Here is a 256,264-nt window from a genome sequence, read left to right on the forward strand (position 1 = left end):
GGTTCTAGTACCGGTTGGGGCACCGGATTCTATCCCGGTAGCCCCTCTTCCAGGCCAGCTCTCTGCAGTGGAGGATGGCCCAAGTCCTTGGGCCCTGCACCCACATGGGAGACCAGGAGAAGCACCTGGTTCCTGGCTTCGGATCAGTACGATGCACCGACCACAGCGGCCATTGGAGGGTGAACCAACGGCAAAAAGGAAGACCTTTCTCTCTGTCTCTCTCTCTCTCTCACTATCCACTCTGCCTGTCAAAAAAAAAAAAAAAAAAGAAAAAAAAAGAAAAAGAAAAAGAAAACATAAGGCATAATGCAATATAGGAATATAACAATGTGTATAACGATCATGTAATAAATACCAGGTGATAGGGTGCTGGGTCCACATTACATTGGAAGCCAAGAACAGAAAGACCCAGCAGAGGAGGAAGCAGGCAGGCAGCGCCCGGCTCAGGCAAACACCGTTCTGCACAACCTTAGTAGGAGATGACAAAGCATGAGAAAACCTAGGACGAGGGCTGGCGCGAGGCTGCTTCGTGACCGTGTGATCAACCACGTCTACCTTTGTCGGCTGCTGCAAGTCCAAGGAGCCTGAACGGGCCAAAGTCCACCTCAGCAGTCATCAGCCAGGTTTCCAGATGGCAACTCTGGGGACCAGTGCAGTGCGGCCAGCACACAATGTGTTCACCGGGAAGCCGGGGCGTGTGCTCAGGATGCGGATCCTGGAGTTCTCACCCACATTCTTAGTCTCCACCGCCTCCTCAAGCCCCCATATAAGTCACCCCCAGTGCTCACACTCCCCCTGGCCCCCAGATCAGTGACTGCCAGACACCCGTAAGGCCCACCACCCACCAGCCCTGGTTCTCAACACATGGACTGGAGAGAAGGAGAGGCAAAGCCATGATCATAGCACTCTGTTCCCCACCACACCTGCTACGCAGACATTTGAAAGTGTCTCAAAGGCTGGCCACCCCGGAGCGGGGAACAAGACCAAATCCGAGGACTTGCAGAGCTGTCCTGGCGGTTCTCGCTGGTCCAGTGCCTCCCTGCCTGGCCCTGGGCAGCAAGAACCCACTCTGGATCTAAGAGCTGATAAAAAGCCTCAGCTAATCCTCACTCACATGGATGTGCTTTTTATGCTCTTGACCTTGGATAAAATACATTCCAAGAAAGTAGGCTTGATGCCATCGTGACGCATCATAACTTGAATGTCCAGTTACACGAATTTCATTCATATGAATTGATCACCCTTTATTAGTTTATACTAATACATAGATTTATCGATGTAATAGTGATATTATGCATACAAATTCCTGGAAAGATGTGAGTCCACTTAAAATGTTTAGGAAAAGCTATCGGTATTCTTTCGAGTCATCGTGGACACCATAAGATGGTGTTTACCCCAGGGTGGGCCCTCGGTCTAGTGGCTAAGACACTGGTTGAGATGTTCGCATCCCATCCTAGAATGCCTGGGGTGGAATGCCAGCCCCAGCGCCTCAATCCAGCTTCTCACTAATGTGAGCCCTGGGAGGCAGCTGGTGATGGCTCGGGTGGCTGGGCCCCTGCCACCCACGTGGGAAGACTGCACTGAGTTACCAGCTCCACCTTGGCCTGGCCCAGCCCTCACCATTGTAGGCATTAGGGGGCATAAAGCAGCAGATGGGAGCTCTCTGTCGATCTGTCCCCCTACCTCTCACACGAAGAATAAATAAATTAACGTGGTTAATCTGTGCTCTCTAAGTACTGAATACTACAGCACTCACGGCAGTCGTGAGAAGCACTGCTAACAGTCGGACCTCGCTGCGGGAGGGATGCTCCTAGTCTGGGCTTTAGCATTGCCCGTCAGCAATGACCAGAAACGCTAACACAGATGGGACAACGTGGATCCTGGAAACTGGGGAATTAGACTAACGGCGATGCTGGCAGAACGTCTGTGCCTGACCTTGACCCCGGGAGGTGGCCAGGTTCTTCTCAGACAGACCCTCTGCTTGCAGCACTGATGATCTGGGGGCCCACCCTCCAAGCCCCACCCCCCTCCGCTGTCCGCACCCCCACTCCCCCCAGCTCCTGTTTTGAGTTTTCCCAGTTACTACACGAATCAGATTACGGGCATCTCTGCTGGGTCCCCTGTGAAATAACAGATCTCACTGTAACCAAATAGTACCATCTCGGAACACAGCGCGGACACTTCATTCCCAGGCACCAGAGAAAAGCGTCTTTGTTTTGAGGCCGAACACCTGGAAGACGTTATGCAGGACGGCCTCCCAGGGCCCACGGTGGAGAGGGGCTCCAAGGACCTGATCGTAGCCTGCCCACACCGCCTGCCCGCTCCACGCGGCCCCGCAGCCGGCCCCAGCACCGACGCCTACAGAAGTAGCACAGAGCGCCACGCAGCAGGCCAGCAGAGAAGACAACAAGCCTAAGGGTGCAGACCTGAAACCCACCCCCGCCCCGGCCCGCGCCCCCTCCCCGCCCTCCCCGGCAGCCATTACCAGCTAAGAACGCGGTCAAGGCTGTGTGAGAGCAGCCGGGCGTTGGCCTGGGATCAGTCGGCCTGAACATCTGCACACGGCGTCCCTTGGAAACTCTCTGTTTCCACCTTTGCTTCAAAACCCCGAGTCTCTGGAAGAAAACCCTGCATTGCTTCTTTCATCTTTACACCGTGGCTAATGCCATGTCGAAGAAAGCCAAGGCTCCAAGAAGTCACCGTGGCGGGGGGGGGGGGGGGGGGGGGGCTCGGGATGCCGAATCAACCGTGACCTTGGCCTGGAGACCACAGGGGAAAAGGACCGGCACGGAGACCCAGGGGGCTTTGAAGACAGTACCGTGTTGGTTCACATCCATCAGTCCCATAGGGTCCCTGCGGGGGGGAGGGGGGGGGGCGGGAGCAGCTGTTACCTCTGGGCACCTCATTGTGTGACACCTGAATGAGGGGTGTAGCACCCGGTGTTCGCCAGAACCACTCTGCTCACACCCTCACCGACTCGGCAGTGCCCTGTGGTGTGGGCGGTGTAGATTCTGAGTCGCTTCCCAGGTGAGGCCAGAGATGGAGCTGTTCCAGCTAGCTCCAGTGAGACCCAGGGCAGGGGGCCCGGCCAGGTCACGCTCAGGGTTAAGAGGGGACGTCCTCTTCACACCTGTTTGTCTACGGAGGAGGCAATTTCCCTCGCCCATGTTGACTCTGAGTATCTAGGAGAGCTGTAAGGTCACAGCTCCCCACCGCCACCACCACCCACACGGTAGCAGTGTGTCCGTGCGACCCTTCTGTGTCACGTGTTCAATTACCCACTTGCAGACAATGAGCGCTCACTCTCAGCAGCTGATGGTGGCATCCACGACAGCTACTGGGGCAAATAAGAGCGGGCAAGTGCATTCTCATGGCTCATGTTAATTTTTTTTAAAGATTGATTTATTTATTCAAAAGGCAGAGTTACAGAGAGGCAGAGAGTGAGAGAGGTCTTCTATCTACTGACTCACTCCCCAGACGGCCCCAGTGGCCGGAGCTGAGTTGATCCAAAGCTGGGAGCCAGGAGCTTCCTCCAGGTGGCCCACACAGGTGCAGGGGCCCAAGCACTTGGGCCATCTTCCGCTGCTTTCTCAGGCCATAGCAGAGAGCTGGATCGGAAGTGGAGCAGCCGGGACTCGAACCAGTGCCCACATGGGATGCCGGCACTGCAGGCAGCAGCTTTCCCAGCTATGCCACAGTGCTGGCTCCTATTTTTAATCATTTTAAATACATTTTGATAAAACCCATGAGCTTTTGCTAAATACACAAGTATACTTGGAAAGTGACCGGGGACAATGAAAGGGCTGTCCTTGGCACAAGTGTGACGGATCGTGGAGGCCTCGGTGGCCTGGCTTCTGACCTGGGCACGTAGGGAGCTGTTGACAGATCAGTTCCTTAAAATGAGAGGCGCCGCCGATCACGTCCGCCCCGGGTTCTGGGTCGGGGAGCCCGGAGTGGTTTTGCTCATCCAGCTTGATCCAGCTCCACGAGGGAATCCGGCCGCTTGGTCCCGCTGTCGAGCAAGTGCAATCTACTGGATTAAAGCGTGCCCGTGTTCAGGTGCCTCACCAGAGCCAGGGAGCGACAGTGAGGAAGCGTGGCCCTTTGAAATAAAAGAGACCAATTTTGTTTCCCAGAGCTCGGCGTCTATCTCCCCGGCCTTCTCGGTTTTCATGTGGTATCTGATATCACAGGGGCTGGCGGGGGAGACGGGGAGGCCAGAGCCACTGCCTGGGTGTGGAGGCGGGACAGGGTCTCCGCAGAACAACGGGAAGTCAGGGAGCGCGCTGCTTCTCACCAGTTCCCTGGGCTGGAGGCGGGGCGGCAGGCAAGGCTCTCCGCAGAAAGACAGCACCCCGCTTCTCAGGTTCTCTGTCCCTACCACCGCCTCCACAGAGCTGTTTTTATTTGCCTAGGATGTTCACGCAAAACACAAATATTAGTTGAGTAAAAGGAATCCTATTGACCAGGACTCATTACGCAATTAGAGAATGTGAGTGTTTTATATTTATTTGTATATTTATATCTTTCAGAGGAAAATAGTCTATGTATATTATTTTTACCATTATGTGTAGAAAGTCCTTAAGCAAATAGGTAATTAGGTTTAATTCCTTAGGCAAATAGGTAATTCTCAAATATAAAATGTATTTATTTATAGCTTATATCTGCACTTTTTTTAAAAAAAAATGTTCTTATCCAAAAGATTGAAAGTACATTTCCTTCGATTAGTTCCTTCTTTGATTTCTTGTTAAGAAGGTATAATTAGGCAAAATTGGAATGTGCCTAATAGCCCCGAGGAGACCAGCACTGATGTTTTGAAAGTTTGGGAATATTGGTAGGAAGCTGCTCTTTTCTCACCAAGTTCAATAGCTTTGCCATTCATTTCCTGTTCCCAATAGCCAAGGTAATTAGACCATAATGAGAGCCCTTTGCTCGGAAGACGACATCTGAAAGTTGAAACTGTTTGCTGTTGTGCAGACTTGAACCGCGAGGGGAGGGGGTCGCACTGCCTCCCCAGAGGGAGGCAGCTCTGCGCACTGCAAAGTCCGTTCCCTCTGAAATGGTTTCTTCCTCAAAGGCCTCCAGAGCTCGGGAGACAGAGCGACAAAGTGACGTTTGTGCTGCTTTCTAGGGAGACAACGCCAAAAGATCCAGAGAGACCCAGAGCACACACGACACCTGTGTGCCACCTGCTGTGAGCGCTTTCTTTCCAGATACAGTGCACACGGCACGTGGTCAGGTGCAGGCATCTTCCATGTGGATCTTGACGAATGCTTCACCTAGAAGGCGCCTGTGGAACCCCCATCAGTCAAGACAAACCCAGCCCTTGAGGGCAGTCAGATCCCTTCTTGTGAATGCCCCCCCAGGAAGCCACCATCCTGGTTCACATCCCTGGAGTGGCTTTGCCCAGGCGTGGGTCTTCCCGGCTGCCTTTGCCCAGGCGTGGGACTCACCGGCTGCCTAGCGGGCCCCGTGCATGTCCGATGCACTGTGGTATTCCCCTGAGCCAAGGCACCCCCACCCACTGATCCATTCCACTCGGAGAGACAAGTGGGTGCTTCCCAGGTGGGATGTTGTGTTCATCAGCTTTCCATCACGCTAACAAAATACCTGAGGGTCTAACTGCACAGAGAGAAAAGGGTTAACTACAGTGTCAGAGGGTTAAGTCCAAGATCGGCCCCAGTCGTTCCATCCCTGTTGAGGGTGGCAATCCTGGTGCACAGGTGGAGGAGGAATCAGAGTGGCTCGGTGCTGCTCAGCCCTGTCACCAGCCCTCTCCCCAGACCACCTGCTGAGGGTGCTGAGGGCACCCCCCCATGACCAAAGGCCCCCCAGCCTGGTCCACCTCCTAAACACCCAGCTGGGTTCATTTTCACCTCCTTCCTAGTACCATTAACTGATGTTTTGAGGGGTTAAGCCTTTAAGCCAGCTGTGGGGAACGGCAGGCCACATAAAGCCCTGGAAATCATTTGGTCCAGCCTTGCCAAGGCGAGCACAGGCGGGGCTCAGTTTAATAGATCTCCAGCAGGCTAACCTTTAAGTTGATAATTCTTGAATGGCCTGCGAATGATGTTGTAAATACCCAAATGCCCTTTGGCAGCAAAGAGGTTCCCCGGCCCTGCGGCTTCAGGGGGCTGTGCTACATCCAAACCAATCTCCAGATCACAGCAGGTGCTCGGCCCCAGCCGCTCTGCGCATCCCTGTCCACGGCGCTGGGTGAGCGCAAGCACCTGGGTAGAAACCTAGGCGTGGAATGCCGGGGTGACGTGCAGCAGCAGCGGCAAATTCTATCTAATCATCACTCCCACGCCCCCACACCAAGGGGGCGGACACCAGGCTGTAGCCGGCAGGAAGGCTTCAGTCTCATCTCAAGTCTCAGCACAGAGGGCCTGAGACTGAGCAGCAGGAGAGGAAGAAAGGAGGGAGGGAGGGAGGGAGGATAAAGGAATGCAAGGAGAGCGGGCGAACCCCTGGGGAGGGACTGGCCAGGCTGAACAGGCTGTGTCCTGGGTGCTGGGCAGCAGGCGGCGGCGGGGGCTGGCATCCCTCCCCCCGGGTCTCCCTGCCCTTGCACAAGGTTGAGCGGCTCCCTGGACAAGTGAGGCTCTCTTGGGTTCAGGCCACCTCCAGCGCCCGGCAGCCTGGGACTCAGTCGCCGTGAGCCACTGAACCCTTCTGCTTCTGACCTAAGGTCCCTGCGTTCTCTTTGCCCAGGGATTGTTCTCATGGATGATGAAAAAGCGAACGGTAAAGCCACTTAAGAACACGGGTCACCTTCATGGCCACAGCCCCGCCCCACCCCACCATGGCCCCACAGCCCCTGTGGGCTCCCCCCACTCCTACACTTGCTCACAGAGCCTCCAAGGGCACTAGGGCTGGCTTGGCTCTGGCTGGGTCAGGGCCCGAGCCCCCGGGTGCACTGGAGGCCCCGGAGAGCACAACTTTCCCGAACAGCCCAAGCGGCAGCGTTTCTGGTCTTCAGTGTCCTTGTGGCTTGCTGTCCACATAGAGGATCCCCCGCCCCACCCCCGTGGACTGCAGGCCGGCAGGGCTGAGTTTGGGAGTGCTCCCGGTAGGACCGGAGCTGGCTGCACCCCCACTTCCCCTGGGTTGGCCTCTGGTGGGAGCTCCCCACGTGTCAGTGTGGTCAGGAGAGCCTGGGCCCTGGAGGTGCTCAGTCGCACTTCTGTGTACGGGGGGTGGGGGGGCACTTAGCCAGCGAGGAACCAGCTGTTTGCTCCCTTTCGCACTGTCTGGACAGATGACCCTGATTCCCACACCACGCCCAGCAGAGGCAGGGCAGGCCGAGGTCCGCCAGGGCAGAGACTGGACAACTTTGGAGGCAGAAGTACACCAGCTCCAACTCTCTTTAGGGTGACACTGCCTTGACGGGCTGTTGGGGTGGCGCCGCCTCTCTGCTGTTGGTGGTGGCCTTGGGCGCCTCGCTACCTGTCACCCCTCTGGGCTGCTTGAGCATGCCCATGGGGCAGCAGATGTTTTCCCCCAGATGTGATGAGGGAGAGAAGAGAGAGCCAGCAGGGAGCCACAGTGCTGTCCATCACCCAGCCTCAGGGCCAGGCACCGCCCCTCCCACCTTGCTCCACTCACAGGAAGCCAGGCGCCCAGTCCAGGCCACACTTGGGCATGGGTGAGTTAGGCTCCACCTCTCGAAGAAAGGGGTGTCAACGAATCTGGGGCACACTGAAAACCCACTGCACCTGCACAGCTCCCCAGGCCGCTGAGGCAGGGGGGACCCACCTGCGGGGCTGCAGCCCAGGCCTGGCCTTATAACTGGGGCCACTCCACCTGTTCCTGTCCCTGTCCCTGTCCCTGTCCACGTGCCTTTCCACACAGTCTCGTGTCGGGGATGCCTGGGGTGGAACGGCGGCAGAAGACATTTCCCGGCACTCCCATTCTGGGAGCTGGTGGCTGCAGCCAGAGCCAGAGCGACGCGGGCGGGGACAGCAGGGAGCCCCGTCCTCCTCCCCCAGCTCTGCCCTCACCGATGGTGGGGTCCGTGTTGGGTGACGAGTGCGGAACCTTTTCCCAGGAAGCTCAGGGGCGCTGTGGGGTCACTGGGCCTCCCCGGGCTGGGCGTGGGGCCCAGAGGCTGGGAGAAGCCTTCCCGGAAGTGAGCCGAGGTGAAGGTGTTAGGGACCCACCCTCGTGAGCCGGGGCTGACGCCACAAAGTCAACAACCGCGGACACTTTGCTTTCTGTTCCAGAACGGAGAATCTGGGAAAATTACCGTCTGGCCACCCAGAAAACAAAGGCCACTTTGGATTTTGTTTTCTTTCCTTTTCTTCCCAGATCACTGCACCGCTCCCCAGGGTCTGCTGTGGTTTCGAGCTTCCTCCGTGCCGCTCTGCTCTTCGGCAGGCACCCCCGCCCTCCCCGCCTGGCCCCGCAGCCCCCTCCCCCCGCCCAGGCCCTCCCTCGGGGCCCCAGCTCCTCGTTAGGAAGTGTTGGGAAGTTGCTGGAGTGAGAAATGAGCCTCTGAAAGCTCCTTGTCCTAATTAAACTTCCACAAAGAGAGTGACAAGAGGCGATGGGGAGGAAACACTTCCACCGCAGAGGTCCTCGCCCCGGCCCAGGGCGGGTGCGGCCTTTGTCCTGCAGAACAAAAGCCCGCTGTCTTCGAGAGTTAAACCCCATCAAACTTCATCAGGCCCAGGTGCAAAAACCCACCTCCCAAAGGCCGGCCCGGCTTATGCCACCTTCCCGAGGCCGCGATGGGCGCCAGCCGTCAGCCCACATCAGGGCCTGGCCCACATCAAAGCGGCGCCCCCTCCACCGACGGCCTCTGGCCTGCCTGCGCCCAGAGCCTGCCTGGCGAATTAGGGCACAGAGCCCCGCAGCCAGCCAGGCCAGCCGGCGGTGTTAATGAGGAAGGAAGGCCCGGCCCAGCCTGGGCCTGACCCGATCGCATCACACTGCGGCTGCCCCAGACTCGACTTCCCTGGCAGCGACACCGAGCAGAGCTTCCTGGGAAGAAGACACAACGCCTCCCATTGTCTTGTGGCGCCTGCACCGGCCCAGAGCTGAGGCCGCCCCGCCCCGGGCAGAGGTGCCCAGCAGCGGTTTCTCAACACAGCCGTTGTTTCTGAACCGGAGACCGGGAAGGGGCGTCACCCCAGGAGCCGCGAGGCAGGGCCAGGTCCCTGGAGGAGACGCGGTGGGGAGTTACCCAGGAGTCCCTCAAGTCATCCTGGGGACCCGGGCGGGGGATGGGCTTGCTGCCCCCTCCCGGGGGCTCTGCCAGCTGTGAGGTGTCGCCTTTGCAGCCATGGTCTCTTCTGCTCTGTGCCCAGGCCCCAGAGCTGGCGCCGCTTCCTGGAGGGCGCCCCGTGAAAGTCCCCGGCCGTCCCCCATGTATCTCTGCCTCCCATGCAGGAGTAGAGGGAGCTGGGGGCAGCCTGAAGTAGGTGGCCCGAGGCCTGGGGCAGGAGAGGGGTCAGCAGAGGTGAGAAGCGGAGACAGGGGTGGGGCTGGCTACCGCTCAGTGCTGGGCAGGAGGCAAGAGGTTGCCCCGGAAATGCCATCTCCCACCCCTTGAGGCTCCTGCACTCTGGAATGTTCCAGGCCACTGAGCTTCTAGGTGATCAAGATGAACCCCCTCTTCCACGGCTGGTGAGACCCACACCTGATCAGCTGAGCGTGATCCAAGGCACAGTGGACAGAGCGCCCCCGCGGCTCCAAGGGAGGCTGAGGCCGGAGCAGGAGGAAACAGTTTGTGCAGAGCGGGCCGGAGCTGTAGCACCGTGGGTTAAGCCATGGCCTGGACACCGCCTTGCGGCATCAGAGCGCTGGCTCAAATCCCGGCTGCTCTGCTTCTGATCCAGCTCCCTGCCAATGCACCTGGGAAGGCAGCGGAGGATGGCCCAAGCGCAGTTGCAGGCTCTTGGCTCCGGCTATTAGGGATGGAAGATCTCTCTGTCACACTGCCTTCCAGATTAAAGAAGGAAAAAGCAGAGCAGTGGGTCGCAAAGTCTTTGCTGCAGCATTGAGGCAGAGGGGCAAAAGCACCTGCTCCCCTTCCAGCCCGGGCTCACCGGCTTCCCGGAGTCTTTGGCATCCCTGGTAAAAGGAGCGTGGACCCAACGTGGACCCAGTCCAGCTGCCCCGCCCCCTCCCCTGTTGCAGGCTGCTGGCTGGGGTGGGGGCAGAGCATGAACACAGATGAAGCCATTCTTGGGGCCCCTCACAACCAAAGGCACTCACGGGGATCCGTCTTGGACAGCAGCGAGAGTGAGGTCACTCGAGAGGTATTTTGTCGTGTGTTCCTCTTTAAATATGAACATGTATAACGGGGAAGATGCCTTGGCTCGCGCTCAGCAAGATGAAACTTTAAGAAATGATTTAACCTTGCCTTAGACCACTGCACTTAAGGCAATGCCTTCCAAGAAACCCAAGTCGGATCCGGCCAGCTGTGCCCAGGGCGGCCCGGAAGCCTGAGGATCACTCGTGGACATTCTGCCCCCCCGAGCACGCGTGGGTACGCAGGGTGCTGGCCCCGGCGACGGGCTTCTGCCTTCCCCTCCCCCTCCCAAACCACACATTCCCAAACAGCGACTGTGTGAGGCGTGGGAGGGCCGTGTCAGCTGTGGATCCGAGGTGTGCGGCCACCGCGGGACGGAGAGCACACACACTTCCGGTGTTGGCTCTCTGGCCGGGGCCGGCAGTGACAGCCTGGAGTCCCCAGCTGGGCGGCTGCTGCGGCCTCTCCGTGCAAAGGCGTCAGTGGGAAATGGGTGGGCACTCGGCCCACAGCAGATGCGCCGGGGGCGGGGGGCGGGAGAGGGGGTGCAGCGGGAGACACGGGGCGGGGAGCTGAGAAGCCTTGCCAGGTAACCACGGGTGGGAACCCCAAGGATGATGACGTCCTCGGCCGGCAGTTCCGGAGCGCGGGGTTTGCTCCCATGCGGCTCCTTTCCTTGAAGTGGGCTTGGCAGGCCCAGCTGCAGAAGGACAAAAAAAAAAAAAAAAAGGAAAAAGCTAAACAAAATCAAGGTGTTGCACATTGCTTGGCCTGTGGATCTGGCCCAGTTTCTCTGCACACACACCTCTCCTGCAGAACTGATGGGCGCCATCGGAGCGAGGCGGCCCGCGGAGTCCTTGCTTGGGGCCCAGAGCTACAGATGGACAGACAGACAGACGCATGGACATGCTGCCTTGCATGTATCGCTGCGTGCATTTGCTACACTCACCAGGCACAGGTAGCAGCACGCTGGGCCCCTCGGGGAAGCTCCATGAAGCCTCCCAGCTCCGCCTCTCCGCACCTGCCGCCCTCAGAGGCCACCTGAGCCCACAGGAGGAAGGCCGACACCACCTCCCCTGTCCAGAGAGCCCTGCTCGCCCCGTTCAGTTCCTCTGCCCCCTTGTCCTCCCACTCTGCTCACAGGAAGGGGCGGGAACTCAGACACAAATGTGCACGGTGGCCCTGGCTGCTTCGCTACCCTCAGCTCCTGCTAACAGAAGAAGAGATTTCACTTAGGGGCAGGGGTCCGCCCTGGACTCCTCTGAACTCCCTCAAGGCCCAGGAGATGTAAGGGGTGAGGGAAGAGGGAGCAGTTCCAGAGAGATCCTCATAAGGGGGATAATTAAACCAACAGACAGGCTTTCTTCTTTGTCTTTCCTCGTTGGAATTGTGGCCATGATGGTTGGTGCTCCAGCATCCATTCTGAGGATGGACATTACAAGCTAGGATGGCCAAGCAGAAGGAAAGACAGAAGACGAAAGTCTCAGGTGAATGACTGTGGGGCCTCTGGCCAGCCAGCCCCAATGCTCCGCTCCACACTTGTGTTACAGGATGAACTTCCACCATCCTTAAGTCACCTTGGGTTCCAGTATCCGTCAGCAGCAGCTGAACCAAACCTCGCCAAACCGTCCCCGATCTGTGCTTCTCCAGAGTGCCACGCTCAGAAGCCACCGCCTGGCCAGGCCACTCAGAGCCTACATGAGGACGGGAAGGCCTGGAGCTGCGGTTCATGGGGGCCATGGCTGGGACCAGCGCTGCATGGTGGTCAGGTGGGGAGGCGGAGGCCTGGGGCCCTGCGAGGCTGAGGATGAGATGGGAGCCCGGACACCCCCGGCAGCCCCGCCCACAGCCGCTCAGACACCGGGCTGCTGCCTTAGCTCTCCTGCAGCTACGGCGGAGCGCCCGAGGCCAGATAATGTATGCAGAAAAGAGGTTGATTCAGCTCGAGGGCTGGGAGCCAGGAAGTCCCAGCAGCACAGCACTGGCTGTCCAGGGCCCCGTGGTGGACGGCGCTGCCGCCACGTGCAAAGGAGGCAGTGTGGCGCGCTGCAGGGGCCCACGGGAGCTACTGTAGTCCCTTCTGAGGGTGGTGCACCTGTCCATCCGCCTCTTACACGCTCAGCCCTCCCTCCCTACACCTCCCCGCTGGGGACCCAGCCTCCCGCACACCCCACGCCTCGGGGACTGGACGTTCGCCGTCACGGTCGGGTGTGCTGCCTCCACTGAACACCACAGACGGCAGTGCACGGGCTCAGAGCTCTCCTCCGCAGCTTGTGGGGTCCCGGGGCCCTGGCTGCTGCACCCACCTGCCTGCCCACACTCCCTTCCAAAGTCCCACCTCCAGACGCCAGCAGCAACCGTCTTGGGGGACTGGGTGGAGATGCTCAAACCGCGGCCAGTTCAACCTTGAAGGCCAGAAATTGGCACAAAGCGCCAAGGGCCACCCCTGTTTTTCATCCGCAGTGAGGGGCCCCTCGGGGAAGTGCTGTGGAGAGGAAGGGTCCCTGGGTAGGCAGGGACATGCGCACTGCGTCACTTCCCGCCCAGGTGACACATCTTGCCTCACACACCTGCCCATCCACAATCTGGATTTTTCTAGTGCGATCTACAGGTGCAGCAGGCCCGGGGAGGTCTCAAGGGAGAGGTGGTCAGGGTCGGGGAGCAGGGCTCCGGGGCCCAGGAGGAGCCCCTCCCCCAGGTCCGGGCCCCTTGGAGCTTGGGAGCGCCCCTTTGTCTGCCCCTCATCTGGTTTGGCCAAAGCTGTGTTGGGACGCAGGCTTCCCAGGGCAGAGCCGGCCCAGCCCGCTGCGGGGTAGGGCGGGAGAAAGAATGTAATCAGAGTTATGGCTTAATGAAGTGAACCGTGATAACCATAAACAGAGAGTCTGGGATCCGGTTTGTTATTGTGTGCGGGGCGGTACCTTTCCGCAGCAACTGGTGTGAGGGTCAAGCTGGAAACTTCGTGCGTCGACAACACAAACACAGCGGCGCCATTGTTACAGCCCTGCGCGCTCCCACCTGCGGAGGGGTGGGTGGTGCGGATGGGAGAGTCCAAAAATAAGCTCCTTCCGGTCACCCAGGGTAGCAGAAAGGAAGGCCGAGAGGGTCTGGAAGAGGAGTGAGGAAGGCAGCTCAGGGACCAAGGGGGCCCGGGCTCCTGCGTGTGTAACGCAGTCAGAGGCCGTACATCCCGCCCAGCTCAGGGAGGAAGTGGACATTTGTCTGTTGGTCCCCTCGTGCGGGCTACAGCAAAGTGGCCGCGTAATAGCTCGTGGCTGTATGCTGTCTCTGAAGAAAAGCGATCGCTAAAAACGCTGCGGAGCTGTCCGTGTTCCCGGCACCCACCATGAGCACTCCCAGAATTCCCCGGACCACGGCCCCCGACCCTGGGCTCCAGGGTCCACACGGGAGGCTGGGACCCCCCTGGACCTTTCTACAGTGGAGTCCCTGCTGCAGGCTAAGTGGGTGGCCGCCCAGGGGCCGCGCCTGCAGCTCAGGCTACTCTCCCTTTGAGAAGCCCTCCGTTCCCAGGAGCCCCTTCTCTGGCCTGGACGCCTTCCTTCCAGGATGGACTTCCTGTCTTGGATGGATCACTTATTATCTTACCCGCACGGGGCTGTTTTCCCAATGAACTCACCGAGCCCTTGGGAGCAGACGGCACATCCCGCCCCTGGAACTCCGTGCCCGGCTTCCGTAGCGAGGCTACACAGCCTGCTCCGCTCAGTCCTGATCCTTCCCCTCCCCGCCACAGCTTACAAACCAAGAGGGTGCTTGGCGCTCACCTGGAGGTCATGCATCAAGCATCCTGGCCAGGAAGCCCTGCAGCTTGGGCTCCCTCCTAGCTGAGCCGCGGCCAGCTCCATGGCCGTGGACAAACGCTGGTCCTGCAGCTGCCGGGGTCAGCAGCCTGTCAAAGGAAGCAGCAGCTGTTGGTGAGCACCTGCTGTCTTTGCCAGGCCTGCAACATCAGGCTCACCGCGTTAATGTGGCTTCCATCAGAAGCAGCCCAAGGAGGCGCAGCGAAACCAGAGGAGCTTGTCCCGCATCCCCCCAACCCAAGGCTCTGCCCGAGTGTGTTCTAGAAAGACTGTTTATCCTGACGCAGTCACTGCAGCCCCCCAAATAAACAACACACCTCTTAGTTGGGGAGCACCGGACCACCTGCCATCTGCATTTTGCTTTGTGGGGTCCCTTGCATCGGCCCCTACCAAGCTGTCCTTGGCCAATGACGCCACCTGGTGGCTGCTGCGGGAAGGGGGTCCCTGCACACGAATAGAAAATGGTAGGGTAGGTGCTGAGAGAGGGTGGAGCTGGGTCCCCTGAGGGAGGACACATCCCCACTGTCCTCTCTGAGGGCGCCCTGTTTGAGCCGAGACTCACAGCAAGATGGGATCGGTTATGCCAAGAGCTGGGGCCACAGCGTTGCAGGCGGGGCAACAGGACAGAAAGGGCCTGCAGTGGGGACACAAGGATGCCCTGCGCAGCTGCACCCAGCATGCACCTCGCGGGCACAGGTCCAGCCCGGAGGCTTTGCCAGGTGGGAGGAGTCGCGCAGCATGGGCAGGGGTCAGGTGCTGGGCAGCAGTGTGGTGCACCATGGGAGGGGATCAGGCGCGGTGCAGCGTGGGCAGGGGTCAGGCGCAGGACAGCAGTGCGGCGCACCATGGGAGGGGATCAGGCGTGGTGCACCGTGGGCAGGGGTCAGGTGCTGGGCAGCAGCGCGGTGCACCATGGGAGGGGATCAGGTGCGGTGCAGCATGGGCAGGGGTCAGGTGCTGGGCAGCAGTGCGGTGCACCATGGGAGGGGATCAGGCGCGGTGCACCGTGGGCAGGGGTCAGGTGCTGGGCAGCAGTGTGGTGCACCATGGGAGGGGATCAGGCGCGGTGCACCGTGGGCAGGGGTCAGGTGCTGGGCAGCACTGCGGTGCACCATGGGAGGGGATCAGGCGCGGTGCAGCGTGGGCAGGGGTCAGGTGCTGGGCAGCACTGCGGTGCACCATGGGAGGGGATCAGGCGCGGTGCACCGTGGGCAGGGGTCAGGTGCTGGGCAGCAGTGCGGTGCACCATGGGAGGGGATCAGGCGTGGTGCACCGTGGGCAGGGGTCAGGTGCTGGGCAGCAGTGCGGTGCACCATGGGAGGGGATCAGGCGCGGTGCACCGTGGGCAGGGGTCAGGTGCTGGGCAGCAGTGCGGTGCACCATGGGAGGGGATCAGGCGCGGTGCAGCGTGGGCAGGGGTCAGGTGCTGGGCAGCACTGCGGTGCACCATGGGAGGGGATCAGGCGCGGTGCAGCGTGGGCAGGGGTCAGGCGCTGGGCAGCAGTGCGGTGCACCATGGGAGGGGATCAGGCGCGGTGCACCGTGGGCAGGGGTCAGGTGCTGGGCAGCAGTGTGGTGCACCATGGGAGGGGATCAGGCGTGGTGCAGCGTGGGCAGGGGTCAGGCGCAGGACAGCAGTGCGGTGCACCATGGGAGGGGATCAGGTGCGGTGCAGCGTGGGCAGGGGTCAGGCGCTGGGCAGCAGTGCGGTGCACCATGGGAGGGGATCAGGCGTGGTGCAGCGTGGGCAGGGGTCAGGCGCTGGGCAGCAGTGCGGTGCACCATGGGAGGGGATCAGGCGCGGTGCACCGTGGGCAGGGGTCAGGTGCTGGGCAGCAGTGCGGTGCACCATGGGAGGGGATCAGGCGCGGTGCACCGTGGGCAGGGGTCAGGTGCTGGACAGCAGTGTGGTGCACCATGGGAGGGGATCAGGCGCGGTGCAGCATGGGCAGGGGTCAGGTGCAGGACAGCAGTGCGGTGCACCATGGGAGGGGATCAGGCGCGGTGCAGCGTGGGCAGGGATCAGGTGCTGGGCAGCAGTGCGGTGCACCATGGGAGGGGATCAGGCGCGGTGCAGCGTGGGCAGGGGTCAGGCGCAGGACAGCAGTGCGGTGCACCATGGGAGGGGATCAGGCGCGGTGCAGCGTGGGCAGGGGTCAGGCGCTGGGCAGCAGTGCGGTGTGGGGCTGCAGGCTGCCTCCTTAATTCTCACGCTCAGAACAGCTCCACTTCCACACTGTTCGTGTCTATTCCAGCCTTGCTTCCACTACCCCAGATATCCCTCTTCCTTCGAACCACCTGCCAGTGCACTCCACTCCGTTCGCTTCCGTTCCACTCCGTTCTGTTCCATTCCATTCCATTCCATTCCATTCCATTCCATTCCATTCCATTCCATTCCATTCCAGTCTGCTCCATTCCAGTCGGAGCCCAAACTGCCTTTGACCTTGCCAGTGATGAACCATGGCGTTGGAGGACACCCCATGAGCAGATGGGAGCCTAATTCAGTGCCCTCCCTCAGGGGGGCCCATTTCCCAAACAGCCCAGCCCTGAAGCAGCCGGCATCCCAGATCCACCTCTATGCACCGCTCGGCCAGCATCACACACATCAGAGAGAGCAGCCCAGGGGCAGGGACGTCTGGAGGGAGTTACCTAATCTCTCTGTCACATAATACAGGGCTGAGTCCCGCAAAGATGATGGAGGGCAAATGAGCATCTATGAGAAAAATGCAGTTGCAATTCAGCAGGTGCCAAGGACGTGGAGACAAAGAAGCAGCTGCCCCGGGAGTTGGAATACACACAATGCCTAGAGCCCATGCTCTCCCAGAGGAGCCTGGGACAGCCCAGCCACTCCCCACCTGCCTGCAGTGTTCACCTCCAACCCCACAGCCCGCGCGGACGGCCCCGGCCTGCCCGCACCTCGTCCCTGCGGCCTGAGGCTTGGGGCCTTCCTCTTGCTCTGCCTCCGTGGCCTGCTTCTGCCGTCCACCATCCACACTTGTCGCCGGGCCCCCCACTTCAGCCATCCTGGGAGCACCTTGTGGAGTCCCATGGCCCACAGGGACCCCCATTCCAAAGTGGGGCTCTTGGCCGGGTGAGACCCACCCCCACCTCTCCAAGGGACACAGGGCGCGACCCCACAGCCTCAGAAGGTCCTCCTCCCTCTTTGGGGTCTTTTCCTAAGGCAGGAAGCCCACCTACCTCAAGCCCCAGCATTCAAAATCAGTGCAAAGAGCAATTTCTGTTCGATGTAATGAAGACAGCAGCTCTTCTTAGTGGCATTACCCTGGTCTTCCCAGATCTTGATTTTGTGCAACTGTGTTGATAAAGTTCCGTAGGGGTGGGCGTTGTGGCATGGGGGCGGGTGTTAAGCTGTGGCTCGGCCGCCCACATCCCATCCTGGAGCATCATCAGTTTGAGTTCTGCTGCTTTGTTTCTGAACCTGCTTCCCGCTGATGTGCCTGGGAAGGCAGCAGGTGATGGCCCAAGAGCTGGGGCCCTGCCAGCCTTGTGGGAGACCTGGATGGAGCTCTGGGCTCCTGGCTTTGGACTGGCCCAGCCTCAGCTCTTTGCAGGCATTGGGGGGATGAACTGGAAGATCTCCCCTCTCCTCTCTCTCTCTCTCTCTGTGTCTCTCTACCTTTCAATTAAGTAAATAAATAAAAACTTTAAAAAAATAAAGCTGTGCAAAGCCATTTCCATGGAGACGGCTGGAGGGGCTCCCGAGGACTGGCGACCTTGGCTGGGACGGTGTTGGCTGTAGCTGGGGTCCAGGTCATCTCCTGTCTGGAAACAAACCGACCCAGAAAGAGGACTCGAGTGAGTATTTGCACCAGGCCAGGTGTGGGGAGCCCAGAGCCCAGCGGCGCCGGGCGAGCCTTGGATGCTCCAGAGGCTGAGTCCATAGAACCAGGGCAGTGCCATGGAGTTGGCGTTGCTTAGTTCTCCAGAGACACAGGTGACCCTGCCGCGGACCTGGGGAGCACTGGGCAGGCCCTGTTACACTGACCTGGGGAGCACCGGGCAGGGCCTGTTACACTGACCTGGGGAGCACTGGGCAGGCCCTGTTACACTGACCCGGGGAGCACTGGGCAGGGCCCTGTTACACTGACCCGGGGAGCACCGGGCAGGCCCTGTTACACTGACCTGGGGAGCACCGGGCAGGCCCTGTTACACTGACCTAGGGAGCACTGGGCAGGGCCCTGTTACACTGACCTGGGGAGCACCGGGCAGGCCCTGTTACACTGACCTGGGGAGCACCGGGCAGGCCCTGTTACACTGACCTGGGGAGCACCGGGCAGGCCCTGTTACACTGACCTGGGGAGCACCGGGCAGGCCCTGTTACACTGACCTGGGGAGCACCGGGCAGGCCCTGTTACACTGACCTGGGGAGCACCGGGCAGGCCCTGTTACCTGTGACCTGGGGAGCACTGGGCAGGCCCTGTTACACTGACCTGGGGAGCACTGGGCAGGCCCTGTTACACTGACCTGGGGAGCACTGGGCAGGGCCTGTTACACTGACCTGGGGAGCACTGGGCAGGCCCTGTTACCTGTGACCTGGGGAGCACTGGGCAGGCTCTGTTACACTGACCCGGGGAGCACTGGGCAGGCCCTGTTACACTGACCCGGGGAGCACCGGGCAGGCCCTGTTACACTGACCCGGGGAGCACCGGGCAGGCCCTGTTACACTGACCCGGGGAGCACTGGGCAGGGCCCTGTTACACTGACCCGGGGAGCACCGGGCAGGCCCTGTTACACTGACCTGGGGAGCACCGGGCAGGCCCTGTTACACTGACCTGGGGAGCACTGGGCAGGGCCCTGTTACACTGACCTGGGGAGCACTGGGCAGGGCCCTGTTACACTGACCTGGGGAGCACCGGGCAGGCCCTGTTACACTGACCTGGGGAGCACCGGGCAGGCCCTGTTACACTGACCTGGGGAGCACCGGGCAGGCCCTGTTACACTGACCTGGGGAGCACCGGGCAGGCTCTGTTACACTGACCTGGGGAGCACCGGGCAGGCCCTGTTACACTGACCTGGGGAGCACCGGGCAGGCCCTGTTACACTGACCTGGGGAGCACCGGGCAGGCCCTGTTACACTGACCTGGGGAGCACCGGGCAGGGCCTGTTACACTGACCTGGGGAGCACCGGGCAGGCCCTGTTACACTGACCTGGGGAGCACCGGGCAGGCCCTGTTACACTGACCCGGGGAGCACTGGGAGGCCCTGTTACACTGACCTGGGGAGCACCGGGCAGGCCCTGTTACACTGACCTGGGGAGCACCGGGCAGGCCCTGTTACACTGACCTGGGGAGCACTGGGCAGGCCCTGTTACACTGACCTGGGGAGCACTGGGCAGGGCCTGTTACACTGACCTGGGGAGCACTGGGCAGGGCCTGTTACACTGACCTGGGGAGCACTGGGCAGGCCCTGTTACACTGACCTGGGGAGCACTGGGCAGGCCCTGTTACACTGACCTGGGGAGCACCGGGCAGGCCCTGTTACCTGTGACCTGGGGAGCACCGGGCAGGCCCTGTTACACTGACCTGGGGAGCACCGGGCAGGCCCTGTTACACTGACCTGGGGAGCACCGGGCAGGCCCTGTTACACTGACCTGGGGAGCACCGGGCAGGCCCTGTTACACTGACCTGGGGAGCACCGGGCAGGCCCTGTTACACTGACCTGGGGAGCACCGGGCAGGGCCTGTTACACTGACCTGGGGAGCACCAGGCAGGCCCTGTTACACTGACCCGGGGAGCACCGGGCAGGCCCTGTTACACTGACCTGGGGAGCACCGGGCAGGCCCTGTTACACTGACCTGGGGAGCACCGGGCAGGGCCTGTTACACTGACCTGGGGAGCACCGGGCAGGCCCTGTTACACTGACCTGGGGAGCACCGGGCAGGCCCTGTTACACTGACCTGGGGAGCACCGGGCAGGCCCTGTTACACTGACCTGGGGAGCACCGGGCAGGCCCTGTTACACTGACCTGGGGAGCACCGGGCAGGCTCTGTTACACTGACCTGGGGAGCACCGGGCAGGCCCTGTTACACTGACCTGGGGAGCACCGGGCAGGCCCTGTTACACTGACCTGGGGAGCACCGGGCAGGCCCTGTTACACTGACCTGGGGAGCACTGGGCAGGCCCTGTTACCTGTGACCTGGGGAGCACTGGGCAGGCCCTGTTACACTGACCTGGGGAGCACCGGGCAGGCCCTGTTACACTGACCCGGGGAGCACTGGGCAGGCCCTGTTACACTGACCCGGGGAGCACTGGGCAGGCCCTGTTACACTGACCTGGGGAGCACCGGGCAGGCCTGTTACCTGTGACCTGGGGAGCACCGGGCAGGCCTGTTACCTGTGACCTGGGGAGCACCGGGCAGGCCCTGTTACCTGTGACCTGGGGAGCACTGGGCAGGCCCTGTTACACTGACCAGGGGAGCACTGGGCAGGCCCTGTTACACTGACCCGGGGAGCACCGGGCAGGCCCTGTTACACTGACCCGGGGAGCACCGGGCAGGCCCTGTTACACTGACCCGGGGAGCACCGGGCAGGCCCTGTTACACTGACCTGGGGAGCACTGGGCAGGCCCTGTTACACTGACCTGGGGAGCACTGGGCAGGGCCCTGTTACATGTGCAGCCTTTAGCAGAGCTGTGCGCTGTCCTCCAGTTAACGAGATCTGCTGACTGCTGAGCAAGGAGGCCCCTGCCTCCTTCTGTGCTCACGGCAGACATAGCTAATCGATGAGGTCTGATCCTCCTTTCCACAGTGCTGCAGAGCCCGAGCAATGCCTGAGAGGTGGCTGGGAAAAGAGACCTGGAGGACAAGATTCCAGTTGGAAGAGTCAGCCCTCCTGCCTGACGAAGTGGGCACTGTCCGTCTTAGAAGCCCAGGGCCAGGTATCCAGAGGGGCCTGGGCAGAGATTAGCAGGAATATGTGTGAGGGGATGTGTGTTGGGGTGGGGACTGGTGTCAGGGGGAGGAGGCTCCCTGTCCTGGAGGGTCACCTCTGGCTTTGATCAGAGAGAAGGTCGGGAAGAAGTTTCTAGAAGGTTCTAGAAATTCCACCTGGGGGTTTCTTGGCTGGAGATAAAGGAAGAAATTAGAATCTGTCTCCCTAGCAAGACTCTCCAGTGATGCTAATGGGCACCCCTGCACGCCCGGCAGAGACTGGCCCTGTCCCACCAGCACCCTCAGTCCTCATCCCACAAGGGTGTGCCACTACACCTCCCAGGCGGAATCTGAAGCCAACCGAGGTTAATCGACAAGTCCTGCCCTGCCTGCCCGCCTGCCCGCCTGTAAGGCTGACCTCCCCGGCCCATGCCTGCTCATCAGCTACCCTTGGGCAATTTTTGGCAAATTGCTCTCAGAGGGTCCGTGGTGGTTTTGCCTTTGGGAGGGGCAGGAAAGGCTGAGGATCAGGTGGGAACTGAGAACTGCAGGCCAGGCAGGTTCCAGACAGCATCCTCTGTCCCCTGCATCAGGACCCAGGCAGTGACGGGGACCTCGTCTGTCTTATTGTTCCTGCTCTCTCCCCCCACCCCTCCTACTCCCCATGGTCCCCTGCTGGGCAGGAGTCATCACCCCCATTGTCCGCAGAGGAAGTCGAGGCACACAAAGATCAGGTGCCAGCCCAGTGCTCCCTGGGCAGAGAGCAGCAACCACATCAGTTGATCTCAAAGCTGGGAACCTGTTTTAGGCTTCAAGAGTGAGTGGGCTTTTGTAGGCGGTCCTGGGTGCCAATCTCCGGTCCCAGAACTGTGTCTAAGGACCACTGAAGCTTGGGGCACTCTACTGCCAAGACCTGTTTTGCACCATCATCTGTGTGTGGGTGGGGGACCGCCTGAGTGTCACAGTAAAATGAATTTCAGCAGCAACTTCCTACTCAACTTGGTCCCATGACATCTAGTGGCCACGAGGGGAAGTGCAGTGGTATCCCTGTGTGTGGTCAGCAGGTGCAAATGCCGCTTTTTCGTGGAATAAAAGATGAACCAAAATTCACAGTGAAATCTCCGTGGGTCTTATTAGATGCACATGCCACCCATGTGAAGCCTGTAATCCCCAGTCTTTTACTAATATCGATGCCATGTACTACTGCTGGTGGAAAACACACCATGTCCAATCCGTTGTCTCCTACTGGATAAACTCTCTCTGCCATAATCTACTCTGATATCATAATACGATATAATGCAAAATAACACATTCAGACATGCTCAATAAAGACAGGCACCATGCATCTGGTGTTTCAGGATTCCCGTAGCACCCAGGAGAGAGCTAGATGAAAGTACGCATGAATCGACTTCCTCCCTGCGTGTGTGCTCCCGCGATGAGACGCGGTCAGCTTTGTAGTCCTTCTGGCTACAGGGTGCACTCTCACACCACAAAGACACAACAGCCAGAGGGTCCCGGGCACTCTCGTGAGAGTGCAGGATTTAGGGACCGTCCCTCTCTGTGGTCTCCGCCCCAGGATGCAAATAATGGCAGGATTCCCAGGGATGACTCTGACAATCCAGGGTCCTTAACCGGGGGGTGGGGGGTCCAGCGAAAGGGAGGGGGGTCCAGCGAAGGGAGGGGGGGTCCAGCGAAGGGTGGGGTGAACTCCTGTCGCCATGGGGCTGAGACGGATGAACCCAAGAGTGATTTGCCAAACCTTAACACACTCAAATTATTTTTCAAACATTTGGGGTTTGGCAAAACACATCTCTCTAAGCCCCCTTTCCCGACATTCTTATACCCATGTGGATTTCAAAGGAAATTTAATATGTATGTTTCTGATTCACTCCCCTTAACTCAGCACGATTGTTTAGTGAGAGCCACTTCGTGTCCAAGAGTCTTCCTGAGCCCTCTCTTTTATAAGCCTCCTTGAGGGATTTTCCTTCTAACCAGGAAGTGTGTTTTGTTTTGTTTTGTTTTGTTTTGTTTTGTTTTGTTTTGTTTTTTTCCAGAACAAGTTGAACTCCAATCTCGAAAAGATTCAAGTCCGGTTCAAAACTGGACATCTGAATTCTGAAAAGGCTGGAAGCCTTGCAGAGAGGATGCCTCCCGAGGCCGGACACAGCGATTTTCTGGGGGGGCATACGGCTGCCAGGCCACGCGAATTCCAGACCTGCTGCACCAGTCACGTCCGCTCTCTGGGGGCCGGCCCCTTCCCCAGTGGGCTCGAGGGCCCAGCAGACACCCAGGGGCACCCCAGGGCGGGGGGATTCCCCACCCAGTTGAGGCACTTCAAGCTGGGAATGAATCATTCGCTTTATATCTATTCTGTCTCACAGTCGGTTGTGTCTTTGTTTTTAAAATTTATTATAGGGTACGAACCCAGCGTGTCTGGAGCATTTGATTAAAGTCCAAACAGCAGCGCTGCTGATAATGTGTGGCTCTTTTTTTTTTTTTTTTTTTAATGAAGAAGACATAATTATCCCATGCAGGTTTGGGAGCGCGCTGTTCTCGCAGCGACGGGCGACATTTACACAGCCAGCTCTGTCTTCTGAAGCATTAGAATCAGCCACAGGTAACAGAGTAGTGAAATCCAGAGAAGGAGAGCCAGGGCTGGCACGCTGGCTCCAGGGCATCAGGCTTCTAGACTTTTCTGTGGGCTCCAACGTCCTCGCCATCAAACTGGCTTTTCTGAACTGCTTTATAGTCACAGGACAGCTGCCAGAGCTCCAGCCCTCATGTCTGTGTTCCAGGGAGCAGGAAGGATTAACAGACCCTCAGCGGACCTAGAGCCATGGATAGACTTTGGTTTATTTCTCTGTAGGCACCCCTGTGTGCAAGAGAGGCTGGGGGAGGCTGTGTTATCGAAGCCTGCCGTTGCCTTGGTAAGGGCAGGAAGGAGGAAGAGAGTCCGCGGTTACCCAGCATTGCCACCTCCCCACGCACCCTCTCCCAGCCTCGGCACGGTGCAGCCACCAGAGGGAAGGCCCAGGCGGAGCTTCGGCAGCCGTGACCCGTGGGGCTGTGTGTGAGGGCCCGGAACACGTCCCCTCTGTCCTCGTGCAGCTGCTCCTCTGTTTGCTTCTGCCTGGTCTGCCTGATTTGCCTCACTGATGCTGTGTGTGGAAGATCCTCCCTTGGGGCCCGAAGGAACCAGCGGACCTAAGAGAAAGCAGCTGGCAGGGGCGTTGTGGTCGCTCTTTCCTCTCTGTCTCTCCCGGGCGTTCTCACAGGGGAACGCAGCAGTGTGCAGGTTCCCTCACCCCCCATCCCCAAAGAGCCCACCCTAGAGCCACGTGGAGAGGTGGGCCATGCCGGCTTGTCCAGTGCCAAAGTCCCACCCCCAGCCCAGGAGCCTGGCTTCCCAGGGAAGGGCTATGGGGGAGGCATACGGGGGCCCCAGAGCCTGGCCAGGACTCCCCGTCACCCAGGGAGGCCCAAGCCAGGAGAGGATGGTGGGAGCCCCAGCCCCAGGATGGTGGGAGCCCCGGCCCAGGATGGTGGGAGCCAGGCCCCAGGATGGTGGGAGCCCCGGCCCAGGATGGTGGGAGCCCGGCAGGTCTGTTGTCCCTCCTCCCTCTGAGGGCGGAGTTAGGTTACGCTCCAGGGAGGGGGTGTGGGCCTCCTATTTTAGCTCAGCCTCCCTTTCATGCTTTTTACTACGCGTTCATCAAGCACACAGGCACGTGAAGTGGCGGGGACCCGGATCAGCTGACACGCTCAGGAGCCAGGGAGCAGGCGGTGGGAACGCCACAGAGCTGAAGCCGAAATAGAGCTTTTCCACCATGGAATTAGCGCAGGAACTGGTTCCAGGGGCGCGCCCGGGAACCAGAGAGAAGCCAGAGGCTGGCCGAGTGGGACACGCCCCCCTGGACCTGCGGGACAGTTAAGAGGTGACACGCGCCCTGAGCCTCCGCTAACACTCTGAGTGGGAAGGAGATTACAGAAAAGGAACCTGACGTCCCGGAGAGCGCCAGGCCCCGGGCCACCAGCACACCCCCAGAATCCAGCTCAAGGGGGTGATGAGAAGGGGCTGAGTCTCTGCCACCCCCAGTGCTCAGGCAGCCCCAACCCCGCCCAGCCACCCAGGAACCCTCGGGGGGCGCCAGTGAGTCCTTCCTCCTCCCCGGCTCCGGGGCCATGCCAGGACTGGATTCCTGGCAGGGACACGGCGAGGCAGCCATCCTGTTTGGACCTGGGAAGCACGTGGCCCAGGGCAGGCTCCAGGGGCACGGGGCCACTGCAGGACACAGGTGCTCACCTCGCTAGATGAATGGGATGGAGGAATGTCAGAGGAACCCCTCCCCCACGCCCTGCACGGCCCACCCCCACACAGTCTGGCCCTGGCTCCTCCACTGACGAGGATGTCTGGGGCAAGTACCTGCACGCCTCTGTTTACCCACCTATAAAATGGGGAGAAGAGCATTTGCCTTGGTTCCTCTCGCCAGTGCTATGCCATTGGAGCCCAGGTAGCGCCTGCCTGCCTGGACAAGCCCAGAGCTGGGCCCCTCCTCCTGCTTGGACAAGGTCTACGGCTGTGGCTTCTGCTCTGATCTCAGGCTCCCCCGGGAATCACGGGGTACCCACAGGAGGAGCTGCAGGTGAGCGGGTGGCGTCTCTGGGTGTGAGGGGAGGCGGCCTGCATTCCTGACATCCTGGCCGGCAGAGTGGGCAGCTGTCCACTCCCAGCCAACAGGCTCTCCTCTCTTCCCCTAAAGGAGCAGAGTTCTAAGCCCGGCTCCTCTGCCTGCCCCCGTCAATCCAGCAATTACTTAATTAACACAACTTCCGCTATAAATGCCCAGGGTTTTGTTTGTGTGTTGAAGTCCTGGCTGAGGTGACGTGAGTTCACACATCCTGGATCCCAGATCAGCTCCTGGACTGGGAGCCTAACTTAGAAACCTCTCCAATGACAGCACTCGATGCTGGGTGCTCCCACTGGCTTCGGGGACCTGAGCCCAGCGCAGAGAGGCCTGGACCATAAACCCACAGGAGGGACCCAGGCACCTGACGCTGGGGCTCAGCAGCCAGCCTTGGGCCACGGTGTGTGACCCATGGGCCCAGGTTCTCAGGAGCGGGAGCCAGGGGCCAGCTAGGCAGGACAGAGGACACAGAGATCGACAGGAGCAGCCGAGGAAAGGGGTGGCTTCCCTTTTGGGGCTCCCCAGCATCAGTGCGCCTTGGACCAAGGCCGGGCTCCCTGGTGCTGGGTGGCCCTGAACCATCCTGGAGCCCCAGCCTTACCTGGGCCGTCTCATCCACCCCAGCACGAGAGCTTTCCACCATCCATGGGGAAAGGAGCTGCTGGCTTGCCCTACTGTCCAGGAGAGGGGACAGGGATGGACCCCCAGACCCTCAAAACACACAGCGCAGCCTGGACGAAATAAGGAGACCCGCCCAGCACGGCCTACGGCTTGGCAGTACTCAGTACTCGGGAAAGGACGTGCTGCAGGGAGGCGCTGGGCCTCCCCTGCTTTCCCCGGGAGCGCACCACCCCCGGCTCTGGGGCCCCAGGAATGGCGCGCCTGCGCACCAGGCTCCCCGTCTCTGTTGGGGCCTGAAGCTCCCGTGGTCAATGGAAAAAAGGCAAAATGAGAACTGGGGCTCCCTGGGAGCTGCGAGCAGCCTCGGGACAGGAGGGTCAGTTCTCTGAACCACCAGCTGCAAAGATGGGTGTGCTTTTTAAAGACATCATTTTAACCGAGGTATATAACGTGTGCATTCAACAATTCACAGTGCACCGCGCCGCCGGGGCTGAGGCTGTGCGTTGGTGGGGGTGGGAGGCCCTGCGGCGCCAGGGCTGCACAGCCAGGCGCAGGCAGGGCCTCCCGCCCCTCCGCCCAGGAAGTCCCAGGGCCGCGGGGGATTTCCAGGCCGCGCAGGGCCCGGGTGGGCTCGCCGGTGGTCCTCGATCGGGCCGGGAGGGACGCGGCGGTCCTCCGTCTCGCGAGCCCAGGCCAGGCTGCCGCACTCCAGGCCGAGGCCGGCAGGCCAGCCGCCCCGAGCCCTGGAGAGGCACCGGGCCCCAGGGCGGGCGCATTCCCGGAGCGCAGCAGGGCGCACCGGCCCAAGTTGGGCGAGAAGGGCGAGCGGCGGCGGGCAGGGGGCAGCAGGTGCCGCGGGCAAACCCGCCGGGCTGCGGGGGCAGAGCGGGCGCTGAGGCCCCCGGGCCCAGGGTCCGAGCCCGCGCGGACTTCCGGGGCTCAGCGGCGGCGGCGCCCCAGGAGCTCCTCCGAGGGCCGAGTCCGAGGCTGCGGAGCGCACGGCGCGGCGGGCGGGGTGGCGGGAGGCGGGCCGGCCCCCTCCCCTGCCTCCGCGCCCGCCCTCCCTTCCTGCCGTCCTGCAGCCAATTAGACGGCCCCCTCGGGCGGGAGGCGTGGGGCGCTGCATAAAGCGGCACGGAGCTGTCACCCCGGAGCAGGCTGCGCACCGCCCAGGCCGAGCCGGCGCGCCGGGGAGTGCGGAGGAGCCATGGCCACCACCAACGGGGCCGTGGAAAACGGGCAGCCCGACAAGAAGGCTCCTGTTCTGCCGCGCCCCGTCCGCAACCTGGAGGTCAAGTTCACCAAGGTGAGGCGGGCGCTCCTCCGGCCCGACGGCTGCCCGGCTCCGCGCGGGGCAGCGGGGCAGCGGGGCAGCGGGGCCGAGGAGCCAGCAAGCGCGGGAGTCCACCCGGAGCTCCGAGCCCGCACTGGTGGCGGGGCGTCCTGGGCGGGACCCCGTGCGCCAAGCGGGCTCGCGGGCGGCGGGGCTCGGTGCCCTAAGCCTGGAAGCGGGGCGAGGCAGGCCGCCTGCTCGGCTGGCGCGCCGTGCCGGGGTTCAGCGCGGCGCAGCCCCGACGGGCCCCTGGCGGCTCGGTGGGCGGACGCAGGCGCGCGCCGCCGTGGCCCCCGGGCGCGAGGGTCCCCCGTGGACCTCCGGGGAGCGTTTCCGGGGCTGAAGGAGGCAGGCTTTGGGAGGCTCCGGGGGTGCCAGGGGACGCCAAGAGTGAGATTGAGGGCCCCGGGCTGCCAGTGGGAAACCCGGCGAGCAGGTGGTCCCGGGACACCCGCGCTTAGCCGGCTGGCCGGCAGGGCTGGAGGAGAAGAGAGGCGCTCCCCGACCAAACGCCCGCGTTGTTACCGACCAGGAGCTTGGATCCCGGCCTGGGGAAGCCGCGGGTGGCAAGCCCAGGGCTCCCAGCTCCCTGCGCTGCGGCTGGAGGCGGCCGCGCGGCTTGCGCTCGAGGCTGTGAAGGTGTGGAGCGGTGAGATCACCTGCCCCGGGGAAGCAGGAAGGCGGCGAGACCGGCGGCCCGAGCGCCGCTCCCGGGAGGACTCCCCGGGCTGCCGGGGCGCGGGGCGCTGCGGGGGCAGGGGACCCGGCGCCTCGGAGCCCCAGGCCTGGAGGCGTCCGCCCTCAGCTTTGCCCCGGCTGGTTTTTGCGTCTTATCCGTAGTCCCCAGCTCCACCAGTCCTTGGAAAATCCACGGGTCAGTTTTGCTTTCAAAAGCCCCCATGATCGCTCTCAAAGAGTTTTTAATGCTGCGGAGGAAGTGGCCGGCCACGCTGTGTGGCCTTCGGATTTTGGTCCCTTGCACTTGATCCGCGAAGTCGGTGGGTCCCACGTTTAAATCGCATGCTGTTTGGATTAGCTGCTTGCAGAAGGCTGGCCATCACGGCGAGGCAGCGCTGGGAATTCCTTTTCATGTCGTTTGGTTCCCAGTGTCGGCCCGTGCAGCTTCTGGGAACAGAACCTTCAGTTTGTCAGGATTTAGCTCCGTTCGTGCTTGGCTGCTGCTGGCCGTGGTGTTGTTTTGTTTTGTTTTTACAGAGTTCCGTGAAACTATTAGAAACCAGAAAGTAAATATGTTGTCCTTTTATGCTTGCATCCCACAAGAGCCATGCGGCCACTTAGAAGTTTGTTTCTTTCTCAATGATTCTTTGGGGTCTGTTCCAAGGGAGGATGGTGGAAGGTTCTGGGAGCTCGAGCCGCCATTGTCTCTGCCAGTGGCACATTTGGGGTTGTGTGATGGAGGCAGAGGAAAGGTAGTGGCGTGGACTGAGCTGGAGACCTGAGACCCTCAGGGGGCTCCAGCTGCCCGCACCAGGCTGCACCTTCTCACCCGTGCGGGTGATGCCGCCGCCTGCTGTGTCCCTGCCCTGGCCCACCTCTGCAGCCTGTGCAGCCGAGGCTGTCGCCGGGGGGGGGCTGGGAGCCCGGGGCAGGAGAGGCCGTGCCAGTGTTGGCCAGAGAGAGATGCAAAGTGGGGAGCGGAGGCCCAGGGCGGGCGGGCAGGCGGTGGGACAGACGGGGCACGGGGGAGCCGGGGATCTGCTTTTTCTCCAGACCGGCTCCTGGTGCTTGTCGGTCACCGACTCACCAGAGGTGGTTCCCCCAGGCCTGGCTTTGGCCTCGGCGTTGGCGATGTTCGTGAGGGGAGGGTTCCACTCGGTCCCCGTACACCTCTCAGAGGACAGCAGCCCCTCCCACGGCGCCCCTTTCTCTGCTTGCTCAAGTCCTTCGAGACATTCTCTTTAAACCTTTCTCCTGCCTTTAAACATCCGTTTTTATTATGAAAACTAAAAATCCTCCGACTATTGTTTTCTGCAGACACTCCTCCTGGGTTTAGCTCAGGAGTCCCGTGGAAGTTGCTGGAAATGGCGCCGGCAGGATTCCCTCTTGCGATCGCCATCTTCACGTCCACCCTGGGCGCGGTCCTAATTCCATGTCATTCCGTGCCTTTGGTGACGAACGAATTCCGTCCGCAGCCCAGGGCAGCCTAGCGCTGTGTGAGTTCACTTCATCCCGAGTCCCACGGCCAGGGGCACAGCCCCCTTCCAGACCTTTATCCTGCTTTGGGGTTCAAAATAATAGCCGCTCGGGCAGGCCACCTTCACAGGGGCTTCCTCACTTGCATTTCTGTTTTGTTTTGGTGGAGGGAGGCGATCAACAGGAGAAATTTGCTGAACTGGAAACATTGTGACGGGGCAATGTGGTTGGAGTCGGGCAGTCTGAATTTTGTTTTTTGGTTTTGGGTTTTTTTTTGTTTTTTGGTTTTTTTTTTTTTTTTTTTTTTTTTTTTTTTGCAGTTGCTGGTTAGAAAGGACTCGGTCAGTGTCGCACGCAGCTCAGTAGTGTTTTTCCTCTTGAGCCTGCTTGGAGATGCAGCATCCCAGGCATCCATCCCGTCGCTGCGATCTGTTCCCATCCCCCTAACTTCCAGTCCCCACTGCCACCTTGGAACTGACACCAGGCAGGACCCAGAATCAGCAGTTTTCCCTGACAGTCTCTATTAGCCAACCCACGAAATTTCATCTGCCTGCAAATGGGCCTCTCTGGCTGGCTGCAGTGTCCGCCCCGCACTAACTAAACTCCTCGCTCCACTCCCCTTGGCCGAGTGATTGCTTGCTGGATGGCAAAAGTGAACTCTTGGATTGGGTTTCAGCTGGAAGAATAAACCTGTAATCGTAGCCTGGCCTTTTCCTCCTCGTGTCCCCGGGGGCCTGGGCTCACATGGCGGGCTCTGGGCTTCCACAGAAATCAGACCGGCGCTTCCCACTGGTGCCGGCCACGCTCAGCTTCAGATGCCAAATGGGGCACAGGCATTCTCTGCCCACCTGCCCAGCCGGAGCCTGCCTCTGCCAGGGTGCCCATCAGCACACCGGGTTTCCTCTGCCGCGGGCTGCAGCGTTTACACGAGAGAGCCCAGTGCACAGAACGAAACCAAGCCGCGCGCTCTCAAAGAAGACCCGACTCCTCTCTTCTCTGTTGTCCCTGGGGAGCCGAGTGTGCGGTCTCACAACCACTGAAATTCGCCCTTTCCTGACCCAACCCTCTTCAACAATTCCAAGAGAAGCAAAATAAAGCCAGGAGTGTGTGCAGGGGTCTGGTGAGCGTGTCCTTGACCTGGCCACGTGGAGCCGCGTGTTCGTGGGTGGAACGGAATCCTCCCGGTGCGCACGAGCAGTCTGCAGCCGGGGTCTTTCTGCAGTTGTGGGGTGGGTGTTGTGAGGCCAAGGCGCTCCCAGGGGTGCAGCAGGGACGCACTTGTGCTGGGCCGGGCGGCCAGCCGGCCTCTGGGCCGTGGGGCGTGCTGAGGGTCTCGGCTCTGCCCTGTGCTCCTGCTCCGGAAGCTGTCTCCTACCAGGCAGGTGGCCCTGAGAGTAAACCAGGAGTAGACGCCGCAGGCAGCCCGCTGCGTGGTCTTTGTAACTCGAGTTTGTCCGTGGCGGCTTTTCTTTTTCTTTTTCCAACATCCTTGTTCTCTGGAGAACGGAGGCTCCCTGGGAAGAGGGTTCCTGGGGCATTCCTTGGGTCCCGGCTGTAAGTGGTGTTTGCTCCATCCTGAACGCGTTCCAGCCTCCTCGCACTGGCTTTCTCAAGCCCGGGAGGAACACACACATTATGAAGGGAGGCAGTGGCAGGGTGCAGGCCGGTCGGTCGGGACTTGCGGCTGTGGCGGGGGTCTCCCGCGGAGGGGCTCCTTGGCAGTGTTGCTGGGGATGCAACAGATGCGGAACTGTGCTCACTGCTTACCTGCCCGGCGACACAGGCGTGCACAGGTAGTCTGTTCCATCCTTCCCGAGAGTCTACGAGGGTGTCAGTGTCCATTGCCAGCCTGGATTTAACGACTTGGCTCAACGATCCCTCTGTGAATCCATGTTCTCGCGAGAGATAAAAGTCCTAACCATAAAATGAAACAACCCGAGTTTTACTGTGACAAGCCCCCGAGTTCTAATTCTGAGGCTGCTCTCTCGGTGAGAGCCCTGTGCCCCCTGCCTCTCCCCTTCTCCGGCATCACCCCAGGGTGCGGAAGGGGAGGGGGCGGTGGGGAAGGCAGACAAGACGTTACCTAAGGACCTGAGCATGTTGAAATTATATGATTTTGATTTAAACCTAATTCGTTACACTTCCCTTCCTGGTTAGATATTTATCAACAATGAATGGCACCAATCCAAGAGCGGGAAGAAGTTTGCCACGTACAACCCCTCGACTCTGGAGAAAATATGTGACGTGGAAGAAGGAGATAAGGTGCGTGCTTTTGCTGTTCCTCTGAGCAAGCCGATGGTAGATAACCACGGGGTACGGACGTGCGTGGCTGAGCCGCGAGACAGAGCCGGCGCACACCCGGGGAGGGCCTGGGCCAGCTGCAGGCGTGCGTCCGCCTCGCCCCAGAATGGGATCAATTATCCAGGGCCCTCTGCAAAGAGACGCTCTCCTGCTCTCCTTTGATGGATGTCTCGGCATCTCCCGGGATGACCTCAGCCTCCCCCGCGCACGGCCGAAGGGAAGGTTTTTATCAATCACTTGAACCCAGAGGCACGGCGGAGCCTTTCCAGAGAGCCTTTCCCAAGGCAGCATTTTGAAACACTTAAAAAGTAGACTTCGAGGAGGAAGCAGCCTGGCCGCCCAGGGACGGAGCAGCGATGATGTCTCGGGTTCCCAGATTCCCTTTCTCCTGGCCTTAGCATGATCTCGTAAAGCCGCCGTGGCGTGTGTAGCACCAGTTGCCGCAGCTAGGGGGTCCGTGTGGTGACACAGACGCTAAGGGACCTCGGGGTGCGTCCCTTACGCATTCCCAGGCCGTGGCTTGTATTCCAGATGCAGGGGAGAGGTGAAACTCTTCTGCAGAGGAAGGCAGACGGGACCGTGGCCGCCGCCTCCTGAGCTCGGGGCAGGGCGTGGTGCTCGCCGGAGACCGGGTTGGTGGTGTTGGATGGGGGCGCGGGTCTGCATAGGCAGCAGGCCTGGCTTTTACTCCACCAGGGCCATCTCGTGGGCAACGTGTGGTGGCCGCACCTGTGCACACACCCCTCTGTGTGCAGCGCCTCCTGCTAAGCTCTGTCCCAGGGGAAGTCGCACAGGGACTCGCACACAGGAGGGAGGGTGGGGGGCACTGTGGGAGCCCTGAGCTCTGGTTGCTCCCTTGGTCTCAGTGACTGCTCTGAGTCCCTGGAGACAGGGGCTGCCCTGTCCCCTGTGGCCCTGTCCCCTCCACCCCAGAGCCTGGGACAAGGAATTCAGTGGCCCGACGTTCCCCTTCCCACGCACAGCCTCGGTGGTGTCTCCGTCCTGGCTGGTGTCCGGCGCCGGCTGCCGGCTGCACCTCCCTGGGGAGAGAGTCCCCGAGCGGCCTGTGGAGCCTCCAGAACCTCAAAGCCTATTTTTCTGCTCATGGCAGGGAGGTGGCAGCACTCAGAATGGCTGCCGAGTCCGTCCCGTTAGGAGTGAAGTTCCATTGGAATTCTTCTGTCGGGGCACCAGAGGTCCAGTTCCTGGTCCACAGAACGATGTGACAGTCCGGTCCCCACAGGCTGGGTGAGGCTGGAGGCAGAGAAGCCTCTGTGTGCCACCCTGTGCGCCCACTGTTCCAGTGTGGTCCATTCTGCCATCAGCCAAGCTCAGATTCCCCGCCCTTGTCTCAGTCTGATTTGTGAGCGGCAGGTGTGGCCTGGCCGAAGTGAGGCAGGACACACCAAGTTTTCATCTTGGGTCCCCAAGAAGCATCCTCAGGGCCGGTGACTTTGGGAGAGGTTTTAGGGCATTCCTGGAATCAGAGAGAAGGTTAGCGCTCAGCCCGTGTAGAGATCCTGTGAAAGGGATGAGGGGGAGGCTAAGGAAAAGTCACTCCCGGCCCCGAGCGGTTTCTAAGCCGGCTCTTCGCTCTGCGCCGCCGCAGGCCGGAGCCCCCGCTGCTCTGGGCTGCAGGTGTGCTCCCGGGTGACACGTGTCTCTGTTCTGGCCTCTCAGCCCGACGTGGACAAGGCCGTGGAGGCCGCACAAGCTGCCTTCCAGAGGGGCTCCCCATGGCGCCGGCTGGATGCGCTGAGCCGCGGCCGCCTGCTGCAGCAGCTGGCCGACCTCGTGGAGCGGGACCGCGCCGTCCTGGCCGTGAGTACACGCACCAGGGCCGGTGTGGGATGACAGCCTGTTCCCCGGGGGCGAGGGAGAAAGATGGATGGTGGCGCTCGCGTGCAGGCCTCTGAGGCCTGGCTCCCTGGCACCGCCTGGCCGGGCGGCTGCACTTGGTCCTTTCATTCTGAAGCCAGAGCCTTGTCCCCTGCAGCTCGGCTTCCAGCTGCCTGGAAGTTCGGTGGCATCGGTGGTTCCCAGAGGCGGGATGCGCCCGCCGTCCCTGGGGGCTGGGCCGACGCCTGGCCCATCCTGCACATTTGTGCACTGCATGTTTTTCTTTTCTGCCAGGAACCCCTTCAGTGTACCCTCACCCTAAGTGCAGTGGCTCCCCCCTCACCCATGCCGTCGCCTTCTGAGGCTTTAGTTACCCACGGGTAATGGTGGTCTGAAAATACTGGAAGGAAAATTCCAGAAATAACAACCTATATGTTTTAAGTGACTTTGATGGCAGTGCGTTGTCATAGTGACTTTATTATTGATTATTATCATTAACGTTTTAGCTGCCTCACTTATACACCAAGCTTCATCGAGGGCGAGGATTTAGCCTAGTGGTTTAGATGCTGGGGAAGACACCTGCTTCCTGTATGGGAAACCTGGGTTCAAGGCCAGCTCTGGCTCCCGGCTCCAGCTTCCTTCTAAGGCCGACCCTGGCAGGCAGCGGTGATGGCTCAAGTCCTTGGGTGTCTGCCATCTCCTGACTTTGGCTTGGCCCAGACCCAGCCAATGCAGGCATTTGGGGAAGTGAACCAGTAGGTGGGAGCTCTTCCTGTCTGTCTGTCTGTCTCTGTGCCTCCCAAGTAAATAAGTTTTTAAAGTTTAGAATAAGACTACATCAGCTCTCACAGCTGTGCTTCTATGTTATACACATTTTCCTCAAACTATTTGAATACGCTGAATTTTGGGGCCAAAATAAACTTATCTTTTCGTTCCACCTTCTGTGACCTTCTGGAAGTCCCTGTACATGTGCAGGGAAAGCACATGTGTGTCTGTGGGACTTGGAGCCTCCCGGGTTCAGGCTCCGTGGATAAGAGGGCCCTGCAGTGACATGTTCAGGAAGCACAGGTGGAACGTGCTGGTTCCATTTTTCTTACACGTATGAAAATAAAATAAATGCCACCATTTAACATAGGAAAAAAAAAAAGCCTTGTATAGCCCAACGTCATTCTCATATCAGCCCTGAACTGGGCAGTGTCAAGTGGTCAGAAACAGCTCAGCACGTGAAAGACCTGAGTTTAGATCCCAGCTCTGCAGCTTGCCAGCTGTGTGGCTTTGGACAAATTGCTTAACCTCTCTGCGACTTATTTCTCTGTGAAACATGTCATCACTAATGATACATAGCTGCCGTGAGACTGAGCCATTTAAACCCATGTCGTGGAGAAGCACTAAATAGATGACTGCTATGTGCTAATAGTAACAGTTATCAAAATAAACTGGGTGAACACCCAGCTCGGCCAGTGCCTCCCAGACCCCTTAACTCCTCGGCACAGAAGGTGAACAGCAGTGCAGCCCCGCTGCCCGGGACGACGGGGCCTCGGAGGGGTTAATAAGGAGTGAATCGCACTTGGATTTTTTTTTAATTTATATATTTATTTGAGAGGCAGAGTTATGGGGGCGGGGGGACAGAGAAAGCCATCTTCCATCCACTGGTTCACTCCCCTGATGGCTGCAACAGTTAGATCTGTACTGATCCAAAGCCGGGAGCTGGGAGCTTCTTCCAGGTCTCCCACGTGGGTGCAGGGGCCCAAGGACTTGGGCCATCTTCTACTGCTCTCCCAGGCCACAGCCGAGAGCTGGATCGGAAGTGAACCGGCTTGAACCGGCTCCCGTATGGGATGCCAGGGCCTCAAGCAGAGGCTTAGCCTATCATGCCACAGTGCTGGCCTCCACAGGTGGAGGCCACCTCAGTCCTCCCCGGGCTGTGAGCTCCTTCATGACCTTGGACGGCACAGATGCCAGTTTTTTTGTTTTTTTTTTTTTTTAAAGGCAGAGTGGACAGTGAGAGACAGAGAGAAAGCTCTTCCTTTGCCGTTGGTTTACCCTCCAAAGGCCGCCGCAGCCGGTGCACTGCGCTGATCCGAAGCCAGGAGCCAGGTGCTTCTCCTGGTCTCCCATGCGGGTGCAGGGCCCAAGGACTTGGGCCATCCTCCACTGCCTTCCCTGGCCACAGAAGAGAGCTGGCCTGGAAGAGGGGCAACCGGGACAGAATCCGGCGCCCCAACCGGGACTAGAACCTGGTGTGCCGGCGCCGCAGGCGGAGGATTAGCCTGTTGAGCCGTGGCGCCGACCAGATGCCAGTTTTTAAAACTCGTTGCCAACCTTGAGGCCCAGTTTGTAGGGGATGAAATCTGCTTTTTGGTGTTTGATTTGGAAAAAAGGGTTTTTTTTTTAAATTTTTTATTTTAGAAACAAGTAGCAGAAGGGCTGCCCTTCTGAAGCATCGGTCCGGCGGTGACTTCACCGCCTTGTCCGTGAAAGGATTTAGGGGTGGGGGAGGGTGCTCCTTGGGTGCGTTTTCCCAAGGGTGCACCTGTACAGAAGCCCCAGCTCCCCTCCCTCCCGCCCTTCCGAGGTCAGCGCCCTCCCAGGAACAGCGCTCCGCTCCCAGAGCCTCTCCTTTCTTCCTGCCAGGGAAGCGGCCCCGAGTCTCAAGCCGCCAAACTGGCTTTTTCAAAAACATTTCTGTTTTCCCCTGCATGAGCTCATCCGTCTGCTATGTCCGTGTGCACTCTGAGCAGGCTGCAGAGGCTGTGCCCTGGGCACCCTCCCGCCCTGTCCCCGAGGGCAGCCGTGCAGCCGGGCCACCTTCCCCTGCAGCCCACGCAGCGTCCCGGCGCCGCTGGCTTTTGTAGCAGGGGAGCCGAGCGGGAGGCACTCCCGGCTCTGCCCGGCACGTAGCTTTCTGCCTTCCGGGCCTCGCTGCCTGCAGGAAGGAAGGCCCGGCTCTGCCACAGGGTTCCTCCATGGCCCTGTCCTTTTTCAGCCGGAGGTGAGAGGGGGCTTCTGGCCCTCATTCAGACATCCGGGCAGTTGGGTGGGGCAGTTCCTGAGCATGTCACTGTGGTTCTTCAGTGTCGAAGGGTTATCCTGTGCCCATTTCTCAGAAGGTACGATCTCGTAAAATGTCAAGGGCAACACTGGCCAGCGAGGCATGGCCGTGGGTCACTCGTGGCTAAGCTATAACAAGAAGTCGTGTCAAGGCCGGTTGCTCCCATCAACAGCTAACACTTGTCAGGTTCAGTCCTGCGCACTTACTCACCTGCCAGTCTCCTCTTTCTCTTAAAGACGTTCCTGGCTGAGTCTGTAGTGACCTTAGTCTGAGTTTTGCTTGGACAGATTCCATACAACCAAGCTGAAAAATCCGCGCTCTCACTCCAGGAAGCCAGCTTGCCCAGGTTAATAACAAAACATGGCCCGTGTCTGAAATTGCCCGCCGTGTCCTCAGCCTGTTGCAGGCGCTTGGCCTGTGGTATTTATTATCCCATTTCAGAGATGAGAAAATTGAGCCTCGGGGAGGCTGAGTAACCTGACTGAGGTGGCCCAGGCCGAGGGGGCTCCCTGTCCCCACCCTCAACCACAATGCCCCCACCAAGTGCTCCCCCAGTCCCACCCCGGAAAGGGCCAAGGCAGGCTCCAGGCTCCGTGGGCAGCTGTGCAGATGCTGTGTGGGGTGGCCCGGCCCCAGAGACCCGGGCACTGTTTGCACCTGTTAGGTAAGGCAGGCACCTGTCTGGTGTGCAAAGGGAAGAGGGCAAGAATCAAGGTCACTCTCCCTGTTGTCATCGGTGCTTTTGTACATCAGCGCACTTGGCCGTCACGTTAGCCCTGTGAGGGCCGTGCCGTGATCATTCTCATCTACAGATCAGGTATCTGAGGCCGGGAGAGACCCAGGGCCACCCAGGACCCCTCTGCTGGGGTTTGTCAGAAGCGGTTACTGCTCTAAAGCCAAGGCCATCGGACGGCCCGGGCTGCTCACCTGACAGTTGCACATAAAGCCGAGAGGTGGCCGGGCTGGGCCGTGCACACACAATCCACCCGCTGTCCCTGGAACCTGGATTTCGTTCTCAGCTTTTCTGTGCTGTAGGAGCAGGGAGAGGACGTGCCCCGGGAGCAGGCGCTCAGACACCCCGAGTTTAGTGCTTGTCCTGCCGCTGCCCCACTGCGGGGCCCTGCCCGAGTCCCTGGGCTCTGCTAGCCTCGGCATTGCACCGTGGAGTGGCAATGTCGGCGTCACGTTCAGATACGAGACCCATGCGAGTGCACCGGGATGAGAGCCGGGGACTCCCAGAGGAGGCAGGGCCCGCGTCTCACTCCATTGCCACGTCCACAGGAATCCCGCCCCGGGCTGTGTGTCCGGGTGGCCACTTCCTGCGGAGAGGGCTGACTGGCGGTCGCAGGCTGGGCTCCACTGGGGCCGCTTGTCTCAGGGACAAAGGGGTTCTCTTCAGCCCGGCTGGAAATAGAAAAGAATCCCACCATTGAGAGGCTGCACGGCCCTCCCTGGTCACCTCCCTGGGCAGTGGGGCGCGGCCCCGCATCCGGCCGCAGCCTGCACGTGGAGGGATTGTGTCTTTGTGTGGGCGCCGTGACCCTTGTGGGCACAGTCACTCTGTCCACTGTCACGCTGGCCCAGCCCGCCAAGAGGTCTTCCCTTTCTCTGTGTCCCAGAAGCCAGCAGCCCCTGACCCACCAACCCCCCAAGAGCTTCCCGGGAGTGTCCCAGCCCAGCGGTCAGGGTCATGTCACTGAGGCCACTGGGCTGGGACAAGCGAGCGGATGCCAATGTGGAAGCCTGGCCTAGCATCGGGGGGTCCTTCTGGGGAGATCCCAGCCTGGGCTCTAGCCGAACCCCAGTCTTAGGGTCAGCAAAATTGCCCTGGCCCATCTGGCCCAGGTCGCAGTCACGCGGTCTGGGGTAGCATGTGTGACCACGCGGCCTGGGGACCCGTGAGCCACCTGTGTTCCCTCCCCGCGGCCATGAACGAGAACCTGAACTGGGTGTCCTGGTGTTGCTGCAGACCCTGGAGACGATGGACACGGGGAAGCCGTTCCTGCATGCCTTTTTCATCGACCTGGAAGGCTGTATTAAGACCCTCAGATACTTTGCAGGCTGGGCAGACAAAATCCAGGGCAGGACCATCCCTACAGGTGAGCTGGTGCAGGACAGCCCCCGCCCCCTCGGCTGGGCCCCTAGGGGCTCTGTCCTCTCTGCTAGGTGACCTCGGGGGAGTCCTGCTGCCTTCCCCTCCCCCCCAGGGAGTCCTTCCAGGTCCCCCACCCACTGTGGCCCTGTCCCAGCTCTCCCCGAGCTCAGAACATCCCTTTGGAAGTTGACTCGGATCACAGCTCCATGTCATGGACAAGGCTCGGCTCCCCTCTGCGCCTCTGGACGGCCGTGGGCCACTGGGAAGCCTTGGCCTTGGGTGAGTGAGCTCCCCCTTCCTGCCACTTCTCTTGTAGATGACAACGTCCTGTGCTTCACCAGGCACGAGCCTGTGGGGGTGTGCGGAGCCATCACCCCGGTAAGTACGGCCGCTGCCCTGGACGGGTATCTGGCACTCTCACCCCAGGGCCCTGTGACCTGCCGAGCCCCCGTCTGGTGCGATTTTACCCAGTGGCCTTTGTGTTCACTGAGCATTCGTGGGGGGCAGGACGCGGGCTCTGCAGATGGACAAGGCCCCCTTCTTGCTCTCCAGGGGCTGCTCCAGGCACGCAGTAAAGGCTCTGGGGGTCCCAGCTGGAGAGGTCAGGACCCCCACCCCGGGAGGTGATCTCTCTCCGGGGCCTTGAAGCATAAGAAAGACTTGTTCAGCAAGAGAGGGTTTCTCACGCAGTGGGATCGGCTCAGCCAGAGGCGTGGAAGTGGCAGAAAAGTGGGTGTCGTCAGAGCTGGGGGAGGGCGGGGTACACATGTCGGGGGCATGGGCTCCAGAGGCCTTGAGCTGTGTGGGACTGATTCCTGTGCGACATGGGGGTACCTGCAGGTGCTCGGGGAGAGCAGTGATGTGCCCAGCAGTGATGTGCCTGGGGAGCCCCAGGCCTCTAGTGACAGCCGGGCAGGATGCCGGGGAGATGGCAGGAAGTGAGGGCTAGAAAAATGCTTTGTGGAGGCCAGCATGATGTCAGCCGCACAGCAAACACCCCTGCAGGGAGACAGCACCCACAGCAGAGTCCTCTTCGCCAGGGCGACCCGGCAGCATCTCCCAGGACATAGCTCTGACTCGTGCACACTCCTACACTACCCCTTAAGCCCCTCAAGGCTGGTGTCCTCCACCGGGACCTCGCCGGGCACCTGGGACAGGGTCATGGGGTGGCCCCGGTGCCAACATCCTTGTGCTCTGTCTCAGTGGAATTTCCCGCTGCTGATGCTGGTGTGGAAGCTGGCGCCCGCCCTGTGCTGTGGCAACACCGTGGTTCTGAAGCCGGCCGAGCAGACACCCCTCACCGCCCTGCACCTCGGCTCTCTGATCAAAGAGGTGAGACCCCTGCAGAGGAGACGCGGGAGCCAGGCAGTGGCCGCTGCTCCCGGAGGCGGAAGGGAGTGAGTCCCTGTGCTGTGCTTGGCCGCCGAGGCTTCTTCGCCTGCTGTGAGCTCTGATCTGGAAGGAGCCCCGTTCCTCCCCGCGGTCCTATGAGAAGACGGCTCTTCTTCTGGGCTAAAGCTGCGGTCTGGGAGCACCTGGGCGGGACCAGCACTCTGGTCTTGGCAGGGTGGTCTCACCAGCGCCTGCTGGGCTCCCCCAGAAGCCCCCTCTCACCCCAATAGCCACAGCTCAGGGGAACAGCAGCCCAAAGAGGACCACCACCACCACCACCCCGCCACCCTTCCGGATGCACCTGGTGACCTGTTAAGCCATCCGTCACCAGCTTGTGTGTGGCAAAGACTTGGAAAGAGAGGAGGAGAGGAGGCTGGGGGAGAGCCGCTCTTGTTCTGCCCCCCGCGGGGCTTGGGGCGCCCATCCTGTGCTGTTTCCGTGCTGGCGCGGGTGCAAGGCGGCTGAGCCCAAACCAGTGCCCGTTTTCCCTGGGCCACTGATGACGACACAACCTTGTCACGTGGATGAGACCCGTGGGTCTCGCCTGGAAAAACTCCAGCGCCAGGTCCCAAAGCCTTGATGCGTAAAGCGGTGCGTGTGCTGGCCTGGCGCGTGAGGGCGCTCACCCGCCCCATCCACATGGTGGTGCGCGCCACGCAGGTGGGATGGAGAAGGCAACGGACCATTGCCCGTCCCACCTGCAGGAGGGGCGGGCTCCTGGGGCAAGAGCGCCCCCTGGAGGCGCCCAGTGGCCGTGCAGAGTGTGCATGGGTGGATGGAGAAGGGGGTTTGCAGGGTCTCTGGGCATGGGGCTTCTAACCAGGCGTCCCTGCCCCGCAGCACACACACTCACACTCACACACCCTCGTGCGCACTCACACGTTGTCTCGCACACATGCTCTCATGCTCACACACAGTCGCTGCCTCACACACTCACGTTCTCTCACACACGTGCTTACAGACACATGTTCATGTTTCTTACACATTCACACACTCATTCCTACACACACACGTACATTCACATTCCCTCACACACACACACTCACATTCTCTCTCACACTCACACACACACGTTCTCTCCTCTGTCACACACACTCACGTTCTCACACACATTCAAACTCATTCTCACACTCACGTTCTCACACACACGTGCATTCACTCACATTCTCTCTCCCTCTCCCACACACTCACACACACACACATTCTCACCTCTTTCACACACATTCACGTTCTCACACACACAGGATGGTCCTGTGCTCCGGGAAGGTGGCTACCACCCTGTGCCCTCCTTGCACACTTGCTCACAGGCCTGTGGGGGGCAGGGAATGAGGAAGCCAGGGCAGCTTGCAGGGTGCCCACTGCCAGCCGGGGCGGGGCCTGCAGGCCAGACTCCCCTGGGGCCGCTGTCAGGCTCAGAGCACCTGCCGCTGTGGCTGCCTGGCCCAGCGCACGGTCGCTCTCGCCCTCTGACGGCAGCTCTGTCGCTCCCCAGGTTGGGTTCCCTCCCGGCGTGGTGAACATCGTGCCAGGCTTCGGGCCCACCGTGGGCGCGGCAATCTCTTCTCACCCTCAGATCAACAAGATCGCCTTCACCGGCTCCACAGAGGTAATGGCGCCCTGCCCCCACTCCCACCCCCGGGCTGCTGGCAGGGGACAGCTGTGACGTCACCGAGACTGAGCACTGCCCTGGGAGGGGCGTTGTTGTCTTCTACACTGGACTACATTTTAGTTAGGATAACAAAAGTCCTGCCTCCACTTCTAGAATAAATAAGTGTGGGGCAGAACTCTGCGAGAGGAGAGGAAACAGAGCCAGTGGGAAACAGCTCACGAGCAAGGCGGGGGCGTGACCACAGGCGGGGCGAAGCCAGGTGTGCAGCTGCCGCTCTCAGGGCTTTCCTTCAGATGGGAAACACACCGGCACGTCCACGCACAGAGAGCCCGAGCGGTGGGGCAGCGCGCAGCGCGCAGAGGGGATGTGTGAACACCTGGCGGGCTTCCTCTCAGCCAGCGTCACCAAGGAAGGGCCGGTTCACATGGACACCAGACCCTCGTCGGTCTCTCCGAGTGGCCAAAGCAGCCGTCGTGCTGCAGAGAAGTGGGGGAGACGGGCGTTCACCTACGCGGACCCCCGGGTGGAGAGCGGTTTGGACAGCACACTCCCAAATGCAAAGCTCCATCCCAAAGCTCCCTTGCAGAGAAACTGCCACACTTAGAGAATTCTCCTGCCGAGCATCCAAAGACACATTTCCAAATATGAGCGTGCTTCCAGGTTCCTGGAAAGTGCAATTAAAGGGCCAAGCTTATTGGGGTGCAAAAAGTTTTTGGGAATCAATGCATAGCGTTTTTTTCATAATGGGTTTTCCATGGAAAATTGCACTAAATTAAATGTATACTTTTAAAAAAAAAAAAACTGCTTGTATTTATGTGAGAGGCAGCAACAGAGAGAGAAAGGAGAGCGAGCGAGAGAGGGCACTCCCTTCTGCAGGCTCAGTGCCCATGCTAGGTGCCCGGGGCCGGGTGGATGCCGAGGTCAGGAGATGCCGGCCGAGGCCGGGCAGGCTCTCGCAGGCAGAGAGGCGGGGGGCCCTGGTGCGGAATGCTTGCTGGTAGGAGCCCCGGGGACTCTGGCCCGTCTTCCACCCCACAGGTGGGAAAGCTGGTTAAAGAGGCTGCCTCCCGGAGCAACCTGAAGAGGGTGACGCTGGAGCTGGGAGGGAAGAACCCGTGCATCGTGTGTGCTGACGCTGACCGTGAGTGCTCCCCCTCCCCTTCGGGCACCCGCCAGTCTGCCCCGCCCCCTGCCTTGAATTCAGAGCCTACCTGGTAGACATGCATACACACACATGCAGTCACACACGCACACGCGCACATGCACACAGACACGTGCACTCCATGGGCGGCCACAGGCAGACAGGTGGGGAACAAGCAGCTGGCCTCAACCCGGACGCAGAGCTGCGCTGGGAAAGGAGCTGGCTCAGCTGGCCGCAGAGGCCTGCCTGCTTCTGCCCCTCGGGATGAAGTCCCTCTCCTGGCCGGAGTCCCCTGGCCGGCCGGGGGGTGGGGAATGGGGAGCCATGGAGCAAGGGAGGGGCGTGCCCACTCTCAAGCCTTCCTTACCCCCCTCCCAGCCCAGGAGGCAGGCTCTGAGGTTCCTTCCCTGGTGGTGCCAGGCCTAGCTAACCACAGCAGAAGGGTGCCGCCAACCCGAAAAGCACCCAGGGGTCTGGGTCCTGTCTGCCTGTCCCGCCTCTCTCCTGGGAAAGCAACCTGCCCAGCAGCTAGGGAGCCACCTGGCACGACACTACAGTAATGCTGATCTTGGCTCCTGTGAACAGAAGAGGGAAGAAAGGGCCACAGCAGGCATTCGATTCCATGCGGACAGGGTCAGCCAAAAAAACGTGTGATTTGCCAAGTGCGGTGAAACACCTTTGCCTCCCCCGCCTGTCCACCAGCGCCAGAAATAAATTCCTTTCCTGGAGAACAAAGCTTTCTACCCCACACACAGATAAGACGGCGATGGCAAATATCCCTGAGAAAAATGACCCGGACACAAGTTCTTACTAAAGTGTAAATGATGAATGCCGGTCGCCTCCCCGGCAGCCAGCTGTCAGGGGCAGGGGTGAGAGGCGTGCAGGCTTGGGGAAGCAGCGCTGGTGTGCAGGAGAGAGCCGTCCTGGGTGTGGCCCACCGTGACCCGCACGGGGAGTCCCACACTTCACTCCCAAAGAGGCAGGCCTCCTGTTTGGCCTTCACCCTGGCCACGCCACGTGCCCCTCCTGCCGCTCGGCTCACGCTCATGTCCTCCCGGGAGGCCGCCTGCAGCAGGGGCCCAGGACGCCCTCTGCTTGGGCCTTGGTTTTGCAGTGGTCGGGCAAACCCACCAGGGAGCCAGCCGTCTCTGCCTCCTCATCTTGGCAGTGCCAGGCCAGGTGAAAACCTGACCCAGCTGGCATCCCAGGCACGGGATCAAGAGCCACCTGCCGCTCTGCCCCTGCCACTTGGGCAGCCACCCCCGCTCCTGGCAGGGTACAGGGAAGGAATGAGTTGTGTGGGAGGAGGGGCAGTGTCCGGTTGGCACCCGGCCCGGCCCCTGGGTGGGGGGTGCAGGGAGGGCCCCTCTGCCACTGCAGTTTCCAGACTGTCTTGCCAGACAGCAGCGGCCTGGCTCTCCCAGCCACAGACAGAGGCCCTGGGAGCCACGCCTGTGGACCTGGAACAGGTCGCCTCCCAGGGCCCAGAGCCACCGCCGGCCACGGGGGCCTTGCCTTTACCCTGTGCTCAGGAAAACGGAACCAAATGGGTGCTGGCGTCGCAAGTGGCAGCTTAAATCACCATGCCACAGTGCTTGCCCTAAAACTGCATTTCTTAAACCAGCAGTCGTGTGGGGGCCGGACAGCCGGGCCAGGGTTGAACGTGAGGAGCCCGTAGTTGAAGTGGCGTCCCCCTACCGTTGTCCACTAAGCATGTCCCGAGCCCTTACCCACTAAGCACCCTGCAGCCCCGTTTTAGTGCCCGCTGAGCCGTTCAGGTGCAGCCCTCCCTGGACAGAACCAGGGCTTGTGTGTCATTTTTCCAGCCCTTTTCCATCGTACGCGGTGTTACGTTTCTTCATAAACCCCTTCTCCCAGCTCTTGCCTCCTGTAAAAGTTATCACCAACTGGCCTGCATCAAAACCGAGTGGTTTATGGGATGGACCATCAGCTAATCCTCCAGCCAAGGAGGAGAAGGGGGCCGGAGGGGAGGAGGGGAAGGGTCTGTAGCCAGGTGAGATGACGCTGCGTGACTCCCCGTGCTCACTGGCGTGCTGAGAAGCCCCCTAGGGATGACTCATCCAACCCTGAACTTGGTGGACCCCAGAACCCTTTCCCCCACCCTCTCTGTGTGGGAAATGCTGGGAACAAAATTGATTTCCGAAACGCAGCCACCCTGGGGCCTGTTTGCTGGCGTGGGCAATTAGGCGTGCAGCTGTGGCCAGCCCTGCCTTAACGACTTAATCGCTTCCTCCCGCCCCACCCGCTGCCCTCCGTCCGCTGCAGTGGACTTGGCAGTGGAGTGTGCCCACCAGGGAGTGTTCTTCAACCAGGGCCAGTGCTGCACGGCCGCCTCCAGGGTGTTCGTGGAGGAGCAGGTCTACCCCGAGTTCGTCAAGCGCAGCGTGGAATACGCCAAGAAGCGGCCCGTGGGAGACCCCTTCGACGTCAAGACCGAACAGGGACCCCAGGTAACCGCCCGCGTGTCTGAACCGCACAGGAGGTGCTGTGGCCTGGGGCCTGGGGCCTGGGGCCTGGGGCAGGGCCTCTCTGGGCTGCCCTGCGTCGACGCTCTTTCTCAGAGCCGATTGAAGAGCCGATCTCATCAGGTCCCAGTGAGGCTGGGACTCTTGGGGCTGAGCTCAGCAGCCTGGGCCTCGGAGGAAGGGCCGCTCCCAGGGCAGCAGGCCATCCGTCGGCATCTGCATCCTCTTGGGAGGTCGCCGCTCTGCTGAGCCACCCTGGCCCCCGTACACACAGGGCTGTCACCCTGGCTAAGGCGGGGGCAGCGCCTGGGGCCGGAGTCTTGGGCCCACGTTCGAGTGAGAGGACAGAGGGACTGTCAGGAAGCAGAGAGCTCCGAGGCAGGCGGCTGGGGCAGCAGGGACATGTCTCTGGAGCCCTGGTCGGGAACGCCAGGGACAGGATGTACGTGATCGTAACCACAAGGCCTGCTCGCCTCTTTAAAGGGCACATCCTGTATCGCTTTCTTACTGATCGTGAGCCGAAACAGATGGATAAATATTTAAAAGAGGGCAGCCTGACCATCCCATGCATTATTAAACCCAGCTCGGCAGCTGCCCACTTCGCCATCAGCCAAAGTCCCGTCCTAGGCCTGGAGTTCCAAATCACGGGTCTGTGGCTTGCCCACGTGTGTCTGTTTCACGCTGCACGGGTGGCGACACGTGTTTACACGGGGAGCCACGGCCCTGAGCTCAAACTGGGCTCTGGGACCTTCTGAAAGTCTCGATTTCCTACCCTGCCTCCGTTTCTCACCTGGGAAATGGGAGTAGCACAGGAACAGTATGAGGATTTGGTGATACCTAGGAAGTACTTCTTTTACTCTCTAAGATTTATTTATTTGAAAGTCAGAGTTACAGAGAGAGAGAGAGAATTTCCATCCACTGGTTCACTCCCCAAGTGGCCACAACGGCCAAGACAGAGCCAGACCGAAGCCAGGAGCCAGAGCTTCATCTGGGTCTCCCACGTGGGTGCAGGGGCCCAAGCACTTGGACCATCTTCTGCTGCTTTTCCCAGGCCATTAGCAGGGAGCTGGGTTGGAAGTGGAGCAGCCGGGACAAGAACCAGCATCCAATACAGGATAGCAGCGTCACGGCCGGTGGCTTTACCCGCTGTGCCACAAGGCCGGCCCCACCACTTTTAAAGTGGCCAAGCACTCAGGGACAGGCTTTCCCACCCAGAGGGCAGGAACGTCTGTCCTTGACATCAGGCCGTGGCCGTGTGCGTCAGTGTTGGTTCACGGCCCCGTAGGGAGAGGAGAGATCCCACGTGGAGGAGGGGCGGCCTCTGGCCACAGTGCTCTCCCTCCGTAGCCCTGCAGCCCAGATGTCACGTGACCCTGGAAGGAAAAGCAGCTCCACCTGTGGCCCACACCCCTCATCCCCAGTCACGGCCTGCTCAGCCGCAGCCCCCAACCCAGCACCAGGGCCCGAGGTTGTCAGTGATGCACAAACATGACGAGTCATTATCAAATCCACAACGCTTTTTATTTTTTAAAGATGTATTTATTTGAAAGGCAGGACAGAGAGAGAGAGTCTTCCATCTGCTGGTTCACTCCCTCAAAGGCTGCCACACCCTGGGCTGGGCCAGGCTGAAGCCAGGAACCCAGAACTCCATCCAGATCTCCCACGTGGGTGCAGAGGCCCAAGGACTTGGGCCATCCTCTGCTGCTTTCCCAGGAGCATTAGCGGGGGGCTGGATCAGAAGTGGGGTGGCTGGGACGCAACTGGTGGCCCGTATTCCCCAAGCTCCAGGCTCGACTTGTGAAGCCAGATTCACAAAGCTCTTCCGGGAGCGGGAGCCCAGCCCAAGGGCTGTGGTTGCTTCCAACCCATTTTGCGGCTGCCCCAGGCGCTCCGAAGCTGCCTAACCTCAGGGTATTGTCTCTGGAAGCTGCTGGATTCTTCCCTCCCGAAGGGCTTTTTTTCTCTGTTAATAAGATTTTCTCTGAGGCCTTACAGCTGTCTAAATAGTCCCGTCTTTCCCGTGGCCGTGAGATAGCTTGCTGACCTAGATCCAAGTCCATGGCCAGCGAGCTGCTCACTGGAATCCTCCAGAATCATCCAGGTTTACTTGGCAACTGAGTCACCTGGCTGGGGCAGCACACAGCAGCGTCCTGGCGGGGCGCTCCGAGCTGGAGCCTGTCCCCTGGGCTGGAGTTGCGGCCTGGCGGGTTCTTCCTGCTCATACCTCAAGGAGCATGGTTAGATGTAAACTGTGTGCCCTTAGAGGCGCACCAGGGAGAGCTGGGTTTGGGGGCAAAGTGGGCTTGAAGGTTGAGGAAGAGCAGAGAGGCTAGAACCTTTTTTTCTTAAAGATTTATTTGTTTGAAAGGCAGAGTTAGGGAGAAGACAAGACAGAGAAAGAGAGATTCCACCTGCTGGTTCATTCCCCAAATAGCCGTGACAGCTGGGAACCAGGAGCCAGGAGCTTCAGCTGGGTCCCCGCTGTGGGTGGCAGGAGCCCAGGCATTTAGGTCGTCTTCAGCTGCTTTTCTCACACACGTTAGCAGGGAGCCGGATCGGAAGTAGAGCAGCCGAGACTTGAACCAGCGCCCATATGTGATGCCAGCACTGTGGGCTGGGGCTTTAACCTGCTGTGCCACAGCGCTGGCCCCTCTGTGAGCTTCTTAAAGCTCCCTTGTAGAATTTTGCTGTACGAAGCCTCTAGAATTTAAATTAACATCCTCTGATAAGCACGTGGGAGTGTGCAGTCCCACACAAAGCTACGGAAAATCCACAGCTAAGAGTCCCCAAAGTGGGTTTGCTGTCTGGAAACACATTTGTCATTTCTAGAAGCATTGCCAAGTTATCTTCCATAGAAAATGAATCAGCTTACGTTCCTGCCAGCAGCACAGGAACTTGTCTCTCTCTCTAGCCTTCCCACCGGAATTCAGATCTGTGCCCATCTGAGAGTTAAACATGGTAACTCTTGTGGTTTTAATGTTCATGATTTCATAGTGCATTAGGTGCAACTTCGTATCCGATTTTGAAAGCCACTGTATTTTCTTATCAAATGTGCCTTTGCCTTGCATATTTTTCTATGCTCAATTTTTTAAAAAGATCTATTTGAAAATCAGAGTTATGGAGAGAGAGTGTGTGAGAGACAGAGAGAGAGACAGAGTTCTTCCACTTGCTGGTTCACTCTCCAGATGGCCGCAACAGTAGGGATTGGGCCAGGCTGAAACCAGGAGCGAGCCAGGAGCTTCATCTGGGTCTCCCACGTGGGTGTAGGGGCCCAAGCACTTGGGCCATGGCTGCTTTTTCCAGGCCATAGCAGGCAGCTGGATTGGAAGTGGAGCATCCAGGACACAAACCGGTGCCCCTATGGGATGCTGGCATTTCAGTCAGTGGCTTTACCTGCTATGCCACTAACACCAGCCCCTCCACACAGTGAGAAATGAGTAATGACAGACTGCAGTACGATTTCCGGCATCACCACGCTTGTGCTTTGGGACCATGATTAAGTAAACTAAGGGCTATTTGAACCCAAGCCCTGCATACTGGCACAGTGATGTGATAACTGGGAAGTGGACAGGCAGCGATACAGTGTGGGAGCGCTGGATGGAGGAACAGGTTGTGTCCCAGGCAGGGAGAAGCGGAGTGGCAGGACAGTCCATCCCCCGCTTCAAAGAGGTGCCCAATGCAAACCTTATAATGTATTTATTTCTGGAATTTTCCACTTCATATTTTCAGACAGGGTTGACCTCAGGTAACTGAAACTTTGGAAGGTGAAAGCTCAGATAAGGGGGGAACCTCTGGATTTTTATTCAATAAATCTGAGCAGGGTGTGAAGAACTGAGCCGCAGAGAATGAGACCCCATCATGTCTGCTTTTCCAGGGACTGGCTTCCAGGGAGGGGAGGGGAATCCAATAGGTTTGTTTACCCCAGGCTGCGTGAGGTTGAGAGAAGGCTGTGCCCACTGCTCCTCTGCTCTCTGCAGAGCCAGATCGGGCACCAGAGGAAGAGCAGCCTACCTGGCACCTTGCTACACGAGTTAGGGCTTGGCAAGGACGCGGGGATAGCGGCGTGGCTGGTGGTGTCGCAGGCGCTGCACAGCCCAGGACGGCAGCCGCCGGCCGGAGCGAAGCCGCTGTACTTGGTGTGTGTCTTGCAGATTGACCAGAAGCAGTTCGACAAAATCCTCGAGCTGATTGAGAGTGGGAAGCAGGAAGGGGCTAAGCTGGAGTGCGGGGGCTCGGCTGTGGAAGACAGGGGGCTCTTCATCACGCCCACCGTCTTCTCGGAGGTTACCGACAGCATGCGCATTGCCAAAGAGGAGGTACGTGGTGGCTACAGCTAAAGCTCCGGCCCAGGCTGGGGCTTCGGCTCCGCTTGCAGGGCTGGGCCTCCTCTGGGGCCAGAGGACCTAGAGACCTGTGCTGGGGCCGCCTCCCTTCCCGTGTGACCTGCCCCCTCCCCTCGAGGCCCTCTCGTCTCCAGCAACCCCAGGGATTATGTAGCGGCAGGGAGTTCGTTGCAGCCCTCGGTTCCCACTCTGCGCCTGGTCTCCCGGTTCCCACGTGGGTCACACGACTGGATTCTGCCAGGTGTTGAGCCGTGGACTCAGCTTGACCCACAGCCATGGATTCACTGCCTGGCGTGCCCCAGAGTGAACCTAAACAGCACGTGTCCATCATTTAGGGGCGGGTCCAGCTAGCATTCTCCTCTGTGTGCCCAGCAAGGCCGTCCTTGGAGGTGGAAATGAAGGAGACCCCATAGGAGTGCAGGTCTACACACACCTTCCAGTCCCGCAGTCCGGCCCAGGAGGAGGCTGCTTCCCACACGGGACTTGGAAGCCGGGTGCCTGATGCCAGGTGCAGGGGGGAATGAGCCCCTGCTGAGGGCCTCCTGGTGGGGGTGTTTTACCACTGTCTTCTCGGGGCGGGATGGGTTACGACTGTAATCTCTAGGGGACGACCAGAGCTTCCACCATCCTGGGAAGGGATGCCGGTGGTCCTGCTGGGTGCTGGCGGTGCCCAGCCCAAGGGAATCAGCTACGGGCTCCCTGCAGGCTGTCTGCAGAGGTTCCACGGTTGTGCTGTGCCTTTGCGTCACTGTAGACGGCGTGAACGCTGTCTCCTTCTCCCAGCCGGGAGTTCTTACAGGAACACTGCAGGGTGTGTTCGTTGGTTGGTGGAGACCAAAGCACAGTCCTACAGCCCTGCCTGCAAACACCCTCGAGGTTTCTCTCCCAAAAGTTCCCCAAGGTTTTGTCCTCTGGGTAGCCCGGAGTGCACGGGTTGCCCCGAAGCTCCCGAGCTGGGGCTCCCTGGTGACAGTGAGACCCCCTAAGTGTAGCAGTGCCCGTGGTCGGGGTGGGTTTTTGTTGTCTCATTTCAATGCTTCAGACCGCAGAAGGGCGCTGCCGGCTGGGTCTACAGCCATCGTGTGCGCTCTGGCCGTGTGAAAATGGCTGAGACGGAAGGCGACGCCTGCTCAGGGCGTCCAAGTCCATGCCACCTTGCCTCTCACTGCCACTCCTGCAATTAATCCTAGATTTTTGGACCGGTGCAGCCGATACTGAAGTTCAAAAATATTGAAGAAGTGATCAAAAGGGCCAACAGTACTGACTATGGGCTCACAGCAGCCGTGTTCACAAAAAACCTGGACAAAGCCCTGAAGCTGGCCTCGGCGCTGGAGTCTGGCACCGTCTGGTGAGTGGTGTGTGTGGATGTGTGCAGGTGTATGTGCGCATGCATGTTTGTGGGGGTCTGCGTTTGGGTGTATGTGTGCATTTTTGTGTGTGTGCGTGTGTTCATGTGTTTGGCTCTCCCCAGTCGCTTGCCTTCCACCAACCGGAAGCTTGCCATCACGTGTCTCGTGCCAGCACACTCTGTTCTGATGGGTCCTCGTGACCCCTCCTAGAGTCCATGAGGCTCCGGTATCAGGTGCCCCAATTCTCAGAGCAGGAAATGGACACTGTGGGACTTGCTGGGGTCACACAGCTAGGACAGCTGTCCTTCAGTATCCACACAGGGTTGGGTCTGCATGGTTGTCGAAGTCCTCTAAATGAAATAAAAGTAGCATTTGTACAGAGCCTGCACACATCCTCCCAAATACTTTTAAAATAATATTTGTTTATTTGAAAGGCAGAGGTACAGAGAGAGGGGGAGAGAGAGATAAAGATCTTCTATCAGCTGGTTCAGTCCCCAAATGGTCCCAATGGCTGGGGCTGGGCCAGGCCAAAGCCAGGAGCCAGGAGCTTCTTCCAGGTCTCCCACTTGGCTCATCTTCTGCTGCTTTCCCAGGCCATTAGCAGAGAGCTGGATTGGAAGTACAGCAACTTTAACTCAAACCAGCCACATGGGGTGTCGGCGTCCCAGGCGGCAGCTTTCCCCACTGTGCCACAACACCAGCTCCCTCCCAAACACCTTGAATCGCTTCTGACAGCTGCAATACCTGACACAGCGTAATGGCACGTGAATAGTTGTCAGACTGTATTGTTAGGGAGTGAGGACAAGAAGAAGTCTGTCCCTGTTTGGTACCGATGCAGTTTGAGCCATGATTGATAGAATCTGAGGATGTGGAGCCCAGAGGCCCGGGGTCCAAGTGCACACAGCCGAGGGGGCCCTGGTGCCGAGCCTGGGCTCGGTGCAGCCCTGTCTCCCCAATTTCCTCTGTGGCTGTCACTGTGGATGCCCACCTGCAGCTGTGCGAATCCCAGCCTCTTCTGTAATACTGCAGGTTGTGTATTGTTATCCCCATTTTAAAGATGAGTGAGTTGAGGTTCACATAGGCTGAGTATCAAATCCAGAATCACACAGCCGGGAACAGGAGGACTTGAAGGTCATTTTCCTCTTTTTTTTTTTTTTTCCTGTCTTCTCATCCCATTCCTGTCCCAATGAAACTCTGAACTTAAATATTCATATCTTATTTTATTAAAGATTTATTTATTTACTTAATTGAGAGGCAGAGTTACAGAGAGAGAGACGGAGAAAGGTTCACTCCCCAATGGCAGCAATGGCCGGAGCTGGGCTGATCTGAAGCCAGGAGCCACGAACTTCTTCTGGGTCTCCCATGTGGGTGCAGGGGCCCGAGCACTGAGGCCATCTTCCACTGCCTCCCCAGGCCACAGCAGAGAGCTGGATATGAAGAGGAGCAGCCGGGACTAGAACCAGCGCCCATATGGGATGTCGGCACCACAGGCAGAGGCCTAGCCCACTGTGCCACAGCGCCAGCCCAATATTCACATTTTAGTTTCTGATGGGAAGACAGCACACTGTGTTTGGCTCACTGAATCTTTGATCAACAGCCTTGCTATTTAAAAAAAAAAAGATTTATTTATTTGAAAGAGCTACAGAGAGAGAGAGAGAAACACACACACACACACACACAGATCTTCCATTCTCTGGTTTCCTCCCCAAGTGGCTGCAATGGCCAGGGTTGGGCCAGGCCAAAGCCAGGAGCCAGGAGCTTCATCCAGGTCTCCCACATAGGTGCAGGGGCCCAAGGACCTGGGCCATCTTCTGCTGCTTTCCCTGGCGCACTAGCAGGGAGCTGGATCAGAAGTCGAGCATCAGGGCCACAAACCGGCACCCACATGGGATGCCAGTGACGCAGGCGCAGCTTTACCTGCTATGCCACAGCACCGGCCCACAAGGACCTGCTTTAGGCCACACTCCACATTACATGCTGATGCTGGGAGGCCAGAGATGTGGTGGTTCTTCCCCAGGTAACTTGGAGCATCTTTGTGTTCTCTTCTCTAGGATCAACTGCTACAACGCCCTCTACGCGCAGGCTCCGTTTGGCGGCTTTAAGATGTCGGGAAATGGCCGAGAACTGTGAGTGTCCCCTCCGTCCAAGCCTGCTGGATTTGCAGCAGGGGGGTGGGCACAGCATGAAGACCGTGGGCCCTTCTTTTTGGGGGACCCAGCTGCCACTAAGCACGGTGGCTTTTGCCAGCTGTGGGTTGGCATTGTTCTCACCAATCCCCACCCTTGGCAGGGAGGAATGGCTCTGACCCATGGCAGACTCCACGCCTGCCGGGCCCTGTTCTTAGCCCTGAGGACCCGCCCTGGGTCCCCCCGGTTCCTTCTTGGTGCCCGCTCTGGCCAACCTCTTGCTGGACCTCCCTGGCCCCATCAGCATGGTCATCAGCCCTCCGTGTTTCTTGTCTGTCTTGCTTGCTGGGAGAATGAGCTCCACGGGTTTGAATTAAGGGTCAGGCCTGCCCGTGCCTGGCCCAGCCCCGGGTGGTATTTCAGTGTGGGAGGTGCTGTGGTTTGCAGCTGCAGGCTGTCTTCTTTCCCTGGGTCTTTCTTGGTGGGGTGCAGGGTTTTATTAGCCTTTGTGGACAAACATCTTGTAGGACCAATGTTCCTGAGAAACCATCCCTGACAGCACGTGGGCCTGTCCCGGGACATCTCTATGGCTGGAGCGTTTGCTGCTGCTTCAATAGCCCGTGTGATTTATGTACAAATGCTTTACCCCATACGTGGTGTCTGTAGGTCTTGCAGTGGGAAGGGACTCATGCCTCCCCCCAGCTCGGACCCTGGTGGTGCCTTTGTATGGCTCCCCTGTGAGGTTTTAAGATGTCACGGAGGACAGGGCTGGCTTCCATCCCGGAACGAAGCACGGGATTCAGTCCACGGCTGACTCCAGTACCCCAGGAGGCCTACATGCTCTCTTCCTTGTCTTTCCGGGCGGTTCCCCATCAGGGAATGTCTGTAAATTCTTGGCCACAAAGACCCTCTGCAGAAAACACAGGGCCTCCCCTGGTGGCTTGGTTGGGTTTGTGCTCCCTGAGCCCCTGCCTCATTGCCCTTTCCACCTGAGTGCCCACGGCGACAGGAGGCCCCGGCTGAGCCCCTGGGTGCCTGCCCTGCAGCAGCCTGTGCTGGGCAGGAGCCTGGGGCGCGCTCTGCCTCACTGCCCACACATGTCCCTTCACGCCTCCCACCACACTCTGCGAAAGCGAAATGAGTACAACTGATTTCAGATGCGGCAGTGGCCCAGGGAGCCAGTGAGTGACAGAGTCTGGAATGAAGGCTGGCAGCTGGGCTCTGGGCCCACTGCAGCACGGTGCCTTTGTGGACAGGGGTCACCTTTTGGACCACCTGGAATAAAGCCACCAGGGCATACATGGTCATTTGTCTGCTCTGATCTGCTGCTGGCAGCCAGCAGGCCACAGGGCCTGGGGACCCCAGCCCCCGCTCCGACCTCCTGCCAGAGGCCACACACAGCCCTGCTTTGTAGCACAGACTCCAGGTCCCTAAACAATTGTCCTTGAGTAGTGCAGAAGGTTCTGGAAAGTGTGTGCGGCCTGCCTTTGTCAGGCTTGTGCGGGCTCCCGCGCTGTCTCACCATGTCCTTTCTTGGCCTCCACCGCCCGTGCCCACTGCCCTGGGAGCCCCAGCTCCTTAGCACGCCCTGGCCCGCCACAGAGCGGGGCCCAAGAGCACCTGTGGCATTCAGTGAGCACAGTGTGGGGTGCTTCCTGCCTGTTCTTTGGACCCTCATCATACACTTGAAAACTTGTGCTAAGATAATTCACAAGGAGCCTGCAGACGCAGCTTCCCTCCTCACTTGGGTCTAGTTAATGTCTTCATGTGGCAAGAATTCCCCCTTCCCACACCGGAGCACCGGGCGGTGAACTCCATGGGTTTTCTCCATTGTCGCCCTCCTGGGCTGAGCTGTGCTGGGCTGGGCTGGCTGCTGGCGCCCACCCAGGGGCCACTGCAGGATCTGTTTCTGTGTGGGGCTGGGGCTTGCAATTTAGCTTCCTCCTGGGTGCTTTTCTTCTTCCGTCTTTGTTTTGCTTTGCAATAGAAGTAGTACAGCAACCCGAAAAGCCCACCTGGCAGACGTGTGGGAAGGCACGGCCTCTCTCCCTGACCCGCAGTCCCACCTGTAAACACCATCAGTCGTTTGTTTCGCTGATCTGTTCACGCATTCCCTTGGCAAGTATTTTCTGAGCATCTTTGAGGGTTTAGGCGTGATGCCAGGCTCTTCTCGCCAGCACAGCCACCAGCCCCTGGCCCGTCCTGGCGTTCCCAGGAGCCCCGAGGTGGATGAGATTGGCTGAGAAACCAGTTAGGAGATATCACATTGGGCTGAAAAATCGCTGCAAGAACTTGAACCAGGGCAGCGCCTGGGGGATTAGGAAGAATGAGGGGCCCTGTGTGGTTCCCACAGGGGCAATCTCGCTGCCAGTTCAGCAGGATTTCGCCACTGGCTTGCTTTCCTGTACAAAGTTGCTAAACCATCAGCGGCTGTGAACTTTTGCAATGCAGCATTACATGCACGGGCACTTTGCATTTCTTTATTCTGCACACAGACTATTTTCCATTTGGTCATTTGTGTTCTCCTTATTTGTTTGTAAGCGCTGTTTATATATTAAGGAAAACAGCACTTGGGTTCTCACACATGGCTGGATTTTTTTTTTTTTTTTGACAGGCAGAGTTAGACAGTGAGAGAGAGAGACAGAGAGAAAGGTCTTCCTTTTTCCGTTGGTTCACCTCCACAATGGCCGCAATGGCCGGTGCGCTGTGCCAATCCGTAGTCAGGAGCCAGGTGCTTCTCCTGGTCTCCCATGGGGTGCAGGGCCCAAGCACATGGGCCATCCTCCACTGCCTTCTCGGGCCACAGCAGAGAGCTGGACTGGAAGAGGGGCAACCGGGACAGAATCCAGCGCCCCGACTGGGACTAGAACCCCAGGGTGCCAGCGCCGTAGGCGGAGGATTAGCCTAGTGAGCCGTGGCGCCGGCCAGAAAATATTATTTGTTTTTAGTTTGTCGTTTATCCCCTGAATGTCTTAAACAGAGTACCTGCCCTGCTTATGGCTTTTATGTTATGTGTTACATTTAGGAAATGTTACAAAATAAGGCACTCGTTCTCACAGGTTGTTTTAGAAAACTAGAACTACTTGTTTTAGAACACTGCCTACAAACCTCCGTGGCACTTCATTATTAAATCACAGTGTTACCTTCTTCATTCACTGTTACCTGCCACAGCCACCAGAGGGTGACCGTGTTCCCATTTCACAAGTGCTGAAACAAGGCTCAGGGTAGGCAGGACCTTGTCTGAGCATCGGAGCGCCCAGTGGGTGGCGCTGCAGGGCAAGCAGGCACAGAACCCCAGGCCCGCACGGCGGGGTCAGAGCATGTTTGTTTTCTATTATTGCTGCAAGGGCACCTCAGAATCAGTGGCTTACACAACAGATTATCTCACGGGGTGCAGCTCTGACAGAGGTCTCGCAGAGCCAGAGTCAAGGCCCCGTTCTTGGGGAGCCTCCCTGCCTTTCCTGGCCCCGAGAGGCCCCAGGGTTCCTGCCTGCCGTCGTACCTGCTCCGAGCCCCGCCGCAGCCTCCTCCAGCTCTCATTCCTCTGCTGCGGCCCCTCCCACTTTTTTTCTTTTTAAGGTTGATTGCTTGTGTTTTTCAAAATTTACTTATTTGTGTAATTTGAAAGGGAGAAGGGGGTGAAGAGAGAGGAAGAGAGAGAGAGGAGAATCCTCCATCCACCGGTTCACTCCACAAATGGCCGCAGGAGCCAGAGCTGAGCCAGACTAAAGCTGGGAACTGGGACCTCAGTCCCTGTCTCCCACGCGGGTGGCAGGGACACAGCTACCTGACTGACCGTCTGCTGCCTCCCAGGGTGCACGTCAGCCGGAAGCTGGAATTGGGAGTGGAGCTGGGACTGGAACCCGGGACTCCGATGTGGGATGCAGGGGCTCCACCCCCTTCCACTTCTGAGGACCCCGACAATGACCCTGGGCCCACCCAGAAGACCCAGGATCATCACCCCATGTTTGAGATTGATCAGGAACTTGAATTCCACCTGCAGCATTGATTCTCCTTTGCCATTAACCTAACCTACTCACAGGTTCAGGGCAGGAGGACACGGACCCCTTGGGGGAGGGACTGCTTATTCTGTCCACCACAGGGGTCCGGGCGAGGCCTGAGAACCTGCATTGCCAGCAAGTTGGAAGAGGAGGCTGAGGCTGCTGGTCTGAGGCCCGACTCTGAGAACCGGGGGACCAAGGGCCCTGGGGCCCAGTCCACAGCCTTGGCCTCAACCTCCCTCTGTCCTCTGAAGCAGCTCCAAACTGCCATCCTGAAGCTGTCAGAGCCATGTAACTTCCTCTGCCTGCGCCGCCCCTGCACCCACGCAGGCTCTTGCCCCCGCACCCCAGGGGGACTCACCTCTTTTTTAACCTGTCATTCTGCAGTGACAGCCCCTCAACCCCTCAGCCCCTGGAATATGTCAAAAGCGGCACCTGCACACATACCAGCATTTCCACTTGCAGCTGGCGCCGTGAGCGTCTGGCTGTGCACGCTTCTCTCGGGTGGTCACAGTCTGACCTTTGGGTAGACGCCAGCCACGGACAGAGTTAGCGAGCATTAGAAAGTTCCCTTGGGCACCGATTCGAGTCTGGGCTGCTCCACTTCCGGTCCAGCTCCCTGCTGATGGCCTGGGAAGCAGTGGAGGATGGCTGGAGTGCTTGGGCCCCTGCACCCACATGGGAGACCCAGAAGAAGCTCCTGGCTCCTGGCGTGGGCCTGGCCCAGCCCTGACTGTCGGGGCCATCTGATAAATCTTTTTTAAATGAAGGCACCTGAGAGGCTCCGCGAGCTGCACTCGCTTGAATTCTGTTCTTTTCTGTGCTCACAGAGGCGAATACGCTCTGGCCGAATACACGGAAGTGAAAACCGTGACCATCAAGCTGGACGACAAGAGCCCCTGAGGGCAGGCGGGCTCCTTCCTCACCCCGGGGACAGACAGACCTCGGCGCCACCGCCCTGCCCGGGACGTTTGCTTCTGGACGCGTCCATCCTGCTGGAGTTGAATGACTTTCACTTTCCCCTTGCGCGCGTGTCTTGTTGACCCAGCTGTGGCCAGGCCCACGTACTGGGTGGGACGCCGTAGCCCTGCCTGGGGACGGGGCCGAGGAGCCATTTCCCTTGAGACCCGGGCTGGGAGACACTGAAGACACTCAGGGCTCTGATCACAGGAAGTGGCCTTTGAAATGTCCAGGAGCTGCTCCAGACCAGGAGGGATTTGTTCTGCACGCAGAGCCCTGCACCTGTGGCCTCTGGGTGCCCTGCTCACAGAACAAGCCCCTCTCTGGGGAAAGGGTGGGACCGTTCCACGCATGGGAGAGGATTAGCACTAAGTTAATTTAAATAAAAGGGGGTGGAGTTTTGCCCCCATATCCAATGCTGGGCGTCTCTGGAGAGGGTGGACCGTGGGAGGGTAGCCAGGGCCTTGGGCATGCACAGTGCAGAGTCTGCACACATGGACCTTGGGATTCAGCCAAAAGCCAGCGCCGCCTTTGGGATGGGACCAAGGCGGCAGCACACAGGGCTTGTAACACCCTTGTCATGGCAGCCCTGAAACCAGCACTTCCGTAGGCAGGAAGCATGGTTAGAGTCACCTCTGTCACCAAGGACGCCGCAGCCCGTGGCAAGTCCTGGGACAACGAAGCCCCGCTTCCGGCGAATCCGAGCTGGAACTTGCTTTTACAAATGGCACACGGACACCGCGCTCCGTATTCGCCGGTGGTTCCTGCCGAGCCTGTCCAGCTTGGCTCTGCCGATGTCCAGTTCCGCCCATCTGAGGTCAGTAAAGCGCGGGCAGCCACTGTGTGCCTGCAGCTCTGCCTGTTCCCACCCCTGTTCTGATGGGAGTGTCTGATGAGTTAACAGGCAGCCGCTGGGTGCCATGGAGGCCCCGGGACTTCATCCGGGAGACTTGGTCGTGGAGTTTTCTTTCCCTGGTGCAGCCCAGTGATCTGCAATTCCATGCCTGCACTGGGGAAGCTGAGAGCATCCCCGTGTAGCTGCAGAACCACAAGCAGCTTCAATTGAGCTGTCCCCATACACGAGTGGTCCTCTGGGAAAACGGTGCTTACGGTTGAGAGTGGCGCTGGAGGGGTCACAGCAGGATGAAGCTCGTGTCGGACCAGCCACGTGGGCCGTCACCTGTGTACCCTCGTCCAAGGTCCGCGCTCGGAAACCCACCTCCTCTCCTTCAGTTAGCACGCACCACGTAGACGGCCAGCGACTTGCTAAACCAGGATTTGACTTCATACACTGAATTCGCAGTATTTTACCACGTGACTAGAGACGCTAACCACGACAGTGCGACGTTGGAAGGTTCTCATTCTTTCCTTGTACAATAATGCCTTTACGATGAAACACTACATTATTTATAATTGCTATAGTTAATGTATCTTTTTATAGTTGTAAGTACACAGAGGTGGTATATTTAACCTTCTGTAAAATACTGTATTTAGCAATGGAAATCTATATAGTGTTAGATTTCACTTCTTTAAGGTTTACTCCTGTGGTATGGTCTGAAAATCTACCGGACTGGGAATTCTGATGCTAACTACAGATTGTTCTAGATTGTGCCAGGCAGCAGCAGTAACATAAAATCAGATATCCGAGAAATGGTTTTTCATGTGACCAAACCCATTGTAATTCTGTGGTGGGCCTCTTTCTTTCTGGGACCTTCTATACTAAATGGCTTATTAAAAAGAAAAAGAAGAAAAGAAAAGCAGTGTGGATGATTTTTTTGAAGAAAATTATATTTGCTCCGTGGGTCGGGCCCAGTGCTTTGTGTGGCTGTGCGGGTTCACCGATGGCTCTGCCGTCGCTGGCTAAGAGACTCACGGCGGCTGCCTGTCTTCCTCAGGAAGGGATGTTGATGTGGGCGTGGGATACTGAGAGGGTGCCGTTGCCCGGGCACAGGGACAATCCTGCATCCCCAGGCCTGTGCACAGGCAGTTGTCATTTTAACTTGAGGCTGTGGGCAGGGGGTCCAGCTTCTTTCTAAGGCCTGTAACCTCGGTGAGCTGGCAGGTTGGGTCAGGAGCGTTCCTCGGGCTTGACTGGGCCGGCCCACCTCCACCTGTGCACTTAGGTCGAGAGCCCAGACTGCTGTGGCCACGGGGGCCAAGCAGGACCCCTGTAAGGAACTCCCCAGAGCGGCTTGCATCAGAGCACCCTTAGGCCGTGTTGGTGTGTACACGTTTTAATGTATTTAGGAACAGTCCCGTCTCGATCCGGAAATGGGCAGGAAATCATAGGAAAAGGGGATTTTCAGTTGGTTTTCCTGAGCGGGACTCCCTGAAAGGACACCTTCCAGGAACACCACACGGGTGGTGATATGTGTGTGTGTGTGTGTGTGTGGTATTGTGAGTGTAGGTGTGGTATGTGTGTATGTGTTGTACATGGGAGATGTGTGTGTGCATGTTGTGTGTGGTGTGGTATTTGTGTGTGATATACGGTGTGTATGTTGTGGGGGGGCATAGAGGGTGTGTGGTATTATGTGATACATAATGTGTGGTATGTGTATATGTTATGCATGGAAGATGTGGGGGGTGGGGGGGTTGTGAGGTGTGATATTTGTGTGATATATGGTGTGTGTGGGAGGTTGGGGTGTGGTATTGTGTGTGTGTGTGTGATATATGGTGTGGGGGGTGTGTGGTATTTGTGTGTGTGATATATATAGTGTGTGTGTTGTGGGGGTGTAGTATTTGTGATGTGTGTAGTGCATGTGTGGGAGGGTGTGGTATGTGTGGGTAGTGTGGCATGTGGTGAGCATGGTGCGTGTGGTATTGGGAGGTGTGGTATTCCTGTATATGTTCTACATGGGAGATGTATGTGTGTGTTGGGGATGTGGGGGTTTGTAGGGTGTGATATTGTACGTGAGTGATACATGGTTGTGCGTGGGGGGTATGGTATATGTGGGCAGTGTGGTATGTGACGTGCATGGTGTGTTGGTGGTATTATGTATGTGGTGTACATGTGTTTATGGTGTGAAGGGGTGTATATTATGTGTTGGTATCGTGTGTATATGTGGTGTACATGGTGTGTGTGGGTTGTGGGTGGTGTGGGGGTGTGTGTGGTATATGTATGGTATGTGTGGTATATGTGGGAGTGGTGTGTGGTGTGGTATGTGGTGGGGGAGGTATGCAGTATGTTGGGGGTGTGTGTGGTGTGTGTGTATGTGGTGTGCACGGTGTATGTGGGGAGTGGTGTGTGGTATGTGTGTGGGTGGTGTGCGTGGGGAGGTATATGGTATATTAGGGTGAATGTGGTGTGGGGGGTATGTGGTATGTTGAGGTGACTGTGGGTGGTGTGTGTGTGCTGTATGTGGGGAGTGGTTTGTGGTGTGTATATGGGTGGTGTGTGTGTGGTGTGTGGTACCTGTGGCATGTGTGCTGTATGTGTGTATGTGGTGTACATGATGTGTGTGTGTGTATGGAATGTGCGTGGGTGTTGTGTGGGGGGAAGAGTGGAGGGAGTCATGTCATATGTTGGGGTGGCTGTGGGGGTTGTGGTATGTGTGTGTGGTGTACATGGTGTGTTGTGGTATGTGTGGTATGTGGGGGAAGGTATGTGGTATGTTGGGGTGCCTGGGTGGTGTGTGTGTTATGTGTGTGCTATATGTGAGGAGTGGTGTGCGGTACCTGTGCAGTGTGTGGTGTGTGTGGTATGTGGTGTGCATGGTGTGTGGGGGGAGGTACGTGTTATGTTGGGGTGACTGTGGGTGGTGTGTGTGGTGTGTGTGTGGTACCTGTGCGATGTGTGGTGTGTGTGGGGAGTGGTGTGTGGTATGTGTGTGTGTGGTGTGTGTGGTATGTGTGTGGTGTATGTGGGGAGTGGTGTGTGGTGTGTGTGTGGTACCTGTGCAGTGTGTGTGGTATGTAGTGTGCATGGTGTGTGGGGGGAGGTATGTGTTATGTTGGGGTGACTGTGGGTGGTGTGTGTGTGGTACCTGTGCAATGTGTGGTGTATATGGAGAGTGGTGTGTGGTATGTGTATGGGTGGGGTGTGTGTGGTAACTGCAGTGTGTGGTGTATGTGGTATGTGGTGTGCATGGTGTGTGTGGGGAGGTATGTGTTATGTTGAGGTGACTGTGGGTTGTGTGTGTGGTGTGTGTGTGGTATATGTGGGGTGTGGTGTGTGTGTGGCACCTGTGCGGTGTGTGGTGTATATGGGGAGTGGTGTGTGGTATGTGTATGGGTGGGGTGTGTGTGGTGTGTGTGTGGTAACTGCAGTGTGTGGTGTGCGTGGTGTGTGTATGTGGTGTGCATGGTGTGTGGGGGAGGTATGTGTTATGTTGGGGTGACTGTGGGTGGTGTGTGTGTGGTACCTGTGCGGTGTGTGGTGTGTGGGGGGGTATGTGGAAGTATGTCTCTCTAAACAGACCCTTTGGCAGGAGCACTGTGGCCCGGGCTAACCCACCACCTGGGATGGCACATCCCCACATCAAGCGCAGGCCAACTTTAACAGGCACCCCGTAGGCAGCAGGCACTGGCTCCAGTGCTTGGGTCCCTGCCACCCCAGCAGGAGGTCTGCGTGGAGTTCTGGGCTCCTGGCTTCATCCTGGACCCCCACCGGGTGCTGAGGGCGTTCAGGGAGCGAACCAGTGGACGGAAGATCTCTCAACCTTTCTCTCTCTACTGCTCCGCATCTCAAATAAAAATAAATACAACTTTAAAAATGAATAATAAAGTGGGCCCTTTGGAAGGTCGTGTGCCGCCTCCCCAGTGTCGCCTGTTCCTCGCTCGCTCCAAGCCGGGACCTGAGCCTGCAGGTGGACAAGGAGAGGAGGCGCTCTGCGGCAGGTGCCCAGAGGGAGAGGGTGCAGGTGCAGGCGGGCGGGAGGCCCAGCCTCGGTCTCCAGCGGGCGGAGACGCGAGCTCAGGAGCCGGCTTCAGGCTGCAGGAGTTCTCGCCAGCCTGGGGGGGAAGGTGTGGGGTCCTCGGGGGTCCTGGGTCAGCCGACCTCAGGACCTCAGGAAGCAGCCGAAGCGTGACCGCCCCGTCTGCGCGTCCAGGCCACGCTGCGGCTGAGCGCGCCTAACGGACAGAGCTCACGGCTGGGTAGAACCGGGCCATCCGTGGGTCCACCCCGGGGGACATTTCCCCAAGCGGGTTTAAAGACAAAGTGAGGCACCGCCGGGCCACGTCCCCTCCCGGGTCCGGCGATCCCGCGCGGCGGCGCTAGGTGGCGGGGCCGCGCGTGCGTCCCGCTGTGCACCCGTCTCCGCCTCCAGGCCTCTCGGGCTCTGCCAGAGCCGCCGTGTGGCTGCCCCCTTGCCAGCCGGCGTGAGACTCGGGCCGAGCGCTGCGCCCGCTCTGCGGGGAGGGCGGCCTCGGGGGACAGGCCGGAGCCGCGGGTGTCCCCGAGCCCTCCACCCTGGGCCCCCAGCAGCCGCTCCGGGGCGCGTGCGGGACCCTGCAGCCGCGGCCAGGGGGGCGGCGCGTTGTCCCCGCGCTGCGTGCGAAGCCCCGGGAAGCTGGCGTCGCCACGTCGCGGGCGAGGAGCCCGGGGCGGCTGGCTCCGGAGCCGTCGGCCTTGCCTCTCTCCCGGGCGGGCGCAGGGAGCAGGGGCGCGTGGACCCCAGCCTCGGGCCGAGGCGCCATGAGTGGCCGGTTTCCACCGCGTTTTCCTTGCCCGCCCCAGAGCGGACGGTTAGAAACGGTCCCCCACTTGGCATCCGTGCGCCACCCGACGGCACCCGCCGTCGGCGCCAGAGCTCTCGGGAACTGGGGTCCAAATGCAGGCTTGGGCAGGGGCAGAAGTCGTCCAGATCCTGGGGTGTTTTGGTTTCTTTCGCAATCCGCGTTCTCCATCCTCTCCCTACACCGCCCGGGAAGGAGCCACGCGCGAGGAGCAGGGCGGGACGCGGGGCGACACGCACGCGGGAGGCCCACCCGCCGAGGGGCTGCGGGTGCCTGGCGGAGCTCCGCGCGCCCCCGCCTCGCCCCGCGCCCGCCCCGCGCGGGATCGAGCAGGGCACCCGGCCCCACGAGGGCGCGGGGATCCGGGCGTCTCCAGTGTCAGCACCCGAGCTCTGCACCGCCTCGGCTTTGCAGGCGGGGAAACTGAGGCGGGGACTCCCGGCGCCCGCGGGGGGAGGGCCGGCCGCCCTGCGCGCCGCCCGCCGCCCGCCCTCGCGGCCCGCCCGCCCGCCGCAGGATTGAGGAAGTGCGTCTGGGCCCGGCCCGGCCCCGGCGCGCGCGGCCCGAGGCGCGGGGGGCTCAGGGCGCGGGCACTGCCAGGCCCCGGCCGGCTGCGGTCCTGCGGGCCCGCCCCGCGCCACCCCGCGCGCCCGGACCCCGACCCGCCGCCGCCGCCGCAGGTAAGTGCCGCTCCGGCCCGCGCCCCCCGAGCGTCCGCGCCGCCTCTGCCTGCCCGGGGGTCGGCGCGCCCCGCAGCCCAGGCCCCGCGCTGCAGCGGCTGCAGGGTCGGGCCCGGGTGGTCTTTCCCGCAGGGGCCGCAGCCCGAGGGGCGCGGGGCGATCCTCACCTCGCCGCCCCTCTGCTTCCTGCCGAGCCCGGACCCCGCCAGCCTGCGGGCGCGCGGTCGTGCGGGAGCCCCGGAACCCGGTGCTGGACAAGGCCGGGGCGGCCGGCGAGAAGAGGCAAAAGCGAGAAACACCGGGGTGGTTTCCTTTGCCTCTACTTGGAGCGCGCGCGGGTGTCGGGAAGGGACTCGGGGCGCCTTCCTCCTCCCCGGGGTCTGCGGCACGCGTCCTGCCCCGGGGCCTAGCTCTCTGCCTGCGACCCTGGAGCCTGCGGGCGACCTTGCCAGCGCAGACCCCAGAAAGGGGCGTGGGCAGGCTGGGGGTCCACCATGGAAGGCGGTGGGCCGCCTTTGCCAGCGCCCACCTGCCCTCCCGGAGTTGGAGGCCATGAAGGTTCCCCCCACCTCCAGTCACCTCCCCTGCCACGGTGTAAAAACAGGGGCCTTCGGTTCTGTTTTTAGCAAACCTCTAGCCAGAGGCACCCTATTTATATAAAACTCCCGCTCGCTCATGGGTAACAAGGTGAATTAGAGGGACCGCTAGAGTGTGCCCAATTTGGGAAAACATTGGCATTAGACACCTTTTATGATTTGATTCTCATTAGGCTCGCTTGTGGCCCAGAAGGGAAGGGAGAGAGAGTTAACTGCATTTTAACCTGCACCTAGCTTATTCCCAAAGTGCACTCTTAGGCCCAGGTGGAAGCCCCACAGTCGCCCACATTGTCCAGGTGCTGTCTTTAGCGGGTGTCCCACACTGTGCCCTGTCTGCCCCTCCTCGTCCAGGCCCCAGCCCCTCCCAGGTGACAGCCCCCTTCTGCTCCTGCTCTCTTTAGCGGCCAGAGTGATTTTATTTTAAAATAACATGCACAGGACGGTGCTGGCCCTCTGTTCAGCAGTGTCTCCTGCCTCGCCACTGGCATGAAATCCAGGGAGCCCCTTCCTCCAACACCCCCAGGCGATCTGGCCTCTGCTGTCCAGAGCCCCAGGCCACCGTCCCCCGGCTGCCCTGGCCGGGTCAGTGTCCAGCTCTGGGCCTCTGCACTGCTGGCGCTGGCTGCACGCATGGCCTTAGATGGCCTGCCTTCGCTACCCTCTCTCTTCCACACCCCTCTCTCTGCATGCATTTTGCAAGTCCACTGGCTGTGCGTTCCTTCTTTGTCTTCTTTGTCACCTCAGGGTCTTCACTGGAGCTCCTGGGATGGGACCAGGTCTGTGTTGCTCTCTCCAGGGTCCCCAGGAGACGCCCAGCGCCCAGTGGTGGTTATAGTGACTGAGTATGAGTGACCACCATGGCTAGCTATGCTATGGTGACTGATGATTGGACAGACATAACTTATACAAGAGTACTGCAAACGTGGGCCACGTGGAATTAAAACATACGTTTATTTTGGTGCAAAAATATTGGAAACCGTGCATAATGTTTTTTAGATATATTTATTTACTTGAAAGGCACAGTTACAGAGAGGGAGAGACAGAGATTCTTCATTTGCAGGTTCAATACCCCAAAGGGCTGGCCGGGCCAGAGCCAGGAGCCAGCAGCTTCCTCCGGGTCGCCCACGTGGGTGCAGGGGCCTAAGCGCTTGGGCCATCCTCCAGTGCTTTCGCAGGCAGATTCAGAGCTGGGTGAAGTGGAGCAGCCGGAACTCGAACATCCATGTGGGATGTGGCATCTCAGGCAGTGGCTTTGCCCGCTATGCCACAGTGCTTGCCCATGCATAGTGTTCTTTATAAGCCACATTTTCCATGAACTTTTTGAAGACGCCCTCGCTTGTGGTTCCAGACTCACGTAGGACTTTCTTTCCCAGCCGTTGCGTGCCGAGCTGTGACAGAACGGTATATGCTTCTCTGGCCTGCAGCTCCGTTATATGTTGGTGTTCACAAACCCATTAAACTTGGGTTTGTAGGCAAACCAGTAGTGATCGAGGGTCACGAACAGTGCGGAGGGAACGGCTGGCGTCTGGAACTGTGGACCAGCCACCTTGACCTGGCCTTTGACTCACGTGGGAGCTGGACAATATGAGCACTTAGGACCTGCCTCACTTGAAGGGTCTTCTAACACTTTGGTGTTGTCGGCCCCCTCCCCCCAGAACCTTCTGGAAAAAGACCTGGGTTTCTCCCGTCGGAAACCTTAGAGCAGCTAGCTTACTGAGCTGTCCGCCCACCCTCCCAGCTTCACAGATCACTAGTCCATTCCTCCCGGAAAGGCTCGGTGAAAACACTTGTAGGGTGAATGGAAGCTTCCTATTTTGTTTTCCATTAAGTATTTAATTTTACTCACAAATTCAGGTAGTTAAGAGTTGGCCAAAGGAAATTGGTGAGGTTTTAAAAAAATTGATAAAGACAAACATGGCTGCAGGAGACCTCCTGGCGCTCTGTGGAGGCTTCAAAAAGAAAAGAAAGTGCGTCATCTACGGCCGCCGCTGCTGCGTGGTCCATCCCCAGATGCAGCCAGAGGAAGCAAAGATCTGTTTGCAGACAAAGATGGAGCAAACTTGAGCTACCTCATCTTCATGCTTCTACCTTGGAGCTGAAGCCAAAGTACGAATCATTTAAAAACTGCTCCAGCAGCAGAATCCGCCGTTGGTAGAGCGATTTGCAAAAGGAAACTGAAAAGGGGAACAGCGTGTCCTGGGCGAGGCTTAGCCTGAAACACTCTGCAGAGTCTTTTTTAAACTTGAACGCAGTGCGTGCTGGGGCACTTCTGTTTTCAGAAGGAATGTCTGCCTCTCGGGCTTTTCAAATGGCACCCGGTGCTTGTGGGCCGCCCTTCTCAGAGGGGTGTCCAGAGGCCAGCGGCCACGGTGCTGCTCAGCTTCTACACGCTCCTGCGTGACTCCCTGGCTGCCGGCTCCCCCAGCCCTCATCTCAGCTAATTTTCCAAATCGGGTTCTTTGCCAACCCTGCTTCCCCTTGGTCCTGCTCGGGGCATTACCCATACACCGGTTCTCTAGACTTTTCCCTCTTTGGTTCATGGCGAGACCAAGGCTCCGTGTGGCCTGATCCTGCACCTTCCTCTGCCTTGAAGAGGCCGCCCACTTGGCCACGTTCCTGATTGCCAGGCTCTGGGATAAGAAATTTCCAGTGCCCTTGTGGCCTTTGCTCTGTAGCTTGCCCAGGACCCACACCGCTTCGGGCACCGTCTGGACTGCACTGGCTGGGGGGAGAGCCAGCACCTTGTTGAGCGTGTTGATCGGGGAAGTGGGAGACCCCCAGGCCAGCCGAGTCCTCTCGCTGCCACTGCAGCCAGCGACCAGCCAGCCCTGCGTGGAAAGTGACTGGCACTCTTTGTCATGGTTGAATTCCCAAGTGACCCTGTGCGGGTGCCAGAGCCCAGAGCCAGGGACTCAATCCAAGTCCCCCACAGGGGTGGCAGGAACCCCGTTGCTGGAGCCGTCACTCTGCCTTGCAGAGGGCACTCGAGCAGGAAGCTGGCATTGGAACAGAACTGAGACTGGGGCGTGGATGTCCCGCGGGGCATCATCCCTACTCTGTGGATGCCCACTTCTCGATTTAGATTCCTCTTCCTCTGACTCAGAGCTTCTCCACCTTGGAGCTGTTTGGGCCCAGATCGCTCGTGTTGCACACAGCTGTCCTGTGCACTGTGGCGTGTTTAGCACCATCCCTGACCCCTCCTAACTATATGTGTAGCAACCCCGCCACCACCAAATTGTGACAGCCAAAAATATGGCCAGACGTTGCCAAATGTCCCCTGGGAGCAAGGGGCAAAACCTATGGGGCGCCTTTCTGTGAACCCCCAAACTCCCGCTAACTTGACTTCACCAGTCACGATTCCTTCGAGACCTTTCTCTTGGGGCCTCTCACCTGCCTCCCCTTGTGGGATTTCCTGTCCACCTCTGGGCTTCCAGTAGAGGCTGTCCTGGGCAGAGGGAGGACCCTGTGCCAGCTGAGTGTGTCCCTGGCACTGCGGCTGTGTGTTGACCGAGAGGGACCCTGTACAAGTGCATGTTTTGTGATTACTTCTCAGGTAGACAAGATGGAAGCCCAGTGTGAAGACGGGAGGTGGGGTGCTCCCTGTTTTTTTCACTCCTCCCTCCTGGTGAAGTGGGCCAGGTAGATGACCTGGGAAGAGACCTGTTGCAAAGAGAAGGAAACCTTGTCACAGGATTGGTAGGGTGCATGACCTTGTCACAGTCAGTATTGGCAGGGTGCGGGAAAGCACTTGCTGCAGCTTTCTGATTTGATGTTGTCCTTCGCCAGCAGGATGACCCAGCTCCCTGCTCAGCCATGAACGTGTTCCCATGCCTTCACCCACCCCACGGGCAGTGGCAGCAGCAGTGACCGCGGTGGCACCTGTCTTCAGAGACCCGCTGTCTCCAGGGTCGATGGCTGGCATGTCGCAGAGCCTTCCCAGCATGTACTGGTGTGTGGGGTCGGAGGGGTCAGCCGTGTGTCCGGAGCGCGCCATGGAGACCCACGGTGGTAAGTACAGGGCTGGCTGCACCTGCGTGGGTGCCGGCTTTTCCTGGCGGTAGTCTCGGCCACAGAGGAGCGAGTACGTTTCAAGCAAAGGAGAGAACGCCCGAATCATTGGGGCCTTTGCATCAGGAACCTTAAGGGTCTCAGTTAAATTCTCAAGATTGAGGGGCCATGTACAAAAAGTATCGTGGCCTCGAAGACGTAAAGAACGGAGCCATCACTGCGTGTGGGTTACGGGAGCTTTGTTATTTTTTTAAATGGGGATTTGGGTCTGGTTTTGCATTATAAAAATAATGCGTGTTTATTAAAGAAACAATGGGAAAAGGGAAGTAAGAGAAACATCACCCACAGCGCCCTACACCAGGCACAAGCTCCGGGCACCGCTGTCCCGGCGCTGAAGGCGCTGTGTTTGAACTTCGCTCCACCTGTGAGGTCTGTGTCGTTCTGTATCCTGCTGTTTTTCTCCGAGCATCTCTTCGGTGGTGTTCGCCTCGGGGCCACTCAGTCACGTGACCAGTGACTAACACGTACCGTGTAGACTGGTGTTAACCAAACCCTTGTTTTCCTTTTGCTCCCTGCTGTTCACTCTGGCTTTGAGGTTGTTCCCCCGCGTCACATTTTCCGAAGTCGGCTCATCGGCTTTGAACCTTTTTAAGCCTCTTTACAGCGATTGCCCAACTTTGCAGGAGAGCTGCACCGCTTTGAACCCCAGTAGAACATGCTGGATGTTGTAACAGTGAAATGCGCTAATCTCCTCATACCTACCAGGAACTAACTTCAGTGCTTAAAAAAAAACAACAACAAAAAACAAAAAAACCACCTCCTTTAGTCCCCACAACCACTGTGAAAATGCCACCTGTATCTTTGTTTTATGGCTGGGGAACTGGAGGTAAGAGCGGTCCTCACACTTGCCCAAGGTCAGCAGCTCGCAGAACTGCCATCCAACCCTGCCTTGGCCAGGCCTGGGCTGACTGTCTTGAGGCTGGGCCCTCCTGTGGGGTCCGAGAAGGCCCACGTGTTGGGTCTGAGGGGGCCCAGTGTTTGTGCCCTCCGCGTGTTAACGACTGGGCATCGGACCTCGCTCAGGAGCCCTCTGTTCGGTTGCTGGGGTGTTTTTTCTCCATCTGAAATGTGCAGAGGCCAGGCAGGGTGATGTTCCTGGAAGGTCTCTCTGCGCATAAATCAGATGATGAAATGGGAGAAGAATTCGCTTCGTGACATCGCCCAGCACTAAATGTTCCCGGGCGTTCTGCTTGAATCTTTTTGAATTTTCTTTCTTTCTTTCTTTCTTTTTTTTAACCAGATGAATGTCCTTCTACTGTTGCTTGGGAGGAAGGCCTTGCTTTATGAGCGCAAGAGCAAGCTGACACGAGCAGAGAATGCCGGGTCCGAGTTGTGGGTCGCGCCTCCCCCTCTCCTCGCCGTCGTATCTCTGTTATCCCACTTGCAGCTCCTCCCGGCGGTCCTAAGAGGCAGGGACTGGGGTCCGTCTGAGGTGTGTTCGATCGGTCACTATGTCATGTGAAAGGACCCCACAGGGGACCGTGCCGGTTGCCCTCCTTGGTCCAGAGGTGGTGACCTAAGCAGGTGCGTCTCTCCGAGGCCCACAGAATCTCAGGTGCCAGTGGCCAGGCACCATCTAGACCACGGGAGCAGCATCGCAGGGGCAGGAGGCAGGCGTGGGCATTTTCCAAGTTCTCCCGTGGTCCCATTGTACAGTTGGGGCTGAGAACCAGCCTCAGTGGAGCCCCCAGAGCAGACTTTCCAGATCGCGCCGTGCACACGAGTCCTCCCTGGGTGTCTGGGTGAGTTGCCTTTCCCGCAGCCTCCTGGCTCATGCTGAGGGTGAGCCGATGCCTTCCCAGAGGCCCCCGGGACACACCTGGAACCTGCCCTGCCTCTGGGCCTGGGCTCGGGCGGATGAACCAGATCAAGCTCGTGTGTGCTGAGGGGTCAGAACCCTGATGCCCCCAGCCCCCATTTTTCCCCTTAGAAGTCTGCATCGGAGCCCTGCACACGTCCTTTGTGAGGTCCCCTCACCAGGAGGGAAAGACCCTGGGCCTTTTCTCCCCAGTGAATCCCAGGACCCCCGGCCACTCTTGTTCTGAACACACCTGGGGACGTCCAAGGGCGGAGGCGTGATGGGGCTGGTGCAGCCCCCGCTGGGTGCTTGGGATGGGGGCCAAGGCAGGGAGAGGACCTCCTGTGACCCCTGAGGCTGACGGAGGTGTTGCTGCAGAGTCGAATGGGAGAAGAAAGGGGCTGGCGTTCCAGAAAATTCCTGTATCTCAGCATTGGGAGCCCAGCCCAGGCCAGAGCTGACCGCCTAACAGAATCACCCATTCCGGGGACCAAAGCCTCTCACACGCCCACTGCAGGGCCACATTTCGGGATATAAATAGAAACGTCCTCTCTTACCACGAGGTTAGGTCCTAGAGGCCATGGTTACGCTGAGAATGCATTCAGTGCACCTGACTGTGGACGGCGAAGCTCCGCCGAGGCCAGCTTCACTGCTCAGAGCACTTGCAGGAGCCCACAGCTGGGCAAGCCCACCTGACACAAAGTCTGTTGCATGATCAGGTCTTGAGTGTCTCCTGGCGTTTACTGAGCCCCGAACTGGAAGTGAAAAGCAGACTGGTTGTGTGGGTGCGCTTGCTTACCTGGGGAGGTAGGAACGTCGTGTAGTTGAAGTGCTGTAAGTCGGGTCCGTGTGTCTAACGCCGGACCGCAGTGGGGACATGCCAGGCCCGGGGCAGGAGGGGGGGGGGAGTGTAGTGTCCTCACTTCCGTGTGCTTTGTGTGTCTGTGGGGTGCGTGCTGTCTGCGATGATCGCACGTGACTTGTTCGGGTTCTGCATGATCGCTGTGATCAGAAGGAGAAATACTTCGAGTTGTTTTCCAGTTGCTACTTCTGTAAGTTCTGAGGCTTGTGATTAGGGTCTTCCCAGCCCACCTTGAGCGCTCACATCCACAGCCAAAGTTGCTTTTCTTTTTTTTTTTTTTTTTTTAAGATTTATTTATTTGAAAGAGTTACACAGAGAGAGAAGGAGATGCAGAGAGAGAGAGAGAGAGCTCTTCCATCCACTGGTTCACTCCCCAGTTGGCTGCACAGCTGGGACTCGAACCAGCGCCCATATGGGATGCTGGCACTGCAGGCTTCACTCGCTACGCCATGGTGCTAGCCCCAAAGTTGCTTTTCTGTCCTCTTTCCCCCTCAAGTCTTCCTGCGACACCTGGGGAATATGTGACCCAATACTCAGCCCCTGAGCCCCTGCAGAGCCCACCCTCCAGCTTTGTGCCACCCCCTTTCCTCCCCAGACTTCCTGGGATTGGAGGAAGCCTGCCCTCCCCTACATCCCCGGGGAGCCTCTCCCAGACCTAACTGACAGCTCAGGCTGAGAAGTCGGCTGCCGGGAAGAAAACCAAGGGTACTCCCATTACTGGGGCAGCCTTTGCTCCCTTCCAAAGTTCCTGGAAGATAACGTGTTTGGAAATGATGACGTTTTTACTGTACTTCCAAGAATAGCTTAGACAAAGAGTCACACCCCTCTAATAAACCTGAGTTACTTCTGGGTTTCCAGGGGCGGCGTTTTGTGTTTTTATTTGGGGAGACACACTTGTGCCTGTTCAGACCCCCTCCGGTGGGTCTGAAAGGGTCATGCCCCCAAACCCTTGGGTGTAGGAGCGCCACGCACGGCGGCGGCTGGGTGGTAGGAGCTTGGCGCACGGCGGCAGGAAGGTGTGTTCCACCCTCGTCCCTGGAGCACTGTCAGCAGTCCGCTCGCCTGTGGCACCGGAAGGCCTGATTGTGCAAGTCCACAGCCCAGTGACCCTGGGAGAACCACGTAGACAAACACGCCGCTGGACACTCTTCCCTGGGCGCCTGCCCCCAGCCAGAGTGGAAAAACCCGTCCTGCTGGGTGCCGTGAGGCACCTGGGAGAGCGGAGCAGTAAGGAAACTTCCAGATAATGCACGTTGGGAATGCTCGGTGAGGCTTCTGCATTGTGGAGGTGAGCGTGCCTGTGCGGACATCGCCCGGAAGGCGCTCACACCCCTGTGTCTGCGGGGTCCAACTCTGGCCCCGGAAGCTGCGACACAGCCGCCCACCTCTCAGCCCAGGGTCTGCGGCTGGACCCAACATGGCCCAAAGGAGGAGTCTTCTGGAAGCTCTTCAGATCCCAGGTTGTTATCTGACTTCTCCCAGTGTCCTTTTTCCCTACGTGATCGCCTTTTTTTTTTTTTTTTTAATCTGTTTTATTAAAAGCATAGCTTCTCGATATGCCGGCCCAATTTGCTCAACCAAGGGGTTTTTCCTGGCTTCCAGAAACAGAAGTAGGAGATGGACTGAATTAGGAAGTGCCTGGGGACGTTGCGTGTCTTCTGGCCAGGTCCCATGTTGGGGAGCCAGCCCACATCCTTAACCTGTTCCTCGTGACCAGGTCTGGCTGGTCCCTGCTGAGTTGTGTTCACACAGAGGGAGCCAGGAGAGGAGGGGTGGGCGGGGCTGGACTGGACAGGAGACCCCGGCCAGTGGGGCACCCTGCACTGGCCTGGCTACAGCAGCTCGCACGGCCGCCCTGGGGAGCGTGGCCAGCATCCAGTGGGGCATCCCTTACTGAATGAAGGGCAGAGAGGAAGGCTTCCCTTTGTGGGCGGGGCTGGGGTGGTGGGCGGGGCCGGGGTGGTGGGTGCGGCAGCCGTGGGTGGAGTTAAGGTGTCTGTGCCTTGTGCCCAGGAAGAGTCCAGGCTCTGGGCTAGCTGCAGCGTCTGGACCTTAAGTGGAGGCTTAGGTCTGCTCCTAGTGGTTTGTCCAAAATATGCTTGGCCGCTTCCGGGAGCAGGGAGCTGGACACCGTCGGACCATGCTAGCCTCTCCAGGGCTGACTGTTGGGGTGTTCACATGCAGCTCCACTGGTTTAGGCTGCAGGAACCCCCAACCCCTCTCTTGGGTTGCTGGAAGTCCTCTTTCCTGGGGACTCCCGCTCACGCTAACCACCCAGTAGCTTTAAGGGCAGGCAGTCAGCAAGTTCACACGTCCCACGTGGGTATCTCTCGAGCGCCTTTGCACCTTAGTCTGTCTGTGGACCAAACATTAGGCCATGGCCGTCTGGTCTGGGGAACGAGCAGCCACCTCCTTCCGGGCCCCTTCCCGGCACCCAGAGCCTGAAGGTGGTCGCTCAGCCGGGCCTCACCCTCACCCTTCCCCACCTTCTCCCACCTCTTCGTCCTCTGTGGGACGAGCAGGGCAGCCCCGGCCTGCATTCAGCAGCCGTCTGCCTTGGTTTGCAGCGGGTCGGTGGCCTGTGGGCAGGGAGGTCTCTGTGTGGTCATCCCCGGGTCCCTGTGCAGAGAGGGACAGGGCTCTTTGCCCCTGTGATCCAGACTTTGAAGGAACCATAACGGGAGATTTTTTATGAAATTCTTCCTCTCCTTGGGAATGGACCCTCCCTGCCAACAGCGTGTGCATAACATCGAATCTCTCGCGTCTGAAGTCCACTAACATTCCTGGGCACCATGGAGACCGAGAGCCGGGGACTTTGGGTACAGAAGTCCCTGACTTACGATTCTTGGACTTTATTATGGCACAAGAACCATACACCTTGCCTAACACCCATGCCTGGAATTTTGGGTTCAGATCTTCCCCAGGCTAGCACTGTGCTTCTGATCTGCTCCCTGAGGCGGGGGGCGGGGCAGCCCCATGGTCACCATGGGAACAGCCGACTCTGCCGTGCACTGTGAGGTGTGGTCGGTTAGGGGGTTCAGTGCATTTCCATCTTAGGATATTTTCGACTTACAGTGAGTTTATAGGGGTGTAACCACAGTGTAACTCAAGGAGCATCTGCGATGCTTCGCAGTCCCAGGTCTGCGTCCTTGCCATCCCCGCCATGTGTGTTAGGCCTGATTCCACTTCACTACCTTGCTGTTGACTGGAAGGCATTCATCATAAAGAAGGAAAGAGGAAAAATCCAGAAACAAGCATTTATCTCAAGCATGGGTTCTTCCTAGGCCCGTAATCTGTTGTTCTGGGAGGAATCGACCGTTAGCCAGAACTGTGTTTTCAGGTGGAAAGGACTTTTTGGGATTGTGGCTCATTGTGCTGATCTCTGCTGGGTTGTGCTTGGTTTTTTTTTTTTTTCTTCCTTCTTCCTCATCCACCCCCCAGCACCCTACACCCAGAGCATTGCCTAGAGCGTTGGTTTCTAATTGAGTTGTTTCCATTTCAGGAGAATCAGAAAGACAAACAGCGTCTGTGACACTTGAACTTTTCAGACAGAGATATTTCAAGGCATGTATATGGTAGTCTCTATTATTTTAGGTACACATCCGCGCGTGGATTCAAATTTGAGGTTAGAATTTGTTTACCAAAGGGCAGGAACGTGGGCCTGAAGTTTCTGTGGGCAGCTCACTTCGGACTTCACCTGGCCATGTGCCCGATTAGAGACACGTGGGCGGGCCCAGCTGCCCACACTCAGGGTGGGGGGGCGGCTGGAGGTGGAGGACTCAGGGCCTGGCTCTGCTGATGGTGCTCAGGGTGGCAGGGTCCCTCCCGCTGCTCTGCCCACACTCCACGCACCAGCGGCTCTCGTGGGCGCTTGCCCCCGTCTCTGCCTATACATCCCCCACACCTCTGGGTTCCAAAACAGACAAAGCGGCCCTACCGGACAGTGGCCAAGGAATATTCCCTTGTGTCCAGCTCTTCCCTGAAGGCCAAGAAAAGCCTTGTTTTCGTGTAATCGCGTACGTGCTTTTGGTAGGCTGGCGCTCTCTGGCTGCGCCCTGAGTGTCTCCCTCCGGGCAGCTCCCTAAGCACACGCACGAGCCTTCATGTCATGTGTGTGTTTCTGGGTTTGCGGGTGGAAGAGTCATTCCTATGGGTGAGCGTGCAGCATCTTCCCTTGAGTGGCGTCTCCCGCCTGATTTGAGGGTGTGACCGTAAGCCGGTGTATTTCATTCGTCCCCTGGCACAGCGCCATTAGGGTCCTTCTTCCTTTTGCTTGTGGGACGAGAGTCAGGTGTTAGTGCATATGCCCCAGCAAAGTTGCAGGGTCAAAGAATAACCACATTAAACATCCTCAAAGGAATGCACACCCCTCGTTCCAGAAGGGACTATCGTGTAGGAAGTATGACAGTCTTGCCCTGGTATCAGGTCCCCAGAGGCTCTCCCTGTCCTGTGTCTGGCTGTGTCCTGCTCTCTCCCAGCAGGGGAGCTGCTTCCTCGCTGCCCTCACTTTCCCACCTCACCCCTGCCTCGGTGCTGCTCATCCCTAGGCTGGGGTCCCGCTGGTGGGTGAGGCCTGGCTGGGGGCGCCTCTTCCCTTCCTCCCTCTCTCCCAGCAGGGGAGCTGCTTCCTCTCTGCCCTCACTTTCCCACCTCACCCCTGCCTCGGTGCTGCTCATCCCTAGGCTGGGGTCCCACTGGTGGGTGAGGCCTGGCTGGGGGGTACCTCTTCCCTTCCTCCCTCTCTCCCAGCAGGGGAGCTGCTTCCTCGCTGCCCTCACTTTCCCACCTCACCCCTGCCTCGGTGCTGCTCATCCCTAGGCTGGGGTCGCCTCTTCCCTTCCTCCCTCCCAGGCCCGTCCATCCTCTGCCTCCCGCCTGGAGCTCGTCCTTGGAGCCCTTGTCTAACTGGACGACCTGAGCCAGGAAGTCCCAGGGGCCTGTGGGCGGCCCCATTGCTGAGGGTCTCTTCCTCCCGCCCTCTCTGAGGTCTCAGCTGGACACTGGTTGAGCCCCTCCCTCTCCTGCCCTCGGGCGGGGCTCGCTTCTCCTTGCTCTGTGGGTGACCTGTCTTCTCTCCGGAAGCTCTGAGGGTCTTCCCCGTGGGCTCCGTCTTCTGAAATGCCACGGCAGATGACCTGCGCAGGTCTCTGTTCATTCAGGCCGCGTGGCACTGGGCGGCCCCAGAGTGCGTCCCTCGGAGGACGGATCCCTCCCCATATGTGCTTTGCTGATGTTTCTGTCGTCTGCTTCTTTCCTGTTGGCTGGTTAAATCCCTATCTCTCCTCCTGTCACCCAGCTCCTCTTTTTTTTTTTTTTTTTTTTTTTTGACAGTCAGAGTGGACAGTGAGAGAGAGAGAGACAGAGAGAAAGGTCTTCCTTTGCCATTGGTTCACCCTCCAATGACCGCCGCGGCCAGCGCACAGCGCTGATCCGAAGCCAGGAGCCAGGTGCTTCTCCTGGTCTCCCATGGGGTGCAGGGCCCAAGCACTTGGGCCATCCTCCACTGCCTTCCCGGACCATAGCAGAGAGCTGGCCTGGAAGAGGGGCAACCGTGACAGAATCCGGCGCCCCGAACAGGACTAGAACCCGGTGTGTCGGCGCCACAGGTGGAGGATTAGCCTATTGAGCCGCGGCGCCGGCCAGCCAGTGTTTTAACATAAAGTTTATGGTAGCTTCAGTTTAAAATACGTTTTTAAACTACTCATCTTCAACAGAGAAGTCATAGACTTCTGTAAAATTCAGCAGCAGTGTGGACGTTCCCTGCCTACCAGTCCTTGGTCTTGCAGTTTCACAGTCCTAGATTCAAAACTCAGTCTTGCTTTTCATGGGCCTATGCAGAATTTTGCAATGTCATTCTTGTATCTTGGAGGGTTTTTTGTTTGTTTGTTTTTGCTTGTTTTTACATTACAAGGAGTCTTTTTAAAAACGATTTAGTTTACTTATTTGAAACACAGGAGTGACAGAGAGAGGAAGAGAGAGAGGTTTTTCATCTGCTGGTTCACTCTCCAAATGGCCACAACAGCCATGATGGTCCAGGCTAGGCCAGGCCAAAGCTAGGAGCTGAGAACTCCATCTGGGTCTGTGGTGTGGATGCAGGGGCCTGAGGTCTTGGACCATCTTCCACTGCCTTCCCCGGCACATTAGCAGGGAGCTGGATTGGAAGCTGAGCAGCTGGGACTCAGAACCTGTATCTGATATGAGATGCCAGTGTCACAAGAGAATTTTGAGCACCTTACAAAGGCAGAGAGAATATTCTAGCAGGCTCCCTGGTACCCACTGCCAGACCTCAGTAGTCACCACCATGGCCAGTCCTGACCCGTGGAGGTCCCTTCTCTCTGTCCTTCGGACCCTGACTCCAGACTTCTGTTCTGAGAAGCTGCACACACACAGTCACAATACATGTAGCATACATTTTTTAAATTAAAAATTCCCTAATGATATCTAGTCAGTGTTCACATGCCCTTGATTGCTTCTTGATTGCTTTTGCAATGGTTTGTTCAACCCTGCCTTGTGGGGTTGACGCAATCCCCGAGTCTCTCGATTTCCGTCTCTCTCCCTCGCTGTCTTCTCCCTTCGATTTCACGGTTGTGAGAACCGCACCGCTTGTGCTTTGTGGCTTCCCACAGTCTGGAGTTGGGCAGGGAGGGCTGTGTGAGGCCCGGGTGTTCCTCTCGGGGGTTTTCTCAGGTCCAGAGGCTTGATTAGATACAGGCGGATGTCTCGGTGAGAATCCTCAGGAGATGGTGTTGTGTATTTCCTGTTGCCCCACTTCGGGAATCAAAGGACGTCCAGTTGTATTTCTGGGTGATTTCCTTCTGTGATTTCAGGTGTTGTCTGTGATCATTCACCATAAAGGCCTTCACCGTTTTTCCACTTGATTTTTTAATCGATCGTCCATTAGATCCATTTCAGTCAGTTCAGAGAGGTGGCTCCTGGAGGCTGCGTTTCCTTTCTCTCCCAGAGGAAACCTGTCTTCGAGGGGTTTTCTCCCACCAGTTTTAAAGGGAACCTTGGGAAAAGTGCTTTGCCCTTTCCTGTAAGTTGCTTAGTCATTCTGCAGGATGACTCAGGTCCACAGCACCTTTCAAAGGTGGCCCGTGAGGGATTTTCCTTGGTATCATTCTGAGCTCGTGAGTTTTGACCTCGCGGGTTCCTGGTGTTGAGCCTGCTCCTCTCTCTCCTGCTGTGACCTCGGGAGTCTGCGTCATGCCCTTGCTTTCTCCTGCAGTGGCGAGAGCTTCCAGGCTCAGGTTCTCATTCCTGTTCCAGACGCATGAGCCACCCTGGGTCCAAAGAGCCCATTTCCTCTAGGGAGCTTGCGATTTTTAATTCCCTGATGTATAGCTTATTTCTTTTCTTACTCCAGGTAAATCTTGTGTACTCTGCTGTGTGTTCTCCCGCCCTCATTTTTCTGTTGATCGGCCTTCCATAAGATTGTCTATCTCATTAGCCTTTGAAAGGACCAGCTCTGAATGTGGGTGTTCTCTGTTATTTCTTGTCTCTATGCTTGTTTTTTTTTTTTTTATTTATATATTTGAAAGTCAGAGTTACACAGAGGGAAGGAGAGGCAGAGAGAGAGAGAGATCTTCCATCTGCTGGTGCGGCTCCCCAAATGGCCACAACAGCCATGATGGTCCAGGCTAGGCCAGAGCTACACAGATCTGAAGCCAGGAGCCTGGAGCTTCTTCTGGGTCTCTCACGCAGATGCAGGGGCCCAAAGACTTGGGCCATCCTCTACTGCTTTCCCAGGCCATAGCAGAGCGCTGGATCAGAAGTGGAGCAGCCGGGGCTCAAACTGGCACCCATATGGGTGCCGGCTTTACCTGCTATGCCACAGCGCCAGCCCTGGCTCTATACTTATTTTCTACTTTTTTTTTTTTTTTCCAAATGTGCTCTTCCCCTTTTCAACTTCTTGACTAATAATACCCTGTCACTTCTGAGAGCTCAGGTTTTTTTTTTTTTTTTTAAGATTTATTTATTTATTTGAGGGGTAGAGTTACAGACAGAGAGAGGGAGAGACAGAAAGGTTTTCCATCTGCTGGTTCACTATCCAAATGGCTGCAACAGCTGGAGCTGGGCTGATCCAAAGCCAGGAGATTCTTCCAGGTCTCCCACACAGGTGCAGGGGCCCAAGCACTTGGGCCATTCTCCACTGCTTTCCTAGGCCATAGCAGAGACCTGAATTGGAAGTGGAGCAGCCAGAACTCAAACGGGTGTCCATATGGGATACCGGCACTGCAGGCAGTGGCTTAACCTTCTCTGCCACCCTGCTGGCCCCCTGTAGAATTCTTTGTAAATGCCTTTCATAGAACTTCGGGAAGCATCTTCCACGTCGCTTGCTGTCTCATCTTCACCTCCTACCTGCATGTCTTTGGGCTCTGCGTCCTCCGCCTGGTCTTCCACATTACTGATCTGCCCTTCAGCAGTGTCCATTCCGCTCTGCAGCCCGTCTGCTGGGTTCACCTCTGCTAGTTTCTGAGATCTCTAGTTGACTCCTGTTTACAGATTCTACATTGTGCCATTTGTCTCCAGGACATCAGTGAAATACCAGTACATCAAAAAGTTTGTGAAAAATGGAATTTAAAAAGAAGCTCATTTTGGTGCAAAGCATTGCTGAACTTTGGGGCCCAAGTTTCTGCTTCGGGCTGTTCAGGCACTGACTGTTTGCTTCCAGGCGAGGGTATCAAGTTGGACCATGAACCAGGGGAGCCCACAGCTCCCTCACCTTGTGGGTGGGGTTGTGTGTGTAGGTTTCCCCTGGAGCCTTAATGAAAAGGTACAACAAGAAATGTGAGCTGTCAATCTGACCAGATTCTGTCTTGCACAGACACTGTCACCATCAGCTGCTCACTTCCCCCAAGGGTACAGCAGTGAGACAGGGCACAGCTCCTGGCCTGCCTGGTCCACCTGCCTCCAGTGAGACGTATCTCTGGCTTCAAACACAGGGAGCTCCGTTCTGCTTTTCTGCGTGTGTGTATCTGAGGAGTGGGTCTCTGCTGATCCGCAGTCTGCCCTGTCCTTCCTGGTGTTGACCTGACCTTCCCTGCGTGCGTGTGGGGCCTGGATGCTTGGGGCTCTTATTTTGGAGTTCCCTGTAGCTGTCTGCGAGCTCACCGGAGCCTGCAGGGAGGAGAGTAAGGGAGCGGCACCCAGCATCTGTCTTTTCTGTGGAGTCGCCCCCCAGGCACCTCATTGTCCCACCTGGGGCAGCTCTGTTACAGGTCCTCTGCTTCCTGGCACAGGCTGGCGAGGGGCAAAACCGCAAGAGTCACCCACGCTGATGTCCTCCTGGCTGGTGGCCGTGGGGGCCTCCTGTTTCCAGCGTGTGCCTTGGGCAGCCCGGAGCCTTCAGCCCCCCATGCCTCCATCACGTGCACCCTGGTTTCGCCTTCCTCTTCTGTTCCTGTGCTCATGGGGCTCACTGGCACTTTTTGGATATTCTTAAGCATTTCCAAGGTCCTGGTGCCTGCAGCCTGGGCTCAGCCTGCGATCTTGCCCCCGTCTGCCAGCACTGCTGGGCATCTCTCGGGCTCAGTTTGCAGGCAGCTCTGAGTGCCAGCGACAGTGCCAGTGCCAGGCATGGGGGCTTTGTAGTCAGAAGGAGCAGGGCTCCCATCCTGCCCCTCCCTCCCCCAGTCCTCAGCACGGCCGTGGTCCAATCCATCTGCACACATGAGCCCTCCAGATGCGTGCGTGCCAGGCAGTCCCTTGCTAAGTTTTTTCTCTTTCCTTGTTGGGAAAACTGTATAGCTTCCCCTGGATTCTGTGTCTCTCAGTAAAAAGTGATAACCATTGTATAATAAAAAACGAGGTGTGCTTAAAAACTGGGTGGGTCTTTGATTTCATTTGGCTCTGATCTGTTGACAGCCTGGAAACTAAAACGTGGCCAGTCCCAATTGTCCAGTGGATGTATGGCTGAAAGGTGGTCAGCCTAAAACCAGATCATCAAAATTCTGTTGTCTTAATTAAAGCTGTGGAATTCCTGTTTTAATTACAGTTTTTGAATACAGTGCCCCCACCCCCCCCAAATAGCAACACCTGCATGTCGAGGAAGAAGCATGGATTTGGCACATTCCTAGGGAGGCAGGGCCAAGAGCATGGCGCAGGGTCCCTACCTGCTCTGTCTCATAGAGTCGTGGGGCTCTGGGCTCACAGTGGGCGGGCAGGGGTGTGCGCCGGCCCAGAGGTGGCCTCCCTGCCCCTTCTCAGCCTCCACTCTGGCTTTTCCACGCAGCAGGCCTAGCTCGGCAGCTTGGGTGTCTGTCCCTTTTGGACAAGTCGGGCCAGTGTTTCTTCCCAGGTTTCCAGAGAGTGACGCAGAGGGGACTTAGAACCATGCACAGACTTTTCTGGTATGGCACAAATGAGACGTTGGAGAGACTTCCAGCCGCCAGGCAGCAGTCTGCACAGAGTGAATTAAGTCCCCTTTGGGAGGACAGGGACGTAGCTGCCTGTCCGTCCCTGTGACTCTGACGGCTTCCACCCTCGCTGAGCAGGGCAGGAGAGCTGCATGGCCCCCTGCAGGAACTCTGCAGCCAGGGCTGGGGTGCAGACGTGGGCTCCGCCTCCGGCAGTCCCCAGTCTGCAGGTGGAAGCAATACCAGTACCAACAGGTTACACGATCGATGTCTCCTTTGAACAAGGGAGTGTTCCTGTTCTCCCTGCCCCTGAAATTTCTACAAAACAATGCATTTCTAGGTTTGTGGTTATCGCTGTAATGAAATCTACAGGAGCTCTAGGAAGTTGCCAAGATAAGCGATCAGAAACTTCTTTTCCTAAATTTGACCATGGGCAATGTCCATTTTCTCTTCCTTTTTTTTTTTCCCTCTTAGATAAAAATAAGCTTAGACTTTCCCCCCAGGCGTCGGCTGTTTTGTGACCGTCTGTTCTCTGGGGAAGGTATCTTTCACGTGTTCGGCCTCAGCCAGCCACCCTGCAGCTGTCTAGGGCGAGTGTGTTGAATGCAAGTCGCAGACAAATCATGAAGAGAGGCCTGTGAGTCAGGTTTCCCAGGCCCCGGGGCCTTGGTGGCAGAGGCAGACATTCCTGGGATGTTTGTGGTTACTGAGAAACCATGGAGATCCTTGCTTTAATAATCAGAATAGCACTCTTAAAAAAAAAAAAAAAAAAACAACAACCATTGTTGTCCAGCCAGGGTTTGTACTCTGCGAGTGAGGTTTTCCAGACAGGAGAAATGGCTGTGACTGGCAGCCACGGAGCGGCGAGGGCCCAGCTCAGCCAGCCACGCACTCGGCTCCCGGGATGGCTGCCGGTCGCTGCGGACCAGAGACATCTGCGAGTGGGGGTCTGCGGTTAAAGGGGCGTGAGAGACAGCTCCCCTTCTGATCACCGTTACCTTTTCCAAGAATGAGTTTGTGCATTGGCTTGAGCCTTTCTGAGCGCACGCGTGCCTCTCAGATGCACGCGTGAGATCTATCCACGTGTGACCGCAGCGGCTGCAGAGGCCCCCCGTCCGGGCCGATGGCGTCTCGGTGCTGTGCTCTGCATTTTGGGTGGAAGGTGTACGGCAGTCCCAGGCACGAGGCAGGTCAGCTGGCGTCAGCCTGCGTCGTTGAATGTGAGGGGTTGTGTGTCTCTGCCGGAGTACGTCTGGAGGAGAAGAGCAGGCGGCCTCACGCTTCGCCCTCGCCCATGCGGTCCCGTGTGGCTTCCAGACAGGGATGCGCTCTGAGGGACTTGGCATGGTGCGTGTGAGCCTCCTGTCACCCTCCTGTGCCCTGCCACCCTGGACACACAGCCTGCTGCTCGCCCAGGCTTTGCACACGTGGCCTGCAGCCGCTTGCTCCCAGGGCCATGACCAGCAGGGAGACGGGAGACTCAAAGCCCAGGGGACAATGCCATCGAGATGCAGTCAGCGGGGGGCTGCTGGTGGTGCCACGTAGCCCTGGCTTCACTGTGTTTTAGATTTTGCCTTCTTATCTTTTCTTGCATTTACTTATTATACAGAGAGACAGGAGAGAGAAATCTCCCATCCAATGGTTCACTGCGCAAACAGAGATGGGGACAGGCTGAGGCCAGGAGCCAGAAACTTCCTCTAGGTCTCCCACGTCCGGGGCAGAGGCCCCATTACTTGAATCGTTGTTGGCTGCCACTCAGGTTCACAAGAAGCTGAAGTTGGAAGCAGAGCAGGGACTCGAACCCAGGCCCTGCAGTGTGGGGTGTGGGTGTCTGAGGCAGTGACCTAACGGCTGCTCCAAGTGCTGTCCAGGCTCAGTGTAGGTTTTACGTGCACTTCTCTTGTGATGAGTGAGGCTGACGACGGTTTGGCCTGTGTGAGAGCTGCTTCGAAAGGAGCTTTTCAAGAAGTTCATGGAAAACGTCATGAAAAAACGATGCATGGATTTCAGATTTTTTTCTTGTAATTAGCAGATACCATTTTTTAAAATATTTTTTTTTATTTTTTGTTTTTTTATTTTTTGACAGGCAGAGTTAGACAGTGAGAGAGAGAGAGACAGACAGAGAGAAAGGTCTTCCTTCTGTTGGTTCACCCCCCCAAATGGCCGCCACGGCTGGCGCGCTGCACCAATCCGAAGCCAGGAGCCAGGTGCTTCTCCTGGTCTCCCATGCGGGTGCAGGGCCCAAGGACCTGGGCCATCCTCCACTGCCTTCCCGGGCCACAGCAGAGAGCTGGACTGGAAGAGGAGCAACTGGGACAGAACCGGTGCCCCAACTGGGACTAAAACCCGGGGTGCCGGCACCGCAGGCGGAGGATTAGCCTAGTGAGCCACGGCGCTGGCCGAAAGGATTTATTTATTTGACAGATAGAGTTACAGACAGTGAGAGGGAGAGACAGACAGAAAGGTCTTCTATCCGCTGGTTCACTCCCCAAATGTCCGTAATGGCTGGAGCTGGGCAGATCTGAAGCCAGGAGCCAGGAGCCAGGAGCTTCTATCCCTGCACATGGGTGCAGGGGCCCAAGGACTTGGGCCATCTTCCACTGCTTTCCCAGGACATAGCAGAGAGCTGGATGGGAAGAGGAGCAGCCGGGACTCGAACCAGTGCCCATATGGGATGCCGGCACTGCAGGTGCAGGATTAACCTACTGCGCTACAGCACCAGCTCCAGCAGATAGCATTTTAAGCATATAATGATACTGCCTTCCCCCTCTTTAGGTATTGAGATAATATATCTTTAATTTGCATGGTCATCAGAGGCTTAATGCTCCACTCAAGAGTTCAACAAGGAAAACACAAGAAGACCGTAGCTCAGCAGGGATGTAGGCCAGGACTGTGCACAGTAGCCAAATGAAAAGATGCCGACGTCACTCACACAGCACTTTTAAATAGTCACAGAACATTCAAACTATACTAGTTTATCATTCTTAGCATTTGTGTGACAGCGACAAAACCACGTGTACATAAGATGGATTCGCACTTTAATCCCATTTTCCCCCAAATGTTTCGAAGCCCACTCTTCCCTGCCCTTGTAAACCCTCTCCACATGCCTCTTGCTATCATTTGAGGGGCTCTGTCACCGTTCCTTACGGATCCTGTGCTGGCCCCGGACCCCGCGACTATTAACACGCAACCAGAGGCCCCGTGGAGCCCCCAGGGAGCAGAGAGCTGCAGGGAGAACTTGGAACGTGCGAGGGGCTGAAGGAAAAATGTCCTGTTTTTCCCTTATTTGTTAGGTGAATATATTAAATATAAAGTATCTAGGGAGATATTAATACATATGTGAAGACTGCCTGAAAAGAACATTTTAAATTCTGGACATTAAAAATGCTTAACGTGGGGCTGGCATTGGGGTACAGTGAGTTAAACCACCGTCCTGTAACTGCCCAGCGTCCCGTATCTGAGCACAGGTTAGAGTCCCGGCTGCTCCACTTGCTATCCAGCTCCCTGCTAGTGTGCCTGGAAAAGCAGCAGCAGACGGCCCTGGTGCTTGGCCCTTGCATCCATTTGGGAGAACAGGATGGAGTTCCTGGCTCCTGGCTTCAGCCTGGCCCAGCTCTGGTCATTCTGGCCATTTGAGGAGTGAGCCAGTGTGTGAAATTTCTCTCTCTCTCTCTCTTTCTTTCCCTTTCTCATTCTCTCTTTCTCATTTTCTCTCTCTCTCATTCTCTGTCTCTATCTCTCAGTGTGTCTCCTTCTCTCTGTCCCTCTGCTTCTCAAATAAATAAATCTTTGAAAAATATTTACGGAAATAAAATGATATATCTTCTTGTATGGGGAGATACAGCATTGTCAGTTTTCTTATTAGCGTCAGTTCTGCACGAGCTGATGCCATAGGTCAATGCAATAGCAGTAAACGCACAAACAGGACTTCTTTTTAGAACACGAAGAAGAATAATAACTTTTATCTACAAAAATAAGCCTGCAATAGCAGCCAGGAAAATTCAAGTGGAGAGGGGTGGGTTGGGGGGGGCACGATGACAGTGCCACCGCCTGGGTGGGGACTGTGCTCCAGGGGGGACAATGCAGCAGAGACAGGCCGGCACGTCCAGGGAGGACCCCGAGCAGAGAGGCCAGCACGTCCGTGGAGGCCCCGAGCAGAGACAGGCCGGCACGTCCAGGGGGGACCCCGAGCAGAGACAGGCCAGCACGTCCAGGGGGGACCCCGAGCAGAGACAGGCCGGCACGTCCAGGGGGGACCCTGAGCAGAGACAGGCCGGCACGTCCAGGGGGGACCCCGAGCAGAGACAAGCCGGCACATCCAGGGAGGACCCCCAGCAGAGAGGCCGGCACATCCAGGGAGGACCCTGAGCAGAGACAGGCCAGCGTGTCCAGGGAGGACCCCACAGCAGAGACAGGCCGGCACGTCCAGGGAGGACCCCGAGCAGAGACAGGCCAGCATGTCCAGGGAGGACCCAAGCAGAGACAGGCCAGCGTGTCCAGGGAGGACCCAAGCAGAGACAGGCCGGCACGTCCAGGGAGGACCCCACAGCAGAGAGGCCAGCACGTCCAGGGAGGACCCCACAGATACAGGCCAGCGTGTCCAGGGAGGACCCCGAGCAGAGACAGGCTTGCACGTCCAGGGAGGACCCCGAGCAGAGACAGGCCAGCACGTCCAGGGAGGACCCAAGCAGAGACAGGCCGGCACGTCCAGGGAGGACCCCGAGCAGAGACAGGCCGGCACGCCCAGGGAGGACCCCACAGAGACAGGCCGGCACGCCCAGGGAGGACCCCACAGAGACAGGCCAGCGTGTCCAGGGAGGACCCAAGCAGAGACAGGCCGGCACGCCCAGGGAGGACCCCACAGAGACAGGCCAGCTTGCACGTTGCTCGTGTTTGCTCCTGAGTGCCGTGCTGGTCCGAGAAGAAGCGTGGTGGACTCAGGAACTGCGTGTTGCATTGTCTCGCCACACCAAGGTCAGTGTCAGGTGGACTAAGTCTTCACACAGGAGCATTCACATCAGCAGGCACTGGGGAAGGTGATGACGTTGGCAGCTGTGGGCTAAGGGCGACCTCTGGTCTCTAAGCAGCAGAAAGGAGACAGCGGAGCGCTCACAGCCCCAAGCAGGCGGAAATTATTTTTTTACGTTTATTTGAAAGGCAGAGTGAGAGAGAGAGAGAGGGAGACACAGGGAGACAGATCTCCCGTCTGCTTGCTAACTGCCCAAACAGCTGCAGCAGCCAGGGCTGGGCCAGGCCCCAGCCAGGAGTCTAGAACTCCGTCCAGGCCTCCCCCATGGGCAGCAGGGACCCAAGCACTTGGGCCAGCATCTACTTCCTCCCAGGCACATTCCAGGAGGCCTAGTCTTTTTTTTTTTTTTTAAGATTTATTTGAAAGAGTTACAGAGAGAGGTAGAGACAAAAAGAGAGGTCTTCCATCCCCTGGTTCACTCCCCAAATGGCTGCAACGGCCAGAGCTGCGCCGATCCGAAGCCAGGAGCCAGGAGCTTCTTCCAGGTCTCCCAGGTGGCTGCAGGGCCCAAGGACTTGGGCTGTCCTACACTGCTTTCCCAGGCCATAGCAGAGAGCTGGATCAGAAGAGGAGCAACTGGGACTAGAACAGACTAGAACTGGGACTAGAACTGGGACGCCGGCGCTTCAGGCCAGGACTTTAACCTGTTTCGCCACCGCGCCGGCCCCCCTCCCAGGCACATTAACAGGGAACTGGATCAGAAGCAGAGGAGCTGGGACTCAGAGCTGGCTCTCTAATATGCAATGCAGGCATGCCAAGGGCAGCCACAGCAGTGCCCCACACCCCAAAATTATTTTCAGTGTGAATTATGTGTGTCTGGCAAAGAGCTCATGTCCTTCATCTGCAGAAAACACTTGCAAATCAATGAAAAATAGAACTGTAGCTGAGTTCATAGAGAAAAACCGACGGACGGGTGTTGTGGCTGCTGCTTGTGGTGCCGGCGTCCCATATCCCAGTGCTGTGCCCTGGCTGCACCTGCGGGGCCTGGCTCAGGGTCCTCGTTTGCCCTCATTGGAGCCTCCATCATCCCACTGAGCAGACCCTGCATGCAGGCCCAGGGGGCAGGGATGGAGTGTGCCAGGGGCCGAGGTGGCGGGAGCTGCCCTGGGCTTCACAGCACATCCTGGAGAATACTGTTTGTAGATGGCTGATGTTATGTTTACAATATCCCAAGGAATCCACAAAAAGAAACTTGAATCGCTTCAGCGAGAAAAATATTGAAATCAGTTGTGGTTATTCATACTATCAGTGGGTGATCTGAAAATGAAATTAAAAAGGAATTACATTTATAGTGGTATCAAAAAGACTGAAACATTTGGGAATAAATGTAGCAAAAGAAGGACAAGGATTATATATTGAAAACTACGAAATATTGTTGAAAGAAGTTAAAGGCAAAGAAAACAGGCGCCGCAGCTCAATAGGCTAATCCTCCACCTGCAGCGCCGGCACACTGGGTTCTAGTCCTGGTCGGGGCGCCGGATTCTGTCCCAGTTGCCCCTCTTCCAGGCCAGCTCTCTGCTGTGGCCTGGGAGTGCAGTGGAGGATGGCCCAGGTCCTTGGGCCCTGCACCCCATGGGAGACCAGGAGAAGCACCTGGCTCCTGGCTTCAGATCAGTGTGGTGCCCCGGCCGCGGCAGCCATTGGAGGGTGAACCACGGTAAAGGAAGACTTTCTTTCTGTCTCTCTCACTGTCTGCCTGTCAAAAAAAAAAAAAAAAGAGTGGCAATGGTGATACAACTCTGCAGATAAACTGAAACGAGCAAATTGTGCCTTGTGAAACAGTGAGTTCTGTAATTTATGACTTAGATTTCAATAATGCTTTTTTTTTTTTTAAATATAGTCAAATTGACCAATCTTCTGTTGCCAGTAGGTTTGAGTAACAGTTAAGAGAATTGTGTTCTCCTAGGTTAAGAGGCTTACACACCTTTAGGCTGAAAAGAAATTCAGCCCAATTTTCCTCAAATGCTTGTGTAGTTTCATTTTTTAAGAAAGATTTGTTTATTTGAAAGGCAGAGTTACAGAGAGAGAGAGAGATTCCCCCGCTGCTTGGCCAGGGCTGGGCAGGGCCAAAGCCAGGAGTCTGGAGCTTCGTCCACGTCTCCTACATGGGTGCAAGGGCCCAAGCACTTGTTGTCTTCTACTACTTGCCCAGGCCATTAGCGGGGAGCTGGATCGGAAGTAGAGCAACCGGGACTCTAACTGGCGCCAGCATGGGATGCCTGTGTCGCAGGTGGCGTCTTTACCTGCTACGCCATAGCTCTGGCTCCTGTAGTTTCATTGTATATGTTCAGAACGAATGCTGATCCATTTGGAATCTTCCTAGTGTATTCTGTAAGGAACGGATCTGACTGTAGCAGCCTCCGTGTGCCTTCTCCAGCCCACAAAAACCATTCATTGGCAGCTCCTGTTTCGGTGACTTTCCCTCCGTGGCCGGGCCACTCTTTCCCATGACGGGAGACGGCGGAGGGTCCCAGCACCTTTGCCCACAGACAGTGTCAAATTGCTTGTCAGGCAACTGGTTACATTCAGTTTTTATCACAGTCATCTCCCGTGGAGGATCTTTATGGCGATTAATCAGACAATTAATTCCAAACAAGGCCTCCAGGATTTAAAACTACATTAGCTGTACAGCTGACCTCTTAGGATTGCTGTTGGGTATTGCCCACGTTCTTAAGCAAGATCCTTTAACAAGACCTATTAACCGAAGTGAGCTCAAAGGCCACTCATTCAAACCGCAACCCATCTCTCAGAGTGGCATTTTTTTCCAGCTTTTGGGGGGTATACTTGACAGAGAGAGTGTGTGTTCTTAAGATGTACAGCACGATGATTCGATATATCTATACACTGAAATGGTCCCACAATCAAGTCTGTTAACACATCCCTTACCTCTAGAGTTGTGTGTGTGTGTGTGTGTGTGAACAGTGAGGATCTGCTTTCAACAGAGTTCAAGTCTAGGATGCAGTAGTATTCGGTATGATCACCTTACTGGGCATCACCTCCCCAGAACCTGTGCATCTTAGAACTTGCTGTTCCTACCCTTGGACCAACATCTCTCCACTACCTCCACGCCCTGCCCTCAGCCACCACACTTACCCTCTGCTTCTTTTTTTATTATTTTTATTATTATTTTTTTTTGATAGGCAGAGTTAGTGAGAGACAAAGACAGAGAGAAAGGTTTTCCTTCCTTTGGTTCATCCCCCAAATGGCCGCTACGGCCTGCGCGCTGTGCAGATCCAAAGCCAGGAGCCAGGCGCCCCCTCTTGGTCTCCCATGCCGGTGCAGGGCCCAAGGACCTGGGCCATCCTCCACTGCACTCCCGGGCCACAGCAGAGAGCTGGACTGGAAGAGGAGCAACCAGGACAGAATCCGGCGCCCCAACTGGGACTAGAACCCAGGATGCCGGAGCCGCAGGGGGAGGATTAGCCTAGTGAGCCGCGGCGCCGGCCCCCTCCCTTCTCTGAGCTGGATGTTGGTGGATCATGCAGCATCTGTCTGCCTGTGCCTGGCTGGTTCCACGTCACACGACACCCTGCAAGGCTCGCCCACGTTGTCACAGACGACGGGATGTCCCTTTTTCAGGCTGAAGTTTCCCATCGCGTGTCTGTGCCATCTGTTTGTTTAACCTACTCCTCCGCCCCAGACACAGCTTTTCCCCGCACGTTGGCTGTCGTGAGGAACGCTGTGTGACCACGTGGGTGCGGGCATCTCTTCCACACGCCGATTTCCTCTCCCTAGAGTGTGTGCAGCAGTGGAGTTGCCAGATCGCACGGCTGTTCAGTTTTTCATTTTTGAGGCCGACCCTGGGGACCTCTTACCTCTGCCAGTGCCACCCTAACAGGTGTGAGGTGCAGGCTCATCCTGCCCATCCATGATGCCGAGCCTCTTTTGGCTCTCCTCGGCCATTTGTGCGTCGTGAGAAGAACCTCTCTTCAGGGAATGGGCGTTTGGCACAGAAGTCAGGGCATCACTTGGGATGCTCGCATGTCCTGGTGGAGTGCCTGGCTTTGCCCTCAGTTCCTGCTCCTGCTCCTGCTCTCCTCACAATGCAGGCCCTGGGGGCAGCTCTGACAGCTCAGGGACGGGAGAGACCTGGATTGAGTTCCTGGCTCCCAACATCGCCCCCGACCCCCGCCATTGCAGATATTTGCCGAGTGAACCATCCGATGGGATCTCTCTCTCTCTCTCTCTCTCTCTCTTTCTCTCTCTCTCTCTCTATCTCTCTCTCTCTCTTCCTCTGTGTGTGTGTGTGTGTCTGCTTCTCAAACATAAACTTTGAATTTTTTAAAAAAGTTTCTTCAGGTGCCTCACCCATTTCTAATTGGGCTACTATTGTTAGCCATTGAGTTGTATGAGTTCTTTTTATTATTATTATTATTTTTTGACAGGCAGAGTGGACAGTGAGAGAGAGAGAGAGAGAGAGAGAGAGACAGAGAGAAAGGTCTTCCTTTGCCATTGGTTCACCCTCCAATGGCCGCCGCGGCTGGCGCGCTGCAGCCGGTGCACCACGCTGATCCGAAGGCAGGAGCCAGGTGCTTCTCCTGGTCTCCCATGGGGTGCAGGGCCCAAGCACTTGGGCCATCCTCCACTGCCCTCCTGGGCCACAGCAGAGAGCTGGCCTGGAAGAGGGGCAACCGGGACAGAATCCGGCGCCCCAACCGGGACTAGAACCCGGTGTGCCGGCGCCACAAGGCGGAGGATTAGCCTATTGAGCCATGGCGCCGGCCGAGTTGTATGAGTTCTTTATACATTTTGAATACTAAGCCTCATCAGATATTGCAAACACCTTCCCCCATTCATAGGCTGCCTTTCTGTATGAGGGTTGTTTCCTTTTCTGCCCAGAGCTTTTTAGTTGGATGTGGTTCTTCTTCATACAGTTCACTGTTGGGTGTAGAAATACAACTGCTTTTTGTGTGTCAATTTTCTATTCTACAACTTTGCTAAGTTCATTATTAGTTCCGACAGGTTCTGGTGGATTCGCTAAGGGTTTCTTTATATAAGATTATGTTATCTGCAGACAGAGACAGTGTAACTTCTCCGTTTCGCACTCGGTGCCTCTCCTGCCCCGGGCTAGGACTTCTACTGTGTTGCATGGAAGTGGTGAGGATGTGTGCCCTGCCTGCTTCCTGCTTCTTCCCGATCTCAGAAGAGAAGCCTTCAGCTTTGCAGCTCGAAGATGATGACAGGTGTGGGTTCTCATATACGGGCTGCAGTATTTTGTGGTACATTCCTTCTAGGCCTGAAGTGTTGAGATGATTTGGATCATGATCGCTTCTCAGCCTTTTGGCTAAGATCAAGTGTGAGATGATTTTGATCATGAAAGGGTTTTGAATTTTGTCGAAAGCTTTTTCCAAATCCGTCAGCTGACCCTGTGGTTTGCATCTTTCGTTGTGTTTTTGTTCATGTTCATGGATGTACATGTTCATGTTCAGTTCATGGATGATTCTGGCTGCGTTGTGGGAAGACGTTCCACCCGGTTGCGGCGTGTCGTCCTTTTAATGTGCGGCTAAATCTGGTTGGCTAGAGTTTTGCTGAGGATCTTCCCACCTGGATTTGCCAAGATGTTGACCTGTAATTTTCCTTCCTTGTAGGTCTGTGTGCAGCTTTGTGGGGAGGACAATGCTGGCCTTGTGAGATGAGTTTGCCAGTGTTCCGTTGTCTTCAGTTGTGTGCGAGTTTGGGCTGGAGTTAGTCCTTGTTTAAATGTTTGGTCACATGCACCGGGAAGCCATGGGTCCCGAGCTTCCTTTGCTAGGAGACGTTTGATGCTTCTTCCGCCTCCCTCGTTGGCACTGATCTGTTCAGATTTTCTGTTTCTTCAGGATTCGGTGTTGGCAGGTGGATGCGTCCAGGAATTTATCTGTTCTTCTAGGCTGTCTAACCTGTTGCTGTGTGATTGTTCACGGCAGTCACTTACGATCCCTCCGTGGCCTCAGCTGTAACGTCTTCTCTTTCATGTCTGATTCTGTTAATTGAATCATCTCTCTTTTTTTTTTTTCCCTTGGTAAGTCTGGCGGCGTCCACTGGCAGGCATGGCCCCGGGTGGAGGGGATGCTCAGGCTTCCTCCTGCCCGCGCACCTCTGCCTCCCGGCCCCATCTCCCACTAGACGCAGGCGTTCCGTCTGTCACTCTTTGGCCTCCCTCACTGCTGACCCAGAGCTAAGTCAGCAAGATCGCAGAGCAGCAGCCTGGCTGTCTGACTCGGCCTGGCTGTTCTCGGATGCCTGCAGAGTAACACGAGAACGCCAGAACTCACAGTTTGTAGAATTGGGCCCAAACCTCTCACTTAATTTCAAAACACAGTCGCAGCGACTGGCGTTGACTTGGGGGTCCGGCGGGGGCCAGGCAAGGTCGATGCACGCCCCGTACTTGCCTTCACTGAGCCTGTCAGCGGTGTCTCCGAGGTCCATGCTGCCACTCTCCGTGTCCTGGCGGAGCGAAGGAGTGGGGGGAGAGCGCGCCGGGGGCCTGGAGCTGGGTGCACACTGTGGGGGTGGGTGTCGTGCAGCCCAAGGCGAGCCCCCTCCCCTGCCTGCCCTGGGGCTCCCCACCACCACCACGTTCCAGCTGTGCACTCCCAGCCCGTGTGTATGACCAAGGCCTCAGAGATGCGAATGAGCTGGAAAGCCCCAGCACATTATGTTGACCCAGTGTACACTTTGCCCTGCCATGAGCCCCGCAGCTGTTGTGTGGACGCAGCTGTTTCTGGGGCCGCATTGTGGGCGACGGGGCCGCAGTGAGGCCATTCTCAGAAGGGGGCTGGCGGTCTGGTTCTCGTCTCTTCCCAGGAAGGCTCTGCACCCCCGGGCCATGCCGGGTGCCAGCACTGAAGCACAGAGTTGTAGATGAGCCCCTGCCTGGCACGCAGAGGTCAGGAAACTTTCGATGAGCACCTGCTGTGTGCAGGACACAGCACCAGGCACCCGCGGCAGTGAGCAAGTGGGCACTGCCCAGCCTGTGCGCAGACCAAGCAGAGATCCAGGGCCTGGGTCAGACCGTGTGCAGGCAGAGGAAGGAGAAGAGAGCCAGAAGGGACAGTGCACAGGTGCCCCGGGAGCACCATCTGCTCTGGGCCTGGTTGGAGAGGGAGCACCGTGAAAGCAGGGCAGGGTGGAGCTTAAGATTTATTTATTTATTTAAAACTCAAGAGTTACAGAGAGGCAGAGGGAGAGAGAGGTCTCCCATCTGCTGGTTCACTCCCCAAATGGCCACAAAGGCCAGAGCTGTGCCGATCCGAAGCCAGGAGCTTCTTCCAGGTCTCCCATGCAGGTGCAGGGAGCTGAGGACTTGGGCCATCTTCCACCACTTTCCCAGGCCACAGTAGAGAGCTGGATTGGAAGTGGAGCAGGCAGGACTTGAACCGGCGCCCATATGGGATGCCGGCACTGCAGGCATCACCCGCTGCGCCACAGCGCTGGCCCCAGTCACGCAGCATCTTTTATGTGAGCCAAGATGCTAAGCCAGACATCTTGAATACCTGCCAAAAACCAGGCACCTGATGGCGAGTAGAGCCGTGACCCCACGTCTAACCATGCGGTGCGGTCGTGTGTCCCTCACCGCATGTCTCCTGTAGCACCATTCTCGGAAGAAGATGCTACTGGAGAAAGCTAGCGACACTGAAACGACGGGAACATGGAGAAAAGGGTTTCCAGAAGAAACCTCCGAGTCCACGTGTGGCCTCCTGGGGCCTCCATTCTAGCCGGCAGTGGCAGTGTCGGCCATCTCCCTGCCATCCGCAGGGGCACGTCCACCGCTCCTTACCAGACTCACAACACGGCCATCAGCCTCCTCACACACACTGCTTTGTCTGCTCAGTGTCCCTCCACGTGCAGACTTCTGCCCCTGGCTGCTGTGTCCGAGCGTCCTAACCCGCTCCCGAGAGCCACCGCCCCCCCGGGGGCCACAGGGGACCGCCCCCCCTGTCTCGGTGTCTGCCAGCTGCACCACTTTCTGTCAGTGGGGGGCAGTTGAAGGAAGCGCCTGTTTTCTGTGATCATGATCGTTTTTCCCCAGAAGGAAGACCAGATCAGCTTTGTGGTTGCCCTGCCCAAGCCCTCGGTGTGACCCCGAGGGGGGAGCAGGGCCGGCGTCTGTTGGAGGAGACTGCCCCGCGCTCGAGCTGTGCCCGCCTGTCTCCACAAGCGACGTCCCCGGGGTTTCGCTCAGCACAGAGTGGGGATTAAATATTTATAGAGCGGTGAGCAGTGCGGAGCCCCGCTTCGAAGAGGGACTGAGCTCAGGGAGGAGCGTCTCTAGCCCTGCGGCGCCGTTTCTTGTTGGCTGCGAAGGAATCGGCTGCCTCTCCGCTTCCCTTCCCCATCCGAGGACACAGGCTCTGCTCCCTGACCAGTCCCTGCGTCCTTGGTGCGCTCCATGTGTGCCAAATGCGAGTCGTGTGCTTGTGTGGGAACGCAGGGCTGCTCCTCGGTGAGGACAGGTGTCGGGGGACCGAGCCTCGTGGGGACAGCTTGTCTGACTTCCGCAGAGCACCGGCCGCCTCCCAGGAGGTGGTGATGGGAAGGCCAGCCTTGCGTGGGTGTCTGGAGGGAGGCAGGTGGCTGCAGGGCTCAACAAGTGACCCCCGAGTAATCACGTGTGAAATATTATGATCATTTTATTTAACTTTTAAATCTGGGACATCTGTGCCAGTTATTTTTCCACCAGATTTTTTTTATTCACTGTCCTTTTTTTTTTTGCGAGAGCAACACGTTGCAATTTGGTGTCCCAAGAGCCGTTGGTGCCTCCGTGGAGCGGATCCGTGGAGGAGCTGGCTTATGAAGCCAGGCTGAAAGTGGCTGACATTTTGCTGAATACCCTTTGTCTTTTTATTTTATTATTATTTTTATTTCAAAAGCAACCCAAGCTTGATGCTGTGTGTGTGTGTATGAAAACACAGAAAAAATAAATAGAAAAAAAATCTCCAGTCATTTCATCTGCTGAAGGCAATTGTTGTTTGTATGCATTCTTCAAGTCTTGCTTCTAAATGGGGTTGGGGAGGGAGAGGGAGAGGAAGAGAGAGGAGTTGGGGTAGAGAGAGAGGAGTTGGGAGGGAGAGAGAGAGGAATGGGGGCGGAGAGAGAGCAGCAGCCAACAGTTTTTACAAACAAAAACAATGGACTCCATATACTGGGGCACTTTGTGAAATTCAAGGAAACAGTGAATTAGAGCATTTATTTTGGCAAAATGTTTTGGAAATCCACACATCATTTTGCTGTACTACGCATTTTTCCTGAGCCTCCCCACACACACTGTCTGTATTCATTGGGAACTTTTTTTTCCCAAAGCATGTTAATCATACATAATCTATGAACCTGATGCAGTGTGTTTTCACATGTAGCACGTTTGCACATGTGATATGTTTGCACGTGTGATATGTTTGCACGTGTGATATGTTTTCACATGTGGCGTGTTTTCACATGTGGCGTGTTTTCGCATGCTGTCGGTCAGTGTTCTGTGTTCTCCCAAGGCCCATCTCTACTCAAGGTTGACGTGATGGGATGAGTATTTCTCGTGCTTCTCTGTCTTCGGATCGTCAGCTTTACCGGCTGCATGACGGCCCCTGATGTTGAGGAACCAAGAGGCAGCGTGTTGGAAAGCAGAGGAGTGGAGACCCCTCGGTCAGCTTCCACTCTCGCCCCCGCCCCCACTCTGGAACTTTCTGCGCCAGTGTCTCCACCTTGGCCTCCCCATCTGTAAAGTGGCCAGGACGCATGAAATTAGATGACATCCGGGAGCCCTAGGCACCACCACCCCGAGTCCCGTCCCACCCCCTCAGCCCTGGCCACTTCCTGGCCGACCGATTCTTCCCTCCTTCCCTCGGCTCCTATGGGAGACCCTGCAGGGGCAGGGGCCGAGCGGGGGCGGGATCGTGGCTGCACACAGATCCCTAGGAGAGCGGGCTGCCCCTCCCCAGGGCTCTTGTTCTGGAGGATGGCGCTCTTGCTTTCTGAAATCACCCGCCCATCTGCCAGGCCTCTCGCCGTGGAGAGCGCACCGGAGACCGGGACAGCTCCACCGCACTTGGCCGTGATGACCGTGTCAGGTGGACACAATGTGGCTGCGTAGGACCAGCTAGTGTTTGTACTCCTGCGTGCCCTTTCCGCTACGGGATCTGTCTGTGAATCCCCGTCTCTGTTTTATCAACTCCTTCCCCGTGCTTTGGTGGGGAGGGCCGCAGGGACGCTCTGGTCTGTGCTGCACGCAGCCTGCCAGCTGCACCTGCCCCTGAGCTTTGCTGATGCTCGGCCGGATGGGGCTGAGCCGCTGCCATCTGGAGCTGCCGCCGAGGGTCATCCTCCCCTGTGCGCCCCCAACCTCTGCATCTTCCCCAAGGAAAGAAAGGGTTGGATTTCACTGTAACGCGACCCACGGATGAAAACTGCTGCCGGGGCTGAAACCCAGCAGAAGCGACCTCCGGCTGAAGGCTGGCGGGCTCGGGCAGCTCACAGCCGCAGCCGAAGAGCTGGGAGGCCACCCCTCCCCGGGGGACACGTGCTGTGGCCTCGCGGGGACTCGCCGGCCGACAGCACAGCAAGGTCCTTGCCCAACGATGAGCAGGTCAGTAGCATCCGAAAGTTCGCTCGTGTTTGCTCCGGGATAGGCCAGGGGTTGAGAGATAATTTTTTTTTTTTTAATTTTTTTGGCTTGCTGCCCTGTTGACAGAGGTGATATGGCAGTGTCCTTTCTGGCATGGGTGGAGAGAGCCACGCATTTTGAATTGGCATTGTGCAGGCTTCCTGAGATGGGGGTGAGGGTAGGATCACACACACACACACACACAGGAACTTACAGGATTGACTCTGCTCTTACGCTGCCTTTCCATTGTCCGGGTCTGCAGGGGGAAACAGCAGGAAGAGGAATTGTTCTCGTTGTTGGGTCGGGTCGAGAGAGGTGGTTTAGCAGTTCCTGTTCTAGAAGACAAGGTGGGAGTATTTCCTGGGGAGCTCGGGGCAAAGGAGCAGACAAAGGCGCTCTCTGGGATACATGGCTGCACGCAGCTTGTCCCAGGATTGTCACGGAATCCTACTTGCAACCTGTCCAAAATACTCCAAGGGAAGAGTGGTTTTTGGGCGCTCTCTCTGCAGCCAGGATCGTTTGTTTTTCTAAATCAGGAGTTACGGAGAAGGTGTTTAGTGACCCCGTGACTGGCCACTGAGAATCTTTCCTGCTAGACCTGGCTGACTGTGTGGATCGCACAGTGTGACCAGAACTGTTTCCTTGTAAATGGAGTGTGAATTGGTGGCGATTGTCAAGGACTGCGGTGTTTGGTTCTAGAGGTTTGTACGTGCTTCGTGCTTCTGTGACCAAATGTCTCTTTACATAATGGACTTTAGTTCCTGGTGCACTGAGATACGGGACAGAGCCCCCAAGAGCCATGGGCGGCACCCAGCGATGCTCACCTGCTAGTGTGGCTGTCACTGGACATGCCTCCTGTATCCTCAGATAACTGCTCGCACCGAGTCCGCCATTCACTGCACTTCATGGCTCCCCTTACTAACCGACGGTCTCCTAAAACCAAGCTGGCAACCAAATCTAAGTAAATAAAAATGAGCTGGTCAGTTGGTTCCCCTGCTCGCCCTCTCCCGGGTCAGGCGTGCCGGGAAGCACGCTAACTGCGTGCCGGAGGCAAGTGAGGAGCCTCTCTTGTCTTCATCCATAGGTTGAAATTCACAACACAAACTAATTTAAAAAACACACAGTCATTTTCTCAGCTTCTAGGCGAAACCATTGTAACACGCTAGTCTTGTTTTCCTACTAATTCTAGGCATCTTTGTGGGTCGTTAGTGTTTTCCTGAAGCAGAATAAGTTTGGGGGATTAGACTTTGCAATACGATTTTCAATCCATATGAAGAAACAGAGCTCTGATGTGCTGCTGTGTAAAAGGTTCTACTATGGACAGTGGTTGGGGACGAAGTACAAGGGAGCAGATAACCTCCAAGGGGATAAAAACGTTCCCCAGTGTTTTCAGTTTTAATCAAAGGTCCTCGATTCCCAGATACAAAGCTGTGGTGTTGCTAGAGAAGAAATTACAGGAATGAATGCTTACCTTTAGGGGAAGCTGTGTGTTGGTGGTGAAGACAGGCTTGTCTGCCTTGGACACGTTATATTGCCATGGGATTTAATTTTTTTTCCATGAGAATTTGCTGTTTTATTACCCACACAATATCTTTGAGATTTTAAAAAAGCAACCATAATTCCCTTATGGAGAATTTGGGAAATAAAAAAGAAAACCTCTTCTGATTCTGTCACCGATCTCCAGGTAGTCCATCTTTAACACTCAGTATTTATGTAATCGTCTCCTTTTCTTTCAGCTTAAATGAATGTCAGCCGTTCTCTCTGTAATTTCAGGAAAGCACTTGGAAGTTTAAATTAAATGCACATTCATTAATCGATGTTTTCCCACCATGTCCTTCCAAAAATTTGACTGGACTAAACCCCCAGCACCTGGGCGTCAGTGCGAGTGAACAGGCACAACTTAAGAAAATGAGATTCAAAATTGAAAAAATAACACAACATTCAGGACGTAAAGCGAACTGAGCAGGTTCTACGTGGCTATTACATTGCTTACTCCACCTGCTTGCTGGTTTTTAAAGGTCAAGTTCAAGTAAATCACCGTTGTATTTTCACATGCGCTGTGTGACCTACGCGTGTCCTTGCGTCTGTCCCAGGCTGCACCTGCACAACGTCCGTGACCTTGAGCTGAAGTTTAGCTGTCGGTGCCGATGTCCGTAACTGGACAGCGGAGGCTGCTGTGCAGGCCCGTTGTGTGCACACATCTCTTACTGAGGGGCACTTCACAAGATGGGCAGTGGCATGATGAAGTGCGCCCTTCTGAGAGACGGCACCGCGGTGAGTGCTGTCTGCGTCCTCACGCCCTGCTAATGGCCTCTCTCCCTCGGCCTGCTCTCCGATATCCCAGGGTCTCTGAAGGGAAATAATTAATTCATGGGCACTGGCCGTGTGTGCTGGGAAGCAAGGCTGCCTTATTCGCATGTGTGACCACTCGCACACCAAGCAGCCAGTCACACGCACGCACGCACGTGTACACGCGCACGGTGACCCCACGCAGGCTCAGCGGTCCTGTGCTGGCGCGGCAGCAGGAGCGGGTGCGTTACGGTCCTGTACACGCGCACGGTGACCCCACGCAGGCTCAGCGGTCCTGTGCTGGCGCGGCAGCAGGAGCGGGTGCGTTACGGTCCTTTGATGGTGAGTTTTCAGCACAGTTCTCTGAAGTCCTCCGGGCCCAGCACAGTGGTAAACGCCTTAGCTCCATCTTTGTGCAGGGCAGGATCAGGCTGCGTGGTTGGTGGGGTCCACGGCCAGCCCTGCCTTGGGGCCTGATAATACGACCCACCTTTTGTGCCACGATCATCATGGACAATTTCAAACATACAGCCAACCAAGAGAGTTGAACGCATGTATGCACGCGTGTACCGACCGCTAGGTTCTGGGTTAGCATCTTGTTCCTATGCGTCCCGTTTTTAATGCATTTCAGAGAAAGTTGTAGACATCCGTGTTCTTTAGCATGCATGTTTCCGATCAAGGGTCAGTGGTGCTTGGAGTGTTCTGGGATAAAACGTCTAGGACGTGAAACGTGCAGGTCTGAGGTGGACTCTGCTAATTTTCGACGAGTCCAGCGCCTGTGTAATGGAACCGCATCAGGCTCCGGACCCGACAGCCCTGGCTGCGTTCTCCTGCCCCTCCCTAGTAAGCCTGGCTGCACACCCCGCCCCCGGGAGCCGCTCCTCTGGTTATATTTTAAAGCACAGCTTAGAACAGCATATAAATATAGATGGAATCTTATCTGGCTTCCTTCACTCACAGTCATCGCACGGATCAATAGTCTTGTCTTTTCGCTGGGGAGTAGCTACTGAACCACAGTTTGTTTATCCAGGCCCCTGGTCATGGGCACGTGGGCCACTGACGTTAGGAAGTAGCACTAGAGAGCCGCTGTGAACATGATTGGATAAAGTCTTATGGACGCGTTTCAGTGTTCTGTCTACCAATGGAATTGCTGGGTGCTGGGGTTGGTGCGTGTTTAGTTTCCTGAGAAACCATCAGACCTGTTTACCCTCTGTCCGTCTTTCCAGATTTTAGCCATTCTGTGATGGAAACAGGGTGGCATCTCTTGTGGTCTTTTTAAAACATCTTCCAGTGTCCAAGTCTCTGCCAATCTTTAATTGTTGTCTCCTTATTGTTGGGTTATAGGAGTTTTCCTGTTATGGGTAGCACTCCTTTTTGGATTTCATTTTAGCCGGCACTGTGCCTGTTCCCCTTGGAGCGGTATCTCTCCATGTGAGTGCGTAAAGCTTAGCACTGCCCGTGCCGCAGCAGTGTCCCCGCCCGTGGGTCTTTTCTCTGTGCCCCGTCTGGGGAACCTTTGCTCCCTCTCACGCCAGGACGATGTTCTCCCGTGTGGTTTTCCTGGAAGCTTCCTGGTTTTTACTCCTAGGTTTGGTCGGGCCCGAGGTCCACGTCAGGTTCATGTTTGTGTGTGGTGAGAAGTGGGGGCACAGAGGGGTGCTTCTGCCTGTTCCGCGAGGACGTACACTTGTCCCACATCTCAACATCACTTGCTGAGACGTTGCTTTTCCCAGTCTACGGCTAGGGCGCCCTTTAAATCTCACCTGGCCGTGCAGGTAGGAGTCCCTTTCTCAGTCTGCTCTGTCCCCTGCAGCTGTTTGTCTGTGTCAGCCCATACTGTTTGGGTTACTGTAGCTTTGTGTTAAATCTGGAAGCCCGGCAGGGCCATCTCCCCAACCCTCCTCCTTTTCAATATTGCTTCGGTTGTTCTAGATTCTGCAGATTTTCATACGAAATTAGCATCAACTTGTCCCTTTCTGTTCCCAGCTGTGGTCGGGAGTAAATTGAATCTGGATTAAAATCAGAGAGAATTGGCATCTCAGCAGTGTTGATTCTTCTAATCCATGAGCCTGGGCTGTCTTTAATTTGTAGGTCTCGTTCTATCTCTCACTTGGCAGTGTACTGATCTTTCTCTTCTTTTGTTAAATTTATTTAGAAGCATGTAATTCTTATGCTTTTGTAAATGAATGGACTTTTATTTTTTTCCAGATGTTAGCTGCTATTATGTGATACTTTGTGATATGAGTGTTTCGAAACCACCTTGCTAGCATTTACATAAAAAAAAAAAACAAAAACTGGCCAGCGCCGCGGCTCAGTAGGCTAATCCACCGCCTGTGGCACCAGCACCCTGGGTTCTAGTCCCAGTTGGGGCACTGGTTCTGTCCCGGTTGCTCCTCTTCCAGGCCAGCTCTCTGCTGTGGCCCAGGAGGGCAGTGGAGGATGGCCCAAGTGCTTGGGCCCTGCACCCGCAAGGGAGACCAGGAGGAAGCACCTGGCTCTTGGCTTCGGATCAGTGTGGTGCGCCGGCCGTAGCGGCCACTGAGGGGTGAACCAACGGAAAAGGAAGACCTTCCTCTCTGTCTCTCTCTCTCTCACTGTCCACTGTGCCTGTCAAAACAAACAAACAAATAAACAAAACCACCCTACAGCTTATTTCCTTGTCTCTTCAGAGAGCTGGCGGGGAGCTGAAAGGGCTCAGCCCCAGCCTCAGGGCTGAGGAGCAGAGCTCGGAGCCGTGTGCCGCTGTTGGCTGAGTGAGCCTGGCCTGTGACTGCTGCTGCCCAGTGGAGCCCGCCTCCTCCCTGACCGCAGTCTTCCCTGTAATGTCCACGGGGACAGAGCTCTCTAGCCCCTTGGGAATCTGGAGGCCCTCAGTGTTCTCCCTAGGAAAGGAGAGGGAGAGGGAGAGGGAGAGAGAGTGTGTGTCTCTGTGTGTGTGCACTTTGTGTGCAGTTCAGGACACTCGGGAAGCCCCTGCCGCCTGTGTGTTAGCTGTTCGGGGCCCACAGGCCCCTAACCGCGCAGCCCTGTTCTGGAACGGGAGTGTGACAGGGCAAGAGACGGCTTCCTTTCCTCTGGTCTGCAGCCCCCAGCACCGTGTGTGGCCTCGCACAGCTCCCCTGTGCACCTGTGGAGCAGCCCGGCCCTGGTGCACCGTGGCCTCCTGTGAGCCCTGCCTCTCCCAGGTAGTGCCAGGTGCCCCACGGGCAGGCCAGCGTCCACTCTTAGAGAACAGGAGTGCGTCCCAAGCAGGGCCGCCATCCAGCTAACTCGATTGGCCGAGCCAGGAGGTATCTTCGGGCCACCTGGCCAGTCACCCCTGTGGTGCAAGGCCTGGAGTCTCCAAGAATCACCCCGGTCATTCCATGGTATATTTGTACAGGGTGGTGGGGACTGGGACTGCCGATTTAAAGCTGGCTCTCTTTGGGGCTGCTTAGAAGGAAAGGGCTGGGGACAAAGGGTAGATGTCCACCCTCCCCCAGAATGGAGCTCTGCACTCTGACCCTCAGCCCTCTGCTCCCCAGATGCTGGCTGTGAGCTCAGCGGCCAGCTCCCCTCCCACCAGGCGGCTGCCCTTGGCCGTGCGGGATCCCCCGAGCCACGCTCGGCTGCGGGAGCCTTCACAGAAAGCCGGCCCCAGGACGTCTCCCCTGGAAGGGCTTCAGGTTCCCGGATGAGAGGAGTTCGGTGACAATGGCATGTCAGGGCCATCTCCTCTCTCCCTGCCGCCCGGAATTAGGTCACAGCGCATCCCTCTGCTGTCGTCTCCCGAGAGCGGGCACCCAATGACGGCGATGCCCTGTGTGTTTCCTCCCGTGCAGGTGCCGGAGTCATGGGCAGCAAGCCGTCCACCCCGGGCGGTGACTGCACAGCGCAGGCCCTCAGGACAGAAGACATCCACGCTGCCTACAGACGGGGAGACTCCGGCAGGGCCCGAGACCTGCTCCGAGAAGCTTGCGACGAGAGCACATCCCAGCTGGAGAGGGTAGGGCCTGGGCCACACGCGCCGTCTGCGGTCCCTGCTCGGGTGATTTCCTTATTGGCATCGTGGTCTGGAAGCGCCTCCTTCCACATCGACATCTGTGGGCCGACTTCAGCTGCCCAGACCCGGCCTCTGCTCCCGGGAGCCTGGGAGGGGCAGGTGTGGGGTCACGGAACACTTGCTCAAAAGAGAAAACTTGAGACCCTACAGTGGCACGCGAGGTCTCTGGTGTGTCCTTTCCAGCTCTTGGGCACTCTGTGGGTCCTGTCGCACTCATTGCTGGCTGTCACCTGGTGCTACGTTCAGACTTTTCCCTGTGACGAAACGTTTCTATGAACGTCACCTTCAGTGGCCGAGCAACGTTCCGTCACATAGAGAGGCTCAGTCCATGTCCCAGGGCCTCTGGACCAGGGAAGCCGAGGCTGTCAACTGAGTGCCAGCAGGGGGGCTGCCGGGCCGAGCGTGGCCCCCTCCCAGAGTGAGAGAGCAGTGCACCTGCGGTCTTTCTAGTCTGCCGCCCGCAGCCCGTGGGTGATGCTGCCCGCACGCAGGCCAGGTCTTCCCACACAGTCCACTCGACTCACGCTAATCTAGTTGGGATGCGGTCCCAGAGACGCCCCGGAGACGCCCCCGACATAACGCTTTTCTGGGTTTCCAGGCGTCCTTTAATGCACCAGCTTCCTGCTGGCTGGGTCCGGTTGTTTCTAGTTCCCTACTAGCCATGCTGAGCTGAGTGCTTTGCCTGATCCCCCCGCCCCAGGCTGTTTTCTAAGGGATACTTGCAGGCACTGAGGCTGGGAAACTGAGCGTTTTTAAAGTCTGGGCACCCATGCCGAGCTGCTCTCCACGGAGCTCTGACCAAGGACTTGGGGCGGCTGTTGCCACCTTCTTGCACTCGTGGCCACTTCTCATTGGTTGTTACCATGCAAACACTGTTCCATTTGCATCAATTTGATTAGCGCAGGTTTCTTATTCTCCATTTAGTTGGCAATCAGGAATAACTCAAGTCCTAACCCTCCAGGAGTGTAAGAGCCTGGGGGGAGGTCGGGGTCCCGTGGGCTCCCTCTGCCCGTGGACTCGTGGCTCGTTCTGCACAGTGCAGGAGAGCACCTGACCCATTCCCCTCGGAAGGAGGCAGCGTCAGAAACCACGCAGCGCTCCAAAGGCACGAGCTGATCCCCAGCAGCTCCTGGGAAGATCGCCGCTGGAGCGTCCCTGAGCGCGGGGAGCACTTCTGCGTCCAGCTAAGTCGCAGGTGGAGGGAAGACAGTGCAGGGACGCCTCTCCCCTTCTGGCTAAGTGCACCTGAAACCCTGGGCCCGGCGTCTGAGACAGAGGCTAGGAACCCTCCAGGGGTAACAGTTCCACTGCCCCCGTCAGCTGCGACCACGTGGGAAGGCTGGGCTCGCGTCCATCTCACTGGCTTACCCGGCAGTACGGAGACGCTTGGCCTCCGACCAGCCCGTGGGCAGCCTAGGGTCCCCTCCCTGCCCGGCACTGGTGAGGAGTCCCTGACACGCACCCATGTCTGGCTGTGCAGCCCCCAGGGGGAAGGCAGCGGCCCCCTCTTCCCTACAGGTGCACAATTAGTAGACTCTAACCACACGATGCAAATGAGATCCAGAGTCATCAAGCACAGTTGCAAGCACAGAATTTCCAAGTTCTGATTAAAAATAAATAAATAAATAAATAAATAAATAAAATAACCTTCCTCATTATACCCAGAGCCAGGAAAATCTCTCTTTTTTTGACAGGCAGAGTTAGACAGTGAGAGAGAGAAAGGTTTTCCTTCCATTGGTTCACCTCCCAAATGGCTGCTACGGCCAGCGCACTGTGCCAATCCGAAGCCAGGAGCCAGGTGCTTCCTCTTGGTCTCCCATGCGGGTGCAGGGCCCAAGCACTTGGGCCATCCTCCACTGCACTCCCGGGCCACAGCAGAGAGCTGGACTGGAAGAGGGGCAACCGGGGCAGAACCAGCACCCTGACCGGGACTAGAACCTGGGGTGCCGGCGCCACAGGCGGAGGCTTAGCCTAGTGAGCCGCGGCGCTGGCCCAGAGCCAGGAAAATCTCCAACGCAGTGAAAACAACGAGCAGTTGCCAGCACCGGCTCTCTCAGTAGAATTATCTGACAGCGTGCAAAGCAGCCGTCCTAAAAACTGTTCCGAGGACAGCTGTGGGCCCACGTAAATGAGAACCCTAAAGTCTCCGGGGAAACAGGACCTGCAGCAAAGAAACAGAGCTGTAAGGAGAACAGGCGAGCAAAACAGGAATTTTAGAATCTGAAAGTGCAAGAATGGAATTTTTAGTGGATCTAATTTCCTGTTATTGGACTTCCAGAAGGAGAGTAGGTAGAAGGTGGGACTGAGCGGCTGCTCCAAGAATCAGTCCTGGAGACGTCGCCCAGCTGGCAAAGGACACAGACACCCAGATTGAAGGGGCTGAGTGAACCCGAGAGGCTACAGCTGGTAAAATCCGTCCCAAGGGCATAGCAGTCAGACTTTAGGAAATAAAATAAAAAAAAAAAAAAAAAACCTACCTGAAGGCAGCCTGAGAGACGTACACCTGGCATTCAGGGGAAGAGTGATTCAGCCGCAGGGAGTTCCGCAGCAAAACCACAGAGCCAGGAGGAGCCGATGTGTGGTTTTCAAGCCCTGCAGCCCCCTCAAAGTCAACCCAGAATCCCACACCCGGAGGACACACCCCTCAGGAGCGAAGTCTGCAGGTAAGGGTGTCCAGGACGATGGGCAGCCCAGAGGAGGCCTCTCCTAAGGGAAAGCCCAGGGAGAGTCCCTAGATCAAAACCAGCGAGGAGGGGCTGGCGCTGTGGCGCAGCAGGTTAACGCCCTGGCCTGAAGCGCTGGCATCCCATATGGGCTCCGCTTCTAGTCCTGGCTGCTCCTCTTCCAATCCAGCTCTCTGTAATGGCCTGGGAAAGCAGTAGAAGATGGCCCAAGTCCATGGGTCCTTGCACCTGCATGGGAGACCCGGAAGAAGTCCTGGCTCCTGGCTTCAGATCGGCGCAATGTGCCGGCAGTGGTGGCCATTTGGGGAGTGAACCATCAGATGGAAGACCTCTCTCTCTCTCTCTCTCTCTCTCTGCCTCTCCTCTCTCTGTGTAACTCTGACTTTCAAGTAAAATAAATAAATCTTAAAAAAAAAAAAAAAAAAAAACAGGGAGGACCCCAGAGTGAAGCAGAAACATGGCAGTAACAAAGCTGGGTGACTTAATAGACCCTTATCCTCATATTTAGTTGTTTAAATTATTATGTTGCCTAATGTGGTTCTTGATGGAGAGGAGCCATTTAAGGGAACACAGTTGCTAGATCAATGAGGAAGAATAAAATGGTGCATAAAGTGTTGAAAACAGTAGATTTTGATAAGATATGTATGTGTAATGTAATACCCAGAGCAACCACTTAAAAACCATACAAAGAGAGATACTGAAAAACTGTAGAACAGTCAAAATGGGACTCACAAAATGCTCAAGTAACTCACAGGAAGAGAGAGAAATTGAAATGGAAAAATGAAAAAGAAAACAAGCAGAAAGCAAAGAAATAGCACCACACACCCAGCATTTAAATAATTCTGTTAAATGTAAGTGGTCTAAATACATGGACTTCAAGACAGAATTTGGCAGAGCAGATAAAAAAAATTGCATAAGCAGTGGCTGACTGTGAGGGCCTCTGGGAGGCGCGGGGCAGTGTCCTCGCCTGGCCCCCCCTTGTTGCCAGGCCTGGAAAATCCAAGCCCATCCAGGAGTCCCTGCTCACCCGCAGGCAAGGGGGCCACGTCTCTCCAGACGGAGAAGAATAAGGATCGTGAGGCTTAGAGTTGGGGCGGCTGCTGCCTTTGTATTTCGGTCATCACAGCCGAGGAGAAGGTGGAGAAACTGAAGCAGTTCCCGCCCCTCGGTTTGGCCGTGAAGGAGGTGACACGAATGAGATTCACTAACTTAAACGGTTAAAATTTTTTAAAATTTACAAAAAAGCATTAGCAGCTGTAAACTGTCTGGTCAGCTCACTTCAAATAAAGTGATGTAAGTGGGTTTGAAGTAAACATAGGAAAATAGATACCATGCAAGCGTTCATCAGCAGAAAACAGGAGTGGCTGTTTGACTGTTCGATGGACTTCAGCAAAGAAAATCGCAAAGTTTATGAAATAAACTCTGATGCAGCAGAAGGGACGACGGACAGACGTGCATCAGTGGTACCCCTTTCTCAACAGCCGACAGAGGAACTGAACAGGATACAGACGAACTCAGCGGGACCCGGCTGGCAGTCAAGTAACTCTCCCAAGTGCACCTTAGAATCCAAGTGTCCACAGAACCTAGATCAGGAGAGACCACATCCTGGGGCATGAGACAAACCTTCATGAAATCCAGATAACTGAGATTATACAGAGCCTCGAAGGAATCAAACTGGAAATCAGTAACAAAAAGATAGTAGGAAAATCTCCAGCCCCTGGAAATGAACCATAGACCTTTTAAGTAATCCATGGCTCAAAGAGAAAATTTCAGAGGAACTTGGAATGGAATGAAAATGAAAACTTGGGATAACAGTGCTGAGAGGTAAACCTACAGCACTAAATACCATATTAGTAAAAGGGAGGGGGAGCGTTCGATATAGCAGTTGAGTTGCTGCTTAAGGTGCCCACGTCCCATATCAGTGCCTGGTTCGAGTACTGGCTCCTCCACTTCCGAGCCAGCGCCTCGCGGAGCTCATCTTGGGAGGCAGCAGGTGAAGGCCCAAGTGTTTGGGTCCCTGCCACCCACATGAGAGGCCCAGATGGACTTCCTGGCTCCTGGCTTCAGCTGGGCCAAGCTCCGGCTGTGGCAGGAATTGGGGGAGACTACCGCCGTGGGCCCCACAGGGACACCACGCCCCTAAATCTGACAGCACGGATGAAACGGATCAGACCTTGGAGAGCCAAAACTGCCACAGCCCATTCAGTATGAAATGAAGGGATTCTGTAGTTACTGGAGGAAATCTGTGGCCGAGACTGCTCACCGGTGAATTCCACCCAAGGTCTGCGGAAGAACCAACGCCGCTTCTACCCAGTCTCGTCCAGAAAATGGAAGAGGGGCAAATCCTTTCCCGACACTCCTGGGAAGCCGGCGTTAGCCCCGATGCCAAAGCCAGACGCAGGTGGTACAAAAAGAAAGAGCCGCCGAGGGCCCGCGGGACCGAGACGCACAGCTCCAGGGGTGTACGGGAGGACTGCTCGTCCTGACCCAGCGGGGCCTCTTCCAGGGGTGCAGAGCTGCTTGGGGGGGAAGAACCGATGGGATCCTCCACACGAGGACCCCAGACAGCGAAATCACGCCGTGGCATCAAGTGACGGAGGGTACGCGTTGGAAACCTCGAGTTCTTGTTCACGACCTAAAACCAAGGGCCTCTCAGGAAATTATGAATCAAGAGGAACTGCTCTACTTGACCAAGACACCTCCAAAGATGTACGCATTCCAACAGCTTGTGTTGTCGTTGCCGGCGGCCCTGCTACGTACGCTCTCTGAGACTGGGTGGTTTATAAAGGGTAAGGGTTCGTTTAGTTCATGGTTCCAGAGGCTGAAGACCCAGAGCAGGCAGCCCCATCTGGCCAGGGCCTCGCCTCCACGGGTACATCATCACCCCACGGGAAAGTGGAGGGACCAGCAGAAGTGTGGGGCACGGGCAAAGCACCGGGAGCAGCCCCGCCTTGCGGCTCTGGAGAGCGTCGCGTTGATCCCTCTTGTGGAGGCTCAGCCACCTCTTTAAAGCCCCACCTGCCTTCCCCTGAGAGCAGGAACAAGGCTGGAGTCTCCACTCACTATGATACCAGAGTGCCACTCAAGAGTAGTTGTGACGTAACTGGATTCAGTAGGATACTGTTCAGTACTTAACTACAAGTTCTAGCCAGTGCAGCAAGGCAAGGAAATGCGATGTGAAAGGCAGAAATAAAACTGTCCATTTGCAGAAAACAGAATGATCCAGGTAGAAAAATCTATGAAAGAAACGATCTGTAGAAGAGAAAAATGGAGGTGTGTGTTTGGCGCGGCAGCCTAAGGTCTCCGCCTGGATGCCCGCATTGCAGTCAGAGTACCTAGTTCAAGTCCTGGCTGCTCCGCTTCTGATCGGCTTCCTGCTCACGCACACTCTGGGGGGAACAGGCGATGGCTTAAGTCCGTAACCCCTGCCACCCATGCGAGAGGCCTGGATTGGGTTCCAGACGCCTGGCTTTGGTCTGGCTCAGCCCTGTCTGTTGTCGGTATTTGGAGAATGAATCAGTGGGTGGAAAATCAATCTCTCTCTCAACATTAAAAAGCCAACAATCCACTTGTAAAATATATGCACTCTGGGAGAGAAGTTGAAGAGGATATATAGGTAGCAAATGGCTCACGAAATGCGCCCAGCATCACTGCACACCCGTTAGAACAGCCAGAACGAAAAACGCGGCCGATACCACAATTCTGGTGACAGTCAGAGCAGCTGTATCTCTAGTACACTGCTGATGAGAATACACAATGATACGGTCTTAGCAATTTCTTAAGAAAACTAGAAACACCCTACCCACGATTGTTCACAGCAGGTTTATTTGTAACTGACCAACACCAGTACAACCGAGCGCTCTCAGCGGGTGAGTGGCTGAATGTACTGCGGAACAGTCCTCAGCCATGGCGAGCCCATCTTGGAGGGCCACAGTCTTAGTGACTCCACGCACCAATGTGCTCAATGTATTGCAGAGATGGAGAGAGAATGGAGGTTGCACGGAGGAGACAGGAGTGTGTGAGACTGTAGAGGGGCAGTCCACGGGAGCTCTTTGTGGTTGATGGCCGCAATGCTGTGTCCCAGTGCCATGGTGGCGACACAGTGGCAGAACCACAGGCGTGCGTCGTACAGCGCCAGGTTTCTGGTCTTGACGTCAGGCTGCCACTGTGTAAGATGCTACTGATGGGGGACCTGGGTGAAGGATCTGAGGCCGTCCAGGTGCTATCTTTGCAACTGACTATGAATCTGATTATTTCAAAGCAAAAAAAAATAAAAAGAAATAAAAACAAGTCAGGAATTATACCTTTTTACATTGAAAGCCTTTACGCATTTTTTATACTGTAATGTTATAATTTTAATTAGGTGTTTTTATATTTTAAAGATTTATAGTGTTTAGAGGCAGGCAAAAATGGATCTAAGCAGTTAGAAGCCAGGGTCGGGGCTCCTCCCTGTGCAGCTGTGACCACAGTGGGCACAGGGGACTTCTGAGTGCAGGGGTGTGCTAGGGCTGGTTCCGTGGCCATGTTCAAGTAGTAATTCAGGGAGCATACACTTCGCAGTTTTTAGCTTTTCTGTGCTGCTGCGAAGTTAGAATGAAAAGAGCACTTGGCTTTCTACGGGTCACCTGTGAATATGTATGGATGGGTGTGTTCTAGGAGGCTGTATGTGAGTGCTTCCTTTGCAGAGGGAAGTTGGGACGTGGAGGCATGGGGGAGTCCTACTTTTGATTTGTTCTTTGTTCTGCTGTTGGGATTCAAAGCACCGCTTACTGCAGAGCCTGCTCAGGCCCTTCCCCCGTCTGGGCCCCTCCTGGACTCGGGCTGGCTCTCTCTTCACTCACCGCAGCCTGAGCACGGGGCTTTTATGCCTGCCGCCAACGGCGTCCAGACAGCTGCGAGCTGCATGGGTCGTTTATCAGTCCTGTGGCTTTTCTCCAATGCAAGCGCTTTCTTGGATCGGCAGGGCTGCCCGGCCGCACCCGGGCAGAGCCATAGGCAGGTGGGCGTTCTTCCTTCCTGGTTCTGTGGGATAAATGATGATATTCCTTCCTCCAAACCATGCCCGTCCCAGAGACCGGCCCTCACCTCACCTGCGGGGCACGCGGGGCACGCGGGGCACGCGGGGCACACCTGCCAAGCCCGCCCCTTCAGTCCACTTCCTCAAAGTCACGCCTTTTCCCGGAACTCTTGGGTGGAGCAGAGAACGTGACCTTTGGAGCCACACAGATTCAAGTTCTGAAGACTATAAACTCCCTAACCTTGATAGAAGCGCAGGCACTTCCTCGCATGCTGCTGTGAGGGTTGAACGTGATGCTAAGGCCTGATCGGCCAGTATCAGCTCCTTTCCCTGGGCTCCAGCGACTCCTTCCTGCCTGTTCATCCTAAAGTGATCTCCAAAAACCACTCCTCTTCCAACTACTCAACAAGTGACAGACCTAGCTTGCTGCTATTTTATACCTGCTCCCATCTCAACTTCATCGTAGGCTCATGGGGGCCAGACATCACCCCGGTGCCCTCCGGGCCCTGCCTGGCCTCTTACACACAGTAGGTCTGCGTAGATGTTGACGGAGGCACCAGCTGTCTCCTTCCACCTTGGGCTCCTCATTTGCCTCCTTGGATGTGCTGATAATCAGGCTGTGGGAAGCAGCCAGTGTCAGGCGTAGCTAAAGTTTCAGAGCGCAGTCCAACCCTACACACGCCAGCCCAGCATCGTTCAGACCTTCCTCTTCTCGGACACCGGGAGACCGTGCAAATTCAGGGCCATTTTACACCTGTGTGTTGCAGCCACTGGCTAGTTTTGTGTCCTTGGGAAAGTTAAGAAAATTCTGAACTCTCGTGTCCTTGTTGTACTTTAACTCCCTTCAGTACCAGGACAGCTGGGATGAAATGGGCTCAGGTGTTCGCCCTGTTTGACCCCTGTCCTTTGCTTGCCCTGGGCCACCAAGTCAGGAATCTGCTGCGAGCTGCCGGAGCGTCTCCGTCCCTGGTTTCAGGGCTGCATGTTGCCCCGTGGGTCACACACGTGCATGGATCCCTTGCGGATGACCCTTCTCGGGGCCTGGCTGCCTTCCCTCTCTCTGTGAGGTTCGCGAGCTTGTGTGAGACGGCAGTGAGCTCTGGCGTGGTGCTGGGAGGGACACTCACATGTCCCTGTCCTCATGCAGTACACGCTCAAGTGTCCTGCTGTAAGAGAAATGGCGTGGGAGCTGCAGGTGTAATTTTGGATCTTCTAGTCACTGCTTTAAAGAGACACGGATGGGTGAAATGTTAATCTACTACTGTTGAACGTCAATTCGGAGGTCTCTGACTTAGGATGGTTTGAAGCCTAATTTTTTGCCTTTGCAATGGAGTGAAAGCAACGCCCATTCAGATGGAGAATTTTGACCCTGGGGCTTGTCCTGGGCCGGCATCCTGTGGTCGGATGGTCTCTGGCAGTGTTGGGCACTGGCAGTGGGCACAGCTCCCAGTCAGTCTGCAGTCCCGGGGGGAACAGTGGTGCCACGCTGCTACCTTTTTCTGGACATAGTTATTCCATAAATTATCTGAAGTGTTCAGCAGTTCATTATACATAGGCTCACGTACATGTTCTGGGTGTGCTGAAAACAAGCTGTGCTAAGCTCTGATTACGATTTTCAGTAGTTGGGCGTATTAAATGCATTTTCATTGTGTACTTTTTTTTTTTAAAGATTTATTTATTTATTTGAAAGGCAGAGTTACAGAGAGGCAGAGAGAGAGAGAGAGTGAGGTCTTCCATCTGCTGGTTCACTCCCCAAATGGCTGCAAAGGCTGTAGCTGGACTGATTTGAAGTCAGGAGCCAGGAGCTTCTTCCAGGTCTCCCACGTGGGTGCAAGGGCCCGAGGACTTGGGCCATCCTCTACTGCTTTCCCAGGCCACAGCAAAGAACTGGATGGCAAGTGGAGCAGCTGGGTCTTGAACCAGTGTCCATATGGGATGCCGGCACTGCATGGGGTGGCTTTACCCGCTACACCACAGCGCCAGCCCCAATTTGTACTATTTTCAAGTAATGATGGGTGTGTTGAAGCAGGACCCCATGGTAAGCCACGGAGCATCTGTATGTATATTTAAAAAAAAAAATCACTGGTTTGAGGGGGGGTGCGGTGCTGTGGCGTAGTGAATAAAGCTGCTGGCTGTGATGCCGGCATCCCATTTGGGCACCGGTTCGAGTCCCGGCTGCTCCTCTTCCGATCCAGTTCTCTGCTATGGCCTGGGAAAGCAGTAGAGGATGGCCCAAATCCTTGGGCCCCTGCACCCGCGTGGGAGACCTAGAAGAAGCTCCTGGCTCCTGGCTTTGGATCAGCACAGCTCTAGCCGTTGTAGCCAATTGGGGAGTGAACCAGCAGATGGAAGATTCTCTCTCTCTCTCTCTCTCTCTGCCTCTCCTCCTCGCTCTGTGTAACTCTGACTTTCAAATAAATAAATGAATCTTTTTTAAAAAAGTCACAGGGGCTGGCACTGTGTTGCAGCATATAGAGCTGCTGTCTGTGATGCTGGTTCCCATGTGGGTGCCGGTTCATGTCCAGGCTGCTCCACTTCCAATCCAGCTCACTGCTGGTGGCCTAGGACAAGCAGTGCAAGAAGGTCCAAGGATTTGGGTCCCTAGCATCCTTATGGGAGACCAAGATGAATCTTCTGGCTGCTGGCTTTGGCCTGGCTCAGCCCTGGCTGTTGTGGTCATTTAGGGAGTGAACTAGCAGATGGAAGACCTCTCTCTTTCTCTCTCTCTCTCCCTCCCCGCCACCCCCGTCTGTAACTCTGCCTTCCAAATAATTAAATGAATCTTTTTTTAAAAAAGTCATTGAGGTGGGGCAGGCATTTACCCTAGTGGTTAGGAAACTGAACCCCACAGCCAGGGCCTGGGTTTGATTCCCCGCTGCGGCTCCTGACTCCAGTTCCTGCTGATCCAGACCCTGGGAGGCGGGGGTGATGGCTGAAGTAGGTGGGTTAATGCTGCTCACACGGAAACCCGAATTGAGTTCCAGGCTCCTGGTTTTGGCTTGGCCCAGCTCAGGCTGCTGCAGGCATTTGGAAAGTGAACCGGTGGGTGGGAGCTCAGTCTCTCAAATACATTTAAAACAGTTTTTAAGAACGCTTGTTTTAAGGTGTGATCAATGCAAAAGTTATTGATGAGAGCACTTCCTGTTTTTTACAAAGTCTTTGAAATCACTTGCAAGTTCCCACCCTGCACCTCGGACCACACGTGAGCCACATTTCACGTGTTCCACGGCCACGGTGCTGCCGCCCTGGGCAACAGGGCTCCAGCCTTGCCCAGGGCTCGGGGGAAGCACTGGAAGTCGATTCTCTTCCAGCTCCAAGCAGAACCCAGCTCACAGCAGCCCTGTGCTCTTTATCCCAGGTCCAGCTTCTGAGCATCTCTGCTGCCCACGGGGACCTGGAGATGGTCCGGTATCTCCTCACCGAGAGGCAGGTGCAGCTGCCGACGGAGCCCACCGACGACAACCCGGCCGTGGTGGCGGCCCACTTCGGCCACACTGAGGTCTTGCAGGAGTTGCTTGAGTCCTTACCAGGTAACTCCCAGGGCGGGAGCTCCCTGCACCTCTCGGGAGCTCCCAGATGCACTTTCACCCATGACACAACCCATGACACAACAAGGACTCTGGGGCGTCCAGCTGACAAGTCCAAGGGCACACAGCAGAGTGGTCTCACACCTCACTGCCATTAACTCACCGGGGAAGTTCTCAGACATTGTGCTGGATAAACCATACATACACGTGCATCTTCTACTTCGTGGCCTGTTTTTATAAAGCAGTTGGAGTTTTACAGAAAAATTGAACGGGACGTACAGCATTCTTGTGTCTCCCCCACCCCTGTTTGCCCTTTGATCTACATTTTGTGTCCGTGTGAGAAACCAGCTTGGATACATCACTACAGACTGAAGCCCGAGGTTTACTTAGGGTTTATTCTTTGTCCGTGGGCTCTGAAATGTTTCTAAGGAGTTAGCCACCATCACGGCATCGTACAGAAGTTTCACTGCCCTGCAGGTGTCCGGTTCCCATCCTACTCGTCCGTTTCCTGACTCCCGACCCTTGGCCACCCCTGGGGTACAGATGGAGTGAGGTGGGGAGGAGCCTGGGCACCCAAGGGGAGCCCACAGCTGACCCCCTGCTCAGGGTCCCCAGGATTAGCTCTGTTCTAGCCCCCAGAGAGTCCGTGCCGGCCGACTCCATCACCTCGTGCCACTGTCATTGGCGGAAGACTCGCCAAGGTCTGAGCGCCCTGCAGGACTTGAGCAGCACAGAGAATGTTCTCGAAGGCGATCGGGCCCTTTAGTAGCCCCCGGCCACGCAGGGGAAATTGTGGCAGAAAGGAGTGGCTCTGGGCAGTGTAACCGCGTCGAGGATGAAGTCTTTACATGGAGGTCCGGGCACACGCGTCAGGGGACCTCTCTGAGTGCTGTCGGCTTTAGGCCTCGGAGAAACCATGCAGGGCCCCTGGGTGGTGAGAGAGCGCCCTTCGGTTTTAGCCAAAGCAGAGAAGGAGGCCTCGCTCGGCCAGTTACCACCGGGAGGACCTGCGGGAGGACCAGCGGGAGGTTTCTAGACCTCTCTGAGCCACGGTTCTGCCGGGGAGCCCCTGCCTCCTGCGACCGGCACACCCGCGTCCCGGCAGAAGCTGGGGTCGTGAGCCCTGTGCTTCCTGCTCCGGGCCTCCTAGCAGTAAAGGAACGGGGATCACCTCCAAGTGACCTCCGAGTGGTTCCAGGTCACCTCCGAGTGGTTCCAGGTCACCTCCGAGTGGTTCCTGTGGGTCACAGCAGTGGGAGAAGGAGGGGCATTTACTCAGCTCAGGCTGTGTGCCAGGTCCTGCTTCCTGGCCAGTGACCCATCATGGCGGGAAGGTGGCTCTGTCCACGCTCAGGAACCCTGGAGTCCCTACGGGCTTTGTGCCTGTGCGGACAGGAAGCGTCCGTGCAGAAGCTGAGGTCATTTGTCCATGGCAACCGGATGCAGACGCTGCAACGCTTCTGCCCACGCCGTCCCCGCCCAGTCAGTGTGCTGCGTGTTAGAGCACCTCGGGGCTAAGTAGGTGGTTCTTTCAGGAAGGGATTCTAAAAGTCTTGGGCTCGGGGCCCACGCTGCGGCCTAGCTGCGGCCTAGCAGGTAAAGCCGCCGCCTGCAGTGCCAGCATCCCATGTGGGCGCCAGTTGAGTCCCGGCTGCTCCACTTCTGATCCAGCTCTCTGCTAGGGCCTGGGAAAGCAGCAGAAGATAGCCCAAGTGCTTGGGCCCCTGCACCCGCATGGGAGACCCAGAAGTGGCTCCTGGCTCCGGATTGGCTCATCTCCAGCCATAGTGGCCATCTAGGGAGTGAATAGGTGTCTCCATTCTCACATTGCCAGTGGGTAAACTGAGGCATACAGAGGTTAAGAGATTTGTCATGAATTACAGGGCTAAAATATTTCAACCCAGATCCTCCTGTCTCCCAAGCCCTGCTCCTGTGTGTGATGCTTGCCCTCAGGGTGGGCGGGGTCAGGGCTGGGGATGAAGACAGCAGCGTGGGAACGTGCAGAATCCGGCTCCCCACGGAGAACCCCGCAGCACTGGTTCTTTCTAGCCCTACTTCACACCTGTATTTCCTGGGCAGTTGGCATCATTTGACAACCAGGGGGGTGGACACCCAGGGGCAAATGTCAGAGGCTTTTCAGAAGGGCTGTTCCAGCCGCACCGTGCGCCCTGCAGAGGCGACGACTTTGAGCTGCAAACGGGACGCTTGGTGCCGGTAGCAGTCAGAGGGTCGTCGTGGGAGCCCCCTGGACGCTCCTGACACTCTCCCTCCCTCCCGCCTCTCCCGCCAGCCCCCTGCAGCCCCCAGCGCCTGCTGAACTGGATGCTGGCCTTGGCTTGCCAGCGGGGGCACCTGGGCGTCGTGAAACTCCTGGTCCTGACGCACGGGGCCGACCCTGAGAGCTACGCGGTGAGGAAGAACGAGTTCCCCGTCATCGTGCGCCTGCCCCTCTACGCGGCCATCAAGTCAGGTGGGTCCCGCCCGCGGCAGCCTCGCCCTGACAGCCGCCGGGGTTTCCAGATGAGGCAGCCCTCACCCCTGGCTCTCCAGTGGCTCCTGTCTTCGGTTTTTCTTTCAAAATCCCTGCAGCCCGCCTTCATCATCGCGCTCACCCCTTGCCAGGGCTCTTTGCGACAGGAAACAGCCGTGGCCCTGGGGAGGGACCCCTGCCTGAGGCTCTGCGGAGGGCGGAGTCCCACAGGTGCATTTGGGGAGGTGACAGAGAGACCCCACCCCCAGCCTGGCCAGCTTCCACCGTGGATCTCAGAGGCTCAGCCCTGATGGCCCTGCCTGCCTGCTCTGTCCTGTTAGGCAATGAAGACATCGCCATCTTCCTGCTCCGCCACGGGGCCCGTTTCTGCTCCTACATCCTCCTGGACAGTCCCGACCCCAGCAGGCACATGCTCCGGAAGTACTTCATCGAGGCCAGCGCGCCCAGCAGCCACCCGGGGAGAATGGTGAGTCGTCAGTGCCCACGGGTGGCTCGGTCTGCTGCCACAGAGGTTCCCTGAGCTTTGTCCCCAGATGGGTTAAATACGCCATAGTCTTTCACAGCTGATGTTTTTAATTTCCTTTGTGACATTGAAATTAGCAAAGTTTCCCGTGAGGGGGCCTCATGTGGCCTCGCAGTGCAGTCACCAGTTAAGATGCCCGTGGCCCAGCTGGAGCACCTGGGTCCCGTTCCCAGCTCCGCTCCTCACTCCAGCTTCCTGCTAGTGCCGGCCCTGGGAGGCTGCACTGATTGGATTCCTGCCACCCGTGTGGGAGACCTGGCGGAGTTCCCAGTGCTGCCTCTGGCGTGGCCACCGCAGGCACTGGGGGAGAGAACCAGCAGAGGAGAATTGCATATCCACCCGTCTCTGTGTGCCTCTCTGCCTCCCAAGTAAATAAATTTCAAAATTTATAAGTTACTCATACTCACTATAACTGGTGAAAACAATGGGGAGATGTAATAGACATTTTGAATCTGCCCCCATGAAGTAAATGGTTTAATAACCTAGTAATGATCTGATATACAAAGCTATAGACACATTTATAAACCTGTGCGAGGTCTAGTTTTCCACTGGTTCTCCCCAAATGGCCACCGCAGCCAGGCCAGGGCCAGGCAGGAGCCGGGCACTCTTCCAGGTCTCCCCCATGGGTGCAGGGGTCCAAGCGCTTGGGCTGCTCTGTTGCTTTCCCAGGCCATAGCAGAGATCTGGATGGGAAGTGGAGCAGCCGGGACTGGAACCCATGCCCGTCTGGGATGCTGGCGTCACAGGTCATGGGTTTACCTGCTGCGCCACAACACCGACCCTAGGTAGTTCTCCTGAATACCAAACATAGTTACTAAAATATACTATTTGTATTACCTTCAGCATGGCTCTTAAAATCCAGTCCCTCTTGTAGACACCCTGAGATCAGTGGATGTGGCACAGGTACATGCCGAGACTCCCTGGTGCCAGTGCTGCTCCAGTGGCTCATTTGGCCAGTCCTGCGGTTGTCCCTGCAGCACAGCCCGACGCCTGGGCTGTGTTTGCTTACGGAGATCACAGCTAACCTGGAGCTGCTGCACCCAGTACCGTGGTGATTGGCAGCTCAGCGGCAGGACCTGGGATCCCGCACCTGGGCCAGCATTAGCACCTTGACCTGGGTCTGATGGCGAGACTGAAGTCTGTGAGTGTTTGCATTTCCATGCTTTTCTGATTAACAGCGCCGAGTGTCTCCATCCGCTTGTCAGCATTTGCATTCCAGCGCGTGAGCTGCCTGTTCCCGTCCCGTTACTTTCTGGGGTGGTCGGTCTCCTCACTTTGGAGACCTTCGGTAGGAGAGGGAGTGAAAGCCTTTGTTTGCTGTATTTGTTGCCTGTGGGGTTCCCAGTCCACTGGTTTTCCTTCGTCTGTTGTCTTTTGTGATGACAACACTGCAGGCATCTACATTCAGATATTTGCATCCCCCAGGACCCCCGTGATACCACACCTGGCCACGCCCAGGTCCCTCCTGCACAGTGGCCCGGTGTGGGCGTGGAACCTGGGGCGTCCCCAGATTCTTCCCAAGGCCTCACGGGATGGAAATGCGTGTGAGCGGTTGTCAGCCGTGTTGCTGGATTGCGGCGGGAAAAGCACTGTAGGTGTTAGTGCAGCCACAGTGTTCTGATGTCAGGCATTGCAGTCCGCCGTGGTCGCCCATGGCCGGCTGCAGGTGCAGAGGCAGACCCCCAGGTGGGGGGGGCTGCTGCAGGTGCAGAGGCAGACCCCCAGGTTGGGGGGGGGGCGGCTGCAGGTGCAGAGGCAGACCCCCAGGTGGGGAGGGCCGGCTGCAGAGGCAGAGGCAGACCCCCAGGTGTAGGGGGGTGGCTACAGGTGCAGAGGAAGACCCCCAGGTGGGGGGGGTGGCTGCAGGTGCAGAGGCAGATCCCCAGCTGGGGGGGGGTGCAGAGGCAGACCCCCAGGTGGGGAGGGCCGGCTGCAACCATAGAGGCAGACTCGCAGACCCCCAGGTGGGGGGGGCGACTGCAGGTGCAGAGGCAGACCCCCAGGTAGGGGGGGCGACTGCAGGTGCAGAGGCAGACCCCCAGGTGGGGGGGGGCGGCTGCAGGTGCAGAGGAAGACCCCCAGGTGGGGAGGGCAGCTGCAGGTGCAGAGGAAGACCCCCAGGTGGGGGGGGCAGCTGCAGGTGCAGAGGCAGACCCCCGGGTGGGGAGGGCCTGCTGCAGGTGCCCCTCAGGCCTTCAAAGTTGATCATTTGCTTGTTTCCACCTTTCGGCTCCACCTTCAGCTCACTGGCTGCAGCATTCAAGCCCTCGACGTGCGGCCTCTTTGTGTTAGCTCTCTTTACCAGGATCTGGAATATAGAGATGGGGATATGTGCCCTACAGACACATATGTGTACATGTGTGCCCTACAGACTTACACATGTACCTGTGTACATGGGTGCCCTCAGACATACATGTACATGTGTGCATGCTTGCATCATATGGATACACAGGTGTACCTATGTACATACATGTATCCTACAGACATACACCTGTACCTGTGTACATACGTGCACCCTGCAGACACACAAGTGGGCCTGTATATATACATGCACCCTACAGACATACACATGTACCTGTGTACATGCATGTGCCCTACAAACATACACGTGTACCTGTGTACAAACATGTACCCTATAGACACACAGATGTACTGTGTACATATGTGTACCCTACGGACACACAAGTATACATACATGTACCCTACACATACGTGTACCTGTGTACATACATGTACCCTGAACACACACACATTTGTACCTGTTTTTGTACATCTATGGGTAGTTCCGACTTCTACTGACTTCTTTTTCTCTGATTCTAATGTTTCTAGAAGCCTTTGGTTCCCATGTGTGGTGTTGGCTGTATGCCCATGAATACGATGTTTGTTTTGTCAGATGGCAGCTTCCGTCCCATGGGTGCCTGTGGTGGGGTCCGCTCCCCCGTGGCCTCCTGTCTGCGTCAGCCTAGCTTCCGTCCCGTGGGTGCCTCTGGTGGGGTCCGCTCCCCCGGGGCCTCCTGTCTGCGTCAGCCTCGCACACGCTCCCTTGACTTCCAGGCTTTCTCTTTGTCCCGGGTGCATTTTTGCCTGTGGGTTCCGTCTTCCCTCCCACCCACCTGTCTTTGGAGACAAGAATCCATCCACTCCACCTTGTTGGTTTATTCCTTTTAAATTATATCTATTGCTTCTGCCTGTCTCGCTGATTTCCTAGTTTTTTAAGTTTGCAGGAGTCCCATATGCAGCCATGTGTGAGAACCACAGGTCCACCTGGGAGGCACAGCTGAGAGATAGTGAGATGGGGAATAATAATAATAACAACAACAACAACAACCAGTGTTCAGACAACACCCATGCAGCTGGACCCGACGTCAGGTGTTCCGTGTCTTCCTTGGGTGATTCCAGCACACATCCAGGTGGAGAGCCGGTGGCTGGGATTTTCTTGGCATAGATTAGGCGCTGGAGCAGCCAGCATCTCTGTCTCAGATCTCTTCCTGTTGTGCGTGCCAGGGTTGGCACAGAGCACGCAAGTGATTGCTGGGTGTTGTGAAGGAGAAGGCAAAGAGCGGGCAAAATTGCTTTCTCTCTCCTTGGCTGTCTCGGGTGGAATTAGAAGAGGAAATGAGATGTCAGTACAGTCCGGTCCTAAGAACTCCTGGCTTCCCCAGAGCGAGCGGCACGTTCAGGGTTCAAGTGTGTTTTGAGGGCAAGTGTCTGGGGCTGAGCGTGGCTGGTGCCTGGCGCGGTTGCACCTGCCGGCCGCAGCGCATCCATTCTGTGCTGCTAGTGCCAGAGAGACGCGGGGGGCATCCCGGGGACAGTGACTCGGGGGCCAGAGTCACTCTAGGCAGCCAGGGCACGGAGCTGACCCTGTCCATTCAGAACAGTCGATCAGGGTGGACGTTTGCCAACATGGTCTGTGGCTGGAAGCATCCCTTTAACTTTGCTGGCGCTCACAGCAGTGGCCCCAGCAGAGCACACATGATGCAGGTTGTGTCCAGTGCCGGCATGGCGGGTTGTCAGGGCCACAGGTGACGTGTTGGGGTGATCATCTTGGCTTTTGTGTGTGCTCTAGCCCCTCCCCCACGAGCTGGTCGGCGTTGTTAGGGTGGTTGCTGTCTCCACGGAGGCCGAGTCTAGGGCGGGCAGAGTGGCCCCCGCTGGGGTTCTGGGTCACGCAGTTCCTGGTTCTCAGGCTCCCAGAACCCACCTGTGCCGTGGAGCAGTAGAGGGGCCCATGCTGGCATCCTGTGGGTGGCAGCTGTCTGTGTGGGTTTTGTTGGTGTTTGGGTAAGGAAGGTTCTAGAAGTCACAACGCCTGGTCTGGACACAGTAAGGCAGCAGGACCTGGCAGAGCCTGCCCGCTGGCTGACCGGTGGCCCCGTGGAAGCGGCCCAGGGTCGCCTGCATTCATGGGGCGCATTCCATCCTGGGTTGCAGGAGGAGCGGCCGGGTGCTTCCACGCTGTCACACCCAGAGAGGAGCAGTGGTGCTCTGAACCGCCGGGAGAGGCCCAGTCGGGTCCTGGAAGAACCATGACGTGTGTCCCTCGTCGGCAGCTGGAGGCCCGGGCCTGGGCTCAGCCAGGCTGTTTTGAATGTTAGAAGTAGATGAGAGCTGAAACGCATCTCAAAAACCACTCACCGGAGAAATGACTGACGTTTTCAAGTCTGGCAGCTGCCCGAACGGGAGAGGGACCAGGACAATCACTTCCTGCATCAGCTCAGGTCTCTGCGGCTTAGCGGCTCCCGGTGACCCCACCGCTCACGTCCCCAACCCACCCAACGCATCCCCAAACACAGCCACCCTGGCCACTGGTTTCCAGGACCTACGCAGGTCCTGACCCATCCGCGTGACCCAGAGCAGTTGGGCGTCTGTACTACAGGACAGCTAGACAGGGGTGGCTGCGGCCAGTGGTGGCCGTGGGAGCGGCCGAGCGGGTTGCCGTGCCGGGACTGTGTGCTCCCGAGTGCTGGCAACCCTCCTGCTGCCCAGGTGGGCAGTGACCCACCCGGAGCCCAGGCACTGAGCCAGCAGGGCCCCCCGGGGTCAGAGGGAGCAGGGGAGTGGGCCTGGTGCTTTGCACACTTGTGGGAAAGGACAGGGCTCTTCACCTGCCCTTGGAAAGCCCCCAAGGCTGCCCCAGCACCTGACCCTCAGCTCGGCTTCCCCTGAGCCCTCTAGCCCACTGCAGCTGCCCCCACAGCTCCGATTTTGCTCTGCTGGTTTCCGTTACCCACGGTGCACTTCGGTTCAAAAATGTTAAATGAAAATTCCAGAAGTGAACAATTGTGTGCCGCTCCGAGGAGCATAAGGGGTTCTCAGCCCCTGGGTCCAACGTGGCCTTGCTCTGTGGGCTGCGCGCCCGCTGGTCTCATCGACTCTTACAGGGTCTGGGTACTTGTGTTCAAGTAATCCTTCCTTAATGATGGCCCCGGGGTACAAGATGGCGGAGCTGGCAACACTTACAGGATATCGTTAGGATTGTGCTGTTTTGGTTATTGTCTATCTCTCACTGTGCCAAAATTATAAATAAACTCTTAACATAGGTGTGTGCATATAGGGAAAAAACAGTATATTCAGGGCTGGCTACCATCCGTGGTTGTGTCCCTTGTAGACAAGGGGTACAATTATATTCTACACGTGCCTGCTTGCTCTAGTTTCCAAGTACCAACATTTTCAAAGATTTATTTATTTATGTGAAAGGCAGAGTAAGACAGAGAGAGATTCAGACAGAGAGATCTTCCACTTGCTGGTTCACTCCCAGATGGCCGCAACGGCCAGGGCTGGGCAAGGCCGAAGCCAGGACTGTCGAACTCCATCTGGGTCTCCCATGTGTGACAGGGGTCTGAGTCCTTGAGCCATGACTTGGTGCTCCCCAGAGTGTGCGGTAGCAGGAAGCCGGATCAGATGCAAAGTTGGAATTTCAAGTAGTGACTCACTGCTGAGCCAGAGCCTGCCCCCACCCCCCGTTTCCCACCGCAGACAAGTCACTTGTCCCCCGCTTGTCTGAAAGGTGTCGGAAACCTAGCAGGACAAGGTGAGCGCTTTCTCGTTCTCGCTCACTTATTGCACATGGCCCCGGCTGTGCGTCTTCAAGTTCAAGGAAGAACTCGCCACATGTGTGGGCACTGTGGGCGTCTGGGGACTGCACCAGTGGGTGGAAGATCGGCCTCTGAATCCTGTTCCTCTGTCTCCCTTTCAACTAAAATGAAAATACGTAAATTTTAAAAAATTAAACAGAGAAAGTGATTAATAAAGTAGACGTGCACAGGTAGTAAAATGACTACTTGAAAGTTTATGACAAACTGGGTAACATTGTAAGACAGAGCATAGGGTATGAGGCTTCATCAAATGGTTTGGAACTGTCATAAACCAGTGTGGAGACGTGGATTCTCTGTGGGGATGCTGGCTTCCAGAGAGGCGAGAGCAGAGCTGAAAACTGGCTGGAATGTTTAAGTCCAAACAAGCGTAATTCCAAAGGTTCATGGAGAATCAGTTAAAGATAAGTTTATTTTGGTGCAAAATATTTTTAAATCCATGCATGGTTTTTTTCACAGTATGGATTGTCCATGAACTTTCTGAAGCCCCCACTATGCATGCATTAAAATTATCTCCAAGGGCGACGCCACGGCTCACTAGGCTAATCCTCCACCTGCGGCGCCGGCACCCCGGGTTCTAGTCCCAGTCAGGGCACCGGATCCTGTCCCGGTTGCTCCTCTTCCAGTCCAGCTCTCTGTTGTGGCCAGGAGTACAGTGGAGGATGGCCCAAGTGCTTGGGCCCTGTACCCACATGGGAGACCAGGAGGAGGCACCTGGCTCCTGGCTTCGGATCGGCGCAACACTCCAGCCATAGTGGCCATTTGCGGGGTGAACCAACGGAAGGAAGACCTTTCTCTCTGTCTCTCTCTCTCTCTCACTGTCTAACTCTGCCTGTCAAAAAAAAAATTATCTCCGAACCAAAACAAACTTACCTTTCAGTTGTCTTTGGTTCCAACTTTTTGAAGAACCCATGTATGTATATATTACCGTATATTTCCAAGCACTTGTATCCCATTTCAATGGAGATGATTGTATTTCAGGTTTTTGAAGAACTATAAAAATATTTAGGCAGAAATAATGTGAATGTATTTAAATATTAAGGCAATGTTTTCTGTACTAAAATATAATTTCAAAAAGAAACACAGAAGCCAGCACCACAGCTCACTAGGCTAATCCTCCACCTGCAGCGCCGGCACCCTGGGTTCTAGTCCTGGTCGGGGCGCCGGATTCTGTCCTGGTTGCTCCTCTTCCAGGCCAGCTCTCTGCTGTGGCCCGGGAGTGCAGTGGAGGATGGCCCAAGTGCTTGGGCCCTGCACCCCATGGGAGACCAGGAGAAGCACCTGGCTCCTGGCTTCAGATCAGCGAGATGCGCCGGCTGCAGCATGCACCGGCCGCAGCGGCCATTGGAGGGTGAACCAACGGCAAAGGAGGACCTTTCTCTCTGTCTCTCTCTCTCACTGTCCACTCTGCCTGTCAAAAAAACAAAAGAAAAAAAAGAAACACAGAAAAGATAAAATATTTAAAAAAAAAAAAAAAGAACTGACAAAACTCAAATCTAAAATAGATCACTGAGCCAGTGACATCTATGCCACTTGGGGACTGGCTTTAATTCAGTCAGGGACACAGGCCACCGCAGCAGTGACCAGGCCAGACCCACGGGACAGCTGTCACGTTGCTCACAGACTGCGTGGGGCGAGATCCAGGGAGAACTGAGTAGTTAATTTACATAAAACACTGAGTAAGGTCACCGTGTGGAAACACGCACAGCCTTCATGCAGCTACAGGAATTCATATTTAAACGACGCGACAGTGCTGTCAGACACCTGTGAAACTCGCACAAGTGAACAGAAACGCTGTGTAAGACACATGGCAGCTCCTAGCGCGGTGGCCGCAGCGGCGCCTGGCCATGGGCGCAGGAACGGATTCCACGTGTGCGGAGAGCAGCCGGCGCCACATGACAGAAGCCGGGATACGCTGGGCTCTCAGAGAACTGATCTGAACTTGGTCTGTCCTTCCTGAAGGACTTGGTTTTAGAGAGAAGAGTGGCCGCCACCAGCAGCTCACAGCACTGCATTTACAGTGAAAGGAACCGGAGGGAAGGGAACCCAAGTGTCCCCGAGCAGGGAGAGACTGTACCGCCCAGGCCCCTCCAGCAGGTGCACGGCTCCTGGTCTGGAAATGGCGAGTCCACCTCCACACTCAACCCAGCGCTGCTCCTGGCCCCAGGACACCCCTGAGACCTCAGCCCACTCCCCAGTCCTCAGGAAGGCCCCCTCCACTCACAGGCCTGGTCACGGCCCCCCCTCCCCAACAACCCCACACACATCTTATCTTGCAAAGCTTCCTGTTTGATTTCACAGCCTTTAAGAGTTGGGGAGGAGTTGGGGTTATCTGAGCAGGTGACATTCTTGCTTCATGTCAGTTCCTTCACTTGACTGGAAACTTCCTGAAACAGGGACCGTGGCTGAGTCTACTCACCCTGTGTCTTCCCCTCAATGTAGGTAGAGCCCGGAACTGGATTAACAGATGGCTGTATGGAAGGACAGTGGCTGGCTGGATGGATGGATGGGTGATGGATGGATGGGTGATGGATGAGTGGGTGATGGGTGGATGGAAGGAGGGAAGGATGTTCGATGGATGGATGGATGGATGTAGATGTATGAGTGAATGGATGAGGTGATAGGTAAATGGACAGCAGGCTAGGAAGTCAGATGGATGGATGGGTAGTTGGATGGATGGGTAGTTGGATGGATGGGTGATGGGTGATGGATGGATGGGTGATGGGTGGATGGATGGGTGATGGGTGGATGGATGGATGGGTGATGGATGGATGGGTGATGGGTGGATGGGTGATGGATGAATGGGTGATGGGTGGATGGGTGATGGGTGGATGGATGGATGGGTGATGGGTGGATAGAAGGAGGGAAGGATGATGGATGGATGGATGGATGGATGGATGGATGTAGATGTATAAGTGAATGGATGAGGTGATAGGTAAATGGACAGCAGGCTAGGAAGTCGGATGGATGGATGGATGGACGGATGGATGGGTAGATGGATGGATGGATGGGTAGGTAGATGATTGTAATCAAATATATGCAATAACCTTTCTTCTATTTACCCAGAACTTCTTAACAAAAAGTAGTTTTCCAAATATTCTTCTTAAATCTCTTACACAGTTTCTGTGAAGCCAAAGTTCTGCTTTTGTGTAAAGTTGAGGACACAGGCTCCTTCAGTGTTGACTGGCAGGGCCAGCTAACGACACAGAGTTCTTCTTTCTTGCTCTCTCTGCCCTAAATAACTATTGGCAAAATTCCTCACCTGGAACTAGTGACAGAAGACTTCTTGTAAGTTTCCTTGTTTTTTGTTTTTTGTTTTTTGTTTTTTTTTTTTAAGGAACAACTGAAGTACTACAGGAGAAAATACACAATGTCAGTTTTTTGGGGAAAAAAAACCCTCTCCTATTTTAAGAATTCTGGTGAAGAAGAAGTCGTTGGGAGGACTGAGAGAGGAGCTGTGGCTCCTCTTTCTTTGGGAGGGGGAGCTGTGGTTTTCCTACATTTCCACAACGCTCACTGCTTGGAGTAGACACTGCCTGGCTGCAGGACTGAGATGATGGAGTTGGGTCGTTGATCCTGTTAGAGGAGACTTTGTTACCACTTCTGTATACATCAGTGGGAGGGGCTGGGATTCTAATGACCCTCGGAAAATAACAAGCTTTGGCTCCTGAGCCCTGTATTAGGGAACCATTGTAGAACATGGGGACTATTTGTTCTTTGAAAGATTTGATTGAAAGATATTACAGTGGATCCACAGCCCTGGGGGATGGTGATTCCCCTTACTTGTTCTTCTCACACACGAACTTGCTCTTTCTCCACACTTGGCCGAGGTACTCAGGCGTTTGTGTGTGTGTGTGTGTGTGTTCTTTTAGCTTCCCTTTCTAAGTGTGTGGGGGGTTAGCTTCTTCCGTTCCACTTGTTCATCTCTGTAGCTGTGGTCAGACTTGTGCATTCTCTGGGCTGTTATTCCTGACACTTTCATTGTTCTAAAAATATCCTCTTGTTGCTGTGTGCTGGGTTTTCTCTCCTTCCCACCCATGCTTGAAGCAATCTGCAAACAAAGGGTCATCCACCTGCCTCTGGGGGCTTCTGCTAGTCCCTTCCCCCTACCCCTGCCTGAGATGGGTGGGGTGCGAGGGGTAGGAAGCTTGCCTTTCTTACTTACCGGTCCCTCGTATCTCAGAGTCGAATCAACTTACGCGTAAGTCTCATACCTGCTTGAAAACAAGCCGTCCTCTTGTGTATAATTCCCCTGCTGGTTCTTTGAGCCATCGTATTCTGCTGACACCTGTCTTGTGTTTCCATCCACTTTTCTTTTACCTGTCTTTTCTCGTATTCACATCGCGCCTTTGGGGCATGTGTGTCATTTTCCACAATTGAGCTGCCTTGATTCTTTTTTCTCCTAACGCCCTGAGTCACCACCGATGCTTCTGTGGCCGTGGGAATGGAGGTTCAGGAGAAAGTGGACCAGACTGGGCATCGGGCAGCCGACTCTCAGCCCTGATTCCGTTGACATGGGAGCAGGTCCCCTCTCTGAGGTCCTCGGAACGCGTGCAGTGGGAGGGGCTGCCGCGGGGACCTGGGCCCAGGGTGTCAGGTAGACTTTGCCTGAGGACATGTCCAGTGGAAGCCTCCACAGACAGCACCAGGCTGGGACAGAGCGGCCATGTCCCGCGCGGCGGTCACTGTCACCCGTGCACCAACCCCCTTCTGTGGCCATCACTTCCTCTCCATTGTCACCGGTTCAGCGGGAGGACGCGGCACCAGCCTTGCCACACTGCTCCCTGGTCCACGGCTCGGCGTTCTAGTCTCTGGGTTTCTGTGGCCGCTTCTCCGGGCTTCGTTTCCATGTCAGCTCCTTTGCTGGCTGCTGGGTGTGCTTACTGTGGCTCTCGTGTCCTGGCTGGTTCAGCGAGGAGGAGGTGCCCCCTGCCACCATCCAGGGACGTTTGCTTACCTGCAGGAGGAAGGGTGTGGGGTTTACGTAGGCCACGGTTGGTAGAAGCGTTTCAGAACGTTCTGTGTGTTTCCCCCCTTGCTGACACACGTGTCTCACTTGAGTAGATGCTTGTTGGCTGCCCTCTTTGTGTCCTGACCTGCTGTCACCAGACAAGAGTCTCCCCCAGTCAAGGCACCTGCCGTCCCCAGGGGGGCGGGTCTTACTTCATGAGTGGTGGGCTGGGATTGCAGGAAGAATAGCTGTGGCTTCTGCCGTGTGCCATGAGCAGAGACCTCATCAGGACCAAAAACACTGGGACCCCGCTCTTGGCCCGGCACAGCCCTACAGGGGTGATGCCCATCTGTCCTGGGAGCCTGGATCTGGCCCTGGGCCTGGCTGCCCGCCTGCCTCCCCAGGGATTGACGCCAGGTGAAAAGCACTCTGGGGTCTGGCCCTTCATTGAATGGTGTTTTTATTTCAATCAGTAGGATTGCACTGTCGTAAAAGCGTAAGGCAGCGTCCCCGTGACGGGCAACGTGGACTTAAGAAGCTTTGTGCCGAGCGAGGCAGGCGATGGCCCTCCTGGGCTGCAGCCTCCATTGCCGAGCAAGGAGCCCGTCCTTGTGCATGACTGCCGTGAGGAGCCCGTGTCACTGAGTTGAGCTCATGCTTCGAGAGAGGATCCCCTGGGGGCAGAGCTTCTTCCTGCCGTTTGGCCTGACATGGAAAGGGCCCAGGCTCACAGGCAAACAGGAGCCCGGTCTCTGTCCATGCCGCCGTGGGTGTGGTGGGTGTGGCTGGACCGCTGCATGGGGGCACTGCGAGGTCCACCACCAGCTGTCTTTAACTTTCAGCTCAGCCTCCGTGGACTGGGGGATGCAGGGCCCTGTGCGTTGCGACCCCACCTGGAGTAGACGCAGACAAGCCATAGGTGCTACAGCTTCCCGGGGTGGGGTTCCAGGCCAAGTGCGCAGGCATCTTTGAAATTGTGAAGTTTATTTACTTGACAGGTAGAGTTACAGTGAGAGGGAGAGACAGAGAGAGAGGTCTTCCATCCACTGGTTCACTCCCCAAATGGCCCCAACAGCCGGAGCTGAGCCAATCCAGAGCTAGGAGCTTCTTTTGGGTCTCCAACTTGGTTGCAGGGGCCCAGGTGCTTGGGACATCTTCTACTGCTTTCCCAGGACACAGCAGAGAGTTGAATATGAAGAGGAGCAGCTGGGACTCGAACTGGCGCCCATATGGGATGCCAGCACCGCAGGTGGAGGATTAACCCACAGCCCCCAAAATGGTGCATTATTTTTCTATTCTCTCTGCCACTTTGCAAGCACTCGGCTACCCCAGCCTGTCCGTGCGCCAGCAAGAAAATAACTTTTGCAAATGGAACCTCTCAAAGTAACCCGAGACCAGGTAGAAGTAGCACACGCCTTGCAGCTCCATCCAGCCCGAGCCCCACACGTGCCTGTGTCCTGGGGGTGGCCGCGCCTCTGCCGGCTTCCACTCCTCGCCACTTCTCTCTGGGCTTGGCTTTATCAGCTGTCAGCCCCGAGGACACCTTGCAGGTGCAAGACCTGGGAAGGGCTCAGGGCCTGGCAGCTTCTGCCTCCTCGTCCTCCCCCTGTCTGGGGAAGCCAGTGGGTGGCAGCCACGCCTTCCTCCTTGGCGAATGTCTCCCGGCCAGGAGCCCGCGGGAGAAGCATGGGTTTCCCTGCACCTGTTCGTTCTTGCCCGGGTGGGCGCACACCCACACTCACTTGTACACACGTGCACACGCGCCTGCACCTGCGTCCCTCTGACCACAAACTCCCGAGTGCGGCATCTACAGCACTTCACACACACCCCAGAGCCTGGGGGTATAATCGACCCCCGTCAGCACTCAGGGACGCACCGCTGAGTGTAGGAACACGACCCAAATGGGAGGGTGTTGCTGCTCCCCAGGGGTAGCACGTGCTCTGGTTGGGGGTGAGGAAGGGGACCCTTGAGCCGGGACTTTGGGATTGAGATGGGAGGGGGTCAGGCCATGCAGGGTCCGGGAGGGGTGTGGCTCCCCTTAGGACATGATGGGAAGACAGGCACCAGTTACTGGTAAGGAGGCTGTGCCCCTCGCTGAGTGCCCAGCTTCTGAGCCCCAGGGCTCCTGGGAGCCAGCAGTGTCTGTGAGTTCATCGGTGGTTTCTCCAGGGTCTCCAACGCCCTACTCTGGAAGTGTGCCCCAGCTCATGAGTTCTTGGACGTAGAACCAAGTGAGCACGCACCGCACCTGCGGCGGGGACGTGGATGGACGGTGTCTGTGGACGGACAGCTGCCGCAGAGGCGGGCCCAGCGCGGGAGGGTGCAGGTGCCCTGCTTCGGGCAGACAGGACACCGTGTGACCGCAGTGAGCTCAGCAGCTGCGCCTGTGGGGGCTGAGTGAGCAGGTCGGGGTACAGAATGGGGATTCTGCAGGCCTCCATGGCCTGGTTCTTGGCAGTGCATGAACACAGACCAGGACATGTCAGCAAGTTTGGGAAGAGCGTAATTGAAAGATAAGTGTAGGGGATTAAGCCACCATCTGGAGCACTGGCATCCCATATGGGTGCTGGTTGGAGTCCTGGCTGCTCCACTTCTGACCCGGCTCCCTGCTAATGCACCTGGGAAAGCCTCAGAGGACGGCCCAAGTGCCTGGGCCCCTGTGCCCACGTGGGAGACCCGGATGAAGCTCCTGGCTCCTGGCTTGAGCCTGGCCTAGCTGTGGTCATTGCAGCCATTTGGGGAGTGAACCAGCAGATGGAAGACCTCTCTCTCTCTCTCCTTCTCTCTCTGTAACTCTTCCAAATGAAATAAATAAATCTTTTTTTTAAAAAAAATAAGTTTATTTTGGTGCAAAAAACATTGAAATCCATGCATAGTTTTCTATGTTCCATGAGCTTTTCGAAAACCCCTTATGCAAGGATTTCAAAAATGTGGGCACCCAGGTAACTTATCTTTTTAGTCCTGTTTTCCTGTGACTTTTGGGAGTCGTCTCGTACTTGTGCTGTAACTGGCTCGCGTCACAGTCACCGCATGAGTCTCTGCTGTCGTGTGTCTTCGACGGCCCCATAGAGTTTTATCTGTGAGGTTTTCAGAGGACAGCTAAGGCTGTTGTCAAAGGCGAAACCAAAAGCAGACGCCTTCGCATCTCGCACTCGGCTGTCGTCTTGAGGTCGGGCCCAAAGCGTTCTCTGCTGAATGGCTGCAGCGGCCAGTGGGCGGCAGGGGGAGGAGCGTCTGGTTGCAGTCGGGACACTCCGGCTTCATTCCCGTTGCTGGCCCTGACCCCGGGCCTGGGTGCGTCTCCATAGGCCCAGGAAGCAGAGGCAGCCCTGCTCTGGGAGGGCCATGCGTGGCAGCCGCCCTCCCAGCCTGCCCCTGGTGGCTCCACCCATGAATCCCTGTGGAGCCCCCTGTCCTGTGCAGGACTCCCAGCCAGAAAAAATCCCGGGTCCAGAAGTGCCCCGGACGTCATGTGGTCCACAGCTCTGGTGTGACCAGATGGCCGCAGTAGCAAGGTGGCCGCTGGTGTCGTTGGGAACCGTGGGGAGCTCAGGATGACCCTGGGTTGGGACCTCAGGTGTCAGACTGCCCCCGTGGTAAGCAGAGCTGCACCCAGCGATGGAGTGAGGGGCGGTGACACCCAGGAGGAGAGGGCAGCACACCCAGCACCCAGATCTCGGGTGCTCCACACCAGTGTCCACAGAAGGGACTTGGCTGCCCCAGCGCTTTGGCTTGGCAGGCACAAGAGGACACGCCCCACCCTGCGTTGCCAGCAAGTCGGGAAATACCCCCAAACCGACGGGAGGGGTCGGACACAGGAGCCCCCAGATGGAGGGACGCCCCCCCACCCCGCGACAAGCTGGGGATGACTTGCGCATAGAAGGAATGAGGAGGAGGAGGAATTGGAATACCTTAACGTGGGGGCTGGCACTGTGGACCAGCAGGCTGAGCGGCCGCCTGTGACGCCAACGTCCCGTAAGCGCACTGGTTTACGCCCAGCTGCCACTTCTGATCCAACTCCCTGCTAATGTGCCTGGGAAAGCAGTGGGAGATGGCCCGGGTACTTGGGCCCGTGCCACCCAGGGAGAGACCCGGATGGAGTTCCTGGCTCCTGGCTTCAGCCTGGCCCAGCCCCAGCCAATTCAGGGAGTGAACCAGCAGATGGAAGATTCTCTCTCTCAGCTTTTCAAATAATTAAAATGGGAATAGCAAAAACAAAAAGCCTTGCATTAAATTGAATCCATGGGTTCAAGCGACCTTAGACGGGGAGTGGAGGAGGCAGGGACACTGGTCACTGGTCTGCACAGCAGAGCGCCGGGTGATACATGTAGGGGACGGAGAGTTTTAGAAAAATCAGCCATTTGCACCCAGCATCGTTCTGTGTGGTTCAGGCCAGGACGGGCAGTGGCTGCCAAACGGGCCAAGTGCAGTGATGTAGACGGCAGCTGTGCCCAGCACCCCGCAGGCGGCCTCAGCCACAGAGGGGGCCAGTGGACGCCACCTCCCCAAAGGCTGCAGCCCCGCACCAGTCTGGCGCCCCCTGGTGGGACTCGGCGGGAAGGACTCAACATTGTCTCGGGTTGAATCTGAAGTGGAGCTTTGAAAACTCAATACTCATCTCAAAGTGCATGAAAAGCCACAGACGGGGACTCTTCTACATTAAAGGAAAGTTCTTAGGAGGGGAATCTGGTGGTCATGGTGTTGGTTAAGATGCCTGTGTCTCATAGTGGATGGAGTCCCTGGCTCTAAGTCCCAGCGCCGACTCCTGTCTCCAGCTTCCTGCTAATTCAGCCCCTGGGAGGCAGCCATGCTGGCCCTGGTGACCAGGTTTCTAGACCCAAGTATGAGACCCTAGTGAGTCCCAGCTCCCAGCTCCAGCCTGGCCCAGCCCGGGCCATTGTGGGCGTTTAGGGAGTGAACCGGAGTTGGGACCTCTCTCTGCGTGTCTGTCTCTCTGTGCGTCTTTGGCTCTCAAATAAATTTTAAAAAGAGACATAAAAGGACACAGAAACTGCCTGCAGTGTGTTGTCCTCAGGATCCTGGGTCAGGACACCACATTTCTGTAAAAGACATTTTTGGGATAGTTAACATGGGAATTCTAGAACAGACCGTGGATGCTTCTCAACGCTAACTATGTTCTCACGGAGAGAACATCTTCATTCCTGAGGGATACGTGCGGAGGTGCGGGGGCTGCAGTGAGATGCCGCGGCATCTACCTGCAAGCGATTGGACTAAAACACACAGCGTGCGTGTTTGCGTGTGGCGGGGAGAAGACGTGGCCGTGTCGGAACACGTGGGGGAGCCAGGTGTGTGGGTGTGCCTAGTTCAGCTCTCCTGCAGCTTTGGACATTTCTCAAGTACACACACGCACACGCACACGCACACACATACACACGGGAAGGCAGGAACAATGAAACAGGCCCAGCGCAATTGACTTGTCTGAAAAAATCAGCTAAGACCCCATGCTCTTAACTCTAAGTGCCTGTACCTCTTCGTCCAGATAAACGGGAAGACAGACCGACAGACGGACAGACAGACGAGTCCCTCATCCCCTTGGTTCAGAGGCTGTGGCTTTGAGAAAGGGTGGACACAGGCCTGTCCGTGGCCAGGCCTCAGGGGAGAAGGGGACAGAGACAAGGTGCACTGCGCCATCTAGTGGCCAGATGAGGCTGCCCTGGCTGCTGGCCGCTGGCCGCTGGCCTCTGCCCACTTGGACAGCCAGCTTGTCCCACGTTGTTGGTGCCTTTCCCACCGTCTCTGCCCAGTGGTTTTTTTCCCATTTGCAAAGCAATAACTTGTGTTTATCTTTCTGCTCCTCTAATTTTCCAATACGGATTTCCAGTTGCTTTGGACCAAGAAGCCAAAATGCAGAGTTCCGCTCCCAGAAACCTGAGCCCCGAATCCTTCCATAGCCAAGGGAGAGGGGAGTCCTGCTCGTGTGTAACCAGATACCTGCCGCCGCCGCGCACCCGCAACCGCTGGCCTTGCTCTCGCTCGGGTGGACATAAGCAAAGGCCACTTGCCCTGGGCTTGCAGCAGCCAGGGTCAGCGCCGTCACGGGCCTGGGCTAGGAAGTGGCAGCAGGCGCCCTAGGGGGACTTGGCTTTCTCTGCTTGGTCCTAGGTTGGAAGTAGGGACAGAAGGGAGGGGAGCTGCCAGTCACTCACCACGTCCTGGCCACTTGGGGCCCATGGTTCTGGAAGTTATGATTTGTCTTGCTGGACTCTGGGCCTCGTGCAAGCCCGGCCTATAGCAGGCTGCCTTCCCGAGCTGCTTATAACAGATAGGGGCTTGGGGTCCTGGGGCGGTTGCTCTGGGTTGTTTTCCCACGTGCCGTGGCCGTGGCCCACCTGTGTGTTCTTTTCTGGCTTCAGCCTGCCCACAAGGTACACCATGGGACCTGGCACGGCACGGGCGGCTTCAGGCTGCAGCCGCTCTAACCCCAGAGAAAGCCCTGACACAGGCCAGAGACCAGGCTCGTGTCGACAGCTGCTTCTGCAGCCTGGGGGAGGCCCCTCCAAGCCTCGGTGGCTTCCTCCATACGGGGCAAGGTTGATTCCTGGGGCACTTCCTCTCTTGCCAGGATGGGCCCTGGGCAGGTGGCTGGCACTGAGCTCACCAACTCCCCCTGCTGGCTGGAGGGTGAGTTGTTGCTGGCTTATGGGCAAGGTGCAGGTGCAGGTCCCCATAGGTACCTCCTCTGTGGCAGGTTCTGGGGTCCTGCACTCCCAGACTCTGGCAGGGGCAGGCACACAGCCTCATGCTGGAATAAACCCTCGCTCTGTTCTCAGCCCCGCTGGCCCCGGCTCACCGTCCTCTTTTGCTTCTCCCCTTCCGTAACGCCAGGCGCTTCGCGTGAAGTGGGCCCGCCTGCGGTTGCCCTGGGTGGATCTGGACTGGCTCATAGACATCTCCTGCCAGATCACGGAGCTCGACCTTTCCGCCAACTGCCTGGCTTCCCTGCCGTCCGTCATCCCCTGGGGCCTCATCCACCTTCGGAAGCTGAACCTCTCGGACAACCACCTAGCCGAGCTGCCCAGCGTGCAGTCGTCGGACGAGATCATCTGTTCCAGGTGGGCCCCGGCCGTCGGTGCTGCGATCGCTGCCGCTGGAGGCCTGGCTGTGCTCTGGGCTTTGGAGAACAGCGTGCTGGCTCAAACGGGGGATTTTACCAGCTCCTGGGCACAAGGTCCCAGTCCTGTGCCCAGGTGAGCAGCGTTCTGGAGAGATGGTCTGGCCCAGCAGTGCATGGTCACCACTGCCATGCTGAGCTCCCGGCTGGACTTGCCCAGCGTGGTCCTCCACAGGGACCAAACGCCGCCCTGGCCAGGGCAGGCAGTGCAGCCCCGGGCCCGTTTCCTCCACCTCCCAGGGCAGGGGCCAGGGGCCTCTGAGAAAGCGTGAATCCACAGGACTGGCAACAGGGCACGAGGCGGGCAGCCCCGCCTGCTTCCTCACGGCACCTTGCCAAGCAGCCTGGGCACGCCCTTCCCTTTCTCCCAGGACGGCAGGGCAGGGGAAGGCCCTTCCTTGATTGGTCTCTTAGGATGCCTCGCTGCGTGCAGCTCTGAGCCGATTTCCAGAAGCAGGGCTGGAAAGTGCCTCGAGCGAGAATGGCCAGGCAGTGGGCATGCAGGAGCAGGGGCCGAGCTGGGGCCGAGCTGGGCAGGCCGTTGGGTCCACAGGGCCCTGAGAGTTTTGGGGCCCTGCCCTGTGGTCTCCCAGCAGCTCTCAGGGCCCTGGCTCAGTTTGCTACCAGGTGTCGGTCGGCCGATGGGGCCAGGGTCTTTTAGTCCCTGTCAATCAGAGTTTTGATTTTCTTTATGTACACAGAGTGTAGTCGGAATAAAAGCCACGCGCACTCCATTTTCAATGCACGCTCCTTGCGCTGGCGCGGGGAGAGAGGAAGAACATGCAGTCCATTCTCGAGCGAGAAAGCTGTCCGAGGGACATTTCCTGATGCCGCTGCTTCCTCTCCCCTCTCCTCCCCCAGACTGCTGGACATCGACGTCTCCAGCAACAAACTCTGCCACCTCCCGCCAGGACTCCTGCACCTCTCCAAGCTGCAGAAGCTCACGGCGTCAAAGAATTACCTAGAAAAGTTGTTCGAAGAAGAAAACGGTATGTAGGCCCCGCTGTGCCCCTGCAGCCCACCGGCTGTCAGCGGCGTCAGCGGCGTCGGCGTCAGCGGCTCCCTCCCAAGTCACCCTTTCCCTTCCCGCAGCCACGAACTGGATCGGGCTCCGGAAGCTGCAGGAACTCGACCTCTCGGACAACAAGCTGACGGAGCTGCCCGCGCCCTTCATGCATTCCTTCAAGTCGCTCAGTTCTCTGAATGTCTCCAGGAACAGCCTCAAGGTCTTCCCCGAGCCCTGGGCCTGCCCTCTGGTGAGCGTCACCCCCACCCCCAGCGTTCCAAACCCACGCTCGCCACCCTGCGGCCACGCCGGGCGACAGGAGCGGTGAGCGGGGTCTCGGGCAGCTCGCTCCCCTGAAAGCCAGCCTCCCTTCCCCACTCCCAGTTCGACGGCCGCAGAGTGACGCCCACGGAGCTTTGCGCGGTGGCAGCACGCACCCCAGCACAGGATTCTGCCCGGAAGCGGGAGGGGTGGTTTCTGTACCACACTTGAATAAGACAGAGGGGCCAGCGCCGTGGCACAGTGGGCAAAGCTGCCACCCGCGACGCCAGCATCCCATATGGGCACCAGTTCATGTCCCAGCTGCTCCACCTCTGATCCAGCTCCCTGCTAATGGCCTGGAAAGGCCACGGAAAATGTCCCAAGTGTTTGGGTCCCTGCCACCCACATGGGAGACCCGGATAAAGCTCCTGGCCCCTGGCTTCACCCTGGCCCAGTTCTGGCCGTTGTGGCCATCTAGGGAGTGAACCAGCAGATGGAAGATTCTCCCTCTCTCTCCCTCTCTCTCCATATGTCCCTCTCTGTGTGGAACTCTTTCCAAATAAATAATTTTTGTTTAAATAAGAAGAACACGACGTGCTTTGCGGGGCAGGCGTTGTGACACAGCGGGTAAAGCTGCTGCTTCGGATGCTGGCAACTGAGCGCCGGCTCGAGCGCGTGCGGCCCCACTTCCGGCTCAGCTCCCGGCTGATGCGCCTGGGAGCAGCAGGTGATGGCCCAAGTGCTAGGGCCCCTGCACCCACGTGGGGGACCTGCAAGGAGTTCCTGGCTCCTGGCTTCAGCCTGGCTCAGCCCAAGGTGTTATGGACGTTTGGGGAGTGAACCAGCAAAAGATGGCTCTCGCCCTCTCCCCCTCCCCTCCCTCTCTCTTTCTCTCTCTCTCTCCATCTCTAGTTCTCTCTCCCTCCCACCCTCTGCCTTTCGAGTAGCTGAAAATAAACAAACATTTTTGGAGAACGTAAGGACCGCGCCACACTCACGCAGTGCTGTTCCCTGGGAGCCATGCCGGATAAAGTGGTGGCGCCGCCGTGGGTTTCTGGCCGGCCAGCTCCCTAGCGCTCCCCTTAGCGCTTCCAGTTTGGCCCTGGGGGCCGGGGGGAAGCAGCTTTCATCCCGAATTGTCCCAGGGCAGGGACCAAAGTTCTAGAATGGAGGAAAGGCCTCAGGGGCACCTTGTCTCCCGGGGGAGCCCCATTCCCATCCCTGCCTGGACAGGAGAACCTGTGGCCTGGACCCTGGCCGTGGGGCCTGGCTGTCGCAGGCTCCCTCCAGCGGCCCGTGGGGAAGGGTCGAGAGCGGCCGGGCGTGGGGAGCTGATGCGTGCACGTCCCCTCCCAGAAAAGCTGCAAGGCGTCCAGAAACGCGCTGGAGGCCCTGCCGGACAAGGTGGCCGTGTTCTGGAAGAGCCACCTCAGGGACGTGGACTTCTCGGAGAACGCGCTCAAGGCCGTGCCCCTGGGGCTCTTCCAGCTGGACGTGAGTGCGCCCCGGCCTCCTGCACGCTGCTCCCACACTCACTCCTGGCCCTGAGCAACGGGGGTGGGCGGGGCTGAGCTGCAGCGACCGGGGCCCCCACTGACCCAGCGGGACGCCCCTGCACACACCTGGTGGTCAGTGCCGCCTCCTCCCTGTCCCAGGCCTCGGGCAGCCCAAGGAGCTGGTGGGAGGCAGCGGGCCCCCAGCACAGGGCTGACCGTGGGGTGGAGCTCCAGTCCACACAGGGCCCACCCGTGCTGCTTGTATAATTGCAGCGTTAATCCCCACGGGCCAGGGCCTCGCCCGGGAGTGGGTGGTCGTTTGGCTGTTCCACTGGCCCAACGCCGCCTCGGCCTCTTTCTCCCCGCTCTCCCACCCAGGCCCTCTTGTTCTTGAGGCTCCAGGGGAACCAGCTCGAGACACTTCCAGCCCAGGACAAGTGGACCTGCAGACAACTCAAAACCCTGGATCTGTCCAGGAACCAGCTTGGCAAGTAAGCAGGGTCCGGGGACCCGGCGAGCCCAAAGCGTGCGGGCGGCTCCTGGGACGCGGCCCCGAGGGATCGGGGTAGGCCTGGGCCTCGGGGACACGGGCCTGGGGCTCCGCCGACACAGCAGGTGCCTGCCCCCTGTTCTGGAGGTGAGGGTCCAAGGCCCAGCTGCTGGTGGCGCTGGTTCCTCCCGACGCCTCTTGTCTTCCTCTGGGTCCTCACGCGGCTCTTCCTGTGTATGTATGTATGTGTGTCCATCCCCGCCCCTGGTAAGGACGCCATCCCACAGAGCAGAGCGAGGGCCGCCCACCTGGTCCCCGCCTCAGACGAGCCTCAGGCTCAGCGTCCCTTACCCACTTGGGCCTAGAAAGGCTTCGGCTTCCAGACTTTTTCAGATTGTGGGATATTTGCATAACTATACCAGGTGTCTTGTTTCTTTTTTTAAAAGATTGGTTTATATATTTGAAAGTTGGAGTTATAAACAGAGAGAGAGATGTCTTCCATCCATTGGTTCACTCCCCAGATGGGCACCATGGCCAGTGCTGGGCCGGGCCAAAGCTAGGAGCCTGGAACTCCATCCAGGTTTCCCACATGGGTGCAGGGACCCAAGCACTTGGGCCATCTCCCAGGCCTCCAGCAGCAAGCTGGATCAGAAGTGGAGCAGGCAGGACTCGAACCAGCGCCCACATGGGACGCCAGGGTCGCAGGAGGCAGCTTTACCTGCTTCGCCACCATGCTGGCTCCTTTTCTTGTTCAATATAACCTGAAGGTAATTTTATACAACATTTTTTTTGTTTTAAAAAAAGATTTATTTATTTGAAAGAGAGGAGGGGAGATTTTCCATCCACTGCTTCTCTCCCCAGACGGCCAAAGCCAGGAGCCAGGAGCTTCACCTGGGTCTCCCCACGTGGATGCCGGGGCCCAAATACTTGGGCCGTCTCCACTGCTTCCCAGGAGCATTAGCAGGGAACTGGATCGGGTCTTGAACCAGTGCCCACGTGGGATGCCAGGGTCCCAGGTGGAGGCTTACCCCACAATGCCACAGCGCCAGCCCCGAGTAATATTTTTAGTGTGACTGGGGTTTGTGACCGTCCCTCGAGGTCGAGTGTGGCATCACCCACTTTGGCATCGTGTCCACGTGCAGAACATGTAGGAAGCAAAAATGCCTTGGACTTGGGACTTTTGCATTTGGAGGCTCAAGCTGTCCCGATCTGAGTTCGAGGGTTCGGGACTTCAGCGGGCGGGCGTGGGACGCGGTGCAGCCCGAGTCTGATCGTCCAGGCTCCGGATGTCCCACCCCCGCTCTCTTCAGCCTAAACCGTAACCGTCACAAAGTCTCAGCCACTCATTCGCTGCGCTGACACAGATACAGCAGAAAGTCCGTGGGAAAGCGAATGGAAAGAGAAACGCACTTCGGTGCACAAAAGTTTTGCAGCCCGAACTTTCCCGAGCCCCCGCCTGCGTGGATCTGCTGAGGGCCGGTTCTGCAGCACTCAGGGGAACTGACCCCCAGAGGGGGCTCTTCTGGGCTCTTGTGCTCAGCTGGGCGTGGAAACGCCCGGGAAGGCACACCCACCACCCCCCCAGCCAGGGTCAGGGCAGCCTGGGGCAGTTTCCTGGGACCCCCGCGCCCTCCTTCCACATAAGCTGCAGGGTCCCAAACACTGCAGGTAGAGTTTCCTCCCCTCCCCCAGTTCAGCGTCCTCTGGCCACCGCCGGGGCTGCAATGTTCTTGTCCTGCTTGATTCACATTGGGACTTTTTACCCCTTACAGAAACGAAGATGGGCTTAAGACGAAGCGCATTTCCTTTTTCACCACCAGGGGGCGCCAGCGCTCAGGGCCCGAGGCAGGTGCGTGGAAGTGGTGGGTGTGGGAAGCCGGAGGGAGGGTGGGAAGAGTGGCAGGCGGTGTATTTGGGGCTTTCCCTTCAGTTCCTGTTGGACCGGCACAGACATCCACGTGGGGTGGAGAAGCCAACAGTTACCGCCTGTTGCTCGGGTCCCCTATGGTCATTGGGTGCCCAGGAGCCCCGGATTCCTGGGGGGAGCCGGGCGTATACCACCCTGATTCTTTGCACCTGGCACGCGAGGACCAGGTGCCCAGGGTGTCTTGGTCTGCTCTGGCAGCCAGAAGGTCGGGCTGAGGGCAGCAGCGTGGTCAGCTCCAGGGAGAGTACCCCCCCAACCCACCGCCACCACCGTCTCTTCTCAGAAAGAGGCCACACCCCCACGACCTCAGCTAAACCTAACGACCCCCCAGAGAGCCCACTCCAGGCATCAGCCTGTGGAGTTAGGCCTTCCGCCTAGCATCTGGGTGACAGGGACACAGTTCAGAGTACAGCACTGGGGTTCACTGTCTTGTGGCTGCCTGGGGTAGATCCTGGGTTCTGCCCAGGCCTAGAGGCTCCAGCCCTGGGGCCAGGAGGCCATCACTATTCAGAGCTTCTGACACACACACTGCAGTGTCTCTTAGAGTCCCCAGGGCCCCGCAGGCTGAGGGGAGGCTCAGAGCTTCCTCTGGAGTTGTCCTGGTCCCACCACACGGCCAGCATGGCAGGGCTGTTTCTAGGGAGAGATGTTCCCCCTCTGCGTTGTCTTCTGTGGGGTCCAGGGAGGGTATGCACCTGCCCTCCCACTAAGCAGCCACCCCTCCTTGGTACCCTCGAAGCCAAGACGTCTGGAGCCAGCCACCCCCACAGATGCTGCTCCAGAAAACAGGAAGCAATATTTACACACGTTGAATGTAATTAATTGGCTTTTTTTAGCTTAATAGATCCATGTTGGCAGGCTCAGATGTGTGAGGTAGGCACGAGCTGGGCATAGACGCCAGCACATGTTGGCAGGAGGTGAGCTGAAGTCTGTGCACTTGCTGCACTTCCTAATGAGCTAGTGTGTGTGTGTATGTGTGTGTGTGTACATGTACGATAGGCATGTAGCTCAGTCAGAGAGCTACGTGTGTTTATGATTGAAAAGGTAGCACATTACAGTAGGACACATAAGAGAATCCGAAAATAGACCTAAGTGAACGTTAGAATTTAATTAATTAACAACAAAGGTGGCGTGCCAGTTTAGGGGGAAGAATGCGATGTTGAATAGTGTCGGGAATCTCACCTTACGTCAGTTACACAGATGCCCATGCGACAGCAGGTTTAGGTGTAAAAGACAAATGGAAAATAACACATAAGAGACTGTGTGTAAAATTGAGGGTGGGAGAGAACTCTAAGAGCGAGATGATCAATCCAGCGATCGTCAAGGAAAAAGATGGAAATCTTTGGCTTTGTGGACACTGAAAAGTTTTGCTGAGTCAAAGGCACCATAAACAAGTCGTAACGCAAACAGACCATGACAGGGTTGCAACACACTTTGGCCTGCATCCCTCGTGTACAAAGGATGCTTGCAAACTCAGTCGGAAAAGACAGCCCAGTCGGCAAAAAATGACTTACAGATAGGGGTAGTTTGTAAGAAGTCCAGACAGCCAGGAGCAGATGCAAGGTCCTTATCCCTGCTAATGGGGAAATGCACTTACGGATTGCACAACCGATCCCTTTTGAAACAAAGCGCCTTGGGAGAAATGGAGTCCAAACCTACAGATTGCATTTGGAAGGAAGGAGAGACCCACGGAGGGTGTGTGGGAGGAGCCGGGGGATCCTGGTTATGCTGGTGGGCTGAGCCTTCCTGGAGCGAGTGTGGGTCAACTAGGGATGCATGCAAGCACATGTGTGTGGATGGCACGTGTTCATGTATGCACAAAACGTACAAGGGTACTTTTGAGACTCGTGCATTTGAAGGGGTCTCCAAAAAAATCCATGGAAATGCGTGTTATGAGACAGCTATGCGTAGATCTCAAAATTCTTATACCAAAATAAGCTTAACTTTTCATCCCATTTTCGCACAAACTTTTTGAAGTATTCTCTTATAAAAGCGTGTGTGCAGGGTGTGTGCACATGTGTGCATGTCTGTGTGTGCCTGTCTGCAGATGTCTGGCACACATAGAAGCTTCCAGATACTTGTCTCTGCGCCTTGCACAGCCCCTGCTGGGACCACGGAGAGGGGCAGGAGGAGGCGGCCCAGGATCCAGGGGAAGCAGCCACTCGGGAGGCCCCAGACAGGAAGGGCGAGGGGCACAGTGGAAAGCACAACGGGGCAGGCATTCGGTGCAGGGGTTAAGATGCCTCTCGGACACCTGCTCCGTGTCCAGGGCCTGGGTTCGAGTCCCGGTTCCTCTTCCAATTCCAGCTTCCTGCTGATATGCCCCACTGGAGGCAGCAGGTGATGGCTCAGGTACTTGGGACCCAGCCACCCCCTTGCGAGACCCAGGTGGGGTCCTTGCTCCTGGCTTCAGCCTGACCCGGGCTCTACTGTTGCAGGCACTCGGGGAGCAAATGAGTGGATACAAGATCTCACTTTGTCTGTCTCTCTGCCTTTCAAGTAAAATGACAAATAAATAATTTTTTTTTAAATAAAGAAGAAAAGCATAATAGGAACAAGTGCTGGTGTTCTAGAAAATGGGTTTTGTGGGGCCCGCGGGAGCGAGCCTAGGGAGCAGGTGCAGAGGCCACAGCCTGGATGGAGCCTTGGCAGGTGACAAAGGCCTCCTTTGCAGTTTCACCTGGAAAGTTAATGCCCACGCTGAGTGAAGGGGCGGGGCCTGTGAGCCCTGTCTCGGGGCAGGGTGGTTCCTTCGGGGCTGTTGACCGCAGGGGAGAGGGGAGGAATTATCCCGAAAGAGAGCTTGTTTGCAGATGAGGAAGTCGAATCCCAGGCAGATGGACATACATCCAACCAGTCATCTTCGCAGGGGCCGCATCCAAAAACAATCGAGGGTTACGGTCACACTGAGGCCGGCGGAGTCATAAATAACTTAGGGATAAATAATCACAGCCTATAAATCCTGAGCACGCGTCCCTCCCGGTCAGCCTGCCTGGTTTTGGACCCTGGGGCCAGGAAGTCTGCCGGGTGCTGCCCCTGTGTGAGGCTCGCTGCTCACTCCTCGTGCCCGGTACTGGACACCAAGGTGGGGCCTTGGGCGTGGACGGCACAGAGCCCAGGGGTCCAGGACACCTTGTCTGGGAAGGAAGTGGTCTTCGCCTTGTTCTTTCATGGAAATGGGACGGGGCGGACAAGCGCCCATCCTCCCTGTGGGCTGAAAAGAAAGGAGGCTTTGTGAAGGTTTCCCACAAGCGGGGTCTACTCCAGAGTTACCTGCAGACGCGCCCTGTGCACACGCAGGCCCCATCTTGGGGTTCCTGCTCCCAGCGGCCAGGTCGCCCCACGACCCCACATGGGGAGCACGGCCAGAGCTCATGGGGTGGGCGTGAGCGAGGGCAGCCGAGCATGGTTCAGTCCGGCTCCTCCGCCATCCGTGTCTGGGGTGGCAGGTGCGGGCAGAGCTTGGGACACCCGTCTCCTCTTCAGCTCTCCCGGCTTCCCAGCTCCAGGGCAGCTGCCGGGGGCAGATCCCCGCCTTTCGGAGGTGCGGCCCCCACTCATGTGCCTGCCGCCTCTCTGCGGTCAGACGCTCTGGTGCCTGTGCACAGGGCAGGGTTGGTGTGGTTTTCATGGTGATCTTGTGAGTAGCCCAGTTAACCAAGGCACCGGCACCCCGAGGAGCCAGCCGGCATCTTAGAGAACGCCGTCCCAGGAGGCGTGGGAAGGGTCGCTGGCGAATTCGCCGTTGGAATGGAAGAAGCGGTACAGGTGCATTTCCCGGGATTCTGAACCACACTCATGGGTGTGGCAGGAGTGCTCAGCCCTACAGTCATGCCGTTTCCTGAGACAGCTGCTGTCACATGTGTATGCGGGCCCTGTGAAACGTTTGTGAGAAATGGAATTAAAAGCTACGTTTATTTTGGTGCAAAATTCTGAAATCCACGCATGGTTTTCTTGTAGTACCCATTTTCCACTCAGTTCTTGAAGACCCCTCACGGAACAGACACATACATGTGCGTGTGTGGTGTGTATGCATGCATGTGTGTAACATGTATTCCCACGTGTGCATGGAGAGTGTGTCTGCACACGTGTGTGTCTGTTGTGTTTTGTGGTACAGTGATAAGCCTGGGGCCAGCGCTGAGGCATAACGGGTAAGGCTGCCACCTGCAATGCCGGCATCCCATATGGGCACCGGTTCAGGTCCTGGCTGCTCCACTTCTAACCCAGTTCTCTGCTATGGCCTGGGAAAGCAGTGGAAGATGGCCCAGGTCCTTGGGCCCCTGCATGTGAGAGACCCGGAAGAAGCTCCTGACACTTGGCTTCAGATCAGCCCAGCTCCAGCCATTGTGGCCATTTGGGGAGTGAACCGGCAGATGGAAGATCGATCTCTCTCTCTCTCTCTGCCTCTGCTTTTCAAATAAATAAATAAATAAATCTTTAAAAAAAAAATAAGCCTTCCAGGTATCTGATCCTGCACCTCGCTTTCCCAGTAGCTCTTCGGTCCAGCTGTGCACCTGTCGTGTGGCCTGCCCCTGCTCTGTAGCAGCCGTGTGTGCCCCGCCCCCGAGGCAGGGTGTCAGCTGTCTTCTGTCTTTGCTGCCAGGAGCTGGGAGCCCCTGAGCATCCTCTTCCTCACTGCCCTGTCCCGGGGGTTCAGGGACAGTTGGAGACTTCGGGCGGCTGGGCGATCGCCGACGGCTGTGCCAGGATGTGCTCTGGAGGTGGCACCCGTGTGCCCAGCCACCTGGCCTGCGCCTTGTGCTGGCCCAGGCCGGCGTGGCGGCCCACGGTCCACTCTGCCCTCTCTCTGCAGCCTGTGTGCTGGAGTTCCCTGCCTTCCTGAGCGACTCTCTGGAAGTCCTTTGTCTGAACGACAACCACCTGGACGCGGTCCCGCCATCCGTTTGCCTGCTCAAGAGTTTATCTGAGCTCTACCTGGGCAAGTAAGTGCCGGGGTGGGGGGGTGGGGGCGCGGGGCGGAGGGCGGCCACCTGGGGACAGGCTGGCCGGGCCGGAAGGAGCCGTCTGCTTACCCAGAAGCAGCTGTGGGGTCTTTAGACCTGCAGCTGGGCCAGGAGGTGGGGGAGCGACAGCCGGGGGCAGGACGGGTGCTGCACACTTTGGCGGCGTGGCTGGGGTGACAGTGAGGAGACGTGCTCAGCCGTCCACCCTGTCGTGCCTGCCAGGCCTGAGGACAACACAAAATGCCACCAGTGTCAAGTGGCAGGCCTCCTACAGAGGAGGCAGGGACCGTCTCTGTAGAAGGAGGGGACCCAGCCCCGAGCGGTGGGCACCTACGTGTAGAAGCCAGAGCTGGACCTGGGGTTCCAATGGGACACTCGAGACTGTCGGGGCGCCTGCAGGCCATGGAGGCTGGCAGGAGCTGCGTGTGCGTGTGCGTGTGTGTGTTCGCTCACGGGTGCGTGTGTCCTTAGCAACCCCGGCCTCCGAGAGCTCCCGCCCGAGCTGGGGCAGCTGGGCAACCTCTGGCAGCTGGACATTGAGGACCTGCACATCAGCAACGTGCCTGCCGAGATCAGAAAGGAAGGTAGGACGGCCACGGCGGCGCCTCTTGGAAAGATGACCCGGGTGCACCTGTTGGGTTCCGGGGCAGAAAGGGCCCGTTGGGGCCTGGGAAGACACTGTCAGGGGGCCCCTTGGCTGACAGCTGCGAGGCTCCCTCTGTTGGCTGGGCACCTGTAACAGGACTGTCAAGTCTGGCCTCACAGCAGCTAGGACATCATTGTCCTTAGGTTCTGGACTGTCACGCGCCACCCTGGCGGGGGGGGACTCACATCCTGCCCTGGGCTCCCTTTGCTGTCCCCGTCAGATCAGCAGCGCCTATCCCTTCCGGACAGGGTTGGTTTCCTAGGAGAGGAGGGCGTGTCCCCACGCGTGGGTGGCCGGGGCACCCACCCTCGCCCTTTCCGATTGGCACAGGCCCCAAAGCCACGCTGTCCTACCTTCGCGCTCAGCTGCGCAAGGCGGAGCGCTGCAAGCTGATGAAGATGATCGTCGTGGGTCCCCCGCGCCAGGGCAAGTCCACCCTCCTGGAGATCTTGCAGACGGGGAGGGCCCCCCAGATGGTGCCCGGCGAGGCCACCATCAGGACCACCAAGTGGGAGCTCCAGAGGCCGGCTGGCTGCAGAGCCAAGGTCAAGGATGGTTGGCGCGCAGAGTGCCCACGGGTGGCGGGGTGGGGGTGGGGAGGGTCTTCCCTGGGGCTTTTCTCCCTCCGCCCCTGACAGCCCAGGGTTTTCTCGGGCAGGCGAGCGGGCAGGCGTCGCGTCCCGGGGCCTGCGATGTTTGCAGGGACCACCGTGTGTCGTTGGAAACCAGCTCCTGCCGAGGGCAGCGAATCGTTGTCTCACACAACCGTACTGTTTTCCTGTTAGCATTAAGTGGAGGCTTGGGGCCAGTGGGGATTAACCCTGCCTGTGCTTGCCATCGACTCACGAAACTTTCAAACACAACTCCCTGGCTGGCCGCAAAGGCCCCGAATTGAGATGTCTGGGAGAGGCCGCGCCTCCAGGGCTGATCCGGCCTCCGACCCTCGAAGAGGAGCCTAAAGGGCACCCAGGAGCAATGCTCCTTCCCGCGCTCTGGGTGCCTGCTTTCACCCCACATTCTGAAAGTCCCATTTGTAAGCCTCACAACGATTTTTCTAATAGTCCATGGAAAAACAGCATGAAAAGATAAGTTTATTTTGCTGCAAAGAAATGTTGAAATCCCTGCACGGGTTTTCTTATAACACACATTTTCCACACATGTTTTGAAGAGCCCTCGTATCTCCAACGAACCCCTCCCCAAACCTGTGAGTCACCCCCTTTCGCGTTCAGTACCAGGAGAAAGGAAGGGAAGAGAGAGCTAAGAGGCCATGGCACGCTGGTGAGATCGGTACGCCTGTGCTATGGCACGGGACAGTTTGCGCCTGCCCCGAGCTGGGGGCACGCAGACAGCGCCACCCTCCTCTGCTGTGCCGGTGTCTGCCGTGGGAATTCCAGGTCACAGGGGCCTGGAGGTGCCAATGTGCCGTGAGCTCCTCTGGGCCCCTGCGCCCACCACCAGCATGCAGGTGCAGCTGGAACCACAAGCTGCCCCACACGGCCTGTCTGTGCTAACCCGGATGCCGGAGCCAGTCCTCCAGAGTCGGAGTCCGTCTGTCGGGACAGCCACCGGCCCGGGCCTGCCCCAGCACACCCCAGGAGACAATGCAGCTGGCTCGCGGCCCCAGCTTTTGTCACACCACCCGGCTCTTCCGCCTCCCCTGCAGCTTTGCCTGGTCAGCATCAGTGACTCAGCCTGGAGTTCTCCCAGCGGGTCTCCCACGGACGGCGGCCCCAGGCCCGAGCCGAGAATCCGTATCTCTGCTCGTCCTGTCCGCTCCCGTCCTGCGTGCTCCCTGGGTGGCTGGCCCCTCGCCAGTTGACAGCAGCTGTCCCTCTTCCTTTTATACAAATCCAGGCCCGCGCTCTGCGCCTCCCAGGCCAAAACGCTGCCTTGCGGAAATGAGTCCTGGCCCCAGATCCGGGTGGGCTCTGCTCCCCCGGCCACAGCGCGACCTCACGCGCCGACAGACAAACTGCCGTTCCTGGCAGCTCACAACTCAGCCTGTGTTTGACTCCACGTCGGTGGGGGCCGGGGGAGGGGGGCGGCAGACGGACTTTCCCGGCAGCCTTGGTGGGCGCCGCCCTCTGACCCGCGGAAGCCAGAGGCCCGGCTGGGCCTGGCCCTTGCACAAGCAGAGGCCAAGCCCGGGTTTGAGCAGTGACGTCAGAGCGAGGCTGCTTGGCGGCACGTCTCTGGCCGTGGGCAGCAGACGGAGACATACAATGCCCTGCAGTGTTCTGCGGGCGCCGTCCTCCCCTCCCCCACCCCGTAGCAGGATGCCGACGCCCCCAGCAGCCCACCTCCCGCCAACAGGGCACCCGTGCCTTGTGCATGGTGGCGAGGGTTCAGGGCTCCAAGCTCAGCGTGCGAAGCTCTCGGTTGCTCTTGCTGTGGGCCCAGCGAGGCCTCGGTGTGTAAAGTGTATCCCTGTCGCCTTCTTGCTCAAGTAGGTGGAGTCCATAGTGTTCAATGTCTGGGACATCGGGGGCCCGGCCAGCATGGCCACTGTCAACCAGTGCTTCTTCACGGACAAGGCCCTGTACGTGGTGGTCTGGAACCTGGCGCTGGGGGAGGAGGCCGTGGCCAACCTGCAGTTCTGGCTGCTCAACATCGAGGTGAGTGGACGCCGGGGTGATGCTGGGGCCGAGGCCACATGTCAGACTGGTGGGCTCTTGGGGGAGACCCCGGAATCGCGGGCCCGCTGCTCTGCCGTGGTAAGATGTTTCCAGTCCTCCTGGTTCTCAGGTTAAGACCCAACCCCTGCATGCCTGCGGGGGCGGGGCTTCCCTCCCCCTGTGGAGCAGGTGCCGCCGTGGGAGGCTGCCCGAATGTCCCAGGGGTCAGAGATCCCTCCCCAGGGGCCAGTCTGAGCACTGGCCACAGGGCGGTTTCCGTCCCTTGTTCGACGCATGGGGATGGGCTCAGCAGGATGGTTCTCTGTCACAGGCCAAGGCTCCCAACGCGGTAGTGCTTGTGGTGGGCACGCACCTGGACCTGATAGAAGCCAAGTTCCGCGTGGAGAGGATTGCGACCCTGCGCGCCTACGTGCTGGCGCTCTGCCGCTCGCCGGCCGGCTCCAGAGCCACCGGCTTCCCGGACATCACGTTCAAGCACTTGCAGTAAGAGCCCCTGCCCGCCATGCGTCCCGTACCCTCTGTCCATCTTCCTAGGGGAAGCCTGGGACCTGGGCAGGGCTCCTCGGGGTCCACTGACTCCCAGAACCCGGCCTGGGGATGCCTTCTCTGTGCCTCCCCAGCCCACGGCCCGAGCCGAGCACATACGGCTCCCCTGGGGCTAGGAGATGTACTCTCGAGCACCCCATCTCGTTGGTGGGCCAGTGAGCAGGGACAGAGCCTGCTGTGGGGAGGGAATGGGGGGGGGAGGAAGGGTCAGCTGGCTGGGGGAGGGTGGCCGGCTCCCCGTCTGCCCTACAGGCTGTGGGGGCTGTCGTGCCCACTTTGCAGATGACCGACCTGAGGCTCAGTGGATTAGGAAAGTGCTCCCTGGTGGGAATAAGATGTTTGTTTCCCCTGCTGCACTGGGGTTCCCTCACCCTGGGTGGAGTGCGAGGGTCAGCCTGGGGGTGTCACAGCCTGACTCAGAAGGCTTCCAGGGGTGCTGCTGTGGCTGGATAACGGGGCTGCCGGCTCCGGGTCAGAGCCCCAGGTCAAGCCTGAGTCTGCCCCTCCCTCTGTGCCTCACTCTTCACCTCTGTAAAATGGGCACACGGGAAAGCAACACATGGGGCTGCCCTGCCTAACTCTCGAGCCGTGGTAGTGAGTTGTGCCGACTCCTGGGAAGACGGGGCCTCCTCCGGGGGGGTGGGGTAGCGGCGATGCGGCTCAGCCCCTTGTGCCCGCACAGCGAGATCTCCTGTAAGAGCCTGGAAGGCCACGAGGGGCTTCGGCAGCTGATCTTCCACGTCACGTGCAGCATGAAAGACGCAGGGAGCTCCATCGGCTGCCAGCGGCTGGCGGGGAGGCTGGTGGGTACCGCGCTCGTCCCTGCTGCGGGCCGGCCGCTCCAGGTGGGGAAGGGGTGGGGTCGGAGGGCCGCAAAGGGAGCGTTCCCCGCCCGCTCAGGCCGCCCCTGCCCCAGATCCCCAGGAGCTACCTGAGCCTGCAGGAGGCGGTGCTGGCCGAGCAGCAGCGGCGGAGCCTGGGCGACGACGTGCAGTACCTGACGGACAGGCAGCTGGAGCAGCTGGTGGAGCAGACGCCCGATAATGACATCAAAGACTACGAGGACCTGCAGTCTGGTGGGCGCGGGCCCAGGGGCAGAGGGCAGGGCCCCCCGGGGAGCCGGGGCCGGGGCACTTGTGGGGAACAGGACCTGCTACGTCGCCGACTCTGGCCTAATCCTCGGCACCGCAGGGCAGCGTAACTGTACCGAGATGAATGGAAACAGGGCGGGGGGCTTCCGGCCCCCTCCTCCTTCCACGTTGCTCCCTAGGACGCGCAGTGTTGGCTGCCAAGGGCCTCCTGGTGAGCCAGGTACACTGGTCCTGCCCTCCGGGGCGGAGACAGAGGTCAGACACCCCCAGTGGAGCCTCTTCATTGGCTGTTGTTCTAGTCCATTTGCACACCTTGGACCCTGACCTAATGAGCGTGGAGTCCTTGCTCCTGGGGATGCTGGGGAGTGGGCTCCTTGGTGACAGCGTTCTCATGGGCCAGTCAGTACGATGTTTGTGTCTTCCTGCTCAGACGTGTCTAAAGTGGCCCAGCGCCTTCATGGCCAATGGCACTGTCACCCGTGCCTGAGTGTGCCCGACGCGCTTGGTTGCTCCGTAGGGCACGCGGCAGCAGTCCCCTCCCTGGGAACACTGCAGAACACGTTAGCCCTGTGTCTCGGCCCGTTTCACGCGGGGAAGTCACTGCGACAGACACAGAGTCTGACACCGTGGCGCTCAGTGTGCATGATGGCTGGACACAGTCGCCTCGCTCGGCCCAGCTGGGGGCCTGCTCCTAGGACGAGCGCTCTGCGCACATCGGCGAATGCCTGCCAAAGCCCTCGAGAGTTGGCTTGGAATCCATGGTGCATTCCAGCTGGCAGGTGACTTTGCAAAGACAGAGTCTGTGGACGATGAGGATGGCCTGTCCTGACCCAGCTGGCCGTCCGCTCGGGACACTGATGACAGTCACAAGGGCTACCAGGGAACTGGTGCTGTGGCTGCTGACCCGGGCAGCAGGGGCCAACGTGTCAGAACCAGAGGACCCCTCCCAGGGAGAGTCCGTGCCCTGGCCCCCACCCCCCGCCCCGGGATAGGGTCACCCAGGTCCCTTTTGGCTCTCTGGGTAACACGACTCCCTCCCGCCTCCCCCTGCAGCCATCAACTTCCTCATAGAGACTGGCACCCTGCTGCACTTTCCAGACACCAGCCACGGCCTGCGCAACCTCTACTTCCTGGACCCCATCTGGCTGTCCGAATGCCTGCAGCGGATCTTCAACATCAAGGCCTCCCGCTCGGTGGCCAAGAACGGGGTGATCCGAGCCGAGGACCTCAGGATGCTGCTGGTGGGCACGGGCTTCACCCAGCAGACGGAGGAGCAGTACTTCCAGTTCCTGGCCAAGTTTGAGATCGCCCTGCCCGTCGCCAACGACAGGTGAGGCAGGGGCCGGGCTGGGCAAACTGCCCCCCGCAGAGGATGGGGGTTGGGATCTGGGGCCGTCGGTGGCCTGAGCGGGGTTTGCAGGGATCTGTCCCATCACACCGGCCACCAGGGACAGGCCAGCCCTTGGCGACGACCAGCCCACATGGCTGGGGAGCAGGATAGTGGCCACGACCTCCTGGCCATGGGCTTCTCTTCTTCGGGGTTTGAAACGGTGTCGGAAAACATGCAGGGCTGGCACTAAAGCAATTTGGAGGCTCGCTGGCTCGCTTGTGCGGTAATGATGGGAGCGGCGGTGATGTGCGTGCAGTCACGCAGTCTGCTACACATCGCTGAGATCAGGGAGAGCTGACTTGTCACAGTGCTGGGTCTCCCCTGTGTCTCCCTCTTTAGGTCTCTTAAACACATCACTCAACAGTGTCTTCTTGTTCCCAGTTTCGGGTTTGGGGCATGTCTTGTTCCGTTTATTCCAACATAATTCATGTTCTTTGCCGTGTTAAGTGACATATCTTCTCGTTTGATTGCCATTGTTTGTTTCTGGTATACAAGAACAAAATTCTTTTTCAGTATTTACATTATTTCCAGAAACCTTGCTAAATTCACCGTTGGCTCTGGTAGCTTTGCGTAGATTACTTGGGATTTTCTACGTAAACATTCCCTCCCTCCCCAAAAGAGATAGTTTCACTTTTTCCTTTCTGACCTTTGTGTGTCTTATTTCCTCTTCCTGCCGAATGATATTGCCTGGGCCTCGGGGAGGCCTGACTAGAAGGGAGGAGAAGCCATCCTGCCCCCGCCGGTGACCTCGGGGCCTAGCAGAGGGTTTTATGGACGTCCCCCGCCCCTCCTGCCTTGCCGAGGGGTTAATCACCAGTGCGTGTGGAGCGTAGCCCCAGAGAACTGCTTGTTCTGCCTCCACCACGCTAGTTCTCCCCCTGGGCTTCTGCGGCTAAGTGAGCTTGTTGATCGTTTTTTCCCAACCTTGTGTTCCGGAAACCGGTACCAGTTCATCGTGATTCACTGTTCTCATGTATTACCAGGTTCCAAGAGCTGATGTTCTATATGAGAATTTTTATATCTGAGTTCATGAAGTATATTGGTCAGTACGTTCTTCAGAGCTTTTATGGGTTATCAAGCAAACACTGACTTCAAAAACAGCTGAAAAGTCCTCCTCCTTATCTATTTCCAGTTTGTGTAAGATCCATATTGTATCTTCCTTCACTCTTTGATGGGGTTCATCAATTAAATTCTCTGTGCTCAGAGTTTTTCCCATAGGAAGGTTCTTAATTAGAAAGTCAATCTATTAAATAGGTGTAGGGGTATCCAAACTTTTGTTTCATTTTGTGTTGGTTGTGGTGAGTTTACTTTTTTAAAAGATGGGTTTATTTATTTGAAAGGCAGAGTTAAAGAGAGGGAGAGGGAGAGGGAGAGAGTTTCATCTGCTGGTTCACTCCCCAGTTGGCTGCAGTGGTGGGGGCTGGGCCAGGCTGAAGCCAAGAACCAGGAACTTCTTCCAGGGTGCAGGGGCCCATCTTCCACTGCTTTCCCAGGCGAATTATCAGGGAGCGGGATTGGGAGTAGAGCCGGTGCCCATATGGGACGCTGGCATTGCAGGGGGACTTCACCCCGGCCCCAGTAATAACTTCTAATGGTCTGTGGCATCTCTAATGATGTACTTTCTGTTGTTAGTGATACGTCTTTTCTGTCTTGATCAAGTGATCGTGCTAAATGTCAAACTTTTCAGATAAATTCAAAGAACCACCTTTAATCCTCTCTGGTTTCTTCTGTTGTGTGTCTGTCTGTCTGCTTCATCAATTGCTTCTCTGCTATTTCCCTCCTTCTTCCTGCTTGGGATTTGATTTGTGTTTTTTGTTCTTCCTTCTTGAGGTAGAAACTTCCAGAATTGATCTTAAACCTTCCTTGTTTTCTAGTATAAGTATTTAAAGCCAAGCATTTTAAGCACTGCTTTATGTGATAAATACAACGTATTTTGCTGTGTTCATTATCGTTCAGTTTGAAATATGTTCTTTTTTTAAAGATTTATTTATTTATTTATTTACCTGAAAGTCAGAGTTACACAGAGAGAGCAGGAGAGGCAGAGAGAGAGAGAGAGAGGTCTTCCACCCGATGGTTCACCCCCTAATTGGCCGCAACAGCCAGAGCTGTGCCGATCCAAAGCCAGGAGCCAGGAGCTTCTTCCGGGTCTCCCATGTGGGTGCAGGGGACCAAGGACTTGGGCCATCTTCTACTGCTTTCCCAGGCCATAGCAGAGAGCTGTATTGGAAGTGGAGCAGCCAGGTTTTGAACTGGCGCCCATATGGGATGCCAGCACTTCTGGCCAGGGCGTTAACCCACTGTGCCACAGCATCAACCCCGAAATATGTTCTAATAGCCCTTGTAATTACTTACTTAGCCCATTGGTTACTTATAAATATATTGTTATATTTCCAAATATGAGTTCTTAGGGACTTTTTAATGCCATATTGGTAATGATTTTAAATTTATTTGTTTTGATCAGAGAATATTTCTAAGATTTTAGTCTTCTGTAACTTATTGAGACTTATTTTATGGGTCAATGTATGATCTTTCTTGGTGAAAGCCCAAAGTGCACGTGTGTGTATGCATGTGTGTATGTGTGTTTGTACATGTGTGTATGTATGTGTGTATGTATATGTATGTGTAAGTATGTGTATAAATATGTGTATTGTAAGCATGTGTGTATGTATATACGTAAATGTGTGTGTATTGTATGTGTATATGTGTAATTGTGTGTATGCGTGTACATGTGTGTATCCATGTGTATATGTTTGAGTATATGTGCATGTATGTATGTACATGTATGTATGTGTGTGCATGTGTGTATGTGTAATTATGTGTGTACATGTGTGTGTATGTGTGTGTGCATGTTCTCTAGTGTGGCCAGATAGTGAACAGTCCTGTTCAAATCCTTGATGTCTTCCTCATTGATTTTCTCCTATTCATTCCCCCATTACTAAGAAGCATTAAAGGATCTAACTGTGTCAGTGCATTTGTGTCTTTCTCCACTTCTGTCCACTTTGCATCCATGTATTTTGAAGTTATTGTTAATGATGTATACATCTATAATTGTCATGGCTTGAATGAATTGTTTCTTTCATTATAAACTATCTATCTTTGGTAATATTCTCTTCTTAAAGTCTATTTGTCTGTTACTAAAATAGTAGCTCAGCTTTATTTTTTTTCTAACTGGGTTTTTCCCCCATCCTTTCATTAGCAGCTTATCTGGTTATTTATATTAAAAATGAATCTCTTGATGAAAATCCATTATCCAATCCGACAATCTCTGCCTTTTAACAGAAATATTTAGTACATTTACATTTAGTGTAATTAATCATAAGGTTGGGTTGAAGCCTACCATCTTGCTATGTATTTTGAATATATACATTCTATTTTTGTTACTCTGAATTCTTTCCTGCCCTCTTTTGAGTTAAGAAAAGAATTTTTTTAGTATTTTCATTCTTTTGGCTGTTTAGCCACATCTCTTGGTGTTATAATTGATGGTTAATCTAGGATTAGAATAAGTGTCTTAGTTTATCAGTGGTGTAGTGTTGACTTCTTCCCACTCTCCCCAGGCTGCATCTTCCTAAGCAGCTGAGCTGAGAAACCATCCCTCCCCCCCAGGGTGAAATCCCTGAGAGGGCCAGGGCTGCAAGGAGGGGAGGGGGGTGTGTGTGTGCAGGGACCAAGCCTCTGGGCGATGCTCGGACCTCAGCCAGCTCAGCACTCAGGGCCCTACCACCCCAGCCCGAGTCGTCCAGTTCCTGAGCTTGGTGCTAGCGTTGGCCGTGAAGAGTTCATAGTCACAGTTGCCTGTTCTCTCAGCCCTGGAAGCCCCAGGGGGATGCTCACCAGCAACGTTTGGGGAGCTGGCCCCACACTTGGCCTCCATTGTCCGTGTCTCAGCCTCCCTGAGCCCCTCTGCCTGAGGCCATCCTCCGCTTTCTACAGGGCCTTGGGGCCCAGAGAGACCTCATGCGCCATGGGGGCCAGAAGAAAAGAAGCCCCAAGAGGAATGCAGGATTCCTTGGCCCTCGCACCACACCATGGGGTGTCTGTCCTTGGCTTTGGTCTAAGAAAAACTCAAGGTGTGAGTTTACAGCATTGTCACATCTGACAATTTTATGGTTATTTTATCAGCAAGTTAGAGGAGACACTGCTAACAGTAACTGGTTTTCTACATTCTATATCCAAGACAGATACATATACTTGTCATAGGAAGGCATTTCATAAGGTTCTGGAAAAATGGAATTAAAAGACAATTGTATCCCAGTGCAAAAAAAAAAAAAAAAAATGATATCCATGGAAACAAGGGATCATTGCAAAGTTCATGGGAAATGTGTATTATGAAGCAACTGTGAATGAATTTTTAAAAATATTGCACTGGAATAGGCCTACCTTTAAATTCCAGTTTTGTGAGCTCTTCTGAAGTCACCGTGTGTGTGCGTATCGCTGACGCAACTGCAGAGGTAGGCAGCTCACGGCAGGTCCTCGTGAGAAGCAGTGTGGAGCGCACTGCTGGGGAGTGCACTGCACTTCCTCCTCGTCCTGGAGTGGGGGCAGGACCCCCACCTGCGGGCGTGCAGTGGTTGTGAGGACCAATAGGAGAGCGCATCTCACGTATTTAGAACTACGTCTCCGGGAGGCTGTCAGATACTTGCAGTTGTGCTGTGGTTGCTCCTTTGTCGTGTTAAGTCCTGGGAGTGGCGGTGTCTGTGTCTGTACAAGGTCAAGGTCATGAATAGGGGGCTGTGTTCCATCCTAGCGCAGGTGTAACGGCTCCCTTGTGCCCTGGCTGGGTCCGGCTCCTTGCAGCCCAAGCTTTCATAAGGTCAGCGGTGCTGCTCCCACCATCGAATCATTGCCGACGATGCCCTGGCGCCCCCTCGGAGCTGGCTCTTCCACCTGCGTGCAGTCTGGGGCATGACCCCCGCCGCACCCTGCCCAGGGGCCCTGAGCGCACAGCACACATCCACACATCCGTGTGGGCAGCACAAGCCCCCGGGCTCCCAGCACACCCCACTGTCTGAGGAGGCCCTGGGGAGGTGCATAAAGGCGGGATTTTAGGAAGGTGGGGATTAAAGCAGGTTGCTCGGCTGGAGAGAGCTGGGGGTGGGGGAGGAGGCAGTGTCCCTTCCCCCAAGCCCTGAAGTGGCTGGAAAGGACCCGGCGCCTCACCCCTGCGCAGGGCTACCTGCCTGCCCTGAGACGTGGTGCCTTCTCGCTTCCCCATGTACTGAAGAACCAGGGCACACAGGTCAAAGCCAGGATCCGTGCACGGTTGTCCGCGGTAACCACAGAGGATCACTTCCAGGACTGCCTGCAGGTCCCGCAGCCCACGGTGCTCAAGTCCCTGCTGTAGAATGGCCTCGTGTCTGCGTGCAGTCTACACACGTTCTCCTTACCCCGGGTCTCACAATACCCAACACAACAGGAATGCCACGTAAATAATGCTTGGACCGCATTGCCCAAAGAACAATGGCAAGGCAAAAATCTGGATGTGTTCAATACAGATGCAATTTTTCCTTCAAGTTTTTAATCCAAGGTTGGTTAAATCCATAGATAAGAAATCCGTAGAGGCCAACGCCGTGGCTCACTAGGCTAATCCCCTGCCTGCGGCGCTGGTACTCCAGGTTCTGTCCCGGTTGCCCCTCTTCCAGTCCAGCTCTCTTCTGTGGCCCGGGAGTGCAGTGGAAGACGGCCCAAGTGCTTGGGCCCTGCACCCGCATGGGAGACCAAGAGGAAGCACCTGGCTTCTGGCTTCAGATCGGCGCAGCGCGGGCTGTAGTGGCCATTTGGGGGGTGAACCAACGGAAGGAAGACCTTTCTCTCTGTCTCTCTCTCTCTCTCACTGTCTAACTCACTGCCTGTAAAAAAAAAAAAAAAAAGAAAAGAAAAAGAAAGTAATCTGTAGATATGGAGGGCCAAGGATGTACTATTTTATGGGATCCTCTTCCAGAATGTTCTACAGGCCTTCCCTGGACTGCAATGGATTTGTTTCCGGGGACTAGAAGGGCTGAAGCTACACCCTTTAACAAAGAGTCCAGGCACTGCCCGTGGCCACCCCACAGCTCCCGGCGCCCAGACAGGGCTGGCTTCCAGGCACACTCTGGGAGGGACCGCTGTGACACCAGCCATGTGTGCCTCCCTAACCCAGGGTTTTTACGACCAAGCGCAGCCTCGTAAAACACCCCCCTCTTTTGCGCAAAGCAGCCTCGGTCTGACTTGCAAGGCGGTCGTGTGTTCTCAGCCGGCCAAGAACACCAGATGGCCCCAAGGGTCAACGGTGTTGCTCTGAGCCCTGCCGGCTTTGCCCTCGGGACCGTGGAGCCATGTTGTGTGTCCACCAGCCAAGGTCAACTGAAGGGAACCTGAGCCCTGCCCGCGGCGGGAGCGCCCACGCCTGTCTCCCCTCAGCTTCGTCCCAGCCTCTGTCCTAGGAGCCTGGATCACACAGGCCCTGCATCCGTCTCCATTTCGCTCTGGAGCCGGCATTCTCAGCCATGGATGAGCCTCTCTGTCTGAGAGCAGAACTGGAGGGCCCGCGAGGAGGGCGGGGGTCCTGGCCGGGGGCTCAGCCTCGTGCGTCCTCAGTAGGTCTCGGTGTCTTTCAGCTACCTGCTGCCGCACCTGCTTCCCGCCAAGCCCGGCCTGGACACCCATGGCATGCGGCACCCCGCGGCCAACACCATCCAGCGGGTGTTCAAGATGAGCTTCGTGCCCGTCGGCTTCTGGCAGAGGTTTATAGCACGGATGCTGATCAGCTTGGCCGAGATGGACCTGCAGGTAAACACGGCCTCTGTGCCGGGGAGGTGGGTTGGGGGGGACATGGCCTTGCCCGCTCAAGCCGCTTCCCCTGGGTGACACCACCGACCCGGGCCCAGGCCGCAAGCCCAGCACAGACCCTTGCAGCCCCTTCCTGGGCCCCCCGAGATCAGTAGCCCTTGGCTGAGGCAGAACCCCCCTTTCGGAGAGGAAGCCTCACCATCACCCACCTCCACCTCCACTCACCTAGAGCATGTTCCAACAGCACGCCCAGGGCTTCTGACTCGGCGGGTGGGGCTGGGGCCGAGCACTGGCACTTCTGACCGGATCCCCGGGACGCCGCTGGCCCCGTCACCACACTCGGGGAACCTGACTTTAGAAGCTGGGTTCAGGCTGTACACCCCACTCACTGGGCCAGGAGAGAGGGGCCCAGTTCTGGCAGACACACACTACCCCCAGAGCACCCCGATCAGAACCTCTGGGCGTGGCTCCCGGGGAGAGCAGTCCCTGTTGTCAGTGGCATCCATTTCCTGCAACAGTTGACGACTGCGTGGTTCTCCGTGGGGTTCCCAGAGCAGCAGCAGCGGCCTCATCCGGGAACACAGGGAAATGCAGATCCTCAGCCCCCCCCTCCGCCCCCACCCCGGTGCAAAAATCCATCTAAAACTTGGGGTGGGGGGAGCCCAGACATCTGCTCCCATGAGCCCCCCCGGGGCCCCTAGTGCACTCTGTGGTTTACATCAACCCTGGCTGTGGAGTCCTTGACATTGAACTCTGCGTGAGTTTGCTTTTCCTGCCTTCTAATTAGAAGACCCTCATTGGGTTATATAACTCCTTGGCTCCAGAAAGATGTCCTTTGATCTTCCTATTTTATTCAAACAGCAAGAAAAATAGAGGCAAGAACCCAGAAAGCCCAGGCGGGGGGCTGGGGGAGTTTGTAGCACTGGGAGGGCGTGCAGCAGGCTCTGCGCCCCCCTCCCACCCCCGCTCTGCCTTTGAACTCTATGTCCCACTGGGTTCCAAGTGGGAGGCCAGAGCACCAGCACTGTCGTCGCTGGCGTGGGGCGCAGCTGGCTAGGAGAGGAGTCCTGTTGGAGTTCAGATGGGTGAGCTGACCGGGAGAGGGGGAGCGGGAAGCTTAGCTCATCGCTCATCAAAGGCGTCCCTGTCCCAGGGGCACGAAACAGGCCTGGTGCGCTCTGAGCCCAGCTGCTCCCGTGTGATGGGCTCGGCGGTTTGCAAAGTGATTCCTCCCCAAGGATCCTGAGCCATGCCACCCCCTGTGGCCCTACTGCTCAGCATCCAAACTCGGGAGATGGTGGCCGGCCAGAGGCCACTGTGCACCGTGCTCGTGTGCAACACAGCCTAACAGAGGGAGCAAGCACTTGGAACCAACGTAAACGTCCAAGAGAAGGGAATGGTTCCGGACATTACTGTACTTAGTAAAAATAGGAAATTTTAGTAAAATAAATCTTCTGTGGGTTTTAATGGCAAAGGATAAGTGGTAGCTCTTTTCCCCCAAAGATTTATTTATTCATTTGAAAGAGTTACAGAGGGAGAGGGGGGAGAGAGAGTGTGAGAGAGAGATCTTCCATCTGCTGGTTCACTCCCCAGGTGGCCGTAACGGCCAGTGCTGGGCCAGGCCAAAGCCAGGAGCCGGGAGCTTCATCCAGGCCTCCCAGGTGGGTGCAGGAACCCACGCACCTGGGCCATCTTCCACTGCTTTCCCAGACGATTAGCAGGGAACTGGATCAGAAGTGGAGCTGCAGGCAGAGGCTTAACCTACTACCCTACAACGCAGACCCCATAAGTGGTGTTTTTAAAAACATACAAAACTAGAAGTCCAATCTGGTCACGGCTGGTTTTTAAACATATGGAGAAAGAATAAAAACCTTGGAATAATGGACGCCAACGTCTTCCTAGCGTCTCCGTGTGGTGTTACACGGCTGCTTTATTTTCTCCCATATGTTCTCTTTTCCACGTTGTCTAGCATCAAGTTTTGCTTGTAAACTCGGGGAGGGAAAATTTTTTGGAGTTCTGACTATTTGGGAGCCTTTGGGAGACACCTGTAGCCCCGGCCCCAGGAGTGCCGGGAGAAGAAGCCACGCGGGAGCCAGCAGGGAAGGTGGGAGGTGCCGGGGATGGGGGAGTTGGGCCGGCCAGGCCCCCGGAGCTCTGCACAGGGCCGACGAGCAGGCGCTTTTCTCTGCCCCTCAGCTTTTTGAAAACAAGAAGAACAACACCAAAAGCCGGAACCGGAAAGTCACCATTTACAGCTTCACGGGAAACCAGAGGAACCGCTGCAGCACGTTCCGGGTGCGCCGCAACCAGACCATCTACTGGCAGGAGGGGCTCCTGGTCACGTTTGACGGGGGCTACCTCAGGTAGGAGCTCGCCCAAGCGCACCTGCCCGGGAGGCGTGGCCCCCTCGCCGGGCATCCAGGGTTCTGCTCCCTAGAGGGGCCCGTGTGGTACCCACCCCCCACCCCTGCAACCATCCTCCCCCATCATGCACACAGGTGGGGAGGGTGAGGGCCGAGCTGGCCTCCCCAGCCCAGGACCAGAGCGGGGGGCGGGGGGGCTGAGCACCTGGGCACCTGCCCTGGACACAGGGGTGGGGCCTGCAGGGGCTTTGCTGCCCCCCAGCCCACTCCCTTGTTCTGAGAGTAGGAGCCAGGCGGGATGGGGGGCGTGGGGGGCGGCGCTCAGACTCCCCCCATTACCACCACCACCACCACCCCCATCCTGTGACCTGACAAGACACCCACCTGGTGCCATGTGCCTGGTGTTTTTAAGACATGAAGTCTGTCCTGCAGGTTTAGCGAATGAGAGCACACGCGGCTGTTTGATATTCACAGTGCGTTTTAAAAAACTGTCCTTAGCTCTGTGAGGAGCGGAGAGGGAGGAGGGGAGGTCGCTCCCCAGAGGGCCTGCGCTGCGCCCCGCAAAGCTCTCTGTGAGCCCACGGATGCAGAGTGGGCAGGAGGGTCCTCCCTGGAGGCAGGGTGGTCTTCCCCGGGGTCCACAGCCCCTTCCTGCCTCCTGGCTTTCAGCGTGGAATCCTCCGATGTGAACTGGAAAAAGAAGAAAAGTGGAGGCATAAAGATCATCTGCCAGTCGGAAATGCGGGACTTCTCGGCCATGGCCTTCATCACCGACCACGTCAACTCCCTCATCGATCAGTGGTTTCCCGGTGAGAGGGCGGGAGGCGGGGCTGCCTCCGTGGGCTAGCAGAAATCCCAGTGGGATTCAGCTCGCACAGCACGGCTGGGGAGCATCGTCGGGGCCTCCAGGCTGTACGCAGTGGGGGTGGGGAGCGGCACAGGGCCCCACACGTGGTGCGAGACAGCGCTCACAGGCAGCCTGCGTGGGTCTTGTTTACTCACTGAGGACAGTGGTGGGGCCTGGGGAGCTGCCGAGGGAGACGGACCCCCTGTGCAGAGGCACGGAGGGAGGGGCGCCCCAGCTGCCCGCCCCCCCCATCCCGGCGCGGATCAAACCACCCACGCGGCTTTCTCAGATCCTTTAGGTCCCCGGTCTTCCTTGAGAGTCCGCCCAAAGAAAACACTTTTTGAAGTGAGGCTGCTCAGAGAGCTGTTTCGCTGCTGGGTTGGAGCCGACCCCCAGCGCGGCCTGCAGGGAGGAGGCGGCAGGCAAGGGCGACAGGCAGCTGTGCAGAGGAGGCCACGCCGGTAGAGAGTGGGTTTGGGACCCCAGCCCAGCCCCCGCGGCCAGCTGCCTCCCCTGCACGCTCTCTTGCAACCCAGGGGAGCGCCAAGGACGGTGCTTAAGGAAGAGAGGTGGAGCGCTCCCCATGTACCAGGGCCTGGCTTCCCTTGGAGCTTGGGCCCTGCAGGGATCGATGGGGAGGGGAAACCAAGGCTTAGAAAGGGCCCCTGGGGATATGCAATCCGGTGTGTGTTGTGGCCGTCTGGGGGCATCTGGCCATCCAGTGGGGGGTACATCCAACCTTTCTGAACACTTGTCTGGCGTCCCCCCAAGCCAAGGTCCCCAAACAGCAGGTGCTGGGGAGCTGGACAGGTGAGCCTGTTAGACAGCCAGCTGAGACAGGAAGGACCTAGCTGAGCACCCCCAAACAGGGCCTGGGGGAGCCAGCAGCAGCAGCCAGCTGCCCGGAGCCCCTGTCAGCCACTTGCGCGTGGGCCTAAGATGTCAGGCATGCCCCCCTCCTAACCTGCAAAAGCCGATGCTTGGCCGGCCAGAGGGCACCGCCGTGGGCAGCCCAGAGGGCATTCCTCTGCATCTCCAGGCAGAGGCGTGCAAGGTCCCATGTCACTGTTCAGGTCCCGTGTCCAGTGACTGGCTTTATCAGAATCGCTACTCGCTTCTCCCCAGCCCTTGCACAGGGCATTGGAGTGGCTGCAGGCCTTTCACTTCTAATCTTAAGAACAGCTCCTGATGCGTGGTTGGGCTTCGGAGAGTAGCTCGGCCCCAGCCCACAGAGCCAGCTGGGACCCAGCCATGCAGGTGGGAGTGAGGGCCACTCACCCAACTCCTGCCCCTCCTCGGCCACCGGGCGGCTCCCAGGGGTCTCCCGCCTCCTCTGGGCGCATCACAGTCCCCAAAAAGCACCCCAGTGTGGTGCCGTGTTCTATCCTCTCCTTGGGGCCCGGGTGAGGACAGACAGACCACCTGCTGTGAGAGCCCGCCTGGCCCAAGGTGCCGGGGCCTCTGGGGGCCCTGCAGCTGCCTCACGCTGGGCCGTCTCCTGCTCTGGCTCCATTTAGCCCTGACGGCCACAGAAAGTGACGGGACCCCACTCATGGAGCAGTGTGTGCCCTGCCCAGTCTGTGCCACGTCCTGGGCCCAGCACACAGACCCCAGCGAGCGGTCGGAGGGCGTGCAGTACTTCGACATGGAAGACTGCGTGCTGGCGGCCATCGAGCGGGACTTCATCGCCTGCCCCCGACACCCGGACGTCCCCGTGCCACTGCAGGAGCTGGTCCCTGAGCTGTTCATGACCGACTTCCCAGCCAGGTAGGCGCCGACGGCCCCTCCCAGGACACAGGTGCCGGCCCTGGGCTGTGCAGGGGTGATCGCCCAGCTTGGGGCCGAGCCACTGCTTCCCAACGAACCTCGGCGACTCCTAGGCAGCAGGGCGAGGCAGCCTGCAGGGGCCACAGCCTTCCTGCTTTTGAGGCCCGAGAGACCCCACTGGGCAAAGCATTTTGCAGGTGAAGCCGTCCTGGGCTCCTGCGCCTTCTTCCCCACTCCCCAGCGAGAGAGCCTTCCTGCTAATGCGGCCCCAGCCCTCGGCTCCCACGGTCCCTGTCTACCCAGCGCGGCATAGCAGCCCCTAAGGCTGAGCAGGACCGCCTGACTGCGTTCTGAGAGTGGCCTGCGTCCACACCAGCCAGCAGGGAGATCTGAGAGACTACGGGAGGAAACAGGAGATGTCTTCCGCCCCGTCATCCAACAGGAAACGGCCGCAGAGCCTCCCCCGTGGGAGCTGTGGCTGCCGAGAGCTGGGCTGATCTCCCGGGGACAGTGTGACGTCACTGGGTCCCAGCATTTTGGAGTCCTGAAGTCCTGGTGTGTTGACTCATTCAGGGGAAGGCTGAGTTCTGGTTTCTTTCAGGAAAATTACACTTTTTTTTGTTTTTGGTAAGACTATGAAGAGGCGGTCAGCGCCGGAGCTCACTAGGCTAATCCTCCACCTGCGGCGCTGCCACCCCGGTTCTAGTCCCGGTTGGGGCGCCGGATTCTATCCTGGTTGCTCCTCTTCCAGTCTGGCTCTCTGCTGTGGCCCGGGAGGGTAGTGGAGGATGGCCCAAGTGCTTGGGCCCTGCACCCCATGGGAGACCAGGAGAAGCACCTGGCTCCTGGCTTTGGATCGGCGCAGCGCACCAGCCGTGGTGGCCATTGGGGGATGAACCAATGGAAGGAAGACCTTTCTCTCTGTCTCTCTCTCTCACTGTCTACTCTGCTTGTCAAAAAAAAAAAAAAGAAAGAAAAGAAAAGAAAGTAAAAGAATGTGAAGAGGCTTCAAAGAGTTGCTAGAAAATGGAATTAAAAGACAAGTTTAGGGGTAGGCGATTGGCCTCGAGGTTGACTCCCATGTCCAACATCCGAGTCCCTGGGTCCCATGCCTGGCTCCAGCTTCCCACTCACGCACACCCTGGGAGGCAGCAGCGATGGCTCCAGCGGTTAGGTCCCTGCCACCCGTCGGGAGACCTGGATTGGGTCCCTGGCTCCCGGCTTTGGCCTGGCCCAGCCCCTGCTGTTGCAAGCTTTGGAAAGTGAACCAGGGGATGGGAGCTCTCTCTCTGTGTCACCCAAATTTAAAATACATATATTATGCATACTAATAAATTATACCAATTATATATTGTGTATCAGCATGTTACATGCTATATATTAATATATATTATTATATATATAGGTGTCTTCACAAAGTTTGTAGAAAGTCTGTGCTGTGTGAAACTTTTGCATGGGTTTCAAGAATTTTTTGCACCCACGTACTTGTCTTTTAATTCCATTTTCCTGCAAACTGCCTGACGTCCCCTTGTATCTGTGTTCTCACTTCCCCAAATGGCTCCAAGCGGGTGATCACTGCCCCATACTCCAGCAGGACCGGGGGCCAGGAGGTGCGGGAGGTGGCTCTTCCACGGCTGCACTCCTCCCATGGTTCTTTGCAGTTCCCCAGAGGCTGTGGCTGGGGCGGTGACAGTGAACACCACTCCTGCAAAGCGCCTTCCCCTCCCTGCCACGTCGCCAGCTTGAGGGTCCCCAGTGTGAGTGTACGAGCAGACCAGGTGCTCCCTAGGTGCTGGGTTTTCCTTTCTGTCTCAGGGAGGCCCCAGCTGAGCCTGGGCTTCGGGCTGTGCTGGGTGGAACCCGAAAGACCAGCTCTCGCTGGTCTTTCTTGCTGATTGGTTTGGATCGAGTCTCAGGCCATGGCATAGTCTTGAAATGAAGTTACCTGGTGGAGAGTCGGCACCATGGACTGGATCCCCAGCAGAGCAAAGGTGCCAGGGACCCACTAGGGTGCAGGCACCACACCCCCTGGCCCGGGGTTTGCTGGCAGAACCCTGCCCTGTGGCTGCTGTGAGAGAGTGCACTTGGCAAGGCTGCAAGAGTCCTAACAGGTGCCCCCAGGGCCTCGCCAAGCCCCCCCCCCTCGCCCCGGCTCCCCCTGCCCATCTGAGGTGGCCCAGCGCACCACAATTCCCAAGCGGCTGGATTTGGTGGGCACTTGGGAATCAGCCCCAGCCCACCCCCGAGGGCTGCAGTGAGCGTGGAAGGTGAAATCTACCAAGTCTGGAAGCGTGGGAACTGCTGCTTCCCTAGGGCTGGGGGTCCGGCGGCCAGCAGGGCTCAACTGGAGGCTGCACCTGCCCCGGACAGGGAGGCACCCGGGCTGGGGTACAGATGAGGAAGCCCGGTGGAGCGCAGCAGAGCCGAGGGGGCCCTGAAGCCTGGGGGCGTCAGCCTGACTTCCCCCTTACCCTCTGCCCCCCTCCTCGCTCCCTCCCCCCCTTCTTTGTTTCACACGGTGCCCTTTCTCCCCACGGTTCTTCCAGGACCGGCAAGCAGGGTCAGAGTTGTGTGGTGAGGACCCAGAGATCCGGGAAGGGGGGACATGAGGGCATCCACGGAGGCCTGAGCCCCACATGCCGCTCGGGTGGCCCCAAGGCTCTAAGCCTGCCAAGGGTCTGCCGCTCTGATGCTTGGAGGCTCTGGGCCGTCCTCTGGGCCCCTGAGACCTGGGCTGCTTAGGTGAGGGCCTCCGGATCTGGAGAGAAGGCCAAGGCGACCCGGAGACACTGGCAGTATTTCCAAAGGCCCAGCAGAAATCTCGCCTTTATTTTTTTAAGATTTATTTATTTATTTATTTATTTATGTATTGGAGAGGCAAAATTATAGACAGAGAGAGGGAGACACAGAGGGAGAGGTCTTCCATCCGCTGGTTCACTCCCCAAATGGCCGCAATGGCCAGAGCTGGGCTGATCCGAAGCCAGGAGCCAGGAGCTTCCTCAGGGTCTCTCACGCAGGTGCAGGGGCCCAAGCACTTGAGCCATCTTCTACTGCTTTCCCAGGCCACAGCAGAGAGCTGGACTGGAAGTAGAGCAGCCGGGATTCAGACCGGTGCCCCTCTGGGATGCCTGTGCCACAGGTGGAGGCTTAACCTACAGTGCTGGCTCCAGAAATCTCCCCTTTAGCTGGGATTAGAACCCAGACCAGCATGGGGGCCTCAGCCCCGTGCCCGGGCGACATCCTGGCTGCCAACTGTGGGGACACTGCTTGGTGGTTCAGACCATCTTTGCATAATGAAGAGAAATGGGGAAACAGCCAAGCTCTGTGGTTTGTCTGATGGGTGCCTGCTCTCCGAGCCAAAATCCTTGTGAGGGAGACATCCCAAGGGCTCCTCACTCGACGCCACCCCAGGCAGAGGCTTCACCCGGGGCAGGTGCCACCTGCGTCTCAGAGGCCTCGCTGTCCTGAGCCCACTTGGCGGAGGCGGAGGCTGGGGCTTGGCAAGGCTGGGCACAGGTCTGTCCAGCCTCCCAGATGGCCTTGAGCCGTGCATGCATCCGCCATTGGGGACCAGCGGCCCAGCCAGGTCCCCTGCACCTCCCGGGGCTGGGTGGGCCTGGCCTGAGCCCGCGCTGTGTGTGCGGCAGGCTCTTCTTGGAGAACAGCGAGCTGGTGCACCGTGAGGGCGAAGGCAGCACCCTGGGCCAAGGCGGCAGTGGCACCGTCATCTACCGGGCCCAGTACCAGGGCCAGCCCGTGGCCGTGAAGCGATTCCAGATCAAGAAGTTCAAAAACTTCGCCAACGCCCCAGCAGGTAACCGAGGCCCTGGCCCAGCCCCCTTGGTGTGCAGACACGTGCTCCCGCCTCCGTATCACCTCCAGGGTGCGTGTGGGGCAGGGGAGGGGAGCGGGTGGGTGGGGCCAGCGTGGACCCCAGGAGGCCCCTGCTGTTTGCCCAGTGCGTTGGGAGACAGGCTGGAGGGCCAGGCCAATCCTGGAACCTGTGCCTGGAGACTTCCCTGCTGTGGAGGCGTGGAACTGTCCTTACCATTTCCATCTCTGTGCCAGCGCAGACCTGGTGCACACCTGGCCTCAGGGGGGTCCCGTACCTGCAGGACCCCTCGTAGCCATTGCGGCGACAGGTGGGAGGGGAGGTGTCCCTGGAGCTCCTCCCACCCCCGGACCCCCAGAGGCAGGTGCTCCCTCTCCCCTTGGCACACACGGGCCCTGGGTCACGTGGGGCTGGGGGATGCTCCACTCCTCGAGGCACCTGCCACCAGCTTGCCGTGGCCTTTCCCACTGCTGGAGCAGAATTCCACACACCAGGTGATTTGTGAGAAAGAGCGGTGCGTCTGGCTCTCGGTTCTGAAGCTTTGGAAACCCCAGAGCGTGGTGCTGGCACCTGCGGGGCCCTCATGCCATGGTGGAAGGAGACAGGGCAACTGAGCTGAGAACCAGGGGCTAAGAAGGGGGTAGAACTTGCTGTCCTGACAGGCCCCCTCGTGACAGCTGCAGCCAGAGGTGGATCCCTGCCCTCACAGCCGCATCTCCTCCCTGAAGGCCCAGCCCCTAGCACTGTTGCCTTGGGGCTGAGGTTTCCAATGCACGGATCTCAAACCTGGCTGCATGCCTGTCACAGGCGAGGGCCACAGCCAGTTTTCTCTCTGGCTGACGAGGGATGGTGACAGCTTCCACTAAGGACCAAGTGACCAGCAGAGACGAAAGCCCCCACAAGCCTGATGAGGCCGAACCAGGAGCTCCTGTGCCAGGCTCTGGGCAGAATGAGTTGCAAGGGGGACCCTCGGGTGGCAGCAGCTGGGTGGGGTGAGGGTGACCAGAGTGGGGACACTTGGCTCCCCCGCCTCCACCCGGAGGGCCGGCGGGTGCTGGAAGTGGAACTGCTGGAAGTGACAGGGCCACGCTTAGCACTTGAGGAGGGGACTTAATGAAGCTCCATAGTGACGGCCTTTGGGGCCGCATTCCTGGTGACGGCTTTGCATGCCCTATGTTCCTTAAAAGCAAATCTTGCCCCGGCCCAGCCCCCAGGCTCCCAAGAGACAGGGCCCCCGACGCTGTGGGGTCCATCCGGCCAGGCCTTGGTCGCTCTGGACTCGGGGTGCCCAGCGGAGTGCTGACGGCTGTTCCGTGCCCCGGCAGACACCATGCTGAGGCACCTGCGCGCCATGGACGCCATGAAGAACTTCTCGGAGTTCCGGCAGGAAGCCAGCATGCTGCACGCCCTGCAGCACCCCTGCATCGTGTCGCTCATCGGCATCAGCATCCACCCGCTGTGCTTCGCGCTGGAGCTCGCCCCGCTGAGCAGCCTCAACACGCTGCTGTCGGAGAACGCCAGAGGTGCGGGGGCGGGGCTGCCGTGGGCGCAGGCGCAGAGCCCGCCCGTGCGTGGGGCAAGGCACCGACCAGCTCTAACCACGGAGGGGCCGCGCTGGCAGGGCTGCAGGGCTCACGCGTTGGAGACAGGGAGAACTGGGTCCGGATTCTGGTTGTCTGCCATAGTCAGAAGTCGCTTAATTGTCCGCCTGTAAGGGGCATAAAACTAACACCCCTCCCGGCGGGCACCTGTCCTGCCCGTCGACGTGCAGACCACCCTCTAACCACAAACACACCACGCGTCCACAGTTAGCAAGGCTCAGAGACCCTGGGCTCAGCTGGACGAGACCTTACCTTTCAGCCAAATTTTAAATCACCCGTTTAGAAACAGGAGATTAAACGCCTCCTTGCTCCTGTCTTTTCTTGAGGGATGAAACACTGGTAAATCCATCACGTCTGACACCTGCCACTCACGCCTTTGGCAGCAGGACAGCCTTGGCCTGAGGGCAACTCTGTGGGTTTTGAATCCTTGCTCTTTGCAGTGAAAACCCCAGCAGTTCCAGGGCGGAGGTTGAACGGTGGGCACTTCTGTCCCACATAATATTTCACTGAGGGTCATTTTCTGTCCTGGCGGCACCAGCCTGGACAAGAGTGAGAACGTGAGGGCCGTATCGTGGGGCAGCCCCTGGCTGGGCTCGGTCCAGGCTCTCCTCTCCACGTGAGAAGGGACTCAGGGAGGGGACACAGATGACAGGGAGCAAGAGGCCAGGGTTATGTCCAGGTAGAGCAGAAGTGCACCTCGCTAGGACTGCGGGCAAGCTTGGGAGAGAGCTGCAGCCAGCAAGGTTCCAGGCCCTCCTGTTACACCGCCTGGAGTCACAGGGCTGGTGTCTGGGATGGCACTTAATTGCATATTCAAAAGGGGCAGGGCTTTCGGGCAACGCTTCGGTATTGCCCATTTCTGTGCCCCTTTTGGGAAATTTCCGAAGCGTCATGGCATCAGGTGCGTGATGGGGGTGGGAGGGTCGGCCCTGTGGATTTCATCGTAACGACCTAAAGGTCGACATGGCAACAGAGCCTGCAGCCATATTGGATAGTTCTGCCTCGTGCTGGTTTCCAGGTTGCAACATGATGAAACTGGGGGTTTCTGCTACCCCGAAGGTGGGGCTGGGACAGAGCACAGAAGGGGGGTTGAGCAGTGCATGAAGAGGAGGTCTGGGTGGTGCACGGAAGGGCGTGGCTTGGGGCAGCGTGGGCTGGCGGGAGCCGCCCACAGGATGGCCAGGGCTGTTGCACTGTGGGCTGTGCTGCTGCAGAACAGGCCGGGAGGCAGTGGGCAGGCAGCAGGGCGGGCTGACAAACTCAGCTCCTCCTCGCCAACGCGACCTCGCCCGACATCAGTAGGACACAAAGTTTCTGGGGAGACAGAGGGAAGAATGGGAGACAGTTGCTGGAATGATGTTTTTCCCAAAATATTGATAACGTAGGAAACGGTTCCTCTACCTTTGTGCCAGACTCTTCCTTTATGCCCCTCGGACACATGCTCACCCAGAAAATAGCCTACCAGATCGCCTCCGGCCTGGCCTACCTGCACAAGAAGAACATCATCTTCTGCGACCTCAAGTCGGACAACATCCTGGTGTGGTCCCTGGACGTCAAGGAGCACGTCAACATCAAGCTGTCCGACTACGGCATCTCGCGCCAGTCCTTCCACGAGGGCGCCCTGGGCGTGGAGGGCACCCCCGGCTACCAGGCCCCGGAGATCAGGCCCCGCATCGTGTACGACGAGAAGGTACCCGCCTGCCCAGGCCGGCCCCCCCGTGCAGGGGCCCGGGGCCTGTCCGGGGCCAGCCAGGCAGTCCCGATGGCACCTGTGGTTCCCAGGCTCAGAATCCCCCCAGCCTCTGCTCCCTCTCCCACACTCATCGAGGGAGGTGCTGGCTCCAACCCGAAGGGTCAGGGCCCCATGTCCATCTGCCCATGACAAGGTTGACTTCTCCTTAGCTTTCGAGTTTTCACGTCTTGATGCACAGACAGCGGAGAGGCTGCCGACAGGGGACCAAGAGTCCAGGACAGAAATGGGTCTCGGTTGGGTCCCGACTCACAGTCTGATGTGCAAAGTGGGGACAGAGGACCAGCCCAGAGGGACTGCTGAGGACCAGCCCAGCACAGGTGCTGGCCAAATCCAGTGCGCAGCCAGAGCAGACTGGATTCTAGCAGGATGGCCGTGGCCTCCCCAGACCACGGCTCAGGGGCCACCTTCCACCCTGAGAGCTGCTTGGTAGATGCCGACACAGGACTCTTGCCACCGAGTGGCCACTGTTGCATCTCGTGCCAGCCTGGTGCTGAATCACCCAGAGGGGAAGTTTCCATTGTCTGTAATTCCTTGCTCTTAGGTGATGTTCATGTGGGCCATTGGCTGGTGGCTTTAAGAAGAGCCTTATGGTGGGTGGGTTACCTCGGCACCTGTGGCATTAAGGCCAAGTCAGAGCAACGAAGGTGCGAGCCGCTCAGCAGCAGGTGAGTCAGGCAAGGCGTTCACCTGGAAGCTGAGATGATCCTAGAGGGACCATCGCCGTGGCGTAGCGGGTTAAAGCCCTGGCCTGCAGTGCTGGCATCCCATATGGACTCTGGTTCGAGTCCTGGCTGCTGCTCTTCTGATCCAGCTCTCTGCTATGGCCTGGGAAGGCAGTGGAGGATGGCCTCAGTCCTGGGGCCCCTGCACTTAGTGGGAGACCTGGAGGAAGCTCCTGGCTTTTAGATTGGCACAGCTCCAGCCATTGTGGCCACTTAGGGAGTGATCCAGTAGATGAAAGACCTCTCTCTCTCTCCAAGTCTTTCAAAATGAATAAAATAAATCTTAAAAAAAAAAAAAAAAGAGGGTCCTGAAGCAGTGGGCATCTCAGTGTAGCAGTTCAGATGCTGGTGCGCCCCATACCAGAGGGCATGGGTTTGAGTCCCAGCTCCACTCCTGATTCCAGCTTCCTGCTAATGTGCAAGTGAGGCATCAGGTGCTGGCTCAAATGCTGGGCCCCCGCCACCCACGTGGGAGCCCCAGATGAAGTCCCTGGCTCCTGGCTCCTGGCTCCTGACTTCTGCCTGGCTCCTAAAGGCATTTGGGGATTGAACCAGCTCTCTCTGTCTCATTGCCTTTCAAATCAATAGAATATGTTTTAAAAATCTTGTTAAAGCATTTAAGATTGTAATAGGAACATTCACATTAAGAATTCTCAGGTGTTTCCCAGCCACTATCCTACTGAAAAATTACTTCTTGACCCTTAAAGAGGCCTAGTACGATCTCCCCTGGGCTCTCATATTTTTGTGATGGCTAAAGTTAGGGCAGACAACACCACGATGCAGGAGACCCTCCGTTCTTGTGAGCTGCAGACATGGTTCCTCTAGCACCGAGCCTGCTAAGCTGAGGGTCTGTGTTCTGATACGCATGGGTGAGGACCACTTGCAGCCCTCAGTCAGTGACTGACAGCAAGGCCTCGGTGTGTGTGTATTGGATGGATGGATGGATGGACGGACAGATGGACGGACAAAGAGAAGGAAGGAGGAGGAAAAGGATGGACAAATGGACAGGACAGGTGGTGAGGTGGTTGGTTGAGGGGTTGGACAGAGATGGGTGGATGATTGGTGTATGTGTTGAAGATGGTCTCCCTCTGGGCAGGATCCGTGTTGACCTGGTCTAATTGCGTCTCCCTGCTCTCCTACCCCAGAGCCAGCTTGTGGAAGCCGCTGGGCCCGGGGGACCTGACATGGTTACCTCTCTGCCCAGGTAGACATGTTCTCCTACGGCATGGTGCTGTACGAGCTGCTGTCCGGACAGCGCCCCGCACTGGGCCACCACCAGCTCCAGATCGCCAAGAAGCTGTCCAAGGGCATCCGCCCGGTGCTGGGGCAGCCCGAGGAAGTCCAGTTCCACCGGCTGCAGGCGCTCATGATGGAATGCTGGGACACGAAGCCCGAGAAGGTAGCCGGGGCGCCGGGAGGCTGAGGGGCCCGCCTGCCCCCCTTCGCCGGGGACAGCTGGGCTGCCCCTGCTTGCTCACTCCTCCTGCAGGGAGACGCCGACTGCCCCAGGGTGTCCACTCTCGTCTTTGTGTGTGTTTCCCTCTCCGGAAGAATGAGCTTCCTCCCCTCTCCTGCCCGGTCTTTGGTTCTTTTCCTCACGCACACAAAGCGTGGTGACCCCAGCCAGCCCCTGAGTCCCTGCGCAAGGGCCCGGGAAGGAAGTGTCCCTCTGCGAAGGGACACTCTGGGGAGCAGCAGGCTCAGACCACTGAGTGGGAGCCGGGTTTCCTTCTCGGCTGTCTGTCTGTGTCTGGAGGGCGCCGATAGTTTCAGGGTTACAACTTGTTCAGCAAATCAGAGCTGGCTTAGTGGGCTGGTGGCAAACATCTTCCCAGGGAGGTATGGCCTTGGCCGTGGACGTCTGACCACTGAGGTCAAGTCGGCATGGCCGATGGTGACCTGAGTCCCCGATGTGTTCGTCGCTGGAATCCAGCATTTGGTCCCGTCCTGCTGGAGACAGTGGATTTCATGGGCTGAATCGGCGCTGATGTGGCCGCCCGCAACCTTGCTCATGCCCCTCTGGCCTCTCCCCCACAGCGACCGCTGGCCGTGTCGGTGGTGAGCCAGATGAAGGACCCCACGTTCGCCACGTTCATGTACCTGCTGCCTTGCGGGAAGCAGTCGGCCTTCTTCTCATCCCAGGGCCAGGAGTACACCGTGGTGTTCTGGGACGGGACCGAGGAGTCCAGGTAACCCCGGCCCACCCGCGCCCCTGGGCGGAGAGAGGGGACACAGCCCCAAGGGTGCCTACGCCATGTTGTTCAGTGGATGCTGGGGGCGAAAGCCTGGTCTGTGTCCACGCAGGAGAGCGAGGGAGGGAGAAAAGCGAGTCCGCACGTGCAGGCGTGCAGCGTGCGTGGCTCTGTAGGTACGAGAAGCAGAGGGGCGGGTGTTTGGCCCAGGGGCTAAGATGCAGGTTAGGGTGCCCGTGTCCCACGTCAGAGGGCCGGAGTCCAGTCCCCAGCTTCTGCTCATGCAGACCCTGGGAGGCTGCAGGTGCCGGCTTCTGCCACCCATGTGGGAGACCTGGATTGAGTTCCTGGTCCCAGTTCTGGCCTCAGCCCAGCCTCAGCCGTCGTTAGGGTACTTGGGGAGTGAACCAGTGGATGGGAGTGTGGCTTGCTTATTCTCCCTCCCTCCCTCCCTCCCTCCCTCCCTCTCCCTCTCCCTCTCCCTCTCCCTCCCCCTCCCCATCCTGTCACAAATAGAAAAGGAAACAGAAGAAGCCAACAAGGGGGTGGGACTTCCGAGGGCGTCAGAGGAGCCCGGGTGTGTAAAGATGAAGCTCCGAGCAGTTGCTGGGTGGTGGTCCGTGACACTGGGGAGAGGGAGGGCGGTCCTTGGAGTGACGTTGCTGTGCTTAAGGGGGTGGGGGGGCCAGAAGCAGGCAGGGTGTCCCCTGAAAGAAGGTTTGTGGGCGGCACCTGCTATTGGTGTCAGTTTGTCGCAGGGAAGTGGAAGGGAGGGGGGAGGGTGGGAGAGGGCGTGGATATTCAGGGAGAGAAGTGGAGACACGCAGCGCAGGGAGGGCCCAGGTGTCCGCCGGGCAGCAGCTCAGCCCCCCGGGGCTGCAGGCTGTGCATGGGCAGAGAGGCCATCAGTCTGGCTCTGCCTCTTGGCTGCGGCGTGTCCTGCCACCCCAGCCCACACCCCAACGTAGGGGAGACAACAGGTGGCTTTAGGAGAGAGGGGGGCCGTTCAAGGGGGTGATTATAGAGGAGCCGTAAAACCCTGGGGAGGGGAACCACAGGCTCCTAGGTGTTGACAAAGTGAAAAAGAGAAGCCCAGGCAGACGTCTGGCCCAGTGGGAAGTCCCCACTGTGGATATCGACCCCTGCATCAGAGGGCCTCAGTTTAAGTCCTGGTTCCACTTCTGTTTTTAAAGATCTGTGTATTCATTTGAAAGGCCATGCATCAGAGAGAGAGAGAGAGAGAGAGAGAGAGAGAGAGAAAGAGAATCTTCCATCCCTTGGTCACTCCCCAAACTGCCCCAACAGCTGGAGCCGCACCAGGCTGAAGCCAGGATCCAGGAACTCCATCCATGCCCCTACCCAGGTGGCAGGGACCCAAGCACTTGGGCCATGATCTTCTGCGCATTAGCAGGGATCTGGATCAGAATCAGAGCAGCCAGGACTCCGAGTGGCCCTTGGATACGCCAGGCCAGCATCCCAGGCAGCACAACACCAGCCCCCTGGTTCCACTTCCGGTTCCAGCTTCCTGCTAGCGCACAGCATCCGAGGCGAGGGCTGGAGGTGGCTCAGGAAACTGGCTCCCTGCCGTCCCCATGGGAGACCTGGGTGGGGGTCAGGCTCCCGGCTCCAGCTGGACCCAGCTCTGCTTATTGCAGGCATGTAGGGAGTGAACCAGCAAATGGAAGACCTCTGTCTCCAAGCCTGTCTGTCTGTCTCTGTCCGTCTCTCTCCACCTCTCCCTCTCTCCCTCTCTCCCTCTCTCCCTCTCTCCACCTCTCCACCTCTATCTCTGATTCTCTTTCAAATAAAGAAATATTTTGAGAACCCTGTGGAGGTTAGGGTACGAGGAGAACTGAGTGGGAAGCGTGCCAGGTGGTGTTAGCAGATCCATCACGCGGAGTGGGTGGGCGCTTAGTAGCAAAGACAAGGCCTGGGGTATGATGAGCAGGTGGCTGGGGTAGCGTGGGGGGACAAGCACTGAGGACGAGCAGGTGGTCCCGGGAGAGGCCGGGGTGTTGGAAAGATAGTGGCAGAGCCTGAAATCCCGCAATGTCACCACCTTGGTCGCACCTGCAGCCTGCCCTCTCCCGCACACTCGGAGTGATGGCGTCACAGGCACGTGAGCATCTTAGGGAACCGCTCATGTCCACACAGCCCTAGTGGCCTACCTTGGCAGGTGCCAATCCAATACGGCTCCGCCAAAGCAACCTGCAGGCACAGTGAGGTCAGTGGAAGGGACTTGGCCGTCTCCCTGCGGTCTGACTTGGGGAGATCTGTGTTGGATTTGGTGCCGCAGGCACTGTGGGTTCTGTCTCGGGCTCACTCTAAGGAACAATGCCCTGCGGAAAGAAGGCCCTCAGAGCACAGCCACGTGGTGCCCCCTGAGGTGGTTCCAGGACCTCCTGAGGATGGCAGAATGTGCAGACACCCAGGTCCTGGATGGAAAATGCCATCCAACCTGCCCAGGACCCGGGCACCTCCTGCTGGACACGGTAACTCCTCTCTAGACGACTCAGCGCCCTGGACACAGCGTGGCTGCTATGTCCGCAGTTGTGCTGCAGTGTTCGGGGAGTGAAGACAAGAAATGAAAGTCTGGACGTGTTCCGTACAGATGCAGTTTTTCAAAAATAATCTCGACCCCCGCTGGGTCGAATGCGTGTGGGTAGGGCTGCGTCCCTGGCTGCTGGTTCGAATCTACCTGTGTGGAGAAGGTGAGAGAGACAGCTGCAGGACTGGCCCTCACCCCAGAGCACTCGTGCCCCTTGGTTGGTAGGGGCGGTGCCCTGATTGTATGCACCCATGGGGTGGAGTCTGGGCGGGGTTCAGTGCACCTGACATCTTCTGGAAGGTGTCTGTGGTACCTCCACATGCAGCTCAGTGCATACGTGTTCTCACACTGTCTCCTCCGTGCTGAGGGACACAGCTGTGTCGTGGGAAAGCAGGCGTGCAAGGGGGCGGAGTTAGAGTGCAGAGCTAGAGAGAGAAGCTGCAGGGAACTGTCCAGCTCTCTGTGGCTCTATGCCTGACTCCCTGCCCATCCCACACCACCTGGACACAGAGCCTGCAGACCCAGAGGGCTGCCGGACCCTCCCTCCGGGGCACCTGCAGGGGGTGACATGGAAAGCAGAGCCTTTGCAGCAAGCACACAGTTGGCAGCTGTGTCGCTGCTGTTACGTGAGAGTCTGCCGTGGCGTGGGGTGAAGTTTAGGAGCAAGCACGACGCTGTCGTTGGAAGCCACGGTTTTCAGCCTGGGCTAACGTGGAAGAGATGCGAAGCAGAAGTGAAGCCCTGTGGTGCGGAATCAAAAGTGGATGGACTTTGAGGACACGCAGCGCCTGCTTCCTAGCCCTGCCCATCGCAGAGCCCTAGAAACCAGTCAGCCCAGCCCCAATGCGCACCCCAGGAGCCAGAGGGTGGGAGTCAGGGCTCAGCCCAGGAACAGCTGACCCCAGGGGTGGGGCAGGACGTGGGCTGGAACATCCGACACACGCAGAACATCTGACATAGAACATCTGACATGCGGAACACGTGATACACAGAACATGTAACACAGAACATCTCACATGCAGACCATCTAACACAGAGACCATGTAACACAGCACATCTGACAGGCAGAGAACATCTGACAAACAGAAGCATCCAACACAAAGAATGTTTGTACGTAGAACACATGACATGCAGAACATATGACCCAAAACATCCGACACATAGAACATGTGACACACAGAACATGTGACACAGAGAACGTGTGACACACAGAACATGTGACACACAGAATACATGACACAAAGAACATGTGACACAGCCATCAGAGACTTCTGAGGGGCGTTGGAAGGACTTGGGAGCTGACCTGCTCCTGCACTTACTGATGGGCCCTGCTCCACCCACGTGGGGAGACTCTCTTTATCTTTTTAGTATTTTTTTATGAAAACAGAGAGGGAGAGGGATGTCTCCCAGTTGATGGTTCACTTCCCAAATGCCCGCGACAGCCAGGGCTGAAAACCAAAGCCAGGAGCACGGGACTCAGTCTGGTTTCCCCACATGGGTGGCGGGGACCCGAGGACTTGAGCCATCACCTGGGTGCACGTTGTCAGGAATCTGGGTCAGAGGCGAGCTGGGACTGAAGCCCGGGCACTCAGTATGGGGTGCAGGCGCCCGGAGCAGCATCCTCACCGCTGCACCAAGTGTGCCCCCAGCTTCTTCCACGCTCCCCAGCGGGGCCGGGCAGTTCAAGTCCTGGCTACCCTGCCGATCCAGCTGCCTGCTGGTGTGCGTCCTGGGAGGCAGCTGGTGGTGGTTTAACTACTTGGCTCCCTGTTACCCGTGTGGGAGACCTGGATTGAGTTCTGGTTACAGGAGTGACTCAGCGAGTGAGGGAATCCCTGACTGTCTGCCTGTCTGTCTGTATCTCTCTTTCTTTGCTTTTCAAATAAAGAAAAAGTATTTAATATATATATATATATATCCCCAGCAGCCTGAAGAAGGGCAAGCTCGTGGGAGGGAGGGGTGTTCCAGCCAGAGCACAGGGGCGGGGACATGGAGGAAGAGGAGGGGGCAGACGAGATGCACCTGAGTCGGGGGCGGGGCTGGGTGTGGGTGGGGAAGACAGGCAGACGGGATGTGCAGGGGCCAGAATTCTGCCTAGAGAGCAGACTGCTTTCTTTGTCTTTCTCTTTTTAATGTTTTTCAAAGGCAACGCTGCTTAGAATATCCTGGTTGTTTCCTGGGTGCGCAGGGGCGAGCCTGCAAGAGTAGACAGGCAGCGCTTTGAAGAGAGCGCCCTTTGCTGTTAGCGCACTGTGTGTATCGTCGCTCAGTGGTCCATGAGGACAGAGGTTCCAGCCTCTGATGGCAGCGGGAGTGCGGCAGGGAGCAGCCTCTCCACCCGCTTAGCTTAGTCTCGTGGGCTGGGGAAAGACCTGTGTGGTCCAGGGTGCCATGGCCAGCCCCTCCTGCTGTAGACCACGGCACAGAGCCACTCAGGAGGTACGGTGGGGCAGCCGGGCCTGGGGAGCCAGCGGCCAGCTCTCAGAACCCAAACTCTGCAGTTCTCTGAGCACCCACGGTTCCCATAGCCTTGGCTTTGCCCACTTGCCCTCGAGGGCTCCTCACGCTCATGGGGTTTGCAGCGGGAGGGCCGTGAGTGGTCTCCTGGGAGGCGTGTCCTTCCCACGGGGGCTCCTGTCCCACCCACAGCTGTCACAGAGAGAGAGCGAGCCGAGTCTTCCCCTGGGCTGCCCTTTCTCTGCCTAGTGTCACCCTGCAGACGGGACACTCTCGGCCGCCCAGTGCCGGTCCTGGATTCTCTCGGGGATGAAGGAGGCTGCAGCCGTGCCCTCCTCCGGGGCTGTGAGGCCACAGCGGAGGGGTGGGGGTGGCCCTGGCCCCCCGGGAACTGAGCCTCACCGTTGCCGATCCTAGGAACTACACGGTGGTAAACACGGAGAAGGGCCTCCTGGAAGTGCAGAGGATGCGCTGTGTGGGGCTGAAGCTGAGCTGTCAGCTGAAGGTGCAGAGCTCACTGTGGACGGCCACCGAGGTAACCGCCTGTCTGGTCAGCACAGCGGCAGCCCCCGGGGCCGGGGCGGGCGGGCGGGGGAGGACACCCCCATACACCCCGGCCCATCCTGGGGAGATGCCCGGAGCAAGGCCCTCAGCCACATGAGGCAGTGGTGCGTCACCGGCGGCCCCTGCTCCTGCCCGCGCTGGCCCACAGCCTGGATTCAGTCACCTGAGTGCCAGGTGCAGGCGCTCAGCCGGAGGGAAGCCCCAAAGGCCGTGATGGGCCCGAGCTTCCTGGAGCGCCGGGGTCTGCACAGCAAGCCCACCCTGCGCTGTCCACCCCGGGACAGTTCCCGCGAGGCCCCAGGAGCTGGGCTCTGAGGAAGGCAGACAGGACAACCCCGAAACAGATGCTCTGAAGCTCTGGGTGGGGGGTGGGCTGCTGGGCCCCTGCATGGTAGGGTAGCACTGGTCCGCGTCAGAAATCTCCCAGACGCTCAGCCCCTTGGCCTCTGCAGTCTCTGGGGTCAGAGCGCATTCGAAGGAGCAGACAGCTCCCCGCACTCGGGCACACGCAGGTCTGCCAGGTGCACCCCCCGCCGACTTGCAGGGAAGGCAGGAGGCAGGCGGAAGCGCCATGGAGCGCCAGGCTCAGGCACAGCCGCGTCCTGGTTAAGCCAGTCCACCTCATGCCCTTGGGGGCCAGGCGTGAGAAGCACAGGAAGGGTGACCCCCTCTGTGTGCACCACACACACAAGTGCCCCCAGAAAACTCCAGAGCAGTTCTCTCTGGGGAATGAGCAACGGGCTGTTGTGTTTTTCTTCTTTGGAGTCTTCTGTGTTTCGAGAACTTTCTCCAAAGATTGGAAATATTCATACCACCAACCAGGAAGCCTTGATGCTTGTTACTTTTTAAGGTGCAAAAAAGGTCCCCCCAAGTGAGCATGCCCCCCTAGGGAACGCCAGCCGCTTCCCGCCCGGGACTCACAGGGGCTGTCTGCCTCCCAGGACCAGAAAATCTACATCTACAGCCTCAAAGGCATGTGCCCCTTAAGCGCACCCCAGCAAGCCTTGGACACACCGGCTGTCGTCACCTGCTTGCTGGCAGTACCTGTCATTAAAAAGGTGAGGAGGTAAGGGGGAGGTGGGCATGTAGTCTGTGACCCCCACCCCTGGTCGGGTGAGTCCCCGGGTGGTGTGGGCTGGGTGAGGCAGAGCCACCTGGCGGCAGTCACCCTCCGGGGGCCGGGGGCCCTCACCAGCGTCTTTGCTGGTGCACATAGCCAGCTTGGCACAGCAGTTCCTCCGCCCCGACAGGTGAAATGCTTGTAGGTGCAGAAGGTACAAGAGCGCAGTGTGTGTGTGTGTGTGTGTACGCGCGCACATGCATGTGCCCTGCCCCTTCTGGCCGCTTGGCCTCTGGAGGCTCATCCCACCTGCCTGGGCCAGAGCCTCCCCTTGGCCACTCTGTCACCAGGTCCTGGCAGGTCCTGCTCCCAACCCCTGTGGGCAGCCGACTCTGCCCCCTGTGCCTCAGCCTCCTCTCCAGTGCCCACCGTGGGCCCCAGACCCTAGTCCTGGCCTGCTCTCGTTCATCTCCCAGCCCTGGCCAAGGGATGTGCTCCCCAGCCCCGCCGGCTCCACCACACCTTAGGGATCAGACCAGATGGGCAGGGCGGTCCCTCCCCAACTCCTGCCGCTGTCCACGCCGTGGCACCATGCTCCGTCTAGGCCCTCGTTCCAGGAGCAGCCCCCGCACACACACCTCCTCCATGACTCATCATCCAACGCCAGTTTGCTCCTCTGCAAAATGGGCATGATCAGGACGAATCCCGGGGCCTAACGTAGCCAACGCCGGAGGCCGGTGCTGTGGGAAGCGGGAGCGTTATTACGGCTTGCTGACAGCTGCAGAATAGATGAGCGCTGCCCTCCAGCCGGCTCCGGTTTCAGTTCTTAAAAAAAAAAAAAAAAAAAAAAACAAAAAAAAAAACCCAGGTCTGAAATGAACCTTAGAGAACGCGGGAGAGCAGGGCACAAGGCGGCATTGAAGGCCGTGGCGGGCCAGAGCCCCCAGCCAGGGCGCCTCCTCCCGCACCACGGGGGGAATAAAGCCGGGTCTGTGCGAGCCTCCCTCGCGGGTGCTGCCCCCTCAGAGGCCCTCCTGCCCGTGGCCACGCAGGGCAGAGCCCTGCATTTTTGCACGCACAGGCACACGCCCAGCCAGGACCTGGCCCGAGCAGGGACTCCAGATCGAGGCTCGGCCCCTGTTTGCCTTGGCTGCCTCCTTTCCCTGAAGTCCTGGGTGTGGATTCCGATGCTTTCCTAGGGCTCATCGCCCCGGCTGCCGAGCGAGAGGTCGGACGCCCAACCTCCCCAGGCCCCCCGACTGCCCCTCGCTGGCACAAGGCCAGGATCCTTGCTCCGTCCTGACTCCAGCTCTGTTCTGGGGAGCTCTTCCTGCGCCCAGCGAGCCTGACTCTGGCATGTAAGGCTGCGCATTCAGCGCTGTGCCTGCAGCTTTGACCTCTGCCATGACCCCCGAGGGCTGTGGCAGAGGCTATACTTCATCATAGGGGTGGGAGGCACCCAAGGGCCCTGCCAGTGAGATCAGGGATCTCGCTGGCTGGGAGGGTGGGCACAGCGGGCCGACACGTGCCCCCGGGAGAGGGCTGAGTTGGGAGAATTGGTTCACCAAACATGTGTTGTCCACTTGAAACAGAAACCATGTGGTGTCCCAGGACCACAGAGAGGACGGGGACTTAGCTCATCCCTGTGCCCAGCCAGAGCAGGGGAGCCAGATGTGGTCTCGTGGGCCCCTCCTCCTGGTGGGGGCAGGAGGCAGGGAGCCGACCCCGCGCTGCCTACAGCCGCTGTCACATTAACAAGCGGCATGCACGGAAGGAGGGTGCGTGGCCCCACGCGTTAGCCAGCTCCCTGCTGCAGAGGCCAGCGGTGCAGTCCAGCTGACGGCGCCCTTCCCGGAGCCGTGGAGCTACTTCTCCATCCAGAGCAGGGGAGGCGAGGGAGCTGTGGCGGGAGCCCTGGCCTCTCCAAGCGCTGGCCGCTCAGGGCGCGGATGTGTCGGGTGCAGGAGCTTGACGCATCCCCGTCTCCTCCGCAGAATTCCTTCCTGGTGCTGGCAGGCCTGGCCGACGGGCTCGTGGCGGTGTTCCCCGTGGTGCGGGGCGCCCCGAGCGACAGCTGCTCCTACCTGTGCTCGCACACCGCCAACAGGTCCAAGTTCGGCATCGCGGACGAAGACGCGCGGCAGAACCCCTACCCGGTGAGGGCCATGGAGGTGGTCAACAGCGGGTCCGAGGTCTGGTACAGCAACGGGCCAGGCCTGCTGGTCATCGACTGTGCCGCCCTGGACATCCGCAGGCGGCTGGAGCCCTACACGGCCCCCTCGGCCGTCACCGCGGTTGCGTGCAGTTCCGAGTGCAGGGGCGAGGAGGTCGTCTGGTGCCTGGATGACAGGGCCAACTCCTTGGTGATGTACCACGCGGCCACCTACCAGCTGTGCGCCCGCTACTTCTGCGGGGACCCCAGCCCCCTCAGGGACACGTTTCCCGTGCGGCCCTTGGGCCCGGAACCTCCAGACGCCCACGGCGCTGCCCCGAAAGAGCCCGAGGGGGACTGCATTGCAGATGTGAGCATCATGTACAGCGAGGAGCTGGGCACGCAGATCCTCACGCACCAGGACTCGCTCACCGACTACTGCTCCCTGTCCTCCTACTCCTCGTCCCCGGCCCACCGGCCCGCCAGGTCCCCCTGCAGCCTGCCCAGCTCCCCGGCCAGCTGCTCCAGCGTGCCTTTCTCCACTGACTGCGAGGACCCAGACAGGCTGCAGGAGCCCAGCGCCACGCCCGACAGGGCTGAGCTGCAGCTGACCCCCATGGACGGGGACGCGTTCAGCCAGCACCTGCAGGCCGTGAAGGTCCTGGCTGTGAGGGACCTCATCTGGGTGCCCAGGTAGGTGTCCTGGACCTGCCTCTGGGGACTGGGCCGGGGAGCCCTGTGGCTTCCCTGAAGATGCTCGGAGACCCGACCGGGCTGTGCTAACACGTGTGCGTGGCATCTGTTGAGCAAACCTAAGAGCGGCCGTGCTGTCTACGCTCAGCTGCCCGCCGGCCAGCTTGAGGCCAAGGTCGTCAGCTGTGATTAGGTTTGCACCTGGGAGCGTTCTGGCTGCCCAGGGCCGGCCCGCCCGCCCCTGGTAACCTGATCCCGGAGCAGAAACTGCGCCTTTCTCTGGGGCTCCGTTCCAGGTTCCCTGCAGGACAAAACCCTCTCCCTTCTCTCTGGTTTCCAGGCGCGGCGGCGATGTTATCGTCATTGGCCTGGAGAAGGATGCAGGCGCCCAGCGGGGCCGAGTCATCGCCGTCCTAAAAGCCCGAGAGCTGACTCCGCACGGGTGAGACGGGGCGAGCGGCTCCCAGGGGACCCAGGGGGGGCAGCATGGGGAAGCCAGGACCCCAGCACCAGGTCCCACGCGTGGCCCCTGGCCCTGATGCCCTCTGTTCTCTCATCCACCAGCGAGGCCATCAGGCTAAGCAGGAACAAGCCGGGCTCCTCCAGGCAGCTGCTAGGGGCTCAGTGAATACCCGCTGAACTGGGCGTCACACTGGGCAGGGCTGCCTGTTTCTGGGGTACCCAGTGCGCCTGTAGACCACGTGCCCGACCTGGGGTACCTCTCCAGGGCCAGATGGAAATAGGGGCCCCTGGAGGCGATTTCCTCTCACACTTGCTAAGTGGGGAGCCACGCCCAGGCTGTAGCAGGTGGGGCCATCTCCAGGCGGGGGTGCAGTCCGGACGTGGACAGGCCAGCCTGTCCAGGACACAGCCTGCGACACCGGCGCCCGACTGCTGTTCCTGGCAGTGTGTAGCGCTTTGTGTTGAGCAGCAAGCACCGTGTGGGGAATCTTCCTTATGAAAAGCCCTTCAATTTAAACACACACGTGCACAATGTGTGTGTGCATGTACATGAGTGTGTAAGTGTGTGTGTGCTTGTATGAATGTGGTGGGTATGTGTATATGTGTGCAGGAGTGTGTGTGTGCAGGAGTGTGTGCAGGAGTGTGTGTGCAGGAGTGTGTATGTGCAGCAGTGTGTATGTAGGAGTGTGTGTGTGCAGGAGTGTGTGTGTAGGAGTGTGTGTGTGCAGGAGTGTGTGTGTGTGGCAGGAGTGTGTGTATGTGCAGGAGTGTGTGTGTGCAGCAGTGTGTATGTAGGAGTGTGTGTGCAGGAGTGTGTGTGTGTAGGAGTGTGTGTGTGCAGAGTGTGTGTGCAGGAGTGTGTATGTAGGAGTGTGTGTGTGCAGCAGTGTGTATGTAGGAGTGTGTGTGTGCAGGAGTGTGTGTGCAGGAGTGTGTGTGGCAGGAGTGTGTGTATGTGTAGGAGTGTGTGTGTGCAGGAGTGTGTGTGTGCAGAGTGTGTGTGTGCAGGAGTGTGTATGTAGGAGTGTGTGTGTGCAGGAGTGTGTATGTAGGAGTGTGTATGTGCAGGAGTGTGTGTGTGCAGGAGTGTGTGTATGTGCAGGAGTGTGTGTGTGCAGAGTGTGTGTGTGCAGGAGTGTGTGTGTAGGAGTGTGTGTGCAGGAGTGTGTGCAGGAGTGTGTGTGTGCAGGAGTGTGTATGTAGGAGTGTGTATGTGTAGGAGTGTGTATGTGCAGGAGTGTGTATGTGCAGGAGTGTATGTGTGCAGGAGTGTGTAAGCAGGAGTGTGTGTGTGGCAGGAGTGTGTGTGTGGCAGGAGTGTGTGTGTGGCAGGAGTGTGTATGTGCAGGAGTGTGTGTGTGCAGGAGTGTGTATGCAGGAGTGTGTGTGTGGCAGGAGTGTGTGTGTGGCAGGAGTGTGTGTGTGGCAGGAGTGTGTATGTGCAGGAGTGTGTGTGTGGCAGGAGTGTGTGTGTGCAGGAGTGTGTGTGTAGGAGTGTGTGTGCAGGAGTGTGTATGTGGCATGAGTGTATGTGTGTGGCAGGAGTGTGTGTGTGCAGGAGTGTGTGTGGCAGGAGTGTGTGTGTAGGAGTGTGTATGTGCAGGAGTGTGTGTGTAGGAGTGTGTATGTGCAGGAGTGTGTGTGTGTGGCAGGAGTGTGTGTGCAGGAGTGTGTGTGGCAGGAGTGTGTGTGTGTGCTTTGCACACCTACACCTCACACCGGGCTGTGCATTCGCACCATCCATCCATGGCCGGGTGGGTTTTGACATCGTCCGGAGCATCGGGACAGAGGAGCCCCATCTGGCCGCATGTTCCAAAGCAGGATGCTGGGCGGGGGGGTCTTTGGCCACTCCACTCCCGTGCCCACCAGCAGTGGGGCAGTGACCCTTGCACTGTGAGTGGCTCTGGAAACAAAATCTGGGTTTGCTCCGTGCCGCGGCTGTCTGTGGACGGCCTTGAACTCGCAGTCGGACTTCTCTGAGCAGGTGGTCCGCAGACCAGGTCGGCTGGCCTTGGCACGCCTGCGGTTTTCACCTATCCACTCCCAAAGCCAGGTTCTACAAGAGCCAGGCACGCTCACTGGAGTGAGAGAGAGCCGCAGCGGCCAGCTGCCAGGACAGTCCTGGCAAAGCCGCGGGGAAGCCGGAGGCCTCCAGACATGCTGGTTAACAGGAGAGTCTCGGCGCCGGGCAGGAGCGCATGGGGAGAGGGCGCAGACGGCGCCCGGGGCCACCAAGGAAGAGTCGTCCCAGGAGCCAGCCACTGTGACCCAAAAGGAAGCTCGTGGTGTACCCAGAGACCATGCAGAACAGTTCTGTAGCCCCAGACCCCGTGTGTGCGTGACTCGGGGCAGTAGTCTGCTGCTTAAGCCGCCCTGAGATTCCTGCACACAGAATGGGAGCAAAGGCTGAGGGGAGCAGCCAGGGAGTCGAGGGCTCACGCCGGCCGCGGGCCGGCCCCAGGCAGGACCCCAGGCCGCTGGTATTTTCTGGGCACTTGGAGGTGAGGCCCGGAGGATGCCTGCGCTGGTTGAACCTGTGGCCTTCGAGGGAGTCCGGTGCTCACAGGCAGTTCCCGGGAGGGTGACCGGTGCCCCAGCCACTTCCTTGGATTTGAGGCCTCAGCCAGAGTGTGGCGCACCAGGGAGAATGGGGCCAGGGCATCCCAACGCCAGCTCTGCCAGCCCGAGGAGGTGCAGGCAAGGGGCCCGGTGCCAGCCAAGAGACGGCCCTGTGCCTCTTCTCAGACCCCTTCTCTCTGCAGGGCGCTGGTGGACGCAGCCGTGGTGGCCAAGGACACGGTTGTGTGTGGCTTCGTGAATGAAGACACAGAGTGGTGCCTGGCCGTGTGGAGGGGCTGGGGCGCCCGGGAGTTTGACATCTTCTACCAGTCCTACGAGGAGCTGGGCCGGCTGGAGGCTTGCACACGGAGGAGAAGGTAATGCCTGTGCTGCCACGGCCATCGTGCAGAGCCGGCCTCCGCCTGTAGCCCCTCGAGGACGCTGGGAAGTGACCGGGACTCCAGTGGGTTGGGTGTTCTCGCTCCTCTAGGGTGAAGTGACCTAAGCACCAGGTCTCTCCACTGCAGCCTCCATGGCCCCAGGCAGGGCGGTGGGCTCCGGTGGGAGGGGCCTCCTCCTGCGTCCCCCATCAGCTGCCAGGAGCAGCAGAGAGGACCCCACTCTGGGCTGGGCCCCACCACAGGAGGCGGGGCCTTCCTGACAATGGGCCTGCCCGTTGGCCTTCCTGGATCTCAGATGGAATTACACAGAGGCTCTCGGCTGGGGAGCCGCCCGGGGCAGGGTGGGAGGAGGGCCGTGACCCCGTCCCCTCCTCCCCGCCCCTGGGGGCCCCCAGGCTCGCAGCCCCTTTCAGGAGCTCTCAGTCCCAGGCCTGGGGCGGGCGTGGGCAGGCAGCGATCAGATGTCCCCTGCCCGGGGAAGTCTGTGCCTGAGAAGCCCCCGAGGGCCCTGGTGAGGCGCGGTGCCCGCTCGGTCCGGGGTTGGGTGAGTCCCTTTAAGTGCCAGCCGGAAAGCCCAGAGGCCCTGGGGAGCCTTTGCATTCTTGTCCCCGACAAAAGGAAGGAGAAAGTCCGCTAGCAGCCTCGAGAAAGGGCCTTGTGTTTCAGCCTTTGGAAAATAAACGCGGACGCAGCTGGAGCACAAGCCCTGTTTGTTTGCACGTAATAATCTTGTTTATCACCGTAGCAAATTAAGTGACGTCTCGGCGGTTAGGCTGTGCCTGGGAACTCCCAGCGAGTGGAGCTCACACCGAATGACGGATTGGTCCAACCCTGCTGCGCACCGGGACGAGACGCAGGATTGGCCGTGGGGCGTAGGGCCACCAGCGAGCATTCCTGTAAATCACGCACACACAGCCGTGTGCACACGTTGCACACATGCACACGCACAGGCCCGTGTGCCCCTCTTTGCCAGGAGTTGGCCAAGAACGGGAGCTCAAATGGGAGATGTGTGCAGCCCAAGTCATTGACCCTTTTCTCAGGTTAAACAATAAAAACCAAACATGGGGTTTGCTGAGGGGTGGGCAAACGTGGAAATACACAGACCCTCAGGAGGGAGCGCAGAGCCTCTGCGGAGAGCTCCAACCCTCCCCGGGCCTCGCTGCCCAGGGCAGGAATGGGCGGCCCCAGAACTGTTTCCGTGGGCGGAGCCTGCTGCTCTGTCCCAGAACAGCCTAAGGAAAGAGACCCCCCCCACCTCCCCTAGGGACTCGGGCTCCAAGCCCCAGGGGGCCGAGGGTCTATGCCCTCTGCCTGCTCCACTGCCTTTTTTTTTTTTAAGACTTATTTTATTTATTTGAAAGAGTTACAGGAAGAGGTAGAGACAGAGAGGTCTTCCATCCCCTGGTTCACTCCCCAGATGGCTGCAATGGCCGGAGCTGTGCTGATCCGAAGCCAGGAGCTTCTTCCAGGTCTCCCACATGGGTGCAGGGGCCCAAGGACTTGGACCATCTTCAGCTGCTTTCCCAGGCCATAGCAGAGAGCTGGATGGGAAGAGGAGCAGCCGGGACTAGAACCGGTGCCCATATGGGATGCTGGTGCTTCAGGCCAGGGCTTTAACCTGCTGTGCCACAGCGCCAGCCCCTCCACTGCCTTTCTTTCACCCCAGCCCCCCAGCAGGGCCTTAGGGGTCACTGTCCCCCTCCTCTCACCCTGGGGCCCACGGCTACCCATTAATGCCCCAAATACAAACCAGGTCCCCTGCCCCCAGCCTGCACTCTGTCACCTGCAGCCAGGTGGCTTTGCCACCATGCAGGCTCCCCAATCCAGACCCCATCTGCTTCCCCACCTCACCTTGTCCTTCCCCAGGCCCACGCCAGGTGAGGGGACCCCTTCACATGGTTAGAAACCATGCAGGAAATGGTTCATGAACTTGAGGACATAGAGATGGAAATAGAAAACTCACCACGAACTCCAAAGGTGGACTATCAACTCAGGGGGAAAAGTTTGCAATCGAGAGACAAATAGCTCACTTGCTATTATTATATAAAGAATTTCATATTTGTCAACAAGAGAAAGAAGGGGCCGGTGTTGTGGTGCAGTGTGTTAAGCTGCCGCCTGCGAGACCAGCATCCCATATCAGAGCACTTGTCCAAGTCCCGGCTGCTCCACTTCTGATCCAGCTCCCTGCAAGCACACCTGGGAAGGCAGTGGAAGATGGCGCAAGTGGTTGGGCCCCTGCCATTCGTGTGAAAGATCCTATGAAGTTCAGGCTCCTGGCTCTGGCCTGGACCGGCCCCAGCCATCGTGGCCATTTGGTGGGTGATCCAGGGAGTGGCAGAGGAGTTCGCAGGAAGAGCGCTCTGACCGTAGCTGTGGCAGGCGCGGCTCACTGCACCCTCCTCCTGTGCATCATTTCCCAGCAGCCTTTGAGGTGGAGGTGGCTCAGCGCTGAGCCCCAGCCAGAAGCCCCGTGGTCAAGCGGGGCTGGTAGAAGTGCCTCCTAAGGGGCCTGAGTCGGCAGGGGGCACTGTGGCCACGTCCCGTGCCCTTGTCTTCCTAGAGGGGCCACGAGAGCTGGGCCCTGTCTCTGGGATGCTGGGAGCCTGCCCACGGGGCTTCCCCCGATCTCGTGGAAAACAGCAGCCCAGCCTCCTGGAAGCTGATTGTCTGCATCCCCCACGCCCTGCAGCCAGAGCTGATTCCTAAACCCTCAGATCCGGCGTCCGTTAGCCCAGCCAGGGCCCTGGGACTCGGCGAGTGAGCTGACGGCTCCCTTCTCTGCCGGTTCTGGGAGATGAACCAGGGCTGGTGGAGGGCAGCATCACGGGGCCAGATGCGCCACAGTCCATACTCCTGCGTGACGCGAGCCACGAGAGGGGCCACAACCTTGGTGTGGTGGCCTTGAGTGTGTTACCCTGCCCACCCCAGCAGGCTGCCACCCCGCCCTCTTGCCCTGGTGTCTCCCGAGGGAAACAGCAGTGACGATTGCTGCCCCATCATGTATATGACACCCGGCCCTGCCCGGCTCCCTGTCCTCTCGCGACTCCTCTCTCCCCTGCCTTGAAAGGGCATGGAGAGAAACACAGCTCCCGAGAACCACACGGGTCCTGTTGGGGCGGTGACGGGGGCCGGAGGGTCGGAGCAGGAGTGCAGATGCTTCTTAGGTCACTCACATCTACATCAGAGTGCCTGGTTCAAGGCCCAGCTCCACTTCCATCCCAGCTGCCTGCCGATGTGCACCCTGGGAGACGGCAGGTGATGGCTCAGATCCATGGGTTCCTGCCTCCCACGGAAGAGACCTGAGTTCTAGGCTCCTGGCTTCAGCCAGGCCCAGCATCAGCTGCTGTGGGCACTGAGGATGTGAACCCTTGGATGGAAGACATCTCTCTCTCTCTCTCTCTTTCTCTCTCTTTCTCTCTGCAATTCTGCCTTTCAAATAAAAAAAAATAAAAAAGGTGAAATGGGAATAAGATTAGGCATAGACATAAAATCAAATGCACGTCTACTTTGCCAACAGCGGTCTCTGCTGTCCCCAGGACTTCCGCCGAGGCTTCCTTTCAGGCCTGCGTGCAACCCGTGGCTTCCACAGGTTGGCCAGGGGGCGAGGCCGTGGGATTGGCACCGCCAAGCATGCCCGTGGAAGGGGGCCATCGCCCCTCGCAGGCGAGACCCCTGCATTGCCTGTGGGAGGCCCCAGGGTGTGCCCTCTTCCACCCCGGCCCTGTGGCACTAGCCGGAGGTCACTTGGTCCCCCTGGGTCCCAGGGAGGAGCCCCAGAGGGTTCAGGCAGCCCCAGGGAGGTGTCGGGAGAGCACAAGGAAAGCTGGAGGTTGGAGCCACTGGGGTGGGGGCTTCACCCAGCCACCCTGACCTAGACGTGGCCCTGACACCCGCCAGCCCCTGCCCTCACCCGCGCCGCCCAGCAGTGACACGGGCTGTGCCCTCACGCTGGGCTCCACGGAGCTGTCCCGTGCAGACGGGAGCTTCTCAGAGGAGGGCCTGCAGCAGGGAGTCTCACCCCACTGGGAGGTGAGAGACCGTGACCTAGCTTGGAACCAGACGCCCACCCAGAGCGGGACCCCACACGTTTACTGTGCACGGAGGCTGGAAAGTGGGAGCTGTGGTTGCACCCACATGGGAGATCCAGAAGAAGCTCCTGGCTCCTGGCTTCAGCCTGGCCCATCCATGGCTGTTGCAGCCATTTGGGAGGTGAACCTACAGATAGAAAATCTCTCTCTCTCTGTCTCTCTGTCTCTGTCTCTCTCTCTCTCTCTCTCTCGGAATTCACCCTTTCAAATAAATAAATCTTTTTTTTTAAAAAAAGAAATATACACGTAGCATTCTTCATTCATACATGTGGAGACAAAAGTGCTGACCAAAACGTTGCTGATGGTTGTCTGGCTGGTGAGCTCATCACTGATTTTATCCTTTTTATTCTGGCTTGTCCTGGTTATTTCTTTTGTAATAAGAAACAGACAAAGTGATCAAAATGTCCACGTTGATTAACTGGCTTCACTGTTGGAGCTGAGATGCGAAGGCTGTGACTGCTCCACTTTGGCAGCCAGAGCTCCCCAGCAGCCAGTCCCAAAAGTTGACCTTGGCCAGTGACCCCGTTCCGGGGCGGCACGGTCGGCTCCGTCTGGTCGCACGGAGCCCAGAGGGGACACCAGGCAGGATGCCCCGCAGCGGCACAGCAACACTTCCTCACGGGCGGCTCCACCGGCTGCCACGCACGGCCACAGCCCGGGTGAGTGTGGCCCTCCAGCGTCCTGGCTGGAGTTGGGCCCTGGAGCACCCGGATGCCAGCTGGTCTCCTGCAGCCGAGTTTTTGGTCAAGGTAGGGGCGGCTCCCACGCGGTGACGGCAGCCGCCTCGCTCAGCGTCGCGCCCGCCTTGCGGCTGGAGCTCTGCTCACATCACTGTCGCTACAGAGAGGGGCCTTCCAGCTCCCGTCCAGAACCCCCCTCTGTCTGCCGTCTACACAGCTCTGAGGGCCAGGGCCCGACTCAGAGCACCGGCTTCCGGCTCCCTCCCAACTGGGCTTTCTCAGCAGGTACTGGGCGGGTTCTGCCGCCTGGACTTCAGCTGTCCTCCAAGGCCCCCTGCGAGCCGGCCCCGCGGGCTCCTCGGCTCTGCTTCCAAGTGCACATGGTTCCACGCGTGTTGCCCTGAGGCTGTCGGCCCCGACACGGGCCAGGCCTCCCTGGGCTGCTCCGGAGGGCGCCTGTCCCTGAACCATCAACGTGTGTCACTGTGCTCCCCCTGCACTGTCCGCTGACCGCCATGCTAGGCCTGGGCAAGGTGGGTCCGCTGCGGCCAAGTCCGCCACCTCGCAGCCACTCTGCTCCACTTGGGGTCTCGGCATCCCACGGCCCCCTGCTCTGGCTCTGGGAGCCTCAGCTCCCGCCTCCACACAGTGGGAGGGTTCAGTGGAGTCAGGACGTCAGGGTCACCCACAGCTGCGTCCTTAGCTCTGTGTGCTGCAGCTGCTTGTCCCTGAGGCCTCAAGTCCCCGGATGTCACCAGCTCGGCGGCTCCATCAGCACTGGTGACCAAGCCGAGGCCTGGAGCGTGAGGGCCGCCACACAGCCAGGACCCTGTTTGGCTGGCTCCGGCTGCACCTGCTGCCTGGGATCCTGGATCCGTCCTTCCTGGGTCTGGGCCCAGCCCCTTCCCTGGCGACCTGCATTCTTCTACTCCGGAGATTGGAGGGAGGCAGGACGGCACCGTTTGAGCGGAAGCTCCAGGAGGCACTCCCTCCCGTGTGCGGGGCTCTCAGGGACACCACCTGTCCTCCAGCAGCGTGACCTCCACCCAGGTCTGCAGGGGAGGACAGAGGAGGGAGTGGAGAGGGGCAGGGAGGAGCAGGAGGAATAGAATACCCCCCCCACCTCTGAACTGGCTGCCCTGAGCTGCCCAAGCCCCACAGCAGCTGCGGCTGCAGAAGTGAAAGTTCGTGCACTTGTTACCTGGGTTTTGTTTAGAAAAGAGGTTTCAGTGTGACCAGTGCACACCAGGGCCGTGGCCCTCAATGCAAAGCTGCTGCTCCTCAATGGAGCCCATGGGGAGACCCCAGAGGGGCAGTCCCCCAGGGAGGCTGCTGAGAGGAGGCCCAGGGCCTGCCCGAGGGAGCCAGGGCTGGACCCCTGCCCGCCACTGGTCCACCCAGGCCCTGGACTCCTGGCCTTTGAGCTCCCCTCTCCTTCACTTGTGTCTTCAGGGGCAGAATTCAGAGAGCAGAGTGACACTGATCCTCTCCCCCAGCTCCTCTGGCTGCCTGGCCCCTGGGAGCCCCCTCCCCTGGGACCTCCACCTCCCCTGTCCCCTGCTGCTTGGGCTGATGAAGAATCGATGGCGTGTGCTCAGTAAACCACCTGGAGGCCAAGGGCCCTGAGACACAGAGCCCAGGGCCCTGAGCACAGGGGAGAGTGGCCAGGGACAGGGGCCTCCGCTTGGCCCTCTCTAAAATAATTAACTAATTGATTTGAGAGGCAGAAGCAGAGAGATCCCCCCATTCACTGGTTCACTCCTCAGACACCTGCAATGACGGGCTGGGCCGGGCCACAGACAGGGCGTGGGTCTCCCACGTGGGTGCTTGAGACCCGAGCACTTGAGCCCCCACCGCTGGCCCCCAGGGTGTGCACTAGCAGGAGGCTGGAGCCGGGAGCCCAAGGTGGGTCGGGGACCCAGGTACTCCCGCATGGACACTAATGGCCTAACCGGTAGGACAAGCGCCCACCCCTGCTGGCCCTTTCGCCCCCAGCAGCCAATGCCCGAAGTTTTCCCAAAGACGCCCCCTGGAGGCTGCACAGAGGAGCAGAGCGAGAGCTGGAGTGGAGCCCAGGGCTGGCTCTGTGTGGCGGGGGTTTCCATCCTGCCTCTGCGGGTGGCCCACGGGGAGGCCTCGGGGAAGACCCCTGTTTCCTCCCTGACAGATGGGAAGACAACCCGGAGCCGACTTAGCGACAGTGTGCAATGGGGCACGCAAGGGGGACACCGCTAAATGGAGGGTCTCTGCCCCACAGTGGGTCCAGCAGCGTGTGTGTTGTGTGTTATCGCACACATGCATGTGTCTATGTGTGTACATGTGTGCAGTTACTATGCACGTGTGTGCATACATACATGTGTGTTTGTGGGGCACATGTGCTTGTGTGCAGATAAACATGTATGTGCGCACATATATGTGCTTTGTGGGGCATGTATGCTTGAATGCAAACATGTATGTGTGCATGTACATGTGTGTGCATGTGTGTGTGCGTGTGTGTGTTAACACACAAAGTTGTGCCGAGGCACTCTCCTCCCAGACCTCCCAGGTCAGGTCCTGGGGCTGAGAGAGGGGACGATGGGCCCTGAGCCAGACCAGGGCTGTGGGAGTCAGCAAACGTCAGCCTCCTCGGTGTGTGTCCTCTCCCACAGCCAGCCCACCCCAGCCATCACTGGCCCCCGGATGGTGATGGCCGGGCCCCTGGGGAGGTCAGAGGCAGGGGCCTGCGCTCATGGTGGCCAGCAGCTAGGGGTGTGGCCGAAGAGACGTGCTGCTGGCCAGAATGTAAGCTCCCCTCTCCTTCCCTCCTTGGAGCCCAGGACTTGTGCCCGTGGGCCCCAGCCTGCCCAGCCCTCTCCTGGCCTCTGCCTCCAGGAGGCAGTACCCTTGCCCGCAGCCAGGGGGCACCCTGGTCCGAGCGGCCCAGCCATGGCCCTGGCTGCTGTGCTCTGGCCGGGTCTGCGCGGGGGCCAGGTCAGGCTGAGAAGCGCATGGTCCTGGACTCCTGGGCCGTCTGCAAAGAGCTTGTGGGCTTGATGAGTTTACTTTACCAAGTATCCCCAAGTAGGAGCCCCTCCGGGCAGGAAGGAGCCTTGTGGGCGCGTGTGGCCACTGGTAAATACAGACGCCCAGGAGGCGGCCGGCAGAGGCCCAGAGCAGCCCCGGCCTGCCTGGGAGCCAGCGGGGGTGGGGGCGGGCTTGCTTCTCGGAACTTTCTGGTTGACATCTCGCATTCCTCGTGTCGTAGAAGTGTCTTACAATGTAACTTGGCTTTTCCTCATATACCACAGGCTTGTGACGAATCTGTGTGTGAGCGTGTGCTCATGTGTCCGTGTGTGCACGCCTGCAGACACGTGTGCACGTGTGTGTTCGTGCACACATGCTTTCATCCCCCATGGTGAGGTGCAGGCCCAGGTAGGGCCCTGTGTCCCCTCTGTGGGGTCAGTGGCATGTCAGGAACAGGGGGACGAAAGCAAGGGGTATCGGGAAGTCCAGAGGAGACATTTCTTGTGCAAAAGAGAAGCTTCTGGAACCACGAGGGTCCCCTGGCTGGGGCTCGCCGCGCCTCACCCTGCTCTCAGCAGAACTCCTCAGGACTTCTCGGTCCCCACAGGCAGCGAGGGGCGTGCCTGCAGCTCCTACATCGGCCGCACAGACATGCACTGGCCCAGAGACAGCCTGCCCCTCGCAGGAATACGGCTGCTCCCCCCTGGCCCCTCAACGGCAGCACCAGAGAGCGCTGGGCTCTGGGGGGACTCACGGGGGCTCTCTGGGGCCCCATGCAGCTTGGCTCCCACGCGCCGCTCTGCCTGGCTCCCCTCTCCAGAACCACAAACTGACAGCCAAGAAACACAAGACCCAGAGCCACATGGACAGAGGGGAGCAGGCCAGGCCCAGGCAGGCGGGAGACTGCACTAAACCAAGTGACCTGGGGCTCCGGTTAACCCTGAACTTGCCTCGTTAGCCCTGGCCAAGGTGCGAGAACCTCCCCGCGCCGTGTGGGCCAGCTCACTCTTGGGCCTGTGAGAGACACACCCAGGGGCCGTTAGGGAGAGGAAGAACCCAAGGAGGCTGGCAAGGCTACCTGTGTGGCCGGCCAGTGGCTGGAGCCCTGGCGTGGAGATGGCAGCCAGGAGATCAATGTCTCCAAAAAGGAGCCCAACAGGACCTCCCCCCGTATCGGCCCTCCCATCCAGAGGTAGGACCTGTGCCCCCTCCCCTTGAATCTCAGGATTTGTAACTTTCCTGTCACCATAAGAGGTGGCAGAACTCACCCGAGGAGCCCGAGCCACTGGATACAGGACCACCATGTTGTGAGGGAGCCCAGGCCACAGGCAGAGGCCACGCGTGAATGCTCTGGCCGCCGGCCCCACTGAGGTCCCAGCTGGCAGCTGGCCCGGGGGAAGCAAGAGCAAAAGACATCTCCAGATGATTCCAGCTGTGTGGTCCCCGTCGGCCATGGACTCTGCAGCCGAGGCCTCAGACACCGGGGTGGAGGTGAGACCACCCCGCTGGGCCCCGTCCCAATTCCAGCCCACGGGACCACGAGGGCGGGCAGGTGGCTGCTGCACGCTGCTCCGTTTGGGGTGCTTTGCCATGAGACAGCAACACGCACCGGCGGCCGGGGAAGAGATTCGGCAAACTGTGTCCCCCAGCCTTCTCTCACGCCTGCAGCTATGGCCAGGACCTGGGAGACCACGGGCCATTTGGAGAGCTGCCCCTCTGCAGCAAACCAGGCCCAGGGGCTGTGGGCACTGCCTGTTGGCAGAGAGCTCATGGCGAGGCCCCACCACCCTGGGCCTGCGCACACACCAAGGTTTCCTCCCAGGCCCAAGGACTGGCTTCTTACCCTGGCCGAGCTCCGGGCTGGGTTCCAGGCCACGCTGAGTGTTTCTGGGCCTGATGGGTGAAGGCAGGGAGGGGGCGCTAGAGCCAGGGGTTGCCATGGCAACCAAATCCTCCCCAGGACCAAATACAAACCCCAGCTGCTGCTATGGGTGGCGAACTTGGGGAGGAAACACACCTTGCTTTGGCCACTTGTTTCTGGCCTGGGCCACTGTGAAGGCCTCCTCTCCATCAGCCACTGGAACCCTGTGGGAGTGGACAGATGACCAGGAGTTTCCAGGAAAAGGGCAGGGACGGCAGGCAGGTCCTGGCTGTGGAGAGGAGACTGGACAAGGGGCCGGGCGGCCTGGATGAGGCTCACAGCTCTGGCGTCCCCAGTGGCCAGCAGCTGCCTCCATTGGCCACCAGACGAGCCGTGTCCGGGCCAGAGGCCCCGGGAGGCTGTCCCGCAGAGGCCTTTGTTCTGCTGAGTCACAGGCCGGGGAACTGAGGGCAGGAGAAAGGCCCCAAGGTGTGGGGTTTGGCCGCCCAGAATGTGGAGCCAGAAATGACCTTGACCGTCTCCCATCCCCACTGTGCACATGGGAAACAGAGGCCCAGAGAGCCGCCAGCCCAAAATGTGTCGTTGCCACGGGCAACCTGGCCACAGCGCTGGCCAGCCTGGGAAAAAGTTGTTCATCGGGGTGGGGGTGGGGGTGGAGGAGGTGTCTGTTTTGTTCTGATTCTTAAAAAGCCTGAACCAAATCTGCTTTTTAAAATGCTACTCCAGGACTTGGCGCTACTTGCAGAGGGCCTGAGAGGGCAGAGGCCTGGAGAGGCGGGGCCGCATCCCAGCCCAGACCTCGGCTCTGCCGCTCCTGGTGGACCGTCCTGTTCCTGTTCAGTCTGTGCCTGAGGCCAAAGGGCCAGGCCAGGGTCTGTGGCCATTTCTTTTTCCTGTTTTATTTTTTAAAGATTTATTTATGTTTTTATTTGAAAGGCAGAGTTAGAGGGAGAAAGAGACAGACAGACAGACGGAGAGAGGTATCTTCTGTCTGATGGTTCACTCCCTGAATGGTTGCAACAGCTAAGCCTGGGCCAGGTGAAGCCAGGAGCCAGGAACTCCATCCGGGTCTCCCACTGGGTGGCCAGGCCACTGCTTTCCCAGGCGCATTAACAAGGAGCTGGATTAGACGGAGCAGCCGGGACTCGAACCGGCTTGCATATGGGATGCAGGCGTCGCAGGCAGCAGCGTGACCCCAGATTCTGTCGTTTCATTCTGCGGGCAGCTTCCACGGAGGACTGAAAGGTACAGGCGTCTGGCAGTCATCTCTCGTCGTCGCACAAGTTCAGTTGTCACGTCTTGGCGACACCAATCCCACCGTGTGACACAGCTGCAGGCTTGGTTGAGATCTGAGATCATTGTGATGGAATGGGCGTCGCTGCCACAGGACGGACGGGAGCTTCCTGCTGCAAAGCAAGCGACTCGGACCCCGGGAGCAGCTCCCTGCACGGGCCTGGCTGCAGCCCCTGCCCCTCTCAGGTCCTCAGACCACAGAGGTGAACTCAGGGCCCTGCTGGATGGAGCAGGGACAGCCGTGGTCTCTTGACCCCTGAGCTCCCACCATGTTGGCCAGGTGGCGGCAGCTGGCTCCCAGCTGTGAGGCCCGGTCTGACAACGGAGGCTCCGCCCACTGCCCCTGCCCCTGGATGAGGCACCGTGTGGGAGGGGCCGTGGAGCAGCCCGCAGGCATCCACCTGCAGGAGGCCTGAGTGGGAGGAGGGAGCTGAGGACAGCCATGAGCTCCGGTGCTCACTGGGCTCACAAGGGCAGGCCACAGGGACACAGGCTGAGGTTTTGAGAAAGCGAATAGAAAAGGAACCGGGCCATTCCCAGAAGAAACTTTGTGGGTGGGTCTGGCTCTCACGTGGGAGGAGCGCCGGTGAGCACTCCCTGGGGCACCCCGACAGTGACACCATGGGGATCAAGAGGAGCTGAAGAGACAGAGCACATCCCTGGGACCACGGTTGTCCCTGAAACGGGACCCCACTGCTAACCCCCGCTGGGAGAGGCCGGGGGAGCAGGCCCAGCTTGCTGTCCCCAGCAGTGCAAGTAGGGAGCACCAGGTGGGCACACTAAAAGGCTGGGATGGCACACAGTACCAGGGAAATGGCAGGCGAAACGAACGGTTGTAAAGCAATGACGTGAGACCCGTCCAGGTGACCGATGAACACAGCTGTGGCCTCCTGCTCCTGTCCCTGCATTCTAAAAAACAAAAATTGCAAAAAAAGCATTTAAGAAAATAAACTAATTCCTGGCAGTGCTGGGGAGACTGTGGCCAGTTGTATTTTCCAAGCTGGCCACAAGCGCTTCCACGCTACACGCTTCTCTTACGAGTCCCTCGGACACTCCTCTCATCCAGCTGGGGTCTCTGCTCCGTCTCCGGCACCTCAGGGGAAGGGATGCCATGGGACCAGCTGGCTCCTTTCCTGCCTGGTGCTCTGAGCCTGCTCACTCGTGGCACGCAGACTCCATGCTGTGAGGAAGCTCAAGCCAAGCAGGGGTCTGCAGGTGCTCCTGCCAGTGCCCTGCACCAGTCTGGGCCCAACCACCGCCCACTGCAATCCCATGAGCGGCCCAATCCAGGAACCACTGATGTGACCCCAGTCCACCCCCGGGCCACGAGAGGTCACAATGAAAGAGGATGCGGTGGCGCTGTCTGAAGCCCCTGAGTTCGAGAAGGGCCCAGCACGGTGTTTTAGAAAACAGGGATGCTCTCAGGGTCACGGGTGGCTTGGATCCGATGAATGAGGTGACAAACCACGGCCCAGACTCCAGCAGTGGTGGGAGAAGCTCTGCGGGCACCTGCAGGGTGGGGAAGGAGTGGGGCTGCCAGGGCAGTTAGCGTGCACGCGAGGGGCCCTGCCCCCAGGAGGGCCCCCACCGGCCCGCCCCACCTGAGCACAGTCCAACCTCCCACCCACTACGGCTGGAAGCAAACAGACACCCCCTGTACAGATGTGTGCCCACAGGGGGTCTCGCGTGGAAACACAGGACTTGACGAAGGCATCCCGCGTAGTCGAGGAAAAGACGCCAAAGAGATCGGGCTCAGTCGTTCAGGAAAACTCACGCCAGCTCCAAGGAGACTGGGTGGCCCCTGGTGGGCGCGTTTCTGACACTGAGCGGCACAGCAGTCTTCGGATGTCACCCCAAGGACAATACTGTGAAAGCTATGAGGGAGGGGCCGGTGCTGCAGCGTAGCGGGTAGAGCCATCACCTGCAGTGCCGGCATTCCATATGAGGGCCGGTTCAAGTCCTGGCTGCTCCACTTCTGATCCAGCTCCCTGCTATGGCTTGGGAAAGCAATGAAAGATGGCCCAAGTGCTTGGGTCCCTGTGCTCACATGGGACACCCAGATGAAGCTCCTGGCTCCTGGCTTCGGCCTGGCCCACCCTGGCCATTGCGACCATTTGGGGAGTGAACCAGCAGATGGAAGACCTCTCTCTCTCTCTCTCTCTCTCTCTCTCTGCTTCTGCCACTCTCTCTCTGTAACTCTTTCAAATAAATTAATAAAATCTTTTATAAAAAAAGAAGAAGGAAAATACAGAGGCAACCTGATGAGCATGAGGGATGGGTGAGAAGTTACAAAACCTCGTGCACAAATACCAAAGAGAAGGAACTGGGGTTAGAAAACAGTGGAAAAAACAGCAGAAGAAAAATGTATTGAGGGGCCGGCACTGTGGCGTAGCAGGTAAAGCTGCCGCCTGCTGTGCCGGTATCCCATATGGACGCTGGTTCGAGTCACGGCTGCTCCACTTCCCATCCAGCTCTCTGCTATGGCCTGGGAAAGCAGTAGAAGATGGCCCAAGTCCTTGGGCACCTGCACCTGCTTGAGAGACCTGCAGGAAACTCCTGGCTCCTGGCTTAGGATCAGCACAGCTCCGGCCATCTGGGGAGTGAGCCAGTGGATGGAAGACTCTCTCTCTCTCTCTCTCTCTCTCTCTCTCTCTCTGCCTCTGCCTCTCTGTAACTCTGCCTTTCAAATAAAATAAATGAATCTTTTTAAAAATGTATTGAAGACTAAGCCCAAAAGCCTTAAGAAGACGTGGAAAACTGGAATTAATAGAAAAATAATTTGGTAGGGGCCAGCGCCATGGCACACTAGGTTAATCCTCTGCCTGCAGCGCCGGCATCCCATATGGGCACCGGGTTCTAGTCCTGGCTGCTCCTCTTCCAGTCCAGCTCTCTGCTGTGGTCCGGGAGTGCAGTGGAGGATGGCCCAAGTGCTTGGGCCCTGCACCTGCATGGGAGACCAGGAAGAGGCACCTGGCTCCCGGCTTTGGATTGGTGTAGCTCCAGCCGGTGCTTCATTTTGGGGGTGAACCTTTGGATGGAAGACCTTTCTCTCTCTCTCACTGTCTATAACTCTACTTGCCAAATAAATAAATAAATAATCTTTTTTAAAAAAGAAAACAATTTGGTAGATAACAAAAGGTTGAACTGTTTTTAGGAAAGCACTCCAGGCTGCCCAGCCATTGTCATAGGCATCTTCTACCTAAGCTCCCAGAAACAGGTAACAACAGCGTTAGGAACACTGGCTCAGAGCAGACCAGATCCAGAGATCCGCAAGCGTTTTCGGAGGTCAGCCGGCGGTTGGGCCAAGACTGGAGCACAGCGCACTGGTGACCACTGCTGAGGTTTAAGCCACAAAGGCTCACGGTGACGGTGACGGGAGTGAAAGGTGGAAACTTCCTCCAGTTACAGTGTTTCCAGGTGAGCACGGGGAAGTGATCCGACTGCCCTGGGTCCCTCCCTGGGATGTAGCCCCCATGGCTGAATCCCGATGGTTTCCGAAGAGACTGCAGGGACACAGACACCACACTCCCTGTCTCCAGCCACCCCAGGACTCAGCCGGCAAGAGCCGCGTCACCAGGGCAACCGATGGAGTCCTCCAGCCCCGCAAGCTGAAACAGACCTCTTTGGTTTCTCGCCTTAGACTGGCTCAGGCACCTCATTACAGTAAAGCGCCGACTGGTGGGATCATCGGTGCACGGGTTCCGATTCATTAGCCACAGGTCTAGCGACGTAGTGAAGGAATAACTCATCACGACCAGGTAACATTTAACCAGGAACCACGAGGGCTGCTGCACGTGAGGGTTCATCGCGTTCCCGTACCAGAGCAGGAGATGCTAGATGAGCTGAGCGTCACAACGGGGGGAGGAGGAGGAGGAGGAGGAGGAGGAAGGCTTCTTATTGCTTCCTTGGCTTGATTGGCACATGTCCCAGGCAGCCACAACAAGGCTCCTTTCCACTGATGAAACCTTGGAGACCTACAGACACCACCTGCTGCCGAGTGACTTCTAGAACGTTCCAGGATTGATATGTTGGGCAAATAGCAGCAGCGGCCTTGGAGAGCAACTTGACCGTGCGTCGGCCACGTGCGTTGGCCACGTGCGTCCACACTCCCATGGGCCCCATCGCTCTGTTCCTGCGTATTTCTCACTCACAGAGGAGTGAAGGCACTGCACATGTGGTCAACAGTAAGGGCAAGTGAGCTGAAAGAGGAAAACTGAATTCTTCATCCAGATACGAAGGTTCGAAGGGTTCAAAGGCCCCAAACCACAGTAAAGGATCACCTCCTGTGCTTTGGGGGTGGGGGGCTGTTACTTTAAGAAATGAAGGAAAATAACAGCTGTTGGAGAGGATTCGTGAAACTTGTGCCCACTGACAATGGGAGCGTAAAATGGTGCAACTATTGTGGTCTCCGAAAAATGACAGAGATATCCTGGGATCCGTCAATTCCACTTCTGGGTAAAATGCCAAGAAAGGGGGCGCCAGTAGGTCCTGGCTCACCCAGGTCCACAAGAGCAGTAAAGAAAAACAGAAACTGTCCAGTGCCCATCAGCAGGGGCGTGGACACACGAAGCGGGAGATGTCCACACAACGAACTGCCACTCAGTTTACAACAGAAGCCAGTCACGGAAGAACACAGCGGTGTGGTTCCAGCCAGGGCGGAGGCTGGAGGGGTACATTCAGAGACCGACAGTAGAGAGGTGGCTGCCGGGGCCGGGGGTGACGGGAATGGGGGGGTCTTTTGAAATGGGCAGGGGAAAACAGAGAGTTCTAGAAATAAATCATGGCGATGTCGCACAGCATTGTGGATAGACCCATTGTGGATTAAGGACAAGGAATCGTGCATTGAAAAATGTTCAAATGGTGCATGTCATGCTGTGTGAGTTTCAGCACAATTTTAAGAAACCAACTTATGAAGCATTCTTATGGCTGTAAATAAAGTTTCTGGGAACCCAGGAGCCAAAGTCAAAACAAAACAGTGTGGCTTTGCAAGGCAGCACCACAGGGGCCAACAGGCTGAGGCTGCAGGCCCAGGCCTGGCCACCCAGCCTGGCCCAAGTGGGGTCCGATGGCAGTCCAGGCTGGGGCAGGGGGTCTCCGGGCACTCCGGGGAAGGCCGAGGCCTGGGCCCTTGGCCTCCTCAGCTCCCCACCGTGGCATGGGGGGGGCCTTCTCCTGGCACCCCCTGCAGTCTCGGGTCGGGAGACCACCACCCCGTCTCCACTAGCCCACCACTCTGGAAGCACCCAGTGCCAGGGGGCCTTCAGGGCGCTCACTGGGAAAGACGGTCTCCCCCAGGACCGCTGTGGAGATGCACCAAGCAAACGCGCATGAACCACCTGGGGCGCGAGAGAGGCTCAGGAAAAGCGAGTTACTATTTCCTGTTGGTTCATAAGCGCGTGCAAGCTTAGTTTCTGGTGTAAAACCCGGGCGGTAACTCTCTCCCAGACGGCCACGGTCCCCTGCCACGTGCAGTCAGGAACCTCCTGTGCAGTCACAGGGCCGAGCCCCGGAGCAGGAGCCAGCTCTGCTGTCGAGGCGCCAGGACCTCTGCAGTAGAACAAAGGGACGGAGTCGCCGAGGGGCTCACGGGTGGGCCCGGGCGCGTTCTCGAGCTGTGTGGCTCGCGACCACCTCAGGCTGGAGGTGCGGGAGCTGCAAGACACGGCTGCGGGTCCGTGTTTTCCTGCTCAGGAGGCCGGGCTGCCTGCCGTGGGCTCACCCAGGGAGCGGCAGGCTCCAAGTGCCGGTGCCCCTGCAGCCCCCGCTGGGGGAGAACCCACAGGAGAATGGGCAGCCCCCACGCAGCCGGGGGCGAAGGCTCTTTCTCCTGGGACAATGTGCAGGGCTCTAACGGCCTGATTTGGCAGGAACCTCCCAGAGGAAAACTGGCCTCTGTCTCCCAGTCCCGCTGGTCCCCGGCTACACGGAGGCCTTTGCCAAGTGCTCGGCACCGGTCACCACAGCCTGTGCACAGATGGGCCTTGGCACCGCGGGCAGCCCGGGAGCCAGGGAGCTGGAAGCCACTTACAGCCACTGTTGGGGACTTGGTCCCTGCAGATCTAATAGTCACACTTGTCGGGAGGACGGTCATGCTGAGGACAACCCAGGGTCCAGGGGTGTCGGTGGTCGTCACAGCCGCTCCCCACCAGGGGACCCCCCATGCCACGGGTCCCACCGGCAAGGCTGGTTCTGGAGCTGAGCTCCGCTGTGGCTGCCAGGCCTCAGTGCCGGGGGCAGGCAGGATGGATGCAGACCCCCTGGTCCTCCCCAGAGCAGGGGGGACGGTTCCCTGGACAGGCTTCAAGGCCTGGGGGGCCCAGGGTCCTGCCGAGGGGCAAGGGCTGGAAAGGAGGAGAGGAAGAGCTCCGAGGTGCCCCTCCTGCCCCAGACTGCGCAGAACCGGCCTGCTCGGGACAGGAGAGCCGTGCGGCCGCAGTGCTGCAAGCCGGGGCATCCAAGATTGCACCTTTCCCCCCGAGGCTCCTGCGATGTCTTCCACGTTCCAGATCGAGCCAGATCTGAGACTTCCGGGGTGGGGCTAGGGCTGGGGGCGGTGAGACTTTGGGAAAAGCTATGGCTGTCCCACATGTCCCACCCACAGCCCCCATGAGGAGAACAGATGACGTCTCACTTCACCGCCAATGGCATGAGCAGACCTGGGACCAGACCCTCAGAATCCTGCCATCCATGCCCTGCAGGGAAGGTGCACACAGGACCGACGTCCCCTGGAAAACGAGGGCCTGTGCCGGGCTACACACGGCTCTGGTGGCACAGGGAAGGCCAGGCTGCCCTGCACCCCCATAGTCAGACCCTAGCTTAAGCGACTTGGGCCACCTGCCTGGACAGCTGGGGAGGGGCCCAGGGCCCAGCCAGAGGAAAGCTGGGGGCAGCAGCTCTCAGGGTACTCTGCACAGCCTTCCCCGGGGACAGTGGGCAACTCAGTGCCCAGAAAGGAGAGCCCACCGGGACCCCTGTGATGACCACCGTCAACTCCCAGCTTCCCAGCTGCCCCCTCCTCTGCTCCCTCCCTGCCCAGGACTGGGTCAGGGTCTCAGTGAGAAGAGGAAGAGGGAAAAGAGAGGGCGCCCCGTCACCCCTCCCCCACCCCAGCACTGGCTGAACAGGTGCAGCACCGCAGGGATGAGCGTACGTTTCCGCCCCGCCCCCCAGCAGCCACGGGTCTCACAAAAGGCAGCAGAACGTGCCGAGGGTCTGGCTTGTGTTCGAGGCTTTGGCACGGGTCCCAGGAAGTGGCCTTGCTCTAGATGGGAGCTGTCAGGAAGGGGTGTTCTGTGATCGGGCGCATCTATGATGAGCATCCTGCCTGCAGCAAGGGAAGAGCACCCCCCCACACGCAGCCCCAGGAGGACTTGGCAGCTGCGTGGCTGGATCAGATGCCGTCACAGGGTGGTCTTGCTCTGCCCACTCCCTCATGGCCAGGGGTCCTCTTGCCTGATGCTGGTGCTCCATGCAGGCGTCAGTGTCCGTGGGACACCAAGGTGCACCTGGGCGGGCAGGCGGCTCCTGACAACACAAGGCCGGGGCCAGGGGCCGCGGCCAGGAAGCTCCTGGAGGCCGGGTGGCTTTTCTCCTGCTCGGCGTGGCCCGTGAAGCCCTGTCCCGCGTGTCCCCTGAGCTCTGCACCTTCCAGCCTCTGTGCCTCCCACGCGTCTCCTCCTCCCTCAGCCCCCAGCCCGCAGCGCCCAACTCCCACTCGGCCCCGTGTCCCCGGGAGCAGCTCTCCTGGCGCCAGCCCCTGTCCGTCCACTGGTGTGACTGTGCCCCCCTCAGGCCATAGTCGCCTCCAGAGCTGAGACATCTTCCCTGAGGTTCAGCACTGTACAAGGAGGGGTCTCCCAAAAGTTCATGGAAAATGCGTTTTAGGAAAATACTGCGTGGATTTCAAGGTTTGTTTTTTTTTTCCATAACAAAATAAGCTGATTTTGTAATTGCATTCTTGCGCAGTGTTTGAAGGCCTGTGGTCTTCCCAGCACCTATTGTGTGACTGACATTGAATGACTATTAAATGACACTACTGAAGAGAGAACTGGGCCACCAGCTTCCCTGGGAGCGCTGTCGGCAGAGCGGTGTGTGAGGGGGCGCGGGAGTCGGGGTAGAGATGTTGGTAGATTAGTGATGTCTGCCCTGGGCATGGAGCTGGCGGTAGGTGGCACAGGTACCCACACCAGGAGACACCCTCTCCAAATCCAGGCTGGGACATTCTCCCCAGTGGCACACAGAGGTGCTGCCCCCATCCCCACAAATTTATCCTCTGATAAAGTTAACGAACGCATTGTCACTTTTCTCCCAAACGGGCCTGGAGCAGAAACCCCAGGCTTATTCTGCCTGGACAGCAGGGTTTTGCTTGGAAATGGCCATCCGAGTTAGATCCCTGGCCTCTTGCTAACATCAGGGAATTGTTTTCAGTTCTCTTCAAAGCCCTGTGCCCTCCTCGGGCCTCAGTAGGCAAACTCCACCAATTTCCAATTCCAGGCAGCTTCACCCTCAGATGCATTTGGAGTCATCGCCAGTTTGAAGTTGAGTGACCAAGCGGTGACGTGGAGCAGGCCGAGGGCTGCGGCACTGGGGACGGCCCCTGCCAAGCTGTAGGCAACAGATAAGAGCGTGCGGGTATCCCAGTCCGTCCTTCTGTCGGCACCTGGAAGCCCGGCAGCCCCGGGTACACCGGCTTCACTTGAGAACCTGCGCCAGCAGCATGCACGCCCTCCTCTGCCCCGGGTCACAGAATCACCCTCTGAGCAGCATGGAGAGTGCCTCCCCATGGGGCCAGTTATCGGTGGGCCCAGCAGGGCCCCCGCTTCCAGGCAAACTCTCCAGCGGGTGGGCTCAGCCACCCTGCGTGGGGGTCCACACACACCTCAGTGCATCCCTGAAGATCCACGCTGGCCCCTCGGCAGGTGCTCCAGGGGGCAGCAGCCGGCATCCAGGCAAGGGCCGGGATGCTCAGACCTGCGGTGTGGAGGACGCTACCCAGGGGCGGAGTCTCTTCTGTAACCACACAGCCCCTTACGGAGTCAACCGCAGCCACCATCGGCCCTCCTAGCAGGCCGTGTCCTGGCAGAGTCTTCCCCTGAGCCACTGACTGCCAAAGTGTCCCACGCCCACAGAGCTGACGCCAGCACTTACATGGCTTGTCATCAGATGTCACTTTGATGGCGTCTCCCCGGGAGGCCGCAGGGTGGCCTGGGTACTGCCCATGTGTCACGACTGGGAGACGTCGGACGCTGACTCACGGGGTTACGCTCAAGCGGACTCACGTTGTAAAGCAGTCAGCAGTGAGCAGGGCTCTTCTCCAGAGGCTGTGCGGAGCTGATTCCCCGGGAGGGAAGGGAGCTGCAAGGCCCGAAAGCCAAGTGATCGGCGCCTGGGGAGCAGCTCAGAGAGTGGGGAGGCGGCCAGGGCCCCATCTCCAGTCCAAGTGGGGCCCCCTGGACCTGCCGGATAATCCAAGCCACTCCTAACTGCCCCCTGACCCGGCCAGGGGCCGCCTCTTCCATGCCAGCTTCCCAGGTTTGCAATCAATAGCGACCCCCTTCCTGACCGACGTCCTGCACCTGCAGCTAGTGTGTGAGCCGATAAAGCAGACACGTGGGGAGGCAGCTTCCCGGGCACCCGCACCCCTCCCCTGCAGGCTGCCCCCCTCACCTTCCCCTCCTCCTCCTGCCCGTGAGACGCCGCCTGGTCCCAGAGTCCCCTGCAATCCCATCATCCCCTCTTTGTTCAAGGCTCCCTGGGCCTGCCCTGATTAGTGCCGCAAGCCTAGTGACTTAACCTGTAGCTGCTGGGGCTCGAGGTGCACTCATGCAGGCACTGCCCCGGGCATGTCCCCAGGGTCTCAGGGGCTTCTTCTCTGTATACCGTGGCCCCTGCCATGTCCTGTGAAGGCCTCGGCCCCTCACCCTGCCCCTTCGCAGGTTCCAGGGCGGCGCCACCATGCAGCCCAGTGGAGGGGCCAACCTTCCTCCTGACTGTATCAGAAGCAGTTGATCGATTCCCTGGCAGGCAGGAGCGCCTGATCACAGGGCCCATCCCCAGGGTACCTCCGACAGGGGCCGCAGCACATGGAGGAAATAACTATTTTCCGTTTCGAGTTGACTGCATTTTAGCAAATGGCTATTTTTTCAAAACCAATCTTGTCATTTAGTGTCACGTGGCCAGCTGCCTGATTGGCTTCTACCAACGCTAATCAAAGGACGCTGTCCTTATCCACTCACGAACACTGGGTTTGACCTCTCTAAGGCTCCCTTACCCCAGCGCCCAAGTTTCAGTGCCCCCCCACCCCGGCCCAGCGTCCCTCCCTTCCCGTCCACACTGGACGCCAGCAGAAGTCACGCCCATCATGGGAGCCGGGACTTGGGGCCACCCAAAGCCACCCTCGAGGGTCTGCCGGGGGCCAAAGCCAGTGCCGGGATTGTCGGGAGGCACATGGAGGGCTGGGGCCCGTCTCTCCTGTTAGGGTCTACATTCATAAGCTGAAGTATCAGCACCCAGCACCCCGGCATGCGACTGCCTCTGGGGGTGAAGTCTTTAGGGAGGAAATGAAGTCGTTGGGGGGCCCTAGTCCAGTGTGACTGCTCCCTTGCAGAAGAGATTACGGCACAGATGCACAGATGGAAGGAGACAGACGTCCACCTGCCAAGGAGACGGGCCTCCAGGAAGCCCCTGGCCAACACCCCGGTCTCCAGCTGAGCTCCTTGATCTGTCTGTGAGAGAACACGCGTCTGTTGTTGGGGCCACCCCAGGCTGCCGTGGACGAGTGCCTGTGCTCCTCAAAGCCCCCGTGTCCCAGGCGTAGCCCCCTGTGTGACAGCAAAGGCGGATGGGGTGGAGTCCTGGGAGTATAAAGACACTTGGCTCATCTTTTTTTTTTTTTTTAAGCTTTATTTATTTATTTGAAAGTCATAGTTACAGAGAGAGAGACAGGAGAGACAGAGAGATCTTCCACCCGCTGGTTTACCACCCAAACGGCCAGAATGGCTGGAACTGGGCCAGACCAAAGCCAGGAGCCAGGAGCTTCTCCCGGGTCTCCCACGTGCGTGCAGTGGCCCAGGGCCTTGGTCGTCCTTTGCTGCTTTCCCAGGTGCATTAGCAGGGAGCCGGAATAGAAACAGAGCAGCCAGGACTAGCACTGCCCCCCCCCCCATGGGACACCAGCCCTGCAGATGGTGGATTAACCCACTGTGCCGCACACTGGCCCCTGGCTCACGTTCACAGTCAGGCGTTTGCTATGCAGACACCTGATCCGCCGTCACCTTGCTCGGGAACTCCCGGCCTCCAGGGCTGTGGGAAGTGACTTCGATGAAGCTGCCCAGTCTGGTGTGATGTGTCCACACAGCAGCCCCAGCTGTCATCATGTCAGGACGCTCATGTGATCAAGGCAAAGACCCAGGGTGGTGGGAGCACACCAGGGTGATGGGAGGACACCAGGGTGATGGGCACACCAGGGTGATGGGAGCACACCAGGGTGATGGGAGCACACCAGGGTGATAGGAGCACGCCAAGGTGATGGGAGCACACCAGGGTGATGGGAGCACGCCAGGGTGATGGGAGCACACCAGGGTGATGGGCACACCAGGGTGATGGGAGCACACCAGGGTGATGGGCACACCAGGGTGATGGGCACACCAGAGTGATGAGCACACCAGGGTGATAGGAGGACACCAGGGTGATGGGAGCACACCAAGGTGATGGGAGCACACCAGGGTGATGGGAGCACACCAGGGTGATGGGCACACCAGGGTGATGAGCACACCAGGGTGATGGGCACACCAGGGTGATGAGCATACCAGGGTGATGGGAGCACACCAGGGTGATGGGAGGACACCAGGGTGGTGGGCACACCAGGGTGATGGGAGCACACCAGGGTGATGGGCACATCAGGGTGATGGGAGCACACCAGGGTGATAGGAGCACACCAGGGTGATGGGAGCACACCAGGGTGATGGGAGCACACCAGGGTGATGGGCACACCAGAGTGATGAGCACACCAGGGTGATAGGAGGACACCAGGGTGATGGGCACACCAGGGTGATGGGAGCACACCAGGGTGATGGGCACACCAGGGTGATGGGCACACCAGGGTGATAGGAGGACACCAGGGTGATGGGAGCACACCAAGGTGATGGGAGCACACCAGGGTGATGGGAGCACACCAGGGTGATGGGCACACCAGGGTGATGAGCACACCAGGGTGATGGGCACACCAGGGTGATGAGCATACCAGGGTGATGGGAGCACACCAGGGTGATGGGAGGACACCAGGGTGGTGGGCACACCAGGGTGATGGGAGCACACCAGGGTGATGGGCACACCAGGGTGATGGGAGCACACCAGGGTGATAGGAGCACACCAGGGTGATGGGAGCACACCAGGGTGATGGGAGCACACCAGGGTGATGGGCACACCAGAGTGATGAGCACACCAGGGTGATAGGAGGACACCAGGGTGATGGGAGCACACCAAGGTGATGGGAGCACACCAGGGTGATGGGAGCACACCAGGGTGATGGGCACACCAGGGTGATGAGCACACCAGGGTGATGGACACACCCGGGTGATGGGCACACCAGGGTGATGGGAGCACACCAGGGTGATGGGCACACCAGGGTGATGGGAGCACACCAGGGTGATGGGAGCACACCAGGGTGATGGGAGCACACCAGGGTGATGGGCACACCAGGGTGATGGGAGCACGCCAGGGTGATGGGCACACCAGGATGATGGGAGCACACCAGGGTGATGGGAGCACACCAGGGTGATGGGGGCACACCAGGGTGATGGGAGGACACCAGGGTGATGGGCACACCAGGGTGATGGGCACACCAGGGTGATGGGAGCACACCAGGGTAATGGGCACACCAGGGTGATGGGAGCACACCAGGGTGATGGGAGCACACCAGGGTGATGGGAGCACACCAGTTCTTCACGCCCTGGGGAAGATGGGGCTTCTACACAGTGCAGGCTGCAGGCCTGGAGCTCCTGGTGGGCAGGTGGTCCTGAGAGTGGAGCCCACACAGCACTGAGGGCGGGGCTCGCCCCTGCTGCACCAGCTCTCGACACCCCAGGGCCTCGCGGTGGATGCAAGGCAGCAAATCGCCCTTGCTGAGGCGGCTGTGTTTCCATCCCTTACCACCGACAGGGCCCCGAGGAGATCAGAGGGCCCCACGCCAGGCAGAGCCCAGCAGGGCCAGCTCAGCTGTGGGGCCGGCCTGCCACCGGGCCCTGCATACGACCACTGCGTGTCGCCCTGCCTCACTGCCCCGGCCGGTGCAGCTCCCTCTGTCTCGCACCTCCTGCCCCCCAACGAGGCCCCTGCTACTGGTCCTTAGTGCCCCGCCACACCAGCACCACCTCAGCCCTGCGCCCACACCGGCGGCCACCCTGCCTTCCTGGCTCCAGCCCAGAATCTGCCCCAGGTCCTCCACCCTCAGCCTTACCCATGCTCACCAAGGTGAGGCTCGGGAGACTGTGGTGAGCATTCAAACCACTGCCATGCTCAGGGGGTCTGGGGGAGGGGGCGGGAATCAAAGTTCTTCCTCAGTCCCCCCTGCACAGGCCCCGCCCCCATATTCTCCCCAACCTGTGGACCCCCCCAGGGCCACAGCTAACACCTGTGTGTGCTACCTGCCCCACGGGACACAGAGCTGTTTCCACAGGCCCTTAGTAGGGCCCCAGTGGCACACGGCTGCCCTGAAGGGTCGGCCCCACCTGCTCCAGGAATCCCTGCCCACTGTCATCATTCTAGAAGGTTCAGAACCTGAGGGAGGAGCAGAGATCCGGGGGTCCTGGTTGTGTCCCTGGATGGAGGTCCCGCCTCCTGGTCCCAGCCTCCTGTCTATTACCAGCTCTCGGGGGCTCATGTCCTCCCAACCCAGCCCCTGCCGCCCCCGACAGCCTGGCCCTGAGGGTGCCCCCACCACCACCACCACCACCACACATAGATATGGGAGGCCCTCCTGGGCTCCGACCTCCCCACCGGGGAGTGGAAGAAGCATCTTTATCCCCTCCCCCGCCCCACCCCGGCCTTTCTTGGAGCATCGGAGGCACCTGGACGGAGGGGGGTGCCTGTCTCTTGGGGTCCAGGGAACCAAGGCTCCCAGGGCACAGGGGTCTCTGTGCTGTCTCTGTTCGGCTCTGGCCAGCAAGCAGTGAACGGCAGCGGTGTGGGGACCGCAGCACCTGCCTTGGAAACAGAGCCCACTCGGCCCGGGCCTGCAGCCAGCTCCGCCCTCCTCCAGCTGGGCCAGGAGGCATGGGGCCAGGCAGACAGCGCACCCAAAGGCCCTGCCCCAGGGTCCACAATCCCCACCCAAACAACACTGGCCTGTCCTCCCTGGGGAAGCCACCCCCTGTGGCGTACATTGAGAAGTGGCCATGGAGAGCCGGGTGGAGCCGAACCTGTGGCCTCAAGGCCTCTCCCAGTGGCAGGTGGAGTGTGGGGTGAGAGAAGATGGGACAGCCCAGGGCTGGGCACCCACACGCTCCCCACCAAAATTCGTCATCTGAACCAGGCCTTCCATGTCTTTACAAAAATGTATTTATTACGAAAGGAGGAAAGAAAGCATTGGTTTAAAATAGCTGAGGCTATAATTTGCAAATATTTTTACATATAGTGTGTGAGGGCGCCTTTGTACCCACACCATGGGTGTGAAGATGTGGGGGGCCCTGGGGAGAGCGCCACATGCAACACCTCGCTGGCTGCGAGCTCCGTGCCTGCGACCCCGGGGCACCCCCGAGCCCACCGGGACACGGCCTGCCTCTCTCTCCGGCTGCTGGGCACGTTTGGGAGGCTCACATCAGTTAGAGCCGTTTATTGAAGGTGACTGATCAATCCCGGGTGATGAGACGGCCCAGAGGAAGAGGAAGCCAGCCAGGGGAGTCTGGGAGGGGAGAGCAGGAGCCAGGCGGGGCTCTGGGGTCCCTGCCCCACTGCAGAAGTGTCGCAAGGGCTCCATGAGGAGTAAGCAGGCAGTGGTGGGGATGGGGACGGGACCCAACGAAGCCTTGGATTGGCCGAATGTGTGTGGTCCCCTAAACCCAACACTGAAGCCCAGCCCCCAGGGGATGGTGTCAGGGGGTGGGGCCTCAGGTAGCTCTCCGTCAGGTGTACAGTGCCTGTCTCACAATGGGAGACAGGAAGCAAGCCCCGTGTGTCCCCTGGTGGAACAGTCACACAAAGAGGCCACAACCCGGAAAAGCACAGAATGGGAACCAATGGTAGCGTGAGGGTTCCGGAACCGTGGCTGCCTTTCTTTGTCGTCTGATAGTTTCTGCACAAACAACAGCGTGACAACGGTGACAAATGTGAGAGGCGCTCACGGGGGCTGGTGTCGAGGCACCGTGGGCTGAGACACTGCTTGCACCACTGGCATCACATATCTGAGCGCAGGTTCAAGTCCTGACCCAGCTCCCTGCAAATGCACCTGGGAAAAGCAGTGCAAGACGGCCTACGTGCTTGGGCCCCTGCACCCACGGGGGAGACCTGGAAAATGCTCCTGGCTCCTGGCTCCTGGCTTCAGCCTGGCCCAGAGCTGGCTGTTGTGACTATTTGAAGAGTGAACCAGCAGATGGAAGATCTCTCTCTCTCCCTCTCTCTCTATCACCCTGCCATTCAAATAAATAAATAAAATTCTCTTTTTAAAAAGTCACTTAGTGTCCCCAGGACACACTGTGGCATCGTGTACACGATTTTCAAATCTCGCTACGTTGCTTTTGGCTGGGAGAAGTCAGAGATGAAGGCATTGGTTCTGTGGTCCCAGGAAACAGTGTCGGAGGCAGTGCCGAGGGGGCCTTGGACAATCACAGAGTCCAAGCACCTGCAGAGCACATGGGTGCCCTCCGTGAAGACACCTCGGAACTTCATGACTTACTAACTGATGCCCCAAACCTTGCAAAATCCCCCACCCCAAAAACGAGCTGTCGCTCAACATTTTGAAAAGTGAGGCCCTGGTACCCAAGGCCTTGTCTCCGCCCACAAGCTCAGCCATGCACCCAATGGCCTCGTGCACAGATCCTGATTCTGCCCCTCCTCGGCCAGGGACAGGGTCCCGGCACACAGGCCCAGGCTGGCCAAGGGCTGCGGCCCTGGGGAGGCGTCTTGGGCGGCTGATTTATCTTTGGTCCAGCACAGATCATTGAGCGAGAGCCAGAGGTACAAGAACAGCTTGGAGCTGCCAGGGAGGTGCCAAGGCCGTCAGCAGCTGCCCCCAGGCCCCCCAGCTCCCATGGGAGCCATGGAGGGTGGCCAGTCAGGCTCCACTCACCCCCTGGGTGCTGAAGGAAGTGACCTGTTGACAAAAGCCCGCTGACCACGGCTTTTCTTAACCTTTGGGACATGGGCTGGCTCCCAGCCATGCGGACATGGTCACTGCCACTTTTCCAGCCACCCAAAATCCCCACTCCTTAATGCAGCATCCAAGGCTCCCCAGGGTGTGATCTGTCCCCAACTCACTCTGCTCTGGTGCCCCCTCTGCACCTGCCTGCAATGCACCCCGGTTCTTTCTCCCTTCTAGAGCCTGCTCAATCCCAACTCGGCTTGATCGCCACCCCCATCTTGAGTACCCCAAGCCCCTCTCACCTGCTCCCCAGAGGAATCCCCACCTCCCACTCACAGCCCTCGCCTTTATCGGGGATGACTAGACCTGGGGGCTGGACGTGAGCCTGTGGCCCAGCTGGCCCTGCACCTGCCAGGAGCATTAGAAGAGGAGGGGAGTTAGTGTCAGCCCAGGCCTTGGCTGCCCGTTGCTGGCAGGCAGCTCCCTGTTCGGGGCCCAGGTGCCCCCTGTGAATGGGGGTGTGCAGCTGGGGACAACAGCACAGCTTAAGGAGCCCAGAGTGAAAAGCCCGGGTTGGCCCAGGGATGTGTCTATCAATCCCTTACCCCGCCTCCCAGGAAAGCAGTCTGGGGCAGTTTTAGGGTGCAGGGATGGGCTGGGCAACCCAGGTATCCCAGATCCAGCCCAGGCCAACCTGGGCGCTAGTCTGGGGTCTGCGGGCCCCATCCCCGTCCTAGGCAGCGCAGGTCACAGCAAAGCCTGGGCCAGGAGCTGACGAGGAAAATGCCAGAAGAAAGGCCGCGCTTCCAGGCCCAGGGCCAGGGCTTCTGAGAGCTCGAGGCAGCCCCTCCCTATGCATTCATTCGCTCCACACTTGCAGGGCGTGTCCAACGTGCAGCTGAGAGACGGGCAGTGGAGGAGGTGGCCCAAGTCCAGCATGTTCACCAGAAACAGGATTTCACCATGAGGGGCAGCCCAAGTCCAAGGGCAATGTCAAGGAGGCCGGTAGTGAACCAGGCTGGACTCCCCGTCCCGCAGGGCGTGTGTGGCCTCTGCTTCTGGCCGTGCTCTCCTGGAGAGGTCGGGACCAGAGCCTGTCGGGCCTCCGAGGCTCGTGACGCACCCTTTCCAGCTGTGATGTGCAGCTGGGTGCCGCGGAAGCCCCGGGGAGCTCCGAGAGGCGCTGACTGCGCTCCAGCCTGAGGACCGGCTCCGTGGGGCTGGGGCACAGACACAGGAGGGCAGCAGAGCGGGGTTGGGGCCAGCGCATGAGATCTTTGGGGTGGAGCAGGCCTGAGTTTGGGGGATTTTTAAATGTAAACATTTTTTCAGATTTTTTATGGATATACACTCTGTACCCATGTATGGGGTTCTGTAGGATACTCTCCAACGTGTACAGCACGCATAATGATCCAGTCAGCGTGGTTAGCATCTCCAGCTCCTGCGACGTGCTGGAAACCTTCGGCCTCTTCTGGTTATGTTGAAGTGCGTCGTGGAGAACTGTAGCCCTACTGTGTGCAGGGCGCCAGACCTCATGCCTCCTCACTCTCCCTGTTTCCTCTGCATGTCTACCCGAGCCACGTCCCCAGTTCCCACCCACGAGTGAGGCGCTATCGCCTTTGTCCAAAGCAGGCCCAGGTGAAACCCCAGGCTCTGGTCCTCGGTGTCTGCACAGCGGGCTGACACCGACCGTCCAGGCAGGGTGTGAGGCTTGAACCAGGAGACAGGAGTAACGTGCCTGGCACGCAGTGGGCTCCCACCGAGTGGGTAGGAACTGGGCACGCCTTCCCCTCTCCCGTGCCCTGCTTAAAGGGTGTCCAGAATTGGAGGCAGCAGGACCAGGCATGACCCGCACCCCCGTCCTAACCTGGACGGGTTTTGCGAGCCTCGGCTTCCCCGTCTGTAACATGGGGGCAGTCAGTCCGTGCCCAGGTGCTGGGGGCAGCAGCGGCCCAGCGCCCTCCCCTGTGGACCTGACGGAGCCAGCGCCTCCCGCAGAGCGGCGCGCCAATGGGTGCACATCACAGGCTTGCAGAGGTGACCTGCCACCACACTGGTGGTCTTCCCAGGGAGGTGGAAGCCGTTACTGTAGAAACAGCCGCTTTCATGTCCCACGGTGTGGGCCAGGAGGCCACCCCTGAGCTGTGGTTTCAGCCGCATGCCTCTCGCCGACACAGAGCTTCTGCAGGGCCCCTGATGGCTCAACCCCCGAGCTGATGTTTATCGGTGAATTCAACGGCAGCGATGGGGAGGCAAGGCCTGGACTCCAGCATTCACCCACAACCTGGCAATGCCGGGAAGGGCCATTTCTGAGAACCCGGGGGCGGGGCCACAGTGTCGGCCACCATCTGGGCCAAGCTCTGGAGAGATCCGGATCCTGAGCCACACGGGGAGGCGCTCCCGGGCACTTCCTCTCCTCCCAGCTGCCCAGGAGCCACCCCCTCCCGCTCCACGCTTCTCCCCGGCCCCCAGCGCAGACAGCCCCAAGGAGCCTGTGGAAGGCGAAGGTTTCTCCGAGCCCTCCCCACCCGGGGGGCCCCTGCCCCGTCCCAGTGCCTCTCTGGCCCTCCACCTATGGCTCTAACTCCTTGTGAGGAGAGCGGGTGCCCGTCCTCCTGCCTCCAGCGCCTGCTGGGGAAGACCCTCAGGGCAGCTCCCTGCTCCAGCCCTCGGGCCCCAGGCTCTGAGGGAAGGAGCTGGGAGGTCATAGATCCGGGGTCAGGTGGCCAGGCCTGCAGGGGCTCCAGCAGGGGAAAGAGGGACAAGAGAGTGGCCAGGCCCCAGCGCGGCGGAGACCGGGGCTGCTGTCTCCAGAACTCCCCATCAGACGGGGGCCCAGGACACCAGCACATCTCCGCCGGGGCCCCCTTCAGCTGGAGGCCACCATGGGGAGGGGAGGCCACACTGAATGGAGCTCCCTGTCCCCTCTGCAGCCTCAGAGCTGGGGTGTCCTTTGTGGCTCAGAGCGGGGGGTCTCAGCCTGGGGACTGACTGCGGCACTCACAGGCACCTGCCTCAGGCAGGGTTCCCAATCTACCCAAAGCGAGCGCCAGCAAGCAGTGCATGCCGGGAGGGGGGGAGGGGGCAGCCTGAACCTCTGCACCTCTGAGCACCACAGGCCCCCATCCCTGGCTCAGCATCCGTCAGACAGCTGACTCCACTCTGCAGAAGGAAGAGGGGCCCCAGAGAGGCTTAGCCACCCTCCTGGGGGTTGCACAGGATCGCCCAGCTGTGAGCCGCTGGTCCTCACATCTCCCCCGGGCTAACATTTTGCAAACTTTTGCTTACAAACTTTTTATTAAATACAGTAGAGTGCTGGCCCTGTGGTGTGGTGGGTTGAGCTGCTCCCTGCGGCCCAGGCATATATGGGTGCCGGTTCAAGTCCCAGCTGCCTCACTTCCGATCCATCTCCCTGCTAATGGCCTGGGAAAGCAGCAGAAGATGGCCCAAGTGCTTGGTTCCCTGCACCCACATGGGAGACTGGATGAAGTTGCTGGCTCCTGGCTTCGGCTTGGCCCAGCCCCAGCTAATGCAGCCAACTGGGGAGTGAACCTGTGAACGGAAGATCTCTCTCGATCTCGCTATCTCTCCCTCTCTTTGTTAACTCTGCCTTCCAAATAAATAATCTTTAAGAAAAATAAATAAAATCAAACATGGACATTCCCCCTGTCGACCTTCAGCAGGCTTGGGGTACGCCTGAGCCTGGCCCGCCATGCTTGAGAGCTGTTCCGGGTCCAGTACCCTGGGGGCCAGGCGCCAAGGCCGACGGGAGCTGCTCCCACACTGCCCGGCTCACCCACGCCCCACCGCCTGCAGCCCGCTGGCCCCGATGCCCAGTGCATTCCTGGTCTGACGGCGGCCGTGGGACAAACGGAGCCTCCCCTTGTAATCACCCATGAGTTTCCCCTTGGAGGAGCTGACCTTGAACTTGCAGGGAACAAAGACCCCTTTGTGACTGGCTCTTGGGAAGAGAGATGGGGGTAGGCCGGGGGCGGGGGGGACTGCATAAATAATATGAGAGGCAGCAACCCCAATTCTATTCTGCAAGCTCTCTTGTGAATATGAAATAAAAACCACTTTCTTTCGAAAGCGGCTCTGGGGCCAAGTTTCCCCAGTCGGGACGTGGAGGTCCAGGGTCCCCAGGACAGTCGCTGTGGTGTGGGGGCAGCGGGGCCCGCTGGGAGCACGTGGGGCTGCTCTGCCCGGCCCCCACCCCCAGCCCAGGCGAGACATCAGAAAACCTGGCATGAGTCCGGTTTTCTCCAGCTGCGGAAGCCCAAGTGTGCAGGAGAAGCCGCTGTCATTTCTGCACGGTTTGGAGCTCCCCCCCACCTCCCTCCCTCCCTCCCTCGCCAATCTCGGCCCTGCACGTCGCCCGCGCGCCCCTTCAGCCGCTTCCTGCCCAGGCTCCCAGCAGAAAGGCCGGCCCTGAGGCCCCTGCAGGAGCTGGGCGGGGCGGGCAGCGGGGAGGCGGCTACAGCCGTCTTCCTCCCTCTGCAAGGGAGGACCGGCCTGGCTCGCTGCTTCTCAAGCTGTGTGTCCGTCAGCCACGGGGCTGCTCACTTCTGTCTCTGACAGACCCCATCCTTTCCTTGAGTGACAGCTTGTGTCACCTCCTCGGGGAAGCCCTCCCAGACTCAGTCGCTCCACACTCTGATACTCAACACAAGGCCCTGTGGCTTTGCTCCTGTCTGTGCTGAAGTCGACTTAGGCCCTAACGGAGGACATCATTCAGCCCTGTGCCCCAGGCCCAGCACGAGGGTAGGGGTGGGGGGCAGGGTGGGCACAGGCCTCAGGGCTTCTCACGAAGTAGGTACACTTGCAGGGGCCAGCCCTCTTTCAGCTGCAAGCCACCTTCTCTAAGACAAACGGATAAGTGAGGAACTTACAGAATCTTGTATCTGAGACGGCTGAGTAGGCAGCTTCAGGCACGGCTCGATCCAGGGCCTCTCTCTCCCTTGGCCTTGGCAGGCCGCCCCCACAGGAGGGGATCTAGAAATGTACATGCTGCTGGCCCAGCAACCCGGTTGAAGGACAGTCCGTCTGTCCCCAGAGCTGGCAAGCACCCACACACACCTCACCAGTGCAAGGCATCCGAAGATGTGTCTCCCCTGGGAACACAAATTCTCCGGCAAGCCTTGGGAGGCAGAGATCAGAAAAGGGGCGCTCAGGAGGTGCTGGGACTTCTGTCTCCACTGCCTGCACGCCCCAGGGTGGCCCTGGGCGTGAGCACCCTAATACCCCCCAGGTTACTGCTCTAGACACCGTCGGCTTCCAGAAGCGATGAGCACTCACAGCACAGCCCTGACCTGGGCCCAGACCCTAGCTCGACTTGTGGCCAGCTGGCGTCCCCTCCATGCGCTGGGGTGTGAGCCCTGGATAACGGGGGGGGGGGGGGGGGGGTGTGTGTGACCCACAGACCAGGGGCCTGCGCCCAAAGGGGCCAGCGCCGAAGCCGACACTGTCCTGCACCCAGCAGGGCCGTCGGCCTCACGGCGGTCACGTGGTCCCCGGGATGCCCGCCCCCTTCCGTTTTGCTCGCAGTGTGTGGGTGGGGCTGTGTGTCAGGAGGAGGCTACGCCTGCTTGTGTTTCAATCACGGTGTAGTGAAATGACCTCATCCAACGCTAGGAGACCAAGATGATCTTTTGGTTTTTAATTTTTTTTTATTTGACAGGTAGAGTTATAGACAGTGAGAGAGAGAGACAGAGAGAAAGGTCTTCCCTCCTTTGGTTCACTTCCCAAATGACTGCTATGGCCGGCACTGGGCTGATCCGAAGCCAGGAGCCAGGTGCTTCTCCTGCTCTCCCATGCGGGTGCAGGGCCCAAGCACTTGGGCCACCCTCCACTGCCTTCCCAGGCCACAGCAGAGAGCTGGACTGGAAGAGGAGCAGCCGGGACTAGAACCCCAGGGTGCCAGTGCCACAGGCGGAGATTAGCCAAGTGAGCCACGGCGCTCGCCTGATTTTTTTTTTTTTTTTAATATTTATTTATTTGAGAGGCAGAGTTACAGCCAGAGTTAGGGAGAGAGAGAGAGAGAGAGAGAGAGAGAGACCTTCTATCCACTGGCTCACTCCCCAAATGGCAGCAACGGCCAGGGCTGGGCCAGGCCAAAGGCCAGCGCCTGGGACTCAGACCTCCTGTGCTGCTTCCCCAGGCACCCCAGCAGGGAGCTGGATGAGAAGTGGTGCAGCCAGCGCCGCAGGCAGCGGCTTAAACCTCTGTGCCACAGTGCCGGGCCCCCAAGCCAGCCTGTCCCTCTGGAGCGGGCACAGAGGGGCCGCCCTCATTCTGTGATGAGGTAACCAGTGCCTCTGAGAGCCAGCAGGCGAGTTAGCGGCCGGACCGGCCCAGAAGGGGTGCAGCTGCGGGTGCTGGGTCTGAGCCCAGGATTCGCTTCCCAGCAGATCTGACCCCAGCAAAGCCCTTCTCCAGGGCCATGACAAACAGGACAGGACAAGGCTTGGGCAGGGGCTCGGGGGGCAGGGTCCCCCATTCCACTGTGGCCGAGGTTGCCCCCACCCAACACCCGTGAATGGGGCCCAAGAATGAGTTTTTGCTGCCATGACCTTGAACGCTAAAGGGGCGTGGGGGGTGGAGGGAGTGAGGGAGGGGAGGAGGGGACCGCTCCACCCTCACCGTCAGGGCCAGCTTAGCTGGAGCCAGCAGAGGGACAGACTCCAGGGAGCCACACACACCTCCGAGCGCAGCCAGGGGCTGTTGTCCCGAGCAGAGGTGAGGTCTGAGCCAGCGCCCAGGTAAAGCCGACTCCTCAGCCTGGCCAGCCGCAGGTGGGCCCGTGGGAGGTGGGCGGGGCTGTGGCCTTCTTAGCAAGGAGCTGTGGCCACAGGCTGGCCTGGCCCTCAAGTCGCCGGCCTCCCCGCTCGCCCTGGACACGTGGGGCACAGGGCCCGGTGCCCGGCCAGCAGGAGGGCAGGATCTACTGACCGGCAAAGACCGCGTTTATTTATTTATTTTTTTTACTTTTCAGGGTTGTCCTCACCAAAATGAAGGCTGCTATTTAGCCAGCAGCCACTAAAAATAAATAGTTAAACACCACATGTGTGCAGCCCAGCCAGGCCAGCCACAGCCCGGGGCACGCCGCGTCCCGCAGCCAGGCGGGCACAGCACCCGCACGCCCCAGCAGCACCCTGCTGTGCAGCTACTGGGGAGACAGCCACTGCCCAGAGAGGAGGGGCCGAAGGCGACGCGAGGGGAGGCTCGGGGTCACCCCAGCCGTGCTGCGGCCACGCAGGCTCCACAGCCACCCCAGACAGCACGGCCCTGGCCACGGCCGAGGTCAGAAACCGCAGGCAGCAGGGGTCCACCGTGCAGGAAAGGCCCAGCTCCCAGCTGGGAGAGGGCCAGCCTGGACAGGAGAAATCCCCCGCCCTGGCAGCCACCCTCTGCTGTGTCCCAGCCCCACACTCCCGGGCTCAGCTGTGTCCCGAGGGGACCGGGAATCAGAGCCTAGGGGCAAGGACTGGGAAAGACAGACGGACAGAGGAGGGAGAAAGAGAAGGACTGGGAGAGACACAGAGAGAGAGAAATAGGAGAGAAAGAGCGTCATAGAGAGGAGAGACAGGGAGCAGGAGAGAGAGGCGGGAGGGCGCTGGCCCCCGGCCCAGACAGAGCCTGGGGCAGCCAGGAGCAAGGGAGCCCGGGGCTCCCGCCTGCCCAGCTCCTACAGCCCCGCTGACCACGCTCTGGGGCTGCCTGGACGACCTTCTGGCCGAGAGTAGGGCCTAGAGTCACCCAGCCCTCCTGGGTGGGCTTGGAAAGAGCTCCTCTGGCCGGGCTTCGGCCAGCCTGGGGCGCCGGCGATGAGGTTCTGTGAATAGCACCACTGTCTTCCACTGTGTTTTCGGGGACTAAAATACTATCGATCTGTGAGGCGTGAACGTTGGAAGCACGCCTCAAGGTGTGTAAGCCTGCTTTGTCCCCTGTTTTTCTTTCAGAAGTGTGACGAAAGGGTCACGCAGCCCACGTGGCCAGGACCCACCTGCACCTGCGGCTCCTGAGGGCCTCCGGGGGCTCCATGGGTGCCCTGCTTGGAACACGACTGGGCTCTCGTGGACTCTGGCACAGACCCCAGGGCCCAGAGCAGCCCCAGAGGCAGCGCGTGCAGCTCTCAGAGTGAGACCTGGGGCCCTGAGCACCAGTGTAGGCTGGCACAGGAGGGGACAGCCGAGCTGGGCTGAGCAGCCCGGGGCGGGGGGTCCCGAGGAGGTGCTCAGCCCCAGTAGGACTGGCTGGGATCCCAGCAGCAGGACCAGCTTGGGGCAGTAGGAGCCGGTAGCACTGAGGTACCTGGTAAGTGAGGCTGATCCCGATCCCTGATCCCTGATCCCAATCCCTGATCCCTTATCCCTGGCTAAGGGTCATTTTTTGAAAGGCAGAGAGAAACAGAGATAGACAGAGGGAGATCTTTTTATCCGCTGGTTCGCTCCCCTGCAAGCCTGCTATAGCCAGAAGCCAGAAACTCCATCCAGGTCTCTTATGTGGATACTGCTTTCTCAGGCCATGGCAAAGAGCTGGATGGGAAGTGGAGCAGCCAGGGCTCAAACCGGCGCCCATATGGGATGCCAGCACAGCAGGCAACGGCTTTACCCGCTACTCCACAGCGCCGGCCCCAGGGAGGTTTCTTAGGGAGGAATGGCTACCTGAAACAGGAGTCAAAGTCGGCAGCCCTAAATTTGAAGAACAAATGAAAATGGGAGGAAAAACAGCAGCCAAACCCCAGGTAGTGACGTCACGGTCAGGCAGTCTCCAGCAAGGCACCAGGACAAGCCCAGAGAGGAAGAAGCCTCTTCAAACAACAGTGTTGGGTGTGCACCTGCAGGAGAATGAACTTGGACCCCTACCTCACCCGTACACAGCAGCGATCCAAAATGGAGCAAAGGGGCCGGCGCTGTGGCCCACTTGGTTAATCCTCCACCTGCGGCGCCGGCATCCCATATGGGCACCGGGTTCTAGTCCCTGTTGCTCCTCTTCCAGTCCAGCTCTCTGCTGTGGCCTGGGAAGACAGTGGAGGATGGCCCAAGTGCTTGGGCTCTTGCACCCGCATGGGAGACCAGGAGGAAGCACCTGGCTCCTGGCTTCAGATTGGCGCAGCGCCGGCCATAGCAGCCATTTGGGGAGTGAACCAATGAAGGGAAGACCTTTCTCTCTGTCTTTCTCTCTCTCTCACTATCTAACTCTAGCTGTCAAATGAATAAATATTAAAAAAAAAATGGGGAAAGACCTAAATGTAACAGCTAAAACTAAAAGCCTCTTAGAAGCCACAAGCATGAGCCTCCTTGACCTTGGAGTAGGCACTGGCTCGGGACAGACGCTTCCACAGCAGCAGAAGGGGAAAAAGACCAAGCGCCATCACCAGAGTGAAACACTTCCGTGTTCCAAGGACGCCATCAGGAAAGTGGAATGACTTAAGTGACAAGGCGCTACAGTGTGTTTCCAAACCATGCATTGCATGAGGGATTCATTTCTAGAATATATAAAGAATTTTTAAAACTCAACAATAAAAAGACTAATCACCAAATAGAAAAATGGCCAGGGCAGGAAGTGGGCACTTCACCCAGCAGTTACGACACCTGTGTCCCACCCTGGAGTTCCGAGGTCCAGCTCTCATTCTGGCTTCTGACTCAGCTGCCGCTAACGCAGACCCTGGGAGGCTCAAGCTAGTGGGTTCCTGCCACCCACGTGGAGGACCTGGCTTGTGCTCCTGGCTCTTGGCCCAACCTCAACCATCGCAGGCATTTGGAGAATGAACTAGTGGATGGAAGAGCTCTTTCTTTCTGTCTCTTTCTTCCTCCTCCATCTTTCCTCCCTCTTTCTCAAATAAATAAGTAAATGGCCAGAGGATTTGAATAGACATTTCTCTAAAAAAAAAAAAAAAAGATATTTGAATGACCAGTAAACACCTGACAAGTCGTTAGAGAAAATACATCAAACCCACAATGAAAGACTAGCAAAATGACCACCGTGTTTAAGGCCAGCTGACAGGTGCTGGTGAGACTGGAGAAGCTGCAACCCTGGAGGGATGCAAAACAGGCCAACTACCTGGAAAACCAGGTGGTGCCCCCTCAGAAAGCATTTCCACAGGACCAGCAACTTCATGCCCGGGGAAAAGTTACAACATTCACTCACGCAAAGTCGCGTGCCTGAATCTGCACAGCAGAATATTCACAGTAGCCCAGAGGTGGAACAACCCGAACGCCACTCAGCTGATGGACGGATCCATGAGAGCCTGGCAAATGCATACAGCGAGCTATTGCTCAGGCATAAACAGGAAGCAGCCTCCGGCCTGCTGCAGGGGCCTTGGTGGGAGAAATCAGACGCAAAAGCCCTGCACTCTAAGGTGCCTTTATATGAAATGCCCACGACAGGCAGGTGCATGGAGACACGGGCCAGGACTGCCCTGGGCTGGGAGGACTGAGTGCTGACGGTAGCACGTGTGTTTCTCAGATGGTGAAGTCCCATGGAAGTGGACAGAGGGACACGGCAGGATGGCGGCTGCCAGGCGTCTCTCTGAGCAGCCATTCATGACCCCGCTACCTGCGTAAGAGCGAAGGCGGCCAGGTGAGCAACCACACGGTCTGATCTTAGTGCAGAATTCGGTCACGGTGACGCCTGCGCAGCCTGGTGCATCTCCTAAAACCACTGCGTTTATGACTGCAAACGGTGAATTTTACAGACTATGAATTGCATCTCAAAAAAAAAGCCCAAGCATCTGCAAAAAATAAAACTTGAGCAACTACAAGATTTTCCGTGACATTCAGTTTCTTGATTTGTCCTTTAATGACTTAAAATTTAAAAAAAAAAAAAAATTCAAAGGCAAAGAGACAGCCCTACAGACAGGCAGAGATCTCCCATCGGCTGGTTCACTCCCCGAACACTGGCCTGGCCCAGGAGCTTGGGGTCCCAGTGCTTGGGCCACCACCTGTGCCTTCCGGAGTGCCCATCAGCAGGAAACTGGAATTGGGAGTAGAGCAGGACTCGAACCAGGCACCCCCACACGGTCCGCAGGCGTTCCTGGCTGTGGCTTACCTGCTGCAGCAAATAGCCCTGAAATTAGTAATTCTGCAAGAACACGCTTCAGTTTTTGAAGATGCTATTTCAGTTTAGTACAAGATTCCCCACACAAACTACAATCTGCGCCCACCTGGAGGTTTGCACCCCCGAGAAGCTGTGCGCTTTAAACACAGACAAACACTGCAGCAGGTGTACAGGGTGAAGTGACTGCGTCTTCCTCCCACCACTGCGCCGTGGGTGCTTTGTCAAACCCACGGTGTGAACGTAGGACTTTGTGGTGCCGAGGGCTCGGAGATAGGAACTGTGCCCAAAGCAGCTCCCGGTCCCCCCCCCCACCCCACCAACTAGAAAGCACATTTCTGAGCCAATTGGATACCTGGGAGTTCTCCAAATCGAGTTTCCTGTCAGATGCAAAGTCTATTAAAGGAAAAGAACTAAAATCCCACTCATTTGCAGCACATGTAACACTCACAGGAACCCGACCAGTGGTTTAGGATTGAAGACCACGAGTTTTTCCATGGGTGGAGTATTGTATCCTGGTGCTCTCACACACGCACACGTACACACACACGCACCCGTACACACACTCACTCATCCAACTGGGTCGGTTTCGTTATTGTTGGATTCCTTCGCACGCATCGTCTTATAGCCTGGAGCCAGGCAGGCGGCTCGTCTGCCCAGCCTTTCCTCTCTATTTCCCTCGAGCTCCTGGACTTTTCCTTTTGTTCCTTTCTCTGGACACCCTAATGAGGTCAGTGCTGCACTCCCCATTTTGCAAGAGAGGCCCAAAGAGGGGCGAGGCTCGTCAGAGTGCCAGCAGCAGGGAACGCGGCCTGGAAGCCAGTCCTGCTGAGCCCTGGTTCTCAGCGCCCCACTCAGGGCCCCAGGAAGGCCCCAGCTGCCAGTCTCTCTCCCTGGAACTGCTCTGCACGGGGACCGGCGCCCAGCTCAGGAAGAAGCCGGAAACTCCGTCCCACAGAGGTGCTGAGAGCCGCACCAGCCTCCCCTCCCAAGTGCTGGACAGGGTGTGCTCCTCAATTAGCCCAAGGGATGCCCGCATGGCGCCTCCTCCCCAGGCGGCTGCCACTGTCTGGACTCACGGCCCTGCACCCCCACATCACCATGGGAGGCTCCCCAGACAGGAGCTGGGGCCAGCACAGCCTCAAGGTGCATTGGAGCAGCAGACGCATAGGGGAACTCCAGCGGCTCGGCAGCTGGGAGCAGCCTCCTTCCACTTGGCCTCTGCCTGGCCGGCGCCTGGGCAGGGAGCAAGGCCTCTCACAGACTCCAGAGAGTCTTCCTTGGACTGGACCGACCGAGTTTAACACAAGGGGACCCCAAAGAGTTCATGCGCAAATGGAATTCAAAGATCATTTTGGTGCAAAAAAAAAATCTTGAATCCACGCATAGTTCTTCCATAACACACTTTCCCCATGAATTTCCAGAACAGCCGGGTTTCTCGTTCTTGTCCTCCCCCAACTCATCAGGATCCTTCTGCACATAGAGCCTTGAGGGAAGGGGCCATCTGCCTAAGACAAAAACAGAAGAGGGGTGGTTTCAGCTTCCACTTCAGCTCAGCCGGGGTGCCGGCACAAGAAGCGACGCCAGCATAACAGGACGAAGCAATAAAAGGGGCTTCGGCAGGAAACGAGGGGCTCGCCCTTCTGCAGGCGCGACCCTTGGAGCGGCGCCTGGAACAGGGCCCGTGCGCAGCGGGAATGGACAGTGGGATGCCGGCGCGGGGCCCACAAAGCCACAGTACTGGGCTGCCAGCAGAGAGAGCCGAGCACAGCAGGAGGACAGCCCCCGGCCTCCACCTCGCGGTGCCGTGCAAGGGTTGGGGTTGGCGCCGGGGCACCCCAGCTAGAGCCAGTGCTGCACAGGGTTGTAGCTCTGTATCAGCAGCTCCGTGTGAACAGCTCGCCGCTGTCCCCGTGGTGGGAGTGTTGACAGGGGCGCCACCAGCCAGGGTGCCTTTTCTGTCTTTCTTCTTGAGAGCCGCTTGTTAACAGCGTTTAGCATCCAGACCCCTAGCAGCAAGCGAGGCAGGAAATGCACCTTTGAAAGAACACCCCACAGGAGGGCCCCAGGGATGCCAGCGGCCCCCACCAGCCTCCTCCGCCCGTGCTTCTAGAAGGTTCCCCACAGAAACCCACACAGGAGGCCTGCCTGGGGCGCTGCAGGACTGTTAGCGACTGAGCCCCAGTGGATCCCGAGTGGGAGTCAGGGAGCTAGCAAACTGACAAGAGGGTGGGCTGGCCCCCAGAGGGCCTGGAAATTGCTGCTTTGTAGCTGCAAGGGGGAAGAATGCCTGCCTAAGTGGTTAATTAGGAAAAGAAGCGGCTAATAAGGCCAAGATTACAGTTTCCTTGAGCGCGACCATTAAGGCGCTGATTCACTATCAGCTGGAACGAGTGAGACTCGAGACCCAGCAGCCTTGGAGGCAATTTCTCGAAAGGCTAACTGTTCATCAGAAATAACAAGAAACACATCCAAGATACGCCAGCTACATCTGTGGCTGCTAATTAGACAGACAAAGCTGTGCACTTTCATGCCCCAGCAGAGCTGGATGGGCGCCCGCCGGCTCCAAGCAGCCAGTGCGGCAGGCGGAGGTCGAAGCAAAGCATCATGGGACCAGGGCCTGCTTGGCCCCTGCAAGCTGCTCCGGCGTCTGGCGTGGAGGCGCAGGGCATGCAGGTCGCCTGAGCCCCGTTCTTATTTCCCAGTGGCCACCTATGGCAACAAGCTGCTGCGGACAGAGCGTGTCCCCCGCCCCAGCCCCACACACCCCTCCGTATACTGCAACCTGAGCTGCAGGTGTGGCTGCACTAGACAGGGCCTTTGCAGAAGGTAACTACGGCTAGAGGAGGTCCACGGGCGTGGCCTTGATCCTCCAGGACCAGTGTCTTTGGAAGAGAGAGGCCTCTCTCTCTGACTGGTGAGGACACAGCAGGAGCCAGCCCTGACAGCGCCTCCAGCCTGCACGCCAGCCTCCAGGACTGTGGGACAAGAAATGTCGGCTGTGTAAGCCACCGCCCGCTCTGTGGTCTTCGGACAGACAAAGCGGACTAACAGACAAGCTAAATGGCCATTCAGGTGGCAGTGGGCAGCGTGAAGAGCCCTTCTGTGTGGCCCTGTGCCCCAGCTGGGTCCCTTCCAGCCCCCACGGCCACACTCTGAAGCCCCAGGCTTGCTCTTCGGGCAAGGTTAGACAAGGGCACTGGGAGTGAGGCACGCTGGCCGCCGCCCAGGGGCCCCGTCATAGTCCCGAGGGAGCCGGAGCCGGGGCTGGGGGGACAGGTCTGGGCTTTGCTGTGGGGAGCACCTGAACCCCGGCTCATCCACAGCAGGGATCCACTCTGCACCTGGGTGGTGCCCACTGCTGCGTGTAGGTCAGGACTGTCCACGAGGAAGGGCAGGTGCAGCTCACGACCCTGCCACTTGTTGCAAGGCACTAAGAGGGTGGAGACTTGATTCAGCTGGGGTGCTGAGGGGGCGGGGCCCTTGGGAGGTGATCGGGAGGAGATGAGGTCATCAGAGCCGAGCCTCCCAGGATTGACTCCTGGTGACCTTGCAGAAAGAGGAGGAGAGACCGGAAGACACACGTGTGTACTCGCCACGCACAGGGAGGTAGGGTCCCTCCAACCTTGGCCTGGAACCGTAGCCAAAACAAACCTCTTCGTACAGCAGCTTGCTTCCAGAATTTCATTACGGTAATGGCGAAGGGACCAAGACAGAGCCCCCAGGCTATGGGGGGCCTTGCTGGGGATTGGGGGGAGTGACTGGACCTCTGACCTCTCCATGGCCTCAAGTCCAAGGTTAATCCCTGCAGGGAAGCAGGCTTACAGAATACAGACAGAATTCCCGACACTCAACAGCGGGGGTGGGGTGGGGAGTGGGGGGTGTCCAACTCAAACACGGGCAAGGATTTGAATTTGAATTTGAATTTGAATAGAAGTTTCCCCAAAGAAGATAAATGAACAATCAAGTAGATGAATAGCCGTTCAAAGCCACCCAACATTAGGACACTGCACATCGAAGTGGCGGTGAGGTCGCCTCATCCCGGCAGGGTGACTACTATCAAACCAACAGAAAGCAGCGAGTGTGGGCAAGGTCGTGGGAAAATCGGAATCCTTGTGCAAATGTAAAATGGTGCAGTCAAAGCCAGGAGAGTGAGCTGGCGCCGCGGCTCAATAGGCTAATCCTCTACCTTGCGGCGCCGGCACACCGGGTTCTAGTCCCGGTCGGGGTGCCGGATTCTGTCCCGGTTGCCCCTCTTCCAGGCCAGCTCTCTGCTGTGGCCAGGGAGTGCAGTGGAGGATGGCCCAAGTGCTTGGGCCCTGCACCCCATGGGAGACCAGGAGAAGCACCTGGCTTCTGCCATCGGAACAGCGCAGTGCGCCAGCCGCAGCGCGCCTACCGTGGCGGCCATTGGAGGGTGAACCAACGGCAAAAGGAAGACCTTTCTCTCTGTCTCTCTCTCTACTGTCCACTCTGCCTGTCAAAAAAAAAAAAAAAAAGCCAGGAGAGTGGTTCAGCAGCCCTGCGCACCAGAGGACTGCGAGGGACACGTACGCCACTGTTCCAGCTGACCACCGTCAAGGTCATCTACAAGTGCCCCTGCCTGGCGAGGAGTCTGTCTCCCGAGAGGCACCCAGCAAGGCACCCGCGCAGCCATGCTGGGGCGTCCCATGGCAGAGGGTGCCACCCTAAGGCTGGCCACTTTGCGGCTCCATGCAGGCAGGGCCCCCTTGGGGAGTGTCCTGGGCCCAGGGAGGGAGGAGCCACTCAGCGACAGCCCCACCCCAGCCCCTCGTTCCCACAGGGAACAGCTGGCAGGCCCGGGGTGGGGGCTCCCTCGGTGCCAACCTCTGTCTGTCTGATGGGGTGAGTCCTGAAGGAGCCTTGCTTTCCTCCTCTGTGGAATGGGCTGACGGTCACAAGCCAGCATGCCCCGGAGGGGTGCTGGGGCCAAGTGGCCCATACCTGCTGCACAAATGGGGGCTGTGTCTGCAGCAGGGGGTGCACACTGGGGGGCACTGACGGGGCCCTGGGAGCAGGAAGCGGTGGGGCCAAGAGGACAGGCACACCCGGCCTCCTTGCCCTGCACAGCCCACGGCCGGGGCGACTCCAGGCCACACTCACACTGGCTGTCACACCTGCCCTTTGGGCAGAAGGCAAGGACTGATCGTACCGTCTGTGTGTGTGTGTGTGTGCGCGCCCCCACCCACCACTGTGCGCAGATGCTCAGCACCCTGAGCATGGCTGTGTCTGCATTGTATGGGTGTGTGTGTGCATCTGTGTACACGTGTGTTCATTTTGTGCACTGTGCCGTGTGCATATGCTGTGTGCATGTGTGAGGCATACACGTCTGTGTTGTGGGCATGTGTGTTTGCACACGTGTGCAGTGTATGATGAGTGTGTGCACCCTCTGTGCCTGAGTGAATGGCTTCTTAGCACACATGTTGTTCCCACTTGATCTGGTCACTTAACCCCGGGGCCTGGGGGACATCGCTCCTGCTGGCTATTGTGCCATCTCCTGGGGTCAGCACAGCAGTGACCCATCGTCATCTCAGGGGTGGCAGGACCAGCACCCTGGAGCCCCAGTTCTCCAGGGGAGCAGGGACAGGTTCAGGGCCGCAGAGGTCCCCCGAGGAGGGCTTGGTCGGGCTCCCAGCGCCTGACCGGCCAGCTCGGAGGGAACACCTCTGCTTGGAGCTCTTGTCTTATCACATGGGCTGTGGACTCGGCCACCTGACCCTACTGGCCTTGTGATGGTCCAGCTGTCCCGGAAGTCTCTGTGTGCGTCCTTGATTTGTGGCACCAGCTGTCCCCGAGCAGACCCCGAGCCAGCCACTCTGCCCAAGAGCCCCGGGGTCCCTGGGGTCGGGGTCTGAGTCCTGGTGTGCTCCTGGTGGCCTGGTGATTTGCGTCCCCCCAAACAAAGATCTGACAGCCGACACGGGCTGGGTTCTGCCCCATCACACGGGCAGTCAAACTCCAGGACTCTGCTCTGGAGCTTTGGGGCGGGAGAGGCTTCCAGGTGGGTCATTTCTGGCTTGTGGTTCCTCTGAAACAGGCTCCTTTTCATAGACTTGATCCGACCCCAGGCCTTGACCTCAGATCGTGAGTAATTTCACGGGCCAACGCAGAAATAGGGCAGCTCACCCAGGAGCCAATGCCTGAAGTCCCAGCACGCATTCCTAAACACGGAGACTGCTCTCCCAGGGGTCCACTCCGCGAGAGCAGCCACGGCCAAGGTACCGGATGTGGCCCTGGGGCGCTGGGCCCTGAGCTGGAGGAGGGGCCACCCTGACTGGACTAAGAGCCGGGGGACATCTAAGAGCCGGGGGACATGCACAGGGTGTGGTGACTTCATCTGCATTGTCACAGTCTGGCAGCTCCAGCCCGCTGCCCACCCCCTGCTGTAGGAAAAATGACCTCACCCTGTGCGGGCTCAGGGGGCTCCTGGCGCTGGCTGCCAGGGCACAGGGGGCTTTTACGACAGCCGGGCACTGAGCGCTGAGCTGGCCAATGAGGAAACACACACACTCCCGGCTCTGCCAGCCCCTGCCGTCTCCAGGGCCTAACAAGGTACAGATGGAAAAACAGCAAGCCAGCCAAGAGTGGCGTCGGCAGAGTGCGTGGCGTGACGTGGCGTGTGTGTTCTGTGTGTATTGTCTCCGTGTGTGCACGTGTGTACATGTATGTGTGTATGTATTGCTATGTATGTATGTGCGTGTTATGTGTATGCATGTTGTATGTGCTGTGCTAGGTGTGTGTATGTGTGTGTTGTGTATATGTGTGTTGTGTTGTGTTGTGTTCTATGTGTGTGCACTGGGAGCCGTGCTTGGCTGGAGTCTGCTTGAGGCTATGGGTCCCAAGATCCCAAAGGGGCTTCGACCTTTCGGACTGGTTCCCCTGGTCCCCACTGTCCCCCTGGGATCTCAACACCCTCCAGGTGGAGCTGTCTGTCCCCGTGGCCCCCGGGGCTCTTTCTGTCTGCGGCAGGATAACTCAGGGCTCTCCCAAGGTGGCAGCCACCTGAGGTCCACCGTGGCCTGAAAATATATCATGGAAAATTCCAGAAACAGACAATTCCTCGGTTTTAAATGGCACGCTGCTCCGGGAGGTGGGGTGAGATCTGTGGCCGTGCTGCCCAGGGCCGCCCAGGACGAGCCCCACGCCCGCACGGGGTCGCCACGCCCACGAGACTCGCAGGAGCCGGCCGGGTGTCAGACCAGCCTGAGCTGGCCGGGTGTCAGACCAGCCTTCCAGCGGGGCAGAGCTGGCCTCCACGGCCCCTAGTGCTGTTGGGCACCGCCCACTCTTTCAGGCAGCCCTGGGGGTCCTGGAGTGTGTCCCCACACACGAGGGAGACCCCTGTGCCTCAGCATAGTACAAAGTGGTTAGCATGTGTGTGTATGTGTGTATATATTTAAATATAATATTTGCATGGGACGTGAAAATGGTAAAATGTTCAAGATCATTAAATAAAAACAATCAAGTGCTTTGTTTTCTTTCCCTTTTTTAATGATTTATTTACTTGAAAAGTACACAGAGAGAGGGAGAGAGAGAGAGATCTTCCATCTGCTGGTTCACTTCCCAGACGGCCACAGTGGCCAGGGCTGGGCCAGGCTGAAGTCAGGACCCCGGGTGGGCGCAGGGGCTGAGCGCCTGGGTCACCCCTCACTGCGTTCCCAGGCACATTAGCAGGGAGCTGGGCCGGAAGTGGAGTGGCAGGGACTCGCTGCGCTGCCACGCTGGCCCCGGGCTTTGCTTTCTGACTGGGGGATTCCGTGTGCTCCGTGGCAGCCCTGGGCCGGCTGTTTCAGGCTCGCTATGCATGATGGGGCAGGAGCAGAAGAGAGCACGCACCTGCGCTGCTGGCGTCCGGTGGAGCTGCTAAGACTCAGGGGAGAAAACAGCCTGGCGAGCCACGGCTGCAAGTGGCAAGAGCTGGGCTTCCTGAGAGACGGCGCTTTTGTTTTGTTTTGTTTAATTCTGTATGTTCTTTAAGATTTTTTTGTTTATTTTAAAGCCAGAGTTACGAGGGTGAGAGAGAGAGAGAGGGAAAGTCTTCCATCTGCTGGTTCACTCCCCAAATGGCCAAAACAGCCGGAGCTGTACCAATCCAAAGCCAGGAGCCAGGAGCTTCCTTTGGATCTCCCATATGGGTGCAGTGGCCCAACGACTTGGGCCATCTTCTACTGCTTTCCCAGGCCAAAGCAGAGAGCTGGATCAGAAATGCAGCAGCCGGGACTCGAACCGGCGCCCATATGGGATGCCGCTGCTGTAGGCGGGAGTTTAGCCCACTGCGCCACAGCCCTGGCCCCAGGAGAGGAAAGCTCTTGCGTTTATGCTTTGGTGCCGCAGGTTCAGCCGCCGCGTGGGACATCCACATCCCACACTGGAGTGCCAGTTCCAGTCCCGGCTGCTCTGCGCTTCGGATCCGCTCCCTGCTAACGCGCCTGGGAGGCAGTGGAGGACGGCCCCAGTGCTTGGGTTCCTGTCACCCACGTCGGAGGCCCGGATGGAGTTCCTGGCTCCAGGCTTCAACCTGGTCCAGTCCTGGATGTTGCAGGCATTGAGGAAGTGAACCAACAGATGGAAGATCTCTCTCTCTCTCTCTCTCTCTCTCTCTCTCTCTCTCTCTCTCTGCCTCTCCTTCTGTCACTCTGCCTTTCAAATTCATACATTTATCTCTGAAAAAAAGTAGAAAAGGCTCAGGGGACACAGCTGGGTCCACAAACAACAAGGTTGGAAAGAAGTGCACAAGGCCCGGTCCCATCTGTACAAGGTGTGTCCACCGTGGGAGCAGGGGCTGGCAGAGGGGAGGCGAGTGGACGCTGAGCCCCTGGCCCTGGTCCCTCCGCCCTGCCCTAGCCCAGGCGATGGGGAAGACCACCTGGGACCACTGGAATCAGGAGAGGAGAGAGTTGGCCCTGCAGCCTTGTCCTGCTGGGGTCGCCAGCATGGCCACTGAGCTGGCTGTCTCCACGCTGCCCCTCCACCGTCCCCCCGGGTGTCCCTGGTCCCAGCGGCAGTCCAAGCAGCGGGTAGGGGGCAGGGAGGGAGGGCGAAGGCCGGGCCCTGATGGGACTTGGGGCTATTTCCCCACGGCAACCTCACCAGCAGGAAGTCCCGTGGTGACATCCGCGGTGACATCCCGCGGTGACATCCCGCAGTGAGGGAGGCAGCTGCGGTCTGCAATCCCAGAGCCCAGGCTTTGCTCAAAGTCAGTTCTGGGAGCCCAGGAGGGACACGGGGTGGGCGACCAGCGTTCCTGGTCTTGACTTGATTTGTAACGCCTGGTGGATTTGTTTCCAACTTGAACACCAGGTCATGAGGGCACAGAACACCCCTGGATTATTCCCTGATAAAAAAAAGTGGGTAGAGTAGGCCTTCCTGGAAGAAACGGTTTGGGAATTATTTGACTCTCCCCCTTGGACCTAGCCCAGCACCTGAGGCTCCCGAAATCTGTATGGACATCTGTCTGGAACACTGGAGCGAATGGTTCTGCAGCATCATTTTGTGGGCAAGCGATGGCTTTGCCACCCCGCAGCCTGCTCAGCTTCCCAGCTGCAGTTCCAACGCCTCGGTCCGGCCCTACACCTCAGACTGCCAGACTGCTCGTGCTCGGGTGTGCAAAGCCCTGGGCGCACCCCCGGGGGCTGGGTTCTGTGGCCCTTTGCCTGCTTGTTCAGGGCAGCTCCCTGGAGGCCCCACACCCCCTGGCAGCCTGGCACCTTGACACAGGTCACGAAAATCCTCCGAAGACTTCAGATGGAGCGTGTGGGGAGCCCGTCTGCCAGGCCGGTCCGAGGCGGTTTGATTTACGACGTGCGGTCCTGTCCTCTGAGCACAAGCCAGAGCGCGGGTACAAGACGGTTTTGTTCAGGCCTGGGGTTTAGGGGAACGACCCTGTGCACCTCAAGCATCCACTGTACAGCGTCAGGGCCTGTGCGAGTGGCACTGTGCGTAGCGCGCACTGGGCACTAGCTGTGTGCCAGCTCCTAACAGCTCTTCATTGACATCATCTTCCAGGCCCACACACCCATGCAAGTGAATGGCTCTGTGTCCTACAGACCGGGCCCCCTGCAGCCCCGCCCCTGCCCTCCAGCACCCTGCCCAGGGCCTCTCGGGGGAGGCTGATCCTCACTGGTCCTTCTGCAGCTGAGGAGGGTCTTGTTCCTGCTGGAGTGGAGACTTGGCAGCCTGGGGGTGTGGGGCCGGGGCAGGCAGGTGGAGGCAGACCACCTTGACTGAGCAGTCTGGCCGGCGAAGGGCCTGGGGAATCGCTCTGCCTCCCACCTGCCTCCGCCGGGGGCTGTGGGTGAGACTGACTACATCAGCCCACATGGGAAGCTTGGCCTCTTAGGGGCTGGGCACTGGCCGGCAGTGTCTCCACGGGCACTCACGCCAGGTCACCCCGCCGTGCCGACTGCTGCTGCTGTGACTGTTCCTCTGCTGGCTTCCTATTAACGTAGAAGGGCGTGGCTCCTCCCCTTTTACACTTAGCGTGCATGGGAAGCAGGGCCATGGAGCGAATGAGAGCAGATTCACGGGTGTCTGGTGGGGGGATGGGCGAACGATGCACAGGTATATAGACGAGTGGATGGGTAGATAGTGGTTGGATGAGTGGATGGTGGATGGATGGGTAGATGGTGGCTGGCTGGCTGGCTGGGTGTGTAGATGGGTGAGTCAATGGGTAGAAGGAGGATGAATGGGTGCAGTGGATGGATGAATGGATAACAGATGGTTGATGGATGGGCAGATGGGTGGGTAGATGGTGGGTAGAAGGATGGATGGTAGATGGATAGGTGGGTGGATATGTGGGAGGATGGTAGATGGGCAGATAGATGGGTTGCGGGTGGATGGGTAGGTGGTGGGTGAGTATAGGGTGGGTGGTGGGTGGATGGGTGGATGGATAGGTGGGTGGTGGGTGAATGGGAATATAGGCAGATGGATGGGTGGTGGGTGGATGGGTAGGTGGGTGATGGGTGGATGGGTAGGTGGGTGGATAGATAGGTGGGTGATAGGTGAGTATAGGGTGGGTGGTGGGTGGATGGGTGTGTAGGCAGATGGTAGATGGGTGGTGGGCAAGTATAGGGTGGGTGGTGGGTGGATGGATAGGTGGGTGGATGGGCAGGTGGGTGATGGGTGGATGGATAGGTGGGTGATAGGTGAGTATAGGGTGAGTGGTGGGTGGGTGGGTGTGTAGGCAGATGGCAGATGGGTGGTGGGCAAGTATAGGGTGGGTGGTGGGTGGATGGGTGTGTAGGCAGATGGTAGGTGGGTGGTGGGTGGAAGCCAAGTGCAGAAGGAAGACTTGCCTCCACCTGTCTGCCATCACAGGGGCAGGCAGCACCCCAGTCCCCAACCTCAGTTCCTGGTCTTCCTTCTTGTCCTTGGCCCTCCTTGCTGGTCTCGCCGGTCACGCTGGAGGCACGTGACTCGGACGGCCTCTGGGCCCCAGGGTCAGGGAGTGTCCATCCTACCCATCACAGTGGAGGGGCGGGGCAGGGCAGGGTGGGGCGTGGCCAGCAAAGCAGCAGGGTGCGGCGAGTCTTCTCCCCAGCCCCCCAGCAGGAGCCTCAGACCCCTCAGTGTCCTCCCACCTGCAGTGCCGGAGGCAGAACTGAGAAAACTCACTTCCCAGCCTCCTTTGCAGCCACAGGGCCTGGCTCTACCCATCAGGTCAACCTCCTGAGCCATCCTGCTCCCTCCCCAGCCCCCTGTGCAGCCTGCGCACGGCAGGGTCAGGTGAGCAGGCTCCATCCCGAGGAGGCTCCCAGGGCAGGGCTGCCCACACAGGGACCTCAGGTGGCAGCGAAGCCGGGCTCTGGGCGCAGGCACCCGGTGACACCTGGGCTCCGTGGGTGACAGCGGTTTCCTCCCTGCAGCCTGCGGGGGGGCCCTAGCAGAGTCAGACTGACTTGCCAGCCTGCTACTGAAGCTTTCCATTTGTAATGGAAATGATGTTAAGAATGCGTCTGATTTCTAAGACCCCAGAACACAGAGGAAGGAAGGGCCCATCTCCTGGCACCCCGGGCGGAAGGGCCAGACCCAGACTCCCGCTGGGTGAGGCCCATAAATCCAAACCCATCAGCCTGCTCGCCTTTCCTTTTTGTAAGATTTATTTATTCGAAAGCAGAATTACAGACACAAAAGGCGAGACAGAGACTTAGAGGTCTTCCATCTACTGATTCACTACCCAAATGGCTGCCATGGCCAGGCTGGGCCAGGTTAAAGCCAGGAGCCTGCAGCTCCAGCTGGGTCTCCCGTGTGGAAGGCAGGGGCCCGAGTACCTGGACCGTCCTCCACTTGCTTCCCCAGGTGCATTAGCAGGGAGCTGGGTTGCAAGTGGAGCAGCCGGGACTCGAACCAGCACTCATACAGGATGCTGGTGTCCCAGGTGGCGGCCTGCCCCACTGAGCAGCAACGCCGTTCCTGGCTTTTCTGCTGCTTACTGTCAGATGCTACCTGACTAAGCCTGAATCGGGCGCCGGCGGTGGGGAGCTGCAGGAATGGACTGAGAGGAGCAGGCAGCAGCAGATGGTGACGACGCTGGGGGGCAGACCTGCCACGCGGTGGCAAAGCAGTTGCCCAAGCCGTCACTGGCTGCATTAAAGTGATACTAATAATAGAGCTATCCTGGTAGGGCTGGACCAGAGGGCGTTCGTTATGGTTTATCTCAACTAGAACTGATGGAGGGAGGGATGGAACAGACAGGAGGCTGATCCAGTCTTCGCTGTAACAGCCAAGGTGTCAACCAGGGCCCCAGACTCCCACCAGCAGGAAGCAGGGAGCTGGGTCAGAGGAGCAGCTGAGACCCGAGCTGGTGCTAACCGGCTGCACCCTAACAGAGGCCCCTGTTGCTGTAGCCTCTTATTCCTGCCCCAGTGATGTGACTGTGGGTGGGGGTGCAGGGCACACGACCACGGGGAGCCCGGCGGGGGCCTTGGCGGAGCAGCAGAGTGGGCCTTGGGCTGCCTGCGCTGGGAGACGGGATCCTGGGCGAGTGTCTTGAACCCCGCGCGGCTTGCCTGTGAAATGAGGGCGCGGAGTCTGTCTCAGCCGGGACGCGAGACCCCACACGCGTGTCAGCCGTTGTCACGGATGTTGCTTCGGGAAGGGGTAAGGAGCCCGTGAAACTGCACAGCCAAGGGGAGGGGCAGCGGGGGGGCAGGACTCCCCTGACCTAAGGAGCACCCCTACCTTGCACCCGGCACTGTTTTTTCGAGGGCGAGCCGTTTCCCAGGAAGCGGTTTGGGTTTGGTCTGACATTTGTTCTGAGTGATCACACATAGGCTCCCACCCTGCGCCCAAGGGGAAATGAAACCGTGCCCCTTGTCACGTCCTGTGTAGGCCTCTGCTGCAGCCATGACCTCCCACTGAGGCGGCCACAGTACAGGGCCTGGGTTCCGGACGGGGCCCTGCAGCCAGCCAGGGAGGGGACACTTGCCCAGGGAGTACCCAGAGCCCCCTGCACCTGAGACTGCCCCCTGGACTTGGCACCCCTGGTCCTTTGTCCCTGTGGTGTCCCTGGGGGGCTCGCTGCACCTGAGCTGGGCCCAACACACCCCTCCCCTCCAGGGGCTGGCCACCCTGGCCAGGCCACAGGTCTGGACCCAGACGTCACTTCTCAGGGCCACTTCTGGGGCCTGGCCACAGCCAGCTCTGCCCACCACGTCCCCTGAGAGGCAGCTGGGCTTCCCGACATGGGGCAGCAGCCCCGGCTGCTGAAGTCCCACCAAACACACAGGCTTGGAGACAAGAGAGGCCCCCACTGGCTCTGAACAGGTCCCGAGCCCTGGCCCACACAACAGCCACTTGATCCGGCCAGAAACAGCACCCAGATAAGCTTATCAGCGAGATAGCCGTGCAGCCTTCCCGTCTGCCCCAGCCCCACCCGCAGTGATGGAACCTTCCAGAAACACTAAGGCTGGCGCCGTCCAGGCCGTCCGAGGGCTGAGGAGCACTTCCTGCCCGTTCTCTTTGTAAGAAGTACAGCATATCTCAGAAGATAAATCTGCCAATCTCTTTAAGCCACAGCAAAGCGATCCACCCTCTCACTCGGAAATCTCGTCTCCGGGTCTTAAGGCAATAGTTAAAAGGAAGAGGAAAAGCTAATAAAGCTACCCACCGGGGGCTCGTCTCACGTGCCCAGCCTGGCCCTGGGCACGACCCTCTGTCCAGCAACAGGGGGAGGAGAGTGTGGCCGTCCTTGGTAGCTGGCAAAGGTGCACACAGCAGCCGCCTGGCTACGGTGAACACGCCTGTGTGTGCCCTGCCCCCTCCCCATCCCTGCCCTGCCCCCCATCCCTGCCCTGCCCCTCCCCCTCCCTGCTCTGCCCCCTCCTCCCTCCCTCTTTCCTTTTCTTCATCTCTCTCTCTCCTCTCTCCCCTCTCTCTCTCTCTCCCCCCCTCTCTTCTCTCTCTCTCCCCCCCCTCTTCTCTCTCTCTCTCCCCCCCCTCCTTTCTCCCCTCTCTCTCTCTCTCCTCTCTCTCTCCTTTCTCTCTCTCTCCCTCCCTCCCTCTCTCTCTCCCTGCCCACCCCCTTTCCCTAGACCAAGGCCTTCGGGATTCCCATCTGGCCTCAAGAGGCGAGGAGGACGCGTCCAGAGCGCCCCCCCCCCACCATGCGCAGAGCTGGGTAAATGCACCGAGCCCACCTCCCAGCCTTCCTCTCTGCTGTGGCCTGGGAAAGCAGTAGAAGACGGCCCAAGTGCTTGGGCCCCTGCACCCACGTGGGAGACCTGGAAGAAGCTCCAGGCTCCTGGCCTCATATCCGTGCAGCTCTGTTGTGGCCATTATTTGGGGAGTAAACCAGTGGATGGAAGACTTTCCTCTGTGTCTCTCCGTCTCTCTGTCTGTAACTCTACCTCTCAAATAAAAGAAAGTTAAAAAAAACAAAAGCTAAACTCAAAACTGGCCTCTCCCCTACCCATCCCCTGCAGACTGCCCCAGGATCAGTCTTTCCTAGGGGTTTCCAAATGTTCAACTCACCTGTAAGAGCAAGAAGCCCGTATCTCATTGGCTCGTAAGACCTTTAATTAGATGACACAGGACTATAACAGGTACAACGGGCAGACACGAGTCTGGGGACAGACGCACAGTCTTGGGGTGGCTCGGCATGCTTTATGGGGTGCACAGGCTAGGAGGGGCCGCTCACAGCCTCTGCACAGGTGCACAGCTTACTTGACGGGGATCGTTCTTCACGACAACTTCTGGAAGAATTAAAACTCACTACTGGCTTTTTGAAAAGCAATGTCATGCAGCCTGTGCCTAGTGTCACAGATGTTCAACACACAGCACGACTCCATGTTTTCACTGGACCTTTGTTTTTAAGATTTATTTATTTGAAACGCAGAGATACAGAGAGACAAAGGCAGAGAGAGAAAGAGAGAGAGGTCTTCCATCCGCTGGTTCACTCTCCAATTGGCCACAATGGCCGGAGCTGCGCCAGTCCGAAGCCAGGAGCCAGGAGCTTCTTCCAGGTCTCCCATGCAGGTACAGGGACCCAAGGACTTGGGCCATCTTCCACCGCTTTCCCAGGCCACAGCAGAGAGCTGGATCGGAAGTGGAGCAGCTGGGACTCGAACTGGTGCCCATAGGGATGCCAGCGCGCAGACCAGAGCTTTAACTCAATGCACCACAGCGCTGGCCCCTCAACATTTTATTGTGAACATCTTGCCCACAGCGGGGTCCTGGGCTGGGAGGAGAGGGTGTGGCAGCGTTTGCTTCCTGTTCCTCGTGGAGTTCCCCAGGGGTCCCACACACACCTCCAATGCCCTGTTGGCATCTGGTGTCAGAGTCCTGTGCCCCAGGATGAGGCTGGGAGCCCTGGGTCTTACCCGTCTTTGCTCCCCAGTGTTGGGCACAGAGAAGCTGCCTAGAAGGGTGGAATTGCAGGGAGCTGGGCAGGTGGGCAGCAGGGGGCTCAGTCTCCTGGTTCCCAGTGCCACGTATGGGCCAGCGCCTGGCACAGTGGGGCCTCGGCCCAAGGCCTCCAGGTCTTCTGACCCCACTGCCCAGCAGCAGAGGGAGAGGGAAGGGCTCTGATGTGGCCCAAACTGAAAGCGGTGACAGCGGTGACACCCAGCTGCAAGGCCCTCTGTCCCAATGACCTTGTTCATTCAGACTGTAAAGTACTAACTCTCTCCATTTCACAGATGGGATAACTGAGGCTCAGAGCTATGAGGCGCTTGCTCCCCGGACCTGACTCAGGCCTGCCTGGAGCGCACATCCCCCCTCCCGCCCCAGGGGACCAACAAAGGGGCCCCAGGCCCCTGCGGGGGGGATGTGGTGACAGTCACAGCTGAGAGGCAGCCACAGGCAGCGTGGGACCCGGGCTCCTGCCTCCACCACTGCCTCCGCCCACCCTGTGGCTCAGAGCCTGCCTGGACCGCTAGGCCCCACAGCGAACGGAGGGGCCCTCTGTTCTCACCCACAGCGCAGGCCCAGCGGCAGAGTCTACAGAGTCTAACCCACACTAGAGCTGGGGGTTACGAGCACTTAGAGGGCGCCCGGCTCCCCCAGGGTCCTCCGTGGGCATCCTGCCCACTCAGCTCTCTGGAGCTCCCAGCCACGGGCAACACACAACTCCCCATCTTTCTTTGCTTTGCAACTAAACATTCCCAAGCTTTCAAAAAAAAAAAAAAAAAAAAAAAAACCTTGTCTTTGAGCCAGTAATGCAGGCACATGCTCCAGGCACAAGGCCAGTGCTTCCCAGTGCGGGGAACCACCCCCAGGGGCTCCATTTCCACGAACACCCCTCCCCCACCAGCCTCTGTCAGCTGTGGGGTCGCCCAGGAGCTGGGGCCCAGGCTTTCAGTGTAATCTGGGAAGGACTGGGGTCTTTGTCCCCTGCAGCCGCCACCCAGGCTATGCCACGGGTGAGGGGTGCAGCCCCCACGTGTGTGCATCAAGCCTGCGTCCCCTCCCCCAGTACAGGACTCCATCGCCATCCTCCAGGCGGGTCCCCTCCCCACATCTCCCCCCCCAGCTCCCAGCTCCCACCCAGTTCCTTCCAAGGATCCAGCCCCCTCATCCCACTGCTGTTGCCCCCCACCCCGGGACCGAATCCCCAAAGCCAGCACTCCCCACCACCCCGGGAAAGGCCAGCGCTGCTTCCGATGCCTGGAGGCGGCTTCCCCTTCCTGGCTGGGGGTGAGAGCCCCCCAGGGAGGCCACAGCTGCAGAACAAAGCCACACAGAAAACCAGCAGCAGGCGGCCTCCAGGTCACTTTTTCCGTGGTCACCCACCTTTCCACCTCCCCCACTGGAGGCCCCGTGCAGCCCCCAGGGCTCCTCCGCCAGCCCCCCGGGGGTGTGGGTGGAACATGCGGTCCTGGGCAGAGCAGGGGTTTCCGGTGTGGCCCCGGTGGGCTCACATCTCACAGGCACAGCCAGCAAGCGTGTGTGACGCAGGCTCAGGGGAGGGCCGTAGGGGTGCAGGTCGGGGCTTGGAAACCAGACACCTGGAAAGTGAGCTCCCCACTGGATCCCAGGGAACCCTGAATCGTGGGGTTCCCTAGAGGGGGCGGCCCCCAGGCCAGTGAGAAAGAGAAGACAGCAGAGGGAGCTGAGTGTGTGAACCCGTTAGGCCACGGAGCCCAGAACTGGGGCACAAATAGAGAACAGAAGGGCTGGAGGAATGTTTATTGTCCGCACTTGGCACATTCCAAACTAAGACAATGCACTAACAGGTTCACCAAGGGGCCATCCTGCATACACACACACACACGCACACACACTCACACACATCCACACACACTCACACACACACACATGAACCCATGCATAAGCACACACTCACACACACATGCACACTCACATACATACACTCACACTCACACACACACACTCACACTATCAGGGTCCCTGTGGCGCTCTGCCCGCTGTTCAGACAGACGGAGGCCTGGCTTGACCCCAGCTCCCACTCTCTTTACATCCACCCTGCTGTCCCCCCTAACCAGTGGCCTCCTCGCCTTCTTCAAACCCTAAAACTTAACACAGTGGTGCTGAACTCCAGGCCACTCACCTTCGAGGACGCTCATCTCTCCCTCTCCGTCCGTGGTTGACCACAGCTCGCCCCCACGCCCGCCCACGGGGGCAGCTCCCGCCCACGGCTGCCCCTCACGGTCTCCCCCACAAGCTTTGCTGTCATTCGGATCGGCCACAGCCTCTCCCGACTCTCCCGCACCTGCACAGCCTCCTCTGTCCTAGTGGAAAACGGCCGGAGGTTCCCTGTGTGCAGGCGCCTCTGCTGGAGCTAGCCGCCTCCCCGCCTTCTTTGAACCCTAAAACCCTAAGAACCGAACCCTGGGTGTCCGTGAGGTGTGGAGAGGCGGGCGGACGGCAGAGGCGGGAAGGGGCGCCTGAGTCACGTTGCCAGCGACAGAAACCCAAGTCAGAGCAGGGCAGCCACAGGGGCAGTGAAGTCTGCCGGCTTAGGCACCTGCAGCAGCCAGGGGGCGCCGCCTCCAGGTACAGCTGCATCCAGGAACCCAGGCATGGAGGAAGAGGCTACCCACAGCCCGGGCTGATCTCAGACCAGGAGGACAGGCCAGGCACAAAGACACATTTCTACAGAGCAGTGTAAGGGTCTGGTTGGCTGGGGTCACATGCCCACGCCTTGGGCCGACCTCTGACCCCAGTGGTGGGGTGAGCTGCTTCCGGGTACAGCTGCATCCATCCCTGGGGGGGCGCCAGTGAGGAGCAAGCCGGGCACAGGCACTGACGTGGCTGGGTCAGGGACAGTTCCCAGCAGAAACCCCGGTGCAGGTGGAGGAGGGGTCCTTGCCTAGAGCGATCTGTGGCTACAGTGGTGGGGGCTGTAGCCACAGCATCCGCGAGGCTGGGAGAAGCAGGGGTGATGGGGGAGCGGCTGCTGGCGCAAAGCACTCCTGCGGGGAGAGGCAGGGATGGCGTGCGGGTGGGTGGGCGCTGCCCCATGGACTGCCTGGGAAGCCCCAGCATCAACCTCTCTCTTTGCTTTCCATCAAAGGCCCTCATTTAAGGGGGGCAGGGATGGGGTTGGGTCGGCATTTAGCAGAGTGGTTAAGCTGCCAGTTGAACACCTGCGTCCCAATCTAGAGCTCCCAGGTTCAAGTCCCAGATCTGTCGCTGATCCCAGCCTCCTGCTAACGCACCCCCTGGGAAGCAGCAGGCAATGTCCCAAGTGCTTGGGTTCCCGCTGCCTTCCTGGGAGACCAGGGCTGAGTTCTAGGCCCCTGGCTTCAGCCTGGCCCATTCTGGACTATGGTGGGCGTTAGGAGAATGAACCCGAAGATGGAAAATTGGTCTCTCTCTCTCTCTCTCTCTCTCTCTCTCTCTCTCTGCCTTCCAAATACATTTTTAAAAAATAAATTAAATGTTTAAGCCTGAAACTAACAAGCGTGGCTGAGGATGAGGAGAGCCGGGGTGGGCACAGCCTTGGCGGAAATGCTAACTATCGCTGTGAAAAACAGCAGAAGTCAAAACAGAGTTACCAGATGATCCAGCAGTCCCACGTCTGGGGACACAGCCCAGACCGCTGGCAGCAGCGTCCCAGAGAGGTCTCTGCGCACCCACGCTCACAGCAATCTTACCCACACTATCCCACGGGCGGAAGCCACGCGAGTGTCCACAGGCGGAAGCCACGCGAGTGAGTAGCTGAGCAAAAATTCTTCAAAAGGAACAGAATTCGGAATCCGCCGCAGCCTGAAGCAGCCCGGAGCCCGCTGGGCCGGGTGCCACCGTGTGCGTGAGCCACCGTGTGCGTGAGCCACCGTGTGGTGAGCCACCGTGTGCGTGAGCCACCGTGTGAGAGGCAGCGCTGCAGGCGAGCGGGAGCCACGCGAGGTTTCTGAGCGGGCTTGCGGCAGGGTGAGCCCGTGGCTCTCAAAGGTTTCTGAGCATGTGGCTAAGACGGGAAAGCGGGGAAGGGAGGCAGCTGCTCGTGGGAGGCACAGGGTGCACAACCTCTGAGGCAGGTGCTGAGCCCGCCGGCCTCGGGGCCATTTCCAGCTACCCAGCAGCCCCTGAGCGAGAGGGGAGGTCTCCTACTTCCTGCCTGCTCTCCAGAGCCCGGGGCGGGGACCCAGGTGTCCTGCGGCAAACCAGCTACAGACACAAAGACAAACTTCTTCTGCAGGAGGAAACCGGCCAGAGGCCAGGCCCGAGGGAGCAGCAGGGACAAAGGCAGCACCTGCAGGGAGGGAAACAGGACACCTCCTGGGAGCCCCTGGGCTCTGCCTGTCCTGCAGCCGCAGATGACCACTGGAGCACAGGGCCTGCTCTGGCCCAGGACACTGCCCACCCCCGGGGGAGCAGGACAGGGGCGTGTCCCAGCTCTGAGGCCAGTCCTCGCCAGGCCTCTCTCTCTGCTCTGAGGATGCTTTCCAAGGCCCCAGTCCAGCTGTCCTGACGCTAAGGAGGTGCCGGAACCTCAAGCCCCAAAGACTGGCCGCAGCCAGGTGGCACAGCACTGGGCCAGAGAATGGGAGAGGGGAGGGGACGGGGCAGGGGGCTCTCCTCCGCCACAAGGAAGAAGGCTCTTGATGGTGGTGAGGGGTGGGCCTCTTCCGGGTCTCCCACACTGGGGCCATCTTCTGCTGCTTTTCCCAGTCCATCCACAGGAAGCTGGATCAGAAGTGGAGCAGCCGGGACTTGAACCGGCATCCATACGTCCCCCGCTTCTGTGCTGTTATTGGCTTTCTCTTATCGGCTCCCAGTGCTTTACACGTTCTTAATGTAAAACCTTTGTCAGTTACACACGTGGCAAATATTTCCCCCAATCTCTGCCTTGTCTGTTTTTTCCTGTATGCTGTCTTCTGATGTAGAGAGCGAGGTTACATCCTGACGCAGTCATGTTAAGGAGGAAATAGTGAGGTCAGAGCAGGTGTTCCGACCAGCAGGTGAGACAGCTGCATTCGCGCTGGAGGAGCTGTTGACCCCTGGCTCCAGCTTCCCGCCAACGTGGGAGGTGGTGGTGATGGCTCAGGTAACTGGGTTCCCCCACCCATGAGGGAGGCCTGCACCGTGTTCCTGGCTTCTGGATCGGCCTCTGGCTCCCCCTGGGCCATTGTAGCCAGGTAGGTGAGTGGCCCCGTGGATGAGAGCTCTTATCTGTCTGTCTCTCTGCCTCTCAAAACAATGTAATCAAAGCAGAAAGATATTGTTTTCAAATGCATTTTAATGCCCCTAATAATCACACTGTAAAGTTGAAAAATCCTAAGCTGGGGCCCATCTGAACACACGGGTATTGGTCTGTTCCTTTGTGATTAGCAGGTGTTTGGAGTTTGGCTTAAGAAAACTTTCCTTATCCCAAAGTTGAGACTGTATCTACTGTGCACCTTCCTGCCTGAAAGCTTTATCATCTCACCATCATGGATCCCTCGCCCACCTGTACTTGTTTTTTAAAAGATGTATTCACTTGAAAGGCAGAATTGTGGGGTGGGGGCAGAGAGAGAGAGGAGAGAGAGAAAGAGAGAGGGAGAATCTTCCAGCCACTTGGTCACTCCCCAAATGGCCACAATGGCCAGAGCTGGGCCAGGCTAAAGCTGGGATCCAGAAGCTTCATCCAGCTCTCCCAGGTGGGAGGCAGGGGGCCTAAGTACTTAGATCATCATCCGCTTTCTCAGGCACATTAACAGGGAGCTGGACCAGAAGTGAGCAGCCAGGACTGGACCCAGCGCCCATATGGGATGCGAGCATTGCAGGTGGCAGCTTAACTTGGTGTGCCACAACACTAGCCCCCTATAACTAATTAAAAGAAGATATTTATGTACTCATTTGAAAGCAGAGAGAAACAGAGAGAGATAATCTATCCACTGGTTCATTCCTTAAATGGACACAACAGCCAGGGTTGGGCCAGACTGAAGCCAAGAGCCAGGAGCTCCTTCCAGGCCTCCCACATGGGTGCAGGGGCCCAAGGACTTGGGCCATCTTCTACTGCTTTCCCAGGCCATAGCAGAGAGCTGGATTGGAAGTGGAGTAGCTGGGGCATGAACTGACATGCATATAGGATGCCAGTGTCACGGGCAGGCAGTAACAGAACCCATTGTGCCACAGCGCCAACCCCATGTAACTACTTCTGTAGCTGGTGTAAGGTGGGGGTCATTACAATTGTCCCAGCACCATCTGCTGACCCTGCCACACACCAGGACACCACCTGTCACATTTGGTACCCACAGACACAGGTGTCTCGGCTCTCCAGGCTGCCGTGTGCACCTGCCTATCTATCCCAGGCTTCTTCGCACAGAGCAAAACACAATTCCCCCCATTGCCCGTTGCTCCCTCCCTGAGGCCGCCAGCTAAGAGACGCCAGTGATCTCAGAGCCGGTCCCCGCAAGGCACGGATGGTCACTGTGGATGAAGGTGGGAAAGCCACACATCCCAAGACAAGACAGGGAAGTCAGCTAGTGCATGGCGGCTGTAACATGAGATAAAGGCTCGCACGGGAAGATGACAGTGATGCACTGAGCTTCCCGCGTCCGGCGCCCTCCTGGGGTGCTGGGGGGTCTTGGGAGCTGCAGGGACATCAGACAGACTCCAGATGCGCCCGTGTGCCTGGCAGGCCCAGAAGGCGGCAAATGAACGTGGCACGGGGCCCCTGCAGCCTGGGCAAGGACAGGCCTCACCCCGGCGAAGCAAGGGCAGGAGCCACCGCCCGGCTCCCAGGGTCGGGACGGGTGAGCAGTTACTTGCCGTTGGCAGGTCACCTGCTGGCCACGGAAGCGGTAAATGGTGGGGACGGACTCCCTGCCTGGCTCCAGGGCGGGGGGAGGAGCTGACGGCGTGGGGGAGGGGCGGGTTTCATCACCCGCTCTTCCGGCATAGCTGGGATGAGCCTGTGGCTTCCTCTCTGTTAACGTGATGGATCCTGACTCGTGTTTGAAGGGTGTGGCCACCCCACGTTCCTGCCACAGGCCCCACAAGCTGCTGGACCCCACAGCTCCCGTTTTGTAGAGGGTTTTCTGTCTGTGCTCCTAAAAGATGTGCGTCTTTTCCTGGGCTGTTTTTGTCAATTTTTGGAGTGATACCAGCCTTACGAACATTCGAGACGTGTTCACTCCTCCTCCATTTCCTAGCAGGGTCTCTGCAGCACTCGTGTTATCTCTTTATTGAATATTTTTTGTTAAATATTTATTTAAAAGGCAGAGTTACAGAGAGAGAGAGAGAGAGAGAGAGAGGTCTTCCATCCACTGGTTCACTCCCCAATTAGCTGCAATGGCTAGAACTACACTAGTCTGAAGCCAGGAGCCAGGAGCTTCTTCCAGGTCTCCCACACTGGTGGGTGCAGGGACCCAAGGACTTAGGCCATCTTCCACTGCTTTCCCAGGCCATAGCAGAGAGCTGGATTGGAAGTGGAGCAGCCAGGACTCGAACCAGTGCCCATATGAGATGCTGGCACTGCAGGTGGTGGCTTTACCTGCTACGCCACAACGCCAGCCCCCGTAGCTGCTCTGAGTTCAGCTCAGGGTCTGCTTCTATCGCTGGGTTTCTCTCTGCACTACAGGTCTCACTTCCTCACATATCCACTCGGCAAAGGTTCAGTGTCTCACGTGGCAGGCAGGCCACGGCAGACACGCACAGGAAGCTCTGGGCAGGTGCTGCAGCCCACAGGGCGTGGGGCAGTGAAGCCTCAGCCAGGGGCTGGAGCTGTGACCAAAACTCTGTCCAGGGCGCCGAGGAGGTCTTGACCGAGAGGGACGCCGTGCTGGGCTCTGTTTTTTCTGTAGTCCTTTGTGGAGCTTCACTTTTGGTTTTGGCCTTGAACTTGAATAGGAGACACAGTCTTTGCTCCTAACAGAAGGCCCGGTCGGGGTATCCACGGAGATTCCGAGGTGTCTGTGAAGCCTCCCTAAGGTAAGTGGGTCTCCACCGCCAAACCCGCCGGCCCTGGCTCCGCCGCTGGAGCATCCGGGACCTCTGAGGCGCTTTTCCCAGCCCCCGCCCTCCCTGCTAGCTCCCTTAGAGTTTCCCAGACACGAACTCGGCAGGGAGCCAGTCCGAGACTGGCCTGGGGTTAGTGTGCACGCGCGGCAGCCTCAGGCACCGTTCACTTCCAGCTGCTGGGAGAGCTCCCAGCCCCACCCGGGACACCGGATATCAGGAGCCAGCAACGCAGGGCTCCCTGAGCACTGAGCCCCCACCCCCACCCCGGGGAAAGGGCAGACTCCCCAATGCAGTGCCATCCTCCCAAGAGTCCAATTCCCCCCAGTTCTGCCTGACCCTGGTTATGCTCCGGGCCCTTCAACCAGTGCTGCCAGTGTGTGCTACGGTTGTCACTGGGTCCATGTGGTTGCCATCTGTGCAAGGCTGAGCCCGACACCAGCTACTCCGCCACCCCTGGAGCTAGCGCCTTCTGAGTACTGCGTGTTTTAAAAAATCATTTTCTCAGGGGCCGGCGCAGTGGCATAGGGGGTAAAGCCACCGCCTGCAGTGCTGGCATCGCATATGGGCACCGGTTCTAGTCCCGGCTGCTCCTCTTCCGATACAGCGCTCTGCTATGGCCTGGGAAAGCAGTGGAGGATGGCCCAAGTCCTTGGCTCCTGCACCCACCTGTGTGGAAGACCCAGAAGAAGCTCCTGGCTCCTGGCTTTGGATCGGCACAGCTCCAGCCATTGCAGCCATTTGAGGAGTGAACCAGTGGATGGAGGAACTCTCTCTTTCTCTGCCTCTCCTTCTCTCTCTGTATAACTCTGAGTTTCAAATAATAAAAAAAAAGCACAGACAAGTTTCAAAGACAGACCGAGTGCCCGGGTGCTTGGGTTCTCCTACAGTTCTGAAGACACCCCGCCCGTGACACAGGCCTGCCACTGCCACTGCCCTGCACTCTGTGAGACGCCACTGGCTCACGGCTGAGCTCCCTCCATGCATACGCAGCGTGCTCCCCCCATCCTCGCACCATGCTCCCCCCACCCCCACACTTACCATGCTCCCCCTGCCCCCCACGCACCGTGCTCCCCCCACTCCCACACTTACCATGCTCCCCCTGCCCCCCATGCACAAGTACCATCATCCCCCACCCCCACACGTACATGTTCTGTGCTCCCCCCACCCCCACATGCACCATGCTCCCCCCACCCCCACATGCACCATGCTCCCCCCACCCCCACATGCACCATGCTCTGCCAGCCCCCCACCCCCACATGCACCGTGCTCTGCCAGCCCCCCACCCCTACATACACCATGCTCCCCCCACCCCCACATGCACCGTGCTCCCCCAGCCCCCCACCCCCACATACACCATGCTCCCCCCACCCCCACACTTACCATGCTCCCCCTGCCCCCCATGCACAAGTACCATCATCCCCCACCCCCACATGTACATGTTCTGTGCTCCCCGCATGCACATGGACTATGCTCCCCCCGACCCCTACGCACATGCACTGTGCTCCCCCAGCCCCGCTACATGCACCATGCTCCCCCACCCCCGACACACACCATGCTCCCCCCACCCCCACATGCACCGTGCTCCCCCAGCCCCCCCACGCACAGTGCTGCCCCAGGCCCCCTCCTGACACGCACTGTGCTCCCCCCCACCCCACCCCCCACTCTGAGACAAGGTCGATCTGGTGTGCATTTCGGATCTGTAATTTATCAGCCTGTGACTTCGGCTGTGTCACCCAAGCTCACCCAAGGGGCTTCCTCCCCTTGACGGTGAACCGAGGTCAAGGACACACATCCGCAGAGACTGAGCCGCAGCGAACGGAGGCACCTGTGCGAGGTGCCTGGCACCCAGAACTGCTTCCTAAAGGTGAACTTTGGGGTCCCAGAGGAAGGTGCTCCCGTCTGTGGAGCAAGATGCTTGTTCTTACACTGAACTGTTTGACAGTTCTCACCCAAAAAACCGGACGTCCCGAGCTGTCTATCAAGGTCTTCCAACTGAGCTCTAATCCCCCGCTGGCCACACACCCTGAGCTACCAGCCCCCTGGAGGGGGCAAGAAGATGAGACAGCCTTGGCATGGCTGGTGTGGCAGCCGGGGAACCGGCAGGTGGAAACACTAAGTCCCCATGGAGACCCGGAACCTGCAGCAGGAGAGGAAGGGGCGGGGCTGGGGAGGGGCTGCTGACCCCTGGTGCTGCTGAGATGCCCAGAGGGCGGGCGTGAGCCGGAGCCGTGGCTGCCCCCGCTGGGGCTGTGCCCAGGGCGCCAGGGGCTGTTCCAGGCTCCGCACACACGGCAGAGCTCTGTTCTGCCAGGGCCTTCCTGGTCTCCTCCTCAGGCCGGGAGAGGGCGTGGTAGGAGGTGGCAGAGGCGGAGGGCGGCCAGCCAGGCAGGAAGTTGGGCTTGAACCAGCGTCTGAGCAGCGGTCCGGGCAGATGTTTTTGCTTTTTAAGGAAGAGGCTGCAGCGGAGAGGCAGGAAGCGGGCAGGACGTGGCCCTGACGGTGCCGCCTTCTTGACGGATGACGGGGTAGGAGGAGGGGCGTTATCTACCAGGGATCCGTGGGGTTTGGTGACTCACCGCATGTGGGTCTGGAAGCGGTGAGCAGCTGGCACGATGGCGAGTGACACCGTCACTCAAAGGGAGGCATGGCAGAGGGCTCATCAGTCTCGGGCGTCAGGGTAGCTGTGCCCATTTCACAGAGGAGCGAGCCCACTCCTGCACGCGAGAGTTGTTCGCCCACGGCCACGCAGCTGCAGGCTGGCTGGCACGGCGCCCGGCCGGCATCTGGGCAGCTGAGCGAACCAGGGCTGTGCCGGTGAACCTGCCCTGGAGAAAGCCTGCTTTGAAGACTTTGCCATTTCCTGCGGTGTAAATACTGCCCCTCTGCCAATTTCGGGTCAGCAGCCTGATGTCACCGAGTTCGATCTCCGGGCCAGGCTCTGTGCGCCAGTCCCGGCTGGCTCCGCCCACCACCGACTCAGCTGGCCTGGGTTCTGAGTCCCTTCTCCTGCCATGGCGCCAAGCCCGCCAGCCACAGGCAGCCCGGGGCTTGGGATCTTTATTCCCAGCCCTTCATCCCAGACTTCCTGGGTTTACATAACCACAGCTTGGGGTTTTAAATGGGACACAACGTGGGGACATTCGCAGGCCGGGAGATTCCCTGTCCCTCCTTGGGTCAGCTGCCGCTCTGGGATGGCCACTGGAGTTAACTGTCCCGAGCCGCCCAGCCAGGCAGACGGACAATCTGCACACAGGAAACCTGGCGGCTGGCTGGCACCTGCAGGTAGGGCCCGCCCGAGGAGCCGCAGCTGGGCAGAGCGCCCGCATAGCAGTAACAGGTACCTGCGGCCGGCTCAGAACCCCAGCACCGTGACGTCTCGTTCCCAGTAGCAGCTGCGCTCCCTTAGGGCACCGTCTGCGAGCAGACTGGGTTTGCACAGCGCCGTCTTCACAGACGAGCCACTGGAGGACACCTGGCGCGTGTTCCTGCCAGCCCTGAGATGCCTGCGTGGCCCCAGTCTTGTGGCTCAGGACATTTTCCTGCTCACTTAAAGCAAGCAGCCAGGACATGAGGGCAGTGGAGACTTGGGGACGAGGCACCGGGGTGGAACGGAGCCATGCTGTGACACACTCACCGCCCCCAATGCCCCGGGAGTGGCTGGCTGTGGCAGGAGGGACTGGGAGGGAAAGGCCACAGCAGCCGGCCCTCCGCCAGGGCTGAATGGACAAGTGATGCCCCAGGTCGTTCGTTCAGGGCCATTAGCTACAGGGAGGTTCCGAATCTGGCGGGAAGTGGGAGCCAGTGTCTTTGCTCTGGGACAGACCTGGCCATAGGGAGCCAGGCTCTGGGCAGGCAGAGTGGCCAAGGCTGCCCAGCAACTCCTGGCGCACCCACGGGAAACCAGCTGGGGCTGGACAGGGCCTTGTAGTCCGCCCAGCTGACGGAACATCCATGTCACCTCCTCCCGAGGACGTGGCCCAGACAGCGACAGCGCTGACGAGCTGCGGGGAACCCGGGCCTGGCTGGGGTTTGCTGGAAGGCTCGTGAATCACGTTGCAAACCGCTCGTGACGCAGCAGCTCCATGGACACAGCTCCCGGACACAGGACGGGGCCTCCCCTTGCCCCTTCCTGCCATCAAATGCACCCACCTCCCCACAATCACCTGTTCCTCTTGTCCCCAAACCCACCCACAGCCAAACGCTTGGGACCGACACCGAGCCTCCCGAGCAACGTGAGCCAGCTCATCACACACCGCACCAGGCACGCTATGGAAACGCCATCACCCAACCTCAGAGCCCGCCTGGAGCCCACGCGTGGGGTCAGGGGCTTCATCTTTTGTACCAAAACCCATTTCCATCTGTGTGCAGACAGACACGTCTTTTCCCACCAGAACCCCCTCCTGGCTGTGCGGAGCGACGCCGTTGCCCCCAGCACCCCCCTCTCGCCCAGGCTGGAAGGAGCCGCTCTTATCTGGAGCCAGCCACTTCCACGGCTGCCCTGGGACGCTGGCCTGGGAGCGGCGTGCACCTCAATTCTCCAGAGGCTGTCTGTCTGGAACTCGCCTCTTGGTGCACCCTGAGTCATCGGTACGAATGTCTGCCCTTTTCCTCACTTGTCGTGACTCAAGGTTTGCAGCCGCGGAGCTGGGCCCCGGGGAGCCGCTGGTCCTGCAGTGAGGCGGCGGGGAAAACCGCGTGCCGTGTTCCCGCAGCACCTCTTCAAAGTACCGTGCTGCTCGGGCTCACTTTTATAAGGGTGTATTTTTTAACAGAGTTTATTAGAATGGCTGGGGGTTATGAAATGTTAGCACCCACCAAATAAAACACCAGATGACTTCTTTTGTAGAAAAGGCCAAACCCCAAGTGGAAGACGGCTCTGGAAGTCTACCAGATGGCCCAAGACGCGAGGCGGGCCCTGCTCATGGGCAGCTGCATGAGACGTTGTTCAGGACGGGCTGGGGGCGGGGGAGGAGGCTCGGTCCTCATGGAGCAGGCGGCCTGCAGGGGTGGTCTTACACGTCTCACAATGCCTTTTACCAGGAAGGGGAAGAAACGCAAGACGCCAAGTGGCTTTGCACCATCCACCTACAAATGCGTGCCACGGCCCCTGTAGGAACCGGCCAGGGTGGCAGCAGGCTGGCCGCAGGGGAAGGCATTGTGGGTCTTTCTTCTCCATTTCCCACACAGTCATCCCTTGGTGTCACTGGCCACTGCCAGCTCTAGGAGCCACTGTGGATGCCAAAACCTGTGGACGCTCCAGTCCCGTGCATACAGTGACGCAGTATTGGCACAGGATCCACGCCAGGTGTTAGAGTGGTGTGGTTACCCTGTCACTTCAGTGGGAGGACTGGATTCATTTAGGAACCCAAAATGCTCCCTTCATGCCACTGATGGCGATCAACTCTTCCTGTGAGGTCAGGAAGGGTTCCCTCAGGCTGCGCTGGGCTGCGCTGGGCTGCGCTGGCAGCTCCCGACCCTGGCTGGGGCAAGATGCGGCCGCCACCCCTCACTCAGAACTGACTTCCCCGGCCCGCCACCCCTCACTCAGAACTGACTTCCCCGGCCTGGGAGGGCTTACTTTCTTCTCCCGGAGAAGCTGGGCTGCCCCCAGTGACTTTTTGTTTATTTAAAAGATTAGTTTGAAATGCAGAGTGAGAGAAAGAAAGAGCTTTTTTACATGCGGGTTCACTTCCCCAGATGCAGGCGCCAGATGGAAGCCAGAAGCCAGGAACTCCATCCGGGCCTCGCCATGTGGCCCAAGCACGTGGGCCGTCCTCTGCTGCTTTCCCAGGCATGTTAGCAGGAAGCTGGATTGGAAGTGGAGCAGCCGGGACTGAAACCAGTGCTTCCATACATACGGGATGTCAGCACCGCAGGTCACTGCAGGCCACAGCTTAGCCTGCTGCGCCCCGGGTGCTAAGTCGTGACAAATCAGAAAGGCGGCTCAGGAGCCCCACCGACTTCGCCTCGTGGGTCTGCGTCACGAGGCCCAGTCATCACAGCCGGGCCAGCTTCATCCCCTCGACTCCCCAGCAGGCCTACTTTGCACTATCAGATGATTCGATCAA

At 58.4% G+C, this 256,264-nt stretch overlaps 2 protein-coding genes across 4 annotated transcripts; both read left to right on the top strand.

Annotated features, from left to right (window-relative positions):
- The first annotated feature begins 27,477 nt into the window (after window positions 1-27,477).
- Window positions 27,478-60,172, top strand: ALDH1A3 (aldehyde dehydrogenase 1 family member A3). Its single transcript, XM_062204551.1, has 13 exons — window positions 27,478-27,576; window positions 31,915-32,019; window positions 33,739-33,879; window positions 38,919-39,048; window positions 39,361-39,422; window positions 40,248-40,376; window positions 41,929-42,042; window positions 43,084-43,186; window positions 45,473-45,657; window positions 49,824-49,988; window positions 51,206-51,363; window positions 53,416-53,490; window positions 58,322-60,172. The coding sequence occupies exons 1-13, from the start codon at window positions 27,478-27,480 to the stop codon at window positions 58,392-58,394; spliced, it is 1,539 nt and encodes a 512-aa protein (XP_062060535.1). The 3' UTR covers window positions 58,395-60,172.
- A 4,606-nt stretch (window positions 60,173-64,778) lies between these two features.
- LRRK1 (leucine rich repeat kinase 1) lies at window positions 64,779-189,079 on the top strand. 3 transcript variants are annotated; one of them, XM_062204967.1, is made up of 34 exons: window positions 64,779-64,807; window positions 69,190-69,411; window positions 104,202-104,365; window positions 115,482-115,653; window positions 117,941-118,120; window positions 118,462-118,607; window positions 136,557-136,783; window positions 137,704-137,831; window positions 137,935-138,098; window positions 139,466-139,603; window positions 139,984-140,096; window positions 141,868-141,944; window positions 146,836-146,965; window positions 147,458-147,570; window positions 147,963-148,177; window positions 150,083-150,247; window positions 150,579-150,751; window positions 151,497-151,617; window positions 151,731-151,890; window positions 152,959-153,235; window positions 159,889-160,060; window positions 162,257-162,423; window positions 163,093-163,232; window positions 164,788-165,037; window positions 168,685-168,851; window positions 170,195-170,392; window positions 171,883-172,160; window positions 174,150-174,344; window positions 174,983-175,134; window positions 180,560-180,677; window positions 181,648-181,764; window positions 183,761-184,611; window positions 184,952-185,053; window positions 187,836-189,078. In XM_062204967.1, exons 2-34 carry the CDS (start codon window positions 69,231-69,233, stop codon window positions 188,011-188,013), a joined length of 6,129 nt encoding a protein of 2,042 aa, XP_062060951.1. In that variant the 5' UTR covers window positions 64,779-64,807; window positions 69,190-69,230; the 3' UTR covers window positions 188,014-189,078. The 3 variants fall into 3 exon arrangements, with proteins under 3 accessions (XP_062060951.1, XP_062060952.1, XP_062060953.1); XM_062204968.1 differs by having other exon boundaries at window positions 64,789-64,807; window positions 69,193-69,411; XM_062204969.1 differs by lacking the exons at window positions 64,779-64,807; window positions 69,190-69,411 and adding an exon at window positions 73,277-73,591 and having other exon boundaries at window positions 187,836-189,079.
- The last annotated feature ends 67,185 nt before the right edge of the window (window positions 189,080-256,264 follow it).

This window comes from Lepus europaeus, chromosome 11 (assembly GCF_033115175.1).
Source record: "Lepus europaeus isolate LE1 chromosome 11, mLepTim1.pri, whole genome shotgun sequence".
Classification (NCBI taxonomy): domain Eukaryota; kingdom Metazoa; phylum Chordata; class Mammalia; order Lagomorpha; family Leporidae; genus Lepus; species Lepus europaeus.

Coding starts and splice junctions, on each gene's coding strand:
- ALDH1A3 (XM_062204551.1), top strand. CDS start 27,478: ATGGCCACCACCAACGGGGCCGTGGAAAACGGGCAGCCCGACAAGAAG. Junction 42,043..43,083: donor CCTTCACCGGCTCCACAGAG/GTAATGGCGCCC, acceptor TCCACCCCACAG/GTGGGAAAGCTGGTTAAAGA. Junction 51,364..53,415: donor CTGGAGTCTGGCACCGTCTG/GTGAGTGGTGTG, acceptor TCTCTTCTCTAG/GATCAACTGCTACAACGCCC.
- LRRK1 (XM_062204967.1), top strand. CDS start 69,231: ATGCCTTCACCCACCCCACGGGCAGTGGCAGCAGCAGTGACCGCGGTG. Junction 140,097..141,867: donor TCCAGGAACCAGCTTGGCAA/GTAAGCAGGGTC, acceptor TACCCCTTACAG/AAACGAAGATGGGCTTAAGA. Junction 185,054..187,835: donor CGAGAGCTGACTCCGCACGG/GTGAGACGGGGC, acceptor TTCTCTCTGCAG/GGCGCTGGTGGACGCAGCCG.